The 288,358-nt window shown below is 37.7% G+C and overlaps 13 protein-coding genes and 1 long non-coding RNA gene across 25 annotated transcripts in view; 6 read left to right on the forward strand and 8 right to left on the reverse strand.

Annotated features, from left to right (window-relative positions):
* Positions 1 to 5,854: 5,854 nt before the first annotated feature.
* Positions 5,855 to 17,429, reverse strand: ddx3xb (DEAD-box helicase 3 X-linked b). Of its 3 annotated transcripts, none has more exons than XM_053499571.1 (19): positions 17,127 to 17,429; positions 15,223 to 15,271; positions 14,643 to 14,690; positions 13,820 to 14,014; positions 13,573 to 13,702; positions 13,351 to 13,458; positions 13,025 to 13,124; positions 12,773 to 12,908; positions 12,587 to 12,684; positions 12,398 to 12,496; positions 12,156 to 12,316; positions 11,827 to 11,971; positions 11,485 to 11,629; positions 10,030 to 10,080; positions 9,435 to 9,616; positions 9,223 to 9,340; positions 8,952 to 9,105; positions 8,683 to 8,816; positions 5,855 to 8,532 (listed from the first exon to the last, which is right to left on the reverse strand). In XM_053499571.1, the coding sequence occupies exons 1-19, from the start codon at positions 17,169 to 17,171 to the stop codon at positions 8,459 to 8,461; spliced, it is 2,172 nt and encodes a 723-aa protein (XP_053355546.1). In that variant the 5' UTR covers positions 17,172 to 17,429; the 3' UTR covers positions 5,855 to 8,458. The 3 variants fall into 3 exon arrangements, with proteins under 3 accessions (XP_053355546.1, XP_053355545.1, XP_053355547.1); XM_053499570.1 differs by having other exon boundaries at positions 10,030 to 10,098; XM_053499572.1 differs by lacking the exon at positions 10,030 to 10,080.
* A 695-nt stretch (positions 17,430 to 18,124) lies between these two features.
* On the reverse strand, positions 18,125 to 26,858 carry LOC128527065 (uncharacterized). The gene is made up of 3 exons (XR_008360832.1): positions 26,648 to 26,858; positions 20,237 to 20,391; positions 18,125 to 19,526 (listed from the first exon to the last, which is right to left on the reverse strand). It is a non-coding gene; the product is annotated as an uncharacterized LOC128527065 (long non-coding RNA).
* Positions 26,859 to 55,574: 28,716 nt separating this feature from the next.
* On the forward strand, positions 55,575 to 60,084 carry cldn10a (claudin 10a). The gene is made up of 5 exons (XM_053499150.1): positions 55,575 to 55,794; positions 56,838 to 56,999; positions 59,517 to 59,598; positions 59,687 to 59,791; positions 59,949 to 60,084. Exons 1-5 carry the CDS (start codon positions 55,575 to 55,577, stop codon positions 60,082 to 60,084), a joined length of 705 nt encoding a protein of 234 aa, XP_053355125.1.
* A 5,200-nt stretch (positions 60,085 to 65,284) lies between these two features.
* Positions 65,285 to 67,201, forward strand: cldn10e (claudin 10e). Its single transcript, XM_053499454.1, has 5 exons — positions 65,285 to 65,745; positions 65,871 to 66,032; positions 66,145 to 66,223; positions 66,393 to 66,500; positions 66,712 to 67,201. The coding sequence occupies exons 1-5, from the start codon at positions 65,514 to 65,516 to the stop codon at positions 66,893 to 66,895; spliced, it is 765 nt and encodes a 254-aa protein (XP_053355429.1). The 5' UTR covers positions 65,285 to 65,513; the 3' UTR covers positions 66,896 to 67,201.
* A 6,168-nt stretch (positions 67,202 to 73,369) lies between these two features.
* Positions 73,370 to 77,434, forward strand: cldn10d (claudin 10d). Its single transcript, XM_053499289.1, has 5 exons — positions 73,370 to 73,674; positions 75,410 to 75,571; positions 75,662 to 75,743; positions 76,409 to 76,516; positions 76,670 to 77,434. The coding sequence occupies exons 1-5, from the start codon at positions 73,446 to 73,448 to the stop codon at positions 76,905 to 76,907; spliced, it is 819 nt and encodes a 272-aa protein (XP_053355264.1). The 5' UTR covers positions 73,370 to 73,445; the 3' UTR covers positions 76,908 to 77,434.
* A 1,849-nt stretch (positions 77,435 to 79,283) lies between these two features.
* On the reverse strand, positions 79,284 to 108,671 carry dzip1 (DAZ interacting zinc finger protein 1). 8 transcript variants are annotated; one of them, XM_053498705.1, is made up of 20 exons: positions 108,476 to 108,671; positions 106,029 to 106,206; positions 105,298 to 105,885; positions 101,497 to 101,581; positions 101,048 to 101,178; positions 99,810 to 99,968; positions 98,829 to 98,966; positions 92,729 to 92,791; positions 92,493 to 92,621; positions 91,954 to 92,002; positions 90,606 to 90,656; positions 88,901 to 88,960; positions 87,743 to 87,894; positions 87,444 to 87,624; positions 86,747 to 86,909; positions 86,296 to 86,615; positions 82,706 to 82,839; positions 82,009 to 82,177; positions 79,853 to 80,198; positions 79,284 to 79,726 (listed from the first exon to the last, which is right to left on the reverse strand). In XM_053498705.1, the coding sequence occupies exons 3-19, from the start codon at positions 105,751 to 105,753 to the stop codon at positions 80,122 to 80,124; spliced, it is 2,517 nt and encodes an 838-aa protein (XP_053354680.1). In that variant the 5' UTR covers positions 105,754 to 105,885; positions 106,029 to 106,206; positions 108,476 to 108,671; the 3' UTR covers positions 79,284 to 79,726; positions 79,853 to 80,121. The 8 variants fall into 8 exon arrangements, with proteins under 8 accessions (XP_053354680.1, XP_053354681.1, XP_053354683.1 ...); XM_053498706.1 differs by lacking the exon at positions 108,476 to 108,671 and adding an exon at positions 106,833 to 107,241; XM_053498708.1 differs by lacking the exon at positions 108,476 to 108,671 and adding an exon at positions 106,525 to 107,241 and having other exon boundaries at positions 106,054 to 106,206.
* A 1,326-nt stretch (positions 108,672 to 109,997) lies between these two features.
* nelfcd (negative elongation factor complex member C/D) lies at positions 109,998 to 123,874 on the forward strand. 2 transcript variants are annotated; one of them, XM_053498246.1, is made up of 15 exons: positions 109,998 to 110,232; positions 110,402 to 110,517; positions 113,715 to 113,824; positions 115,214 to 115,323; positions 115,474 to 115,581; positions 115,761 to 115,913; positions 117,566 to 117,696; positions 118,692 to 118,857; positions 119,140 to 119,274; positions 119,530 to 119,669; positions 119,799 to 119,913; positions 120,155 to 120,250; positions 122,403 to 122,543; positions 122,658 to 122,787; positions 123,167 to 123,874. In XM_053498246.1, exons 1-15 carry the CDS (start codon positions 110,164 to 110,166, stop codon positions 123,199 to 123,201), a joined length of 1,755 nt encoding a protein of 584 aa, XP_053354221.1. In that variant the 5' UTR covers positions 109,998 to 110,163; the 3' UTR covers positions 123,202 to 123,874. The 2 variants fall into 2 exon arrangements, with proteins under 2 accessions (XP_053354221.1, XP_053354222.1); XM_053498247.1 differs by having other exon boundaries at positions 110,001 to 110,220.
* On the reverse strand, positions 123,696 to 129,678 carry ctsz (cathepsin Z). Its single transcript, XM_053498248.1, has 6 exons — positions 129,499 to 129,678; positions 128,623 to 128,786; positions 128,044 to 128,223; positions 127,547 to 127,697; positions 126,122 to 126,287; positions 123,696 to 124,366 (listed from the first exon to the last, which is right to left on the reverse strand). Exons 1-6 carry the CDS (start codon positions 129,651 to 129,653, stop codon positions 124,238 to 124,240), a joined length of 945 nt encoding a protein of 314 aa, XP_053354223.1. The 5' UTR covers positions 129,654 to 129,678; the 3' UTR covers positions 123,696 to 124,237.
* Positions 129,679 to 132,512: 2,834 nt separating this feature from the next.
* npepl1 (aminopeptidase like 1) lies at positions 132,513 to 148,444 on the reverse strand. The gene is made up of 12 exons (XM_053499160.1): positions 148,239 to 148,444; positions 145,820 to 146,005; positions 144,176 to 144,343; positions 143,914 to 144,003; positions 143,717 to 143,798; positions 143,364 to 143,506; positions 141,102 to 141,179; positions 138,503 to 138,603; positions 136,852 to 136,975; positions 135,977 to 136,153; positions 133,788 to 133,898; positions 132,513 to 132,877 (listed from the first exon to the last, which is right to left on the reverse strand). Exons 1-12 carry the CDS (start codon positions 148,386 to 148,388, stop codon positions 132,713 to 132,715), a joined length of 1,575 nt encoding a protein of 524 aa, XP_053355135.1. The 5' UTR covers positions 148,389 to 148,444; the 3' UTR covers positions 132,513 to 132,712.
* A 4,574-nt stretch (positions 148,445 to 153,018) lies between these two features.
* On the reverse strand, positions 153,019 to 174,395 carry rab22a (RAB22A, member RAS oncogene family). The gene is made up of 7 exons (XM_053498304.1): positions 173,881 to 174,395; positions 169,520 to 169,599; positions 169,150 to 169,231; positions 163,470 to 163,541; positions 161,667 to 161,773; positions 156,535 to 156,644; positions 153,019 to 155,395 (listed from the first exon to the last, which is right to left on the reverse strand). The coding sequence occupies exons 1-7, from the start codon at positions 173,914 to 173,916 to the stop codon at positions 155,295 to 155,297; spliced, it is 588 nt and encodes a 195-aa protein (XP_053354279.1). The 5' UTR covers positions 173,917 to 174,395; the 3' UTR covers positions 153,019 to 155,294.
* A 2,609-nt stretch (positions 174,396 to 177,004) lies between these two features.
* Positions 177,005 to 200,196, reverse strand: vapb (VAMP (vesicle-associated membrane protein)-associated protein B and C). The gene is made up of 6 exons (XM_053498444.1): positions 199,934 to 200,196; positions 192,600 to 192,752; positions 189,186 to 189,289; positions 182,862 to 182,942; positions 178,221 to 178,397; positions 177,005 to 178,085 (listed from the first exon to the last, which is right to left on the reverse strand). The coding sequence occupies exons 1-6, from the start codon at positions 199,989 to 199,991 to the stop codon at positions 177,924 to 177,926; spliced, it is 735 nt and encodes a 244-aa protein (XP_053354419.1). The 5' UTR covers positions 199,992 to 200,196; the 3' UTR covers positions 177,005 to 177,923.
* Positions 200,197 to 209,270: 9,074 nt separating this feature from the next.
* atg3 (autophagy related 3) lies at positions 209,271 to 226,123 on the forward strand. The gene is made up of 12 exons (XM_053498516.1): positions 209,271 to 209,507; positions 220,774 to 220,815; positions 220,953 to 221,002; positions 221,615 to 221,685; positions 221,783 to 221,890; positions 222,007 to 222,053; positions 222,147 to 222,228; positions 222,353 to 222,387; positions 222,466 to 222,621; positions 223,084 to 223,211; positions 225,161 to 225,229; positions 225,724 to 226,123. The coding sequence occupies exons 1-12, from the start codon at positions 209,436 to 209,438 to the stop codon at positions 225,803 to 225,805; spliced, it is 942 nt and encodes a 313-aa protein (XP_053354491.1). The 5' UTR covers positions 209,271 to 209,435; the 3' UTR covers positions 225,806 to 226,123.
* A 5,985-nt stretch (positions 226,124 to 232,108) lies between these two features.
* bin1b (bridging integrator 1b) lies at positions 232,109 to 263,336 on the forward strand. The gene is made up of 14 exons (XM_053499602.1): positions 232,109 to 232,391; positions 238,353 to 238,433; positions 239,616 to 239,670; positions 243,632 to 243,726; positions 245,067 to 245,162; positions 246,556 to 246,663; positions 248,477 to 248,562; positions 250,159 to 250,234; positions 250,381 to 250,433; positions 250,553 to 250,582; positions 251,625 to 251,694; positions 262,528 to 262,596; positions 262,696 to 262,797; positions 262,889 to 263,336. The coding sequence occupies exons 1-14, from the start codon at positions 232,311 to 232,313 to the stop codon at positions 262,988 to 262,990; spliced, it is 1,104 nt and encodes a 367-aa protein (XP_053355577.1). The 5' UTR covers positions 232,109 to 232,310; the 3' UTR covers positions 262,991 to 263,336.
* Positions 263,337 to 283,731: 20,395 nt separating this feature from the next.
* The window catches only part of nhej1 (nonhomologous end-joining factor 1), a 23,499-nt gene continuing 18,872 nt past the window's right edge, over positions 283,732 to 288,358 (reverse strand). For both annotated transcript variants that reach the window (XM_053498561.1, XM_053498562.1), the window contains one exon: positions 283,732 to 283,969. In XM_053498561.1, coding sequence (XP_053354536.1) covers positions 283,865 to 283,969 — 105 coding nt within the window. In that variant the 3' untranslated portion in view covers positions 283,732 to 283,864. The remainder of the gene's footprint in view (positions 283,970 to 288,358) is intronic.

Consider the following 288,358-nt stretch of genomic DNA (forward strand, 5'->3'; position numbering starts at 1 on the left):
CAGTGAGGTCTGTTTTATAGAGGTCTGCACACCTACTGATAACCACTTAATCAAAGACTAATGATCAGCAGCACCTGTCCGGAACTTAACCTTCTAAATCCTGTAGTAGTAAGGGGCACCATATGGGAGCATTTTTTCCCCCTTTTTGGCTTCATTTTTGTTAAATAACGATACTGTGAAAATAATTTGTTCGACTGAGGTTGTATTTGTCTAAAACCCACTATAATCAGATTTTCCTCATGTTTTTACACAAACACACAGAATTAAAAAGGTGGTACTAGCATTTAAACCTTTGATTGTATATAGAACTAGGAGCGCTTGCCTTAAAAAAAATTGGTCAGTAAAATCAATGAAAATATGTTCAAGTGTGCATGGCCACCTGTGGAACTTGGACTGTGGGAGGAAACCGGAGGAAACCCACCAAGCACGGGGAGAACATGCAAACTCCATGCACACAGAAATGAGAATCAAGCCTGGCCGGGAATCAAACCCGGACCCTGGAGGTGCAAGGCGACAGTGCTAACCACTTCACCACTGTGCTGCCTATGGAAAACCAATTTTATATATATATATTTTTCTTTTCATATAAGTACTAATTTTAACAATTATCACACATTATTATTGTTTTCCTGAGGTAAAAACATTTGACCAAGAACCAAAACATAATTGGCCATGACCCAGAAGGTCAAATTATCTCATATTTTAAAGACTAATAAAAAAGGATAAAATTTTGGCATACAGCAGGTGTGGTTATCAGGGGTCTTAAAAAAAATGCTTGTCACATGGTTGTCTTGTATGTGGTTCCCTGAATGTTTGTTACACCACCCTGACATTTCAGGACGTTGACTGACATAGTTACCCAAACTATTTATTAGACCAAAACATTGATCCTAACTAGTACAAAGTTCCTACATTCACACCACATTGACATTTTTGGGTGTTAGGCACCAAACATTATATCTAAACCGAATAAATTAAAAGTTTTGGATTAGGTCTGCAGAGATATCATTTTATATAGGCCTACTGCATCTATTTTTATTTTTTATCCTTTCAATATAAAAATAACCTACATCGACATAAAAAATGCACCCCCGACAAAATGCTACCCTGGGCTGCTGCCCATGTCACCCATATCAAATATGTGTCTAATGTCTCATATCTAATATAATACAAGTGGGGTTCAAAAATTTTAGAGATTTACACGCCACAGATCCAGTGTGAAGACTTGCTTCGTCTCATACCCATACAACCAAGTTTATCACCAGTAATGATCCTTAACATGAAGGACAAGTCATCCTGCTGACGGAGTTCTGCTCCTGGGTCAGCAGCCTGGGCACAAGCTTGGCAGCAACCAGGCGCATGGTCAAATCAAATGTGATCATTGCCTGGACTGTTCCATATGACACACTGACAATGACAGCAATGTTGAGGATTGCTCTCTGACACACATGATCCATAAATTGGCGAAGAGTTTTAACATTTTCGAGGGGTTGAGGTCTTCAAGGAGTTTTGTTAGGTCAGGAATACTATTCTAATGATTCATGATGTTATTATATATATTATTCATTCATTTTGCCTCCAAATTCTCCATATCTTACAACAATCAAGCATCTGTGGGAAATGCTGGAAAGGATCTGTAGGGGTCCAGTGGAGTCCAGGTCTTGATTGGTCAGGGATGTTTTGGTGGCAAAAGGGGGACTTAATATTAGGTAGGCGTTTATTAGGGCTGTGAAATTAAATAAGGATTGTTTAACAGACACACAAAAAACGATGTTAACATTAATGCGACATCCTTTTTCTTTTCCAGAGTCTTCTCTGTTGCTGTTTTAGCTGTCATCGTCATGGTAACATGCTGTTCTGTGTACCACTGCATCTCTTGCAGTGAAAGTAGCACTATCCAACATGCCAACATGGCTCAATCACTGGAGCTAATGCAATAGACCGAGTCCATATATACAGTATAAGAAATGTATTACAGCACTCAATTTGTGCATGCAGGACAGAAATGCCTCCTCATGAGGATGTTTTTTTGCTCACTGAAACATTTCTGATCAGTGTTTCCAGTTTGGTTATAGTTTGTTGTTTGCGCTTCCTATACAAATCTTCTCTGTGTTCAAGGGGTGCTTCCTCACTGGTCAGCTGCTTTTTCAACAGAAGAAGGAAGAAGTTGAAATGACAGAAACATGTGCTTCTAAAAGCACAGAGTGATATACAGGAAATTATGAAATACTTATGTTGGGTATAATGAGTGCTTTCTTTGAGGTTTATCTTGTTTCATAAAATCCTTTCTGGGAATTCCTTTATTATTTTATACTTTTGTCATATCTTTTATCTGTTATTTGGAAAGTTTTCATTAAATCAAAGCCCTACAAAGGGTGATTTCTTTCATTAGAACCTGAGTTGTGAGTATTTATCCTTCCAGATGAAGCATCTAAATTTAGGCAAAAATAAATTTCACTATAAACTCTTGAGCTCCTGTGGTCCAGCTCTTCCTGAGGAACAACATCTTTACTATCTGTGTAAATTACTTAGAATCTATTTAGGTTATGGGGGAATAAACAACAGGAATTTTAAACAGGGTAGTACGGTGGCTTAGTGGTTAGCACTGTCGTTTTGCACCTTCAGGGTCCGTGTTCGATTCCCACCTGTGTACACATGGAGTTTGCATGTTCTTCCTGTGCTTGGTGGGTTTCCTCTGGGTACTCCGGTTTCCTCCCACAGTCCAAAGACATGCAGATTAGGCTAATTAGCGTTCCCAAATTGCTCGTAGTGTGTAAGTGTGTGTATGTGTGTGCTACAATGGATTGGCACCCTGTTCAGGGTGTACCCTGCCCCGTGCCCCAAGTCTCCTGAGATAGGCTCTATAGGCCCCCTGCGACCCTGTATACAGGATTAAGCGGTATAGATGATGAGTGAGTAAGGAATTTTAAATATGAAACTTTTGCATCGTACAAACTAAATAGTGACAGCTTGTATCCTTTTTACTAATGTCTAATTGTTTTAATCACTTTAGAAACACTACCAGTACCAGTGTTTTCCACCACCCATCGGCCCACACCTCCTGTATTGCTTATATTGTTTCTTATTATATTCAACAAGCCCTGTAATTAGGCTTTACGTGCACCATTTCTTCCCTTGATCTGATTTGCTGCCTCTGTCTTCACTATAAAAACACAATCAAAACATGTGATGAATAACTAAAAACACGACTGGCAGTCGATTTTTCCATTGTGTGAAATCTGTGGGACATGTAAGGAAATATAGTATTTACAACAAAAAAAAAACATTTATATAAATCAAACAATTCTGGTGAAATATTTTGCCATTTGTGCCCTTTTAACACTCTTGTGACTCACAGCAAACATGCACAAAATATCCATGAGCAATACTCCTTGCATCATAAAAAAATTAATGTTAAAACTGCAGTCAAACAATTCACATGTTCAATAGTAACACTTATCCTTGGCACACACAAGCACTTCATGGCCAATTTAACAAGGAAGGGGTATTCACTGTGATATTCTTTTCACCACCCCGAAGGATTTTTAGACAATGGCAAAGGAGCGGATTTTTTGTATTAATGACTTTGACTTATTTCCTGACTTTTCTGATGACTTCCTGACATCTTTAAAGGTAAATAAATAAGCTTCTCGCACAGCTTCTCTTCGCAGGTGCCGGCCCCTGTGGCACCTTTTACTCTTCAGCATGCTAATGTTCGCTGATAAGCTTCTCTTGCTCCTGGTCCTGTGGGGTACAACAACGATACACAAAACTACACCAAACTAAATTGCTTACGAAATTTCTATATTTCAATGTTTAATCATTTAGCAATAGCAAAATCTATATTTTGAGGTGTTTTTCATCACAGATTCAGCTTAAATAATAGTTAAACATAAAAGCATATTACGAATGGTACATTAGATTCATTAAAGCAAATGTTTGTTTAAAAACTGCAAAGGTAAAAAACTTTGTAAGCATCACAAAACACCTTTAGAATTCTTTTTGACCATAACACTTAAAAAAGGAATTTAAAGTATGAATCATTTTGTGTTTGTAATTTTTTGCCATTGAATTCTTTTTTCAAAGCAAAATTTTTTGCTTTGTTTTCAGGATGCTGCTCAGCTGTTGTCGTAGCTTCAGCATGCCAGCTTTTGAATGTTTTTTGCCGGTCATTCTCTGACAGGAATGGCAGTGCTTTGAATTGTGGATCATTTGTTGATGTGATGTAAAGTGCAGCCATTTCCCACTCTCCTGCATACTTTGTCTTAATGTCCTTATGAATGGCTTTTCTTACGAATGAAGCATCACCACAACTCTGCTCAGTGGCTTGCAAAAGAAATGCATATGGAGGAGCTATAAGAGAGTTTTGGGTTTATCTCATCCAAGATAACACTTGTTGCCACCTAGTGTTCACCACCAGCTGTTGCTCCAGAAAATGTTCAACTGCATTGTAAGAGCTAGTCCATCTTGTGAATACATCTGTTGTCAGTGTGTGCTCCAAGAAGTACAGAAACTTTAACACTCTGCGGAAGAATGCAGTTACTTGTTACGCTCGTCCTAGGAGTCACGCAATAGCTGGCACCCTTAGTGCATGTTGTTAGACTAGGTTCAAGGTATGAGTGTAGGACATGGAAAAAAAATGTCCCATTAGACAGCCACATGAGCTGCAGTGTCGGTGCACGTTCTCGTTGTCTATACTGCTAAGGCTGGAGCTTACCCTAGGTGACCTAGGGCATCAGGAGAGGTATACCCTGAACAGGGTGCCAATCCATCCCACAACACACACACTATGGGCAATTTGGGAACGCCAATTAGCATGTCTTTGGACTGTGAGAGGAAACCGGAGTACCAAGAGCACCCACCAAGCATGGGGAGAACATGCAAATTCTACGCACATCGACTTAAGACAAGAATGAATTCTGGACTCTGCAGGTGCAGGCAACACTACTAACCATTACAACCTGGCTCTTTGAATCTGAGCAAAAAAAAAAAAAAAAAAGCACTTTTTGCTCGTTTCATCAGTTACATAAACTCCCCCCAATCAATAAAACCGATGCACAAAGAGCCCAACTTTTTGCCTTCCGGTAAATGTTATTGAGGAAACTTAATTTTGCATGTTAATTTAATGATCGTTTTTAAATATTAACAAAAATACAACTAATGCTTTACAGCATTGTCAGGTTGGGTCTAGTTCAAACTCAATATCCACAACTTCCCTCAGATTGCTGTGGTCACACTTAATTAGCGGGTTGTTTTGCTAACTTTCAAACAAATAAAGCCAGAAAAAGAGCAGCAAACTATTTGCATTGAGGGTACAGCATGTTCATTGGTACTTCATATGATGAGTACAAGGCCTTTTTTTTTTCTTAACAAAGCCACAAAGTCATGGAGCAACTTTCCAGTTAGTGTTCAGGACATGAAGATGGCTTTAGAACCAATTTTTTTCCTATAATTGTTTAACACACTCAGTTTTATGACATTTTGCACATCATGTGCAGCTGATTTGCCCCAGGTACATTGGACATGTTAAATTTTTTTTCTTTTTGCCCGTGGTAGAAAAAAAATACCCTTCTTTTACCAATTTGTGAGGATTGCTGGCTTGTGATATTATTACACTTTACTTAATCAGCCGACCACCCATGAATTCCTTGAGAATAGATTTTTGCAAGACATTAGGGACCGTGGAGTCATGTGTTCTGTTCTTACAGTTTGCTTACTCTGGCTAGAAAGGATGGCAAAGGACAAATGGATTTGTATCTCAACACAAACAATACAACTTTTTTTTTTTTTTTACCTTTCCACACATCTTGGTACACATGCAGTATTTTCTCATAAACACACAGGTTTCTGCACATTGCGGTTTGCCATTTCTAACTTTTATTTAATAAAATCAAACAATGACCATACAGTGCACAACTTTTGAACTAGTACAGAAAGCAAATTTGACTCTAAGGGATCCACTGAAGTTCTTAGTCATGTGTTTGTAGATCAAAATCCTAGTTTCTTGTCCAATACACATTACTTAAACTACTCCATAATTAAGAATAACTGAATTTAGCACCAAACCAGAGAACAATGTTTCCAAAATGCCAAATTTTTACAAATGCAATAGAAGGACCACATGTTTATTCTTAAGATTGCCATTAGCCAGACTTATTGGGGGCAAAATCAAATTACTCATTTAGAAAACAAGAAAAAAAAAAACCCGAACAAAACACACCCTGGGACAATTTGCACTCATACAGTTAGAAAACTATTTTTATGTTGTCCAAACCTTGGCATGGTGTTAAAAAATTTTGACTGCCAATTAATTTCTTTAATAGGAATATTTGGCCAGAAGTCTCCAAGTGAGGATTTTGACTTCAAAATTACCGTAAACATTAAAAAGCTCACACTACCCCGAAAAATAGAAGTTTCACGCATACAGGTGGCATTCATCATTCAAGTACCAGTGTTTTCGTATATTCTTTTGGTCAAGTTAACATGAAACAATCACTTTTAGGTTTATAAAAATAAATATTTCTAAAAAAATGCTTAATAAATTACACAAACTAGCAGCAAAAAAGTGGAATCTAGTAATTTGTGCGCAAGTAGTTAAATACCCCTTTGCCAATTCCCTGGTCCCAAATTAACCCTGCCTAAATAGAGAACCCCTCCATTTTGTAAACAAGTTGCATTCTTACAGTCTTTACACAGAATATTGGAAGCTTAAGGACACACATTGAAGACGCATGTAAAACTCTTGATGTGCAATAAAATTAACTTTGTGTTAAATGTAATGGGCATAACATACAAGGGTCTAAACCTAAATAGCACCATTTGTCTCAAGTTACCATGATACTGGTCAAGTGCACCTACCACTTCAGTTCTGCCTTTTTCACCTACTTTTTTTAATGTCAAAAGGCACATGTGCTTGAGGAAATGTATTGCACTTCAGTTAAATGTAATATCATGCCTCCCCTTCTTCACACTACTTAAAGGGAGCTGAAATCACTGTCAGCTGCAATGAGTGACAGCTGATTGCATCTCCACACTATTAAACATGTCCTCAAATTAACTTGAGGGAGAGAGAGTGCATTATAATTTCTTTGGCCAAGACACCAGGAAAAAAAAGCTAGTACAAAAAAAAAAAAAAAAAAAAAGTGTATTAGCCAAACCTTTAATGCCACTAGATTTTGCTTCTCCCTGTGCAATTCCCCTTCCTGTGTACATTGTTCCCAATCACCCTTCCTCCCTCTACATCCTTCAGCGGTCTTGCCAGGAAGCAGTGCCTTTAGACCACAGATGTCAATCTGAAATTCAGTGCCACTAGGGGAAAAAGTGGAAACGAACATCTCCATAATATTCTGTGTTATGAAAAGGTAAACCTGCTTCAGAAATTTGTCAGACTATCTCCTTGACCAAAAAAACAATAACACTTGCCATGCGAATTGCTGCAGAAATGGGCCCGTCAACTCTGGCACCAGTCCTAAAATATCAACTTGAACTTCTCACTAATGCAGTAGCTAATATCCCACTGGTTTTCCAATTTCAAAAAGTACTTATTAAAAAGTATAAAACTGCCACTCCATAAAAGTCCAAGGAACAAAATGGAGAAGCTGCCCACCTCCAAAATGCTAGCCTGTGACTGAACTAGCTGCCTGAAACAAACAAGTGGTGTGCTTCCAAACACTGGCGTGAATGGAGGTACAAACTGCTCACTTCATGGTAAATGATATTACTTTGGAATGGCTTGTAAAAAAAGACGCATCCTTTTCAGATGACTACCACGTCCCTTAGAGGTAACTCTCCAGGATAGAGTGAGCAAGATTAACATTTTCATTAAGATCTTCCTTCCCTCGTGAAGCAAGGGTAAAAACCAATGTAAGGAAGGGCAGGTACATTTGTGAAATGAACCTGGTGACCCTGTCATAAATTTGATGTTCAGAACAAGGTTTTGACTCCAGAGTCAAACCTTCCTGTAGTTTGCCAAGGTTTGTGTAATCTTAATTCGTGCCTTCAAAACACAATTTCTAAAAAGAAATTAAACAAATTGTCTGTCAGCCAATTGTCAGCCACTTGTTTAAAAAGCAACAAGAAAAATATCCAAATTTATAGGCACAGTACATTGACAAACAAATGATTCTCTTTTACTACAAAGAAAACAGTGTAATGTAGTGGAGAAAAAAAAAAAAGCCAAAAACAAGTAACGTTTCCATTTTTCTTCCTTTTTGTCTTTGCACAGAAAGCAAGTTTTAAGACAGGTTCCTCCTATGGCCAAGGTCTCCTATCTCCTAGAGCAGGTAATGCATTATTCCAGGATGTGGTCAGAGAATCACAGGAGTTAAGGTACTGTATAGTTCTTGAATGCTACACAGGGTTTATAGCCTGGCTTAATTACATGTGGTTTCCATTCAGTGAGTTCGGTGTGGGGCCCACTGTTCATGGCGAGTGGAAAGGTGCATGTTGGTTTAAGAAGTTAGTTTCCCCACCAGTCCACCTGAGAGTAGTTTCCTCCATAGCCATCACTGTTGTAGAAATTTCCAAATCCCCCTGTAGGCACAGAGTTCTAGATTACGAGCAACCAAGCAAAAATTGAATACTAAAATGGCACACTCAAAACTGAGGAGGAAAATTATAATAATGTGGTGAACATCAACTTAAGAACCATTGCTCCTTCCCCATGTAGGGAGTAAAACTAACCCTTGGCGCCACCAAATGCACGGTTACCACCATGGCCACCAGCACTACGAGTGCCCCGACTCCCAAATCCTCCGCTAGTGGTGCTGCTGCTGCTAGTTTGCCGGTAATCCCTGGCTCCAAACCCTCCAGAAAACCTAAGAAAATTAAATATGCTTAAGCAAAACATGACCAATCTTTTCACAGACCAAGTGTTACATAAAATGAGATCAGTCACTCCATTTTTTAGTCAAATTACCAAAGATTAGCCACAGAAAGCAGAAACATGTTACCTCTTTGAACGGCCACGGCTGCTACCCTTGTGCTGGTGCTCATAAGCCAGGCTTTCCAGCCAGGATGGGACTTCCTGTTTGGCCTCCACCAGGATGTCGAGGAGGTCTTTTGTAATGTTGCTATTCTTGTCATTAAAGAATGAGGTTGCAAGACCTATGGATTTGGGGGGGTGGAGTTTTAGAGCCTAACAATTCTTACTTTGGAAAATGGCGCATTTCATTAAAATTAAGTAAACTGACTTTACACCAAAACAGCCAAATAAGCCATTACCAAGATTTCCAACACGGCCTGTACGACCTATGCGATGAACATACTCCTCAATGTCACTGGGCAGGTCGAAGTTGATGACATGTTTCACATTGGAGATGTCTAGACCCCGTGCAGCTACCTGCAAGACAAAGGAAATTGCTCAGAAATGGAGAATACACTTTAATTGCAGAACCAAGAAAATACATACAATAAAGTAAAAAGAAACAGCATACAGCAGTGGCAACCAGGATTGGGCATCTCCCAGAACGGAACTGAAGAAGAGCCTCTTCCCGGTCTCTCTGTGAACGGTCACCATGAATACTTGTGCAGGCGTAGCCCTCACGGTACAGAAAGTCCTCCAGTGCATCAGCACCTTTCTTGGTTTCCACAAACACCAGTGTCAAAGAGTCTTTACCTGCAGTTGAAGAGAGAATTGTTCCAATTGTGATCATGATCATAGCAACTGTTAAGTGCAACTGTAATTGGAGGATGTTGGCACAAAGCAGTATATTAAATGGAATGCAATGTGTAACAACCTATAAATGATCAAACGTTTCAACTAATCAAAAGCTCGGATATAATGTAGGAAGTAGTAACAAAACAGATCAAATCTTGGCCCCATAAACAAAGCAACTACTCTCCCAACAACAACATGTACATGTTTACACTGAATAAAAAATAAATAAATAAAAACATGCAAAGTGTAACAAAACCATACAAACATTTGAGCAAATGTAATTGGTGGACAAAGGAAAAAAAAAAAAAAGGCATGGTAATGAGACTTGTAGTGGGAGTGAGGGTGGGGCAGGTAATTAAGACTCTACTTACCAGGTTTCTCACCGTTTTCCCAAGTACTGTCCTGAACCTCGCCCGGTATGACTTTGAATAAAACCAGATCTGCTGATAAGTTTTACATATGCCTACAATCCTAAACAGTTTTTTAAATTAACACTGATTAAGTGCTTGGGAAAAATAATGAAATGCTATCATTTAGTCTGTTTAGTTTAAACTACCTTGTATGTGCGCACACATCTTTTGGCTTTTCTTTGAAACAGAGGCTAGCCTCTGCTCCCCACAGGCATAAATGCACATTGGGTGACCTTTAGCCGATTACCAGTTTAATGGTATACAATTGATAAATGTTAATCAATGTTATGTTACATACACCAGCCACAGCATTATGACTACCCAAACATTGAGAAGGTCCTTTTTTGCAGAAAAAAAAAAAAAACCTGACCAATCAAGGCATGGATTCATGGATTCTACTAGACGTCTGAAGGCATGCTATGGTATCCGACACTAAGCAGTCAGTAGCAGATCCTTTAAGCAAGTTGCTAAATGTGGCCTAGGATCTGAATCGTTCCCAGCACTTCTCAAAAGATGCCTGACCTGATTGAATCACCCGTCAACACCTTGAACTCACTGTGATCCTTCAACCATTCTTGAAACATTTTTGCAGTGTGGTAAGGCACATAAGCCCAATGACTGCATTTCCATTAAGGGGTGTACATGGTCAGGAACAAGGTTTAGAAAGGTGTGATATCTACAGGGATAACGGGGCCCCCAAGTTTCCCAGCAGAACATTCCCCGAAGCACCAGGTTGCCTCTGCCAGCTTGCCTTCTTCCCATAGTGCATCCTGGTGCTGCCATGTCTTCCATAGTTAAGAGAAGCATCCCCAGCCAAGCCATATAACGTAAAAGACATGATTCACAAGACCAGGCCACCTTCTTCCACTGCTCCATGGCCCAGCTGTGACGCTCACACACCCATTAAAGATGTTTGTGTGACATGGGTCACCATAGGTACTCTGAGCATTCTACAGCTATGCAGCCCTACACGCAACAGACAGCAGCATCATATGTTTGACACCTTTTCTATTAAAAAAAAAAAAAAAGCATCTGGTTTAGCAATTTGAGCTGAATTTGATTCCTTTAGATTGGACTACATGGGTGAGTTTTGCCTTTGCTCTGATGTGTTGCTCATCCAGCCATCTCAACTGAGCAAAGTTTTAGCCTTAGCATTTTTTTTCCTGCCTTAACACATCAGCTTCACGCACAAGTGTTAATTTGCTGCCTAATATAGCCCACCCACTCCTAGATACAATTGGAACGAGAATGTTAACCTCACCCATCAGGGGTCATAATGTTATGGCCGTTTGGTGTAGTGCAGTATCGCAGATTCTTTTTTTATATGGGACAAAAACAGATGCCGAGCACTTTTCTTATTTTAGTGACCAGTCAAATTTAATATAAAGAATTGTATAGTTAAAATACTTCAATCACCTGTGGCATTCAGAAGATCAAGCAAGAAGGATCTTTTATCATTTTCCTCAACCCAAACCACTTTTTGGGTAATGTTCTCAGATGTGGAGCCCACACGGCCCACAGCTAAGAAGATGTAATCTTCCAGGAAGTCACGGGCCAATATCTAAACAAAAAGCTAGTATTGGTCAATTCCAAAAAGGCTATTTTAAGTCTTACCAAGCATCACTTAAATGTATTATAAATTTTAAAAAGATAAAAGCAAAAAACAAATCTTAACCCAACACAAGGGACAATGTGGAAGTCTGAGGAATCATAATCTATATACACTAACATGTATTAACTACATGGACCAACATCTACCTGAATCTCCTTAGGAAAGGTGGCACTAAACATCATAGTTTGGCGCAATCCTTTAGGAGGCATAGTGTCTTGCTCCACAATACGACGGATTTGTGGTTCAAAACCCATATCCAACATCCTGTCAGCTTCATCCAGGACCAAGTAGCTGCAAAAAAAAAAAAAATAATAAAAAAACCACACACACACCTCAGGGTAAGAGCATGTTTTTCTTTGTTTAACAATAAATTACAAATTCAGATTTCTCAACCCAAGCATGTATTCAGTAAAAAAAAAAAAAAAAAAAAAAAAAAAAAAGGGGGGTACAGCATGGCACACGGTGACCTACTCACTTGCAGAAATCCAAACCAATCTTGCCCCTCTCCATCATATCCACAAGACGACCAGGTGTGGCAACTAGCAGGTGGCAGCCCCTCTCCAGGTCACGAATCTGCTGGCCAATGTCAGCTCCTCCATATACTACACATGGGCGTACCCGAGAACGATACGCAAACTATCGAGAAGTCAGAGAAAAGGGATTTAGAATTGGTTTGTCAAACAAATTTTGTTCAGTGATCTGAATTTTCAAAGTTACCTTTCTAGCCTCATCATAGATCTGAAGAGCCAATTCCCTAGTTGGAGCCAAAACCAGAGAAAGGGGGTACTGCTTACGGCGTCCATATCTACCGTTTTCCTAGAACAGTGAAGTCAACTTGACAAATTAATAACTGCAACAAATGACACATAACCCTAAAAGGCAATCAAGCACATGCTTTAAACTCACCTGGACATTGTTCTTTGTAGCCTGTAAAGCCTCTCCTGGTCCATCTGTGTATATTTGACTCAGCACTGGCAGTAAGAATGCTGCAGTCTTACCAGAACCTTAGTGGAAAGAAAAACAAAACGGTCATGAAGTACACAACTTTCACACAAACAACTCTGCTTTGATCACATTAACTTGGCCTCTTACCCGTCTGTGCACACGCCATGAGGTCTCTCTTGGATTTGATAATTGGAATGGCGTGTTTCTGGACTGGAGTGGGGCGAGAGTAGCGACTAAGGGTGATGTTCCCCATAATAATCTCACCCATATCTAGGTCCTGAAACTGCATCACAAAAGCTGTGTCAAAATTCGCATCACAGACAACACAAACCACTAAAAGCAAAGTTAGTCCTAAAGTTAAGGCAAGGAAAATGGTGAAAATTGGCTCAAATTACTCACACTCTCAATATGCTGAGGGGAGTTGTGGCCAGTGGCTTCAACAGGAATGTCATCATATTTCTCAAAGTTTATCCCAGTGTTGCTTCCAGAAAATAGCTCACTATGAGAATTAAAGAGCAGTCAATGCCATGTGCAGAAAAACTTGAGATTCGTGCATTAAAAATTTAGGTTTCCTTGTACTATCTTGAGCCTAAAGTAAAATTTAAGATAAAAATTAGATAGTTATTTTCATCTTAGGTTTTATAGGCCTATTTACACCAAACCTGGGTGTGAACTAACCTGACATTTTGCAACAGAGTTGTTGAATTTTTAGTTTGTTCACTTACTGTTCCAGCCTTTCATTGGGAGTGAGGGGTTTGGACCAGTCCTCTTCATCTCTGGAATCATCAACCCACCGACTATTTCCACCACCCCCGAAACCTCCACGCTCATACCTACGAATGTCAGTTAAGAGTTTAAGAAACTCTATGGGGCGCCATTCAAAACTGTGAAGCACCATTAAAACAGCAGGAACAATTCTAAACAAAAGCTCCAAGAAAACACCTTACCTTCCCCTGGAAGATCCACGATCATTGTAGAAGGTGGATTTGTTCCTGTCAGAACGCCCACCGAAGCTATTATAGGCATTATCCTTTGGTGCATTCCATGCTCCGCCATCTTTGTTGTCATAGCCAAAGCCTATCACCAAAATATTCAGAATATTAAAATACACACCAAATAGTTAAAATGTAGTCAATTACTCCAGTATACACCCCACTGTTACAATAAAATTAATAAGCGGTGTCTTTTATTCACCTGTGTTTTGCACTGGTTGGGTGACATAGGAGCCATTGCCCCTGCTTCTGTAACCACCTCCTCTGCCTCCACGGTCATTACGCACAGGCCCACGATTACCAAAATTGCTGCTCCCATTCATGTAGTTGTCACGGCCATCATGGTAGCCATTTACAAATCCATTGCTTCGTCCAGCATCCCATCCACCTGGAGCGTCTTGAAGAAAGAATAATTTACAATGCATCATTTATGTAAAAATGTCTTTAGGGGAAAAAGGGTGGGGGACCACAAACACCCTCTATGCTACGTTATGGGTAAGGTCAAGTTTCTGCCATAAAAGTCTGAAATAGAATAACAGTTCCTCTAAAATGCCACAGGTGGTGTGCTCTAATCTATTCGCACATTGGTACGCAGCACAGCATCGTATATGGTAGGGGTAATCAGTTTTCCAAACAAACCTGGCAAATAAAAAAATAAATAAATAAATAAATAAACACTTACTAAAATGTGATAAATACAAATCGAATTGGCACCTAGATAGAGAATGTATGCTGTAAGTCCCTGATAATTCCCACCCCAGTTGTTTGAATGTTCCTTATTTGCAACCGTCAATGTATAAAATGCAAACAATTCCTAGTTAACATACATTGAAAAGCTGCTCATTGAAACATGAGGTTTTCCCTTTTAGATTCCAATAGTACCAACAGAACCACCTGCTATTGATACTTGGTTGCCATTACCTACAAATTTTAGGAAAAGGGATCACTTGCCCACTACGCAAGGCCATAAACGTACACAAGACAATCTTGACCACAGCCACTACACAATGAGAAAAATTACTTACCACTCTTGGAAGCCTCCTTGTTCCTTAAATGAGGTGGAATGTAACGCCCTAGTGATGGACACCTTTTGTTAGTTTGACAATTTTACATAAATTCACACAAAATACTCACTGCTTAATAGTGAAAATGCTCAGGTTTTATTGTTGTATTAAATAGCAACTCTCCCTGACTAATACATAAAATGCTAAAATATGCTAAACTACAAGTTATCTTTGCTCTTTCTTTTGGACTTACAACCATTTTTTTTCTGCAATAATTCCACAAGTTCCAAACCATTGTTACACTTGCTAAACTGTTTTGAACAAATACATTCTAGTTGTTTCTAGTGGTTTCATTACCACCACCTCCACAAACTGTGGGCCGGAAGAAAAGAACCTTACAGAAATGCATTTGCCCAATCACCTCAAGGATCTTACGGCCTGTGGACCAGAAGTCCTAAGGGGCAAAACTGGCTGCGCTCCCATGGGGGAGGGGTGGCACACAGTGACAAGACAACCATGGCCATCTGTGAGTTAACATGGGAAAGGAGACATTTAATATTGTAGGGAATGACTACAAACCAATAGCCAGAAAAATACTCACTGCCAGTGCCTCCTCCTTGAACATCAGATTTCAAGTCTAGGGCAGCAATCTAAAAGCAGAAAAACAGCAATAAGAGACATAATTGTAACCATTTATTTCACAAATGTGAATAGCAAACATTAAAGTTAGATTTTGTGTTCTAAGGAAATTTTTAAATATTAGTAGGATTCAAATTTAAATAAACTGGCAATATAAACAATTAAAATATTTCTGCTGTAAAAATTAATTCAGTCAATCATCCAAAGCAAACCACTTAAAGCATAATCATGCCTCAAAATGCATAACCATTTACCATTGTACATGGCTATTGACTACACTACCCAGCTTTCCTATAAAAGTCAGTGTTGTAATTCTACATAACATGCCCATGAACTAGCCAAACATTTTAAACCTCAAATAGAATGCATCCGGTCTCCAGTAAACATCCAGTTGCACCACTACATGTTTTTGCCGTTTCTGCAATATACGCCAAATCACATGCCAAACAAAAAAACAGGCTCCTTTTCTTCGGGTTAGTCTGCATCACCGCACAATGTCATGATTTTCCAATAAGATGTTTAATCACTTGCACCACTGACAATGTTCAAATGTTACGGTAGTCCTATTACAAATCTGGGAGTTTATAAATTTCTATTGTGCATTGGATGGTGTTTGTCCCCCCAAAACTGGAAACATGCATAAAAGGGGATTCTCAGTGGACTAATCACTTCGACAGCCCAAATAGCCAACTGACTTTGCCCCAGATTATTTGGATAATTTTAAAAATATTTAACTGCTATGAATACAGCTACCCAAAATATTGGGGGAAAAAGGCAACCATAAAGGACCCTGATCTTATGTTGTTCATTACTCAATTCTAATTGGCAGTGTTGGAACATCAATGAGAGGAACACTCGCAGGGAGGAGGGCGGTGGGAGGGCTTGGTTTGATCACTAATAGCGTTCTGTTCCCTTCCAGGACAATGCACAACCCCATTCTGCACACTGCACCAAGTGCACATTACAGAAACTTGGCTAGTAGTTATTGCCACATCCCCCGTGCAGTCCTAAGCTTGCACAAAGTGGCTCTGAATATGTGCCAATTAATGGAATTCCTGGGAGGCCAGCGTTTTAGACATGAAGCATGCCGTTTGATCATGGCTCTTACTGAAGCTTTTACCGTGATAGTATCCAAGCACTAGTGTAACACTGGGATAAGCGCATTGGTAAAGCAAGGGATCATAGCGAGACATAAAAAGGTTTTTTTATTTTAAACACACTTAGAACTGTTATTCAGAGCAATCAGAAGTCCGGGTTTGACTTGAACACTCTTCGCATTTATATAACACTTGCGGAAACCTTGTGTCAGCACTTTCTAACACTTTAGCCACTGCAAGTGTAAGTTTTAACTATACAACGTTTATAATACAAATATAATACATGAACTAGTTGAACTAAACGGGTGTCGCCATTAACCTCATCTTTGACTTACATCAAGTATAAGTGCGCGGTTAATGCGCAACGTGCCACGTTACCTGAAGCTAGCTATGCTAGCGGCTCCTTGTGACGCCACCGCGTCAGTCAGAACCGGCTTAGATAATTTACAAAAATAGAATTATACAAGGAGGAAAATATTCGATTTTATTTCCCCATAATTGTTAAACAAACATGAGGTGTCGCGAAAACAATTGGTAACTGTAGGGATAATAAGCGGCCTGCTGAACTATGCGGCTCCGCCGCCATCATCAGCATTAGCGCTACCTCCGTCTACACACTCAGCCTCCATTTTAGCCAGCAAATTAAGACACGCAGTTAGAGATGGCCCAGTTAGCATGAGCTAACTGACACAAGCAACGTTAACTTCCCTTCCAACTTCACCGAATATATGTTGTAAAATAGACAAAAAAAACAATGATTCGGTCTTACCTGCTGTTCTAGACCGTGTGCATTCTCAACGGCCACATGACTCATAACTAAAGAGTGTTGAAGATAGGTTTCTTTGAGAAAGGGTTCCTTTGTTTGCCGGTATATCTTCTGCCCTCTTTGTGCGCTTTTATCGACACGTTTTTTGGATCGACTTTGGAAAATAATCTATTTACTTGATCAAAAATATATTGAGAAAAAAAATACAATAACAAATACTATACTTTTATTACTATTTTTCTATATAAAACTACGGTTGCTTCGTCTCGACCGGATCTTGACTCGACCTAAGCCTTTCAGCTAGCCTGCGTCGGTGATGAAATGAAGCCGGAGGCGAAAGCTGGCGATTTTATTGGCCAAGGTATTATTACGTCATTGTGTTCTAATCTCGCGACATCCTGCGTAGACAGTATAGTGACGTGTTTTGCGTTTGTTGAAATACTGAACTACTACAGCTACCATGGTTTGCCAGGTCTGCTTAAACTGTATATCTTCTAGTTATTTTTGTTGTTAATTGTGAACTGTTAACTGTATATTTAAAGTTTCTATTTTCTATTCTATTTTGTGTTATATTTTTATCCTTTCAATATTGTCATAGTAATTTTTATTAATAAAAATAATAAAAACCTACTCAATCCCCAAAAAACAAACAAATGATCATTCCTATACGTCTTAATACATGACAATTTGAATTTCTTTTGTGTGATTTAAAACAGTGATTTATTAAAGGATCCTGTTTACTTTGTCTCTGTACAGCAACTTGCCAAAACAAATAAAGTTATCAGCAACACTGAGTGAGAAAATAGCACACAGTAACAGCTCATAACAATAATAAAGCCTCAATAACGTTTACATACAACAGAGATCAAATTTTGCATACCTGTTTTAAAAAAAACTTAACCATATCCTGCGCCAGAGTTATTCAAAACATAGTAAAACTGAATTAAAACTTTTGCCCTGATTTCATTTAAACTTTATGTTAAGAAGAGAGTGCATAACATCTAGCAGTTTTAACAAATGTCTAGAAGAATGTTTAAGGGCTACAAGGGGGTAATATACTTTAGAAGATACAAAAAAATGTTCAACGCAGCTGCAGAGTTCTCCAGATAAATATACAAGATATGAAAGAACAATTGAAAAACAGATACATCACTATAAATACCATGATATACAATCTATAATTTGACTATTTTTGTCAAAAGGCATGCTTGATTTAACACATTACACTCAAGCATTTAAATATACCTTTGATTATTTCAGAAATAACATTTATTAAAAACATATAAATATAATTTGGGGTCACATCATCATTTTGGTATTTCAAACAAAACCATGAAATAAAATCCAATCATTCATTAAATAATCTGGTCTAGTATGTATGGACACCAACCAATACTGCAGAATGCTAATCACAGATGTATACCCCTGATGATACACTCTCCTAGATCAATGTTTATCCTTCGAGTTTTAGGTATATGGCTGCTAACTGACTGTAGTGAGTTTGGACAAGTGGCAAGTTTCCCAAGTGGTTAAGTGATAACTAAGCAAATCGCTAGTATCTGCTAATATTATTTTATATTATATTAAATGAAACATTCAAAATGTAATTTTCTGTTTAGCATTAGTTTAGGACAAATTTGCCATTTCACCTAATGACAGCTACAACTGTGGCCTTTGTTTGGAGTGTAAGGTTGGCAGGGAAAAATACAGTGACTAAAGTAATGCAGTAGTAGTGGTAAATTTTAGATGAAAAATGAAAGATGTTCAAAAATCCAACTATATATAAATAATCAGAACCAATGAAATTAGGTGTGCTACAAATAAGAAACCTACACCTACACTGACTCTCTGCAGATAAGACTAAACACCTCAGGTTTAGATGAACATATTTTAAAACCCACAATTTTTATTTTTGTTTCAGTGTTGGCATTCTAACCAGGTTTTATTCCCTACAATCAGAATCATGAATACATATCCTCATTCCCATATAACACATTCACAATTTGGCAGCCAATATTCTAGTTGGTAGTTATTTCACTGTCTAGATTTATACACGATATGTACACCATCTCCACATTAAGCATGTCTGTGTTCCTGTGAGCATATATTAAGTGCACCTTGCTCAGCAGAGGACAAATCCACTCTGATTCTGAGGTAAACATTCTTACTTAGGAATAGGTGGGTGGCTGATGATGTGGGAGAAGGAGGTGACAGGGTAAAGAGCAGATGTAAGGTGTATTTGGAGGTTATTCCCTTGTGGAGATGGCTACTCTTTCATCTGGACAGGGAGCACTAGTTCTGTGTCCTCCCAGTTGTCCTGAGGCGTCTGAGGGGCACGCCGAGGGTTGCTAATGTGGGGGCAGCTGGACCCGTGCATGGCTGCCCATGGGTGTGGTTGTTTGGCTATGCAGAGGAAGAAAGACAAAAATGTAAAAAGAGAGTCTGCAGATTTAAAAAAAATGTATACAAATAAAGTAAAAGGGCTTTTTCACAAGAGGAAAAATTACTTCATACTGTGCCAGACAAGCTGAAGACTATCAAAACAACCTGGTCTTCATAAGCCAACATATAACATGCCTGTATGCTTGTGTTCATTACCATGAACACAGTACACAGTGTTCATGCCAATCAAACAAACTGAGCTTTAGGGTCAAGTGTATTCGTGCCCAGGCCCAAGTGGTTAATGTGAAAAAACCCTAAAACTAGCTAAAAAATATACCACCTAAAATGATCACATGTAAAAGTAAATATATAACTTCACTTTAAGTAACTGAAGTACATTTAGTTTGCATCTTACTGTACAGTAACATTATATTTTACCATGTGTTTTTGCATGTTTGCCTTAGTGGGTTAGGGGAACTTACCACTCCACTGCCCATGTCCATTTACTTTTTAAGTCACCATTACTCTGGCGGCCACACAGGAACGATATGATTTTATTATTAATAACACATGAATGTTTCAAACACCTATTTTGTACCTCTGTTATGACACTTGCTACTTTGTTTTTTTTGTCAACAAAGCCTTAAAAATAAGATTCTCTGACAACATTATTTTGAAAAGCATCAAGCGATGACCTAAGCTTAAAAATTTTAGATGCTCCTTTTTCTCACCTGTAGGATCTGGCAGGCCACAGGGCAGTTGCTGAAGAGAGCTACCATGCACGTAATGCACTTATAAGCCCTCTTCTTGTAGTGATTCTTGGAACGCTGAATGGTATAACAACCCATCCCGGTCATCAGAAATTCTTTTTAGCACATTGTGGATTCTGCAGATATAAAATTAAATTGAAGTAAGTAAAAGCATATATGATAAATTAAGCTTGTAAATGGAGTGTAATGGTTGCATAATGCAAGCTCTACCATGGAGAAATATTGCCCAAGAGTGGCCCAAGTTTTCCTTGTATGAAAATTGATCAATTTCTTTTATTTCGGAGAACCATCCCTAACACCAGTTATCTTTGTTCTTCTGGGTAATCTGAAATCAGTAACCTATTGCCATCAGCCCGGGAGATTTGTTACGCCAAGGGAGGAAATCATTCTTGTACTTAATAAATACAAGTGGCACGAAATCATTTAAGCACTTGCTCTAATTTATGCTTTTAAATATTTTTCAGTTTATTAGCTGTTTGGTATTTGTAACTGTATGTTACAGGTGTTTCAGCTGTTTTTTCAAATAATTGTTTCAGCCCTAGTGTTTTTATTAATGAAGGCATAAATTGACTGTTAAATTTGATAACGATATGCCTACCTCTTTGCAAGTGTTCTTGACTTAACTATAGATATTTTAAAGGAATTTGTCTTCATCAAGGAAAGAATTTATCCACTTTCGTTGTTGTCAGTTTTGATGTACCAGATTTGTCGTAGCAAATTATTGATTTGAAAGTTTCTGCAATCTGGCTGCTAGGTCTGTTGTTTTTCGGTCTTATGATGACCACTTTTACTTGCATAGGTATCTCCCTGAACTGCATATTAAGAGATCTCATGAACAGCTATCCAATGCAAATTTCAATGGCAGATCTTTTATCTCCTCGCCTTAAAAGAAGTGTCATGAAAAAGAAGGACACAGGTGGCCACAACTAGCCATTAAACTAGTTATCATAAATGTCTGTTATGGCTACACATATGTACACACACATGCACACGCCATTCTGCTATGACAATATGAGAGACAATATAAGAGAGAGAGAGAGAGAGAGAGAGAGAGAGATAGGGAGGGAGAGAGAGATTTACGCTTTGCAGAAAACATGTAACCCACATAAAAAAAAAACTAGCTGTTTGTCTGCCACAAGTCCTCAATTAACAGTAATGAAGCAGGTCCAAATAGGGCCTTAGCATATAAGTGTAGGAATATGCTACCTAAAGTAATAAAAAAAAAAAAAAAGTGTCTTAATGTCACAGACAAAAATCAAATCTCAGTCTTCTTACAGAAAATCTGCCAAAAATGACTTAAAGGACACTCCGGGCAAACAACCTAAAATGTAACTATAATACATTTGTTGTAAAAATGTCAATCCAATCTACAGGGATCATGTAGCATGTAATGGTTTGAATACTACAGAAAGCACCTTCTGGTTATGTATTTCTGAGGGGGCTGGGAGTGGAATGGGGTAGAGTTTGTCACATAGTTTAATGTTCAGGAACAAGAGATAGCTAGATGTCTACTGCTAATCACAGTGTTTTGTACATAACTTATTATAATAGAGTGAATGGATTATTCAAGATACGGGAATGACTGAATAGAGAAGCATTTTTGGGTTACTATTTCACAGTGACATCCAACCATGCAGGTTTTAGCCAGAATATACAAAAGAAGAACTGCATCAGCATCAGACACAATAATTGTTATAGTCCACCATCTTTGTACTAGCTGTACACTTATAAAAAACCTCCAAGCTTTTATACCACTTTAGTGTTTGAAAACAAAGATTTCTAACCTAGTTAGAAAGTGTTGTGACTAACATAGCAAAAGGGCTATTTTGTTAGTACTGAGGTTTCTGTTGAGGAATATATTCAGAGATTGGACAAATATAAAAAGGTTATCCACATATTATTTTGGATTAGTACTGGGTGCTATTTAATGGACACTTTCAAATGATATAAATCTAGAAGATCCTTAGTCTTTTAAAAATAAGACTTAAGAATCGCCTGATCATCTGCTATGAACCATGTGAAATTCATGCTAAACTGAAAAAAAAAGTTTATTCTCCTTAGTGAACCACACTTTGAGAAGCCTGAAATAGTCCAGGTTATAGAAGACTCTATAACACATGACACATGAAATTTAGCTGGGCCCTAAGAAGCACCAGTGACACTAGCTAGGTATATCCTGGAAGCCAGATCACCAGACATTGCAGGCAATCTTAGGATCTTAGGCAAGAATAGGTTCTCAAAGATATTCATACACCGCGTTCCAAATTATTATGCAAATTGGATATAGGTGTTATAAACATTAAATGTTTTTTTTAATTAAACTTATGGATGGTGAATGTTCCACATTATTAAGCAGGCCACATATTTTAAGCAATCTGGGAAAGAAAAAGGATCTCTCTGCTGCCAAAAAGCATCAAATAGTGCAATACCTTGGACAAGGTATAAAAACGTTATATATTTCACAAAAACTCATCATCATACTGTGAAGACATTTGTGGCTGATTCAGAGCACAGATGGGTTTGTGTGAATAAAGGCAGAATGAGAAAGGTTTCTGCCAGACAAATTCATCGGATTAAGAGAGCAGCTGCAAAAAAGACCATTACAAAGCAGCAAACAGGTATTTGAAGCTGCTGGTGCCTCTGGAGTCCCTCGAACCTCAAGTTGTAGGATCCCTCAGAGACTTGCAGTTGTGCATTAACCTACTATTTGGCCACCCTTAACCAATGTTCACAAGCAGAAACGGTTGCAGTGGGCCTAGACATACATGGAGACTAGTCTTGTTTACTGATGAGTGTCATGCAACCCGGGATGGTCCAGGTGGATGGAGTAGTGGATGGTTGGTGGATGGCCAACATGTCCCAACAAGGCTGCGATGTCAACAAGGAGGTGGTGGGGTCTAGTTTTGGGCCGGAATCATGGGGAGAGATCTGGTAGGCCCCTTTAGGGTCCCTGAAGGTGTGAAAATGACCTTGTATATAGAGTTTTTGACTTTCTTCGATGTACAAAAAGAAGGACCGTGCCTTTTGTAGCAAAATCTTCATGCATGACAATGCACTATCTCATGCTGCAAAGAATACCTCTGTGTCATTGGCTGCGATGGGCATAAAAGATGAGAAACTCATGGTGTGGCCACCATCCTTCCCTGACCTCAACCCCATTGAGAACCTTTGGAGCATCCTCAAGCAAAAGATCTAGGATAGGAGGCAGTTCACAACAAAACAGCAGCTCTGGGAGGCTATTCTGACATCCTATCCAAAAACTCCCAAGTTTAATCAATGCAAGAATTGTGAAGGCGATATCAAAGAAGGGCTCCTTCTTGTTAAGATGTAACATGCCCTGTTAGGATGTTTTTGATTTAGATAGCTTTTGATTTCAGTAAATATGACCTCATAATGCTGTAAATTCAACAAAAGCCTATTTTCAGTTCTTTACAACCTATAAAATGTTTTAACGCTGTTGTGCATAATAATTTGAAACAGTGCGTTTTTAGTTTTTTTTTTTTTTTAATAAATATTATCGTTAGGAGGTTTGTTCAATAAAATTTGAATTATACCCTAATGGTTGATGACTTGAAAATTATACTGACTGTCATTTGCATTGACTTTTTATGAAAATCAGAGAAATATCTCATTTGCGTAATAATTTGGAACACGGGGTATACGCAGGAGCAAATGATATACAGTACACACATCAGTCAGAGGTAAATAAGAGAAGCTGTAAATGAGGTATAAATTAGCTATGACAATGGCTAGCCCCAGCCCAATGTGATGTTACAACATTTTATACATAATCAGAGTGCAGGATATTTTCTTATAAATGAGGGCAAAGCTAGCCTGTTAGGGTGGGGCAGTAGGGTGTGGATTTCTTCTCAAAGTTGGTAATATTTTTTAGACAAAGCATTAATTGCTAAAGACTTTTAGATTATTTGGATTAAATATAGAAAATATAGTGACTTTCCATAGTCTGTTGGAAGTTCTCTCATCATTATTTATTTATTTGATAATAAATATTATTATTACTACTACTACTACTACTAATAATAATAATACAGTGGAACCTCAGATTGCGAGTAATGCGGTTTACGAGTGTTCCGCAAGACGAGCAAAGATTTTAAATAAATTTTGACTTAAAAAATGAGCATTATCTTGGTTTATGAGCACCAAGTATCATGTATCGCATGCGCTTCTTGTTTTGACGCCGAGCGTCATGAGATCACAACTGAGCCAAAGGTTTTTCTCTCTCTTGCGCTGCGGAATTGTGGGTAATCGTCTTCCCTGCTGGGTCTTAGTGCTCGTCTTTACTGGTATAATCAACATCCGTGCACGCGTGTACTGTTTACTTTAACACTGTGACCATGTGTGTGAGTAAAACATTTTATTTTGTGTTTGTAAGCGTGTTTGTACAGCGCGTGTGTGCGCGTGTATAAAGCAAAAGCAAGTCTCATTAGAGGGTAAAGATCCATTTTTCTCTCCCTCTTTGTATCAGCCTGTCGTGTTTTTTCTCGCCTTTTCAGCCCCCCTCCTCTCGGCTTCACACACACATACAGACACACACTCTCTGCCTTTCACAGAAACTCCGCTCTGTCACGATTCTTTTCAAAGGTAAAGTGCCGGTTCATTTAAAAAATATATTTTTTTTTACACCAGTGATTCCATTACTATGCGCTCACGCGAGTGTGACTAGTGATGTTCCTTGCTAATTTTTCTGATAAAACAGTCTCTCTTATGTGTGTGTGTGCACAAATGGAAACACTTATCTGTCGGGATTTATTTTTACTTTTTTTATAGATAAAGTGCAGGTTAATTTGTTTTATTTTTACTTTATATTTTGTATTAATTATTTTTATGTATTTATTTTTTGGGGCTGTAGAACGAATAATTTAAGTTTCCATTATTTCTTATGGAAAAAAAGTAATTTGGTTTACGAGTGTTTTGAAATACGAGCCCGCTTCCGGAATGAATTATGCTCGTAAACCGAGGTTTCATTGTAATAATGAATAACACCTTTCCCCTCCGTTTATGACACTATTACTGCTAATATATAATAGCTTGTCCTTGCTTCCTCTGTGTGGCTGAACAGTGTGCCAAAGCTGATCTGATAAAAAAGGAAATAATAATGATGTAGATGATACTATAGCTATATCAGATCAGCAATTAGACTGTTCTACCCCCCTTCAAGACACTGAACTAATTTTACTTATCTCTTCACTAAATTACCCAGTACCCCATGTTTATTTAAACAGATAATACATGAAATTACTAAGTCCCTTTTAAAAATACAAATTTCTTCCCTCAGCAATGGCCATATACCCAAATCCTAGCAGGATTGATTAAGAAACCGATCTTGATCCAAGGTTATGCTCAAACCTACATAGGAATAACATTCAGGAAATGCATCAGTAAACATTTGGGCCTCATCATAGCACAGAGACAGCGCTAGTTAAATTGGTAAATGACTGTCTGTTAGTCTCTTATCAGGGTTGTCTCCTTAATTGTGTTGCTTGACCTTAGTGTAGCTTGTTATAGCACTGATTATACTGTACTATTCCTCTTGATAGATGTTAAGGAAAATGTAAAATGAGTTAAGTAAACAGCCATCTCCTGGCTTAGGCCCGATTTGACTGATTAGGAACTAATACAATGTTGATTTAGTTATTGCCCAGATTTTAAAAATTTCCACCACAGATAAAAAATTTTTGCTACCATGCCATACTGAACTCTAATTCCAGACAATCACCATATGATTTTCTACAAATCTCAAAATCATATTTTTTGGAAACAAACTGGAAAATGTGGGACATGGCTTGGTATCCTATCAGTGGCTCAATCATGCTACTGTAAGTAGTGTACAACCCTGCAAACACAAGCTATATATACATATCTTATAGAAGTTCTGAATGTTTATACATGACAAGAGAAATTTAAAGCATACAGGTTTCTTAATGCTTACAACTTAGTTGGTGTAAACTTTACATTTTGTTTTACAATTACATCATTAGGGGTGCTGAACGATGTTATATAGCTAAATGTAAGGAGGGAGCTCCTCTCATCTTACTTCAGCTTCACACACACATGGCCATGTGCGCACACACACGCACACACACACGCACGCACACACCAGAGACACTGCTCTGTCGGGATTCTCTTCAAAGGTAAACTGCAGGTTGATTTGTTATATTTAGTATTAATTATTTTTATATTCATTTTCTTGGGTTGTGGAACAAATCATCAAAGTTTCCATTATTTCTTATGGGGAGATTTGCTTTGACATATGAGTGTATTAATATACAAGCACACTTCCAGAACAAATTATGCTCGCAATTCTGGGTTTAACTGTATTTAGTTTGTTTTATGGATAAATAGCTGCCAGACCTGCCAGAGAAGCTCGCTTAACGCAGTGGACGAGAAGTGAGGGTTCTGCCAGCAGCAGAATCGTAGTAGTTTAATCGTCTCCTCAGACTGCAGTCCTCAATGATTTTCTTCATATAGTTGGCACACACAAATAAGACCTCTGTCACTGGGTGCTTTAGAGAAATGATGGGAACTGCAAGGCTGGATTTACCTTATGGAAATTGGTAGAGCAGGATAACCTAAAGAAAGGTTGTAGGTAAAGAGAAATAAAAGGAGTATCAGTTATAAGCTTACAATGTAAACCAATGTCTTTTTAAGATTTTGCTTCTGCTTATTTAAAAATTATTTATTTAGACTGGGTTTGCATTAACATTATACTGTCAACAGTATGTACAGTGCTTATTCTGTTTTTCTGAGAGTGAGGTAACCTGCTAGTAAACGATCACCATTAATTGAGGACTGCAAGCGTGATGATACATCACAACATCTCACCAGCTGAGACACTACTGTATAAAACTTATTCATCTCTAAATACTGGTACTTAATAGGGGGGCCAGGGCATTCATCCAAAGCCACCAGCATGAAGGTAGCTGGCACACTCAATTTTAGCAGCTGTGTCTTTTCTGCTAAACCTATAATCCCCAAAAAGGACATCATGTACATTTATGATGAGGTAAGCATTGTAAAATAGGGATTAGATATGTTGGGATGGGCAAGATGTGCATTTATGCAATGAAACATTTAATATAACATTATAATCTAACTGTAAATTAGTAACAAGCTTATATTGCATCTGTAAAACAAGTTGTTAAACAGTTTAGGCAGCTAATCACCCAAATGTTTGGGTGTTGTATTAAAATGATATTTGAAAAGACTACACTGTCACACCAGTCAACTTGTCAAAAACCTTCGCTGCTTGCACTACATGAAACAAACATGGTTAAATTGACACACCCTGGCTTTAGCACATCAAAAACATATTTCTTAAAAGCTTACCAAGGTTGGCATACATGACAAAAAGGTTGAAGTACTGCTAAATGATGTCGGCCATGCTCAGGTACCTCCCTCCTTAGCAAGTTAACCACAGCCAGCAAAAGGTGATTACTAAGTGTCATATTTGTCACAGACCTTTAGTCAAGAATATGCAAAAGAGAGGGAATTAAAAAATACTCAATGTGTAAAAACAATGTGTTTTAAGCAGGCAATGTTTCTATAAAACATTTACACTACAGTAGAATAGGCTTAGGCTTAGGATAGCTAGAGGTAAGCAATGTCGCAAAATATGATCACAATATATGATGAAAAATATGTTCTTTTTTTTACTACAGTCCCTAGTGAGTTAAGACTGATTCCCACAACTGAGCCTGCTTTTCTGAGCAGGTTAGCCTACTATCAGACAAGTAATTCTTTTGTCAATTTATTTTGAATTTCACTGCTTTTGCATCCCTCAGTGATTCCACACACCTTTTCTTTTTTTCTTCAAATGTAGTTTTCTTTCTCTTTAGCTCAAACAATACTTTGGGGTAGTAACACTACATGTTCCCAAACATAGTCAAAACGCTTCAGCTGAATGGCCAATACTGGAGGAAGCTTCTTAATCAGGAGGTGTTTCAATGTATCAACCTGTGGCAGACACATAACATAATAAATGAAAACACAATATAGTTCTTTTTTTTCAAATGTAGACAAACACTTTTTTCTTAGTGTAGTTCTGGTGTAGTTCCTGGCAAATTCTGACTTAAAGTTACTTTTATTCAACCAGCAAGTTTTTTTTACTGGAAATTACGCAGACTTCTTCTAAAAGATAATAAGACAATGTACAAGAAGCATCATTGTGGAAAAAAATATTTCTCAGCTTTTATTTACATTTGAACAAAAAGTGTCATGTCTAAAATTATTCATAACATTTGCAAACTGTCACAGTTTATAGGAAAATCCAAAGTTCTATACAATTCCAAATAGTCCAGGCTGTTCTAAAGCATCCTAATTACCCTTATTCATTGGGAACAGCTGTTTTAAGAAACTCAACAGGTGAAATACAAAGGCTTTCTGCTGTTGGTTTGTGGACAGTCATGGCTAAGACAAAGGAGCTCACTGAGGACCTGCAGCTGCACACTGTAGCTGCTCACAAGTCAGAAAAGGGCTATAAGGCCATGTGTAAATGTTTCAAAGTTCCAGTGGCTACAGTGCAAATATTATAAAAAAATACAAGACTTTCCGCACTGTGAAAAATCTCAGAGGACGTGGTCAGAAGCCAAAAAGTAACACCTGTGCTGGCCAGAAGGATAGTGATCACCAAGGATCCACCACCAAGGCCATCCTGATGAATCTGGGCTCTGCTGGTGGCAACATGTCAAGGCAGACAGTTAAATGGACACTGCACACCGCTGGATTTAACGAACGCAGACCAAGGACGACACCACTTCTTTAGATAAGGCAAAAAATAATGCTAGTTGAATAAAAGTAACTTTAAGACAGAATTTACCAGGGGTATGAATAATTTCAGGCTTGACTATAATTGTACGTGACATTGTGAGGGCTAATGAGGTAGACCGGTTCTTTAATAAGTTTGATAGTCCTGTCCCTATTGTTACCACTGCCTGTCCACTTCTTACTTTCCCACTTCCTCAACTACAGTCTTTACATCTTGCACCCTGGACCCTCCCTGACCTCTGGAAAACATCTGCCTCATCCCAGTCCATAAGAAAAGCTCCCCTCAAAAAGAAGGTTTCAGGCCAGTGGCATTGACTTTACACATTATGAAGACCATTGAGCGACTGATTATTAGTCAGACCTCTGGACTGTCATGTCATGTTTTATTTGGTTTATATATTAGGGGGGCACTGGTGGCTCAGTGGTAGGTGTTTCCTCTGACATGCGGAAGGCCCGGGTTCAATTCCCAGCCAGTGCGCAAACCCGGATAAAATGGGAGGGTTGCGTCAGAAAGGGCATCTGGCGTAAAACCTGTGCCAAGTTGTTGTGCGGAAAGGATATTCCCGCTGTGGCGACCCCTTGCCGGGAGCAGCCGAAAGACCAACAACAAGTTGTAAAATGCTTTAATTTACAAATAAATTAGGACTCTGTGATACCCTAAAATTCATCAACTTAAAAAACAAGTAAACATGTTTAAATGTGAAGAAATTAAGTACCTTCTTGTTGCACTTCTCACAATGATTAGCATTGGCTCCTTCCAGCAAATCACCCTTAACATACTGAAACAACAAATCTAGGAGGTTTTGATGGTTTCTGATGTCAACATTCAGTGTTGTGAAGGATTCTACCAAAATATGAATATGACACAGTTTTATCTCCAAATTATTGTAATTAGAGAGGATAACAGACATTAAACTTACCTGTATGGACAGCCCTGGCAAATTTTCTGGTCTGCAAATGAGCCACCCAGGACCATGCTAGGATGCCCAAGGGCCTTCAATGCTTTATCCAGGCTTTCTACCAGAGAGTTAAAAAAATCCAACGCACCATGGTGCTCTCTCAAATTAACTGCCTCCCCCCATAACCTGTACACCAAACATTGTATAGGGTTGCTACCTTTAATTTGGGGGATGGCAAAAATATTTCAAAATAATAATTTGGTAAATGCCTTAACAGGCAAATTAAATTAATCCTTTAATCAACCCAGTATCATACCAAATGTCCACTAAAATAAAGCTATGTGATAAAACACATTTAAAAATAATTAAACCAGTAGTAGTAATTGTGCATGTCTGTATTTTACCTCACTGTCCTGCTTTTCTTCTCCAGACATATCATCATCCACCACACTGGCAGCACCCTCTATGGCCAGAATCCCATTTCGAATAAATGGAATCAAGTACAACTGCTGGGACACAGAGTTCATAATCATAAGTTTCATAAACTACAAAACATAAAATTTTGTAATTTCTTCATTAAATTATATAATAATGTCCTTGCTTTTCAGGCTCTGAGGCATTTATAGAGTGGGAATATCTCCCACAACAGTAAACCTTGGATTGTGAGCATTTCTGTCCGTGCATATAAGAACAGTACGTGCAGCTATAGACAGGCTCTAAAAGCTGCTAGGACCGAGCATCTAAGCCAACTGATAGCAAAAAAACAAAACAATCCCAGGTTCTTATTTAGTACAGTGGCTCGCCTAACAAAACCTATGATGCCTGCAGAGAGTATCCCATCATACAGTTGGAGAGCCACTTCTAAATATTATTAATTTCTCATTATATTTAGGTCATGTCCCTAAAAGTTGGCAGTTATTAAACATCTTCTTAAAAAAACTCTAATTTAGACCTGAATAAAATAACAAATTACAGACGGATTTCAAACCTCAAATGGGCTTAGCTTTTTGGCTGAAGATACATGGAGATTGTATGAAAGTTCAGCCCAGATGAGGTCTGACGGTCGGCGATAAAACATCTCAGATAGCGCTCCAGTTGTTGGTTGGTCTGCTCCGTCTGACCGTTAGTCTGTGGATGGTATCCCAACGATAGACTGCAGGTGGAGTCGATCAGACGGCAGAAGGCCTTCCAGAATTTGGAATCCAGCTCGAGTCGCCTAGAGAGTGCATCAGCTTTAGTTTTCTAGGACCCCGGGTGGTATGATAGATGAAAATTATAATTTTTAAAAAACAACGCCCATCGTGCCTGTCGGGGATTCAGCTGCTTCAGGTTCCTGTTGGTTTGACGGTCCGTCCAGATGATGAATGGCTCTCTGGCGCCCTGGAGCCAGTAACACCTTTTCTCCAAAGCCCACTTTATGGCCAGCAGCTCGCGGTTCCCTACCCCGTATCGCTGCTGAGTGAGGTCAAATGGGATCACAAGGCTTTCATAATGTCCAGTGGGGGTGATGAAAGCCGTCTTCCCCTCATCGCCCTTTCTGATGCGCACCAAGTTGTAGGCGCTCCGAAGGTCCTACTTTGTAAAGATGGTGGCACCAGAGAGGGCGTCCAGGGCTGAGTTAGTAAGAGGCTTCACAAGGCTTTCATAATGTCCAGTGGGGGTGATGAAAGCCGTCTTCCACTCATTGCCCTTTCTGATGCGCACCAAGTTGTAGGTGCTCCAAAGCTCCAACTTTGTAAAGATGGTGGCACCAGAGAGGGCGTCCAGGGCTGAGTTGGTAAGAGGCAATGGGTGTCGGTTTTTGATGGTGATGTTATTTAGCCCCCGATAGTCGACACATGGGCGAAGTTCGCCGCCCCTCTTTTTCACGAAGAAGAACCCCGCGGCGGCAGGTGAGGAGGAGGGTCTAATGGTGCCTTGGCGGAGGGCGTTGGTTACGTACTCCTCCATCGCCTGAGCCTCTGTAGATGTCAATGAGTAGAGGTGGCCACGGGTTAGCACCGTGCCGGGTTGGAGATCTATGGCGAGGTCATATGGGCGATGTGGAGGAATGTGGGTGGCTCCAGGAGATGAGGGGGTCATGTTGAAGGAGCCACGGATGTCCAAGGATGATGGGAGGAGAGGAGATGGTGGTGACATGAAAACTGATCTGTTCTTGATGTTGGTCGATGATAAGAGTGATGGGTTGAGTTTGGATGGTGATGGGACTGGTGGATAGGGGCCGACTGTCGACAGATGTAATCCGAACGGGCTGGGATAACGCCTCAAATTTTACCCCCCAATTAAAAATTTTTTTCAATGGTGTGTAGCCGACCCGCAGTAGGCGCAGAGTCCCTCTTTAAATCGCCGCTCATGTTCTGCAGCGGTCAAGAAGGCGCTGATTAATGCAGAGGGCTAGCTGGATCAGACCCTCCAGGGTGGCAGGAAGCTCTCGTCCGGCGAGTTTCTTCCTTAATACGTGACGCCAGCCCTTCGAAATAGGATGTCCGGAGTGTGGCGTCTCCCCAGGATGTCTGCACCGCGAGGGTTCGAAATTCCGAAGGGGGGAAGGGGGTTTGGTGCGGCGCCGCGACGTCTTGGACGCTCTGGTGCAGAGTAGCGATCTCTTCGCTTAGCTTATTGATAAGTTCGACATGCTGATCCACCACCTCGCAAAGGCGCGCATGGTCTGCTGGGTTTACCGCGGTGGGCTCAGTCATTCTGTCAGTGAACTAACCTGAAGTGACCAGAAGACTTAGCTTTAGCGGTTAGCCCTTTGTAGCGTGATTGGTAAACCCAAACGCAGAAGCAAGCGAGTAGGCAGGATAACCACGCGATTTGGTCTAAGGACTCTCACCAAAGGGGAAAAAGGGAAAAACACAAATTTAACCCGTGTCCTATAACACACACTCAAATCAGAAAGCAAAACCCAAAGAGGTAAGTACTCATGAATTGGTAGACGAACAGCCTGAACCGACATGGGCCAAACTCAATGACTAAGCGCTAAGCCGTAGTTTGTTTACTCCTCTTATACTTCCTGGTTTGCGACCGCCTTACTTCCGGGTCCTAGTGCCGGTCGTGTATTGTGTGTGCATTACAGTTTTACTGTAAAACTTTAATTTGTATCTCATGCACTTAAACCACTTGATGTCGAAATTTAAGCAGGCTAATAAATGCGAATTAAAATATTAAGCAATTTTTTTTATTTAAAGTTTGTACCATTTATGCTAGACAGTTATTTACACTACAAAATCTTACATGCCTTGACAGTACATTTCTGTGAGAGCGTCAATGATCTGCTTAAGATTCTCTACGCATCCAACAGCAGGGGCCACAAGGAGTTCAAAACCAGCATTAAAGGAGGCAGGACTGCTGCACACTGGGATTGCCTGCTCAGCAGGGAACTTTCCAGTTTTAACACACTGTAGGAATACATTAGATGCTGTGAAGATGAAATCATCTACAGTGGTGTGAAAAACTATTTTCCCCCTTCCTGATTTCTTATTCTTTTGCATGTTTGTCACACTTAAATGTTTCTGCTCATCAAAAACCGTTAACTATTAGTCAAAGATAACATAATTGAACACAAAAGGCAGTTTTTAAATGATGGTTTTCATTATTTAGGGAGAAAAAAAATCCAAACCTACATGGCCCTGTGTGAAAAAGTGATTGCACCCCTTGTTAAAAAATAACTTAACTGTGGTTTATCACACCTGATTTCAATTTCTGTAGTCACCCCCAGGCCTGATTACTGCCACACCTGCTTCAATCAAGAAATCACTTAAATAGGAGCTACCTGACACAGAGAAGTAGACCAAAAGCACCTCAAAAGCTAAACATCATGCCAAGATCCAAAGAAATTCAGGTACAAATGAGAACAAAAGTAATTGAGATCTATCAGTCTGGTAAAGGTTATAAAGCCATTTCTAAAGCTTTGGGACTCCAAAAGTTAAAGGGCTTTAGTTGAGAAATATGGAATACTGGGTGGATCCGGAGCGCCGCAGGCAGCTGGAGCCGGTAGGTGACAGGGTTGATCTGTAGTTTGATGCGGTATGGGCCGATGAATCTTGGTGACAGTTTCCGGGATTCTGTGTGGAGATGGAGATTTTTTGTTGAGAGCCATACCTTGTCACATACCTTATACAACCGTCCCGGAGGGTCGACGGCGGTTTTGGGTGATGTAGCTGGCGTTGGTACGTTGGATGGTACGGTTGGCTTGCCTCCATAGCCGTCGACACCTACAGACCAACTGTTGGGCCGAGGGTACGTCAACCATAGCATACCTCAAATGGGCTTAAGTTGGTAGCCGAGGAGACGTGGAGATTGTGGGACAGTTCTGCCCATGTGAGGTAGCGGGCCCAGGAGCGCTGGTGATCAGAAACAAAGCATCTCAGGTAGCGCTCCAGCTGTTGGTTGGTCCATTCCGTCTGACCATTAGTCTGGTGGTGGTAACCGGAGGACAGACTAGTGGTGGAATTGATCAGACGGCAGAAGGCCTTCCAGAACCGGGCGGTGAACTGGGGCCCTCTGTCCGAGACGATGTCTTTGGGGAACCCATGCAGGCGGACTACGTGTTCCAATACCAGCTCGGCTGTGTCCTTAGCTGATAGGAGTCCAGAGAGGGCCACCAGTGAGCTGCTTTGGAGAACCGGTCGACGATCGTGAGGATGGAATCTTCCCCTTTGGGAACCGGCAGGCCCGTGATGAAGTCCAAGGCGATGTGCGTCCAGGGCCGTCGAGGAATGGGAAGAGGTTGGAGCTCTCCGGGGGTGGGTCAGTTTGTATCTTTAGCCCTGGCGCACACCGGGCAGAATGTTCTTCTTCATGGAGGGCCACCAGAACGCCCACTTCACGAACAGCAAAGTTCTTCGGTTTACGGGGTGTCTGGCGACGGGCGATGAGTGACCCCACTGAAGGACCTCAGCTCTTAACGGTTGGGGCACATAGAGTCGTCCAGGCGGCGCACCTGCCGGCCCGGCCTCCGCAGCCTGAGCCTGGCGAACCCTTGTTTCTAAATCCCATTGGAGGGGTGCAATGATGCATGAAGTTGGTATGACAGGCACGGGGTCTGACAGATGAAACTGGGCATTATTCTTTGAACAGTTGAACGATGCATCCACCTCCACAACAAACGGTTGGTTGGCATCTGGATAAAGAAGAATAGGGGCAGGGGTAAAGCGGTGACAGAGTTCTTTGAATGCAGAGATGGCAGCAGGCGTGAGTTGGAAGGGATGAGATGAGGGCCTGGTCAGACTGGTGGTGCTGCAACTGTACTGTAGCCCCAGATAAAGCGACAGTGGAAGTTCGCAAACCTAAGAAACCGTTGAAGCTGTTTGAAAGTCCTGGGTAGGGACATAAGGAAAATGTAAAAAAAAATATATATATATATTTATATATATATTTAACATGTATGATTATACAAGGAATAAATGGTACAGTACCCGTTCATGTCATCAGAAACTCTAATGCTCCATCAGCATTTTTCATGTCTCTCTAATTACACAATGTCAAACTCAAATGCATTCACAGCCTCTTCTGTTGCCTTTCTGATTACTGTAATGTTGGAAAGTGAGCCTTCCCTTCAGTCTCAGGGCGTGACCACTTTCAAGCAGGTTTTTCTTAAGCCTTTTATTGATGAGTGGCTATGACTAATCCTTAATTGGTACAGTATAGTGCTGCAGCAAAGTTCTATTACAGTAAAAATTAGCCGTACTTAAATTAAAGCCAGTGTTATATAGTCATCTTTTAATTTCTTTTCTCACCTTATACAACATCAGATTCCATATATCCACTCGGCAGCTTATGACTAAAGTTAAAAAAATAGGCTTCTTGTCATTCAAAGCTCACTTTCTTCCTTGAAAGGTACAGTGTTATATATAGAGCCAAATATTGCATGGATGCATTAGTTAGCTCACGTCACATCGATCCCCTGAATTTGAGAACAAATTGTTAAAATATTCAAGTACTCTACTGTTAAAAGGAATGCTTAAGTGTTCACCTACTGCATAGGTAAGGTCAGAAGGTTGCTTCCAGAAAGTGATCAAAGTTTTTTCTAAATGCACTAAATATTGAGAATGTTTAGCTCTTTTTAAAAAAAAAATCATCTACACACTGTGAATTATCTTGCATTTAGAAGTTCTAACTTTAGTGTTTCCTAAACCAATCAAACAGGTAGCCAAGCTGCTCTGGTAAGAAATCCCAGGCCAACTTAGCCAACAGGTCATAGACATTCTTCACAATGGCCTCATGCTTACCAGCCTAAAATAAATATAAGAAAACATTGGGAAAACAATCCTTTAGCAAAGTAAAGGTAAGAAGAAAAGGTAAGAAAAATACAGTATATTATTTGTCTCTGTGTCTGCGTGTGCGTATGTGTGTGCTTGCAGAGTTTTAGGCAAGTTCGAAAAAGTAAGCTAGAAATGCTTTAAAAATATATTTATTTAGTTGTTTATTATATCAATTTACAAAATGCAAAGTAAGATGATTAACCAGTCATACCAAGCAGGTGCCAATAATTATTAATACGGATATTAACTGAAACAGAAACAGCTGTGTAGGAGATTTAAAATTGGGTGGGGAACACCCAAACTCTACTAAGGCACTAAGGTTAGGTTGTAAAAGACAACCTGTAGAAATATTGTTTTATGTCACAACATCATGTCATACACCATGGCAAGACTAAGCACAGCAAGTATGACAAAGGTACCAGAAGAACCTATGTTCACCAGTACACTTAGTAAAACCTAATCATGTTGTAATAAAGTTGTTTTTCTTACAGTACTGTGAAAAAGACTTTAACAAAAAATGCCCCAGGCAAAAATAAAAAAAAATAAAAGAAACTTTTATGAACAGCACCAAAGAATAATAAAATAAATACAGTCAATATGTGGTGTAAAAACTCTTTGCTTGAAAATATTAAGAAGTGTTAGATACAGGTGCAATAAAACAGCTGGGAGGTTTTACTAAGCATGCTGGAGAATATGCCTTCTATGCTGTAGTTCTTCTGGTAACTTTGTCACACTCAATCATTTCTATTTTCATGCGAAACCCGGCATTAGGTCTTTTTTTCATCTGAAAACTTGTCCAACATGTAATACTATTTACACACCACCACACACACACACACACACACATATAGATACACGTATTCAGCACTGTCTTGATCTGTCCACTATATTTCGCAGAGGATATATTATGTTCAATCTTTCTTATATAACTTTCTTTATTTTTTCTGAAACAATATGAGTTTTATCTTATTCACATGTTCTTCCTACCTGCATTTTTCTACTTCTGTCTGTGGGTTGCTGTGACAAGTGAATAACTCCCGTGAAGAACTATTTTTTATATATATATATATATATATATATATATATATAGATACTGATTTGCTGTTTTTATATAGTGAGTCAGTCAGCAAAAACATTATGACTACTGACAGGTGGCATAAATACCACTGATTATTTCATTATAATGGCTAAAAGACACCACTGTGTTGAAAGCAGAAATGATGGGCAAGTCTAAGGAGTTATGAGTTACTTTGACAAGTTTTTAATTGTGATTAAGTGGGTAAGAGCAACTCCAAAACTGCAGCTACTGTGGGATGTACTTCACAATAGATGGGTGGCCATAATGGCTGTTTGCTGTGTGTGTGTGTGTGTGTGTGTGTGTGTATGTATGTGTGTGTGCATGCATAAAACGGTATACATGGAAAACAACACAAGCATTGCTCCAAAATGCTCCTATGAACAACTTATGAGCAAATTTAACTCCTATTCAGCTTGGTCAATGAGACCCATTGTTGTCTCTATAAAAAAAAGTTCAATTTAATTACTTATAGATAAAGTACCTTGGCAGCCCAGATGTTGTCCAGGTCCTGCAAAGTAAGTGCTTTTTCTTTTATTATGAAGCGCAATATGTTCTTTAATTTATCTACATCTGAGGCTGGTGCAAGCTCGTCTTCACAATATGCATAATGTAATAATAATAATAATAAAAACAAAAAGCAGAGCACAACCCCAAAAAATGAATAAATAGACAAACACCAATAAATACCACCATCCGTTCTGCAGTCAGCCACTCCTTTTCCTCTGGTTTACCATAGCGATGGGTGTAATATGAAATACTTAAGATCACCTTTTCACTTTATTTAGTGCATTCATTTTTCTATTAAATTAAGAAATTAGCAATAACCTAAAAATGCCACATGTTTTATTTGGTTTATTTGGTACTTCTAATACTACTCTACTACTGCTAATTAGAACCAACAGCCCTAATGTTGACCTGTGGTCACTTACCTAAAGAAGTTCTTCAAGGAGTTGATTATTATAGAAAGAGCATCATTTTTGGCCTTATTTTTGGCTTCCTTTTTAAGTTCTTCATCTGTGAGGTTCTTCATCTGTGAGGTTCTATAATTTCTATTATAGGCAAGTAGAACTTCTTCACTATGTGCAATATTAGGCCTCTGAGTGGCGCAGTGGTAAAGTGCTCGCCATCCGGAGATCGCTGGTTCAAACCCCGGGTGATGCCGTTTTCCTCTCACAGCCGGAGGCACAGAGAGAGCTGATTGGCCGAGCTCTCTGAGGGGGGAGGGATGATAGGTACTCGCGCTTCCACATTAATCACGGCTCTACAGCCAATCAGGGGCGTGTGTGAGCTCGTGCACGCGGAAGGAGCGGCTAGCGCTTTCCTCCGAGTGTGTTACTCTGCCCCTAACAGTGCATGAGCAAGCAGTTCGAAAAGATGCGGTCAGCTGGCGTCACGCAGTTCGGAGGAAACACGGGATAGTCTTCTCCCTCCCGACTGAGTGGTAGTAGTAGCCTTAATGTGGGAGACCGGGGGGGGAATTGGCCACGACTAAATTAGGGAGAAAATTGAAAAAAACCAAAAAAATTATAATAACACTATGTGCAATATCAAAAACTCATAACACTGCCCAAATGCCCTATAGGGAGAAAGTAATAATAAAAAAAAATAAAAAAATGAAATATATATATATATATATATATATATAATTGCCTCCTTTAACAGCATATGAGATAAACTTTCTGTAGACCTAAACATCTTACTTTATGAGAGCTGCAATAATTTATGGGACATTAAGTGTCTGGCCACCCATAAAACGACCAGCCAGCCCTGGATGGACATAAAGACAAAAAGTTCAATGAATATTGATGAAGAATGCAGAAATATTTAAAAAGTTACACATTACATCTTTGTACTTTACTTGGACACCAGTGGCGGCTGCTCTAAGACTACAAGGGAAGCTCCGCTTCCTCTACTATGTCAGAAAATAAATGCTCATATATGCACTGTCGTATTTATACTGGTTTTAATAAAAGTGCGCTAGAACGCGTTCAACTTCATGACTAGCTCGTTCAAAATCAGGTATTTATTGTAGATTGTTTGATGCAATTTTCTTGTCATACATTTCCGTGCAGCACAGCGCGTTAAACCCTCCTGAAGCCCAGCTTCACTGGAGCTCTATGGGCAGGCACTGAGGAGCTTTTTTCACTGCAGAAAAGCTGGAAGGTAATTGGATAAATGCACCAAAATCGTCCCTTCCAAAGAAGGTCAGCTTCTCTGGGAGTGAATGGAGCAGTGGGCGGGCCAGGATGCTGGGCTCCCGCATGATGATTGGAGGCGCTGTTTCAAGGGGGGAACCACTTTTTTGATTGACAGCATGTCTTAAGTATACATCAGTGCTACAGACATTCAAGTTTAGTCCCATGCGGATTTGCAGGTGAAGTGGTACAAAGAACTGCTGCACTCTGTATTGTTTACTGGTGATATAAACCATTTTTGTTTGTACAAATCATTCTTTAAATACAAAAAAACTTATTATAGCGTTCTTGACTTTGCTTCTTGTTTCAGCATTGTAAAGTTAGTTTGTTCATAAAATTAAAGTAACTCGTGGAAGTGAAAACTAGCCAGCTAGCAAGCTGTGCATAATGGCAGACGCAGACGGTGCTAATATTGTTGACCTGCTTTTGGCAAAACCATTTAGTAGTCTTCCTTACGAGGAGAGACTCAGAATTAAACGGCAGGGCAGACCAATGCTCAAGATTGAGCTGGTGCAAAAATCAGGAAAAAATAACAGGTCTTTTCAGCTCTCCTGGTATGACAAGGTAAACTGGCTGACTGGAAGAGCTGGCCATGCCTTTTGACGAAACCTTCTCAGAAAATGGGATGTGTTTGGTCAAACGTGGGTTTTGGGGATCTGGGTAACTTTGACAGGGCTTACAAAAGGCATAAAAAAGTGCAAAGAACATAATGAAGTTTATGATGAAGGCCTAATATGAGCCTCCCCTGTTTCAAAAGCTAGCAGCCGCCACTGTTGGACACATCTAACTTAAGTTATATAACCTCTGAACCTACTTTAGGTAAATGAGGGTCTGGTGGGTGTGCAAAGAGCTCATCATCAGGAAGCTGGATACCAGCAACAGATGGGTGTGTTTCATTATAGACATGAAATTTGCATTGGGGGTTGTTCGCCATGGCCAAGAGCTCCAGCAATGGAAACCAGCCGATGAGTGTATTGATAATACATCTCCGTGAAAGGCAGTCAGAAGCTCACCATAATCAGGCATCACCTGCATCAAAGTGTGAGGGCATATCATGGGGTCACAGGATAAACAGTTGATCTAAAAAAATAATGATCTATTAAAATACCTAAAGAAGCTGTTTAAATAAATAGTTCTGACAGCTACTGTATATGAATTTCAAACTTCCAACCACTCACTGCCTCATCCGTCAGTATTTTTGTCAACGAGGCCATCTCGAAAAAACCCTTGACATGCCTTAGACATTATATCAAGCCCTTTAGAGAAAAAATACAGAAGTTAAAAAACACCTTAAAATCCAAACCACAGCCATGTTCATGTGTAATACAGCATGGATTTGTTAGTATTACAATCACTAGAATTCCTTTGTACCCTCTTTACTTAGATCAATAGCAGCTTCAAGTAGTACTTTTAGTTCAGTTTGGCAAGACTGAAACCACCAAGGCCTAAAATATTGAGGACAAATTTATAAGGCACTATATTTACTATATAGTACATTACATTAATGAATATTTGCATGCCATAACATAATAATAATAACATAAAAAATTTAAAGAATTTTAAACGAGGCAAAACAAGTCTAAGGCCTGAAACATGGTTTTGTCATGTAGAAAACCACAAATGCCAAGTCTTGGCACAGTATGTGCGTCTGCAGTAAATATGTTTGCTGTTATGAACCAGTGGAAGTGCTTAAGCTTAGTCCAATTTTCGTCAAGCAATTAGAATGCAGAAACCAGAAACAGCTGGGAAAAATACCCCCTTTTATTCCGCCTATCCGGGTCATTGTAAGACATTTCCCGCATAGTTTTTCCATCTGTGTAAGAATTGCCTTATAATGTCTGTTTTTCAAGAGCTAAAAAAGGCGAACCTCCTCATCTTTAGCAACACAAGGACCTGTAATGTAGCCTTAGATCAGACCTGTTTTAAATCCAATAGCACTTAACAGCTGAGGATATTATGGTAAAATAACTATTTTATAACGACACACAATGGATACTGTCACCAAAAGCCAAGTTAGTAATATTTGCCTTACATTGTACCTAACTCAGCAAACAAACCTAAACATTTTCACTAAACCAGCTCGAAAACAGTCCCCGTGAAAGCAATCCGATGTTAAATGTTAAGCAAACTAAATAGTCCTGTGTGTCTCTCTCGCTCACACACACTAGCACACACTTTTTGCGACCAGATTTTTAAAAGAAGTGATGCATATGGATGGAGAGCCACTTCTAAACATTATTAATTCCACATTATATCTAGGTCACGTCCCTAAACCTTTTAAGTTGGCAGTTATTAAGCCGCTTCTTAAAAAATGAAATAAATTACAAATCGATTTCAAACCTTCCGTTTATATAAAAAATATTAGAAAAAGTTGTATCAGCTCAAATATGCACATTCTTGCAGGAAAACAACATCCTTGAGATAGTCAGTCAGGTTTCAGGCCCCATCATAGTACAGAAACTGCACTAGTTAAGCTTCGGACCAAGGCTGCATCTCAATACTAGTCTTACTTGATCTTAGTGTTGCATTCGACACTAGAGTTCATAATATTTTCATAGATCGCTTACAAAATTACATAGGTATTTAGGGACAGGCTTAAAATGTTTTAGATTATACCTGTCTGATCGATACCATTTTGTAGATCTACTGTAAATGAAGAACCGTCTGGTGAAATGCCAGTGAAATATGGGGTCCCACAAGGGTTAGTTTTAAGACCTTTGCTGTTCTTAATATACACGCTTCCCTTGGGTAACATCATTAGAAGACATGGGATTAGTTTCCATTGTTATGCTGATGATACCCAATTATATATCTCAACTAAACCAGACGAAATACCTAAGTTGTCTAGATTAACTGAGTGTGTCCAGAACATAAAAGATTGGATGACCGATAACTTTCTTTTACTAAATTCAGATAAGACAGAGATATTACTAATCGGCCCAAAAACCAGCAGACAACAGCTTTTAAAATTCAGCCTGCATTTAGAAGGATGTACTTGAAACTTGCCCTTTGAAAATTATATTTCCAATATCACAAAAACAGCCTTTTTTCATCTTAGAAATATTGCCAAACTTAGGAGCATCTTATCTGATGCAGAAAAGCTAGTTCATGCATTCATGACCCCCAGACTGGACTATTGTAATGCTTTACTAGGTGGTTGTCCTGCATCCTCACTAAACAAGCTTCAGTTAGCCCAAAATGCAGCTGCCATACTAGATCCAGGAAATATGATCACATAACCCTAATATTATCATCCCTGCACTGGCTACCTGTTCAGTTTAAAATTAATTACAAAATAGTATTACTTACATACAAGGCTTTAAATGGTTATGCTCCCACATATCTAACCAGTCTTCTAATGCGCTACAATCCACCACGCTCCTTAAGATCACAAAACTCTGGATTTCTGATAGTTCCCAGAATTTCTAAATCTACAAAAGGGGCTAGAGCGTTTTCATATTTAGCTCCAAAGCTGTGGAATAGCCTTTCAGACAGTGTTCGGGACCCAGTTTAAAAGTAAGACGCATCTCTTTAATCTGGGATAGACGTAATTCATCCCATAACCTCATACTCCAGTACATCTATCCTGAATGGCAACTACGCTAATTCTCACTATCTGTTCTGTATTTTTCTACCCATCCCGAGGCATGTGGAGATTGTGCAAGTGTCACGGGGTGAGAACGAGCAGGCGGAGAGATGGATCCAGGTGCAGAGAGGCAGGTGGTTCTGTGAGGCGTTGGGCGAGCAGAGCAAAGAGATAAGGAGCAGTGTCGCAGTAGAAGGGCGAATCTGGGTCGTAGTTGAGGGGCAAGAGTGGAAGTCCAAAGCCGTGTAATCCGTCAGCGGGGGCAACGAGCCAAAACAAACACTAAGCAGAGCCGTAGTCAAAAAACGAAAGCGAAAGTTTAAAGCCGTTAAATCCGAGTGTGATAATAAATCCTAAGCGTGAGGCGAGAGGCAAAAACGGGGACAAAGCGTGGTCGGAATGTGAAAAAGAAATCATGAACTTGAACACAAGAAAACTGCGGCAAAAACACACAATAATCCAGCGCTGCGCTCGCGCGCCTCCTTATAAGCCGGAAGAAATCAGCGCCAGATGAGAAGCCGGTGTGCCGGCGGGGCGGTCCGGGGGTGTGTGAGGAGAGATGACAGCGTGGGAAAACAAACTAGTGTGATGGAGAGCATAACAGCGTGAGAAGGGAAATGTCAGCAGACGAGAGTGGTCGAGAGGGGTGCGTCTGGGCAGCGTCTGGGCAGCGTCTGTAGAAGTCTGTGATCAGTGTTCGATCCAAGATGAATCTACCTGGAATCCAGCTTCTCTCCTCTGGGCCATAGTCCTCCCAATCCACCAAAAACTGGACTCCTCTGCCTTGGCGGCGGGCTTTTAAAAGTCTTCGGTGCCGAGGGGACCTCTACCTCCTCCTCCTGAGAGGGAAACAGCGGTGGTTGGTAGCCTAAACAGCACTGGAATGGGGAGAGCCCTGTGGCGGCAGACAGCAGAGAGTTGTGAGCGTACTCGATCCATGGTAGGAACTTGCTCCAGGTAGTAGCATCCTGGGTGGTCATACACCGAAGGGCGATTTCCATAGCTTGGTTCTTGCGTTCTGTCTGGCCATTGCCCAAAGCCGGAAGACAGGCTAGGGGTGGCCCCGATGAGTTTACAAAAGGCTCTCCAAAAGCGCGAGGTGAACTGAGGGCAACGATCTGATACTATGTCAGACCGTGGAGACGGAAAACATGAAGGATTAGCTGCTCAGCAGTCTCCTTGGCTGAGGGAAGCTTGGGGAGTGGAACCAGGTGGACGGATTTGGAAAAACGGTCAACGATGGTCATGATACAGGTGTTCCCATCAGATGAGGGTAGGCCCGTTACGAAATCCAGCGAGACGTGCGACCAGGGCCGGTGAGGTATGGGTAAGGGTCTGAGAACGCCAGTTCTATGGCTGCTATCAGACAACGCAAGGGTAGGATAGTGTCGGGCGGCATACGGTCATGGGGAAATGAAAACTGGCGTGATAGAGCATCAGGCTTGGTGTTCTTAGAGCCTGGTCGGTAGGACAGGACAAAGTTGAACCGGGAGAAGAAAAGGTACCAGCGAGCCTGTCGGGCATTAAGCCTCTTGGCCTTATGTAGGTATTCGAGGTTCCTGTGATCAGTCCATACTAGAAACGGGAGCTCGGTCCCCTCCAGCCAGTGCCTCCACTCCTCTAGCGCTAGCTTGATGGCTAGTAGCTCTCGATCGCCCACGTCGTAGTTCCTCTCAGCCGGGGATAGACGATGGGAAAAAAAGGAACAGGGGTGCAGCTTGTTATCCTGTGGCGACCTTTGGGACAGGACCCCTCCGGCACCGGTGTTTGATGCATCCACCTCCACTACGAATTGGCGGGAAGGGTCGGGGATGATTAGTATGGGAGCTGAGGTGAACCTTCTCTTGAGCTTGGCGAAGGCTCTCTCTGCCTCCTCACTCCAACAGAAGGGCGTCTTGGAGGAAGTCAGAGAGGTTAATGGAGCGGCGACTAAGCTGTATCCTCGAATGAACCGCCGGAAGAAATTGGCAAAACCAAGGAATTGTTGGAGGTCTCGTCGCGAGGCTGGGGTTGGCCAGTTGGAGACTGCCTGAACCTTGGCCGGTTCCATATCCAGCTGCGAGGGCGAGATGACAAACCCTAGAAAGGTGGTAGTCGTCGTGTGGAACTCGCACTTCTCCGCCTTGACGTATAAGTTGTTTTCGAGAAGTTTCTGTAATACTTGGCGCCGGTGCTCCTCCAGGTCGTGAGAGAAGATTAGGATGTCATCTAAATAGACAAATACATGGAGGTTCAAAAAGTCTCTGAGTACGTCATTAATCAGGCTCTGGAAAACGGCGGGGGCATTGGTGAGTCCAAAAGGCACTACCAAGTATTCATAATGCCCGGTCGGGGTATTGAAGGCGGTCTTCCACTCGTCACCCTCCCTAATACGGACGAGATGATATGCATTGCGCAGGTCTAACTTAGTGAAGATTGTGGCTCCCTGGAGAAGCTCGAAGGCTGTGGACATGAGTGGTAAGGGGTAACGGTTCCTGACGGTTATTTCATTGAGCCCTCTGTAATCTATGCATGGGCGAAGGGACCCATCTTTCTTTTTGACGAAGCAGAACCCTGCACCTGCGGGTGAGGAGGACGGGCGGATGATGCCAGCGGCGAGGGCCCCCGTGATGTACTCGTTCATGGCTCCTTGCTCTTGGCGCGTCACGGAGTAGAGACGGCCCTTTGGAGGGAAGGTGCCGGGAAGGAGGTCAATAGGACAGTCATAGGGTCGGTGAGGAGGGAGTGAGGTAGCCAGCTGATGCAGACAGCTGTTCTCTGAGGACCTGTGACTTCAGTCCCTCAATAGTTCAGGACTGGAATTTTTTTACAGTCTACCTGAGCCTCCAGGAACAAACTGGACTTTAATCTTACACATCTCCTCTTATACTGAACTTTCAGTCTCGCATATTATTTTGCACATCAATCCCTGCTATCTGTTTCACCCAGATGAGGATGGGTTCCCTGTTGAGTCTGGTTCCTCTCAAGGTTTCTTCCTATTACCATCTCAGGGAGTTTTTTCTTGCCACTGTCGCCGTCGTCCTAGGCTTGCTCATTAGGGACAATCATATAATTTTGATTCATACACATTTACATTTCATACAAACTTAATTCTTTTGATTGTGTAAAGCTGCTTTGTGATGATGTAAATCGTTAAAAGCGCTATACAAATAAAATTTAATTAAATTGAATTGAATTTCCGTCCTAATTTGCATAACTTTTTAGCTGAGATGTTGCATAGATAAGGGGGGTGGTCAATGCACTCCGTAAAGTCTTCATCAGCATATTTGCTAAAGACTTTCAATTGGATTAAGGTCAAGCCAATTTATGTGGAAAAATAATTTTTCATGCTCCAACAACCTTGTTATTGTTGTCAGGGAGTATTCCCGTGACATCATGGTAGGAAAAATCCATTAATATGATGACCCTGGTCATTCAGTACATTCACAGTCAGCTGACATTTTATTGCAATATAACTTTGCTGAGCCTAGACCAGACCAACTGATGCAAACCCAGATCATAACACTGCCGCCAGATGCTTGTACAGTGGGCACTATGCATGGTCAGTGCATCACTTCATGTGCTTCGCTTCTTACACTGACTCACCCACTATTCTGAAATTGGGTCAGTCTGTACGCATCAGATCTGATCATCCATTTCCTTTGCTCCAAAGTCCAAACTGGTAACTAGCAATTTAAACTTTTATTTCTGATCAGGTTCACTAACAATAAGTGTTCTGAGCTGTTGTCCCAATCCTGTCAGTTCTCATAGCATCATGCATGTGGAAATGCTTTCACTTTCACGGGTAAATATAGATTTTTAACAATGCTTCACCAAGCATTAAAATTGTCTCCACATGTTCAATTATGACTTTTTCCATGTTTTTTCAAGTTGACAGGTCACCACCCCTCCAGATTTTTAACAGTTCTTAAACCAAATCCAGTCATTTTTATCAATATTCTTAGATAAAATATTATATCAATATTGGAAATTATCCAATCAGAGTCTCTTATTTTCTTAAGGATTCTATTAAGTATTTTAGTTTTTGGCCAGGCAGTGTAGATAAATAATAAACAATAGATCATGTTCACCGGTGGCCTATCATAATATAATATATGATCTTTACCAACAGAGATTAATTAATAGATTAATTAAAGAATTTTCCAAATCAGATTTCCACATAGATATGAACTAAAAGTTTTAAGACTCATCAGCAATCTTGCTGGACATCTGACCAAATGTATTGAAGTCTCAAGGACTTTTAACTTTCTAAATAGTTTTTTTTAAATATTCATGTATGGGAACTTTCCAGCATCTGCATGATAAAATGTCCTTTCTTTTCAGATGCGAAGTGGGTTATTATAAACATAAGTAAGGCTTTTACCAACTTCAGGTTTTTCAACTTTGCAGTCAGATTACTATGGGAGTGTTTAATACAAAACTTAATTTTGACAATTTGTATGTGTAATACTTCATTTTCTAGGTGTTTTAACACGTTTACATTCGTAGACACACACCTGGCACTGGGGTATGGGGCTTGACTCAGGCCATCCGAGCCTTGACTCTGGCCATCCGGGGCTTGACTCTGGCCATCCGGGGCTTGGTTTTGTTCTTGGTCGATGACCAAGTGGCATCACTTTCTAAACAGCAGTACCATGTAACCACAAAGGAGGAAAGTAGCACCTTGAGCTTGCAGCTTGCATTGAGTTGCATTGCATTGAGATGTCAATTAGCATGCAGATAGAAGCAGGACATCTACTGTCATATCTTTTCTTTTTTTTATTCATAATTTGTTTTGTGTATCCCTTGCTTTAATGTTAAATTGTTAATTTGATTTAAGAAAGTACAATCTTAATCTGCTTTAGTTTAAAAGTATTCATTTCCAAACATAAGAATACCATGGGCCAACTGAAAATGTGGAAATCTCCTGCAAGATAAATGAAGAATAATGTAAATATCATGGCTTAATTTTATTAGGGGAGAGTTTTATGTGAATATTTATTAATAAATGTTGTATTACAATTACAAATAAGTAACTTAATTTAAAAAATTAAATAATAAAAACTTTATTTATCTAATGGAAATGAACTCTCACTGGACTACAGTTCAGAAGATCCCAGGTTCAAACCCCACAACCACCAAGTTGCCACTGTTGGGCCCTTGAGCAAGGCCCTGAACCCTCAACAGCTCAGAGGTGTAATAAGATAAAAAAAAAAAGTGAGTCGCTCTGGATAAGAGCGTCTGCCAAATGCCTTAAAAGTAAATGTAATAAAACCTTATGTCTTTATCCAGAATTTCCAGTTAAAAATGTGTTGGACCGTTTGTAAATTAATTTCAGTAGGATTGTCTGCTGTGACGAAGTTACACAGACAAACATTTAGTTTGCTTGATGCAGGTCAATTGTTTGACCCCTCAGGAATACTTGATCTTCTGACATGTTAGTTTAGGAAATTATCAGCTATTCACTTCATCAGTTAGAGTTAAAATAATGTTTGTCAGCTAAAACATATTAGTAAACTACTACAGTCATTAACTAATCAAAGGTTCTTGATTGTATTGCGTATTTAAAGTCAAGCAGCGTGTAATGCAATATTTTTTATAGTTTTGTCATTTTGTACTTCTTGTGGAGGCTCCTAGAGATGCAGTCTATTTCCTCATGAACTGTTTAGGCTAAGAATTAATTCTAAACACCATTAAACGAGTTGGGTTACAGTAGTTACACTGTCAGTACCATAACTTTCAGCATGAAGATATTTGCGAGTTACTATTATCTTTTACAGTAAGATGGTAATCTGGTGTTTTGTAAAACTAACAACCCAATATCATAACCACGTTATCAGGTTCATCCAGTTTGCTAACTTTTATTAAATACCAACAAAACTTAGATGTAAACAAACAACATACACAGTATACAAACCCCGGTGCTATCTTGCTAATAATATGTCAGGCACTTTATATGTCAATGTTTATAACCCAACGTTGTTTCTAATACACAATCTCGATTAGTTTAAACATTTGTCCAGTCCTTTCGGCGCAGTTAGCTGCCTGGCTAACATGTAAGTGTTTACACCTGGCCTGCTAGCCCGTGTGATTTTGTTAGCATCCTCAAATCTGTCCTGCCAGCGGTTTCACATCTAACAACTGAGTTTATACTTCGAGTAGGGTTGTCTTACAAAAGTGTCAACCATTTTACTTTAAACATAAACGCAGAGACCGGCTTCTACACTACAACAACAACAGTTCATTCTGCCAGGATCCGAACCGAACCGAGCCAAAGCGTCCTAACCTGCCTGAGGTGTTGCCTGCATATTATGTGTGCATGGCACAAAAGTAACAAATCAAAACAGAATATAGATAATATATAATGTTATTCTCCTAAAATCTGTGCATACTTGCTTTCTGGCAGCAGTAAGTTAATCATTACTAACTCAGAAATGTTAATCCAGTTGATTTTGTTTTAGAATAAACAATCCAAGGCATCAATAACGCATCTTTATGAGTGAGTCCTTCCGGGAATACACCGGGTCTTCAGGCGCTCTTGCCTCCTTGAATTTCGTCAGTGATTTTCCTGCATCACCAGCAGGGGCGCTAAAGCCATAATCTCCGCGCTTAACAACTCAAGACCTGGTTTGAATAGTTTTCTTTACTATCCGATACAAAGTAACACTCAGAATAGTATCGCGATGACAATATTTTACAACCCCTCAGCACAAATGTGTCATTTTTATGACTTTTTATGTTGACAAGGTGAAAAAATGGAGAAAAAGACGTCTTTTTGTGGCTGTTGAAAAGCTGACTATAAAAGGACATTACATACTGTGTTGTTTTTTCTGTTTCATTTAATATATACAGTGCATCTAAAAAATATTGTACATTGTGAAAAAGTATTTTTCTTAATTCAATTTAAACAGTTAACCTCATATTCTAGATTCTTTTTTCAGGTGAAATATTTCTTTTTATAATTGTTTCAGAATTTAAAACCCAGTATATTAAATAGTAAATTGTTTCCTGTGGTTAATCAAAAAGATGTACTATACAGATGTTCTAAAAAATTATGTTCATTTACTGTATGCACTTAATACTTGATTAGTGCATGGCATGGAGTCGATCAGCCTGTGGCACTGATGAGGTGTTCTTGAAGACCAGGTTGTTTTGTTATCAGCTCTTAGCTCATCCTTGTTTTACATCTTCTTCTTGACAATACCTTATTAATTCTCTAGGCCAGGCAGGACAGCTGGCCAACTAAACACAGTAATATCATGGTCAGCAAACAGTTGGTGGTAGTTTTGGCACTGTGTGCAGGTGCTAGATCCTGTTGGAAAAGTAAATCGGCATATCCAAAATGCCCCAAAGAAGCATGAAGTCAATTTTTGATTTTTATGAGCTCTAAGTCATGAAAATTTAAACATTTTATTTAAAATGTAAAGAATCTAGAATCACTTTTTAAATAAAAGTTACTGCCCCCTTTTAAATAAAAATCATCTGATCATAGTGGGTCTTAGCATCAGTCAAATACAACCTCTGACAAACAACATACAACTATTTTTACCTTGCAATTATTTATTTAACAAAATTGAAGCCAAAAAGACAAAAAAAAAAACAATAAACAAAACATCAGGACAAAACCAAGCACCCAAATGATTCAATAGCTTGTAAATCCTCCTTTACCAGCAATAACATGAAGCAATAATTTTCTGTATGACTTTATTATTGTATTGTTTTTGGTCCATTCTTCCTTATCAAATTGCTTCAGTTTATCTAAGTTTTTGGCATTCACAGAATATTCACTGTGCAGCGCACCATAATTTTCTTTTGATTGTGTTAAGCTGCTTTGCAACAATGACAATTGTTAAAAACGCTAGTCTTGAACTTCTCTTCCAATGACACAATGGCCACATCAAACACCACATTGAAAAACGTAGTCTACTTCCTCTTCAGTGAATCACTGAATGTCTTATAAGAACTGCCTACATGTTGACTGCAGTCTTTTTTCTTTTCATATTAACTTCTTGAATTCTCTGACTAAAGTGGAACAAAAGTATATATATATTAAATTTTATTTGTCACATACACAGTATACGATATGCAGTGAAATGTTTAATTCTTTGCATATCCCAGCTTCTTGTTAGTAGACAGGGGTCAGAGCGCAGGGTCAGCCATGGAGCAGACAGGGTCACCCCTGGAGCAGACAGGGTTATGGGCCTTGTTTAAGGGCACCAGAGCGGCATTCTGGCGGTGCTAAGGCTCAAACCGCCGATCTTCCAATCCTCAGAGCCTTAACACACTGAGCCCTACTGCCCCAATAGTAGTGGTGGTGCCAACCTTGCCCATCATCCTCTAACCTGTTAAGGTCCTCTAGTGACTACAGTACATCAGTACTCACAATATCAATCAGGACAGGCCAGTCTGCTTGATTTAAACAAAAAGAGATTCCCATGGGGAAGAAGAACCTGAGTTCTGCCCTGTATTAATTAATGACTATGTTGATGTAGCAGCTGGGGGCCTCTTAAACAACAGCCATATCTTCTGTTCTAAAAAATCCAACTGTAGCAGTGAAAGTTACTAAGCTACCATGGACTGGAAACAGGTAGTGATGCAAATAGGAAATCCTCCATAGACTATGTTATTATATGTTTGGCACCAAAAAGGAAGAGAAAAAATGACTGTCATTTATAATGTATAATTAAAATATAATTGGAATAAATCAATATTGCAACACTCATCACCTATAGCTTCTATACATGACATCCTGCAAACACTAGTAGTGTGTTCTTTATTTTGTAAGCAAAATCTATTAACAGCGATTTAAAAATGTTAAAATATCATTAAAATTAAAAGAATAGCAGAAAGATATCTATTCAATTAAATTTTATTTCTGTATAGCGCTTTTAATAATGGTCATTGTCACAAAACAGCTTTACTGAATGAAAAAATTGTGAAATGAGTATGAAATGTAAAAAAATATGTATGAATCAAAATTATCAGATAGTCCCTCATGAGCAAGCCGAGGCCGACAGTGGCAAGGAAAACTTCCTGGGATGGCAAAAGGAAGAAACCTTGAGAGGAAACAGACTCAGCGAACCCATCCTCATCTGGGTGACAACGGATAGCAGGAATAGTTTTGCAGTCAAAAATACTGTCAAGTCATGCTGTGTGTTAGGCAGCCTGAAGTTCAATATAACAAGAAATGTGTTCAAGTTAATATGGAGTCCAGTTTTGTTATTGGAGGCTCAGGTACAAAGCTGTAGGAAATTCCAATCATGAAATATTGAGCGACTGTCGTCACAAGTTCTCAGAGAACAGCTGCTGTAAAAGCCAAGGCCAGAACCGTCTTCATGGTAAAGTGGAACCGTCCTTAATCACAACATTGTCACCACCTCCATGCGACAAGATCTCCAACCATAAGTGAGTACCAGGATGAATCAGACAGGTCCAGAGGGTAGAGGGGGTCTGGATCACTGGCAGCTCAGGAGCAGCATGTGTAGCCAGACAGAGAGACAGAAGAGAAGAGAAGAGAAGAGAAGAGAGATATCAGTTAGGTGTGGTCACAGTAACATAATCTATAAGGTTAATGTATATTTAGTGCAGAAGTCAACTGGCGACTTCGGCAGTACTTACTATGACAGCATAAGGTAAAGGAAGAGGCAGAAGGACACACAGAAATGAGGGCTCACTGGGAGGAAAAGCAACCAGTCACTCCACTGTCATCAACCCTGAGTGATCAATAAAGGTGGGGAAGACAGCATCTAAACATACCAGTTTACCATAATACTCTGCATCTATGAATCCCCAGGTCTGCTCCTTTACCTAAGGGAAATCTATTCACAAAAATTCTTGGCTAAATACTGTAAATAGGGTTTCAACCTAGACTTAAACACTGAGACTGTGTCTGAGTCCCAAACATAAATTGGATGGCTATTCCATAACTTTGCAACTTTGTGTAAGAGCTCTGCCCCCCCATATTATTTCATAACATGCAGTACTGACAAGCAACCTGAATCCTTTAATTGAAGTAGGAGTGGTGGATCGTAAGACACTAGCAGTTCACTCAAGTACTGTGGCGTAAGATCAGTTAGTGCTTTATAGGTCAATAGTAGTATTTTAATATCAATGCAAATTTTACTGGGAGCCAAAGCAGTGTGGATAATATACTATAAAGCCCACATTGTTTTCGGAGCACCACCTGGACATCCAATGGTTCAGCGACCATAAACTGCTATAAGCTATGTTGCCATGTTGCATTGGGATGGAACCAGAGCGTATTACTGCATCGGCCATCACCTTCGCTAATTAAAACACCTCTGTAACGTAATTCTTGCTAATCTCTGACTAATAAAAGCATACATCGTTAGCTCCAGTATGTACCACTATCTTTGACAACCTATGCTGCCCTAAACCCCTAAGATTACCTGCTTCATCTGATTATGTTGCATACATTATTTTAATAGTTTAATTCAACAAGACCACAAAAGGACATTAAAATGAGAAGAAATCCTTATTTTTCCCCAAATTTCCATCTAATGTAATGTGAGCCAGAAATATTTTGATACATGAAGATTTTTTAAGGTTATCATTGCAAGCACAAACATTTCAGGCCCCTCCAATAGCATCCACCTCTAATGTACTCATCTGTTGACCTTTCATGGATTACCTTCCTCCTCAAATCTTTCTTGTGGAGTGATATGTGATGTGTGTGTGTGTCACTGTGTTGTGCTGAAATGGATGGTTCATATGGATAAAAAAGCTCTTAGTCAGTTGTTGAAAAAGTTTGAGAACAAAGCCCTCCCTGTTGAATATAATGCAACCAAAAGGGAACCCAGTGCTGATGAGTGATTTCTATCAAAACTTTTTATGGGCACTATCCAATCACTGACTGCAAACTATGACTGATCTAGTTTTGTTCATAGTATTTGAAACTAAATGAATTACATAACATAAGGGTTTGGGGGGAGTCAGCATCCTAACATACAGTACAAGCTCACGATAGTCTTTATGCCTATAAACCCTGGATCTGTCCATGCCTGACTAAATAAATTAATTTCCAGGCTACACATAAACACTGAGACTATATTTGAATCCCAAACACTGAAATTGGAAGGCTGTTCTAAATCTGTGCATTAAAAGGTTAAAGGTTTTGATTGTAGTAAACATGACAGATCTTAAAATACTCAGGTGATATGGCATAAGTCCATTCTATGTATTATAGATTGCTCTGTGCATGCACATTACTTTCTTTTTTTCTTCTCCCTTCCCCTTTCTCTGGAGTTCTCTGAATGATTGGTGGACCAATGATTGGATTACCACTAGGTCAACCAAACACAGGGTTGCAGGTCGAGTGGGAAGAGCCCTATCATTACGGCATGTGTGATGCAGGTCATCAATCGGGTCACCAGTAAAGCATGCCCACACCAGCACAAATCCCCTTCCATGCTTCACAGGAACAATACATTCCGCAGCCATCTAGTCAGTTTACCCTCTCCACATCTAACAAAGGCATGGCAGTTAGATAATAATCTAATATCCATTTGCTATGTTTATTGCTGAAATTTCATCATGAAGGCCTGATTCACACAGTCTCCTCTGAACAGTGGATGTTGACTAAGTACTAAGGATGGAGGACTAAGGACACTGGAGCTGTTAGGCTGCTACCCACCACCACCATACCACACAAAAATGACATAACTAACTTGTACGAATAAAGTATAGCATTGTATAACATATTTAGAGATTAAGTGTTATATCATCAGCAAACCTGTCTGCACATTAGTTGATTATTTGAATGTGTGTAATTCCCCTATATTGCTTAATGTATTAGAGGAGAAGAAATTCATTGAAAATACATGTAAATGTCCAAATAAAGAAGCATTTAGATTCTTGCGACACCATTTTGATTAACAAATCAAATCATTTTGAACATTATTACCAATAGATAAAAGTCTCATCTATACATGTTTTCAAAAGACATTTTGCTTCTTAAAAATACAATACTTTTTGTAAGGTGTGTTAGAAATATTCAAACATAAGGTTTGTTTTATTAATACTATCCACTGCAAGCAAAGACTCTTCAGGCCCCTCCAATGACATCCATCTCTATTGTACTCATCTGATGACCTTTTATTGCTTACCCTTCCTCCTCAAATCATTCTTGTGGAGTGATGTGTGTGTGCGTGTGGGCGTGTCTGCGTGTGTGCGTGTGCATATGTGTGTGTGTAAGACTGTGTTTTGGTGAAATTGATAGTTAATGTGGATAAAAAAAGGCTATTGGTCAGTTGTTGAAAAGGTTTGAGAACAAAGCCCTCCCTGTTGTATATAATGCAACTAAAAGGGGACCTAAGGCAAAACAACGCCAGTCCACATCACATCCCCCTGGAAACACTGCTACCCTGACATAGTGACCATAACCATTCCTGACTGCTACTTCTTGTAATAACTTTTGACTGGCACTATCGAATCACTGCTGACTTCAAGTGATCTGGCTTTGCTCATATCTGAACTTTTCAGTCTGGGAAAATATGGGAAAAATGGTAACAGAAATTGTTGCTTTGCTGCTTAGTATATCAGGCTGGGTTCTCATCTCCTCCACACTGCCCACTGACTACTGGAAAGTATCCTCCGTAGATGGAACAGTCATCACTACAGCAACATTTTGGTCCAATCTCTGGAAAACATGTGTGACAGATTCAACTGGAATTTCCAACTGCAAGGATTTTCCTTCCATGCTGGCTTTAGATGGTTTGTTATTTGCTCCTTTAATGACCTTTCTTTTCACTGCTAGAGAAAATGATTTTGTAGTGAGTTTATAGTAATGTATGAAAAATAAAATTACTTGAAATGTGCTTGTACAACCTTGTACTGTAAAAAGATGTTAACTCCTTAAGAGGCTGGATTTCATTTTCCCAGGCTTTCCTAACAGGAAGAGTAGATCACAACATTTGTTAATGAAAAAGAGAAGCAAAGTATCAAATAGCCCTAATGTAGTTTTGGCTTGAGTCATGTACTCTCCAGCAAAATATCCTTGGCCAAAAATCTTAATGTATCATTTAGAAAGGGTCATCACTGTGCCAAAGCTAAATTGTGCCAAATGCACTTAAAGTAAACCTAATACTTGATTGGAACATGATGGGCTTTCCGGTCTGTGGTGCTGACATACAAGTAAGTAAAATGTTTGAAAATTATATAAGTTAACTGTGCTAATAATTGCATTTAATAAATATGCCACATGGGCACACACAGTAATATATACCATAAAGCCTTAATCACAGCATGAGAAAACTTCCTAATATGCGTTAAGAGTATATGGTGAAAAAACCATGGACACCTGACCATCAATTTCACTTGTGTTTTTTGAACATCTCATTCTATATATAATATTTGTTTATTACAATTATTACTACTCTTCTGAGTGCTTTCCACTAGTTCTGAAACATGGCTTTAAAGATTTACCCATTATGCAAGAACAGGTTGAGCTAGGATCCTTAATTACATTGATAGAGAATGGTAATGCTACAGTGTGGCAACACTTTCAGAAAGGTCCATACAGGGGTGTGATGGTCAGGTGTGCACATACTCTTGGCCATATTGTGCAGCAGTTTCTAAATGGCTCACCTAGTGTCACATTATTAGGTACTTTTTACCATTACACGATTAAAAAAGTTGATGTGAGGGCAATTGTCATCTCTGACCTGCTTTATATCATTGACTAGCCATTTTTTTGGTTTTAAGATGTACATTGTATACCTTAGGGAATTCAAGCATCTGTTGTGTTGGTTGTGCAGCTTATATCCAGGTGTGTCGTGGGCTGATGATCTCTGCAGTGTTCCTGGGTTTCTTTGGAGCCATTCTAGCCCTAGTTGGAATGAAATGCACTAAGATAGGTGGCTCTGAGACTACTAAAGCCCGGATTACTTGCCTCTCTGGACTACATTTCATCATCAGTGGTAACTGTCTAGATCCCTACCATCTTTATACTACTGTTATCATACCACAACAAACAATAGACCCAGGCTCAGGAAGCTATTCAGTTGGAAGCTATTCCTGGACAGCTCAGGACTAAGGTTAGCATACATTTACTGTATATTGTTGCTAGAAAGAATTTGTATCTAGTGCAACGAAAGATTAATGTGCAAAATGAGTTTTGGTGTAATTTCCATAATAAATTTGAATACAACAGATCAAGGGCAAAACAAAGAAACAAAAACAAAAAAACTGTGACCTACAAAAGATAGGGTTTTTTTTTTCAAGATAAAAAAGTTCTAAATTTAATGGTATGAGAATTTTGCGATGGTTAAAAAGTCTAGATTTGTACCAATAACAATACCATAAACATATTGTATTATATAAAACCAATTTCTGGGTATCCCAACCTGCTGTGTAGGAAATCTAAGCTGAGAGATTTTAGGTTATTACATGGTTCATGCTTCATGCATCACTTAATCTGTGTAACTTTATGTAACTGTGCAAATTTATAATAATGAAACCTTTTAGCAATCTTTTGGACAGTTATCCATTGACCTTTAAGCAGTGTTTTTTCCTAGGCGTTTCTCTGTTAGAATGAAATACCACACAGAGGTTCATGCTGTTATTTGAAAATAATTCATGTAGTGGTTGTGTACTATTATGTGTCCTAATGTGGGTCATATAAAAACTAGATAACTGCATGGCCCACAGATCTCTTATACCACAAAGATTTGATGTTAATAAAATTAGCATCAGTTGTATTTAAATAGCACTTTCAAGAATAGACATTAAAAGGTTTCACAACAATAAAAGTTCAAAATCTAAATGTAAAAGTACATTTATAAATAAATAACTTTATCAGTTTCTTGATCAATTTGGAGCCGATGGCAAGGAAAAACTCTGATTAATGCATTTTTACCTGTTCATACATAATGTACATTTAACACTTTGGTACACCCATAAAGCAAGGTAGTTCATGTTCTTACACAGATCAGTCACAACTTTAACACAACCTCCAGGTGTACTGAACAATCACCAACTATGCATCATCAAACTAGTAAGAGGATCATGATTACCCAAGACCAGCCTGCCTGTTCCGATCCCACAGAAAAGCCAATGATGCATAAATCACTAAAGAATCTTAGGCCCAGCAGGCAAAAAGCCCAACGCCGCTGCCCCAGCCTCCAACCTCCCCACAGGGGGAACCCAAAATCTAGGTGGTTTAATGTTAATGTTTCCAATCTTATGGCCGATCTGCATACTCATGGTATAGTCATTAAAAATCACATGACTTCTTCATCCCTCTTGAAGTCTCTCCTTAGATACAGTAACAGAATAAGGAACATGTGTCATGTGTCATAGTACAGTATATATACACTACCGTTCAAAAGTTTGGGGTCACTTTCTAACTCCATGATGGTTCCTGATTTTTATTTCTTTCTACATTGTAAAGGAATGCTGAAGGCGTCCAAAAAATGCATTAATCTCCTTTGAACAGTTGATATTGAGATGTTTCTGCTACTTGTGCTCTGTAAAGACTTCATAAAGCCTCTCATCTGAGGTGCTGTTAATTGGTCATTTTTCAGGCTGATAACTCTAAATGAACTTCTCGTCTGCGGCAGAGGTAGGTTTTGGTCTCGCCCTCCTGGGATGGTCTTCATGAGAGCCAGTTTTATTATGGTGCTTGACGGATTTTGCAAATGCACTTGACAATACTGTTCTTGCAAGAACTATTCCAGAAAGGCTGACCTCTGTGTCTTAAAATAACAACTAACTGTTGTTTTTCTTGTTGTTGCGTAATTACCTAATTCCATATGTGTTATTTTATAGTTTTGTAATCCCCAGTATTGTTGTAGAATGTAGAAAATAAATCACTAAACAAAAACAAAGAAATTTTTCAAACTTTTGAACGGTAGTGTATATATAGAAGGACTAGTAGAGCCATTCAGTTGTAAAAAATATATGCATACTGTACCTCCTGATTCAAGAATTCATTGACATTGTTGTACAGCTACTAAAAGTAATGTGAAATGTATATGTTTTAATGTGTGATAAATTAAAACCTTTCCATTTCTATTTATTTTAATTTTAATTTTTGTTTGGCCCTTCATGTAAAATAAAAATCGACAACGTACTCAGCATTGTAATTTACTAAATTTACATTTACATTTGGGCATTTGGCAGACGCTCTTATCCAGAGCGACTTACATTTTTATCTCATTACACATCTGAGCAGTTAAGGGTTAAGGGCCTTGCTCAAGGGCCCAACAGTGGCAACTTGGTGGTTGTGGGGTTTGAACCTGGGATCTTCCGAACCGTAGTCCAATGCCTTAACCACTGAGCTACCCCCGGCCCGGTAAATCTGTTAAATCTTTAACAGATTTATTTTGCATACCATTAATTATGCATACATATTGCATCTAAGGGTGCATTGTAACATGCTATATGGGAATGAAAATCTATCTAAGACCTATCTCTCATTTTCTTTCTCTTTGCAGGTCTTTGTTCATTGACAACATGTTCACTGTATGCCCACAGAATAACGTCAGATTTTTTTGATCCATTATTTGTAGCACAGAAGTAAGTAATTGCAGTAAAACATGTTAACTTTAAAGTATTCATTAAAACATAATCAGAATATGAGCCCATTTCCTGTTATCTGTCCAAGGTTTGAGCTGGGAGCTGCACTGTTTATTGGATGGGCCGGCTCTGTCCTTTGCTTTCTCGGGGGGACTATCTTCTGCTTCTCAATGACAGAGGGATTTACCCTGAGGTATATAACTATTTATCTAAAATATTAAAATGTTGTTATTTAAAACATGACAACATAAAGTATTTTTTTTTTTTTTTCTAATAATAATAATAATAATAATAATAAAACTGTGTTATAGATGATTCATTAATTGATTATTCTCTCTCCACATTTAAAGAGAGTACACCTACACTGGAGTCACCTCTTTCATGACAGCTCAAAGCAAAAATGCCAACAGTCCTGTAATTTCTGAAAAAGATGTAACAGATCAAGGTTGCTCTGTAAGGCAGTTTGGGAGAAATGCCTATGTGTGATATACCTTCACAGGACCTTTCTATCCAAAACTAACACTGATACAGCCAGTAAGAGCAAATGCCTATATTATAGGTTGTAGGATACACATGCTTTATGCACAAAAATAATCACTACAGGAACCACCACAGATATCACATAAACCCTTTCTAAAGCAAGTAGGTAGTAAAGTAAATATGTTCTGAAGGCAATTTGTACTTAAACATTTGTCTTTTAAAGAGCTAATCTACAAAGTTATATCTAACTATGTATATTTTCATACCTGTGTATTTTAAGATGTTTACAGATATTAAAGATTTTGCATGGGTTTTCAGGTCTTGACTTACTAAAGCTTTCTTTATAAATTTAAAGATAAATAAGGTGTCAGGAAAATTAAGGGGAAAAAGAATAATAAAAGACAGCAAAGACTCAGATGAAATTAGATGAAATTAGCCTTCTGTCTTTAATGGATGAGCCCTTTAATGAGTTTAGACTTAACCATAACCAGGTGAATTTAAAACAGCATTTTATGATATTGCTTTCTGTTGCATAATCTGGCTCTGGAACATGTTGTCTAGATGTGGAAATTAGATCAGTCTAGTTGGTATTCTTCAGAACGTAGGATCTGTCTCCACCTAATGATGAAAGGAAACCCTATACTTTGACCCCTGCTTCTCAAAGATTTCTGTTGCATTCCAGAGCTCTGGTTGGCTGGCAGCATGGCCTTTCTTTCTAATCATATATTTATTAGACGGATGTTCCAGTACTGACTGTAGTGTTCAATTATTGTTGTAGTGTTTAGCAATGCAATTATACGTATGTTATGTTTTAATAAAACCTCTACTTCTGAAATTTACCTGCAAGATAAGTTTACTGTATAGACTGCTGTTTGGAATTGTTCAATCCTTTTAGCCAGTTACAGTATATACAGTAAGATACATGTGTGGTTGATACGTTATTGTGAATAATTTTCCAAATGTATTTTTATGAAATTGTACATAAAGGAAATCTTGAAATGCTTTAATGTAATTCTTATTATAAAAGCTAATACTTTATATAGACCTAAATGTCTTGAAATCTCTGCATGATTGAAATTATGCTATTACATTATAAATGTGTTGTGGATAATATAAATGTTGTGGATTCTAATGATCGCCAGGAGTGGCAAGTAATGAAATACAAATATTTTGTTTCTGTACTTATGTATTTTTTTTCCAGTGTTCAGTTTTTTTACTTCATATCCTGTGTATGCAACAATTTTTACTTCTACCCACTAAGTTTTTTATTATGACAAACCTGTACTTTTACTAATTACATTTTAAATGCAGAACTTAACATAAGCATTTACGCTGTCACTTACACCATACTGTGAGCTTCACACACGTGGAAAGCCCTTAAAAAAAAAAAAAAAAACTCCCCAATCCCAGTTTACAGAAATGAATGGCAGGTCATTATGGAAGCACTGATTGGTTAGTGTACCGAAGGGTTTGACTTGGACTCTGAGCTGAGGATTCTTCTGGATCCTTATCAAGCATCTTGAACAGACACACTTCAGGTAAGATTACAAGTTCATTCATAGTTTTTCCTTCTCTACCGTTTATCCTGTACAGGGTCATGGGGTCCTGGAGCCTATCCCAGGAGACTTTGGGCACAAGGCAGGGTACACCCTGGACACACACACACACACACACACACACACTGGAAGCACTTTTTGGAGTAACGGCAGTTAGCTTGTGCCAATTTTCATGGGGAAAAAAAAAAGATAAACACACACTTTTTTATGTTTTACAAAATTGTATGTTTACAGCCATGCTTTGTCCGCCATGATGTTTTGGTGATTTTTAGAGCATCTTGTGAGACAACAAAAAGGCTGCTTGACCCAGTAACATTCTTATAGATGGCATATAGATATGATTCTGTTTACTATTGTATAGTACATGTACTTAATAATTACTTTTAATTAATAATAAATAAAAAAATCTGAATATTAAATTTTGTTTTTGCATTTTAAATATTTTTATGATTTCACAAAAAGTTAGAAAGTTATGCATCTTCAAATGAGATAATGTTTATTTCAAGTCACACAATTTCTATAGTTTTGTTTTTCTGATTAATGAAGAAAAAGCCTTTAAATTCACCATCTGTAAATATAACTTTTTATGATTAAATTATAATTTATATATTATTTTATTGTTTATTTAAAGACATATTTTTTCATTTAAAGAAATAGCTATCTATGCTATCACACATTTCTCTATTAGCAGTTGTGGCACCATCATAATTATGCCACAATTCCAGCTAATCAGAGAATAGAGAAGGGCACATTCAGGAGCAACATTGCATTGAAGAACTTAGTGTGCCGTGGATGATCCGTCTGGTGACAAAACTTGGGTGAAGAGGCCATCATTTCCATGTCCGAATAAGGCGAGGCAGGTCTGCAGCTCGATCAACACTCTAAAAAGAAATGTTTAGACTTAACAAAACAAATTAACGCAACGTTTTGCATTAGTCTTTTTGAGTTATGACAACTTCATTTGAAATTATTTTGAACCAACAAGCTTCTTTGCGTTGGGGGAATTAGCTTTTCCTTTTCAGTTAAAGATTATTTTAATTACCCCTTACTTATTAACTGTTAGACAAAAGGCAAGTTTTTAAGTTGATAACTCGTATAAATTATGTTGCTCCAGATGGCTTTACCATATTGTTTTAAAGCAATTTTATATGTTGTTTAATTACTATAATAATTTATACAAAATTTCAAATAGCAACCATTTAAAAAATTAAGTGACTCCAAATAGATTTTTTTTTCAGGTTTCTTTTTATGTAGGGTCTTTTGGTTTTTGTTAATGTAGTAGATTAAAAAAAAAGACATTATTTCAACCATTATTTTTGTGCAGTTAGCTTTTATTTTCAACTGCAGTTTAGTATGTGAACAAATTATATATAAATCTTGCACAAAATGCAAATAAAAAACTCAAAATTCAACTGGTCCTCATTAAGAATAACTAAGCATAATAAATTATGCTATCACAAAAAAGTTAGGCAAATCTCTATAAATATAACAGTCAAAAGCCAAGTAGCATGTCATAGAACATTCCAAGAGACTAAGCTCTGAATGACACCAGTCATTTCCAATGAGAGAGATAAATTTACAGTTTGCACTCACAGCCCATTTTTAAAAACAATATTGACAAACTTAACAACACACTAATCTAATTAGATTGATAATGTCTATTGAATAACTATTGATGCAAAATATTAATTTCAGGTGGACACATACACCTCAGTGATACTGTCAGAATCACAATGCCAACATTTTACATACCCTTTAATGTTATGAAAAATACCACAAAACCCAGACAAATATTAACTTTGAATTGTATTACAAAAGTAACTAAAATACAAGCAAACTAAAATAAAAGAAACACTCTGCTTTTACTTATTTGCTACATTTTGCCTACAGTGGAAGCACACAGCCATCTATGTGAATGAACAAAAGACTTTTAAAAACTGTGGCTGTGACTGAAATTAGTTAACCAGCATTATTATTTGATCACAACTTATAAAAATAAAGTTTGCAACTTAGAAAGTTCATCTAAATCAATTAATTAGAATGTTTAACTTGCATCCATGTATTAAATCAAGTGGTGGTAAAAGGTCCTCTGAGTTAGTTTTTAGAGTGAAGTGCATGCTTATTGTCTTTTTTTGACATTCATGGCATCGTCCATCAAGAATTCATTCCAAGGACCATCTTGTACATCTTGTATAGAATGTGTTGTAAAAGGTTTTGTGTACTGTATATGCTGTAAATGCCACTCTCTGTTCAGACAGTAGTTTATATTTTGGCTTTAAAAATGTGTGTATGTGTGTGTTGTTTGGCTGATGACAGTAATAAATTATAAGGCAAATAATAAAGCCATTTTAAGACAACTGCAATTGGAGAAATTGAGGTTTCCCATAAATATGCAATTTGAAATGCATCTCAAAAAACATTAAAATTCTGGAAAAGTTTTTTTTTTGTAATTTAACTCAAAAAGTAAAAGTTTTATATTCTAGATTCATTACACATAACAAGAAGAATTTAAAGCATTTTTCTGCTTAAAATTTTATGACTACAGCTTACATTTCATACAAAACTAAAATCCATTAATCTCTATATACGAGAATATTTCATTTCGAGTTTGAGTAAATAAATTTCGTGCATCTCTTAATCTAGTTCATCACATATAACCAAAATGATCACAGACACCCTCCACAAGCAGAATAAGCCACAGAAGGTCATCGCTGAAAGACCTGACTGAAGTGCTGTAATGACGCATATTTATAGAAAGATGACTGGAAGGGGAATGTGTGGTAGGAAAAGGAGCACAAGCAACAGAGATGACTGCAGCCCCAAGTAGATTGTCAAAACCCCTGATTTAAGAACTTGGGTAAGCTTCACATGGAGTGGAGTTCAATTAAATTTTATTTGTATAGCACTTTTAACAATGGTCATTGTCACAAAGCAGCTTCACACAATCAAAGAAAAATTATGGAAATATGTATGAAATGTGATAAAGTGTGTCAGATTGTCCGTGGTGGAGAAAAACTCTCTGAGACGGCAATAGGAAGAAACCTTGAGAGGAACCAGACTCAACAGGGAACCCATGCTTCAGACACACACTGGTCAGGCACAGAACAATTCCTGCGATCCGCTATCACCCAAATCAGGATGGGTTCCCTGTTGACAAGGTGCTCATTTACTCTACACAAGAACAGAATAAACATAGAACGCAGCTATTCTATGCCGATGGATAAATAATTAAATCTCAAGCGGCACAGATATGTGCCAGCAACATCATTAGGGCGATGATGATTAAAAAAAAGGGTTTATTAGTGTGAGTTAACAGGGAAGCATCATACATCAAACTGTGCATTTGGGTTTTCAGATATGTCAGGTAGAGATCATTACTTTTATAAAGATTACATTTTACCACCTCCAGAATATGGGAACTCAGTCGTGTTTGGGGGAAGTTGCTTAAATAAACTAAAATTCTGATCATCATATGGACTTTATCATATATCCCTATGTGACACAGATAGAATTTTCCTTTCTTGACACACAGACTTTTCTCAAGAAAGGTACAATGTGCTAGTAAAGCAGAAATTTGACCTACATGTCCATGTAAGCATTTTATCAGTTCTCTGTGCCTCACTTATGAGTCCAGCTATGAGACTCTTTGACAACAATAAAGACACATTGTCTCCCGAGACAGTTCTCTACTGTTGATATTAATTGGGACTGTGTACAGGGCAGACTAATTTAGAACTTCTTAAAAATTTTTTAAAACTAAAGACTAAAACTGGGCACTGGCATGTTCGGTAAATTCAACCTTAAAAGATTTGAAGGAGAGAAAAAAATTGCTCAAACAGTACAGGCAAAAAAGAAGGAGCTAAAACAGTAGAACTTAATATGGAGATCCGTGTAGTACAAATCTTTGGATTTTTTCTGACCGCTTTGGGCTGGATTTTTATTGCTTGTTCTTTGGCCCTGGAGGGCTGGAAGGTGGGTACGGTTGGTGGCCAGGGTGGCAGTTCCGTTGTCTACATTACTTGGTACTGGTCTAGCCTGTGGCGGAGCTGCTCCACGTCCTCTAATGCTGTCTCCAACTGCTATGACTTTCCAGTGCTCTGGTCCGTCGACAGTAAGTACAGGCAAAAGTCTGTTCAAAAGTACTGCTGCTGTGGTGATATGTATGTGCCATTATGATACTGTATGCTTGTGCTGTATGAATGAAACTATTCAGACTTAAAAGTTATATATTTTCAGGTTATGTACAGATTGTGAGAGCACTACTTATAGGTGGAGTATCCACTGGCATGCTAGGCTTCATTCTGAGCCTGATAGGGATGGAATGCACTTACATAGGGGGCAAAGAGAAGAAGAAGAACAGAATCATATTCGTTGGAAGCCTCTGTCATACTACCAGTGGTACTAAGATATATATATTTTAATTATTATGCTTTTGACCATTACAGCATAAAAATGGTCTCACAAGTGACAATAACCACTTTATTGTTGTTTTTCATCTCCCACTTTCAAGGTTTGTTAGCTGCAGCGGGGTATGCAGTCTATGCTCGCAACGTTACAATAGATTTTTTCAACCCCAGCTTCGAATTAAAGTAAGCACAGTACTTTAGGCCTCTGGGCAGTTCTATGATCCTTAAATGATCAAATAATATCAGTAAAGTATTGCTGCAGAATTTAAACTTATTTTTGCCTGGTAAATTGTGATATACAGTATTGTTAATTAACTGAGTTGGATAACAGCATAGTTTTGTCTTGTTTCAGGTTTGATCTGGGCACGCCATTGTTTGTTGGATGGGCTGGAAGTATATTTCAGTTCACTGGAGGAATCTTCTACATGGTTTCAATTTATAAAATCTGGTGTTCAGACAGGTCAGTTTTATTTAGATACCATATGACAAGAGCAGGAGAATCTTACTGACATTTCAAGTGTATCATTCTTTGCTTTATTTAGCATTTTTACAGCTTATGTTAATAATAATATGACAACTTAAATATTGTGCAGATAAAAGTGGGAATACTTGAAATACATGGGTTTACTTTGCATTCAGATTCTAACAATGTCTAATAAAAATCTCTACAGGACAATCACTGAAATAACTCCTGCTGATGAAGCCGTAGTCCTGCATTCCATTCCTACAAATATCTCCATCTCCTCTGAGCTTACTTCCAGATCCAAAATGTCCACAGTTTCTGAGCTCTCCTTAAAGTCATCTCCCACTATGTCCAATATCTCACATAAGTCTTACCATCTTTCCAAAGTCTGATGTTATTTTAAGAACCAAAACATATCAAAAGATTATAGGATTCTATCTATGTCTATGGGACTTTATATGTTTGGAATATTCTTGAGTTCTTTCATGTCAGCTTGATCTTAAATTTATAACAGTTTAGAACCTCTAAATCCTGCTTTTCAGGAACAACTGGAAAATGTACACCTACTTCTGTCTCTCTCTCTCTCTCTCTGTCTCACACACACACACACACACAACAAACCCACCTCCACACACACCCACATGCACACACACACACAAAGAGTAAAACATTTCTGTTCCTTCAAGCCAGAATAGAGAAGGAGGAGGTATGATAAATATTGTCCCCCCCCCCCCCAAAAAAAAAGGTTTCAATTCATACTATCAAGCAACAGTATTTGAACAAATGAATGACCAATACGTAGAACAAGTCCATGTGACTTGGCAGACAACTACTGAATTACAGACCTCCATGCACTACCTTCACACACATACTAAGATGTTGTTACTGGTTGTAACAGTCATTGCAACAGATCAGCATTGTTTCAGTTGACAGCATTGGGCCCAGTTAGCATTAATGGATACACTTTTTTTTCCAAAAAAACCTGCCCTTACAAAATTCACTTCCAATTTAATTAGTTAGTGCTTGACTGGTTGTAAAATAAGAACCGATCCTAAAGCATGAAGGCAGGCTTAGGCATTTGTCAAATCGTTCAAAACAGGCAGTGTCAATGGGAGAGTGAGATTCCAGAGCTCCTAACACTCTGAGCAAAGCATTTTTGTTTGTTTTATTGTTGTTGAGTGTACAAATCATCCGCAGAAATCTCAAATATACACTGAAAATTGCTCTGGAAAAAAAAAGTGAGTAAAAAGGTCTGTTGAAAACCTCACTGTCTCCTGAGTCTTTATCCACACACACTGGCGTGGTTTAGCCTGGTTGCCATAGCAATCGCGCTGTTTGCACAGCTAACTCAAACACAGAGAATGTAATATTATCACTTTTATTTACATGAATGGGACGCTGTTTCTGAGTCAAGTTGAGGAGCATTAGTGCTGTGCCATTGTTTATTTGATTGTTTGAAAGAGGGGGGTTAAATTCTATTTATTGTAAAATTTGGTTTGGATATTCCAAAAAACAAACATTTTAAACATTTGTGTTTCTGGTAGATTTTAGGAAACATTCTTACAGGCAATGCCTTCTTAAGAAAATGAAATTGAGTTTAAAATTGAGTGTGTAAAGTTTCAAACAAATATTTATAACTCTGATTGGTTAATAGTTAAACCAATAGTCTCATGTGTTTTTTTCATTACAGCAGCCAGGAGACCTGCCTGAATGTTTTGCTATCACTGTTTGATGTGATATATTTTGTTTCCAGATCTGACCAAAAATGAGCAAGCTAGAGCCAGGGGGGAAAGGGGTTTGTTGCAGGTCCCAAACAAGCTCTAAGAGGATCTGGCTAGATGTTTTGAATCATGTTTTATTTGGGTGCATGAAAAATGGAGAGAGATGCAGCTGTCTAGTTAAAACTAGGAAAACAGAACATATCCTATATCCTATTCAGTCCTATTCCATAGAAAAGTATTGGGGAAACCTCTATCTTTACAATGCACATTAACTTCCATTAACTAAGGTTTTGGGGACAGAAAAAAGTGCAAATAGTATTGTAAACTATAAAAAGAAGTACACTTTCTTCATACATGCAAGTTTTATTTTTTTTAAACAACATTTGAGTAATCCTCTTATTGACACTCATGTTACATGGGAAGTTGTAGTGCATATTGGAAAATAGGGCTCCCCAAAAGTATTAGAACTAAATAGAAATTGAAAATAAATAGTAATAAAAACGAAGATTAACACAAAAGAACCAAGTTACTCGTAAGTAAATTCCTTCCAATTTCCCCTTCTCTTTGAGACATATCATAGATATTGTGGATCTTTAGGCCACCAACACAATTGGCAGCCCGTACAGTAGCTCTATCTCTGTGTCTTTTCTTTATACATTTCTTTTGGTTTCAAATGCTTGTTTTTACTTTTTTTTTAAGTTTTTCATAGTCTGTCCTGTGGATATTGAATTCACGTCTGTGCAGTCCAGCTGTGATCTTTTCATTTATTCAAGAGAAGAACTTCTTGCTCTTACATAAAACAGCTACTCTGTTACAACATTCCCTATTCCTGAGGAATTAAGGTACAGGGAACAGGGCTACAGAGTTGGCGCCAATCTAAAGGCAAAGCTGGAAGTGGTGGACATACAAGCCCTTATTCCATCAGTCATCCCCTTTATGGTTAAAGTGAATTCACTAGCTAATAAGACTAATAAGCTAGTGGCACTTGTTAGCAATCAGAGGTTATGGCATGATGTGTTTTATGGAAACATGGCTAACCAGCAACACACCAGATACTAGCGTGGACATCCTTGGTTTCACTAGTGTGAGGGCAGTCAGACACACTAAGACAAGCAGCAAGTACAAGAGTGGAGGGATCATTCTGGAATCACTCTGTTTATTAATATCAGATGGCGCAACCTCGACATATCACTATAAAGGGACATGCTAGCAGTAAGTCTCTGTCCATACTATATACCCAGAGAATTCTCCCACTCCATCATTGTTTGTGTTTACATGCCACCACAAGTCCCACCTCCTAAGGCTGCAGAGGTTCGGAACGACTGTTTTGAATGTACTGATTAAAATGTGCTGCACTTGATGTACTTAATGTACTGATTAAAGTGCAAAACTCATCAACTCATAATGGTGACATTAATGGGATCCTGCACTGCATGAAAGACTACCTCAACTTCTGCATGGACATCATTGTGCCTGTTAGAACTGTTTCCCTAACAATAATTATAGGATTACCAGCAAAGTCAAGCTTTTCCTTAACCTGAAAAACTTTAAGAATGGTAACAAGGCTAAGCTAAAGCACATTCAGAAGGAACTCAAGGACAGTCGGGCCCAGGTGACATACAAAAGGAAAGTGGAGGTTAAGTCCAAGGGAAGAACAAGGGAAACCTGGAGGGTATGAAAACTATCACAGCTGTAACTGCACAGCACAGCAGTTTAATAGTTGGGGATGTGGTTAGGACCAATGAGTTTAACCAGTTCTTCAACAGTGTTGACTGCCTCTACCCTTCAACAATGAGAGTCTGACAACTACTTTCTCAATCCTCACCCATACTACAGCAAAAGGCCGCCTTGCCCCCAGTTTCACAGTACAATAGGTCAGAAGAGAACTGAGGAGACTCGACCACAACAAGGTTGCTGGTCTAGGTAGAATAAGTCTGATTTCTAAATGCTGTGAGTCTGTGCCAAAGAACTGAGTGAGCCATCCCGGTACATTTTCAACTTGAGTTTGGAACAAGGGAAAGTACCTGAAATCTGGAAAATTTCATGACTCATTCCAGTTACGAAGAAGAGCAGATCTAAAGATCTCAGCAGTGTTGGGGGATGTTACTTTACTGTATAAAGTAACTAATAACATTACAAAATTATTGTCTTCAAAAAGTAATCAGTTACATTACAGCGTTACTTTCTGATAAAAGTAACTACAGTAGTTAGAGTACTTTTCCATTGCAGAAAATGAAAACTTTTTTGTGATTCCTCATGCATGTTGTTTTAGTCAAGACCTTATAATTATTCTACCATCATCACTCAGCGAAGTTTGGCCCATAATCTATTGAATTTATTTATTTGTATAGCGCTTTTAACGATTTACATCATCACAAAGCAGCTGGCTTTCTGTTAACTACTAATACCCCTATCTCACCTATCCGGTTTTGCGCGGTGGCCTTAAGTACGGTTCATCATGATTCACTGCGAGTTTTGGCGCTGTAATTGGGTTTCCATCTTTTCGTGTGTCGGTCCTTACCTAGTCAAACTGCATAAGTAAGAAACTTAGGAGAACAGACAGCCAACAGTGGAACTATAAGCTCCATCACTATGTCACCAAAGCTTATGTTCAGAAGCCAACAGAGTGACTCATAGAATTCTGATATTCTTGGCCCAAATTGGCAAGGTATGTGAAAACCCTATGAATCATGTCACTGCTTTCACATTTGTGGATATAGATATCTCTAAGAGAGGGAGATCAGTCCTTAGCCCTTATTGGTCATGAAATGTATCGCATTAAACTTGAATTGTAGGTGGACTAGATTTTGTTTCTTTGGATTACAAAATCCAATCAATTGTATAGAATTCTCCTTTTCCTACACTAAAATATCAGTACATCAAAAGTGCATTAAAATATCAAGTTCCATTAGGGCCTTTCTTGCCCTTGCCACTATTAAAAAATGTTAATACGTACATTTCTGTTAAATAGGAAATAACCTTCAACCAATTCTTTGTTCAAGAGACTCCTATCACTACCTTGGCTTTTGCACTTTGCACAGGACATCTAATGGGGTTGGTATGACTCTATTGTGACTTGCATAGTGATTGATTGAGACTTTTAATCGGCCCGCTTAGCTTAAACTAAACTTAAAAGTCACAGCTTAACAAGTACAGTGCTATGAAACAGTATTTGCCACTTCACGATGTTTTTCATCATCAAACAAATTTTAATATTACCCAAAGATAACCCAAGTAAATAAAATGCAGATTTTAAATGATGACTTAATTTTTTAAGGAAAGAAAGCTGTCCAAACCTACCTGGCCCTGCGTGAAAAAAGTCATTGGCCCCTTGCTAAATCACTTGATTAAGATTCACTTGCCACACCCAGGCCTGATTACTGCCAAAATCACTTAAAAGAACTTGCCTGACAAAGTGAAGCATCTAAAAAAGAATATTAAAAAAGTGATTATATATATATATATATATATATATAGGGGCCAGGGATAGCTCAGTGGTTAAGGCATTGGATTACAGAAGATACCAGGTTCAAACCTCACAAGGCCCTTAACCCTGAACTGCTCAGATGTGTAATGAAATAAAAATGTAAGTCGCTCTGGATAAGGGCGTCTGCCACATGCCTAAATATATGCAGATGCCTAGTCAAAAGTGAAGCATCTAAAAAAGTGGGAAATTTATATATATATAATAAGATTCTTTTTTAGATGCTTTACTTTGTACTTTGACTAGGCCACTCCAATATATATATATATATATATATATATATATATATATATATATATATATATATATATAAGCACCAGCCCCTAGTAAGGCCAAATATTGTTTTCGTCAGGGCCGGGGAGAAGACTCAGTCACAGCCAAAGGTCTCAGCTGGTCTGTTATCCACAGCAGGGGACTGGCAGCTGAAGGTGGATCTGGGGAGGCCACTGAAGTTTCCAGACCACATTACCAGCACAACACTCAGGCCAGACATGGTCTTAACATCAGAGAGTACAAAGCAAGTGGTGCTACTGAACCTTACAATCCCCTGGGAAGACTGGATTGAGGAAGCTTTTAAGCGGAAAAAGGCGAAGTATCTGGAACTGGTGGAGGACTGCAGGCGGAAGGGGTGGAGGGCCCGCTGTGAGCCAATTGAGGTTGGCTGCAGAGGATTCCCAGGACAGAGCCTGCACCGATTACTCAGGCTGCTTAGAATTAGAGGTGCTCAAGAAAGAAAAGCCACCAGAAACATCTGTGAGGCAGCGGAGAAAGCCTCTAGGTGGCCGTGGATAAAAAGGGGCGACGTATGGCTTAGTCCGCTGCTTGGACACAAGTCGGGGTCTGATCATCCCCGGCTGGGTCGCTCAGGTGAGGGTGTCTGATGATCTAAGACCCGAAACACCCTGTGACCCTGGGTTCATCACTGAGGATGTGTCCAAGCTGCACCACTAAGGTGTTTCTTATAACTAATAACTAACAACTAATATATATATATATACTTTTTTTACTGCCAAGGGTGGCAAAAACATTTATTAGGTTTAAGGAGGAGTTACATTTTTACATAAAGCCAGGCAGGTTTGGAGAGCTTTTTCCCTTAATAAATAAAATTATCATTTAAAAACTGCATTTTGTATTCTTGCAGGTTATCTTATTGTACTATTAATATTTGTTGATCTGAATCATTTGTGTGTGACAAATCTAAAAGAAAAAAAAATCAGGAAGGGGCAAATATTTTTTCACAGAACTGTACATCTGTAGTTGGGGCTGATATCCAGACTCAAACAATATGCTTAACTTTTCCTATTGGCCGCCACTGGGATACATACAGTAATAGTTGCTGCATGGTGAACTGACACATTGATTCCCTGGGAAAGAAATGAGGGGAATCTTGTCTCCCCCCCTCTCCCGACCCATATGATATCCTATGCCATGGTGGTAATGTCCTTTTTTCATAGTAAACAAGCTGTAATTGGAGAAGCTGCCCTCATCTGAACATCTACCACAGTTTTGGGTAGATACACCCCAGATATGAACATCTGCTTACTATGCAATACTACAGACAATTTGCAGTTTCAGGCGTCAGCATGCATATCAACCAAGGACAGGTTGTCCTTCAGAGCCGATGCCACAGTGATCTTTTCCATTTGAATATTATTGTTTTTTTCGGCAGTTCAAGTACAGCTTTGTTTAAATTAAACAGGATAGCCCTTTCTCCTAGACTGTGGTGCAGACAGAAAAATGAGTCGCACGGCTGTGATGTATACTGAAATTGGCTGCTTTGTGTGTTGCTTTTGTGGGTGGATGCTGGTCTGTTCCACTTTGCCTACTGAGTATTGGAATTTCTCTGAGGTAGGTGATGCTGTACTTACCACGGTCAACTACTACTCTAACCTGTGGATGGATTGTGTATCTGACACTACTGGTGTTTCTGACTGCAAGTACTATCCTTCACTGATGGCTCTTCCAGGTATGGACCTACATAATACTTGAGTTCCTATAATAAATTATATTAGCAACTTATTCTAATTAAATTCCTACATACAGTAATATACAGTCTGGTTTATAGTCCATTGTTAGTTTTCGTTGTCTATAACAGTATATTGGGGTTGAAATAAAAAATTTTAAATAATGAATGTGGCCTCAAAGTACAGTCTTTCTAAATTTATTCAAAGTTATTTTAAATTCTAATAGGGTTAACAGTGTAGGAATAACAGCATTTTTATATGGGGTGTTTAGATGACCAAAATTATTTGGACAAACCAACAATCATAAATGAACATTTCATTTGTTAATAAGAGATTGCAAACCCATGATATCTGGAACTCATAGGCATCACAAAATGCTGGGTTTCTTTCCTGGTGATATGGTGCCAGGGCTCCACTATAAACAGTGAAACTTTGGATTGCTAATAACTGCGGTCTGCCAAGTGTCACAGCTAAAACAATGGTTCTTCTCTCCCTTGTGCTGAGGGATTGTGTGTAATCATCTCCCATGCTCAGTCTCAAAGGAAAAAAAGTTTAAAAGGCTGTAGCAGTGCGGAAAATGAGTCTGTGCAATGCAACAACACATTTCTGTGAAATTCTTAAAAGGAGGCAATACGTTTGCTGACAGAGACTTTCTATAAGTTAGTGTGTGTCTGTGTGTGTGAAAATCATCCTACACAGTAGTCCCCTTCTGCTTCTCTTTCATCTCACACCAGCCACACTTTTTTTTTTCAAAGGTAAAGTGCAGGTTAATTTGTTTAATTTGTACTTTATAAATTAATAATTTTTATAAGAATATTTTTGGGTTGTGGAACAAATCATCTAGGTTTTTGTTATTTCTTATGGAAAAATTCGCTTTGATATACAAGTGTTTTGATATATAAGCACGTTTCTAGAATGAAACTAATTCTTCTAATTATAATTCTTCTTTTCTGGAGAGAATTGACAGGTTTGTACAACATTTCACTTCTTTGCCCAATATAAAACTTGGGCTGCTTTTGAAATAGCAAATTTCCATTTTTATTGTATAGGTCAGACAATATAGTGCATACATTAGATATATGCATTTTAGAATAAATCCAGCAGCTATGGTCAGCAGTTGCATTATTAAAAAGAAAAGAAAAAAAGCTACTGGTCTATTTGAAGTTGTACACAGTATAAGATGAAGATGCTTTGGATCATGTGCAGTCCATGTCTTTTTTCTATAAATAATTTTGCATCATTTAGGTGATCTTCGTTTTTGTCTTTTGGTGATCTGTCCACAGGATATTCTTTCAGGGCCCATATTTACTTAAAATCTCAGTGTAGGAAATTAGCCAAAACTTATTTGTCAAAAATTCTGAAAACTATTTATTATTTTCTTTCTATTTCACATTTATGTGACACTTTGTGTTGGTCTATTACATAAAATCCCAATTAAATACATTTACATTTGTGGTTGTAACATGAAAGAATGTGGAAAGGCACAAGGGGTATGAACTGTACTGTTTCTGAGCTTAAAATTGTGTGTTCTTATTTATTTATTTAAATCGTTTTTGTGTCTCTTGTCAAATTCTTTTATCAAATTATGCGCTGTACTTTGAACTCATATTCATTATTTAATTACACTTCAAATATACTTTGGTAAACAGATAAAATAACTTGCAGTGTACAATGTTGTAAAAATACTGTGTATTTTGTGGATTTCTTGCTTAAGCTCTGCACTCTTTATTTCCTCAGTATTCTTGCATATCTGCCGTGCCCTGGCCGTTGGCTCTGTAATTTTGGGATTTTGGGGGAATGTGCTCACCTTAATTGGAATGAAGTGCACTAAGATTGGGGGTTCTGAAATTGTTAATGCAAGAGTAACTTTAGCAGCTGCAATTATCTATATGGCATCAGGTAGGACATTATATTTACTTTTAGACTGGACATGCTACGAATGTCTACGAATACACCTTTTATTTTAGTTTAAAAACCTTTTATTTTCAGGACTCACCGGCATGGCAGTGTTCTCCTTGTGGGGAAACAGAATGCGGATACAATTTGTGGATGTGAACTATGCACCACAGAAGTAAGTGATTGTGGGAAGCTGAATGGTTAATTGTTTCAGGCTCTTAGTAAAGTTATAGAGTAAAGGTAATAGTGAAAGGTAATAGTGTAAATAGTAAACAAACAAAATCATTTAAACCTTTTGATACTTTAAAGGTAAAATGGTTTAAAAGCTTAATCTCTAATAATGTTCAATAATTTATAAGATAAGCAATATATACTCATGTCCCTATATTATGTGTTTGATTCTTGTTTTTTTAGTGAATCTTAAGTTGAATCATACATGGCTTACAACACATGCAACGCAAACATAAAGCTTTGTAGGTGACATACTTACAGTAGATTAGGGAGAAGTGATAGCAGTTGTCATGCCAACAATCACGTGTCGTCACATGACCAGATCCTGCCCTTCCGGCGTGCCCATATCGTTTATTCAGTAACCAAATAAACCCAAAGCTAGAGATAAGATTAAAAAAAGGAACAGGCAAGAAAATAGACTATCGGAAGTGGATCGAGACCAAGCCTTGACATTAACTGCAAAAACTCTACAATAGGTTACTTAATTTATGTGAAAGCTAAATTAAAATGGAATTTTACTATATTTATCTTTTTACTCTGATCTTTTTAATCTGGATTGTTTTGCACAAACCGCGTGTCATACAGCCTTTTCTTTTGTTCTTTTTTCAGATTTGAACTTGGTGCAGCATTATTTGTAGGATGGGGAGGTTCGAGTCTGATAATATGTGGAAGTGCAGTTTTGTGTTATTTCTCTGGGAAAGAGGGACTCTGCTCAGGGTAAGGTTAAAAGACAGTAAACTGAAAATTCTTTCACAGAAAATAATATAATGCTAACAAAAACATATATTATTGGTAAATCTATTCATTTACCATAAACATTCTGTCCATAACAAAAAGGATAACTAATCCCATTCCTCAATCCTTTTCCAGATCAGAAGACACACTTCTGCTTCGGCCAGATGCTTATACTAGAGCTCGATCAAGAGGGACATATGTAACAGCTCGAACCAGAGGGAGCTATTTGTTGCCCACCTACTCTAAATCCACAGCAATCATGCCCCCCTTATTTTATTCACGCAGAGAGAGCAGGGGAAACAGGACACAAAGGACATACAGAACACAGAAAACAGCTGCTTCCATGCTGCCGAACATGGATTCATATGTGTGACGCCACTTTTTGTAACACATTAACTGGATTACACTTAGATGCTTAAAGTGTGATGTACTCATCATGGATAAAATATATTTATTGGAATTCATTGTGCATTCCAAAAAGAGCATCATTTTTTGAAAAGGCAATCAGCCCATTGGGATTTTTTTGGGGGGATTAGAAGGTACTAGAAAATTAATAATAATTAAAAAATCACTATCTTGAATTATACATACTGTACATGCGATCTCATTTCTGAAAGACAGCAATTCACTTGCAAGTATTTCTCCTGCATTCAAATCCCTCTTTTTTCACTCTGCTGTCACTCATGTGACGTGTAACAAGGAGGCATACTAGACTAATCAGTTTTTTGTAAAATTTCTAGAATGGACCTATTTTTTATACTAATAACCTGAAGCACCAACCATGCAAATACTTAATATAATATGTTAAAATTTTAAATACATTTAAATTTTATCTTCTGTAATACCTACAAGGTTTCGTGAACTTGTAAAGCATCTAAACACAGCTAATGAATTGTACATTTATTTATTCATTCATTATTAATTAATACTTTCATACTAATAAAAAATAAGATAAGATTTTGTTGTAAATAAAAAGTAAAGTAAATGTTTTTAAAAACTTTTTTTGATTTCTGCAGAAAACAAATCTGTACTAGACGTTCATGTTATCACAGCATTAACCAGATGTGTTTAAAATCTTTGAAAATTCTATTACCAGTAAAACAGGTCAGATATCCAGAAAAATCTGTTTTCCTGTGAAGTATGTGTACTTTTGAACTTAAAGAACATTTTAGAGCACATACCTAGTATTTCTACTCAAGTTAAAAGTTTGGTGGTACATCGACCTTATTTCTATTTATGTTAAGCAGTTTTACATTAAATAAAGGTACTCACTTTAAGAGTTCTAAAATAAGAACTAAGGTTTTTCTAGTTCAAGCTAGAATTTTTTTTTTGTAATAAACATTTTGATTGAAAAATAAGAATTGTTTCAGAGAATCATGATCTCATTCCCGAATTCACATTTTCACAGAAATTAAAGTCACACAACATACATTTTGCACAAACACAAGTGTTAATTTATTTTGTGTTTTCTGAAATAAGCGCAGGGTCAAAAACATTCATCGGGAGTCTGTTACGGCTTTCAATAAGCCGCTGCGTTGGTAATATTTAAGTCCTTGGACGCGTACAAAGAGAGACCATGTCGATGCAATGATGTCTTACGTTATTTGTGCTCCAGTAACAATTGTCTTGAATCTACTTGAGAGTATTCACCAATGCTACCAAATCTATAATCAATGACACAGCAATACAAACTGTCCCCCCACACACTACTCTGTTGTGTGGTCAAAAACTGTGTGCTTCCTAATTACTAACACACACACCTGGCTCTTACACCTATGCTACTGTTGTACTGTGTCACAGTGCCAAAAAAACTTTACAATGAATGGTAAAGTTTATTTAATAAATAAATATTATAAATTAATATTAGTTTATGAATATGATTGACTCTTCAACAGAGTCAATAATATACATACACTCAGATTATTAATATACCCTAGATTATTAACACAGTGGTGCTAAATGTTTGTTTTATTTGCCAAGTCCAGTTAGAAATGTTTCTTGGACCATTTCAAGAAACCTGCAGATTTTAAAATCAGTTTTAAACTGCACCTAAGTACCAGTTATTAAAAGAATCACTTTGCCAATGTCAGGAAAACACCAAACCGTCCCCGTTAATTGTACCACCTGTTAAGTATGGTGGTGGCATCAGCTGTTTTCTCCCAATGGAACTTTCATGAATTGCACAAAGTAGAAGGAATAATGAAGTAAGCTTTCCTTAATTTTTTTTCAGTCATCAACTAGATGGGTGTTTTCATGATGAGTGTATAAAAACTTTTAACCACAACAGTACAGTAGTTCATGCCTTTCAAGAAAGACTTTATAACACTTACAAAAATGTTTTTACCAATTTGGTATTTAATGTTGTTACAGTACAAGTGTCTATTCTTAAAGATAGATCCCTCTCTTTTCCCCAGACCATACTTTTTAGGTACTCTTACAACTTTTGCTGCAGGTGAAAGGCTATTACAATTGAATAATATAAGACTACTCAATTGTAATAGCTTTTACCTGCAGCACAAGTTGTTATAATTGAATAATATACAGTATTAGAATTTAATAATTAGTAATGCAGTGTGTATTTAAAATTTTAGCATTAACCTTACATGTATATGACCAAAGGGCAGCAATATACAAATAAAAAGAATTCATGTAATCCATTAATAGATTTTTTTTATATTACTGAACTATAGGAGATGACAGTCACAGTCTTTGTAAAATAAAATAAAATGAAAAAGTTAAGTTAAATCAATTATTTCATGCATTGTTTATAATAGAGGAAGAGCAGTATCTTTTTTAAATTGACATTTAAGCATTTGGGAAACATGATTAGGTAGATATGAAGCTTACAGGACACAAACTGGGGCAATAATAAGGCAAAAACTTGAATACAAAGGCATATTCAGGCAGAAGTCCAAAATGTGTTCACGTGTTTATTAATTCTGTGGTAAAAGCTTTTTTTCTGCTCAGGGTCACTGTGGCCTGAATTACTTCAGGGTCAAACATTTTGCAAGAGCAGCAGTGAATGTGGCAAAATCAGATCCATGAATCATCTCATCAGGTGCACGTTATTCTACACTGATACATATTTCAAATGTTGAAATAAAAAGTAAAGCATGTTTAAACGATTGTAGTGTTTACATCAACTTTTTTGTACCATTAAAATTATAAAAATGCAAATTCACTGGTTAAAACCTATGTAAAAAATCCCTTTTTTTTTTTTTTTTTTGTCTTTCCTTCTTTGTCTTTATAGTTGTTGTTGCTTTTTTGTATTGTTCTGTGTTGGTTAAAAAATAAAAATATAATATTCAAAAACAAAACCTATGTAAAAAGCTGTTACATTGTTGAGTACAAAGGAAAGATTATATCGCATTGTGGTCTCTGAAAAGCTTTGAATTTCACCACATATTAAGGACCTTAAGTATTACTACAGTTATGTGAATATTTATGTGCAACTTGCAGCATATTAGCACAACATCTCTTAGTGTGTGCATTCAACAGCCTTTATAATAAAACATTGTGTTTGGTCCATTTTTTTTGCATGTGATGTTTTTGGCATTATTATTGCTTATTACAAAACTTTATTATATTTATGTGCAGTCTGAATCGTCCCAGTCACTAACTGTCAAAATACTGCTCTTCAGCGTACTGCCAGTGTCTTTAAGACCTGAAAAAACACACAAAGACATACAAAGCATATGAATACAAACAACATTTATTAAAACTAAGTTCTATTTTTTAAAACTAAGGGGTTATACATATTTCTCTGTCTGTGTGTGTCTCTCTCTCTCACACACACACAGACACACACACAAGCACATACGGTGTTCCTAATAATCCTTTAGGTGAGTGTAGGTATTCCTAATACGGTGTTTGACCTCCTTTCGCCTTCAGAACTGCCTTAATTCTACGTGGCATTGATTCAACAAGGTGCTGAAAGCATTCTTTAGAAATGTTGGCCCATATTGATAGGATAGCATCTTGCAGTTGATGGAGATTTGTGGGAGGCACATCCAGGGCACGAAGCTCCCGTTCCACCAAATCTCAAAGATGCTTTATTGGGTTGAGATCTGGTGCCTGTGGGGGCCATTTAGTACAGTGAACTCATTGTCAAGAGACCAATTTGAAATGATTCGAGCTTTGTGACATGGTGCATTATCCTGCTGGAAGTAGCCATCAGAGGATGGGTACATGGTGGTCATAAAGGGATGGACATGGTCAGAAACAATGCTCAGGTAGCCCATGGCATTTAAACAATGCCCAATTGGCACCAAGGGGCCTAAAGTGTGCCAAGAAAACATCCCCCACACCATTACACCACCACCACCAGCCTGCACAGTGGTAACAAGGCATGATGGATCCATGGTCTCATTCTGTTTACACCAAATTCTGCCTCTACCATTTGAATGTCTCAACAGAAATCGAGACTCATCAGACCAGGCAACATTTTTTCAGTCTTCAACTGTCCAATTTTGGTGAGCTCGTGCAAATTGTAGCCTCTTTTTCCTATTTGTAGTGGAGATGAGTGTAACCCGGTGGGGTCTTCTGCTGTTGTAGCCCATCCGCCACAAGGTTGTGCGTGTTGTGGCTTCACAAATGCTTTGCTGCATACCTCGGTTTTAACGAGTGGTTATTTCAGTCAAAGTTGCTCTTCTATCAGCTTAAATCAGTCAGCCCATTCTCCTCTGACCTCTAGAATCAACAAGGCATTTTCGCCCACCGGACTGCCGCATACTGGATGTTTTTCCCTTTTCACACCATTCTTTGTAAACCCTAGAAATGGTTGAGCATGAAAATCCCAGTAACTGAGCAGATTGTGAAATACTCAGACCGACCCGTCTGGCACCAACAACCATGCCACTCTTAAAATTGCTTAAATCACCTTTCTTTCCCATTCTGACATTCAGTTTGGAGTTCAGGAGATTCACTTGACCAGGACCACACCCCTAAATGCATTGAAGCAACTGCCATGTAATTGGTTGATTACAGAATAATTGCATTCATGAAAAATTTAACAGTTGTTCCTAATAATCTTTTAGGTGAGTGTACATGTCATGTATAGTATCCTATGCATCACTTTTATATCCTGTACATTATTGCATTACATTGAGAGAGGAATATTTCTTTTCCATTTACTTTAGGCATAAGCAATTGGGAAACAACGCCTTTTGCCCAGGAACAAGAAAAAGGTTTTGTTACATAGTCTTATTTATTTGTTACATAGTGTTAAGACATGCTGGAGAATATTGTTGTAATTTCCACACCTCAGGAAAAAAAAATACTCCCCAGGCTGCCCCCTATTGTCTGACTGAGGATTTCACCATTGAAACCATTGAAACCACTTTCTCCTTTAAGAGAAAGTGAGACCCTACAGTAATTTAGATCTCACAATTATCTCTTATTTTCTTTTATTTCTTTAAATCGTATTATGACTTGGTCATATTTTTATAACTATTATTTAGATAAGTTGTACATACCTGGCTGTTCTCCTTTGCCAGTTAAAGTTCCCCACACACTAGTGCTGGTGTTGAGACTTTTGTCCATGCTCTTTCTCACAGGGGCAGAACTAGGTTGGTGTGCAACGGGGACATCCTCTAAAGAGGAAATGTCCCAGTCATCATCGTTATTGTCCTCAAAGTCATTGTGCTTTAACACATGAATTAACAAAGTTAAACATCCTGCACAATTTGCATCATGAAATGTTTAAATCATGAAATCATATTTGGACATTTTCAAGTTAAAATAAAATAATAATAAAAAAAAAGGATATCTGTACAGACTGTATATCAAAATAGGTCAGATTATCATAGCACAAAGTTTTTGACAATTTAGGTATATAGGCTATATCTATAGGCTATTGCCAAGAGGAAGCTAAAAAACACAGACCCAACAATACAGACGAACTGAAGGCTGCTATCAAAGAATAAAAAAATTATGCCTCAGCAGTGCCACAGGCTGATTGTCTCCATGTCACATTCATTCAGTAATTCATTCTAAGGGAGCCCCAACCAACTACTGAATGCATAAATTAACATCATTTTCATAAGTTCTGTATCAATCCCTTTTTGATTGATCTTAGAAGAATTTATCAATACCTTTACAAGTACCTCAAAATAATCAATATTTTTTAAGTTAAGCGCTGATTATCACTTAATGTCAACCAACAGGTCTTACTTTCACCTCCATCACGTCATCATTTGTGTTAATCACTCCAGTAGGATTATCTGGAGTGGCAACCCCCGTCAATTTTTTTGAGCCCATGTCTGCGAGTTGCTGCTCCAGATTATTGCTTAGTGCCTTAACGTAACCTGCAAAAAGATAAACACTGGATCAGATATAATACAATGTCATTTATTACATACGATTACATTTAAAAATATAGATATCTGTAAGGCGAACATAGTGATGATTAAAAACTCAACACTGTTTCAGTGTATTTATTTATAATTCATTAGAATCATTAGGATTGTAATCATTCATTGTAATGATAGAAGACTCCACACTTTCACAACATAATAATTTAGGACTTTGTAATATCTTGTATGTCTGCATCATCATTTATTATGTATGATGGTCTCCGTTCATTTAATTATAAATTGTGTTTTAAGGTTACGCCTTTTTCAACCCTGGCGTTGCTAAGGTCCACCATGTCATCTTCAGGTTTTATGGGATAACGACAAATTGAATTTAATAACTTTACTTCTTTAAAGTTAAATCACTATGCAATGAAAATGTATTATCTCAGCTTTTTAATTACATTTTATTACTTTATAGTAATTTTAGTACAGGTACCTGGGAGTTCACAGTGACAACAGATTAGACTAGAAATGCAACAGAGATTCTGTCTACAGCAAAGCAGAGAACAAAGTCTACTACTTGAGAAAACTCGGGTCGTAGCAAAATATTGCAGATCATTTATCAGCATCTTGTTCCAAGTGCAATATTCTTTTCTGCTGTGGCAGCAGCATCAGAAGCAGTGACTCTAGGAAACTCAACAGGGTAATCAGGATATCTAGCTTGATATTAGGGACTTCCCTGGACTGTGGTTGATGGAGTTGATGGAGAGAAGGTTTCTACACAAACTGTTAATCATTATGGTTCCACCTCTATATGCAAACTCGTACCTGTACAGTATATTCCTATTATTTTACACATTTTTTAATTTTACCCTCATGCTTCTCTCATTGAATCTGTGAACTGGCTACTGTAAAATTATAATTTTCCTTTGGGACAATTTACCTTTGGGTGTGTTCATGTAGGTGTGTGTATGTGTGTGTGTCAAAGAAAGATTGTAATTTTACAGGATGAAGCTCTTCACACATCTGGCCTCTATAGGAGGCAGGCAATAAAGAAGGCCACTTTTGAGAAAACCTGACAATGTGTATTCATGGAGTTTGCCAGAAGTCATGTGCCAAAATATAAGGGCCTTTGAAAAAAAATGTTGTAGTCTGATGAGAAGAACATTGAGTTATTGCATATTAAAGCACAACAAATACATCCAACACCCAGACAACACCATTCCTACCATCAAGCATGGTGGTGGTAGAACTATGTATAGCATTCTGGTAAAAAATATGTTATGAATCAGAAATGGTAGTGTGGTAAGATGCAGCAGCCTCTCCAGACCATGGTCAAGATGTGTTTTTGTAGTTTTATTGGTAGCTTATTATACCGTTAAAATATGCACAAGAAACAGACACAAGCTGAAAAACAATCACTGGATTTTACTGAAAACCATAGGAATATGCCTAAGCAAGAGAGAAGAAGCTTTAACAAAGAACACACCTTTAGCCTCATTGAGAAGCCCATGACATTTGCTAACACCACCACAGCAGTGCCCAGCAGCCTATATAAGGCTGCAAGAATGACTGTGGGGACATTGCACCTTCACCAACCAATGGAGAAAGTGCAATGTCCCCACACCCATTCTTTCTTACCATTACTTTCTACTATAAGCAATGCCAAGCTTCCAGATGAAGACCTCTCCAAAGGGTTGTGCAGACAGTAATGTGGCTCATAAACACCCCCTCCCCCATCTGCAGGAGATATTTACAGTGGGGTAAAAAAGGATTTAGTCAGACACCAATTGTGCAAGTTCTCCCACTTAAAAAGATAAGAGAGGCCTGTAATTTTCACCATAGAAATACCTCACCTATGAGAGACGAAATAAGAAAGAAAAATCCAAAAAATCACATTGTACAATTTTTAAAGAATTTATTTGCAAATTATGGTGGAAAATAGGTATTTGGTTAATAACAAAATTTCAGCTTAATACTTTGTTATATACCCTTTGTTGGCAATGATAGAGGTCAAACGTTTTCTGTAAGTCTTCACAAGGTTTTCACACACTGTTGCTGGTATTATGGCTCATTCCTCCATGCAGATCTCCTCTAGAGCAGTGATGTTTTTGGGCTGTCGCTGGGCAACACGGACTTTCAGCTCCCTCCAAAGATTTCTTATGAGGTTGAGATCTGGAGACTGGCTAGGCCACTCCGTGTATTGCTTCTTACGAAGCCACTCCTTCGTTGCCCGGGTGGTGTGTTTGGGATCATTGTCATGCTGAAAGACCCAGCCAAGTTTCATCTTCAATGCCCTTGCTAATGGAAGGTTTTCACTCCCACAATACATGGCCCCATTCATTCTTTCCTTTACACGGATCAGTATTCCAGGGCCCTTTGCAGCCCCAAAGCATGATGTTTCCACCCCCATGCTTCACAGTAGGTATGGTGTTCTTTGGATGCAACTCAGCATTATTTCTTTTCCAAGTTGAGTTTTTACCAAAAAGTTCTATTTTGGTTTCATTTGACCATATGACCTTCTCCCAATCCTCTTCTGGATCATCCAAATGTTCTCTAGCAAACTTCAGACGGGCCTGGACATGTACTGGCTTAAGCAGGAGGACACGTCTGGCACTGCAGGATTTGAGTCCCTGGCAACACAGTGTGTTACTGATGGTAGCCTTTGTTACTTTGGTCCCAGCTCTCTGTAGGTCATTCACTAGTTGGGGGTTATGAGATTTTTGCTCACAGTTCTTGTGATCATTTTGACCCCACGGGGTGAGATCTTGCGTGGAGCCCCGGATCGAGGGAGATTATCAGTGGTCTTGTATGTCTTTAAACAGGTGCCATTAGTACAGGTAACGAGTTGAGGAAAGAGAATCCTCTAAAGGAAGAAGTTACAGGTCTGTGAGAGACAGAAATCTTGCTTGTTTGTAGGTGACCAAATACTTATTTTATCAATGAGTTTACAAATTAATTCATAAAAAAATCCTTCAATGTAATTTTCTGGATTTTTTTCTTATTTTGTGTCTCATAGTTGAGGTATACCTATGGTGAAAATTACAGGCCTCTCTCATCTTTTTAAGTGGAAGAACTTATACAATTGGTGCCTGACTAAATACTTTTTTTGTATTTACGTCCACTCTATTCTCCACCTCCTAGGAATGTCCTGATAGCGATAACTGTACCAGGTATTGGTTTAATACCACACTCGTATACTATACCAACAACACTTTCACCCTCAGCAAAAACAGTCACCCTCAGCAGAGAGGAAATTTGTTCAGCTAGTCAGAAACAACCCGAGGACCCTTTACACACAGGCCAGCCATGAACTTAAAGCTGATGAAAACCAAGGGGACTCTCTATAGGCCACTGAGTCTTATATTGCCATGAAGGTGGTGTATAACTTTGATATTACAAAAAAAAAACTTACACTTTTACAGCTCCTCTTTTTCAAAACCCAAAACACTGAAACAAGTTTCTTACTGCATGAGGTCTTAGGGACATTTCTGTTCTCTTCTGTGTTCTCCTGTAGCTCATCTAGGGAAATCTCCTCCATCTCGCTGCCTTCGGTCCACTCACTTGTGCTTTCAGGTAAGGTCACTTCCATTCTGCCGATGCTAAATGCTGGTGCCTGGTGAGATCCAGAGCTTTGTGTTACTTTCTGAAAAGTGGCTAGAGCTGCAGAAGCAGTGTGCCACTGAACTGGGGAATGGCTTTTTACTGTGATTTTTGGTGCCTGAGAAAACTCTTTGTCCAAGTTGTCATCTTCTGAGGAATCTTGATCTAGACTGGATTGAGCAGTTCTGTTAAGAAAGAAGGTCAGTGGAAAAAGGGGTAATATTTTATGTTTTTATTGATCTTTTAAGAGTAAATTTTTTGTGGTATATATTATCTTTCTGGAAACAGAAGATCAGAAGTCTCTGAGACTGCTTACCTGTGAGATGCCATTTGTGTGGATGTTGTGGTACGAGTGGCAGTGCTGTTATGATGACCTGGGTGGGATGCGTATTGCTGTCTGGCAGAGGGGTCTGACACCACTTGGGTGACTATAATGGGAAGACTGTTAGTCCGTGGCCGGGCCTGAGGTAATGTTAGAACTGAAAACAAAACAATTTAAAGTCAGTAATGAAAGGCTTGCCAAAGAATGAAAGAATAAAAGAAAGAAAGAAAGAAAGTCAGAAAGTTGATAAAAGTCATTTTTTCAATCTGTGCTAAAAATAACAAATACACTGGTTAAGGGACAGAATTTTTCATTTGTTTGGCGTTCAGTATTGGTCTCCAAGTTAATTTTGGAGATGGTTACCTCATCAAACCTTGTACTAACATCTAATCATTTTATCAGATACACCTACTATATTCCTTAAATGTTCCAGAAATACCTTAGTCACCTTGCTGCTATGTACTGTATAGTTTGTCAGCCACATAGTTCCCTGTTCAGAAGTGGACAAGGATCGCAAATAAAACATAAAAAAATCCATAGGCCAAATTTTGACTAACCAACGAAAAGGGAAAAAAGAAAAAGAGAGAAAGAGAGAAACGTGTGGAATTAATGAGAGGCTTATCAATTTTAGTCGATGATCAGTTGATTTCCTATGCATTTTTAAAAAAATCTGAAATTGCAGAAAGCTCACCTGATTGTTTGGGCTTGGCGATTGTCCGTGTGCTTCTTTCCTTAACTCTTATATCTAGATTTTTCCTGAGAAACTTCTGTATCTTTTGGTACTCTGCATAGTCCCTCTGTCTCTGCTGCCTCTCAGAGAGCACATAAACCATGGCAGTCTTGTATTCTGTCTTAGAGATCCCATCAACAGCCTGTGGTAAGACCATAAACATAAGCATACCTGTCTTACTTCATTTAAAAAAAAAAAACACACAGAAATAAAATTTTTAACTGGTAGCATCCAGTGTGCCAGAGTAGGAGAAGACTCACAGACTCGATGCCTATATGTAGCAACTTATCATTGAGGCTTTGCTGCACAGCAATGTGCATGTCCCTCTTGAGGCTGGGATTCTTCAACTGCTCAACTACTTTTTGCTTCCTTGATTGGCTGTTAGCCAGACTTTCTGAGTAGCTTGACGAATCTGGGCAGGAAAAAAAAACAAAAAAACAAAAGACTTATTACAGCAAGACCAAAAAAATGGATTGCACAAGAGACAGCACAAATGCCCAGAGCAAGGAACTGGGGATGCAAAAAAAAAAAAAAAAAAAAAAAAAAAATTATCAACAATGTCAACCAAATTAGTTCCCAACAAATTTTATTGTTGGTTAATTGGTGATGTTATTTTACAGGTTTTTCCCACTCACTCAGAATTTTCCGACATGAGCAATACTGCTTACTGAAGTAAAAAATAACAGGATGGCAACACCTTCACAACCAAAAACCTGCAAATTATGACAGCGTTTCATTCTTACTGTAACTTGGCCAAAAACACTGTGAACTACAACATTTGCAAAGCTGACCTTGCCTTTAATGAAATGAAATAAGTTATGATGGTGGATCTGAGCAGAACATGTTGACTCTAAATGTGATTATGTTGCATCTCAGTTAGCTAACCAGCCAGTGCACAACATCAATGCTTGCTCAAACTCCGTTTTTCAAAATGCCACTTTCAATAGTCCAATAGGGCAAGCTTAAAATTAATGCAATGTTTTTATCCATTTTGTTAACCAACCAGTGGTTGTGTTCTTAAGTTGTAGACCAATCAGAGGCTGTGTTTCTGATGGTGTGGCAAAACTGATCTAGGATCAGGGGAAAAATAAATATCTTAATATTATCTTTACTATCATAAAATCCCCTTAAATAGTCAAGTAATTGTTACCTTTTATTACTGCTACTTTGCTTATCTGTTGGTTTAAGAATTTGACAGACAACATGAATTTTTGAGTTTTTGTTCATCTTTTGTATCGGCAGGAAGTCAATTACCGAATTTACTGAATTATGTATGTATGTATGTATTACAAACATGTATTGATACATGCTCAATGACTGGACAACACAGACCAAAAAACAAACAAACAAACAAAAAAACGACAAGGCATTCATGCAGAGTCCGTGCATACATGCCAATGACATTGTTTGTTTTTTACCTCTGTCTTCCTCTGAAAGCTCCACTATAGGATCCAATTTATAGACCAAGCTGGACTGCTCTAAGAGCACATCATAAGGAGCAAAGGATCAGACACAAGTGGGGATTAGAGGTAAATAGATAGAAGCTAAAACCAGAATCTTTACCCGAACCAGTAAAGACTTTAGACATCACTAGTCAAAATGTACGTACCTATTCATTTTTAAACGGACACATCCGCTCTTTATTAAAGACGTTTCTACAGATTTAACACAATTGGTGTGATTATGTGTATAAGCATTTGAGCCCATTGTTAAAAACAAAGTCAGGAAGTCAGGTAAATCACATATTCACATTTTATATATATATATATATTATTATTATTATTATTTTTTATTTTTTATTTTTTTTTTTTCCATTGTTTACAAATATATTCACAGCAAATTACTTGGTAATGGTCTGGTCTGGATTGTCCACCTGGACAGTGGTGAAAATCTAGAGCCGTGTATATACAAAACATTCCAAAATATTTATATAGCAAATGTTTTCTTTAATTTATTTTGCCAAAGGTTATCCTACATGTTAGTGAATTACTTTTAGGAATTTGGAAGATGCTTTTATCCAGAGCGATTTACAAAAGTGCTTAAGTTTTTGTCATTGAATAGATCCTTACACTGGATTACTAGGCTACCAACCATCAGTCAAACATACTTTAATAAAACGTATTTTAACATACAAAAGTACTTTAATAAAAAAACTTAAGTACTTGATTAACCTAAGAACTGAAAAAACAGAAATGTCTTAAGTCGTTGTTTACAGCATTAAAGTTAAAGAGCCCTGAATTACACGGTGTACTTATTTTTGCACACTGGGTTTCTCATTGTTTTTCCTGAGAAAAATGACTACATTTTTAAATCTGTTGTGGTTTTCTGTCTTGATGTTAGTGCTTGCTTCTATGTTTATTAGGACCCTTTATCTTCTGCGCATCTGTTATAGGTGACTTACCAAACCTTTATCTTGTTATACAAAAAAACACATTCAAATAAAATAAAAATAAATAAAAAGCTCCAATTCCTCTAAATAAACATATGACACAATGCTAAATCCAATCCCAATTACCACACACAGTTGGCTGATGTTGGCTGCCCAAAATCTAATATTAAATATACACAATAACTGTTAGTTGCTTAAAAGGCTGGCAATTACCCCAAAAAATCAGCATCACTGTGGCTGTTAATTGCCTCACACATAATATTCCCATCATACCTAAATGTCCCAGCCTCCAAAGATTTTTTTTAAGGTTTCATACCTTAAACCTCATCTTCAGTAAAAGCTTGTCCATATTGCATAACCTGGAAAGCCTGCTCTAAAGAGGTGGTGCTGCTCCACCAACAACTTTGTTTTAACCAAATCCATAAAGATTGTCCATTTCAACCAGTTTAAAAATGTTGGAGCATTTCACTTTTCAGGCAGCCAAATAAAATGTATGAACTGCAATATTTGCAAAACTTTCCTTGCCTGGCATCAGAGCTGAATGTTTAAAATGTTAATACCAGTCATCAGCACATAAACAAACACCTCAGACTAAAGCTGAAAGCATGCACTTTGAGCTTATATTGTTCCAATTTTCTTGAGTAGACATCAGAAGTACCTGAATGTAATGGAAAACACATTATTAACTTAGTGGCTTAGTAAAAACTAATGTAGAGAGAAAAGGGATAACATACCACTAACAACTCTCTTTTTAGGTCCTGGAGCTGCTGCAACAGCTGCACACTCTGTAAGAAAATGTAAGAAAATGTATAAAACTCCAGGGCTAAAGCTCCCTGTTAATTTCTCTTTCTCCCACTCTCTGTCTCTCTCATGCATGCACAAACACACACACACACACACACACACACACACACACACACACACACACACACACACACACACACACACACAGTCATGTACAAAAAATAGTATCCCATTATTTAATTTGATATTTTTTTGTGTAAAAAACATAATAAATCATCCCATCATAACATAATCATACTATCATGGTGAGTCTTAGCATTAGGCAAATACAACTTAATTAATTTAATTGAAATTGATTAATTTGGTTGATTTTCACGTGAACTGTGAACGCTCTGACATGTGGGTTTTAGGCTTACTGGAGTGAAGCGAGTAATAGTACAATGGCAAACACCCTCACAAGCAAAAATCAAACAACTCGAGCAAAACAGCCGCTAGAATCAGAGGGAGACTTTGTTCTGGCAGGAGCATGGATGCTTCGTGAAGGGCGACACTCGCGTTTATGGGAAAGGATTCAACCCTGAAGAGAATGTGAATAATTATTGACTGTTGCCATCAGTGAGGGTTGCACATGCACAAAACAACCTCAAGCTCAATAGCAAGATCAAAATAATTGTTAGTTGCAGCCCTGGTGGAAAGGATTCAAGACAGTTGGCAATCCACCCATGAAAAACCTTTCAATCTCAGCACTCGTAGTCATGGAGTTGACTGTAAACTCCTCAGTACACAAGAGGAATCAAATGTGAGGCCATACAGCTATATCTTGGTCAAAATTGGGCCATGCAGCAGTGAATTTAATCCACACTAGTAAATCTACATCAGAATGGCTGAAAAAAAAAATTAATCAAGGTTTTGGAATGGCTTAGTCCTGCTGTGGCAGGACCTTAAGAGAGCTGTGACACAAGCAAATCCCCAAACACCTTAATGAATTGAGGCAATATTGGAAATACAGGCCAAAATTCAATCACAGCAACGTCATAGACTGATAAAGTCATACAGAAAATTATTACAATTTATTGGTGCTACAGGTGGATCTACAAGATAGTAAATCATTAGGATACTTAGTTTTGCCCACATGCTTTTTTGGCTTCATTTTCATTAAATAAATAATGGCACAGTAAAAAAGGTTGTGTTTTTATTCATCTGAGGTTGCATTTGCATGATACTGAGACCCATTAAAATCATTTGATTTTTATTATGTTTTTTCACAAAAAACATATAATTAAAAGATGGGGGTACTATCTTTTTAACAAAACTGTATATACAGAACAAGCCGGTTACCTTTCTGTTGTACTGTTGGTTTAGATGAATTTGCATTGAAATATTTTATCTGAAAAGCACACGCAGTTTGACAATGTTAAACAAAGTTTAGACATTTAATTATCATCCCTTAGCTAGCTAATGACTAACCAACTAAGCTAAAAAGAAAAGGAATGATGGTGACTAACAAGCACTAGCAGTACAGCATTGAGGTGCGCCACATCATAGTTATTTTGTTGAAACAAACAAAGCAAATAATATTGGTTCTGCAAAATAATATAAAGCAGATTTTTCTTTCTTTCTCCAGATAGTGAACAATTTTGTTCACAGGACAAGTATAATTGAACGACAAATAATAGGGAAATGACAGATGATATGGATCTTGTCCTAAGTGTCCATGAAATGAAACTGAGAGCTACACTTGTTATACTGTAGCATGTTGAATTTATTACAAATAAAATTACATCTTTTTCTTGCCTTACTGCAACAGAAAACACCACGAATTGTGCCACTACTGGGAATCAAAGTCCTGATCTCCTGACGTTCTCTACTGTACACACCTTCAATTGTTGGGATGTGTTGATCTGCTGCTGCTCTTCCAGCCTGAGTTCCAGCTCTGCCACCTGTGTCTCTAACCGTTTCTTTTCCTTGGAGATGGTCAAGTGTGTCTGTGTCAGTGCATTCTGGAGCTAAGCCATAAGCCAAATGAGAACAAATACCAAAAACACAGACAGTAGAACACAGAGAATGTTCAAACCTTGTTCAACCAAAACAGTAAGACAGTTTTTAAACCTACCTGATTTTTCTCATCCTCACATTCTTCCTTTATTTTCTGCATTTTTGTAGTCCACTTAATTTCCTGAAAGAAAGACATTTGAGATCAGAATTTTAGCTTACACTGCCTCAGTACCATATTTCCTGAATAAAACGACTCTCTTGCTTTTTTAACAACAAACCTTGGCTCAACAGGAGCGCAGAATAAACAGAAAATGGGGGCCAGGGGTAGCTCAGTGGTTAAGGCATTGGACTACGGTTCGGAAGATTCCAGATTCAAACCCCACAACACCAAGTTGCCACTGTTGGGCCCTTAAGCAAGGCCCTTAACCCTCAACTGCTCAGATGTGTAATGAGATAAAAATGTAAGTCGCTCTGGATAAGAGCGTCTGCCAAATGTCTAAATGTAAATGTAAAATATGAAGGGATACTAACTGATAAAGATCAAAAAAGCTAGCACAGCATCTAAATAGCATAAGCTAATAAGCTGAACTTTTGTTAGCTGAGCTAACAATTTCTAAATGTTGCTACTAAAGACTTTAACACATATTTGATTTAAGAGACCAGAATTTCAACAGAATCGAATTGCTGAATTTGATGCCCTGGACGAACTTGACAAGATCATAAAAGACTTGTAATTTGACTTTAACAGGAGTGATTTCACTTGGACATTAGAGTCTCTACTTGGAATGACTTGACATCATTTTTAATCATCATAAAGTGTACAGCAAAACATTTTTTTTGACTGTGAATGTATCTTACTTGATGATAATTCTGTGTGCAGGAGAAACATAGGCAGTTGGCAATGTTTGGCATTCAATGGAAAGTAGCAGATAGACAACATTTTACCCTATTATATATAGTACATTGTTTAATTTTGATAATGCTGTGGATGAAATAACAGCAAAAATGACTTTTAATCATTCAGGATTTTTTTTAAAGAAGGGCCCGTTCACCATGAGAAACTGTGTTTCTCTGCAGAGCATGTGTGACCAGCAGTATGCTAGTCATATTCTTCATTCATTGTATTTACTGCTTCTTAGTACACAGCTCTTGTGGTAGCAAAATGAACAGGTACAGGAGTAGTAGCGCGAGAGGGTACAGTCCGCTACTAGCTCATCAATCACGGATAGCATTGTTTTCCCGGGCAGATTTTTTTAATAGGGTGGCTCGAAAGGTACACTGTGTGGAAAACACTCATTTTTGTTTATAATGTAAAAGTGTGCTAAACACAGATCTGAAAAATAACTGAGGTATAGTTATGTCTCTAAGTGGTAATGCTCTGTAGGTTTGTAGACAGGACTGGAAGCTAAATGGAAAATAAAATTAATGGGAAAATCTAGTTAAACAGGAGATTCTTGTATGTGTACATGGGGATAAATCTCGCGTGTCCAACAGGTTTGCTCTCGCGTGTCCAACAGGTTTGCTCTCCTCAGTGATGCACCCGCTGAGAAACCTGAAAGAGCTCTGGTTATAGGAGACTCTATAATGAGACACGTGAAATTAGCTAGACCTTTAGGGGCGCCAGCGGCAGTGGTTAGGTGTATCCCGGGAGCCAGAGCACCGGACATAGCAGGTAATCTTAGGGCTCTAGGACAGCACAGGTTCTCAAAGATAGTAGTACATGCTGGAGCTAACGATATACGCCTTCGTCAGTCAGAGGTTAGCAAGAATAACTTTATAGAGGTGTTTAAATTAGCGAAGGCGATGTCCGATGGAGTAGTATGCTCTGGTCCCATCCCAATGAGACGTGGTGACATAACTTACAGCAGGTTATGGTCGCTGAACCGCTGGATGTCCAGGTGGTGCTCCGAAAACAACGTGGGCTTCATAGACAATTGGAAGACCTTTGAGGGCAAAGCTGGCCTGTTAGGGCGGGACGGTGTCCATCCCACTCGGGAAGGTGCTGCTCTCATTTCTTGTAGTATAGCTCATAGTCTCAGAAGAGGCCTAGTTAATCGGTGACAATCCAGAGCCCAGGCCAGGAAGCAGACAGACAGGCTAACCCAACCGTCTGCTAGCTGCATAGAGTCGTCACTCAGGGTTCACTCTATTGAGACTGTGTCTGTTCCCCGAGCTAAAATCAAATTTAGAAAGACTCAGAAAGTCTGTTTTAGTAATTTAATTAACATAAAGACTACAAACTTGGATCAGACTGAATGCGCAGCCGGCACCTCTGATCTGAAGCTAGGACTGTTAAATATTAGATCTCTCGCATCTAAAGCAGTTATAGTTAATGAAATTATCACAGATCAGGAGTTTGATATACTCTGTTTAACAGAAACCTGGATTAAACAGGATGAGTATGTAGCTCTAAATGAAGCTAGTCCTCCTGGATACAGCTACATACACCAGCCTCGGTTAACTGGTAGAGGAGGAGGCGTCGCAGTTATTCACAATGATAATGTGACTATTGTACAAAAACACGGACACAAATTTAATTCATTTGAAATTCTTTATAGTAACATAAGTGTATTTAACTATATTAAGTCAGCTCAGTCGATCCCGCTAATTGTCATTTACAGACCTCCAGGGCCGTACTCGGAATTTCTTAGTGAATTTGCAGATTTCCTTTCAAATCTAGTCGTTTCTGTAGACAAAGTGCTAATTGCTGGAGATTTTAATATTCATTTTGAAAACCCAGAAGACCCTCTGAGAACTGCATTTATGTCTATACTGGACTCGGTAGGAGTAAATCAGTGTGTAGTAGGACCCACTCATAAAGCAGGTCACACTTTAGAATTAATAATATTATTTGGATTAAGTATAAGAAATTTATTCACTGTACCACTATCTGAAGTTATCTCAGATCACTATCTTCTCTCAATTCAAGTGTGTCACAATAATAATGTACACACAGCGCCGCGCTACCGTATGAAACGTACATTTACATCAACTACCAAACAGAGTTTTATCAGTAATCTCCCAGAGTTCCCAACTTTGATTAGATCGCCGTCTGACCCCACAGAACTCGATCAGGCGACTGAATATTTAGAGTCGACATTTCGCTATACCTTAGATAATGTAGCTCCAGTCAAAAGAAAAATTATTAGAGATAAGAAACTTGCTCCCTGGTATAACGATCACACGCGCACTTTAAAACAGACCGCTCGGAAATTAGAACGTAAATGGCGTCAAACTAAATTACTAGTATTTCAAATAGCATGGAAGGAGAGCATCCTGAACTATAGAAAAGCTCTTAGTGTAGCTAGATCAACATATCTCTCCACTCTTATAGAAAATAACAAAAATAATCCTAGATTCTTATTTAATGCTGTAGCCAAATTAACCAGAAATAAGACCACTGCAGAAATCTCCACAACAACATCATGTAATAGTGAGGACTTCATGAACTTTTTTAATAATAAAATTGTAAATATTAGGCATAAAATTGAGGTTTTGAAACCGAACAATGTAATTGATGCAGATGTTAATCTAGCCATGTCAGATCAGAGCCTAGAATACTTTGCTCCCCTTGAAGAGAATGAACTAATTTCACTCATCTCTTCTTCAAATTCATCAACCTGTATATTAGATCCTGTACCGACACATTTTCTTAAACAGATAGTACCAGCAATAGTAGAACCCCTGTTGAGAATAATTAATTCTTCACTCAGCATTGGATATGTTCCAAAATCTTTTAAATTAGCAGTTATCAAACCAATAATTAAGAAACCTGACCTCGACCCCTGTCAGCTGTCCAGTTACAGACCAATATCAAACCTCCCCTTTATCTCTAAGATTCTGGAAAAGATAGTAGCGGAGCAGCTATGCTCATATATACATAGAAATGGCATACATGAGCTGTATCAGTCAGGATTTAGGCCTCATCACAGTACAGAGACAGCGCTCGTTAAAGTAGTAAATGACATTCTATTGGCCTCTGATCAGGGTTGTGTAACTATGCTTGTACTACTTGACCTCAGTGCAGCTTTTGACACCGTTGATCACGCTATTCTTCTTCACAGATTAGAAAATGTAGTGGGAATTAAGGGTACAGCCCTCTCCTGGCTCAGATCCTATCTGACCCATCGTTATCAGTATGTAGACTTAAATGGTGATTATTCTGCATGTTCTCTAGTGGAGTTTGGCGTTCCGCAGGGTTCAGTTTTAGGTCCACTGCTTTTTTCCCTTTACATGCTTCCTCTGGGCAACATAATCCGTAAGCATGGTATTAGTTTTCATTGTTATGCTGACGATACACAGTTATATGTCTCAGCAAAACCTGATGAGAAAAAACAGCTTACTAAAATTGAGCAATGTGTGCAGGACATAAGAAATTGGATGCTAATTAACTTCCTTCTGCTAAATCCGGATAAGACAGAAGTTCTAGTCATAGGACCGCATACAGCTAGGAGTAAAATTTTAGATCACACCGTAACTTTAGATGGCCTTTCTGTTCCATCAAATGCAACAGTGAAAGACCTTGGTGTGATTATTGATTCCAGCCTTTCATTTGAAGCACATGTAGATAAAACTACCAGGATAGCATTCTTTCACCTCAGAAATATTGCCAGAATTAGAAATTTATTGTCGCTAAACGACGCAGAAAAACTAGTTCATGCTTTTATCACCTCTAGGTTGGACTATTGTAATGCCTTACTGTCTGGTTGTTCAGCTAGATGCATAAATAAGCTTCAGCTAGTCCAGAATGCAGCAGCGAGAGTCCTCACGAGAACCAGAAGATATGATCACATCACCCCTATCTTATCTTCACTCCATTGGCTCCCTGTGAAATTTCGCATTGATTTTAAAATACTACTCTTAACATATAAAGCATTAAATGGTCTCGCGCCGCAGTACCTGAGCGAACTGCTAGTGTCTTACGATCCGCCACGCCTACTTCGATCAAAGGATGCAGGCTGCTTGTCAGTACCGCGTATTATGAAAAATACAGCTGGGGGCAGAGCTTTTTCTTACAAAGCCCCAAAGTTATGGAATAGTCTTCCAAATAGTGTTCGGGACTCAGACACAGTCTCAGTGTTTAAGTCCAGGCTAAAAACCTATTTATTTAGCCAAGCATTTTTATAAATAGATTTGCCATAGGTAAAGGAGCAGATCTGGGGGACTCATGGACGTAGAGTATTATGGTGAACTGGTATGTTTAGATGCTGTCTTCCTCACTCTCATTGATCACTCAGGTTTGCTGACGGTGAGGTGATTGTTTGCTTTACATGTCAGGAAGCCCTCATGTTTGTGTTTCCTTCTGGCTCTCCCTTTTAGTTATGCTGTCATAGTTAGTCCTGCCGGAGTCTCTGCTTGCACTCTACAGTTAATATACATTCACATTATACATCGTGTGACTGTGACCATACCTAACTGCCATCTCTCCTCTTCTTCTCTTTCCCCCCCTCTTTCTTTTTCCTCTCTCCTCCTGTCTCCCCCTTTCACTCTTTCTCTCTCTCTCTGTCGAGCTACACATGTCGTTCCCTGAGCTGCCAGTGATCCAGACTCCCTCTGCCCTCCGGACCTGTCTGACCCATCCTGGTGCCCCGCTTCTGGCTGAAGATCTCGTCACATGGATGCCCCGTGTGTCTCTCTGGGATGCGTCTGGTGTCTGGGAATGATTCTCTCTACCTAGAAAATGGTTCTGGCCTTGACTGGTGTTGGCAACTGTTTCTCTGGGGACTTGACAGTTCGATAGTTCATAACTGGAACTTCTTACAAGTCTACCTGGGTCTTCAATAACTACCTGGACTCCATATTAACATCAATTAACATCAGCTATTATAGCTGAACTGCCTCCCACCCTACACACTGTATAAATGCAGATCATTTACTGCTTTCTGTTTCACCCAAATGAGGATGGGTTCCCTGTTGAGTCTGGTTCCTCTCAAGGTTTCTTCCTATTACCATCTCAGGGAGTTTTTCCTTGCCACTGTCGCCCTCGGCTTGCTCACCAGGGACAAACTGACCATTTTGATTCATACAAATTCACATTTCATACAAACTTAAATAATTCTTTTGACTGTGTAAAGCTGCTTTGCGGCAATGAAAATTGCTAAAAGCGCTATACAAATAAAATTGAATTGAATTGAATTGAATAAATGGAAATTTAAATTAAGAGCTACACATTGTTTGATCACGTAAGAACCATTTGAACTCTAAATCTACTAACTGACCTGATTGTGGAGCTTCTGTCGAAGTTGTGCAACCTCCTCCTTGTGTTTGTCTTCACTGTTCTGGACAGAACATGCCTGTCCCTGCTCCAGCTGCATGCTCTCCTGCATCTTACTGCTTTGTTGTAACCTCAACAGTTGCTAAAGGACAAATAGAAATTAAATATTAACATTGTTTAACATAATTGAATAGTACATAATATTAGTACATAACAGTAATATTAAATGATGTGAAAACAATGTTAATATTTAATTTAATAGTTTAACTTATGCTAAGTTGTCTTAAAAGAAGATCCCTCCTATATTACTAGGAAATTTTTGGTAAAATTATTTTATACAACCATTTACATCATTGGCATCATTTCTTAAAATGGACACAGATTCACTCAAACCTAACTTTAAATTTAAAATTAGTTTAAATTTAAACTAATCAATGGCAGACACCAGTAATTCTATTTTGTATTATACTTAGATATTATCCATATACATATAGTTTTATTAGATGTTACATATAATGCAAGATTCAAAAGCACACTATACACTATGAAGACAAAATAAAGCATGACATGGTTTGGCAAGGTTGGCGCTATTGAATGGAATCCTGTCCTCCTTCCAAATTAACATGCCTGAGAAACTGGAACATCAACTGCACACCAAACCTTGTCGCACCTTGTCACCAGTTATGATTGCCCAACCTCACTAATCAGTGGCAGGTGAGATTAGCACAAATCCAAGACAAAACTGAAGTGAAAGTCAAATGAAATGCCTTCCTAGAATATTATAGGACTTTGTAATCAAATGTTCAACAAGCACATATCAGTGTCATAGTGAGATGACAAACTGAAAATGATAACATATATTTTACTCCATTTTACCCATTTACTGTATATGTGCGTATTTCTTCACTACAAATGTGAAAAAATATGCAATATTTTAGGTCAAACATGACTAAATTCAAGAACTTTATTAAATATAATAACTTACTTCCTCTAGGTTTCTATTTTTCTGGTGTATGGAGTCGATCTCTCTCCGACAGGCCTGCTTTACATCATCTATTTTGCTCTTCATCTGTACACGCTCATTTTCCTTCCAGATTTCCAGCTGTTTCATAAAGTCCACCTGTTTCTGAGTTAGATCCTTCTCCTGATATAAGGAATTAACATTGTTTACATAACATTTAACCAATTGTTGAAGGGCAATCACCAATGTAAATGATGCGTCTCTTAACACAGTACAGGTTATTATAAAAATACACCATGTAATGAGACCCAGAAACACATTTATTGTGACATTTAGCTCACAATAATCAGGCAGACTGCTTTAGCTACATAACATTAGGGGTGTAACGGTACGATCGTATGTCGACCAATATATCAGCTAGTTTCTGTTAAAGCATAGGTTCACGATTAGTGCTGTCAAAATTAGCGTGTTAACGCATGCGATTAATTTGAAATATTTAACGCATTAAAAAAATTTAACGCAATTAACGCGGTTGCAGTTTTTTTTATTTCCTGTTGTGGCCGACGTGTGTTCAACGTGCAAAGAAGTATGGATAAGACCAAGGAAGGACTTTTAGACGAAAAGTTTCAATATAAAACTCTGCCGGATGGTTCTGTGGATAAAACAAAAGTAATCTGTACATATTGCAAAGCCGAATTTAAATACCACAGAAGTAATTCGTCTTTGACATATCACTTAAAAGCAAAACACCCCGCCAAAACAATCTCTACAGGGCCTCGCCAATGTAAATTGCATTGATTGTTTTGAAATTCAAATGACACAAATGGCACATACCTGTGTTTTTATTTCTGTAATAAATATGGCTTTCAAGCCAACAGTTAATTTGGAGGATATCGATGGTTTATTGCAGGTATGTTGTTTACATGAGAAAATCTGTGTTACAGGTTAAACAAAAATTCCAATAAACAATCATATTTGAATTTAAATAGTTTCATTGTCTTGAGTTTACATAAATTATTTACATTTACATATCCAAAAAGTTTCAGTCTTTTAATTGTGATTAATCGCGATTAATTGCAAAAAAAAATGTGCAATTAATTAGTTAATTTTTTTTAAACGATTGACAGCACTAATATATATATATATATATATATATATATATATATATATATATATAAGAATGTTTAAAAAAATATATTGAGTGTTTAGCATAAGGAATTAAATTAAAACTTTAATAATGTTTAAAATAGGTATAATCCAACCTGTTTGATGTTGTAATCTTTTTGCTGTGTCTCCATTTCAGATTTAGCCAGGGTTAATTGATCCTGCAGCCTGATAATTTCTTCCTGTAACTTTATTGTCTGAAGATCCTTCTGATTATCAGTACCCCGTTCTATGACATAGAAACACACTATTAGAAAGACACTATTCATTTTAAGTGAGAATTTTACTCTGGGCACATGAATCTCTTAATATATGGGCATTCAATAAGTCTAAGACTGATGTCAATTAACAAGAGAGAATGCTTGTAAGAAGAATAAACTTGTAAGAAGAAATCTTATAAAACTGAGAAAGACAGAAGACATTTAAAAATAAAACACTCATCTATTTCAAAACCTAAAAAAAAATCTTATTTTAGTGGAAAAAGTGATTCCATATTGACCACCCTTAGAACATGGTGTAAAATAAGTAATAAGCTACAGAAACTCACTTATGTCATGCTCCAAAGGATGCCTACGTTTCATGTGACTTTGCAAGAATGAGATGTTCATGAAGGCTTTTTCACAATGTTGGCACTGGAAATCAAGAGAATAAAAAAATAGTGAAAATCGTTATAAATAATTAATTATGGGCAATGTTGTTAAACAGGCAACTCTAACTCTATTATCTCTAAGTAGAGATAATACTTAGAATTAGTGTCACCTAAACAGGATATTAGAGTAACGTTGCAAAATCTTTTAAATTAGCAGTTATTGAAATACAAATTAAGAAACTTGACGTTGACGCGTCAGCTGTCCAACTACATGACGATATCAAACCTCCATTTATCTCTAAGATTCTAAAAAAGATGCTCATAAAGCTATGTTTATATCTACACGGGAATAGCAAATATGAAATCAGCATACAGTATCAGTCAGGATTTAAGCCTAATCACATCACAGCACAGACAAAGCACATGTTAAAGTCCTAAATGACTCCCTACAGGCCTCTGATCAGGTTTGCGTCACTATGCTTGTGTTATTTGACCTCAGTGCAGCTTTTGACACCATTAATCAAAGTATTCTCCTTCACAGATTAGAAAAGGTGGTAGGAATTAACGGAACAGCCCTCTCCTGGCTTATATCCTATTTGACTGATTGTTATCAGTTTGTAGATTTAAATGGTGACTGTTCTGCCTGTTTGGTGTTTCACAGGGTTCGGTTTTAGGCCCACTGCTTTTTTCTCTTTACATGCTTCCTTTGTGCAACGTAATCTGTAAGCATGGTATTAGTTTTCAATGTTATGCCGATAACACACAGTTATATGTCTCAGAAAAACCAGGTAGAAAAAGCCAGCTTAATAAAGTTGAGCAATGTGTGAATGATATAAGAGCCTGAATGTTAATTAACTTCTCTTAAATTCTCCTTAATCCTGACAAGACAGAAGTTCTGGTACTAGGACCATATGCAGCTAGAAGTAAGCTTTTTGACCACACTGTACCTCTGAATGGCCTTCCAGTTTTATCAAGTACAACATTAAAATACCTTGGTTTGATTATAGATTTCAATCTCTATTTTAAAGCTCATGTAAATCATATTACCAGGATAGCATTCTTTTATCTCAAAAATATTGCCAAAAATATATTGTCACTAAACAGATGCAGAAATTAGATCATGCTCTGATCACCTCTAGGTTGGACTATTGTAAATCCTTACTTTCTGAATGTTTATTTAGATGCATAAATAAGCTTCAGTTAGACCAAAATATAGCAGTGAGAGTCCTCACTGGAACCAGAATATATAAGCACATTAACCCTCTCATCCACACTGCAGTGGCTCTCAGTGAAATTTCATATTGATTTTAAAATACTACTATTGACCTATAAAGCATTAAAGGGTTTTGCAGTACCTGAGTAAACTGCTAGTGTCTTATAATCCACTACGCTTACTTCTATCATAGGATGCAGACTATTTGTCAGTACTGCGTATGAAAATTTTCATGAAAATCAAAGTTCATGAAAACTACAGCAGGCAACATAGCTTTTTCCTACAAAGCCCCAAGGTTATAGAATAGCCTTCCAATTAATGATTGGGTGTCACTGTGTTTAAGTCTAGGCTAAAAATCTGTTTTTGGCCAAGCATTGGTTAGGTAAATCAGCCGATTTGGGGGACTCATGGACACAGAGTATTGAACTGGTATGTTTAGATGCTGTCTTCTCCACTCTCATTGATTACTTAGGTTTGTTGATAGTGAAGTGACTGGTTGTTTTAAATTAGTCATAGTTAGTCCTGCCGGAATCTCTTCTTGCACTCAGCACTATAAACACCCTGACGAAAGTATTGTCGCCCATCCAAGTTGTCGGAACAACAAATAATAACTTGACTTCTAGTTGATCATTTGGAATCAGAAGTGGCTTATATGAAAGGCAAAGACCTCTAGATGACGCTTATTTTACCAAAACGAAATCTTATCATGCGAGATTTTATTTAATTAGAACAGTTGCCTCAATTGCCTTCTCCTTCATCTTACCCCAGACATACTCAGTAATGTTTATGTCTTGTTACTGGGCTGGCCAACCCTGGAGCACCTACACATTCTTTGCTTTCAGGAACTTTGATGTGGAGGCTGAAGTATGAGAAGTAGCGCCATCCTGCTAAAGAATTTGCCCTCTCATGTGGTTTGGAATGTAATGGGAAGCAAGAATGTCTTAATACCTCAGGCTGTTTATGTTGCCATCCACTTACATTCCCCATACTGAATGTAACCACAAACCATGCTTTTTTCCTCCATCAAACTTGACTGTTTTCTGTGTGAATCTTGGGTCCATGCGGGTTCCAATAGGTCTTCTGCAGTATTTGTGACAACTGAGATGCAGTTCAATAGATAATTCATTAGAAAAATCCATATGCCACTTTTCCACAGTCCATCCTTTCTGTAAGCTGTGGGCCTTGGCAAATGCAACATGATTTTTAGTTGTCTTCTGTTTAATGCTGGTTTCTGAGCACTAATTTGGCCATTGAGACCACTGCATGAGAGAATTTAACAAACTGTTCTTGTAGATACGGGAGTTTCTGGTGACCAGTTGTTATGTAACTCTGCTGCAGTTAAAAAAGGGCTTCCCTGACCTGGGCCTGTCATGAACTTTACCAGTTTCTTTAAATCTTTTTCTTATCCTTTCCACTTGACATTTAGAAACATTAAAGATGTCTGCCACCTCAGCAGGAGACTTGGTCAGCACTTGGTCTGTGGTAAATTTTTTGGCATGCTGTCAGCTCAGGATGCATTTCAGCTACCTAACACACAGTATGACTGCACAACAACTCCTGCTATCCGTTATCACCCTAATGGGGATGGGTTCCCTGTTGAGTCTAGTTCCTTTCAAGGTCTTCCTATTGCCATCTCAGGGATTTTTTCCTTGCCACCGTCCGCCTCGGCTTGCTCATCAGGGACAATCTGATTATTTTGATTCATACAAATTCTCACAGTTCATACACATTTCCATAATTTTTGTGAAAAAACTTTTGCCTTGCGACAACGACCACTGTTAAAAGCGCTATACATACTGTATGAAATTGAACTGAAAAACTAATTGCCCAATTTCTATAACCATTATAAAATAGCACAGAAATATTTATTGAAAAGTGCAACACTTTTATTTTCATTTTTTTATTTTGCAAACACATGCACTGTGCTTGTTGTTGTTTTTTAACTTTGGCATGCAAGAGCTTATTTGGGGAAAAAGTTTCTATGAGGAGGTGGCTGGTTCACATCACAGGTCTGTAAAGCCATCACACTCAATTAATCCCTCTGCATTTAGATATTAGCAGATGAGAAAATGTAAAGGATGTTTCCATAGTAGTCTTGCATACATTAACCAGTTCTAGTTCCTATTTAGTTGGATACTAGTCCAAGACTAAGAACAAAAGTGGCCACACTACAAATGGCTATGGCAAACATCTGATATAAATGAGTGCCTTTGTATAGGTTGCTGTTCTTGAGGCTTGTGAGGTCATGAGCACTCACTGTCACAAGTCAATATCATAACTGTGGGAACAGTTCTTATTTATTTGTATGGGCCCATTATATTCCATTAAAAAACATGTTCAGCTCTATTAAAAATATTAACTTAATCACAGAGATCAGTAAAGTATGAAAGGGAAGTCAACTACAAGTCCCCTCCCCCTTTTTTACCCTCGGCTTTCTTTACACTCAAGAGAATACCAAAAGGCAACACCAAGCTATGAATGGGGGAGGTGAGAAATCATATCATTAACATATTAAAGAAAACATCCCAGGACCAATTTGCACCAACCTTATGGTAATTAGCCAAGCCTGCACTGATCATGGCTTGCTGAGAGGCAATAATCTTCTTCCGCTGCTTTAGCTCTTCTTTTAAGAGCTTGCCATCCTGACACTGCTTCTGCAGCTGCACCTGGAGATGCTGCTTCTCTTTGGCCTCAATCTGAAGTTGCTCCTGAGCAGTCTGCAAACTGAGAGCCAGGCAGTCCTGTGAGTGCAGCAAGTATTGGATTGTGAGTTGGGCTAAACGGAACAGCTTGAGCAGTGCCGGGTCCACGTGGCTCTGGCAGTTCAGACATCGTTCACCTTCTAAGCTGCAGAATGCCACCCCTGCAATGTGCTCCTGGAGCATCTGAAAGTCCAGCTCACCCGACACCCGGTCCACATCAATCGCATTAATCCGACGCCAGTCCACACTCTCACGGCGGGTACAAAACTTAAATGGTGCAGGAAGGTTGGTTCCTGACATGGCCAAAACAACAGGTCTGCTCTAGTGGCCTGAGAATGGCTGGTGCTTAGGGGAGTTCATCAAAGATGGGATCCATGCATGAGCTCTGTGGGGTTCCGACGAAAACATGCAGGAGACCATCCTGGAAAATGGCTGCAGAGAAAAAGGAAAGGCTTTTTGAAACATTGTGTTTATACATTTACACATACATACATACCTACTAATCTAGAGTGGAACAGATACAGCTGCAAAACGCATCGAGTCACTATAGTAACTGCTACATTATTTTTTTTTACCCAAAATGAAGCTTGTTTCCCTCACCAGGAGCTGTTCACCATATTGTGGGGGTCTCTCGCTCGTCTTGTCATGATGTGGCTTCAGAAATGGTCAGTACGTGCGTGTCAGTGAATGACGGCGCTAAATCAGCACGTCCTGTGGTATCCAGGGAAACAAACAAACCCGCGCCGCGCAAATCTGTTAGCACGGAGGAGGAGATTAGCAATATTCACTTCTGTAACGTAAACAAACACGGGGGGGAAAAAACAGTGTACACCCGACGCAGGATTAGCTTCACGTTATGTCGCTGAATTAATAGGCTGGTTGTGTTACTCTAACCCAGCGTTGTCAGGCGCGGGAAACGATGCCGTATTATGTGTAGATATTAAACATGCACAGCAACACGGTTAGTTTAGAACTAAATTAAACCCGATTGAACAAAAATATAACTTTCTTTGTTTCCTACTGTTAGCTGCTTGCTGATGTTGAGCTTAAACTGCATTTTTTTAAACCTACCATTCATCACAGAGCTAGCCAAAAACACTGCTAGCTCCTTCAGAGTGAGAACATCAGTTTAGGAAAGTTAATGAGGAAAACAAACACGCGTGCAGTCTGGGCAGCTAACAACAACTTAAAATGAAATAAAACTCATTTTATAATTAGATTTAAAGATGTTTGAAATAAAATACTCTAACATATAGGTTACATCCCAAAGGAATGGCGAAGGAATTCAGCTTAAAGAAAACAGTGTCTTGATCAATTTTCAAAGAACAGACACCGACTTAAAGTACTCGTTTCGGTTTAACAGTAACAGGATTCTGTACCGATTATTCCGTTACAAAAGGCGACTAAAGAGGTAGCGAGTGGGGAAACCGTTTTACCCGACGCGATGCGAGACTGCAGTGACGTCGTAAGAGGCGAGGAGGAAGAGGAGGCACACTCACTCCAGCCGCCCCGAGAGGGGGAAGGGATTCCCATTCGCCAAATCACGCTGTACGGAGAAAGGCTTAAAAAAGGTTCCAGTAGTAATTATTTTAAATATTATTTCGACCACCGCCCCAAACAGATTTGGCATTTGACCTCATGTTGTCAATAAAGTTTAAATCCCTCCTGAGACCCTGTTTCTCTTTATTAGCACTTGCGATGGATGTTCCATGAGAGAACAGATGTGCTGGCAAAATAAACAACCTGATGTCACAGCTCTAAGAACTAGAACTAAGGAGAGTAAAAGGCAATATTAAGTGTTATGTTTTTTTTTAGAATGGTCTAGGAAGGAAAAAATTAAGATTGTTTACATTTAATATTGTTTTTGAGAAAGACTGAATGGGAAAGTTGGCTTTAAAGAACAGGGAAGATGGAGAGAGTGAGATCTATAGGTGGTGATGTAACCTACAGAGCTCCAACTAGGTGCTGAGAGGTACTAAAAGGAAAATGTGTCGAGAAGCAAGAGTGTGTGGAAGTACCGGATAAAGCAGATAAAGAGTTTTAGACACAGAACAAGTCAAGACAAGATCAGGGAAGGATTCTTGGAAGTGTTAAGGAAGGCTGGTCTGGAAAGATCGGCTTTAAGAGGCCCAGGAAGATGATTTTTATGAGACCTACAGTTGGCAGTAATGTAACCAATCTACTTGAAAAAGTGGAAGAAGCTAAACCAGAACTTTTTTTTAGAGTAGAATAAAACAACCATTTTTTCCAAAAGAAAGTCTTTCTCTCTTTTTGGCCAAAAAAGAGGTCTGATGCCAAGTTTAAACAAACTGTTGGAAAGACTGTATCCAACAGGTTTCTATTATGGCACATACAATTTTACTGCACTTTATTAAAAACATGTAGGAAAAATATCAGGAAAAATCTCCCCATAGGTATTGCTGACTTGTTTCCAAACAATAGGTAAGCTTTGTGTATTATAGCAAATAAAAAACAACAACAAATAATCGGTTGGCATGGACCATCACTGTCAGATACTGTTTCCTTACTGTTTTTAAAATAAGGAGGATGCTAACCCGTCAAACTGTATATATACATAACTGTATATAAATAAATATAACACTAAATATGATCATTGGAGCAAGGGAAACACATTCTGATGATAAAGGCTGCCTCACTGTTTGTCTCTTCATATAATTAATGTAATTAATGTAATTCCAGACTGATTCTATATGTGACAATGACTTCAAGTTCAAAAAGTGCCCTCTTTTGGCCAAACTACAGAAAAACTGCAGAAAGGAAGATTTTTTTTATATTATATTATATTATATTATATTATATTATATTACATTACATTACACAATCAGTAAACCCTGGTAGTTATCCAATGTTTATAATATATAAAATGAAAAAAAAAAAAAGTACCAAAGGATCGTGTGTTGTTTAAACCGTTTATAAACAATGCAACACTGGTTTTGTTTCAAGGTGCGTAAAATATTCCCTTAATTCCATTCAAGAAATGGTAGTCAATTTTGGGCTTTACCGCTTTCCGTAGAACCTCAGTGGTACAAGCACAACCTCTCGAGCCTTTGGTTGAACTCCGTTCTACAGTGTACTTCAAAGTGTGCTCCCTGCTCCCTGTGCATGTCGGTTCAGGGAAGTTCCCTCGACAAAAATCCACCATTAGAAACACCCCGCCACGTCACCAGCGCAGACGTCACTTCCTCCGTGCGTTACCCTGGTAACATAATCACCTCCGGATACTCGCGAAAAATTCACTTTAAGGAAATTAAATATAAAAAGACTGATACTATTATAAAGTATGCTATTGAAATTAGTATAACTCGTAAATAAATTATTTAATAACATAATTATTTAATAACCCGGAGGAAATATATTTCTAAATATATTATCTTATCAATTTTTGAATACAAGGAAGTATAAATTTACATTTATGAATAAAAAACTTTGCAATTATAAAAATTTAAATTATTATAAAATATTTATCCTTATCCTCCTTTATGTGGTAAAATAAATAAATAAAATAAGCAAGAAAAGCATTAAAAACAAGAATATCTGACAAAATTTTCTGTGTAATCACAAACAAACGTATAACAAATGCTGTGGTAATAATGAAATATACTGTGCTTTAAAATAAAATCTACTTTTTCATGTATATGCATTACTTTTTTGAGGGGGGGGGGGGGCGGGTTGAATATTCACTATGCTCACTTATCTTCTATACCGCTTTATCCTGTATTCAGGGTTGCAGGGACCTGGAGCCTATCCCAGGAGGCTTAGGGCACGAAGCGGAGTACACCCTGGACAGGGTGCCAATCCATCGCAGGGCTCACACACACCACGGGCAATTTGGGAACGCCAATTAGCCTAACATGTATATCTTTGGACTGTGGGAGGAAACCAGAGTACCCAGAGGAAACCCACCAAGCATAGGAAGAACATCAAACTCCCTGCACACAGAGACAGGAATCGAACCCAGACCCTGGAGGTGCAAGGCGACAGTGCCAACCACTACACCACCATGCCGCCTTATTCACTATGCTGATGAGATGTTTTTTTTTATTTTTGTTAAAAATGTCAAGAAGAGTCACATTTTCATATTAAATCTTTTCATATTAGTGGGTAAATTATATAAGCACAAAAGTAAATTGTCAGAAAGAGTGCCCAATATCTTACATTTCAAGGTGGATTTAAGAATTTGTTTTGAAACATTACAGGACTTTCAAGCCGGAAAGCAGGTAGAACTATGGATGCATTCAAATAATTAAATTCTTGTACTCTATTATAATAAGTATATCCTTTTTGTTTTCATTCGTATTTCCCCTGTAATATTATATGTTTGTAACATTTGTAATTTATATATATATATATAATAAAATGTACTTGTAAAATACATATTTAGAAAAACAAAAACAGGGCCGCCAGAACCTGTAGAACCTCCGAGTGAGAATTTATAGAGTACTTATTGTCCTATAGTCACAAACATTTCATGTCACACAGAAAGAAAGAAACAAGAAGGCTTTAAAGCAGTCATGTTGAGTTTTGGTTCATGTCTGAGAGAAGCTGATGGCGGGAAATGCCTTACAGACGCGCTAAGATGTCGTCCCATGACGTCATACAAGTGCGCCAAGAGTGTTTAGAGTCTCGCAGGATTATTAAGGCAGCTACCATAACAAGTTAGATGCTTTGCTTTACGACTCGCACATAATTATGGAAGAAGAATACTATAGCAGTGTTGGAGACTGGGAGGGACCAGATGCTAATGCGGTGAATAGAGCTGTAAAGCTGAAGCTACATTTCTGTTTCCTCTTGGCATTTTAACAGCTGCAGTTCAGAAGCAAGATAACACGATTAGTTCAGACTGGTCGTGCTTGTGCTCTTTAATGTTTATGAATGTGATGTAAGACATTGTGAGCGTTCTCTTCCCTAATACCTCTGCTTTCTGTAGGACGAAGACGGCTACGGGGATGCAGAGGCAGACGATAAAGTACAGGAGGAGTGCTTGCAGAAGTTCTCCAGTAGAGACTACATTATGGAGCCCACAGTGTTTAATACGCTAAAAACGTGAGCACTTCCTTACCCCTTTATACCACAGTGTAACCCCGAAACCTGCGGTTAAGACAGCTGCTCTTCCTGACTTTTGTGCTTTTGTTGTGATCCATTATCATGTTGTAATTAGTAATTAGAAGGTGAGCATTTGTGAGCAGCAATATGGCTTCGTGCCTAGAAAGAGTACATCAGATGCAGAATTTGCTTCGAGGATGCTGGTAAAGTACAGAGAAGGTAATAAAGAGTTGCATTGTGTCTTTGTAGATTTAGAGAAAGCATATGACAGGGTGCCGAGAGAGGAGCTGTGGTATTGTATGAGGAAGTCTGGAGTGGCAGAGAAGTATGTTAGAGTGGTGCAGGACATGTATGAGAGCTGTAAGACAGTGGTGAGATGTGCTGTAAGTGTGACCGAAGAGTTCAAGGTGGAGGTGGGTCTGCATCATGGATTGGCTCTAAGCCCCTTTTTGTTGGCTCTGGTGATGGACAGGATGACAGATGAGGTAAGACAGGAGTCTCCATGGACTATGATGTTTGCAGATGACATTGTGCTCTGTAGTGACAGCAGGAAACAGGTGGAGGAAAAATTTGGAGAGGTGGAGGTATGCTCTGGAAAGCAGAGGAATGAAGGTTAGCCGCAGCACGATGGAATACATGTGTGTGAATGAGAGGGACTCGAGGAACGGTGAGGCTTCAGGGAGCAAAGGTAAAGAAGGTGGAGGATTTTAAGTACTTAGAGTCAACGGTCCAGGGCAACAGAGTGTTCAAAGGAGGTGAAGAAGCGGGTACAGGCAGGTTGGAATGGGTGGAGAAAAGTGTCAGGTGTGTTGTGCGATAAAAGAGTATCAGCGAGAATGAAAGGTAAGGTGTACAGGACAGTGGTGAGACCAGCGATGCTCTACGGCTTAGAGACAGTGGCACTGAAGAAAAGACAGGAGGCAGACCTACATCTACATCTAAGCATTTGGCAGACACCCTTATCCAGAGCGACTTACATTTTTTATCTCATTATACATCTGAGCAATTGAGGGTTAAGAGCCTTGCTCAAGGGCCCGACAGTGGCAACTTGGTGGCTGCGAGGTTTGAACCTGGGATCTTCCGAACCATAGTACAATGCCTTATCCACGGAGCTACCTCTACCTGAAGATGTTGAGCTGAAGATGTTGAGCTGAAGATGTTGAGCTGAAGATGTTGAGCTGAAGATGTTGAGCTGAAGATGTTGAGCTGAAGATGTTGAGCTGAAGATGTTGAGCTGAAGATGTTGAGCTGAAGATGTTGAGCTGAAGATGTTGAGCTGAAGATGTTGAGATGAAGATGTTGAGATGAAGATGTTGAGGTTCTCTTTGGGAGTGACAAGGATGGATAGGATCAAGAATGAGTTCATCAGAGGGACAACCCATGTTAGATGTTTTGGAAATAAAGTCAGAGAGGCCAGATTGAGGTGGTTTGGACATGTTCAGAGGAGAGATTGTGATTATATCGGTAGAACGATGCTGAGATTTGAACTGCCAGGCAGGAGATCTAGAGGAAGACCAAAGAGGAGATTTATTGGTGCAGTGAGAGAGGACATGAAGTTAATTGGTGTAAGAGAAGAGGATGCAGAGGATAGGGTTAGATGGAGGCAGATGATTCGCTGTGGCGACCCCTGAAAGGAAACAGCCGAAAGACAAAGAAGAATTAGTGATTAGAAGGTGCATACATTTTGGCCATGAGGACACATGCCATGCATGTGACGGCAACAAGAATTAAATATAGGCCATTGGATTCCCTCAGTGATTGATTGGTATTAGCTGAGCCTAAAATACCCTTTCCCACAGCATTACAAAACCTCCACCAGACTGTCTACCAGGGTTAATCTGAGCACTCATAAATGTTATGGGTCTGGAAAGCAACCAAGGCAATTTACATTCTTTCTGTTTAAATGAAACCATCATATTAACTAAATTAGTAATAAAACACCCATGAATGAAATTTAACTGCATCATAGTTGGCTTAGTGGAAAGTGCTGTCGCTGTGCACCTTCGGGGTCTGGGTTCGATTTCCACTTCGGGTCTGAGTGCATGGAGATTGCTTGGTGGGTTTCCGCTGGGTGCTTCACAGTCCAAAGACAAGCAGAAGTTGGTGTTCCAAAATTGCCTGTAGTGTGTGTATGTCACTGGGGCAGTCTTGGCGCTGCATTACTGATTGGAAGGTCAGGGTTTTAAGCCTCACCACTGCCAAGTTGCTACTGTTGAGCCCTTAACCTAAAATCTGCTCCAGGGGTGCTGTATCCTGGCTGACCCTGCACTCTGACCTCAGCTTCCTACCAGGGTATGCAAAAAAGTAAAAAATAATTTGACTGTGACAAATAATTAAATTTTGTGTGTGTCCTGTGTAGGATTGGCTCCTCGTCCAGGGTGTACTTGGGCCATGTTCCCTAAGTCTCCTGGATAGGCTCCAAGTACCCTGTATACATAATAATGTGGTATAGATAAGGAATGAATAATGAAATCCTACAAAATATAAAATCAGATAAATGTATTTACTAAAACGATTAAATAAACCCATAAATAAGATTTTTAATGATGTCTACATGGTATAAATAATTAATTTTACAGAGGCATGCTCTAGCTAACAAAAAATTATTACTTTTTTTTTACTTAAGCTTATATACATTTAAAATTTATTACAAATCTTTTAATGTCTATGAGTACTACACAGTTCTACAGGTTTTTTTCCTATTCTGAGTATAGAGTAACTCACTGTGATCTACTGTATGTGTGGTTTACCAATTTGACTCGTTCAGTTGTATTGGTGGATCAATTTGAACTGCGATTACTTTACGTTTACAGTAAAATGAAGTATTTTTTGTGAACACAGTAGCTCATTCTAAATTGATTTGAGTAGGTTTAGTCACCTACCTGTTTGAAATATCCCTTTTATAATGCATAGCCTGTTGGTTAAAATGTATTAAAAGATGGTTTGATTTTAAATTGCAAAGATGCAGTGAAATGAATGAATCTTTAGTGTGAACACAAACAACATCACAGCAAATTTATATGAGCTTATAGAGGGTTAATTTGCTTTGGCAGAGTTGGAACTCCCAGATGCTCTTTTCCCCCTTTTGACATGTGCTAAAGTCACAGCCTAAAGTTTACATACAGGTAGATTAACTAGTTTTGAGAGAGAGTAGCTGTAACTCATGTAGTTTGTTTGTGTGTTTTTTGCTCCTTCAGTTATTTTCAGGCAGGCGGTTCCCCTGAGCAGGTTATTCAGCTCCTGTCGGAGAATTATTCTGCTGTGGCCCAAACAGTGAACCTGCTGGCAGAGTGGCTCATTCAGATGGGTGAGACTCAATTAAGATTATTGCCATCCTTAAAAAAGTATTTATTATTAATACAAACAATACTAAGAAGAAGCATCACAACTGTACAAAAAGTAGATTTTGCACTGATAGTTAAGTGTTGAGATTGAGGAAGCTAAGATACAAATGCAGTCCTGGTATAAAATTCTATAATATGAAATTCAGTCAGTATTAGTCAGTAGTTTAACATGAGACTGACAGGCAATTATGTGATGGATTGGCACCCCGTCAAGGGTGTCCCTTCCTCATGCCCTAAGTCTCCTGACTCCCCGTCACCCTGTATACAGGATAAATATATAGATGATGAGTAAGCCAAAACAAATGATGTATGATTAACAGAATTATACATCCTTTAATTAATAACGATTATATGTAAACTTGAAAGCAATCAAACAAAAGATTGAACACAAAAGGCGGTAAGACATTGTGTTTTCTGGTTGTTTGTGCATCTGTCTGTGTGTTTTGTCTGATCTCATGATGGCCTCTGTCATTCTGCAAATAACTGTATCTTATTGAACTGCTGCCTTATGCTGTGTCACAGGAATGGAAACTTTAGTATGTGGACTAAGTATAGACATTGAATCTGTTTTTGCATTAAAGCTCTTTTCAGACTTAGGGTATGACACATTACTGGCTTCATCAATCTGTAAATGTCATTCAAATACAATAAATACTAACTTAGTCTCTCGTTGATTTGGTCTATGTTTTTTAACTTTCAACTCAATTAAATAATGGAAGCAGAAGAAGAAGCTGCACATGTGACACTACCAGGTGCAAAAGTACAACTTAAAAAAATGAATAACCACAAGAAATATGTCACCCACCTCCTTGTTTTCATGGTTTCACAGCATAATTATAAGTTTGACTAGAACAGAAAGTGCTTTGAGGCATTGCATGTGAAAACACACTGCAACATTAAAGTTTATATACGTCAGGTCACCGTCTAAAATAATAGTTAAAAAAAGTAAAGTACCAAGTAAAGTACATTCTAATATCCAGGACACATTAGCTCTACAGCAGTTCTTAGATATGCAACTTTTTTTTTTTTTTCTGTCCCTATTTAGTTAGTTTCCTAATTAATGGTAAATATGTGTTTACTCTTTTATATTTCAATACTTGCTATGTTTTGAACACATTGTTGCCATGTTGTGATTATTGCTTTGAAAGCAAGCCATCCCAACTTAAACTGAGATTTTATTAATTTTGATTTAAAATCTTTTTTTTTTTTTTTTATAATTAAAATCAGATATTGTATGTGACCAATCATGCTGAGAATACAAGTCACAGTGAGCCACCTATATTGATATGCCTGCATTTACAGTGCTTCCTGTATAAACAGTACCATTTCTCCAACACATCGCTTGTATCTAGGTGTGGAGCCAGCTCAGGTACAGGAACGAGTAGAGAACCACCTGAAGAGCCTCCTCATCAAACACTTCGACCCACAAAAAGCGGACTCTATTTTCACAGTAGAGGGAGAGGTAAAATCTTGCTTTCAAATTTAAAAAGATCAGTTTTTTTATTATCATGATTAAATGTTGACAAGTATCAAGCAGTTTTTGCAATTATAGCAATTAAGCTGTATACCATAAATGTTTATTGATAGAAAGCAGTGTGCTGTTGTTTTTTAGACACCCGCATGGTTAGAACAGATGATTGCTCACACTACGTGGAGAGATCTCTTTTACAAACTTGCTGAAGCTCATCCAGATTGCCTGATGCTCAACTTCACAGTCAAAGTAACACCAAACTCTTTTCATAAGACTTTGTATTAAGTGAAATCAGTTTCCTTGTATGAGGAATAAGTAATTAAGTAAAGTAATAAGCCATTAATTATAAATGTATGTATTTTTTTCAACTATATAGTTCAAACGTACAGTATTTAAGCATCAGCAAAGTTTTTTTTTATGATTTTCAGCTGATATCAGATGCAGGATACCAAGGGGAGATCACAAGTGTGTCTACGGCCTGCCAGCAGCTAGAAGTTTTCTCCCGAGTGTTGCGTACCTCGCTCTCCACATTGCTTGATGGGGGAGAACAAAACTTGGAAAAAAACCTACCAGAGTTTGCTGTAAGTTTTAAAAAAAGCATTACATGGTATTGTTACAGTACCACTTTGTTAAAACCTATGTAAGTATAAACATTTAATGAGGGTGAAGTGTTTATTAAGATGATGAAGTGATTAGCTGTGTTATTTTCGGCGAAGTTCATTAATGAAACATTACGAAATGAAGTGATAACTTAGATGTGCATCCTGTTCTTGATTTAAGTGGGTAAAACTTAATTTCCGTTGTAATTACCTCAGATTGCGCAAAAGGTGTGCAAAGCTGAGCTCCTTGAGTGCCGTGCTCCTGGAGGGCTGTGATTGATTAAATGCTGAGGTCGCATTTGGCTAAAGAGCACGAATGACCCACATTGGTGCCAGCAAAGTCTTAAAAATACACAAACAAATCCAGGGATATTTACACACGAAAGACGATTTTCACATTCAAACTCCATGATGCACTTGTGAATTTTAAACATTCCAAAAATTTTAAACTATATATATATATATATATATATATATATATATATATATATATATATATATATATATTTTTTTTTGTGCACGTGAGTTGTTTTTTCTATGAATATGTATTTTTTTGTGCACATAAATTGGGTTTCACGCATGTGAATTGGGATACGCATGTGTGCATCGTGTCTTTTGTGTGAAATATTAATGAGACTATTTTGCTTTTATAGATTTTTTTTTTCCCTCTTAAATTTGAGCTGCTCATACTGACTTAGGCTTATTCCGATCTTTTTTTTCTTTTTAGAGCTATAACTGTCAGCATACAACATGTTTGCACCTTTTCTTTAACAAAAAAAAAAGATTATTTTACAACTTTTACTATAAATGCACAGTAAGGGGTGGGAGTAAAGCACAGATGCCCATCTCTGCACCCTAGGATTCAAACTCGTGATCCCTGACACATGTCTTTCTTTGCCTCACTCAATTAATTTTAGGACCATGTGAGTTATCAGCAAATTGCCAGTTATCAGCATGAGTTGGTCAGTTGGTCAAATTGCATGCATTTCCTTGTAAATTGGCAGGCAGAAGTATTCTTCTTTCTGCTGCTACCATCACGAGTTACATCATCAATTAAGTGAGCCTGTTCTATGACACATATTTTGGATCATGAATCGGGGCCATATTCATAAACATTTCTAGTGCAAAGAGTAGCTCCTAGTGATAAAATTCTAATGATTTTTTTTTTTTTTTTTTTTTTTTTAGAAATGTAGGCATTTACCAAGGATTCTTCTTAAAATTAAAAAGTACATCTTAGAAAAAGATGTTCGTGAAGCATCTTAACCCATAACAGTGCAACTAAGGTGAAAAAATATTAAGAGTGTTGAGGAGGACTTTTAGGAGGCTTAGGAGTTTAAGAGACTCCTAAAGTTTAAAAAGCTAGTGCTGGCCATGATAGAAAGGCATTAGAACACCCAGTGAACTACAGTGTGTGGTGTATAGAGCTTAGAGAGCAAACAAAAAATAAGGTTGTTGATCAAGCCTCCCAATTTCCCAATTCCAGTCTGATTGAGCAGCCGTGGGATGAACTAGACAAACAAATCTGTCAAAAAAGACAGATAATATGTCTGTCTCTGTATCATTTTTTTCCCTAAAGCCACTACATTAATTGAGTGTTTGTTTTTTCATTAATTAGTGTTGTTTTTGTTGAGCAGAAGATGGTGTGTCATGGTGAGCACACATACCTTTTTGCTCAAGCGATGATGTCCATCTTGGCACAAGAGGAGCAGGGTGGATCAGTTGTGCGTCGCATTGGTCAGGAAGTGCAGAAGTTCGCTCTTCAGAGGTAAAATAAACAATTTGGCAATATTTACTATTTAAAGAAAAATTTGTATTTTTCTAGCAGATTTTTAATGCAGAGTTGTTTAATATTTCATTCTTTTTCTAATTCTATTTCCAAAACAAAAAAAAAACGACAGCCTGTTAAACCATTTAGACTCACCCACTAAAATTTAAGATAAATTGCACAGTATGCAAAACCCAATTTTGGAGCCTACATTTTTTTCCTGTGGTAACAAAACTAAAAAATTCTTAAAAACATATGGAAAAACAGTATTGCTCCCATCATTAAGTCAAACAATGTGCAACAAAGATGGCTTACTTAAATACCATTGATTAATTATTGGTCGTATGTACCGGTCAGCCGTAAGGCAGCAGCATTACTAGAAACGGCACATATTCTGGCTACTCCCTGTGTGAACTGCTGTCACCGGGTGAAAGAGTCAGGTCAATAAGGTCCAGCACAGTTTTTTTCCCTCACAACTGTGGCCTAAGTTAAGTTAATCGCATAGCACTAAATGCTGCTCTAACATTTATTTCTTTCATTTTCGTATTTATCTCTCCTTCCACATATAGCACATTATTTCTTTTCTTTTCCTTTTTTCTAAGAGATGACAAGCAAAATTTCACCATAACTAATAAAAAAAAAAATTGTACCCAGTACTAGTCATATGGTAATGATAGTAAAGATATCTATAAGCCAGATTGAATAATATGAGAGAGACTCTTAATAAATTAGAGATTCTTTTGTGCTCTTCTTATTTATGCTTTCCTCATGAATAATAATAATAATAATAATAATAATAATGATAAGGTACAGGAAAAGAGAAAACAATAAATTACATTAGGGCTTCTCCACACAATTGTAACTTGGCCTTTAATTAATTAAATTAGACATTTAATTAACAAAATGTAAATAATATTATTGTAAATAAATTTAAAATTGGATAGATTGTTTGTTGATTATATAAAAAATTCTGTTTTTTTTTCTTTTGTTTCTAGTGGTCATGATGCAAGTCAGATCACATTGGCACTAGGGACAGCGGCAGCATACCCACGTGCCTGCCAGGCTCTTGGTGCTATGCTCTCCAAAGGGGCACTTAATCCTGCAGATATCACAGTTCTTTTTAAGATGTTCAGCAGTATGGACCCTCCACCTGTCGAACTGGTCAGAGTCGTATTCTTTGGCGCAATTATTCTGAGATTATTCTTAATTCACTTTCAACCAGATTCATATTTCTGCTTTAGTCACCTGTTTACCCAAAGTAAATGATTTATTATAGTGTCATATGTATGTCATATATGTCATCATTGTTATCTGTTTATGACAGCCTTTAATTTTTACATTTATAGTACATGATTCCATCATGAGGACTAATACCAGTATGGGTTGCTAGTTAACAAAGGTGATTTATGTGAGCCTAATCATAACTCTGTTTTAAAAATTTAGATCCGTGTTCCAGCCTTCCTGGATCTTTTTATGCAGTCTTTGTTTAAACCTGGAGCAAAGATAAACCAGGACCACAAACACAAATATATCCACATTCTGGCGTATGCAGCCAGTGTGGTAGAGACATGGAAGAAGGTATGAATATTTGTTTATAAATATGAACGCACATCCTGTTGGTTAGGTAAAAACTTTGTGCTTATTTAAAAAATATATATTTTATATATTGTATTGTAATGTAAAGTTCTATTCATTAGCCAAAAGACATGTATACCAACTAAGAAAACAAATTATGAATTTGATTATTTTAATTAGGATGCTAACATACATATTGCTTAAATTTTTTATATTTTTGTCACATTTCACAGGATCTGTGTCTTACTTTTTTTTCAGAGCAAGCGTGTAAATATCAATAAGGATGAGCTGAAGTCTACATCCAAAGCTATTGAGACTGTTCATAATTTGTGCTGCAATGAGAATAAAGGAGCTACAGAACTCGTGGCAGAACTCGGCACTCTGTACCAATGCATCCGGTGATTGCTCATACACCTTTACACCTTTTGTTTATTATATACATAGACATTTTCCAAGATTTCACTTAAACTATGACTTTTTAGTTAGTTATATTACTGTATTGTAACATGAAGTCTTCTGTGTGTCAGGTTTCCAGTAGTAGCAATGGGGGTGTTAAAGTGGGTTGACTGGACTGTATCAGAACCTCGCTACTTTCAGCTGCAGACAGATCACACTCCTATCCATTTGGCCTTACTGGATGAGGTAAAATTGTTGCTCGGTATATACACTACTCTTACAGTCATTTGTTTTTCTTTTGCGGCTGTTTTAGGTATAGCTCAAGAGGTATGTGGAGGGGAATTAAAAACTAAGAAACTTTAATGTTTGTCTTGCATTTTGTTTAGTTCAGTGTGCATTAAATTATTTTTGTTAAAGCAATATAAACGACTAAACTGTTGTTTAAGACTGTTAGAAAAGAGCACTTTGTTTTGTATTACCTTTTCAGATTAGTACATGCCACCAACTCCTACACCCACAAGTGCTGCAGCTGCTTGTCAAACTCTTTGAAACAGAACATTCACAACTTGACGTCATGGAGCAGGTGCATTTATGTTTACACATACTCTAACATCACACAAAGTCTGCAAATTACTTTCATTTAAAAGAGCTTCTTATATACCGAACTTACTTGTGCTCTGTCTTTCGAACATCTCTTAATGACTCCATGATAAGATAATGCATGCCAAATTTGATTATGGGCGTACCAAATGTGTTTGCATTCTTTTTGTATCGTTGCCGAAGTATGAGTATTTTTTTTTTCTTTTTCATTAGTCCATATACTACGGACTACAGGGCACTATTTACTTCCCAAATTCAACAGATGGTGTTGTAAAAATTTTTTATAACGCACTTGAGTATACAGTTAAATTCCACGCAAATGTATAAAGCTAACATGGTCCATGATGTAAACGATTCATGTTAAAAGAAAGTGGGATGCCTGCCATCTTTTTACCTCGCTCTCTATTCTCTCAATTATTTTCACTGCTGTCTCCATCATTATTGCTTGGCGCTTTCTAGCAGTACCAGCTTCATCGCTGCTGCTTTATATGCTTCCTTCCTCCTGACCTCCTGACTGACTCCATGACTGTCCACAAACGAACAGCAAAGAGCTTCTGTTTTTCACCTGTTGAGTTGATTAAAACAGCTGTTCCCAATGAATCAGGGTAATTAGGATGCTTTAGAACAGCTTGGACTATTTGGAATGGTATAGAACTTTGGATTTCCCCACAGACTGTGTATATGTAAATATGTAAAAGTTTTGAAGTTCCAGTGGCTAAAATGCAAATATTATAAAAAAATATATATACAGTTCCGCACTGTGAAAAATCTCAGAGGACGTCGTCGGAGGCTGAAAATGACACCTGTGTTGGCCAGTAGGATGGTGAGAGAGGTAAAGAAGAATCCATGGATCACTACCAAGGCCATCGTGATGCTCTGCTGGTGGCAACATCTCAAGGCAGACAGTCCAACGAACATTGCACAATGGACACCACTTCTCCAGATAAGGCACACAAAAGCTCGCTTGGCCTTTGCAAATGCTTATCTCTACAAATAAGAAGACTTCTGGTCTTTTGTTTTATGGTCAGATGAAACAAAAATGGCCGCAATGATATAGCCTTCATTTGTCGTAAAAAAGAAGAAGACTTTTACCCTAAGAGCTCCATCACCACCGTCAAACATGGTGATCTAAAACTAATGTTTCGGGGGTGTTTTTCAGCCGATGGACCAGAGAACCTAATCACAGTAAATGACACCATAAAAAAGGAGCAATACATCAAAATTCTCAGCAACAACATCAGACAGTCTGCAGAGAAACTTGGGCTTGGGCACTAGTGGGCATTTCAGCACGACAATGACCCAAAACCCAGACAAAAACATTAACATTTTGCAGTGGCCCAGCCAGAGTCCTGACTTAAATCCAATTGAGACTCTGTGAAAGGAAGCTAAAGATCAGGGTGATGGCAAGATCAGGGTGACACCAATTATAGGAAGCGTTTGATTTGCTGTAATAGCCAATTAAAGACTTTTCTATTGATTATTGAGAAGGGTGTGAATAATTATGGACATGCCACTTTTTGTTTAAATGTAAATAATGAGTAATAATTTTTTCCTCAATTATGTCTCTTATCACTACCGAGCAGTGTGGCTTTTCCTCCTGTTGCCATGGCGACTCGTGCCATCTGCGTTCCGCTGATAGGGGCTTTTTCTCTCTTCATGTATGCTGATTATTTGGGGTAAACTTGACTCAGTTTTTGGTTTTAGAACGGGTAAGAAAAAAAAAATAGTCCAATAGACTGAGTTTCATAGGTCGGAGTTAGTTTCTTCAGAGTTCAGGCTTAAAATCTGACTTTGCTAAACCTGCTTCTTGAAATAGCCCTCTAATATCCCTTGACCTGCATCTGCATGGGAATTTATTGTTTGCTGTTTATTTCTATGCTCCTGATACACGATAGCTGCCTAAATATGCAAGTGATTTTTTTAAATAAATTAAATGTTTTTTATATTTGCAGCAATGTTAGACACAGTTTCTGTTAATCCTCCTTATCAACTTATCTAAAGTTTTTCCTTTGTTTGACAAAGTATGGTCTGAAGTGTGTGCACATACTTTGTTTCAACTTAGAAACTCGTGGACAGCATACACTAGATTTATTTCCAGTATTAAGGTGTGTGTGTGTGTGTGCGTGTATTCTTAGCTGGAGCTGAAGAAGACTTTGCTTGACCGCATGGTTCACCTTTTAAGTCGAGGATATGTCCTGCCTGTTGTCAGCTATATGCGTAAATGCTTGGAGAAACTTAATACGGACATCTCGCTCATCAGATATTTTGTAACAGAGGTGAGGCTTGATATAGATAAGCATAGCACTGAATGCTCAGGAATAGTTTAAAAAATATATATATCAAAAACCTGCTCTGTGTAAGTGGTTTTAATTTTTTTTTTTTCCCTTGAGGTACTGGACGTGATCACTCCACCATATACCTCCGACTTTGTTCAGCTGTTTTTACCAATCCTGGAGAACGACAGTATAGCTGGAACTATCCGCACTGAAGGGGAGCATGATCCTGTGACTGAATTCATTGGTGAGTGATCTACAGTCCTGTTCGAAAATTCTGATTAGTTTGGATATGGATTAGAAGAAATATTAAAACATTTTAAAATAGTGAAAGCTCCTTACAACCTGAAGTGAATGTGTTTGTTTCTCGCCAGACACAAATCACTGTTATTAGGTATTGAGTTGAGCGAAATCCAACTTTGACCTTATGAGACCAGAGCATCCTCATCTGAGGACATGACATTTTCTCAAAACTACATGGTCTACTGTATATACACAGTATTTAGCAAAATATATACAATACTGAAATGAAGAGATGAAAAATATTACTTTGTTGTCATCTGTTGTCAAACTTGTTTAATCAAGTTTAATTTGAACTTGTTAAATTCTATATACTTTTTTTTTAGCACACTGCAAATCCAATTTCATCATGATAAACTGAGCCCCGACAACAACTTTTAACTGGTGGAAACTTTGGAGCTGTTTTAAGCCATGAAGACCAGGATCGTAACATCTAATCCAGAGGCCAATGAAAGCTCCCCTGCATCGACATAAACAGTTTAGAAAAAAAGAGCCACATGCGTTCAAGTTTAGCACAGCGATTCCATCATTATGGTTACCCCTTACTTTTCAGATGCTAATATAGATAGAGATGATGTCAAATGAGGCGGTTTAAATGTAATTTTTGTAACACAATGTAGGCTATTTTTAAAAGGTAGCATTTTGTTCTTGAAACATGTTTGTGGCAAAAAGCAATTGTTTAAAGTCTTTTTTTCCATTAAAAAGGAAATTGTTAAACTTTTGCTGTGCAGAAGCAAAGGGATTATTAGGCAAATACGCAAAACCCGAACTCAATAATTCAAAGCTTTTTTTAAGAGGGGGAAAAAAAATGAAAACATAATAATGTTAAAACATACTTTTCCCTTTAAATCTGACTTTGTACAACATGTTTAGTGGATTTTTATTTAAATTACTTTTCAATACAATGTGGAATGTTCTACAGTGGAAAATAAAACAGGATAAAATTGAACCTTTACACTTTTCTGCTTATTAGACTACTGTAACATATTTTCTATAATCATCATATCTAATAAATTTCAAGTCATGTTCTGCAATCAAGTGTCCAAATGGTCAATCATTTCCTAACCTTAAAAAAGTTAAACATCAGGTCAGATGTAAAAGGGAAAAAAAATTAATAAGGTGTAAAGTCTTCAGTATTTAAATCACCTTTCAGACCCTGGTCATGAAATTTTCTACACTGGACAATAAGAAACTTAAAAAATAATAATAATAATTAAAACAGCAGTGGGGCTTCAGATTTACACAATAATAGAGCATATTGCACAATGTTTTTTAGTAATTGCAATGAATACACAGACCATCAGTGCCCTAAATCAGCTGGATCAATCATTCACAGAATTTGCGGTGCAGCGTTGCAGGTGATGTAGTTTGAGGGTGTGCTCAATGTATTCTCCAGATCACTGCATGTATCCTTCTGGCAGGATAGGATCCCCATACATGCAGTCTTCTTCAACCGCCAGGTTATATTGACTCCCACTGCCACCTTTATAAGCACTGGTCACTATCCTTAACCAGCCCTTCTCCCCCTGTACATAAGAAATAAATAAAACATTTCAAATAGTGTTGTTCTGTCTTTCTATAAGTGAAGACACTGGCAGCCTAATCTAAATAAGATAACATGGGTAATTAAGACATCTTATTACTGTACTGAATGCTACTGTAACATTTTCTGCAATCATAAGTGTTTAAATGTCAACTCATTCAATTATGTATTTAGATGGTCAATCATTTGCTAAAAGTAAACGTCAGGCCTGCTATGTGAGAAGTCATCAAAACTGAGGTAGTTTTGTTAAGCTGCAAGCCATAATCAAAATTAAAACAAAAAGGCTTGAAATATTTCACTTTACATGTAAACTTTAAAGGACAGTTTAAAAATTTTTTTATAAAATGATAAAAGAAAATGTACTTTTTCATGCCTTTGGCAAACTTCACCCTTTCACATTTGGTTAAATTCTATTTGGACAAAAAAAAAAAAAGGCTTTTAGCAGAAATGATAAACTTCAGGTAAATTTGTTGGCTTCCTGATCAAACTTTTAAACATGGTCTACAATTTATAGCGCTGAGGCTCAGAAAGCTAACGTTTACTCCTCCAGAAGCCTCTCTTTGTCCATGTGGTCAATGAGCAATCTAGTCTTTAAGGGGTCACTTTTGGGACAATTGCATCTTTCCTGGACCCATTTAGTCCATGGGCAACTCACTTTACTGTAGACAGTGATTCTGTTGTTACAGCAGCTTCCAGTTAATGGCACACCCCTGTCTTGGTGGTTCCTGGCCATCTGAACCAATGTTCTTTCAGCTGAGGGTAACCAGTTTAGGTCTTCCAGATCATGGGACAGTAGCTATAACCCCCCCTGTATGATATCTGCTGGTATTTAAAAATTGCTTCAAATACCACTTACATACATTTTAAAATCAACACACTTATTATATATATTACACGCACATTTCTGTAGAGCAATTTTTTTGACTACATTGTTATAAATGCATAATAAATAAATCGGAATTGATGTTTCCCAACCTGTTTAAGTCTATAATCCTTTATCAGATCTGCACTGACCTCCTTGGCCTCTCTCATTGAACTCTATGTTGCTCAATTGAAGTGTTAAACCATTTCTATATTGACACAGATACCAGCTGAAGTCAATCATGATCACATGACGTTGAGAGGGCTTGGGGTTGGCAGGTTAAGACATTCTTTATTGAAATAACCAAAGTGTATGCGTGTATTTATTATTTTTTTTTACCCTTTTTATAATTTGAAACTTCTATTTATATTCGAAAGTCCAAAATAAATTAAACATTTTGCTCCAAATTCTTGGTATTTTCTTTCCCCAGACAAAGACCAGTTCAAACAATTGAAAAACCCAATATTGTCATCACATTCATGTTTGTGATATCGGTGTAAATTTCTGACTGCAACTGTACATTTTCATTACCACAATTTACTTTTGCTTACCTGCACAGTCAGGCTGTATACTCAACATTTTACTATGTATTGTACCTTGTATAACTGCATGTGAGACAAACCCTTCGAATCCATGAAATGAGGATGTCAGTGTTTCAGATTAAAAAAAAGATACTTGTTTTACCTTAGAGTGTTTAAAACATGTTTTACTTTATTAACTGCTAAAATATTTATTTATTAGAATCCAACTAATAAATTATTTTAAATAATAGATCAGACAAACCCTGATCACCAAGTGTGCATTTAGGAATCCATATGACTCGTTTAAGTAAATGCATAGATATTTTACAATTAAGATATCTAGTATCACACTTACCCATGGCTCACCCCAGGAGTTACGGACCACCCAATACTCCACTCCATTCTCGTCAACACCCCAGCCAACCACAGACACAATGTGGTTAATATAGGGATCCTGTACATACTCGGAATATACACCCCCAGTGTACGCATCCAGTTTGTCAGTAGCCATTATTCCACAACTAAAAAGAAATCAAATTGACCTTTATTACTAAATCTAAAATTAATTAAAATACAAAAAGTATTCAGCAGAAGGGGTTTAATCCTATATAAACAAAATGCATTTGATACTTGCATATGCACATTTAGAAAGCTGCTTTCTCATTTCATTTCTAAATTTTATTTACTGACATGTAAAAATTATACAAAAAGGGTTATTCAGTTATATACATACAACGACCGGATTAAAATAAATAAATAAAATCTTCAGTGAGACTTTGTGTAGATCCTGTGGAACCATAGGCATGAACATCCTCCACAAGATATAGATGTTTAGATAATACACTATATAAACAACATCTAATGGGGTATTGTCAACCAGGAAGAGAATATTCACATCCGGATATACATCAGCCATAACATTATAACCATCTGCCTAGTATTAAGTAGGTCCCACTTTTGCAACCATAACAGTCCTGACCCATGAGGTAAGAGACGCACTTACCCACGTAGCCATCCATTTGATCTAAAAGAAAACATGATTAATCAGACCAGGTCACCTTCTTCCATTGCTCTGTGGTCCAGTTCTGGTGCTCATGTTCACATTGTGGGTGCTTTTAGCAGTGTACACAGCCTGGAGCCATACACAACAAACTGCGATGTGTTGTGTGCCCCGAGACATTTCTATCACAACAACCAATAACTTTTTCAGCAATCCATGCTCCATTAGAAGCCATGTGCATCAATAAGCCTTGAGCCCACTACCCTGTTAATGTTTCACCAGTTTTCCTTCTTTGGATCACTTTTGGTAGACCCTGACCACTGGAGACAGGGAACATCCCATAAGATCTGCAGTTTTTGGCGTTGCACTGATCCAGTCGTCTAGCTGGATTTGTAATTTGGCCCTTGTCAAAGTTGCTTAAATTTATTTTTTCTGTGCCCAATATATCCCATTCATTTACAGGCACTATTTTAATGAGATAATCAATGTTATTCACATCACCTGTCAGTCGTCATAATGTTATGGCTGATGTATAGGTGAATGCGTGTCATCATTGCATGACCAGTCACAATTAACGACTTGTAGTCGTGTAATATTCAATTCTTCTATACGCCTGAATTATTGAATACTGAATTATTAAACTTTAAAAAGGAACTAAGATTTTGCATAATCATGTAATTACACTCCAATGCATCCATACTGGTTTTGTATGCAAATTGAAAAAGCATAACCAGTAAAACCAAATAATGAAAAGGATCAGTCATATTTCTTTTCATGTACCTGATGGGTCCCGAAGCATAAATCTCAGCTTTCATCTTCTCCAGGCCACTGACGGAGCCATAGTCTCCCACCTTCCAGAGAGTGTAATTCTTCACAACATTGCACTGACCAAATGTAGTGCATGTGCCACACTGGTTAAATGGCTTGCATTCTGAAAGCATGCACACAGAAGAGCGATCATGTTTCACTTTCAGTGGAATTAGACAAAATTTTAAGTGAATACAGGTATACACCCTGAAAACTAATTTTGTACACAGCCTGGCCAGAAAGTGTTGCACACTATATTTTCCGTTGAACTGCCACTAGCCTTGATTATGGTGGGCAACATGGTGGCAAATTCATGTGTAAAAATTATTCCTTATGCTCCCAAAACAACACTTTTACTCCCACATACTTACTGTTCATGAATAGCCTCATATCTTAATCAAGTGTATTAATGATATTAGACTTTTTTTTTTATTATTATTAATTGTGTATGTTTCTATTTAATTTCTTACGTTGGTCTTTGGCCTGGTAGTTGTTGCACGTTTCATCCGGAATGCCTTGGCGGTTGGCATATTCCCACACACCAGAGTGATCGCCCCCATGACAGGTACCAGCATTCCCACAATCAATAACATTCTGGACTGAGAGGTATGCAGATGGCCACACTCCCTTCCTCTTGATATTAATGCGATCTGTATTAAATAACAAAGACAAGCTTTTTATAGAATCAACAATATGAGGAGAACAAAAACCTTAATTACCTGAACAACATCGGCCCCAAACATCTACCAATTCTTTTAATTCTTATCTCATATGATCATCATAAGTCACATGATGGTCACATGATCAATTCTAGTTTCTCTCTCACTTCCTTGTTTTTTTCCGAGGAAGTGTGGTTTTGCCAGTTCATGTGCAAGTCATGTGTTGAATGACTTGACATATGACAGTTAAAAAAAAGATCCCATCCCCCATTATGAACCTGTAGTCATGAGACGGTAAATTATTACTAAAACGCATTTGACTTTTCAACACTACTTGTAAGAAACACCTTTGAAAGTTCTGCATGAAACATTTCCCCCATGCGAGTGTACCTGCCAGTGCGCTTGTGGATCCATGAGCCCAGCAGGACCCACAGTACTGGGGGATGTGCTGATTGCGAGTAGTACTGACAAAGTTGGTGCCGTTGACATTTCTCCAGTCCCATGCTTTGGGCAGCTCCACAACCCTCACGTGATCATGAAGACGCGGAACAGTCCTGAGAAAACAGATCCATTTCAAACTGGCACAAACGCAACCAAACTGGATTGTTTGCTTTTAGCGACGAAAGAGAGAGAATCAAAAGCCTGATAAAATGATAAATGTGTCAACTTGTGTAAACAAATCAATCGCAAAAGCAAATCTTTTAAAATTCACAGACTATGATTCAGCTAAGGAAGTAAATGAAGGAACTAAAGCAGGGTGCGTTGTAAAACTGATTAATAAACAAAGGGGGGAAATGGTTTCAGCTAGATTGAGAACTGCATGAGACACAGCACATGATCCCCCACTACACCCTTCTGAAATATGATCCACTGTACCTGGCATTTTATCTTCCTAATATCTGTCGAGGTTTCATTCGAATATTATACAGCATCAGATACTTTACAGATTTGTTTCAGGCGTGTTTTGTGTCCTTCCTTTCCTAAATGATCTTTTACAGACATTAAAGAGCTTACGTGCTTCTATTCTATCTTTAACAAGCTCTTCTTCAAAGGCTCGAAAGTTGATGATGTTTAGCACGCAGCTAAAAGAATGTTGCTCACACAAAAGGTGCTAACAATCATTTCCCTGTGAAACTCACACTACACTAACAACCACAAACCCTCAGAGCAACACTTTTAACACAAACCCGGCGTCTTTCTAAACTAACAATGAAATGAAGTAATTAAAAAAAATAATAATAAATAAAGTGAATTAAAAGGTCTTACTTGACTCCCAGTTGACTTCTTCTCGGTAAAGGTTTGAAACACGGTTGGTCTTCGTTAAAATAGCGTCCGGCAAAAACACCAGACAGTGTCAACAGGTAGGTAAGGAACAACCACAGCATGATGATGTCCGTTAGGCAGCAACATGAACAGCACATGATCAGAGACCTGAGCTTTATATAGCAGTAGGTAGGGGCTTGGCACATGTAATGGGGCGTTGCGGTGATGATAGTTCCCCTTTATATTTACTTAGTTGATCTCTCATATCGCATCCATGTGTGGCAGAGGCTTTGTGATTAAACTCAATCACTTCATTTAAATGATTGGTTTTACATCAAGAGTTGCGCAAAAGATTACACCTTTTCTGGCTCCGTATAATACTCATAAATACCTGTGTCCTAACGTTGGATTACCAACAACGCCCTCTACCGCGTTTGTAAATTACTGAATGGGGGGTCAGTGCTTTAACAAACTTCCCAGGGAGAAGCCCCGGGGAGGAATCAGGGCGGGGCTACATTTCAAACATGATGGGCGGGGCTACACGGGTGTCTCCGCCCCAACCGTGACTCTCGTTGCCACCATGTAATATAACTGAGTAATTACTTTCAGAAGATGTAAAACCCATATAACCTACAAATGATGTAAAAATAGAAAGTGAATATGACTTTTATTCTGGATTCTAATCATACAGAATTGATTAACTGTAAATATTCAGCATATTAAATAATTTAAATGTATAACAAGATTTATCTATTTATAATGCATCGACTTCATTTTATACATTTCTTCTCGTCAGTCTGCACTTTACCTCATATCTGGTGGGGAATTTTACTTTATAGAGGTACTGTGCATCAGCAAATGATGTTACATGATATTTTTCTGTTCAGATGGACATAGTGTTCATACTTCTTATTGAAAACTACAGTACACAGCACCATATGTACTGGATTTCAGTTAAAAGTATTTTTGTATTTATCCTGAGTTGTTTAAGCATTTTCTTCTACTGTTTATTTGGGCTCTGTGTTACTGTCACATGAGACATAAGCTGTGTTATTTTTTTTGAGGGTGTAAGGCAACTGGTTTACACACAGACAACACTGACCACTTGCTGCTCAGACGTGCATTGCTTAAAGAAGATTGGATATCTTGATGACCAACAGGTGCCTTATAAAATGCTTTAGGCCTCCCCAAATAAAACGGCGATGTTGACGATTCATTTGTCCGTTTTTTTACAAGACATTTTTATTGATTTGTGAATTTGTTTTATTTGGTTATTGGTTAATGCACATCCACAGAACCAGAACCAATGTACGACATTTCACTGTATTTTATATTTGTTGTAGATCACTTTAAAGAAATTCTTCAGAACAGAATGAAGCATCAGGCAGAGGGTGAACTAAAGCAATACACTGGTTCTCACACAGGTACTGGATCCAGTTATACTTTATTACTAACTTTACTAGTAACCACCACCCTGGCATGCCACACTGACACAAAACAATCAAATTTAACCTAAATCACCTATATTAATCACATTGAATAATGTTAATGTGATGTATATGAATAATGGTAATGAGAGCAGTAGAAACTGAATAGCGATTACATTTTAGATTTGTTTAATTGTGGGTACACTGTTCTAGTTGCTTTTGCCTAGAAGTGCTAGTGGCTTATAGGCTGGTAGTGATAATAAAAGCATAAGTATCTCTTCTATTTATATCTTGATAAACCATAAAAATATCTTAAAATCTTTATATACCAATAAACCTTTCACATAAAAATGTGAGACATTTATAACACAGCAGTGTGGGCAGCAATGCACTTTCGTAGTCACATGCAATAACAAAAATAAATAAATAAATAAAAACAGTGTGGCACTTCTGGTGTTTACTATGAAATGTAATCCTGCAGATGCCCCTGTCCCTAAGCCTCTTTTGGCAGTAAGGGAAGATGATTCTGGCTTTCACCCCTAATAAAGATTCTCAGTCATCCTAGTCATGGTTATCCTGAACACTTGCTTTCAGTTTCTGAAGATGTTGCATCTCTCATCATCACAGTGGCAGGAATATATACCCTGTGAATATGTTAAGTCATTGACTAACAGTGATCTGTGGGTTGGTTAACTTGTGTGTCATTACAAGTTACACTTAAGTAAAGGTATGAATGACTCTAATGGCAAAAAAAAAAAAAAAAAATTAAAAGCAGACTCGTCCTAAATCAGTGTTTGTAGATTATTTCAGTGGTCTTTGATCATTTGTAAACTAAAATTATCTCTCACTTACTCCCATCCTCTATACTGCTTATTCTACAGAGGGTCACAGGAGGCCTGTCAAAAGGGTCATTTTAATGCAACGTGCACAAAACATGGTCAGAAAAAAAATTATTAATTATCACGTAAACACGGAGATTACATTAAAATTTAAATGGCCACAGTTGTCACTATAAGAAACCACTTATTAGTGAGGCTAATTAGAAAAAGGACACATGTTCTGAAGAGTCCTGACTATTCCAGAGAAATGGATGTAAGGTTAAGAAGCCTAGCGCATGGAACAAGGTGACCATCGTGCACAGTGCCCACTGTACAACAATCAGGAGGTATAATAACTTTGCTGAACCTAGACCTGAAGCACTGACAACTGAAAACAACTGAAGCAAATCCAGTCAGGTGACTACCTGAATGTACTAAATGACCATGCTATCACATTGATGTTTTATATCTTCCCTGATGACAAAGGCATGTTCCAGGATAAAAACACCAAAATTTATCTAGATCAAAATGTAAAACAGTGGTTCTGGGGGCATGCACACATGAATTGAATTCGTACTTAAACCTCTGTGAAAGTCTTTGGGACATGTGGGATAAGACTTTAGAGTGCTTCAAGTCTCATCACCAATGCATGATCTTAAAGAAACGTTCAATAGAAATAAATGTGATATTGCATTAGGTTGTCAAAAATTGCTTAGCACATTAAGTATATTTTGTCTTTGCATAGTAAAAAATAATGTTCACATAAACATCCTTGTAACATCTTATAAATTTATTTTGACACCTTTATTTTATTGAATACAACAATATTACTTGTGCTCTTTAATGAAATAAAGTGAGTAAAAATAGTAATTTTGGGATGGTCAGTGCTTGACGGTCACACAATGAGGGATGTGTGTATTGATGTATTTAATGTTATGCTGCTGCTTTTTGAGTGGTTTCTAAGTAAAGAAACTAGACTAATCTTCTCTTTTTGCTGTCTCTCTCCATCTGATCTCCAAAAGAAGCATTTGCAGCAGTGGTGCCCAGTGGAGACACCATTTTGAGAAGCGGGTCTTCAGATGCCTGGCCAAACAGAGCCAAAAGCAGGGCTACTCCAAAACCAGTAGCACGTTCACCCTGAAATACAGACGTTAGCGATTTGTTAGAGACTTACACAGCAATGTTATAAAACCTTAAACTATGTAATTACCATACACTAAAGTTGTGCGCACACACACAAACACATGCTGTATATATAGCTCTGGAAAAAAATAAGAGACAGTTTTATAATTTTTTTGTGAACTGCTGACAATATTTTTCCTACATTCAAAGTATAACTATTATTATTTAGTGTATATTTAAAGAAAATGACATTACAATAACATAACCCAAGATCATGCAGTATTTACAGAGCTCTAATAACCCAAATAAAATAAAAATCCACGATAATTTGTAAACAAATTGTGTTAATGCTTATGACATCTTGTTGAAAGGAAATAGGTTTAATTGCCTTCTTCAGGCCACTGGCAGTGCTAGGGCTCAAACCACAACATTCTGATCATGGTTTATTAGCCATCACAGACATTGGCTCACACCTTGTTAATGATCTGATTTATCGAAATAAACTTAGATGGGCTGCCAAGTAGTATAATGGAAAAACATTTGCCCTATTGTTAAATGATTGGACTTTCAAATCCAGATGATGCCACAGATGATACCTTGGCTACAAAACTATCTGCACTCACAGAGAGTATAGGACAGAGTTACTTTTGCCTGTCAATCACAGAGAAAAAAAATGTGTGAGCTTATGCATGCTAAAGAAATCTACTCGGGTTCAAGCTATGCTGTAATGTAGCATGAAAATTTTGTGGCTGGTTTCACAAATCTAAAAAAAAAAAAGCATATGTTAAACTTCACCCTCTCATCCCTCTTGGCACATCTCAACTGAGAGTGGAGTGCTACAGTAGCTAGTGGACGGGAAAAAACAGTTAAATAAAACAAGACGTTATTGAAATAGTTTCAAGTATCGTTAAAAACATTTACTCACAGAGTGCACAGGTGAGGCCATATCCACATGTACCCACACACCAGGCCAGTCAAAACCCAAGTGAGAACCAATAAAGAGGCCAGCACAGGAGCTCTGAGCATTCTCACGGTCCTGCAAGACAGAAAATGCATTTCACATACTGCTTTACATGGTCATCCCCTGTCAAAAAGAGGGGCAACGCACTAATATATTTAATTGGATCGACTTTAACTTTGACTACAGCGTGCACATACCATGGGACTGTTTTAGCAACCTTATGCAACATCGAAAGAGTATAAGAATCTTGGTATTGATGTCTTGGAATAAAAGCCAAGTTAAACCTGAATGTACGGAATGGCCCTTGTATCACATCAATGGATTTAATTTCTTCCCTGATGTCATTGGCATACTCCAGGACAAGCATGTCAAGATTGATCAAGGTCAAATTTTGAAAGACTAGTTGTGGGGGCATAAGAAATCATTTCCCACATGAATTGCCTACATAGTCATGATTTTAACCCGAGTAAAAGTCATCGGGATGTGTGGTCTGAGTCTCCTGTCATAAATACAAGATCTCAGCCAAAAATGAATACAAGCTTGGACTGAAATATTTTTCTGATGTTGCATAAGGTTCTTGAAACAATGTCATGTCCAAGGTACACCATATTCAAAGCTAAAGACAAACAGTGAAATATGAGTGTGTAACTTTTTTTTTGGACAATATAATTTAATGCAGCAAAATATTTGGACTTTGATCCAAAGTTGTTGATATTTTAGCTGTCTACCACAGCATGCTGAAAAAGAAATTACATAAAGGACATTATTATAAATAGCAGAACTAATCTCAAAGTGCAGACTTTCAGCTGTGATTCAGAGTATTTGCATTTGGATTTGGTTAACAGTAGATGGACACACATTATGCATGGGGAACACACAAGTAAAAACTGGGTTAGGTGAGGCATTTCAACCAGTAAACAAAACAACAGAACAATAAAACAAAAATATGAATGCAAACAAACAGAAAAAAATAAATTAATTGAGTACAATTAAAAAGAAAAAGCTTTATGAGAATTTCACACAGAAGTGATTTATGCTTTAAAACCCACTGGCTGGCACATTGCCATGCAAATTAACAATAAGTTTTGATTTACGACGCAGAGCATCATGTGATTACAACTGAGCCAATGTTTTTTTTTCTCTCTCTTGCGCTGCAAAATTGTGGGAAATGGTCTCCCCTGTTCGGTCTCTCACTGATATAATCAACATCCGTGCACGCTGTATTGTTTACTATAACACTGTGACCACATGTGTGTGTAAAACATATTTAATTTTGTGTTTGTATGCGTGTGTATCCCGCACGCGTGTACTGTTTATTATAACACGTGTGCACGCGTGTAAAGCAAAAGCAAGTCTTAGTAGAGAGGTTAAAGTTCCATTTTCTCCCTTTCTGTATCAGCCTGCTGTTGTGTGTGCATGCGCGTCATTGGACACGTGCCCCTTCACACATCCCTCCTCCTCTTGCCTTCACACACACACACAGACACACACACACCTCCTCTCGCCTTCACACAGACACACACGCACCTCCTCTCACCTTCACACACACACACACCTCCTCTCACCTTCACACACACACACACACCTCCTCTCACCTTTACACACACACACACCTCCTCTCACCTTCACTCACACACACACCTCCTCTCACCTTCACTCACACACACACCTCCTCTCACCTTCACACACACACACACACACACACCTCCTCTCGCCTTAACACACACACCTGCTCTCGCCTTAACACACACACCTGCTCTCGCCTTAACACACACACCTGCTCTCGCCTTAACACACACACACACACACACACACTTTCTGCTCTACACAGAAACACTGCTCTGTCGCGATTATTTTTAAAGGTTAAGTGCAGGTTAACGTGTTTAATTTTTACTTTAGATTTTGGATTTATTATTTTTATGTATTAATTTTTTTGCACTGTGGAACGAATTTGAGTTTCCATTATTTCTTGTGGAAAAATTGCTTTGATTTACGAGGGTTTTAAAATACAAGCCCGCTTCCAGGATGAATTATGTTCGTAATCCAAGGTTCCATTGTACTGTGAAACAGCCAACATACCATTAATGATATCAATAATGACTCAATAACCAACAAGTTAAAAACGATGCACTTTTACATTCTATTTATCCTACCGCTACAGAGTTTTTCATGTCTGCAACTGCAGAGGTGAATTCACTGAAGTGGAGCTCAGGGCAGTAGACAAGAGGATGTGTGAGATCACCACTGCTGCGGCCTGCTTTCACACACGCCATCTCCCACTGCTCACTGTTGGTCATGATAGCAGCATGGTATTTTCCAGTGGAGATTCCCTAAAGCAATCCACAAACACGGGCATTAAAGGGACTCTTCAGAATTCTTTTCTACTGTTCTACACACTTAAATTATACATATTCAATTATTTCTACATATTTCTATTATAAACAGTAACATTAACCTGTTTATTGCCCATCAGGAAATGGTAAAAAAAAATGCTAAATTGTACAATTTCATTTTTTTTGCCTAAGAATCAGGAGCTTTTCTGAAAAAGTATACAGTGCATGAAAGATGCAATGTTATACCTGATGCTAAAAGAGGATTATAACCAGCCTCTCAGAAACATGCCTTGTAAAGCTGTATGAAAATGCTGAATGCTGTTTTAAATGCTAACAGCCTGAAAAGTACTAAGTGGTAAATGATTCATACATTTTTGTACAAACAGTAGCAATAAACTGATGTACTGGCATTATGTTTTACTTCTGCAAGCATTTTTCTACAACATGTGATTTTCCTGGTTTACTCATAAACCTGTGATCAGCTACGCAATAAAAAAATGCCATCAACTTTGACATGGCCATTACTATGTGCTGACCTGTTGTAGAGGTATTTTAAAAACATTTTTTTTAAATAACTGTACAAGCTTCTTTTATCCACTTTTGACATGACTTTCAAAATAGTCAAATCGCCATTTCAAAATAGTCAAATCGTCAGTCTACAGGCTGAAAATGAAAACTGAGATATTTATACATACCTGACCTCCAGTCAGTGTTGCCATATCCAGGATAATGTCTGCAGAGAGATCCTTGCTGGCATATACAACCCCATCAGACAGCACTAACCTTCCCTCTGCATCAGTGTTATTTATTTCCACTGTCCTAGAGATGGAAGACGCGCAGTAAATATATTTAATTTCCACAGATCCAGAACCAAAACCGAGCATTATGTCTAGATAATTGCTTTGTTGCATTAAACTGTAAACTAAGGTTTGTGGTTTTAAATGTTCTTTATGATACCCCATAAATACAGAAACCATTACACCCCAGAGGTGGCAAGTAGCAAAGTACAGCTACTGTATTCATGTACTTAAGTGGTAAGTTGAATCTGTGTGTGAATCTGTACCATACTTCCCATTGACATATTTTTTACTTCTAAAATTTACTACTTCCTAAATTTTAAATAGACACTTTTCCCTTTTTAGCAATAACACATTGAATTTTTAATCTAAAAATAAGCGTTTATGCCAACACAGACACCATAACAAAAACAAAACTATTCGACCAGTTTAACCAGTCCAAGTTTACAGTAATGACTGGCAGGTCATTATAAGAGCACAGATTGGTTAGCGCACCAAGGTGATTCATGGTTACTTTGGCAATGGATCCCACCATGTTTACATGTGAAGATTACTTCACATTGTACAACAGTAGAAATGGTAGCAACTAGCAGTATAAGCTACAAAAGTAATAGAAGATGCAAACAATGCTACAAAAAAAAAAAATCTTTTTGCTTTCAATCTCTATTGGATTTGCACATTCATGTTATCAACAGCATCAACTTAAAGTGTTTTAAAAAGTGTAAAATACTTTATAATAACCTTTATTAGTAACTAGTATAATTAGTATTTGTGTATTGTGTTTATGTACTTCTGCCACCTCCATCACACACGTATGTGACTCTTCCTCAAACTGTCGCTATAGTACAATGATGTAAGCAGGCAAATATCTAGAACAATGTCCAAATCCAATAGTGGAGGGCCAGTGTCCAGCAAAATATAGGGATATGTCTGTTAAACCTCGGCTGATTCAGCAAATCTGTTACTTGCCTGGTGGGTGTGTTTAAGTGTTGGTAAATTGCAAACTGTGCTGGACATTGGTCTTCCACTGCTGGATTTGAACACCTCTGGTCTAGACGATATCCATAACAATACTCCTGTGCATAAAGCTTGGTCCATAAAGATGTTTGGCACAGAAGAATTAAGCCTGTGCAGAACCCTGACCTTATCCATGTTAAAAATCTTTGGGATGAATAAGAATGCTGACTGCACACCAGGCCTTCTTGCACGACATATGTGCCCTATCTAATTAATGCTCTTATAGCTAAGTGGGCGCAATTTTGGTGCAAATGTTCTATAAATACATTATAACACCTACTAAAAAAGCCTTCTCGGAAGAGTGGGTGATGTTATAGCAGAAAATAGGGGACCAGCCCTGGAACAGGACTTCCAACAAGCAGATATCAGGGTGATGGACAGGTGTTCACATACTTTTGACAATGTAGCATATGGCTATAGGCATGCTATAGCTGTTTCTTTGAAGTGAGTAAAACTGTATTTAGAGTGATATCAATAAAACCATCTGTGCTCTCAGCTAAACATCAGCGTGAAGCACTTTGAGATCACTTACTTTCCAGAGTACAGTGTGTGGATATCATCTGGCCGGGTGGCTGTAGGCCCCACTGCATTCTCAGCCAGGCAGAACACTGCATGCAGGTTATCCTTAAACCCCTGATAATAAAGTCAGTAAATACAATGTTAGACAGCCCTCTTTCACTTGCTTTATACAAATTACAATATGGGTCCATCCTCCTAGCAGCTTGTGACTTATGTTCCCTTATGTTGAATGATGGAAGTTGTCAATAACCCCGTCATCTTCCCCACCCTAGTACACTTTTGCCCATACAACACTATGGAGCTTTATGGTATTCATTATCTCTTTGCTAGGTTTCCTCTAATTACCAATGCTACCACATTTTGGTGTTATGCTTTGTTGGCTAGCCCTATTACAGAGCTCCCCTGTCAGTAAATACTCTTATGCATGCTGCTAAAAGTGCAGGGGCTGAAAATTGAACATTTTGTAGAAAAAACATTTTCCATTAAGCAGTGACTGAACCACCCCAAGATATTCATGGTTAAGGACCTTGTTGATATCAGACGCAAGAGTTGTTACTTTGACTCAGGAAGTTTGCCATCTATTGAACAGAGGTGCAACAAAGTGTAACACACAATGGGATATTCTCAATCCATTAAATTTTTAAAAAGAAATTAAATGTTTATTATTTTTTTGATTCAAGCAGACTGATTTTGGTCTTAAAGACCCTCTATTTCCCTATGCTACGATTTTCAGATGCAGTCAAAGCCAGACAACCACAGTGGTGGAATTTCAGCATGGTTCATTTAATGCCCGTACTACCCCAAAACACATTTTTAAAAAAAAAGGTTTGCCCAAAAAGAGCAGGAAACTTAATTCTAGGTTTGGCATGGAAACAAGAATGTAAACACAGCAAAATTATCAATGTTCTGTTCATGAATATATTGAATGAAAGAAAATTGCCCTGCAATATGCAGAAAATGCACAATTAGCATTTGCCCACCACTGTAGTTTAACTGGGCAATATACTGAACAAATCTATGCCAACAGAATGCTGAATGGTCTTCGAGAAAATATCTTAAAAATACAATCCTGCATCAAACTTTGCAAAGATATGCAGCCTACAGTCACCTAAGCAGAACAAGGGAGCCAATATTAAACATGTACAACATCATCCTGAACTGTTCCTGTTTGCTTGGAATGCAAACATGCAAAGCGCATCTGGCTTTGGGAGCCACTTGGCTCAAACTTGCAGAGTACTTCTTTTAGCTGGTCCAGATTGGATTATGGTTGGATCATGTTCTATCATGAAAAACAAACTGGGACAAACTGGGACAAACTGTTCCTTTGATTGGGACCAGACCAAGATCACATCTAGAAAGGGTCTTGGTTGTTTCTGTCATACGTCACTTTGAAACAGATGATAGAACTAATAAATAATAATTAAATGACTCGACTAATAAATATCAGACATCACTTTTGATTTGGATTTAACAGATTAATAATAAAATAAAAGTACTAACTAATTAAACTGGCCTGGATGAATTTATTACAACTAGTACAAATTTGACACTGCTGTTTGGTATCATGTGTGTACCACATTAAACATAGAGGAAGAAAAAGGAGAAAGATGTCTAAGGAGACCAGAAAGAAAATAATCGACAATCATGTTGATGGTAAAGGCCATAAGACCATCTTTAAGCAGCTTAAGACCATTTCCAAGCACATTAATAATGCTGCAGCTGCCAATATTATTACGGAGTATAGAGTTTTAAGGACTGTAGCCAACCTTCCTGGACGTGGCAGCAAGAGGAAAGCTGATGTCAATTTGAATAGAAGAATATTACGAATGGTAACCAAAGAGCCTAGGACAACTTCCAAAGAAATTCAAGGCGTTAGATCGCACTATTTGTCGCTGTTTAAACTGTTTAAGGTTAAATGAGGACTAAATAGTTATTGACCCAGAAGGACTCCACTGGCAAGGCAAATCATAAATACACGAGACTGGAATTTGGCAAAAAGCATACTGACAAGCCACTGCTTCTGGGAGAATGTCCTTTGAACAGATGAGAGAAAACTTGCTTTTTGGCAAGTCAAATCAGTTGTATGTTAACAGATGTAAAAATTAGGCTTGCAAACAAAAAGAACACTTAACCTACAGTGAGACATGGAAGAAGCCTGTTTATGTTTTGGGGCTGCTTTGTTGCATCTGGCAAAGGGTATCTTGAATCCATGCACAGAGCACAATAAAATCTCAAGACTACCAAGGCATTCTGGCACAAAACATACTCTACAGTGTCAGAAAACAGGATACTGACCCAAAGCACACAGCTAACAACACCCAAGGATGGCGAAAAAAAAAAAAAAAAAAAAAAAAACACGGTGCAACAAAATATTAGGTTATTAGGCCTCATAATTTTTGTCCTGGCCAGTCTTATTATTATTATAATTATTATTTTAATTATTCCGTTGAATCACAATTCAAAAGCAATGTCTAATTTTATTAGTTAATGCTAATTAAAAACAATTATTACTACTTTTGTCAGTTTCAAGTTATTTTAGTGATTATTGTGGATTTTTCATTTTTTAAGGGAAGGGTACCAACAATTTCATCTGAACGTTGCGGATTGTTCACCTGTTTGATAGTGGCTTTAAAAGCTCCCAAAATAGCAGCTGCTCCACCACAATCTCTCTTCATGCCAGGCATTGTGCTCTGTGAAGAGAAGAAAATATGTGATTAAATTGCAAAACAGTACAAACATTACTTGAGAAAAGGGACAAAAATAAATAAAATGCATTTCACTGTTTCATATTTTATCCTTTATTTTTAACAAGCATACAAAGATAGATGATAATTTACAACATGATCTGTAGTCAGGTAAATAAATCATTTGAAGGCACATGAAAGCACAGTATTTTTATTTGTGGACCCCTTTTTAGGGGACCAAATTCAATTTGAAAATAAACTTTTCAGCCGTTTCATGTCCAGACGGGTTATTTTTTCATTACTCTACAGTACATATAGAATATATATAGTATGGGCCAAATAAAAACGTCAGGTATAGCATGTGCATTTAAATTATGATGCTTTTCAATGTGAACCCCAAAGAACCGTCACTGCAGGTGAAGCAAACAATAATTAATTGAAATAATTTTAAAAAATCTACCAGTGATAGCAAAAATAGCCAAATAAAGTATAGTGGGCTAAAGAATAGCAAACTCCTTGAAATGCCACTAAAGAAAGAAGAAAGAATGCTTTGAGATAGATGAACAGATTAAGAATACCTTCCAGGAGATAGGAATATCTATATCAAAATTAAACAATAGTCTAAATAAATACGGAGGGTTGTACAATGTTAACCACTGGTAATTCCCAGAGGTTAGGCCAGAGACAAAGGTGGGGAAAAACAAAGATCAATCAGGATAGTGAAAAAGAAAAGGAGGAATTTAAAGCATACCACTGGTCCTTATGGGCTCTTCTTTTAAAAACCCAAGGGGAACTCAAGCATTGTGCAATATACGGTAACATCCTTTTTCCAGCACATGTCAAGTATATCTAAGCCCATATCTATCTATCTATCTATCTATCTATAAAATATATAGTAACAAAAAAATATCTAAAAATGCTCTGTCTTTTAAGGGCTACATGCTCTGCCAAAAAGTGTCATCTTTTTACACCAAACAGTTTTAAGCTCTTAATTTTCTAATTCATCTTACTCTTCACATATGATTAGATGAGAGGAGGGTTTGTAGGTTGGATATCTAAAACATGAAATTAATAGAAATAGCTTGGTTGTTGTATGTAGTAAAGCACTTTTGTGCAGACAGGTAATGCCGGCCTGTTCCACTGGCTACCACCGCAAGTATAATACCTCATTTTTCAGGCAGTCTCTTATATGTTCCATGAGTTGCTGAACTAATGAAAGAGCTGTTTTTTTGCCACCAAGGCATCCTCACTGTTTCCAACACTGTCACATCTGCGTCTGTGGGCATCAGATGTCACTTCTTTTCTGTCCTCAGCCTAAATAGCAATGACTGCATACTATTTAGCTTTAAACAGCTTTAATAATTTCTGCTTGTCTTTTCCCAGAGTCAAGACTGACAGACAGCTTTCCACATGATCAATATGTAGGGATTTCTTTACAGATGTAATTGGGCGAGTTCCGATTTCGAACCAGATTTAATCAACAAAAGTCTGGTTTGCAAAAATGTTTGGAACAATATCTATTGTAATACTAGACTTTATATCAGTCAATATCAGCAGGGCCTCCTTCAGTGTGTTAGCTGTATGGTCAGAGTGCAATGCAGAGCATTTCCCAGGAAATCTGTAATAGACTGCACTGTTACAGCCATGCACATGCTTACAGTACCGCTGGTCCAGAGTGCAGTCCATTTAGCGTGAACAGTGCATGGATTGAAGAACACACATCAGACATTTTGGGAATTACACATGAGAAAATTCCCTGAGTAGCGGAATTAACCAGGTTATGCACAAGGTTTCTGAACTCTTTCACAACTTGGTTTGGTCTCAACTTAATGTATTTGTGTGGGAGCAGGTTGCCATTCTAATCACACAGGATTCCACCCATTTTAAGTAGTTAATCTTGGCTTTTAATAGGCCATCTGGGCTGGAATAAAACCATACTTTGTCTGAATTGAAAACCTCATACATTTATTTTCTGCATAGGCCTTTGCTACAAAGAACACTTCTATCAATTTAAAAGGTGAATATTAACAATTTAAAAGGTATTTAAACTGTATTTTAAATCATTTCAAATATTTCCCTTTTGAAAATGTATATTGGACCGAATACACATACAGTTGTGCAACATTTAATATGAATATGGTATTACTTATTATTTCATTTCAGTGTTTTGTAGGTTAAAGTAATACATACTTTGCTCTTAATGCTCAAGCCACCCGTGTCGTATACAATGCCCTTGCCGATCCATGCAATGGTCTGAGTGGCACCTATGGGGGTGTGACTAAGCACAGCCAGAGCAGGTGGATGCACAGCTGCTTTACCCACACCATAAATTCCTGAAATGAGAATACATCAAATGATTGGACTATAAAGTATTTAGCAAAATGCTTAAGATGGCATCTAAAAAACTTATTTATATTCTTAAGTCACTTAAAAAGTGGCTCATTTAATCTTGTTCAGGCTAATGTTTAAACCAGATTGTAAGGCACAAAGGTTACTCTGTTTAAAAGGCCTTTCTGTGGCAGGCACTGTATTTCACAATTTACCTCCAAAACCTTTTTGTTTTAATTCTTGGCCTCGAATTATAGTTGGTGTAATGTTCAGTTCATTTCCCACTGCTTTGATCTCCTGTACACAACGTAAAAAGCACATCTTTAATTAAGCTATGTGAATGGTTAAGTCAAAGAGTGTTTATTTTAGTAAAATATCTCTACACTAACATAAATTAACAAAAATGTCTTGCCTCAAGAAAATGGTCGGTATTCATCAAATTGCAAGGAGTGTCCACAATTCGTGCTGCCAGACGAACACCATCAGCTGCGTTACTAAGCGACTGTATTCAAACAATTGTGAAAATTTATATTATGATAAAATTGAAAGCAAAGGATTTTTGTAGTGTGTCAGGCAAAGTGTGTAGTAGGTCCAGCTACGTATAGCATATTTAAGTATATTAAAAAATTAAACAGGTTAGTGCATTGTTGAACATGGTAATTATTAGGAATCACCTCCAAAATAGAAGAATCCAACTGGGTATTGTCTTGACCAATAACGACAAACTCCACGGTGACACGCTTCTTTTCCGTTGTGCTCGAGGTAGAACGGCGAGTAAAGAGAGGGAAAGCACGGGCAATGGCACACGCCGAAGCAAAAACATCCGATTGTTCACACAGCATCTGATCAAAAATAAAAAGGAAAAAAAATGATGTTAATGTCAATGTACATCTCTGATATGCAACAAAGATACTATCTATTTTATTACCATTTCATTTGTTTCATCTGCCCAAATAAAAAAATTCATATAAAAAGTTAAGATGTGTTGCTTCTGCTACAGACGAATTTGTTTCTGCACTACTGTGAAGATTGGAAGACATTAATGGTCTTTCTTGGACTAGAAGGATTATTTAGTCAAATATTCTTTTTTAGCTGCTTTCCTGATGTAGAAAAGCAGGCTTTTGTTTGAACTGATAATGGTAGGCATGTCATGAAGAGTATGATCATGCTTACGATATTTAAAAAGGGGAAAATATTAAGTTTCCACTTTTTCTTTCAAACATTCAGACCTTATGACTAAGATCACACTTGGCCAACAGGAAAAAACATTTAGTCACAAGATCTATATATATTTGATCACTTAACGAATGGGTGTTTAACAAAATTAGCCAAATTGCTCAACACATCTAGGTCAAAAACATTCCTGAAAATATGTTATAATAATATATATATTTAAAGCTTAACTCTGAAAAAAATCATTTTCAACATTTGATCTCAAATTCAAAAGTCTTCGTACATACACACATATCCGTGCCACCAAGGCAGCTCTGACCAGCAGGCCATTTAGAGGTCTTGTGAAGGCAGTTTGATGGGGCAGAGCTGCTTTGGTGGCACGGATTTGTGTGCAGCATTAAGTTGCTTAATAAATTTGTGTTGCTGTTTCCCAGAATATGCCACAGATGCTTGATTAGACTAAGATCTAAGACTAAAGTAATAGAATCTGTCAAGTCAACACCCTAAAGTCATAATCATCTTTCTCAAATAATTTCTAAGCAATTTATGCATGTAGCAGGATGCACTATACTTGTGAAAGAGGCTATTTGGAACTACAGTTGTCATGAAGGGATGTGCTTGGTCCACAACAATGTTTAGGTGATACGTCAGTGGTTCTCAACCCTGGTCCTAATTGACCACCTGCCCAGTGTTTTCTCTGCTTGCAGCATATCTAATTTAACTAATCAGCTAATTAACAGCCTTTTCTAAATTGTAGTGGGCGATCTACATTAAATGCCAGAGCCCGTGACATGCCGTGACATGAAATACCCACAGCATAGCAGAAACACCTCACAAAAGCTGCTATTTTGTAGGTGGACTGGTCCGGTTGTCTAGCCATCACAATTTGGCCCTTGACACTCAAAGCTTTACGCTTGCGCATTTTCCTGCTTCCAACTCAAACATTTTGGGACCTTCAATTGTTGCCTAACATATCCTACTCCTTGGCAAGTGCAACTGTAAGAAGATAATAATTTTTTCACCCCTCACCAATATCGATTTCATGGCCGGTCAGTTCTTATACATAGTCCTAGTCATCTGTTTCACAAGATTATCAGTCTAAATGACATAGTAACTGTTTACCACAGACATGAAGTGAAACTCACCAGGATGCATCGATTGTTGCCAGCAGGCAGGCAAGTGCGAACCAACCGAGTAAGAAAATGGGCAGAAGATGGACTATTGTGGCGGCTTACACGAGACGGCAGTGCTGCCACGCTCGCATAATTCAGATACAGCGAGCAACTGTCTGTAGGATTGGGATTGAGGCTGCTCAAAGCCGAGTGCCATGTCTAAAAGGAAAGCATAAAATGTTATGTACACAGACATACATCGTCCTGAAAAAAGAATCCATCAATAAAGAAATTCAAAGTACGAAAATCAGAAATGATTACATGAGGACTGGTTTTATGAGCACTCAAATGGGCAAATGATCTTTTTCCATTGCTCCAAAGTCTAATCTTTATGATCCCTAGTAAACTGAACCTTTTTTTCCATTAAGCCTCATAAACAAGTTTTCTTATGGCACATATCAAGTTACTAATACTAAAGAGCTCTTTAGTTATGAGCAAATTCTGTTTGCTTGTACAAGCTTTAACAAGCACACCATAAAGAATGCAACCCTTAGTGATGTCAATCCAGGTTTGATGCACTTAATATGCAAACATATATTAAGTATTTCTTTAATGTCCCTAGGAACAATCTGCTCCAATACTTTTGCCTTTTCCAACACTTTATGCTTTGCCCCGTTCTTGAGTTGTTAAACATGTCTAAACATGGTTAGTGAAACAAAAGCTGAACTTCTGACCTATAGTATCATATTCATCTTTTCAACTTAATCCCAAATGTATAACAAAATAAAAAAGAATTGGCTTAGCTGTTCCAATACGTTCAGATTGGATTGTAATAATCAGATAAAGCTGTCATTACCAATAAGAATCCATGTAAAAGAAATAGTACAGCGCGATTTTTCTAAAATGTATGTTTTGGTTTTAGTCAACCTTCAGTCTCCTTCACTTTTACAGAAAGATCCTAAAAATACCTAAACAATAGATATAACAGAAATAGACATTTTGAAGCACATTAGAAACTCTTGTTATTACACAGCACCAAACCTGTACAAGGCATAACAGTATATCAGTGGTAAGCTGTCAATTCAATTATTTTGGGGGGCATTGCATTTTATTTGATTTAACTGCATGATTGTTTATTGTCTGATTTTTTTTAAACAGCTATATTTTTTACAGGATTAGAAGTATTTAAACTATCTATTAAAATCACAGCTCTAGTATACAGAAAGCATACAAACCAATTGGGACAACAAAAGAAATTTAGTTAAGAAGAGTGTGTGGAAGCATCAGATAAAACTTTTAAAACGCTGAACAAGACGATCAGCATTTTTTTTTTAAGTAAGGCTGGTCTGGAAAGGGGATGTAGTGGTTAGCACTGTCGCCTTGCACCTCCAGGGTCCGGGTTCGATTCCCGGCCATGTTTCTTCCTGTGCTTGGTGGGTTTCCTCCGGGTACTCCGGTTTCCTCCCACAGTCCAAAGATATGCAGGTTAGGCTAATTGGCGTTCCCAAATTGCCCATAGTGTGTAAATGGGTGTGTGAGTGTGTATATGTGTAAGCAGTAAAACGGTATAGAAGATGAGTGAGAGTGAGTGAGTGGTCTGGAAAGTCGGCTATAAGAGGCCGGGAAGACGAGGGAGAATGAGACCCACATTTGGCAGTGATGTAACCTATTGGATTCCACCTGCTATTAAACAAAAAAAAAAAGAGGAGGAGGAGAAAGTCCTTAAGAAGCAGAAAGCAAGGTCCATGAAGACATGGTTGACAAGGTTGGAGTGGAATTGGCCTTACACAGAGCCATGATCTCACCCTACTCAGCACCTTGGAGTTGAACTAGAAAGCTGACTGCACCACAGAACTGTCTTTTTCAAATGCTAGTGCAGATACTGAAAACAATATTAATTAATATAAAATTAACTTAATGGGTTTTTGTTTTACTTTGGAATTGCAAGAGTATTTAAGGAAAAAGACTATATTCATTCTAATATAAAAGTGGACAGTTTAAATTAACCAGTCCAATTCTGAATGAAAAGTTCTAGCCTTTTTTGTTTTCCAGCTCCTGGCCAGGAGATCGCGAGCACAGCTCCTGCACATGCGCAGTCATCGTGTTAAATCTGCTTCACTAACGTGAGCATAAGCCGTAAACGCGGACGCTGGACTGAGAGTGAGTGAAGCTCGGACAGCCTGGCCGCGGTGTCGCACCGACTGGAAGCGGAAGGCTAACCCTCCTAGCTTTATTCTCCGCCTAGCTCCAAGGCTAGTCCTGTTTATTATTATTAGGATTGCAGATAGTTAAGATCACAGTATTTGACCAGCAGGGCAGTTAAAACCCATTACAAACGCAAGAATAATCAAAGCTGTTAATGATTTTGTTGCAGCTGACATTACACAACACAAAGCCTTTCTGAGTGACGTTATTAGCCTAGCTCTTTACGGCTAATGCAAATGTTCCTTACCTCTTTGGTCACCACTGGCAGCAGTTTCCCTTTAATCTGGGTCCAGTTGATTTCTTGTAAGTATCCGAGCTGTCCAATTATGAGCACGGGGCAACTTTGGGGGTCCAAGTCACCGACAGAAGCCTTGAACTCGAGCACTACATTCGCCATGTTCCGTACAGTAACGCTTTCGGCTGCCAGTGAGTCGATTCTACCAGCCGGTTCTTCATGTTCGACTCGCAGTCTACAGAGCCGCGTGTGATGTCACCCGCATTGTGTGGGTCTGTTGCGTGTGCTCGATTCTCCAACGCCTGAAGCTGGTGTATTCAGAAGGGAAACATCAGGAAAAATCTAAACATTTGCTCTGATTTACTGGTATAACGGAATTGCTGAACTGACTATACCATTAAGAGGTGTGGAATAACAAATACGTAGCCAATAAATAATAATTTAAATTCGGATAAATTGAATAAATGTCATTAACCGGTCTTTATTTAATCTCTATATTTCTTGAATGTTATGTTAAGTCTATGTTTGTCACATATACAATAATGCACAGTGAAATTCTTTCTTTGCATATCCTTTTACAGCTGGGGTCAGCCAGAATACAGCACCCCTGGAGCAGATAGGGTTAAGGGCCTTGCTCAAGGGCCAAACAGTGGCACCCTGGTGGAGCTGGGGCTCAAACTGCCAACCTGCCGATCAATAACTTGGTGCCTTAACCCTCTGAGCCATCATTGCCCCTAATGTACCTCCTGTGAAAGATGTATTGTCTGTAAACAATTCAATTCAATTTAATTAAAAATTAATAATTTGCCCCATGGGGCAATTTAAGGCACGCAAAGTAGTTTTTTAAAAAAAGGCATCAGTTTAAAATACAAAATAACATAAATAAAATACAACTGATGGGATGATGATAAAATGCGATTCTCCTTTAAATTAGTCAGTTAGTGCAAAAAGCTTAAATAAACATCTGTATAAAATATTTGTAAATAAATATAAACAGTATAAACTGTAAAAAAGGTACTGTTTAAAAACCCAAACAAAAGTAGAGGTAGAAGAGGAAAGTAGGGATAAGGTCAAATGGATGGATGCATATGTAGTGTCATTATTTATGTCTTCCACTTTTAAGAGTCCCAAGTCCCAAGACACAAACAATCCATGGGTGCCCAGCATCCTCCAGGGATTATCCCTGACATAACCTCCTTGAATCCAGGAGAAGGAGTGAGTATGATGAAAACTGGTGAAAGCAGTGCACCCCTTTCAAGCCCAGCTGGGGAAACAGCAGTACATCCTTGGTGCCAGAGGATGCTGTTGAGCTTGGTAGAGAGAGTGCAGTATAAAGCTGAGACACAACAGGTAATGGAAATGGTGGAGCAGGGCTAACTCAGGAAGTGTCTCCGGAAACAGATCTTGGCCAACAGGATTGTCAGGAAGCATTTTAAAAGCATACTTATAGGGCTTCATATCATATTCCTACATTCCCTTTGTAATATATTTAAAAAACTGAAACTATCATATATTTCAGAGTCACTACATGTAAGCTGAAATATTTCAACCTTTTTTGTTTTCATTCTTGTTTAAATATTAGAATATTTCTCTTTAAGTAGATTACCCATACAAAATAAATACATGTATATCTTGGTCTAATTCAATAACTGCATTGGTAAGACTGCTGACTCGACTGCTGTCCAGAGGATGAGAGTATATCAAAGCATATTCATGGAAAGTTGATGGGAAGGAAAGAGAGTGATAGCAAAAGATGCAAAAAGCAGCAGGGATGACCGCAGCTTTAAGACAATTATCAAGCAAAACCAATTCATAACTTGGGAGAGCTTCAGGAGCTAATTTCCTTTTCCAGCTTACAGGGACTTACAGTGCCTTGCAAAAGTATTCATACCCATTGAACTTTTTCACATTTAGTCCTGTTCAACCACAAACATGAATGTACAGTATTTTATTGCAATTTTATGTGATAGACCAACACAAAGTAGCACATGATTGTTGAGTGGAAGGAAATTTTTATTTTTGAATTATGAAATTTTCATGATTTATTACAAATAAAAATCTGAAAAGTGAGGGGAAATCAATCAGATACTCCCAACTACTGTAAAATCCAGTGAAACCAATGGCCAACCAATAATAATCCAGTGGAACCAAATCAGCTAATTAGTAAAGAGTCCACCTGTGTGTAGTTTAATCTTAGTATAAATACAGCTGTTTTGTGAAGCTTTCAGAGATTTGTTAAAGAACATTAGTAAACAAACAGCATTATGAAGTACAAGGAACACACCAGACAGGTCAGGAATAAAGTTGTGGAGAAGTTTAAAGCAGGGTTAGGTAATAAAAAAAATATCCCAAGCTTTGACCATCTCACAGAGCACTTTTCAATCCATCATCCGTAAATGGAAAGAGTATGGCACAGCTGAAGATTTACCAAGACATCACCGTCCACCAAAAAGGCCGGGAGGCGCATGATACCTCTGGAGGAGCTGCTGAGATCCACATCTCAGGTGGGAGAATCTGCTCAGTAGTAGTCGTGCACTCCACAAATCTGGCCTTATGGAGGAGTGACAAGAAGAAAGCGTTTGTTGAAAAAAAGCCATAAGTCATCTCGAGACAAGCCATGTGGAACTGCAAAAGGGATTTCTTATGGCTTTCTTTGGTTCCTTTCCATTTGGTCTACATGAGTGACCTTTTGTCTTTGTGCCCTCAGACTCATTATCATCAATCTAAATCCATTTTCAAAAATGGGATATGAAACACTTCTGGCTTCATAAAAAACTATGTAAATGTTCCTTACAGCGCCAAATGCATTACAGTAATACATTACAGCAAAAAGCATAATTTGTTCTGGAGTGGGCTCGAAATCCAAAGCGAATGTCCTATAAGCAATAATGGGAACTCAGGTAATTCGTGCTATAGTCCACCTATATTTATATTATACAATGGAACCACGGATTATTCAAAGATTTTTTAAATAATTTTTACTTGAAAAAAAGAGTATTGTCTTGGTTTATGAGCACCAAGCTTCTTGTTTTGAGGCCGAGTGTCTCTCTTGCGCTGCGGAATTGTAAGTAATTTGCCTACGAATGTTTTGTAATACGAGCCCACTTCCGGAACAAATTATGCGGTTCCACTGTATCTAAAAATGATTAATAAAGTCTCTGTCTGCAAACTGGAATCTTTTTTTTGTGTGAATTCAATAAGGAACCTTTCCAATGACACTGGACTCCTCCTTTTGAGGATTTCGCAGAATTGTGCTATTGCATTGTTGTTAAACAAAACCATCCCACGCAGTGCTCAGCCTTTTTAAACTCTTTTTACTCATCGACTGTTATTGCAGTACAGTTACTAAAGAACAGTTACTACACTTGGACACAAAATAAAAAAACAATGTTTTACACGTCTTTTCACACGTCGTCACAATGCTTTAGTAAACAGTACAATCGTGCACAGACTATACTAGTGACGTACACGAGAAGAACCCTTGGCTCAGTTGTGATCATGTGATGCTCAGCAGATAAAACGTAAACGTACTGCTCATAGCTAGCTCATTTACCAACTTACTGTAAGATTTATTAAAAAAATTTTGTTCAACTTGCAAAACACTCGCAGACCACGTTACTCACAATACCAGGTTTTACATTCTACAGTACTAGAGTAAAGAGACCATGTGTGTGTATGTGTAAGGTGCAGGATGTATAGAATTTAATCAGACTCAAAACTCAGACCATGAAAATGTCTCTTCATATCCTTTTTGGTTGCCATGAATGGAATAATTTTCCATCCTTGCTTATAGTGTCTATGTCATAGTCTTTAACACTGGCGACACAGCAGGCTTTTTTACAGCTAGGAATGCTCATGAAGGCCATTTAGAGGTGACCTAATTTTAATATTATTTAAAATAAGCCAATACTTTTTTACATACTCAACACACTTTAACTTCCAAGGACACACGCAACCCAGCAGGGAAGTCGATTACCCACAACTCCGCAGCAGAAAAGAGAGAAAAACCATTGGCTCAGTTGTGATCACATGACGCTCGGCCTCAAAACACGAAGCGCATGCGTGATACATAATACTCGGTACTCGCAAATCAAGACTTGCTTGTTTTCCAAGTCAAAAATTATAAAAAATCTTTGCTCATCTTTTGGAACACTTGCAAACCAGGTTACTCGCAATCCGAGGTTTCACTGTGTTATATTAAATATTTAAATTAAGTTAAACATCTCATTTGACCTTTGGCTGCACCTGCTTCCATTATTGAAGAACAGTGGACTACGATAATATTACTTCATATTGTAGCCCTACAATGTATATACTGCATATCGCAGGACATCAGAGTTAGCCAGTAAATACTGGTATTTTACTGGTAAAAATTCCATAGCCATAAACTTACGATCCTCCAGTATAAACGTAAAACATTTTATATTCTGTGTTACTTTAAAAGAACATAGACAATATGCTGAAATAAAATACTGTTTAAAGGTCCCATATTTTACTCTTTTTAACAAGTTAACATACTGTATGTCTCAGAGGTCCTCTAAAAGTATGTCTGTTAATTTTGCAGCTGTTGCATTTTCTATACCTTAAATGCCTTTCATTCCTATTTTAAACACACTGTGTCCATGTAAATGAGCTTGTGTTGAGCCCTCCCCTGTCAGAGAGAACAGTAGATCTGAGCAACAAGCCAGGGAAAAGTATCTTTTTATATGAGGTCACAACAGAGGGGAAATCAACTTGACTTTGTTTAAATCCCAGCCAATTCAAAAATGGAAAATGAAATAACAAACGAAAATAACAAAAACAGGCAATGTTTTATTTTCCCTCACAAAGTTTGTTTGTACACACAATGGTGACACATCTGAATGTCTACAAATTACTAAACATTATATTTTTCATAATAGGTCCCCTTCAAGTCAAACCAAGACTTTTTGTTTGGCAGTAAAGAACATAGTTATGAGAGTAAATACTACCACCATTTCTCTATATAATCCCCTGCCACACTAATGAATTTATCCCAGCATTTCTTTAGAACTTGGATGCCATCTATGTAGAGTTTTCTCAGTACCCGAGTCCTCATTATACTGCCTGCTTCGGTGGGACTGCGGTGTCCATGAATGATTGTGACAATTCCCAGAGACAGTTGTCTCTTCTGCAAGTTGGTGACAATTTATTTGTTGGTTTTTAAAGATTGGGGGTTCCACTCTCTAAATGTTCTTGGACATGGCCCTATTCAAATGTTTCACTGTAGCCAACGGTCGCATCACCGTACTTCATTCATCAAAAATATTGTCACAACTCGCAGTTGCTTAAGCATGCGTAAGCAGGCTGCCAATTATTGTTGCATCCACCAGTCTCTAAATCATATACTGTAGCCATTGCTTTGGAATCATTGTTTAGGTACATATTAGCCACACTGGTCATATTCACAAGTCAACACAGGAATTAAATTAGTATTCAGGCAGTTTATCTTTTTAATATTCATTTTATGTAAAAAAAAAAAAAAGTACACATCTTATCTTAGTAATACTAATGATGCTCAAGATAGGTGGGTTGTTTGGGAAATGGACTCTGGGTGTTTTTTTCTGGGGGGAACTTTTTTGTGACATGTACAGTACAGACAATTGAGATATCTAATACAGTAACTGAAATGAAATATATTTTTCACATTCATATACATTCTATTCAAATCTGGACCTAAAAGTTCCTCTTTTCCAGCCAGATAGTACTTTACTCAATTCCAAAAGTTCAAATGTCCTTTTACTTGTCCTTTTACTGGCAAACTGTTACTTTACAACGACCAAGTTAACTCTGACAAGTTGGTTCCTAAAAGCAAGCGATTCTGATCAACCTAATTAAACAGCATGGAACATGTCCAGGCCAATTAAGCATATTGCTGCAAATACGCAGAAATATTATATTTTAAAATGTGTTGAAAGGTTTATTTCTTTTCACTTCAACCTAGTTAAAACAAATCTAAATAAAATGTTATTAGCTGCCATGCCACAAAGAAATATTTTTCATTAACCCAGAGTTTTCTTGTTTTTCAGTTCTTTGTTGCATTCATCAGCCTGTCAGACTATAAAGATAACATAGAGAGATAATACTTAAATACATACTAATATAACCCTATTACAAATAGGTTAATTCAGGTTAATAATAAGGTAAACTGACCTGGCCCTGGAGAACCCTCTGTCCTACACAATTTAGTCCATACCCCTAAATACCCAGCTTAGTTTAGGAAGAGCTGTTATTTGACTGACTGGATGAATCAGGTGTGTTGGGAGTTGGAAAAACACTTAAATGACAGAGGGTACTCTCTCTGAGCAGGAACATAAATTTTAGAATGTGAAACCTAAATAGCTGACTTTAAACTATTTAAGACTAACATTATCTCTAAATAAAGATCAACATCTACTCTGATAGTGACAGCTATCCACTGTGCAAATCATTCAGTTTAATGAGGCAAATTCATTCTTTTGGTGCAATCTAAAAGAATTTCAAAAAGTGCTCAAAGGATTTCACTGCAAGAAAAAAAGCTAAACTTCTTCAGATGAACGCTGCACCAGTCTCAAAGGAGATAGTTTCTTTTTAAAATCAATTTACAGTAAACTGCCCTTTGTTATGGATTTAACATAACATGTTAAACTGAATCCATGTCAGCCTCACGTATCCACACACAGTGTATTGATATAGGTTATGGAAAACCAGAAAGCAAGAACATTTTGATTTGTTAAAAGAAATAAAACCAGTGCCTTTTTTCATTTTCCTTTAAAATTTTTGGAGATAAAAAAAAAAAAAAAAAAAAAAGCAAAAAGCAGCGATAAGCAGGTAACTGAGTCTATGCCACTTTAGTTAGCCATGGACAAAAAGTCATAAGTATAGGTAGCATATATATATATAAACAATTTCAAAAAGTGAAATTAGGTTTTAACTGATTAAGATTTCAAGATGGTGATGTCATAATGTTCTTCTTGTGCTCCTATTAGAAGTTTATTGTTATCCATTCTGTTTCTTATCAATCAAGAGGTGAAAAAAAAAAGGTAGAAATAGATTTGGCCTAATTGTGCATCAGCAGCAAGTGCGTTCCCTGGTTAAGTCTGACTGTTGACGTCGCAGTTTTAAACCCCTCACACCTGAGTCACTCGTATCTAAAAGTGGAATCTTCTGACCTAAAATGAAAAGATAAAAATGACATACAAATCATTAGTTAAAATGCATTCAGAAAGTCCTTTAAGCAGCAACACTATATAGCCATAAGTATGTGGACACATGATCATTACACCCATATTTGGGCCGAATAGTTGTCACAAAGCTGAAAGCACACAATTGTATAGAATGCTTATATGGTTTAGCATTAAAAACTCCCCTGTATTGGACCTAAAAGAAAAAAACATAAACATCTTTTATAATTACAGTAGTCCTGTGCCCAAGGAAATGGCCAAAAAGTCAAACAACAACAAAAACAACAATGTGGTGTTTTACAAAAATCCTTTTTAGCATCCTAGACACTACAGTCACATAAGGTATGATAAGACTGGATTTTAACTCTTTGTTGTTCTTCTGGAAGCTCGTTTGTTAAAAGCCCACTAAAGATATCTGCAGGCCTTGAGAGCTTCTTAAGATGCTTGTATTTCTTGTTTTTGGCTTCAGTGGAGGTGAGGATGTTTTTCTGCCATGTGGTACAGTCTTTATGACACCCAATTTATGTTGCAGTGGGAGTCAAACTGCAGGCAGTGTATTAGTCAGTGCGTGTGGCTTATCTGTAGACTTTTATTTTTTAGGTTCTCATCAATCTGCATTAGACGTTTACAGTCTGTAAGGCCAACTTCTTGTCCTTGGTGTATTCTCTGGTGAACCTGTTAGTGTCAATTATTTTCAACTTCACCTGTATGAATGAAAAGTTTTACAGATATGTATCTTGAGGCAAGTGTTAGGGGCACAAAAAAATAGGCCCCTTAAATCAGTCCCTGGCTAACCGTACAGAACATACATGGAATTGGAACGCTGACTACGCACAACGCCTTCTCCATCAAGCGTTCAGGGCGGACCTCACTTTTGCAGCTAAATGGGCACAAATCCCCACCAGTCATGTATCACAGAAGAGTGAATGTTGTTAAAACACCAAAAGTGGACTAAATCTATAACAGCACATTCAGTTTGTTGGTGAAGTGTCCACATCCTTTCACAATTTAATGCACAAGTTGAGATCCCTGTGGCACGAATATATGAGCACAATAAGTCTATTTACGCAAGACCGTGGCCCACATTTCCTAAAGTAACAAAGGTGACTGCTTAACTAGGCTCTTACTTATCTCAGTGAAGATTTCATTGATGTTAACAGCATTTTTGGCACTAGTTTCTACAAAAATAGCATGGATCGAGTCTGCATAGTCCTTGGCATCCTTCTCCAGTACCTCTCTATAAAAAAGGGGGAGAACGGAGAATAAATAAATAAGTTTTTTTTTTTACAATATATTGTACCAATCAAATAATATTTAAATAATGCAGTTGAATTTTAGCATACATACATTTCACTGATTTATTTCTTCATCATAACATATTGTTTACATCAATTTACATATCCTATCAAAACAACACTTGTTTACAATAAACAATGTGTGTCTAATATGGCCCATTTTTACATATAAAGTAAGGGAAATAATTTTGATGACTTGTCTTAAAGTAACCTCAAATAGACAAGAATAATAAAGAATAAAAAAAATTATAATAAATAAACAAATAAAATCACAAATGTCCATATGAGCACTGTGAATGAAATATAAATGTGTACTTTTATGGTATGTATTGCATAAAATACCAAAAGGAATAATATAATAGTTCAAATGTGCATGCCCATATACTGTCAGATCCAGGACAGCAATACACTTTTCATATTTTTGCCTCTGTTCATGACCACAATGGATTTGTAATGAGGCAGTAAGGTTTACTTAAAGTTTTGACTCCCAGCATTCATTTAAATGGTTTTTTAACAGTTCCTCTTTTTCACATGTTCAAAAGTGAAACTGCCTCATAAGCAGAACAGTTGCAGGAACTCAAAAACTGGGTCACTGGTATTATGACGAATAGTTGCAGTTTGCTTCTTGGTCATTTCATGACATTCTTTATTTCATGGAGTATTGAGGAGCAGGAGTAAGAGCAATTCACCAAAAATGTAGGAGAGTTCCAGAGGTGTCCTAACTGGTTAGGAGTAGCAAAGAAATGGCGTGCAGAGGAGAGATGTTTTAGTAACACAGAGCATAAAAGACACGTTTGAACAAAAAATATTTTTGTGTGTAACAATACATGTCTCCATAGGTGACTGATAATGTATATTTTTTAATAACAGCATAGATACAGCTTTGAAACAGTGACACAACCGACAGTGTCAGAAATAATAAATTAAACTCTTCTCTTACAGCCCCACAGAATCATACATTCATACCGGTCAAAACAGGCTGCATTCAGGAAGTTGTGGTCATACTACTCAGAGTTAGGAAGATTTCCAGGTTTGGAGCTAAATGAATTTTAAGCAGATTCCTACCAGTGGTTGTGAGATAATTAGTAAATTCGAGCCTTGGTCGTGTTTATAAGTGTTAAATTTGCATTTGGTAGCTGTTCTTGGGATACATTCTTGGCTGCATTTCTTAGGTGGTTAATGCAAGACTGAAGCTGAAGGTCTTTACCAATTATATCTTGATTGTTTTACTCTATATTAACTAGAGTGGCATGCAAAAGCAAAATTTAAAAAACCTGTAGTCCCAATTACACTTGATTTCTCCAAATAGGTTTTATCTTTTGGTTAAATTACCCACCTTAAACACAACAAAGTCTATCATGTTACCTACTTCTTTTATTTACACTTCATTACAAACAAATTAAACATACAGTGGTGTGAAAAACTATTTGCCCCCTTCCTGATTTCTTATTCTTTTGCAGGTTTGTCACACTTAAATGTTTCTGCTCATCAAAAACCGTTAACTATTAGTCAAAGATAACATAATTGAACACAAAATGCAGTTTTTAAATGAAGATTATGTTATTAAGGGAGAAAAAAAACTCCAAATCTACATGGCCCTGTGTGAAAAAGTAATTGCCCCCCTTGTTAAAAAATAACTTAACTGTGGTTTATCACAGTTAAAAGTATAATTTCTGTAGTCACCCCCAGGCCTGATTACTGCCACACCTGTTTCAATCAAAAAATCACTTAAATAGGAGCTACCTGACACAGAGAAGTAGACCAAAAGCACCTCAAAAGCTAGACATTATGCCAAGATCCAAAGAAATTCAGAAAAAAATGAGAACAAAAGTAATTGAGATCTATCAGTCTGGTACAGGTTATAAAGCCATTTCCAAAGCCTTGGGACTCCAGCGAACCACAGTGAGAGCCATCATCCACAAATGGCAAAAACATGGAACAGTGGTGAACCTTCCCAGGAGTGGCCAGCCGACCAAAATTACCCCAAGAGCGCAGAGACAACTCATCCGAGAGGCCACAAAAGACCCCAGGACAACAACTAAAGAACTGCAGGCCTCACTTGCCTCAATTAAGGTCAGTGTTCACGACTCCACCAAAAGAAAGAGACTGGGCAAAAACGGCCTGCATGGCAGATTTCCAAGGCGCAAACCACTTAAGCAAAAAGAACATCAAGGCTCGTCTCAATTTTGCTAAAAAACATCTCAGTGATTGCCAAGACTTTTGGGAAAATACCTTGTGGACCGACGAGACAAAAGTTGAACTTTTTGGAAGGTGCGTGTCCCGTTACATCTGGCGTAAAAGTAACACAGCATTTCAGAAAAAGAACACCATACCAACAGTAAAATATGGGGGTGGTAGTGTGATGGTCTGGGGTTGTTTTGCTGCTTCAGGACCTGGATGGCTTGCTGTGATAGATGGAACCATGAATTCTACTGTCTACCAAAAAATCCTAAAGGAGAATGTCCGGCCCTCTGTTCGTCAACTCAAGCTGAAGCGATCTTGGGTGCTGCAGCAGGACAATGACCCAAAACACACCAGCAAATCCACCTCTGAATGGCTGAAGAAAAACAAAATGAAGACTTTGGAGTGGCCCAGTCAAAGTCCTGACCTGAATCCTATTGAGATGTTGTGGCATGACCTTAAAAAGGCGGTTCATGCTAGAAAACTCTCAAATAAAGCTGAATTACAACAATTCTGCAAAGATGAGTGGGCCAAAATTCCTCCAGAGCTCTGTAAAAGACTCGTTGCAAGTTATCGCAAACACTTGATTGCAGTTATTGCTGCTAAGGGTGGCCCAATCAGTTATTAGGTTCAGGGGGCAATTACTTTTTCACACAGGGCCATGTAAGTTTGGATTTTTTTTCTCCCTAAATAATAAAAACCATCATTTAAAAACTGCATTTTGTGTTTACTTGTGTTATCTTTGACTAATAGTTAAATGTGTTTGATGATCAGAAACATTTAAGTGTGACAAACATGCAAAAGAATAAGAAATCAGGAAGGGGGCAAATAGTTTTTCACACCACTGTACATATACAGATAGAAGAACATGGACTGACTAATAAAAATAAACAAATAAAAAACTCATGCTCAAGATAGTGAAGAATCAGTTTACCTATCTTGTTATTACAATTACAAGAAAACATTATTACTTTTTTTCTTTTACTTCAAAAATCTAAAAAAGATGAAGGCATGGCTCTACCCAATACTACTATGGGGTGGAGCCATGGCATTAAATGTTCGATGTTTAATCTTTTGGGCATATTTTCATAACCAACCTAATCGGCCTACCTGGATGGAAATGGAGATAAACTCTGCACTTCTTGGATTTGCACTCCCTATCCCCTCAATTAAATCAATGAATAATTCTGTTATTAGGCATACTTCAGGAAGGAGAGTGGGTTTCTGTGCTTTTCTCTTTCCAGTTCCATCATCTCTAACCATCTCTTTCAACGTTCTTTACATGATTCAGTGTTTCAGGAATAGTACCGTAAGTATCAAGCTTTGCAATGGTCTTTGTGTTGATCATAGGTTTGAATTGTTTGAACAGTTTTCTGAATTTTTTAACCTATCCAAATCTCACTTTTTCAGATATTTGCAAGTAAGACACTTCATTAGCTCATCCATAACCAATTTCCCTGAGGCTCCGGATACAAATATCATAGATAATTTCCTGTTTGTCCCCGCTGCGTAAAGGCCTAATATCCACTATTTATGGTGGATTAATGGGTTTGAGTCACAATCCTTTAAGATTAAAATTCTCTCTCACCTTCTATACTACTTTATCCTGTATTCAGGGTCGCAGGGACCTGGAGCCTATCCCAGGAGGCTTGGGGTACAAAGCGGGGTACACCCTGGACAGGGTGCTAATCCATCACAGGGCTCACACACACACCCATTCACACACTACGGGCAATTTTGGGAATGCCAATTAGCCTAACCTGTATATCTTTGGACTGTGGGAGGAAGCCGGAGTACCCGGAGTAAAATCCACCGAGCACGGGGAAAACATGCAAACGTCATGCACACAGAGACGGGAATCGAACCCCGACCTTGGAGGTGCAAGGCGACAGTGCTAACCACTACACCACCGTGCTAAGATTATAACTGCTTGGGAAAAAGATACTGTCATAATACATGGAATTCAATTTTCAAGCTTGTCAACTCAACCTCCTTATGTGCTTGTCACTCTTTATTACAGTTTAAGGTTGTACATAGGACTCATTTTTCCAAACCTAAGCTTTCTCATTTCTACCCAGATGTGATAAATGTAAAAGCGGAGGGGTGTCTCTTATTCATATGTAGTGGACATGCTAAAATTTGTAAAAACTCTGGAGGGATGTCTTCCCAACCTTGTTGTACATATTGAAATGCACTCTTGAACTACTGTAAACCCTCTGATTGCTCTTTTTGACATCACTGAAGAGGAAGGTAAGTGTCTAACTCCAGCTAAACGGCATTTATCATCTTTTGCAACACTCCTGGCCAGGCGTTCTCTTTTATTTAAGTGGAAGGATGCCACGTCACCCACTCACACCCAGTGGCTCAGAGATATTATGTCCTGTTTGTCCCTGGATTCACTACTCAATCCATGATTCAGACTTGAAATCTCCCCTCCTTTTTTTCTTTTTTTACATAAAAACCCAGACTTTCAGCTCCATCTTTTTGTTTCTTTCCTTTCATTTCCATTCTTAAAATATGCCTGGTGTCTAGCCGTTTTTAGACACGCAAGGCTGGAGTAAGAGATACTTGGAGTAAGAGATGGGTGGGGTGAGAGGTATGCGGGTTTATAAGGGGTTTATAATGTGTGCATTGGAACATTCCTGTTTAAAATCAATAAAAATATTGTTGAAAAAAAAAAACATGATAGTTTTGTTCTCTACACAGGTCTTTTATTTAGCTAGCGAGAGTAAGTAGGCTAACTCACATCTATATGCAGGCCAAGGGGAAATAGAAAAATTTACCTGGCATCAGAAAGATCACATTTGTTGCCTGCAATGGCCACCACTATGTTAGGTGGTCCATGCTGACGAAGCTCCTTTACCCAGTTCTTTAAAGTTAGAAAGGACTCCTGAGAGAGAGGGGGGAAAAAATCATGCTTTATGCCACATTATACTGTACAACATTTTACCAACCAAGTATTCTGACTGGATGAGAGGCATTCCATGAGTGGTGATATAGAGCATAACAGCACTAGAGTGTTTCCACATTTCCATTTAGGCATTTGACAGACGCTCTTATCCAGAGCGACTTACATTTTTATCTCATTACACATCTGAGCAGTTGGGGGTTAAGGGCCTTGCTCAAGGGCCCAACAGTGGCAACTTGGTGGTTGTGGGGTTTGAACCTGGGATCTTCCGAACCATAGGCCAATGCCTTAACCACTGAGCTACCCCTGGCCCCTATATGTTTCCCTATATGTTTCACTCCGCGTCACATGTATTCTACCAATCATTAAATAACAGTTGGTCGCCAGCATGGGTGGAAGCAGGCCGGTAAGGACTGCAGTACTGGAAAGAGGCAAGAGCAGCTTCACCACTACATGCCAAAACCCACAACCTGACACAGAAGCACTTTCAGCAAGAAAGCACACAATGCTCTTAAACAACAGTTTATCTCCTTAATAACTTCCAAATCTTTCCAAATTGCCTCTAAACTGTTCAATTTGTTTTTGTTCAAGTTAACTAGCTTCTAAAACAAGGCTGAATCCTAAAGCCCCCTCCCGAAAAAACTCTGATCAAAGGCACTATCCTGTGTGTAACCCCAAGGGATTGAACACCATACATAGCGCACCAGTTTCCCATTTCATACTATTTATATATTCACATGAGGATGTGTGAAACAACAGGGAAAATGGGAAACTTGGATGGATTATTCACAATGGATTAATATCAACCGCCCCCCCTCCTCAAAATTCTACACACAAGCATTGATGGTCTCAAGTCTTCTGTAAATAATGCTATAAGCTTGGCACACTTTCATTTAAGGTTAGATGGGCAGCGTCATATTAATTTTTATTGTTATTTACAGGTTTCGCCACAGGGTTCAGGTTCTGCTTTAGACTGAGCCACTCTTACAGAGATGTTCACAAGTCACTACTGTGTTTTTTTGCTTTCTCTACAGGATGATGTAGATGTATTTGATTGGGGTCTTGCCCAGCGACAGCCCCAAAACATCACTGCTGTAAAAGGAGATCTGCATGGAGGAATGGGCCAAAATACAAAGGGTATATAACAAAGTATTGAGCTGGAATTTTGTTATTGACCAAATACTTATTTTCCAACATAACTTGCAAATAAATTCTTTAAAAACCCTAGTGTGTGATTTTTCTGGATTGTTTTTTCTTATTTTGTCTCTCATAGTTGAGGTATACCTATGATGAAAATTACAGGCATCTCTCAGCTTATTTAAGTGGGAGAACTTGCACAATTGGTGGCTGACTAAATACTTTTTTGCCCCACTGTATTTCCCACAGGGATCAGGCATATTCCAGGATACAAATTATCTTAGTTAAAGTCAATGAAATCAATGAAGTTAAGTGAAAAGATAAATTTTCTTTCAGAATTTTATTTAATAAGTGAAGCCTTTACGTATTCTAGATTAATTGCATGAAAAGTCAAATATGTTTTTGTTTTTATTTTGATAAAATTGTTATAAAAATATCCACATTCATCACACTATATTACAGTACATGCATTTGATAGATATTTTCAGAGGTTGTTCTGGTCAAATATCTTTACTATAAACAATAAAGAAATGATTTATACCTCTTTTGTGATGTCATAAACAATGATGGCTGCAGCTGAGCCTCTGTAGTACATAGGGGCAAGGGCACGGAACTATGGGGATGAAAAAAGACAGATTATTAGTGTTATGGTGTGAGTAAGTGATGTTTTGTCCACAACTGCATTCCTTGGGTCAATAACGGATAAATAAAAATGTCATGACTAATTAAATAAAAAGTTTTATATAATATACAATTCAAGAAATAAATTCAAAGCCATTAATAATTTTTAATCATTATGTTTATTATCCTCTAGGCACTTATCAATAAAATGTACATCTGTATTTTCCTACCCATATGATAATAAGGGGCCTGTTAATCACACACACACCACAACTTCTACCTATTGGTTGCACTACATCACACTTGAGGTTCAACTACAGCTTGGACATACCTGTATTGCTTATTGCAAATTTAATATTCAGTTTCTACTATTAATATTTACTTAAAAAAAATTCTGAATAAACTGTTGACATGATATCAATTTTGGCTGATACTGATTTTTAATTTTGTCGTAAGAACTAAAATTGACAGCATACAAAAATGTTGTAACTTTAATGGAAAATTCAGTGATATGCATTTAAGAAAACAGATTATTACAGTGCAAAAAAAATTATACCTCTTAAACATTTCCACATTTTGTCATGCTACAAGCACAAACGTAAATGTATTTTCTTGAGATTTCATGATAGACCAACACAAAGTGGCACATAATTGTGTAATGGAAGGAAAATAATAAATGTTTTTTGATTATTTTTGCAAATAAAATCTGAAATGTGTGGTGTGCATTTGTATTCAGCTCCCTTTACTCTAAAACCTAACTAAAATCCAGTAGAACCAATTGCCTTCAGAAGTCACCTCAATAGTAAAGAATCCACCTGTGTGTAATTTAATCTCAGTATAAATACAGCTGTTCTGTGAAGGTTTAGGGAGCATAAAGCCCAAGGAACACACCAGACAGGTCAAGGATGAAGTTGTGGAGAAGTTTAAAGAAGGGTTAGGCTATAAAAAAAATATCCCAAGTTTTGAACATCTCACGAAGTACTGTTCAATTCATCATCCAAAAACTGAAAGAGTATAACTGCAAACCTTGAACAACACAACTGCTAACATGGCAATTCACCTAAACTGACAGCCAAGTCACGCTAGGAAATCATTAATCAGAGAAGCAGCCGAGATGTAACTGCAGAGGAGCTGCAGGGATCCAGAGCTCAGGTGGGAGAATCTGTCCACCATGCACTCCACAAATCTGGCCTTTATGGTAGAGTGGCAAGAAGAAAGCCATTTTTGAAGAAGTCTTGTTTTGCAGTTTGCGAAAAGCCATGTGGGAGACAAAGCAAACATGTGAAAGAAGTTGCTCTGGGCAGATAAGACCAAACTGAATTTATTGGCCTAACTGCAATACATCATGTGTGGATGGAAGACTAACCTGAAAAAAATCTGTTACAGTCTGCAAAAGACTTGAGACTGGGGCAGAGATTCACCTTCCAGCAGGATAACAACCCTAAACATACAGCCAGAGCTACAATGGAACAGTTCAGATCAAAACGCATTCATGTGTTACAAAAGCCATGTCAAAGTCCAAACCCAAATCCAATTGAGAAACTGTGGCAAGACTTGAAAACTGCTGTTCACAGATGTTCCCCATCTCCTCTCCATCTTCTTGCAAAGACGTTTGGGCAAAAATTTCACTATCTAGATGTGCAAAACTGGTAGAAACATACCACAAAGGAATTGCAGCTGTAATTGCAGCAAAAGAAGATTCTACAAGGTGTTGACTCATGGTGGCTGAATACAAATGCACGCAACACTTTTCAGATATTTTTTTGTCAAAAATTTTGAAACCCATTTTCCTTCTAATTCACAATTATATGCCACTTTGTGTTGGTCCATCACATAAAATCCCAATAAAATACATTTACGCTTGTGGTTATAACATGACAAAATGTGGAAAGGGTCAAGCGGTATGAATACTTTTGCAAGGCACTGTAAATAACCTTTACCTTTCTTAAAATAACAACTGCCAGAGCTTTTTGTTGTACAAATAAAATGAAAATTCGACAGGGAGAGTGAAGGCTATTATACAGTATGTGTCCTCTGAGACAAGAGGACATGTCCTTCTTTAACTGCTGCACACATTATTATGAGGTGAGGATAAAGTGCAGATGCAATGATTGTCTAATGCTGCTATGATTGACATGAGAGTGCACCCCATTCCCCATGAGAGGCAACAACAGATGGCTCACGATCATTGGATGATAGAGTGTACGTGTTTTTGTTGTACTACTTAAAGGTATATGCAGAATTATCACAGAATGAACTATAGCTAAGGCTAATCAGCTGAGCACTGGTCGAGTAGTCCTTTTGCAGCCTTTGTTTTATTGATAAAAACATGTAAGGTGTATGGTTTTGGATTTAAAAAAATTATTATTATCATTATTATTTATTTTGCATTTAGGCCTATACGCAGTCATTGTATCTTAAAATTATTTTAATTTAATTCTATTCTAGTTTTAATCATACACAAATACAAAAAGGGTAAGGTATTAGTATTAACTGTTAATAAAAAAAAATTGTACTAATTAATAATTAGTATTAATTGCCTAATTATTCCTATTAAAGTGCTACTGTTAGAATACTGTTAGCTAGCTTATTTGCAAGTTTGACCTATATTATGTCTGCAGTACTTATTATACAGCCATGCTATTATTTACATCTGATACCATGCTACACTACAAAACTGGCGTGTGCCGTCATGTAAGTGAATGTATGACATTAATTTGGACTTTCTTTTTTATAATTAATGATAATCAAAGCAAAATAGAAAGTGAACTGTGCGATGCAAAAATAAGAAGAAGACGAACCACATTATCTTTCTAGAATATAAAAACCTTGTGATACTTTTTTGTATGTTAATAAAAATAAAAATCCTGTGACAACAATGAACTTTGAATAATTCACTGGCTATACCATAAAAAAATTTAATAGCTTTTAATGGCTGACAACAAGTGATTCTGACATAATAAATACAGTGCATCCAGAACGTATTCACAGCGCATCACGTTTTCCACATTTTGTTATGTCACAGCCTTATTCTAAAATAGATTAAATTAATTTTTTTTCTCAGAATTCTACACACAACACCCCATAATGACAACCTGAAAAAAGTTGCAAAAGTTGAGATTTTTGCAAATGTATTAAAAATAAAAAAATTGAAAAAGCACATGCACATAAGTATTCACAGCCTTTGCAAAATTGAGATTAGACGCATCCTGTTTCCCCTGATCATCCTTGATTTGGAAAGGCACACACCCATCTATATAAGGTCCCACAGTTGGCAGTTTATGTCAGAGCACAAACCAACAACGACGGAGTGGCTTAGCCAGTCTCCAGATCTCAACGCCATAGAAAATCTTTGGAGGGAGTTAAAAGTCCGTGTTGCCCAGCGACAGCCCCAAAACATCACTGCTCTAGAGGAGATCTGCATGGAGGAATGAGCCAAAATACCAGCAACAGTGTGTGAAAACCTTGTGAAGACCTACAGAAAATGTTTGACCTCTGTCACTGCCAACAAAGGGTACATAGCAAAGTATTAAGCTGAAATTTTGTTATTAACCAAATACTTATTTTCCACCATAATTTGCAAATAAATTCTTTAAAAAATCCTACAACGTGATTTTCTGGATTTTTCTTTCTTATTTTGTCTCTCATAGGTGAGGTATATCTATGATGAAAATTACAGGCATCTCTCCTCTTTTTAAGTGGGAGAACTTGCACAATTGGTGGCTGACTAAATCCTTTTTTGCCCCACTGTACATGACAGATGAGTAGCGCATTCTCATGCATATTTGTATAGTGTAACTCCATAAATAAGCAATACATAAGCATTCTTTCATTTTACTAAAAGCAAGCCACAAAACTATTAATTGATATCATTTCCTTAATGTAAATGCCACAAACATGGAACAACAATGAGTAGGGAAGACTGGAGAAATGAGTTGGAGAGATAAGTGTATACCAAACAGCAGGTTAAAGGAAGAACAAAAAACAACCAGGCACTGAGAACTTTGGGACACCTATGTAAAATATGCACGAAGCAGATGTGAATCCCCTCAATATGACCTGGTATAACTCCCTTTAGGTATAAAGCAAATCATTGCTGCACGATGGCATGAATTTCAAGACACCTCAAGATGTCTTGTAACAGTAAGTGTATCAAATGCAAAGGGTCAAGGTCAGATCAGACTGATGACAGCTGATCTAAAACCATAGTACACCTCAGTAAAGGATTTTACAAAAGTAAAAAATGATGCTATTTGATAGTTACAGCTGTCTAACTGATCTAGAGTGGGATTCTTCAGTATGTATGGTAAATAATGCTTGCTTCCTCAAACACTGTTGGTACATGACCTGTTGATACAGTATGGTCATTAAAAATAATAGGGATGAAGGGAAGGAGGTTTTGTGAGATGGTCTGAAACACTGAGGAAGGGATAGGATCTACAATAGGGAGGTGGAGGCATTGTATGTGCCAGAGAAAGATAAAGAAAAGTAGATTCAGAACGTGTAGTTTAGGAGTTACGGGAGGATCTTGCAGAAGCTTCTAGTTCTTACTAGTAAAAGCTGGTCTTAGCAAAAGACACATCAAATGAGGGTTTGGACAGGAAAGTATCAGATCACAATATTTATTGAGCTGTGATTTCCTCTACATTCTCTCTACTCCTCTCAATGCTCTCCATCAGGGAATATGACAAGAAAGCTTCCAACATTGAGAAGACAGCAGCCAGAGGAGATCCATGGATGAGGAAAGTAAATAGAGGAATGTGTCTAGGACCCCAGGCTTAGAGGGTGATAGGGTGCAAGAACGTACAGAGAAAGAGGATACAGAGTGGAGGTTTTAATAAGTTGGGGAAAGGTATTGATATTTGATATTACGCAAGTCAGGGAGAATAACTGACAAAAATACCAAGTGATGGCTGGAGATGTGGAGGGGAATAGCATGTCTGTATCTGTAGATGGTTTTCTAAAGACCAGAACATTTCTTACCTTGTATATGGGAGGACAGATTTGAATGTCAGGTGAATGTCAAATCGGTTGATTGAAGTGCCAACTGTAATCGTATGGAATTATAAGGATGAGTGAGAAGCAGCGACAAAGCAAACTTGTCACAGCCACCCCTACTAGATTCCCATGGGGCCTTCTGTACAGTGGACTGGGAAAGGTGATAGTAGTGTAGATGAGGTTACTGGTAGTATGGAGTCTGGTTCGTTGGGGGACCGGAGGGCTGAGAGGGAATGCTACTGTATGTAAGTGAACTTAACCCTTCGAACCAAGCGATATCAATCTATCACACTGAATACTGAGCTTGATTCCCTTTAATATGTCTTAGTAAGCCATGCCAACGAGGCACAACTTAAAGGGGACTGGAACTACTTTTGATTGTAGACACTTCCAAACAACATTATAGAATTAACATTAATTAAGGCATGAAGCTGGATCAAACAATCATGTAAATATGACAAAGAATATTACCATATTACCAGTCAAGAATAAATCCAAAATAAATCACAGAAGCATAGCTTCCAGGCAGCAACAACTAAAAAAAATAGTTTATAAATGTATTACTGAGTTTTACTGCTATTCTGGCAAATGTGTGTGTATACCCTTTCTTGTCCAGCTGTGTCCCAAATAAGAAACTTATGGAGCTCATTTTGGTACTGTACCGTCTTCGTCATAAATGATGCCCTGCGAAAAAAAGACATAAAAGTAGAATAATTATTTGGTACAACTACTACCAAAGTGTAAACACTCCAAACAGCATTCATTCTTTTAAAGTGTCCAGGCATTAAATCAATTGTTACTGAAATATATTTATCTTGCCTGATCAAAACCCCTCGTTTACAACTAGTTTACTTCACTTGCACAAGATAAGTAAAGTATAAATAATAGACCTCTTTATGATCCTGGTAATGTTATTATTCATCATGTGATGATATTCAAGATGACTACTGAATGAGTAAATAAAGAGCTTACCCAATTGTAGGATTAATGTTGGGATCAAAGCTGTCCTCTACAAATCTGCACACAATACTTGACTTTCCAACCCCAGTGTCCTATAACACAATAAAATAAAAAATATGAACTTATATATATATATATATATATATATATATGTGTATGTATGTGTGTATGTATGTATGTATATATATATATATGTATATATATATATATATATATATATATATACACACACATACATACATACATACATACACACACACAGACACCTAAACACAAGTCAATCATATACGGAAAAAAATTCTGTATGTATATTAAAGATACAATAGTTTATAGGCTGTACATTGATGTTGTCCAATATTCGCCTTTTCAACTGCCATTGGCTTGTCAGCACACGTCGAGCATAGACAGCAGTGGCCATGGATATTTTTCTGTTGCCACACATTCATTTTGCACTGGTTACATAGTGTGTTGAATAATTGAGGGGTCAGGGGTCGGCAACCTAAAACACACAATGAGCCATTTGGACTCGTTTCCCACAAAAAAGAAAACACAGGAGAACACAATTTTTTTTGACATCTAAAATGAAGATACCACTCCATATATATCGTTTTTTAGCTCAGCTATGTATAAAAAAAATCTATGAAATCAATGAACTGCGACAGAGAAAATTAATTTTAATTTCTGCATACAGCAAAAGCATTTTGAACTCACGAAACCAGCATCCAAAACAGTACATTTAATTGTACTGTACACGGGTATTACTTTTCAATTATGGAAAAGTTTGCTTTATTGGGTGGTGATCAGGGGACTGACTTGGACAGTGAAGAATATCCCATGTCTTTGCTTTGAGTAATTTCCACTGTATGTTTTTGTTTTTGTCCTTATCCACGTGCAACATGAACAGGTGTCATATCAGTTTTGCAGCATTTGCCTAAATCTTAGCAGAGAGTATGGGTTTATACACGTTAGAATTAATCTTCCTACCTTTATTAGCAGTCATGTCATCAATAAACAACAATGACTCAGTTGCATTGGCAGCCATACACCTATGCTGCCTCAAACACTGCCTCCACCATGTTTAAAAGATCATGTGGTATGCTTTGAATCACTCTTTTTTCCAGGGTCTTCCAGGCCTTTTGCTGTTGCTGAGCTTTTCAATCAATTCCTTCTTTTTAAGAATCTTCTAAACTGTTGTATTGACCACTCCCAATATTTTTCTCATAACTTTGATGGGTTTATTTATATTTTTGCCTATATATCCGCCTAATGATGGTCACCTTCCTTTCATAGACACCGCTTTGGACTTTAATGTTGAGAATTTAAGTGAACATCTGTCGAATTCCAGCATTGATTTATTTAGTAGGATCGCACCAGCCAGACTAGCCTTCACTTCCTGCAGGCGTGAATGTGCCTTAGGTGATTTTGTCATGGGTTTACTTGTGTATATAATTGATAATGAATGTTAATGTTATGGCTGATCAGGGTGTGCATACATACATACAGACATATATAAACACAGAGCCAACTAAATTTTCAGACCCTTTCAAGTTTTCCATATTTTGTGTTTCACATTCATCTTAAACTTGATTCAAATGACTTTTCCACATTCTTAACACAGTACTTTACAATGGTGCTTGGAGTGTTTAGTTTATAAAAATTTGATCCCTTTTTATATCCTTGCAATTGAGCTTTGATTCAACCTTTTCGTGTCATTGGTCTATAAGATACTTCTACAACCTGATTGGAGTCTACCTATGGTTAATTTAATTAATAAGACAAACTAGGGAAAAAAACACACCTATCTTACTAAAAGAACTCTGTGGAAGTCCCTACCTGAACCCAATAGAACATCTCTTAAAAGGAACATGAAAGCTTGCTGGAGGCCCCTGAAGCCCTCAGATCATCAGAGAAGAAAAATCCTTGGGGTCTATTGGCACAACACTTGTGTGTAGGAAATCAGGCAGTGCACATTGCCATATTAATACCATCCCTATCCCTATCGTCAGATGAATTTCGTGTCTCAAGAGGCATTGCAGTAATTGCCTTGAACGTTCTACAAATAGCAACGACACCAAGGCATTTACTGAAGTAGTGGTTTGCAATTTTACTTGCCGATATCAAACACATTTTGATAATTTCAATAACATTAAAAAAGGCCACCAAGGCACCATAAGAAAAGGGCATGGCAAATTATTGTCTCTGTGGTTTCTGAAATTAATAGCGCATTGCAGCAACTGGTCAAGGCAGAATGGTAAAATATTTTTCTTTGACTCGGATTTGAAGAAACAAAACAGATAGAAAAATTATACAGAAAAAAATATAGAGTAATACTGATTGAAAGCCTTTTGCAGAGTGCTCGGAATCTCAGGCTGCAGATACTGTTTACATTTAAACAGCAACTCTAAACATAGCCTAAACCCTGCCAAGAAAACACATAAGTGGCATTAGAACCTGACCTGAACCCAATAGAACATCTCTTAAGGGACCTGAAAATTGGCTTTGCACAAAGCTGCCCATCCAACCTGGTTGCATTTGATCAATTCTGCCAAGAAGAACAAAAGAAACTTCAAACAGAGAAGATTGGGCCAAACCTCTAGCATCATCCACAAAAAGACTTGATGCTGTCAATAGTGCCAATCAAGCTTTAACTAAGCACTGTACAAAGTGATGCATCTAAATACATACAGTACAGTACTAGTCGAAAGTTTCAAACACACCAGGCAAAGTTTAGGTGTATTTTCTAAATTCTAGAACAATAGTGGATTTTAATTTTTAATTTTTTTCAAAACTATGAAATAACAGGAATCAGGAATCGTTCTTGCAAGAACGGTATGCTGAAACATCATGATGAAACTAGGTCAGGTAAAAACCACCCCAGGAAAGCAAGACCAACCCTTACCTCAAAAATCACCAATTTACAGCAGGTCAGACTAAAGCTGGTATGAAGGCATTGCAGAGTCGTCAGCATTGTTTTTGTGATGTAGAAGAGAAATACACATCGGGAAAGACCATGGCTATAGAAAGTGGATCCAAACTTTTGACTGCTACTGTATGTAAATAGGATATTTCTGTCTTAATTTTAAATAAAATAGGATAACACTCCAAATACCTGTTTTTACTTTGTCATTGTGGAAAGAATGATGAGAAAACAGTTCCGAATACATTTCAAGGAGTACGAAATATAGAATTCAACTGTACATACACACACAGAGTACTGTGCAAAGGTACTGAGCCAAACCATTTCTTCTCAATAATTAAGTGAAAATGTAGATTGAATTAAGAAAAAAAGGAACAAATTTTACTGACAGTATGTGTATGTTTATTAGTGAAAAACATGCAGCTTGAAAAATATCTGGACAAATCAACCTTTATTGGGAAAAAAATGAAACTTCCTTTAAAACCAAGCTCAGTATCACACCGAGAAACTTGAGGGAAAAAATCTGAAAATCTTTAGAAAACAACTTTTGTTATCTTTCAATAAAAAAAAAAAAATACTATATAATAATAATAATAATAATAATAATAATATGTCTGGACTCAGATTGCACAATCTAAAAATAAGAAGGTTCATTTTTAAGAATAATATAACATCTCTTAGAATTTAATGAATACATTTAAACGAGTAATGTTTAGTAGTTTTTTTGTTTAATTGGGGGGAGCACATTGTGTACATTGTGACACGACGTAACTCGGTGCAAAATTGTGACCCTGCACGTTGCGCAAACGAGCATTCTATGAACAATTGCACTGTTTAAACACTAGATGTCCCCACAAGCCACAGTGGTAAAGTGCTGACAGGTCAGGATCACAATAAATGACGCGCATTAAGGGAACAGCGAAAGACAAATATGATTATTAAGGTTATATATTTACACCACCACTCTGAAAAGAGCTGTTTAGCTGTTTGTGAAACTCCTTCTGAAGAACTACACTCTTGGGTGGTACTAATACTTTTTCATATTCTTTATCCAGAACAAAAGTTGAGTTGATCTGGAGGATAGGAGGACACTGGGGTCTTTCTAAAAGACAGCAAATCAAGTGGATTTCCTCATATTTACTGCGGATTTCATCTCGCGTTAATATATGACGTAATTATACACGTGAGGACAAGGGAACACTGGCTTTGATGTCCAGATCGTATTACCTCTCGTTCGGAAGAGTTCAATGGTGCGCTTAGACACTGGTGTGTGTGTGTGTGTGTGTTAGCACTCGGGTGTAAAGTGAGATTCCCCACAGCCGACCCTGCTCGCAAAGCTCCACCCGTCATATTACACCCGCAGAAAACAAGAAACGCTGATCAGCAACAAATGCTTCCTCCTGCTGAAACAACTTAGCGAAAACACCTAGTGAACATAATGTTAAATGCTTCTTACCCCAAGCAAGCACACCTTCAGCTCTCTGAGCGACATTTCGATCCCTCAAAAGAACAGAAAGCGCTGGTAAACATCCCAAACTCTTCCATAAAAACCGTCAGGAACTCCAGCCATGTTCGGAGGTGAACTAGAGCTGTCTGTGCAGCAGAACTCACACATCGCTTACAACACACATCTACCTGCTGTGGAAATGCCCGGATGCATTAACGTTTTTAACTAAACGAAAATTAACTGAGAAGTGCCCAGGCGCAAATCTTAACTCGTCATACAGACACACACACACTGTCCACCATCTTGAAGGGCTGTGTCACGTGGTCTCGGTGTTTTTATTAACCCCTGTTTAAATTTTCTTACTGTCTGTTGGAATTAAAACACGTAAAAGCGTATAACTACTGTCTTAAAATTATAGCGGCATGTGCTTCAGAAAGTAGTTAACGCTGAAGCGGTAGCGAAACTGCTAGTTAGAACGTACACGACTGTAAATAGATATATTATAGAGACTAGAAGGGTAGTAGTGCCGGTGGTCGAGCAGCGCCGCCATATTGGATAGTGCTACGTTCACTGCAAGTGTCGTTATCCAAATTAAAATGATTGCATTTTAGGCTATTAGCTGTTGCCATTATGCTACAGATATAATGAGAACCTTGGAAGTTAGTGAAAATAATACCAGCAGATAGCTGTGAATAGTTAGTTTGTGCGAATCTGTTGCATTTCAGATTCCTGGACAAAAACAGATGCGGATTGGTTGAGAAAAAGCAGAGGAATAAAAATCTAAGATTTATTAGGTAAAGAGTTTATATATATCAATGACATCCCCAGCTAATAATAATAATAATAATACTGCCTTGCAAAAGTATTCATACCCCTTGAATTTTTCCACATTTTGTCCCGTTACGACTACCAACGTAAATGAATTTATTGGGATTTTATGTGATTGACCAACACAAAGTGTCACATAATTGTTAAGTTAAAGGAAAATAATAAATAGTTGACAAATAAATATATGAAAAGTGTGGCATGCATTTTTATAATAGCATGGCTTCACAGTAGAAGAGTCCGGGTGCTGAATTGGCCAGTCATTTCCTATAGAGAACATTTGGTGCATCAAACCGCAGACTCTTCGGCAGCTGGAAACCTAAATCAGGGACGAATGGGTCCAAATTCCAACACCAAAATCCAGAAACTCATAACGTTTATGCCCAGACTTCTTCAAACTGTTTTAAAAAGAAGAGATGCTACAACATGGTAAAGGGTACCTGTGAGACTCTTATCCCAACTTTTTTTGAGACCTATACAGTATAGTAGCAAGCATTAAATTTAAAATGAGCTCATTTTGTGCATAAAATCGTAAAATTTCTCAGTTTAAACATTTGCTATGGTATCTTGTAAAGTCCTAGTACTAGTATCTAGTTTTCCTTTTATGCAAAATATAAAAAAAAAACATCCTAATGTTCCTGGAATTGTATTTTAGGTGGTCTATAGTCTATCTGAGGGCAAGTGCTTCAATTTAGCTGCAGCACAGCACTGCTCAGTGGCAATGCTTTTCTTTATCAAATACCCTGAGCAGATTTCTTCTTTAAATACCTGTTTACAAGTTATTTTTAGGAAATGCTTAGGTGATGCTTTTCCAAATCAGTGTTCATGGTTGTTTATGACATGTTAGTGTTATATCTTTCACTGGGATGTTAAAATCACAAAATTTACTAAAAAGTTTATTTTCTATACCAACTGTACTGTATGCCATTGCTTCTAGATCATTAAAGATGAAATTAAAAAATTTAAGGACTTTTTAAAAGACTAAAATATATATTTGGCATAGTAACTTAAGTTAAAAGAAAAGAACACATTAAACCAAGTAACACCTGTGGCTTTATTACATATATTTATGCTACAGAGGCCAAGTTTGGAAGCCTTTTTTACACCATAACAGTTTGATTAGTAATAATAATGTTACAATACATAGAATTACCTTCTTACTTATATTCATACCAAATATTTAACTTAATTTCTTATGTTTTGTGTTACTGGAACTTTATCCCACAAAGCCCTTAGAGTTAAATGCTGATAAATTAATTACAATTGAAACTGTACACCTCTCAAAATAGAAATCTACTTAAAAAAGATTTCAGATAAATAAATGGCATGAAAGATAGAAAACATTGCGTCCATCCACATTCAAAAAACGGTCCTATGACTGTTCATGTTTCAACTGAATAAATGGGTAAAGAACTGTTTCATGGACAACAACTGAGAAAATATTCTTTATATAGTGCATTTCTTTTACAGAAACAGTGCTGTGCAATAAAAGGCTTTATTCATAGCTTAAATCAATGAATCTCTCAATAGCACATGAAAAATGGTAAAATTAGAGGTCTTTTAACAGTACAGCAACATTAAAGCCTAATGCAGCAGAATAAACAATGTATAACATACAACAGACTTGCACAATAAAATTAACTTTGAGACATGCATTTTTTGAAAACACTGTGGCTTAAAAATTTTGTTAGGAATAAATATTTTAACAAAGTTATTTTCGCTGTCTACCACATCCTATTAGAGTTTAAGAAATAGAATTAAATCTGGGAATATAACATTCAAATAGATGTAAACATAATTTCACTCCTTTCAAGGAACAATTAATTGGTCAGTTTTACCATGACCAGGTGTGCATTATTCCCCTATTATTTCTCTTACAAGCAAGCAGATAAAAGGTCAGAGTTGATCTCAAATCTCACACTTATGTGTTGCTTTAACTTACATTGAAGTCTGAATGCTGAAAAGTCAAAAGGCTATTAGAGGGAAAGCAAATACAATACATGTGGTCAAATCAACTATTTGGTACATTCTTACGAAGAAAGACCAATTGGTAAATATGGTAGATAGCTAAAATAAGTCAATGTCCAAATACTCATGGTGACTGTACATGAGCAGTGCTGTTTACAGGACAGACCAGTGATATGGTAGATATGGATATGGATAGTAGTTGTCAAAGCTATAGCATAATCACACACACACACATACATATAATACACACATACTAATACAGTGTATATATATGCTATATATATGTATATATATATATATATATATATATATATATATATTCACACACACACACACACACACACACACACACACACACACACACACACACACACACACACAATCCTGGAAAAAGTTAATTACCTATGAGTATCTCCAAGGTACGTGGCAACCAATCATTGCCTGCTTTTAAAAATTCAGACAGCACAGCGTTGTCATTGCTTAGACAATGTAGCTTTAGTACATAAACATTATAATAGATAATCAACTAAAGACATAAATGTCCCATTTATGTTGCTGACCTATAGCAAAGCTATTTATGGCAAACAAAAAAGTTGATGCCCTAGTTAGAAACATGAACTATCAGTCATTTGAAAAACAATATAAGAAAGAAATATTAAAACCCAACAATACCGGGAAGTTGATTTGGCTAAAGCTCAATTTCAACAATGGAAGCATTTTTCTGACAGCCCTGTGCCCTTCTTCTCTTTGACATAATATTCATCTACAAATTAGAGTTGATGGAGAGATTATGGCTCATTATACACACATTTATTTTATATATTAAATTATCAATTTAATTGTACTGTTTATTAAGTGACAGATGCATGTGTAACACATCGAAATGCATTCAGTGTCAATGAAATAAGCTTGCAGATTCTGCACTCTGTCTACTAAACAAAACAGGCATAACTTTTAACGGACAATATATCAGATAACAGCTTGGTATGAACTTTTAGCACTACTGTTTCTAAAATAGTTCACTGAATGGCCTGAATGTCATTTTGTCACTACAGGGACACTGCTTGGTTAATGTATTCCCTTAATTGTTTCTTTGCACACAAAATGAAATATTTCTTCTTTTCATTTTACATAATTCAATAATCCAGTACTACCCAAATGAAGTGGCATTGCAACTGGATAATCAGCATCCAATACTATTTGCTTTGTTAAATTAGTTTCATTCACAATGCATGCTGTCACTAATCTTTTCCTTATGTTTACAGGAGCAACTTGCCTACAGTGACACCTATGACAAAAAACAGCACAATTATAGCAATTGCCTTGATACTCAAGCCCTCCTCCTTCATGGTAACAGATGAAGGTGAGGAATGAGGAGCTGCCATCACTGTGTTCTTCCTCATCCGCAGACAATCATCCTCCTGTTACGGAAAAAGTTCAAGAAATGGACACAATTATCAGTGTTTATTACTAGATTATGTATCTTGTCATACATATTTCTATTTTTCAAGATATTTAAGCTATTTGCTAGCTAGTCTGTGGAACACAAACATTACCCTAATCTGTTTGTTTTCTTCTCTTAGTCGCTGCACCTCAACCTGAAGTCTTCTGCACTCTTCCATAATTCTCTTCACCTCTCCATCATCCAGACTGGACCCCAACTTCATGGACAATGTGGATGAATCCGATTTTAAAAAACTAGATGAAATCATCTTACTGGCATCCGTGTCATGCTATTAATACACACACAAGATTTAGAATGCTTATTCAAAAATCACACATACAAAAGCAACTTACTTATATACTTTGCTTTTTCTGTGTCTTTAGAACCAAAGGGATGAAGATATGAGCATGTGAAATTAGACACTTTCACCAAGTGATGGAAATAGAGTAAAAAATATACAGACTCCAAAATTGTTATGCTCATGTTTGACAACCCCCCTATATCAGGGTGCAAGGTTTCATAAAATGCGTGTAAGCCATAGTGAATGACTTTGCCTTGTTGCAATTGGCATACAAAGTGTAATGTAAAATATCAATGGATTCAGGTGATATTGCTTTACTTCATATTTGGAGGGTTTGCCATTAATGAGTCGCATTTGTAACCATAGACAAATGATTTAATAAATTTAAAAAACAGTGATTTGTTAAAAAACTAAATGATTTGCTTAGTCTACTGATAATGGCAGAATAAGAAAATAAACATGGGTGCAACAGTAACATTTGTAAAAGAAGAAAAAAGACATCACTCGATCTTACTGTAGTTTTACAGTATGACTGTACAGTCGTGGCCAGAAGTTTCGAGAATGACACAAATTTTAGTTTTCACAAAGTTTGCTGTTAAACTGCTTTTAAATCTTTGTTTCAGTTGTTTCTGTGATGTACTGAAATATAATTACAAGCACTTCATACGTTTCAAAGGCTTTTTTTTTGACAATTACATGACATTTATGCAAAGAGTCAGTATTTGCAGTGTTGGCCCTTCTTCAGGACCTCTGCAATTTGACTGGGCATGCTCTCAATCAACTTCTGGGCCAAATCCTGACTGATAGCAACCCATTCTTTCATAATCACTTCTTAGAGTTTGTGAGAGTTAGTGGGTTTTTGTTTGTCCACCTGCCTCTTGAGGATTGACCACATGTTCTCAATGGGATTAAGATCTGGGAAGTTTCCAGCCCATGAACCCAAAATTTCAACGTTTTGGTCCCCGAGCCACTTAGTTATCACTTTTGCCTTATGGCACGGTGCTCCATCATGCTGGAAAATGCATTGTTCTTCACCAAACTGTTGTTGGATTGTTGGAAGAAGTTGCTATTGGAGGGTGTTTTGGTACCATTCTTTATTCATGGCTGTATTTTTGGGCAAAATTGTGAGTGAGCCCACTCCCTTAGATGAGAAGCAACCCCACACATGAATGGTCGCAGGATGCTTTACTGTTGGCATGACACAGGACTGATGGTAGTGCTCACCTTTTCTTTTCCGGACAAGCCTTTTTCCAGATGCCCCAAACAATCGGAAAGAGGCTTCATCTGAGAATATGACTTTGCCCCAGTCCTCAGCAGTCTATTCACCATACTTTTTGCAGAAGATCAATCTGTCCTTTATGTTTTTTTGGAGAGAAGTGGCTTCTTTGCTGCCCTTCTTGACACCAGGCCATCTTCCAAAAGTCTTCGCCTCACTGCGCGTGCAGATGCGCTCACACCTGCCTGCTGCCATTCCTGAGCAAGCTCTGCACTGGTGGCACTCCGATCCCGCAGCTGAATCCTCTTTAGGAGACGATCCTGGCGCTTGCTGGACTTTCTTGGATGTCCTGAAGCCTTCTTAACAATAATTGAACCTCTTTCCTTGAAGTTCTTGATGATTCTATAAATTGTTGATTTAGGTGCAATCTTAGTAGCCACAATATCCTTGCCTGTGAAGCCATTTTTATGCAACGCAATGATGGCTGCACGCGTTTCTTTGCAGGTCACCATGGTTAACAATGGAAGAACAATGATTTCAAGCATCACCCTCCTTTTAACATGTCAAGTCTGCCATTTTAACCCAATCAGCCTGACATAATGATTTCCAGCCTTGTGCTCGTCAACATTCTCACCTGAGTTAACAAGACGATTACTGAAATGATCTCAGCAGGTCCTTTAATGTCAGCAATGAAATGCAGTGGAAAGGTTTTTTTGGGATTAAGTTAATGGCAAAAAAGGACTATGCAATTCATGTGATCACTCTTTATAACATTCTGGATACAGTGCAGGTCCCAAGCCCGGATAAAATGGGAGGGTTGCGTCAGGAAGGGCATCCGGCGTAAAACCTGTGCCAAGTTGTTGTGCGGACTGGGTATTCCGCTGTGGCGACCTCTTGTCGAGAGCAGCCGAAAGACTAACAACACCCTTCATAACATTCTGGAGCATATGCAAATTGCTATTATAAAAACTTAAGCAGCAACTTTTTCAATTTCCAATATTTATGTAATTCATAAAATGTTTAGAAGTGTGTTTATGGGAATTTTGGGATGAATTAGAGCGGAGACTGGCCAACATCAGGTCTGACCTCACAAATGTGCTTCTGGAAGAATGGTCAAAAATTTCCATGAACACATTCCTAAACATTGTGGAAAGCCTTCCCAGAAGAGTTGAAGCTGTTGACTGGTGGGCCAACATTATATTAAACCCTATAATTCATATAGATCAAGAATTAAATGTTATGCATGTGAAGGCAGGCGAGTAAATACTTTTGGCAATATAGTGTACCATTACATATGTTTAAAATAGTAATTTGATTGATAGCCTGTAATGGCTTTTGTTATTTGTAACATCTTTGGTGCCAGGAAAAGAAAGAAATCTTCATTATAAATGAAATTAATAACTGAACTATATAAATGCATTTAACCGTCACTCTTACAGTCTTCAATGAGCACAAATTCAATTATAGAAGTTTATGAAACACCTTTTGATATAATCTTCTTTTTCAACACATATGCTTCTTTAGTTTCCTTTACAGCTACCTACTCAATAAGATTTCTGTACCCGCAGAGGCCAACAAAAATATTTTTGTGAAACATAAATATAATAAAATGCAAATAATAAAAAAACATAAACATTAAGTACAAAGCCATTGATTGTAGCACCTCATCTTAAAGGTTAAACATTACTGAAACATGTCTTACAAATAATATATTGCTGATCTTTCTTTCATAGAGCTTATGCAACTACTGTACAAATTTTAATCTTAGTCCACACTTCTACAGTATAACTGGTGATGGACAGCAGCATGTTAAATGCAAAGACATTTAATTAATTTGTGTGTATGTTGGGGATACCCAGAGAGTGCCCCACTGCTGCTACTACTACTAATAATAAATGTATAATAAACAATAGTGTGCCAGCCGCTTCACTGCTTGCCTCCTAAAAATCCAGTAGATATAGGCCAGCAGCTTCAGAAATGTCAACCTTCAGAATGAATAAAAAGTGTGATCTCAGTGACTTTAACTGTTGCATGGCTGGTTGTGCTAGATGGGCTGGTTGTTTGAATATAAACAGAAGCTGCTGATGTCATGAAATTCATCAGTATGTATAGTTTCCACAGAATGGTGTGAAAATAAAGCACTGAGTAGGCTATAATAGCAGAAGACCAGATATGAATTCCTGTCCTTTTAGCCAACAACAGAAATCTAAAGCTCATGGGCACTGGGTAAACTGATTCTTGTTCGTGGCTGTCAAGAGTGAAACCCAATGTGGTCCTCTGCTGCTATAATCTATTCATCTCAAGCTGCTATGTGTTGTGCATTCTGAGATGCTTGTGCTTTTAAAGAATGATTATCTTAAGTTACTATATACTGTAAAATTTCGGGTTGCGAGTAACGCGGTTTGCGACGAGCAAAGATTTTCAATCAATTTTGACTTAAAAACGAGCATGTCTTGGTTTACGAGTATTGAGTATCATGTATCACGCATGCACTTCTTGTTTTGACGCCGAGCGACACGTGATTATAACTGAGCCAATGTTAGCCTTAGCCTAATAGCCTTAGCCTAATTTGACACCATGCCAGTTCACACACATACTCTCTCTGGCCTTTAGTGTGTGTGTGTATGTGTGTGTGTGAACACACTGCGCCTGCGCGCATAAACAGAAACACTCATTTGTCTGGATTTATGTTTACTTTTTTTTAAGGTAAAGGGCTGTGGAACGATTAATTTGAGTTTCCATTATTTCTTATGGGAAAATTTGATTTGGTTTACGAGTGTTTTGGAATACAAGCCGACTTCCGGAACGAATTATGCTCGTAATCCAAGGTTCCACTGTCCTTTTTGTCAGTCATCCTATCCTTTATCTATTACATTAACCATGTGCTTTAGTCTGCAGACCATCCACTCACAAGACGTTTATTTTTTTACATTTGAGAGACAGTTGGGTATGATAATTGCAGGAGATCAGCAGTATCTGAAATATTCACACTCATCCATCTGGTAACAAAAGTTATGCCCACTGATAAAGTCACGGAGATCACATTGCTTCCCACCCTTATGTTTGAGGTAAACATTATCAGATCCTCTTGACCCTTATCTGCATGATTTTTACATTCTGCTACTGCCACATAATTGGCTGATTGTGAAGGTGTACAATTGTTCCAAATGAGGTGGAAAGCGGGTATACATGATTATTATTTTTCTTCTTATTAAAAAAAGTGCAATATCAGTTACCGTTTTCTCATTTTCACTTGGCATTTCAAAGACACATCGCAGCTTAGAGTCCATCAGTTCCTCTGGCTTAGCCTCCTTCCACTGCATAAGAAAAAGGAGAAGAAGAATAGTTTGTCCTAAGTTTTAGAAGTATGCAGAAAAATAGTCTAAATGATTATTAAAAATGTGAATGTGTTGGTATGCAAATCTTCAGTGTTGTTGAAATCTTTAACAATCTGATTGTAACACACTTTTCAGAATTCTCCACTTATTATACATTACACACATAATGTGACCCAATCCTAATTTGTCCCTTTATCCATATTTCCAGTGTGAAAAAAGAACTAATTTGTCCATTTTTACCAAAACATATTTCCAATACAATGTAACGAATATTTTTTGCTGCTACAAGAAAAATTATTTGTCTCTTTTACCAACCTATATTGGCAGAAGTCAAAAGCAGAAAGCAGGTGCTTTAAATTGTTGGATAAGGGATTCCTTTTTTGCTAGTATGGGAGAATTCTGAACTTTATGAACTACTAACTCTGTTGAATCTAGCCATATGCCTTTAGTATTGTTGATTATGTAGTGTTGTTTGGAAGTGTCTGTTGGTCATTGCAAATCCATTCTCTCAGGTGTGTAATTTAAAGCAGGTTCAGTAATCTCCTTTAAGGTGTGAATTGTGGCAGGGCTTAATAACAAATATACAAGGTGCATTCTGTATCAGTTATAAGCAAAATTATGTTATGTTAGAAGCAAAAAATGTAAGATAATGTTTAATTAATGTAACCTTTTTTGTTACGTTAGAAAGTATTAATTACTAATAGTAATACCCATTTACGCTTAGCCCTACTTGAGTTCACTGACCTTACTATGACTAGGCCACTGAAATATGCCTCAAACCTATCGCTGACACCACATTACAGATATTCTTCACAAACTAGAGGTGAAGTGCCAGTAACCTCATCAGTACCCTTCATTGTCATCTTAGTCTATAAAAGTGATAAGTGGGCTCTGGAACTGCCGGATTGCTATACCAAAATCAGAGTTCACTTTACCGTACCTTTGGCTTTCCGTTACACACTCCATTTTCTGGCATTAACTGAAACCTAAATCAATCAGAACTCAGATACACAATATCTTTTTATGCTTTCTAACAATCACTGGGAGGCTGGCAGGCATCATGGTACAGGTTTGCTGTTAGCTACATACCTCATTCTCAATCTCATCTTAACTCATACTTCAAATTCCATGCAATTATATACCTCTCTGATCAAGCCTCTCATCACTGCCATCTACTGTGTGAAAAATGCATATACTCAGACAGAGGGTGAGAAACAAGGCTTTCAGCAGGTAGCTGAGGGATGCGTGTCTGGTATGGAGAATATCGCATGTTTTAATAATTAGCTCCAGAAGATGCAATACAATCCCTTCACAAAACCTCCTGGACTACTGATTATCTGACAGGATGTGATGTGGATGTGACGTGTCTGAACATGTGATCGGCAACACGGGAGAACCTTCGAAGCCCACCATTCCTCATCACATTATACACCTTAGACTTTCAGTACAACTCCGAGTTTTGTCATCTGCCGATGTCATCAGTGATGTTCAAAAGGTCTGGTGAAAGGTCTTTGTTGAGTGGTGTGGAAGAAACTACCCAACGAACTCCATGACATTTACATTATGCTGATAAAAATAATAATGATATAAGCTAATGCATGTGAAGTACTGTAGTTAACTGAGAATCCAAAAAGCACAGGTGGTATTTATTAGTTATGTTTAATTATGATTGTTAACTTTACATTTATGTTCAACAGTTATTTACTTTAAGGGTTCGGAAATAAGGAAAGGGTCTTTTTTTATTTGTTTGTTTTTGCAAGAGACTTTCAAGGCCAGATTTTTATTATAGCTGAAAGTCCTGTGTAGACGGTATGTTTGTTTGTTTATATACAGTACTGTGCAAAAGTCTTAGGCACCACATTATATGCTGTACCAATTTTGTTATATGTTTATCATGTCTGCATAATTATGTACAAAATCAAACAGTATTTCCATATGTAACTTAAAAAAATTAATAACATTACAGGAGAATATATGAAAAAAATATATAGTACAAAACAGATTTACAGATGTATGCTCCTGGGATTTGCATAAAAATAAAAAGGAGCAAGTGTGACAAAGTTACCAGAAGAACTCATATTCTCCAGCAAGCTCAGTAAAACCCTTCTACCAGCTCAAAATGGTTCACTGGTATAAGGTGGATACTTGCTCTACAATTTCTGAAGTAGATCTCTTTTTCAGCTATCATGTGGATAATTTTATTTATTTATTTATTTTTAGGATCTTTTGGTGAGGCAAGTTTATTTTGCTAGTTGGCCTTTTCTATTCTAGTCGCTTGCATTTCAGACAGCTTAAGCGTCCTTGCATTGAAAACGTTTGCCTTCCTCAAAGCCTTTTTATGCATTCTATGTATCATTTTCGTTTTAATCTAATTAATGATAAACTCACAAAACATTTTTAATCTCCTCATTAACAGTAACAAACTCACAAAACAGTCAATCCAATGTCATTTTTGCAACACTTTTGGCTAGCATCCTTAACCATGTATGAGAGCTGTCTGGATTTTCTCCTAGACCTTGTGCAGCTTTTTTTTTTTTAGGGGGCAGTTAACTTTTGCCTTGTGTCTATATATTTGTCATCCTCTGCTGCTTCTGTGTCATAAATGTCATCATGTCAACTCATTCCTCTGCTAAATGTAGCAGTAATGCTTTGAGCCTAGCATCTCCGGTAGTATTTACTGTAGTCTTGTAGTTTTCGAACCTTTGCTCCTATTCATTCCAACACAGTCTAACACAGCCAGGGTTCATTTCTGTGTTAAAGGGTGGAAGAGCAACAGTGTGTCCAGCAATGCTTGCTGTGGTGCACTGGTTGTACCGGTTTCCTAACTAAGCCTAGTCTCAAATGATCAGTGTTTGTTTCTCGTCTTCCTCTTTGGTTATTTTTTGAACGTCACTTCCTTAGTAACTTGGGCAACTCGCATAGGTCACTTCTGGCCTCCACAAGATGGCATTGTATGACTACAGCTTATTCCTACCTATACATAGTGTTTGAATTTAGGTGATAAAGTTGTTTAAGAATAGTACAAGAACTATCTATAGCAAATAGTGCGAATAATGATTCTTTTAAATGAGGGATATGTAAAGGATTTTTTAAAATAATTTTAATGATTGTTTTTTTAAGATTATTTGCATGGCCTTTTTGATGTGAAATGCTACTGCAATAAAAGTCAACCCTAAGTATTATTGTACTATATTCCCAAAAGTGAGTTCTTACCCATACTGTTAGCATTGTTCCAGTAATTGTATAAAAGTCACACACTGAAACCTCTTTAGATTAACCGGCTCTCAGTCTAAGGAGGGCCATTTACTTTTAGCACCCTTGCTAATGTTTTTATTAATAATAGAGCTTAACACCATCTCACTGTTTCACAAGCACAAACATGCACATGCTACGTGCTGGCGTCACGTGGTTTGGGAGAAACGCGTGACAGCCCCCGGCCCTCCTGGCTGGATGGAGGTAAGTAGCCTTAATGTGGGAGCCTGACCTAGTGACGGGAAGGGAATTGGATATGACTAGATTGGGGAGAAAATCTGGGAAAAAGAATTGGAAAGGACTAAATTTATAAAGAAAAAAACAACAAGACCCTCCGCCACGCCTACACGACAAACCAATCTAATACAGTCCAATGTACAGTGGTCCCTTGTGAATTTTTAGCCCTAATAACTAAACTTTTGCAAGAAATCTGCCTTGGCATACAAGCATTTTCGGCATACTAGCAGCCAAGCCTGTCGCATGCACATCCGGTTGTGCATACTTTCTGTAGCCAATCAAAGTTAGTTTGTGTCAGTGAAAAGACATTTTATTTATTTATTTTTTTTTTTTTACTAAATTTAGTGATGATATAATGCCATGGGTCCCAAGAATATCATCAAGCAAGAGAGGAACAGGAAAAGGAAGCCACTTACAGTTTCATTTTTAAAGCAGCTAGTGCAAAGAGGAATAATAAATTAAGGTTAAATGACGTTTAATGTACTACATGTCTTTCCTAAACGTTTTGATTTTAGATGCAAAAAAATAAGTACAATGTTGGAAATTTGGTATTACCAACCATATTGGTAATATTTTTGGGTGGCTAGAACAAATTATCTGCATTTACATCATTTTCTATGGGAAAATGTGTTTCACAATATAAAACTTTACCTTAAGAACTCCAGATGCGTATGCAGAGGTACCACTGTACCGTAACAGTCAAAAGTTTAGTCATGAAGGCACTTAATTTTTAGGGGGTAGACTAGACCTACCTGAGTTAATGGAGATCAGGATCAAATATGGCAAAAGAAAGAAGATGTAATTCTTTGCTTCATTCATCTTAAAAGCTTAATGACTTCAATGTGTAGCAAAAAAAATTAATTGTCCTTGCATTAATATTTACATGTAGGCATTTGTCAGACGCACTCATCCAGAGCAACTTACATTTTAATCTTATTATACATCTGAGCAGTTGAGGGTTAAGGGCCATGCTCAATGGACTAACAGGGACAACTTGGTGGTCATGGGTTTTGAACCTACCCCATTAACAATAGTCTTGGAGGGAACTGTATATGCTTATGTAGCAGTGGTTCTTAACCTTATCCCTGGAGGACCACTGCCCTGTATTGTGTTTTAACTGCTCTAAGAAAAGACTGTTAATTAGTTGATTAGTTATGTCAGGTGCACTGGGAGCTGAGAAATCCCTAAAATATGCAGGGCAGTAGTCATCTACAACCAGAGATGAGAACCACTCTAGGGCTGAAACGATTCCTCAAGTAACTCGAATTATTCGATTACAAAAAATGATCGAGGCAAAATCTTCCGCCTTAAAGCTTCTTTTAATTAATTTTAAAAGCTTGCATTATGTTTTTGCGCAATTATTTGTTTGGTGCGACACAGTGCGCTTCCGGATGCAAGCCGCTAGTAAACACCAACTAAGAAGCGCTTACGTCATCCACAAACGGAAGAAGATGCAAACAGTTAACTGTGTAGTGATTCGAGGGAGCGTTTTGTTGCGGGATGCAAAATAGAAGGGAGGTGAAGAAACCAGCAAGAGAAAACGACAGACATGGTCAGTAAAGGCTTATGTTATGCCTGAGCTGTAGTTTTAGAAACTTTTAGTCCTGAAAGTTGCACAATTTAGTGTTTTTGTATAATTATTTAGTTTTTTTTTATACTTATTCATTTGAAATAACTTTTTTTTTTTTTTAGTTTTTGCATTTAAGAAAAGGCTTTAAAATAAGAATGTATGGCAATGTAATGCACTTAATTTATCTCAGTTAACTTTAAGTTATTCCTTTTATTGTAAATAATGACAATGTTTATTTTTGATAAAATGCTGTATTCATTTAAAAAATAAAAGTTAATTTTTCTAAAAAGAAAACCAACTAATCTTTGTTTCTCATATATTTTACATTGCTGTTTAATTAAGCAAAAGTACATTTTATCTGATTACTTGATTAAATTTTTGATAGAATACTTGATTACGTTTGATTACTACGTTTACATCCTGGACCAGTGCACAAAGTCACTTTAATAACCTCTGCACAAAGACACTTTGTTCTTTGCATATTTGCACACCCAGTACAGTATATTTCAATTTGTACAGTATATTTCTATTTTTATGCACATCATATTTCTATGTACAGTATATTTCTATTTTTATGCACATCATGTTTCTATTTTTATTTTTATTTTTCCTAGCACATTTCTATTTTTATTTTTAGTTCTATATTTTCCTAGTTTAATTTAATTTTTCTATTTAATTTTTATCGTATTCTTTTTATTTATATCTATTTCTTATTTGTAAACTTTAATTCTCTTTTAGGGTCAATGGCAGTCGTATAATGCATTTCACTACATTTCGTACTGTGTATGTTTGTGTATGTGACAAATAAAATTTGAATTTGAATTTGAATTTGATTACCAAAATATTCGACAGCTACAGCCCTAAACCACTCCCATATACTTTAACTTAGCAATGATGTTGTTCCTGAATGGGCAAATCCCCACAGCCACATTGCAAAGTATGGTTAAAAGCAATCTTAAACAAAATAACTAAATCTGCAATGGATGTCACAACAAGACATATTGGTGAGGGTCAGGTCTCCACAAACCTTCGGCACAGACTGTGTGTATTATACGGTTACTGATAAACCTTTACAATAAAATAGCAATGTAACATTAAAGCTATCACATGTATATTGCTTACACTACATATAGTTCAAAAATTTAGCCCCATCATATACTCACCAGGCCCTCCATGTCAGTCATGTCAGATGGGGCTATTAAAGACTGCACCATAAACTTGTGCTTGCTCTTCTCGTTGGGGTCATAATCAAATGGCTGAAGCATAACTGCAAAAGAGACATTAAAATTTTACTTGAAAATAGCCAAAAACAAGTCTGACTTCAAACCAATCATAAGTCAATAAAACACTTTTTTTTTTTCATAAGTTCACAAATCATAGTTTTTGGAAATGATGCATATTAATTTCATTTGATCAATTCAAGAATTATTTCATTATCAAAATTATAATAATGTTTACATTCAGCTATACTGGCTATTTTAAACTAAATAGATTTCTGGGGCATGTCAAACGAGCAGTACACAAAAATGTTACAGGCCCTTTTCAGGAAAGCTAAATCTACACCTTCCTGCTGGCAGGGGAAACCTAGATCTCTGCAAAGGAGATACCACCAAAAAAACAAAGAGGAACTCTAAATATTTAAACTACTCTACTTCTTCAAACTGTACCTTTCCCAATCCCTCTTTCTCATTTACACACATGTACTCCAGCTTGCTCGTACGGACTTTCATGCCTCATCTCTCCAGTGTATCCCTCCACCTTTCTAGACTCATCTCAACCTACTCTGTCCTCTTGCTGCTAATCATCTCATCCGTCAACCTGTCCATCACCACTGCAAACAGGGAGGGACTAAGAGCCGATGCAGTCAGTCATACCTAAGGCACACCTTACCGCAGTAACACTGTTCTTGTACATATCTTGCACCACTTTCATATACTTCTCTGCCACTCCTGACTTCCTTATGTAATACCACAGTTCATCTCTAGAAACTGTCATACTCTTTCTCTAGATCTACAAATACACAATGCAACTCTTTCTGACCTTCTCCATACGACTCCATCAGCATTCACAAAGCAAAGATGTCATCTGCGTTGCTCTTTCTTAGCATAGGGCCATACTGCTGGTCACTGATTGTCACCTCTCTTCTCAACCTAGCTTCCACTACTCTTTGCCATAACTTTATGGTGTTGCTCATCAGCTTCATGCCTCTTTAGTTGCTGCAATTCTGCACAGCTCGCTTGTTTTTAAAAAAATGTCATCTGGACCTCCTTCATCCTCTTCATGGCAGTCCTGACTTTAACCTTTTTTAATTTATTGAGCATCTTAAGCCCTGAGCTGCCTTCCATTCCAAAGTGTACTTCACAGAGAGCTCCATATGCCCTGCTCCTTTTGCAGTAAATGTTGGTGAAGGGAACTACCCTCAGCAAAACTCCACATAAAATAATAAATAACTTAATTTATTAAAAAAGACTTAAATTATTGTCATATTAATAAGATGTGGTCAACGATAACAATGATAAATATACTCATTTTTTTCTAGCTTCTTTTTATTTCATTATTATGAGAAGGACTCAAAAAGACACAGAGTATTTTATTTGACAGTAACCTTCACTCCAGCGTCTTTTTTTTTTTGGAGTTTAAAATGTTTTTTGTTGCATGCAGAAATAAGATTTTGTTTTAGCTGTAGTAGTTCATTGATTTCATAAATGCAACACACTATTTTTATTTTTTTATAAATACTGTAGCATAATGCTAAAAACAATGTCATCTTCATTTTAGATGTCAAAAGGGTTTTGTGGCTCCTGATGTTTTCTCTCCTGTGGGAACCGGTCCAAATGGCTCTTTGAGTGTTTAAGATTGCCAACCCCTGCCATAGTTTGTAGTACCTCGTTCCCCGCTCATTGTTTCTGTCTGGCCAGTCGATATATCCGTTTCTCCTTTGTTTGACTTAAGCTTCTCATACAACTCACTATACGCATGTTCCTTGGCCTTTGTCACTTCCCTCTTTACCTTGCATCATATCTCCTTATACTCCTGTCTACTCCTCATTTCGCTTCCTCTCCCAATTCTTTTTTTGCAAGCCTCTTTTTGGAGGTCTTGTGGAGTCTGCTAAATCTTCCTGCAGGTTTTTTGCAGACTTTCTGACCAGCATACAAGCAGTTCTCTTCAAGAGTTTTCTTGGTCTTCCAGATCTCATCTTGACCTCCACAGTTTCCCTAAACTGCCATCTGTTAATTACATTTCTCACTGTGGAGCTACTGCAAGCTAACAACGCTTTGCTATCTTCTTGTAGACATTCTCCTGCATTGTGGGCATCAATAACTTTCACTTTCAGAGTCCTAAACAGCTGCTTAGAGGAACCCATGGTTGTTGAGTGTCCACAAGTGTGTGCACAAGGTTTGAAGAGTCAAAGTATTTGTAAAGCTTTGAAATTGGCTTTTACTAATGACAGCGGTTGCCGTGCATCAGAAATCAAGAATCTAAGACTCTGGAGCTCTTAGGGTGCCCAAACGTTTGCACAGTGCCATAATAATGTTTTTTTTTTTGTTCAATTTATGGAATAAGAAGTAACTATGCATCAGTGTTTGCTGAAAATATTGTGATTTTTATTCTATTTCCAAGAGAGACTGTGTTTTCAATCAAAAAATATCACAAAAATCTGTTATCATTTTGCATAAGACTGTATATGAGCCAATTTATTGTGATCCCTCACTTTTTAAGGTCATGCCACAGCATCTCAATTGGATTTAGGTCAGGACTTTGACTAGACTACCCCAAAGTCTTCATTTTGTTTTTCTTCAGCCATTCAGAAGTGGACCTGCTGGTGTGCTTTGGATCATTGTCCCGCTGCAGAATCCAAGGTTGCTTTAGCTTGAGGTCACAAACAGATGGCCGGACATTCTCCTTCAGGATATTTTGGTACACAGCAGAATTCATGGTTCCATTTATCACAGTCTTCCAGGTCCTGAAGCAGCAAAACAGCCCCAAACCATCACACTACCACCACCATAACTGTAGTTATGATGTTCTTTTTCTGAAATGCGGTGTTACTTTTACGCTACACATAATGGGACACACCTTGCGAAAAACTTTTGTCTAGTCAGTCCACAGAGAATTTTTCCAAAAGTCTTCAAACATCAAGATGTTTACTTAATCTTTGACTAATATTTATATTTGTTTGATGATCTGAAACATTAAATTGTGACAAATATGCAAAAAAATAAAAAAATAGAAATCAATAAGGTGGCAAACACTTTTACACCTCTGTATTTTTGAGCATCCCAGTACATGTGATCCATCTTCGGCAAGCCTAGAACACTAAAATACTAAGGCAAAAAAGGCGACGTGAACCTGGAATACTTTGAGTTCATACTGTATCATACAGGTTAAGCAAAGAGTGACAGACTTGAAGTGAACCAAACTAACACTCCCTCCCGAAGTGTTCCAAATTCAGTTCGTTGCAGAGGGATCCGAGTTTGAGAGGGATCCGAGTGTTTTAGATGCAAGCTCGACCACAAACAAACAAAACATAGTTGGATAAATTGGTAAAAACAGACAGACAGAGTACTTCATTTTACCAGAAACGTTAACTGATGTCCCAGCTTCAATCACTCCACTGTTTGGACGCACACAGTAGCGACGTGGCGCAGTTGTCTTCACTTTAAAGCACACATTTCTATCTGTGGGGTTTGCAAGCTTCAGGGTTGTAGTCACCACATCTGTAAATGGACCTAAAAACACAGACAGGGCAATTAGATGATTTTGTAAAAGCTACAACAAGGTCACTATTACAAAGTTTAACAACACTGTTTAGTTTATCTTTGTTACTATCATTTTTTCAAATGACATGTTAAGCATAACACAGTATAGTACAGTATAATATAATATACTGTACTATTATATATACTGTATACTGTCCTAGTATAATAGGACTGGTGTGAAACATCCAATTGTAGATAGACGATCTACTTTGATTCACTGCAATTTTAAATTTGATTTCTATAGCACTGAGCTTTGCTGTACGATTTATCCCAAGCAGTAATATGTATTTCTTACAGGCTCTAAAGTATTAAAATCTGTCTCTGTATCTTAATGTATCCAATATTTCCATTTAGGCATTTGGCAGACGCTCTTATCCAGAGCGACTTACAATTTATCTCATTACACATTTGAGCAGTTGAGGGTTAAGGGCCTTGCTCAAGGGCCCAACAGTGGCAACTTGGTGGTTGTGGGGTTTGAACGTGGGACCTTCCGAACCGTAGTCCAATGCCTTATCCACTGAGCTACCCCTGGCCCAATATGTCTTGGGATACTGTACAAAATGTTTATTTATATATTTTTCTTCATGTCTCATGCCAAGCAATAATCATTTTTCTGCCCAGGCTTCTGGTACAACCAGACCCCTGGTATAACTGGGGACTTTGATTTTTTTTTTTTTTTTATTCACCCGGACCCCTGGTATACAGTGGGGCAAAAAGTATTAAGTCAGGCACCAATTGTGCAAGTTCTTCCACTTAAAAAGATGAGAGAGGCCTGTAATTTTCATCACAGGTATACCTTACCTATGAGAGACAAAATAAGAAAAGAAATCCTGAAAATCACATTGTAGGATTTTTAATAAATCAATTGGTAAATTCCTCAGTAAAATAAGTATTTGGTCACCTACAAACAAGGAAGATTTATGGCTCCCACAGACCTGTTAATTCTTCTTTAAGAGGCTCCTCTGTCCTTTACTCTTCAATTGTATTAATGGCATCTATTTGAAATTATCAGTATAAAAGACACCTGTCCACAACCTCAAATAGTCACACTCCAAACTCCACTATGACCAAGACCAAAGAGCTGTCAAAGAAAACAAAATTGTAGACCTGCTCCGGACTGGGAAGACCGAATCTGCAACAGGTAAGTCGCTCTTATCCAGAGCGACTTACATTTTTATCCCATTACACATCTGAGCAGTTGAGGGTTAAGGGCCTTGCTCAAGAGCCCAACAGTGGCAACTTGGTGGTTGTGGGGTTTGAACCTGGGATCTTCCAAACCGTAGTCCAATGCCTTAACCATCAACTAAGCCATCAACTAAGTGGTCCCAAGTAATCAACCATGGGAGCAATTATTAGAAAATGTAAGACATACAAGACCATTGATAATCTCCCTCGATCCGGGGCTCCACGCAAGATCTCACCCCGTGGGGTTAAAATGATCACAAGAACTGTGAGCAAAAATCCCAGAACCTCCAACTAGTGAATGACCTACAGAGAGCTGGGACCAAAGTAACAAAGGCTACCATCAGTAACACACTGATGTGTTTGGATGATCCAGAAGAGGATTGGGAAAATGTCATATGGTCAGATAAAACCAAAATACAGCTTTTTGGTAAAAACTCAACTTGTCATGTTTGGAGGAGAAAGAATGGCGAGTTGCATTCAAAAAACACCATACCTACTGTGAAGCATGGGGGTGGAAACATCATGCTTTGGAGGACGACTGATCCGTGTAAAGGAAAGAATGTATGGGGCCATGTATCGTGAGATTTTAAGTGAAAACCTCCTACCATCAGAAAGGGCATTGAAGAATAAACATGGCTGGGTCTTTCAGCAGGACAATGATCCCAAACACACTGCACCGGGCAATGAAAGAGTGGCTTTGTAAGAAGCATTTCAAGCTTTGTTTATACTGAGATTAAAATAACACACAGGTGAACTTTTTATTAATTAGGTGACTTCGGAAGGCAATTGGTTCCACTTGATTTTTTTAATAGGGGTATTAGAGAATACAAATGTATGCGCCACAATTTTCAGATTTTTATTTATAAAAAAATTACAATGAATTTATCATTTTTCTTTCACTTCACAATTATGTGACACTTTCCGTTGGTCTATCACTTAAAAGCTCAAAAATAACCTGCATTTTACCTTTGAAAAGAATTGCGACAGAGCAGTGTTTCCATTAGAGAGAGAAAGAGAATGTGTTTGTAACATAACGGTATGCTGACACAGGGAGGGCCAAAATGGATCTGTTAAACTCTCTAATGAGACTTTCTTTCGCTTAACACGCACGCAGACGTGTGTTATAATAAACAGTAAACGTGCGTTGTACACACACATACAATCACACAATAAAATATGTTTTATGTACACACGTGGTCAAAGTGTAATAGTAAACAGTACACGTGCACATGGATGTTGATTATACCAGTTAGAGACACAGCAGGGGAGACGATTACCCACAATTCTGCAGTGCAAGAGAGAGAAAAACCATTGGCTCAGTTGTGATCACGTAATGCTCGGCGTCAAAACAAGAAGCGAATGCGTGCTACATGATACTCTGTATTCGTAAACCAAGACTTGTTCGTTTTTTCGAGTTAAAATTTATTAAAAGACATTACTCGTCTTGTGGAACACTCGCGAACCGCGTTATTCGCAATCCGAGGTTCCACTATACCTAGCAATTTGTTAATTCCCCTTACCATTAAGAGAATTATACACTGATGATTACCACCAAAATAATTATCACAATTCTTTTGATCAATATTAAGATTATCACAATGATTCACTAATTTTAGTGAACACATTTTTACTGCACCATCACAAACAGAACACTTGTTTACAATATTAACAAAATGCCAAAAGGGAAAGAAATAAGCACTGGTCTTAGAGAAGCTATTGTTGCTACACATAAATTTAAAGAGAGTTATAAAACCATTTCCATACAATGAAGTGTACTAAGGTGATTAAGTTTATGTGATTGTGTGCCTGTGTGTGCCCATTTCCTTTTGTTGAAGAGACGGATGGCTTGTGGGAAGAAGCTGTTACAGCGTCCAGCGGGCAGCTCTGCAGACACAGCGTGTGGCTGTCCTCACTATTTGCGGTCCGAGATGGCACAATTCCCAAACCACACCGTAATACAGCAGCTCAGGATACTCTCGATAGTCCATCTATAGAATATGGTTTGGTTTGGTAGTGAAAGAGGAGCCTTCCTCTGCCTTCTCAGGAAAAAAAGGTGCTGCTGGGCTTTCTTGTTCAGAGAGCTGGTGTTGAGCGACCAGTTGAGAATTTCCAGGTGAAGACCAAGGAATTTGGTGGTCTTGATCTCCACAGAGGAGCCGTTGATGTTCAGTGGAAAGTGGGCGCTCCGTGTCCTCCTGACATCAAAAATAACCTGTTAGCCTCTGTATGTCCTCTATTTATGCAGACTCATCGTTCTTGCTGATGAGACCCAACATGGTCGTGTCATCAACAAACCTGACAATGTGATTGGAGCTGTGTGTCCCTACACAGTTACGAGTCAGCAGTGTGAAGAGCATGGAACTGAGCACACAGCCCTGGTGGTCATAGTGCTCAGTGTGGTGGTGTTGGAGGTGCATTTGGAGGTGGAGGTGTATGTGAGTAATTATTCTTTGCCTAATGGCATAGTGAAAAAGGTTATATGTTGTTCTTCTGAGGTTGTATTTGACCCTTTTCCCTTTTTGTTTAAGTGCAAGTAAAATTTCCACGATCACAATTCATGAAAACACAGAATTAAACAGTGGTTTGGCCATATGAATGACCTGTTAGTGAAGCTAATTGAAAAAAAATCTATAATTTGATAGTGAGCTTAAATATTTGATTTTGTAGCATTTAAAAAAAGGGTAATATGTTTTACAATTTTATCCTATTTTAGAGTGCTGGGCTTGAGAAAGTAAGAATGCATGCTAATGTTAACCCATCATACATTCTGCCCACTGTACACACAAAGACAGCAATTTTCTCAGGTCCTGTGGCTGCAAACCCAAATCACCACCACATCACTGCCATGCTTGACATTATACTGTATTACACTTGACTTTATTTGGTTTTCACGAAATCGGCCAAGTTTACTATTTATTGAAATGTCAATTCCTAAACCAATAAGATCAAATAACACCAAGTTCAAAACAGATAAAATACATGTGCAATTGTTATAACAGGCTTACTTCGTCACTTATCTAGAGCTTTCTTTCAAAGAAGTCGAGTGGCTTATTAACATGACTGGGGTGTGTTGTCTCCAAGTGTCTTCCTACTTTGTCGGTCTCGTGCTGTCTGCTGCCAGCAGTTTAAAACACACACAGGTCTCTCCTCTGCCCCACCATCCCCACCATGAATCCAAGCGCAACATAGGCTTCATCATGTTTTCCTTTCGGCTGGCTTTTTGGTTGATTAGGCTGATAGTGCTGAATCACCTGCTTTTTTGTGGTCCATGTAACAAATGTATCCATTGACGTTATTATGCTCACTACTTACAGTACCCTACTGACCTGGTTTGTGACGACAGTAAAGTTAGTTTGATAATCGCATATTCGCATCTCCGAATTCAATAGCTGCCTAAATAAACCCGCAAATAAGAAACACCCATATATTTCCTCTCCACATTGTCTTTAAGCTACATCCGCCTTAAATTATACATGTTTAAAAGCATAAACACCATTATTCTCTACGGCGCAACGAACGATTTGGGGATCATCGCAAAATGCCGCACAGCAACAAAAAGCATAGAACGATATTGAGCTTCCCTTCTGTTCAGTGCCTGAAGGATCAAAAAGCAACTTTGTTGCCACACTGAAAACTAGAAATGCCAGACTAGTACTGCCTGATAAAATAGTAATTTTCAACAAAAATACAGTAACATCAGCATACACATTGGAATAAAAGAAATTACATATATAATACCGAATGTGCAATTAACATGCCGACGTTAAACCGTTATTGTTGCACTATGGTTCCACTTTTTCTCTGATGTTATTTTATTTACTTGTATTAATGATCCATTTCTTTGCGTGTGATTGTTTCGAGTGTCCGATCTTTATTGTCAATAAAGAAAAGCATGAATTAGAATATGTACTTTCCTATTATTTTCCACTAATCCCCTCCCGTTCATTGCGCCCCACCTGTCATATCTGTATTCCCCACACTTTGAGAACCAAGGATCTAGGCTAACACCAAATAATGTCACAAATTATCTCATTAAGAGGATGTTTGCCAATATTTTCATCTCAAAAGGATTAAAAAATAAAAATACTTAAATTATTGACTCAGTAAAAATCTAAATAAATTCCAGGCAAACCATAAATTACCTGTGCTAAACTGCAGCCTTTTGTGAATAAAAATAATTGCACAGTTATTTTTTTTTTTTGGTAGAGTGGCCGAAGAGTACCATCAGACCTGGGAATTTAGTTTCTCATGGTCTGAGAGTCCTTAAGGTGCCTTTTGGCAAACTCCAGACGGGCTGCCATGTGCCCTCTACTAAGGAGTGGCTTCGGTCTGGCCACTCTACCATATAGGCCTGATTGGTGGATTGCTGCAGAGATGGTTGTGCTTCTGGAAGGTTCTCCTCTCTCCACAGAGGACCTCTGGAGCTCTGACAGAGTGACCCCGATCGGGTTCTTGGTCACCTCCCTGACTGAGGCCCTTCTCCACCGATTGCTCAGTTTAGATGGACGGATAGCTCTAGGAAGAGTCCTGGTGGTTTTGAACTCCTTTCACTTACGTATGATGGAGGCCACTGTGCTCATTGGGACCTTCAAAGTGGCAGACATTTTTCTGTAACCTTCCCCAGATTTGTGCCTCGAGACAATCCTGTATCAGAGGTCTACAGACAATTCCTTTTGACTTCATGCTTGGTTTGTGCTCTGACATGAACTGTCAACTGTGGGACTTTATATAGACAGGTGTGTGCCTTTCCAAATCATGTCCAATCAACTGAATTTACCACAGGTGGACTGCAATTAAGCTGCAGAAACATCTCAAGGATGATCAGGGGAAACAGGATGATCAGGGGAAACAGGATGATCAGGGGAAACAGGATGCGCCTGAGCTCAATTTTGCAAAGGCTGTGAATAGTTATGTAAATGTGCTTTCTCATTTTTTTTTTTTAATAAATTAGCAAAAATCTCAAGTAAACTTTTTTATGTTGTCATTATGGGGTAGAATTCTGAGGAAAAAATGAATTTAATCCATTTTGGAATAAGGCTGTAACATAATGAAATGTGGAAAAAGTGATGCGCAGTGAATACTTTCCGGATGCACCGATTATTAATTAATAACAGCCAATCACCATTTTAACAGTATTCACTTGTAGAGGACATCACAGTATATACTTCCTGGAAATTTCATGGAGTTCTCTCATATTTCAGTTATAATTCTTACACAGGTTATATTTCTGGACGTTGATCACGCTTTTGTTTAACTTGTAAACAATAAACATGACTGGACTTGCTGTACTGCTTGCTGCATGTGAACTGCTGTAACAGTTCTTTTTAAAAATATCTTTACAAATGTGGTGTCACTTTGAGGGTATTTTAAGCTCCATCCAATGGTAGAATGTTATGGGGATCTGGTGACTGAATTGTCTCATACCACCCCAGCATGTGCATATGTTACAGCCCATACTTCTGTCGTAGTTTAGAAAATTGCCATATATCGGATTCACAGAAGCACCTGCCGTACATTCAACTCTGTGTGACCGGGATTGTGAATAAACAGCACGTTTCCTTCGGAGAAAGAAATAACCGTCTTGGAATATCGAGTGTCTAACGGAAAAACAACACAGTGGGCCTAGATAATGTTTCCACCAGGTTCTATTGTGAACACAGATACATTACCAAGCTAACTAGCATTGCATTGAAGTTAGTACTAACGCTAGCATCGCTTACCTCGGCTCAGATGAACGGCTATACCTCGTACTACTGCTGACTATGAAGTAAATGACATTCTTTCCTACCTAGCGAGCTAAAGCAACGTAAAGCAAGAGACATTCCACATCTGTTACAAAACCCTGAGGCCTATCATGAACGCCATGTCACAGACCCCCTTATATGCATTTAATTTCCCGCTTACCCTATTTCCAAAAAAATACCACTGCATTTAGTCTAGAGCTCTTTTCCACTTGTGTAACTCACCTCGGAATTTCAAATCGTGTTGAGGCTCTAGGAGCAGGATTTGCTCTGGCCTGGCCATGTCCCCGCGATTCGTAGTGTAAACTCCGTACAGGAACAGTCGTAACAAGACTCTCGCTATTCCGCTATGCTGCACTTGACTTTCGTTCACTATGTTCAACGTTTGACGTTTCAATCACAATATTTATTAAATCCTGCAAATGACAGCAAACAGGGAACGAGCTCTGCCCGAGCAGAAGACTCTGTGATGCAGTAGGAAAGGCGTGGTGACGTCACACAGACGGTGAGCGACAGCTGGTCAGATGACAGTCTTCTCCAGGCAATCACAGTGGACCTTAGCGCCTCTCCCCATGGGCCCAGATGGGTCATTCTACCGTTCCGTTGATAACAAAATTCATATAAAAAAAAAAATCATACAGAAAATATTTTACGTACAATTAATAATGAAATACATTTTCTTACTTTGATGTTCAATATTTAAGTGTAGCATCTTTTTTTTTTTAAGTTCAAGGAAATGCCCTGTCACTTTGATCATACATGGAAGTGGGGCCATATACTTTTTATGTAATTATATTTATTTCATGACATAAGTCTGATTAACAAGTTAAACACTAAAAACATTTTATACAAAGCTTTTAAGTCATTAAAGCGTTAACCAATTTATAATTATAATTGTCAACAATTGGACATAATAAATTGATTACATATAATAATTAATTGATTTTGACATAATTGAAAACCATGTGGCCTTACGCATGGAAGTCATTTTGTAAACATGTTATTATTTTTCTCTAAATTGTCTAATCCAAGTTATTATTGTAATTAATATTAATATTTGTATTATTGCTAAAGAAGTTCTAGGTGTGAAGAGAAAAAAATGTTTTTAGGAGAGTTTTATGACCCAATTTCCACCTTTTCTGTAGAATGGCCCACATACATCTCGGTTTTGCCTCCTTTTTTATCTGGAAGACTTCTTATTTAGGGTGTTTGCTCATTTGCAATACATCTCCAGTGAACCTGTCAGCAGAGTCTAGCCGAACCATTCATGTTCATGAGCAATGAATAAAGTAAACCTGGTCTATTAAAGATGGCTATCCCTCTTACACAGGCCTGAAGTCTCATTTTTTTATATAGATTTATTGATTTTTATTTTTTATTTTTCTTATTCAAATTAACAGGTTTTATTCAAATGACAAATCTACATATTCTTAAAATCAAATTGTGATTTACCAAATTTTTTTGGGTGAAACAGTTTTACACTTAAAAATATTATGAGTAAATATTAAAGTTGTACTGAGGCTGAAGAGATTATTAGTGTGAAGAGCACTGAGTGAAATGTGATGCAAGAGCCTCATGGAGAAGACATTGATGGGATCACACAGTGCATGACTGACTACTCCAACTTTTGTATGGACATCATTGTGCTCTGCTTCCCAAATAACAAGCCCTGGATCACCAGCAAGTCAAACATCTTCTTAACCTGAAAAAGAAGGCCTTTATGGATGATGGTTGAGCTTAAGTGCATTTAACCTGAACTTAAAACCAGTCTAAGGCAGGCCAAAGAGTTAGAATAAACTGCAGAAAAAAAAAATTGAGGTAGGTCTGGGATGGTATGAAAACTATTATAGGCTACAAAAATAAGGTCAATAAAATAAATGATGGTGGCATTGTGAGGGTAAATAAGTTAAACCAGTTCTTCAACATAGTCCTGCCCCTATTGTTACCACTGCCTGTCCACTTCTCACTTCCCCCTTCCTCACAAACTACAATCTCTATTTACCCCATCTCGCACATTGGACCCCCCTCCCCTCACCATTACTGGTGATCAGGTCAAAAACAGGCTCCTTCTCAGCAAGGCGGCTGGCCAAGAGAAAGTCTGCTCTTGATTGCTGAGCGCCTGTGCGGAAGAATTAGCTACCCCCTTCTGCACATTTTCAACCTAAGCTTGCAGCTAAGCAGAGTCCCTGACCTCCAAGGTGTTTTTCCCTGAAAAAACACCTTGGCTGATCAAAGTCCCTAGGAAAAGATTCATAAGGAGCTCAATTATTTCAGGCCAGTTATACATTATGAAGACCTTTGGGTGACTGATTCTAAATCTCCCCAGACCTCAGGGCTGTCATATACTAGATCCTCTACAGTTTGCCTACTGGGAGAAAGTTGGTGTTGTAATTGTCATCTTATACTTTCTCTATTAGGCCTACTCTCACTTCGACAAAGAAAAAGATGTGATTTTTGATTTACATTACATTTAGCAGATGCTCTTATCCAGAGCGACTTACATTTTTTTTATCTCATTATAAATCTGAGCAGTTGAGGGTTAAGGGCCTTGCTCAAGGACCCAACAGTGGCAACTTGGTGGTTGTGGGGTTTGAACCTGGGATCTTCTGAACTGTAATCCAATGCCTTAACCACTGAGCTACCCCTACCCATGATTTTGATTTGTCCAGCACTTTTAACAGCATCCAACCTTCCCTGCTATAAGCTAAGCTGATAAGCTGACCAATATGCAGGTGGACTCTTACTTGGTGACTTGGATTACAGACCACCTCACAAGGAGACCACATTATGTCAGAATGAGAGACCATGGTCAGTCAGCAGGAACTCCTCAGGGAACTGTACCTTCCCCCTTCCTGTTGAACCTCTACACATCTGACGTCAAGCACAGATTGCTCCACATCAATCTCTACAGCAGCACAGACCTTTTTTCTTATTTTATTTTCATTACTAACATGACAAGAAGGAAGTGATTTTGGGAGGTTAGAGAGGGATTTGGGATTCAGCTGTGAAAAAAACATGGACAGATCAGAGCTATTATTAAAGAGAAGTTATTATCAAGTGTTACACGTTATTAGATGTTATTATTTAGTCATTGCACAGAAGCTTCCCCTGCTTAAGTCAGCCCATGTCCAGGAAAGTCTAAAGTTTGCCAGGGACCATATGGATGATCCAGAGGTGTCATGGGAGAAAGTCCTGTGGTCTGATGAGACCAAAGTAGAACTTTTTGGTCTTAACTCCATTCACTGTGTTTGGAGGAAGAAGAATGATGAGTATCATTCCAATAATACCATACCTACAGTGAAGCATGGGGCTGGAAGCATCATGCTCTGGGGGTGTTTTTCTGCACAGGGGACAGGACAACTGGACTGTATTAAGGAGAGGATGAACGGGCCATATATTGTGACAAAAACCTCCTTCCCTCAGTCAGAGCATTAAAGATGGGTCGTGGTTAGGTCTTCCAACATGACAATGACCCAAAGCACACAGCCAGGAAAACCAAGGAGTGACTCCGTAAGAAGCATATGGACTATTTAAAAGCAAAATAACAGGTCTTTGAGGGTCAGAAATCTGGCTGATAAGCAAGTAATCAGATACTTATTTGACACAGTAATTTACAAATAAATTATTAAAAAATCATACAATGTAATTTCCGGATTTTTCTTTTTAGATTCTGTCTCTCACAGTGGAAATACACCTATGTTGAAAATTGTAGACCCTCCATGATTTCTAAGCAAGAGAACTTGCAAAATCACAGGTTGATCAAATACTTATTGACCTCACTGTATATATAGTTGCAAGTAACAATGAGTGGACCCAAGCACCCTGCGCCATTGCCACCCGGGTGCACCGCACAACCTGTTTGTCTTTAAGAGTGTTAAGCCATCACCACCCGGGTGTGTATGTGTGTGATGTATGAGTTTGTTTATGTGTGCATGTGTGTGTGTGTGTGTCTGTGTGAGAGACAGATGTGAGTGTGTATGTGTGTGATATGAGTGTGTTTGTGCATGTGTGTGCGTGTGTGTGAGAGAGAGATGTGTGTAAGTGTTAACATTTGTGATGTGTACGTGTGTACAATAGGCCACAGATGCTGGAAGAAAAGCATCACACTATTATGTTACTCAATTTGATGTCACTGAGCGTGATGTCACTGAACATGTCACTTAATATATAATGCTACGCAGAAAGCTATTAACTATTTTTCTGCATAAGTTTAAGGCATTATCACGACTGACCTGTTTAAGATATCAAAAATCCGTCCACGATTTTGCATCCTCAATGTCTTTAAATCAAATCGACCTGGTTTGGTGGCGATCGTATAAATTCCCTGGGAAGAGTATATTTGTTTTTGTGAACAACCCCAAAAAACTGACTTCCTGTTGAGTTAAGCCCTGGACAATTAGAGTGAAAGTTGTTCGGCTCAATGAGCTCTAAATGTGTACTGAGTTTCGTGTGCATACGTTTAAGTGTGTATGAGCTATGCGGCAAAATCTTGTGTGGGGGCCACGCGACTCTTAGGCATCCAATGGCAGCAGATTCCAACCTGTCTGCCAATGAGTTTTTGAGCATGTTAAGACCCCCAAAAAGCCCAAAAGGGTGGAAAAAAATCCTTAGGAAAACAAGAGGGTCCTGCACACTCTGTAGTGCTCAGGCCCTAAAAATAATATTAAAAAGAGACAAAATTACCCGTACAAACACTGCCCATCTATAAACTATAAAACAAACAGAATTTTTGTTTTATATATGTTTAAAACAGAGAGAGAGAGGAAGAGAGAGAACTCACCTGCTTTTCTTTTGTAATTGTAGAGTAGACCAGTCCAGTATTGTATGTAGAGTGGAGTGTTAAAGGAAAAAATATTTTTCATTGTAAAATAAGTTTGGTCCTTATGAAGCAAAAAGCAAAAAAAAAAAAAAAAAGCCAGACTTTTTTTATAGAGTTTATAGAAAGGCAACGTATCTTAAATACTTATTACAACCGAGGTATGCTGAAGAGCGTCTTTGAACACACATCAAGTCAAACCTTAAAGTAAATGGGTAACAGCCGCAGAAGACCACACTGTCAGCTAAGAATAGCAAACTGAAAATAATTTTCAATTTTTTTAATATTATTTATAAATCTATATATCATTTATCCTGAGAATTTGAGTTCAAGCACTACTCCTATCTCAACATGGAATCCTGATTTGGGTAATATCAGATAGCAGGAATTTATCTGCAGTCATCCTGCATTAGGCTGGCTAAGTTAATATATATATTTTTTTTTTATTAAACTTTATTTGTATAATGCTTTTAACAATTGTCATTGTCGCAAAGCAAGTTTACACAATCAAAAGAATTATTTAAGTTTGTATGTAATGGGAGTGTGCATGAATCAAAATGGCCAGATTGTCTCTGGTGAGCAAGCCAAGGGCGACAGGGGCAGAAAAAACTCCCTGAGATGGTAATAGGAAGAAACCTTGAGAGGAACCAGACTCAACAGGGAACCCATCCTCATTTGGGTGAAACATAAAGCAGGAATTGATCTGCATTCATCCTGTGTTAGGTGGCAGGCAGTTCAGCTAAAACAATTCATGTTAATTGCTGTTAATATGGAGTCCAGGTAGTTTGTTGGAGACTCAGGTAGACTTGCAGGAAATTCCAGTCCTGAACTATCGAGCAACTGCAGCCAAGTCAAGTCCTCAGAGAAACAGCTGTCAACACCAGTCGAGGCCAATCGTCTTCATAGTAGAGCGAAACCATCCCCAGACACCAGACGCATCCCAAAGAGACACACGGGGCATGCATGTGACGAGATCTCCATCCAGAAGCGGGGCACCAGGATGGGTCAGACAGGTCCGGAGGGCAGAGGGAGTCTGGATCACTGGCAGCTCAGGAACGACATGTGTAGCTCGACAGAGAGAGGGAAAGAGACAGAGGGGAAGAGAGAACAGGAGAGGGGAGAGCAAAAGAGGAGAACAATTAGGTATGGTCGCAGTCACATAATGTATAATCTGAATATATTTTTAGTGTAGAGTGCAAGCAGAGACTCCAGCAAGAGTAATAATAACAGCATAACCAAAAGGGGAGAGCCAGAAGGAAACACAGACATGAAGGTTCTCTGAGATGTAAAGCAAACAATCACCTCACCGTCAACAAACCTGAGTGGGGAAGACAGCATCTAAACATACCAGTTCACCATAATACTCTATGTCCATGAGTCCCCCAGATCTGCTCCTTTACCCAAGACAAATCTATTTATAAAAATGCTTGATTAAATAAATAGTTTTTTAGCCTAGACTACACACTGAGACTGTGTCTAAGTCCTGAACACTATTTGGAAGGCTATTCCATAACTTTGGGGCTTTGTAAGAAAAAGCTCTGCCCACGGCTGTAGTTTTCATAATACGCAGTAGTGACAAGAAGACTACATCCTTTGATTGAAGTGGGCGTGGCAGACCATAAGACACTAGCAGTTCACTCAAATACTGCGGCGCAAGACCATTTAATGCTTTATATGTCAAGAGTAGTATTTTAAAATCAATGCGAAATGCGAAACAGGGAGCCAATGAAGTGAAGATAAGATAGGTGTGATGTGCTCGTATCTTCTGGTTCTAGTGAGGACTCTTGCTGCTGCATTCTGGACTAGCTGAAGCTTGTTTATGCACCTAGTTAAACAACCTCTGTAGTTGTTGGGTGTATAAAGGAGGGTGACACCTCGGAGTACCAGTCTGTAGTAGATGACTTCGTTTACTGGTGTGAGAGTAATCACCTACAACTGAACATCAAGAAAACAAAGGAGATGGTTGTAGACTTTAGGAGAAGCAAGACCCCTGTGACTCCTATACCTGTAAAGGGGGAGATAGTGGACATGGTCTCGGAATACAAATATCTGGGAGTCCATCTGGACAACAAACTTGACTGGTCACTCAACACAACGGCATTCTACAAGAAAGGACAGAGTCGGTTGTACTTTCTTAGAAGGCTCAGGTCTTTTAACGTCTGTAACACCATTCTGCGGATGTTCTATGAAACCGTTGTGGCGAGTGTCATTTTTTACGCTGTGGTCTGTTGGGGTGGTAACATTTAAGGTGTGTGATAAGAACAAACTGGACAAGTCAATTAAAAAGGCCAGATCTGTGCTAGGCATGGAGCTTGACTCTGTGGATGTAGTAGTGAAGAGGATGATTCTATCCAAAGTACAATCCATTTTGAACAATCCTTCTCACCCGCTATACAGTGTCTTTGCTGAACAGAGGAGCAGTTTTAGCCAGAGACTGATTACTTCCACAGAGATCCTTTCTCCCAACGGCCATAAAAGTTTACAACTCTTCTCTGTAACTCATACACACATGTATGTGGATTTTTTACTAACTGTTACATAACAGGACATTAACACTTACCATATTAATAATATGATTACTGCAATACCACTTTTCAATAAAATATGTAATACAGAATTACATATAATAATACAATATAACATACATATACTAGATTACTGTGCAATACTTACAAGTGGTCTTGAGTCATATTCTGATGATACTTACTGTTTTAGAAACTTTTTTTTAAGTTTAAATAATTATCATTATTATTATTATTATTTATTACCTTTATTACCTTTTCTTAGTTAACAACTGTGAGCACCTGTAACCGAGCATAAGCAATTTCCCTCTGGGATTAATAAAGTTATTTGAATCTTGAATCTTGTAAACCTGACAGTAAGGCATTACAATAGTCCAACCTGGAGGTGATAAAAGCATGAACATGCTTACGGATTATGTTGCCTAGAGAAAGCATGTAAAGGGAAAAAAGCAGTGGGCCTAAAACTGAACCCTGTGGAAAACTAAACTCCACTAGAGAACATTATTAACTTAAATAATTCTTTTGACTGTGTAAAGCTGCTTTGCGGCAATGAAAATTGCTAAAAGCGCTATAGAAATAAAATTGAATTGAATTGAACATGCAGAATAATCACCATTTAAGTCTACATACTAATAACGATTGGTCAAATAGGATCTGAGCCAGGAGAGGGCTGTACCCTTAATTCCTACTACATGTTCTAATCTGTGAAGAAGAATCCAATGATCAATGGTGTCAAAAGCTGCACTGAGTAATACAAGCATGGTTACACAACCTTGATTAGAGGCCAATAGGAGGTCATTTACTACTTTAACGAGTGCTATCTCTGTGCTGTGATGAGGTCTAAATCCTGACTGATACAGTTCATGTATGCCATTTCTATGTAGATATGAGCATAGCTGCTCTGCTACTATCTGTATCAGAATCTTAGAGATAAAGGGGAGGTTTGATATTGGCCTGTAACTCGACAGCTGACGGATGTCGAGGTCAGGTTTCTTAATTAACGATTTAATAACTGCTAATTTAAAAATTCTAGAACATACCCAATGCTGAGTGAGGAATTAATTATTATCAACAGGGGTTCTGTTATCTGTTTAAGAAAATATGTCGGTACAGGATCTAATATACAGGTAGATGAATTTGCAAAAGAGATGAGTAAAATTTGTTCATTCTTTTCAAGGGGAGTAAAGTATTCTAGGTTCCAATCTGACATGGTTAGTTTTACATCTAAGTTTAACATCAGTATCAATTACATTGTCTGGTTTTAAAGCCTTAGTTTTATGCCTGATATTTACAATTTTATTACAAAAAAAAAGTTCATAAAGTCCTCAATATTGCACAATGTTGTTGAGATTTCTGCAGTGGTCTTATTTCTAGTTAATTTGGCTACAGTATTAATTAAAAATCTAGAATTATTTTTGTTATTTTCTATAAGAGTGGAGAGATACGTTGATCTAGCTACACTAAGAGCTTTTCTATGGTTCAGGATGCTCTCCTTCCATGCTATTTGAAATACTAACAATTTAGTGGACAATATTCTAATTGAACTAATTTACCTGCATTGTTTAGGACAATATATTCCTTATCTTGGCAATATTTCTGAGACGAAAGGCTGCTATCCTGGTAATATTATCTACATGAGCTTCAAATGAAAGATTGCAATCTATAATCACACCAAGGTCTTTTACTGTTGCACGTGATGAAACAGACGACTTGTGGCAACACCTTGAAGGAAGCAGCCGAAAAAAAAATTATGTATTTTATTTTATATTCTTGGGTGTCCACCGTTGTCTCTTCAGGTTTTCCCAGCTTGCAAAAAATTTTCAGATAGGTTGGGCTCTGATACACAGTTGCTTTCTTTGTTGCAATGCGTGATGTCATACTGCGATGGTTTGGTCAATATACTTTGGAAAAAATTACAAATATAGTCTAACTAACAAGATGATAGTACCCTCTCAAAATCTTTATTTCTTTAAGGTTTAAAAAATAATATTGACACCAGCTGGTCTTTCTGTGTGTTATAACTTTTAAAAAATATATAATTTCTCATGTTTTGCCAATTATTTGCTATTTACTGTTCCTTTTATCATGCCTGACCATGTTGTGCTAGGTCTGATTTTGTTCTGTTGAGTCTTTAAATGTGCCAGGCTCAGTCGCGAAGCTATGACGCAATTGGCCTTCAAATGCGTCCTTGGAAGGTTGCAGCCCCGAATTGAGACACGGCTTTCGTTCGATTGTCGGAAGTGACTGTCAGATGATTTAAGTCACGTGGGTTTTGATATGCACTAGCGAAACAGAAACTCCACAAACAGATTTTGTTCGTGTAATACTTAAAAACTGACAGCTTTTCGTATACGAGAGGTATCTGGCTTGGTGGTACTGTGTTATCACCATGCAGAACGTCATCAACTCAGTGAAAGGCACAGCTCTAGGGGTGGCGGAGTTTCTAACACCCGTCCTGAAGGTAAGCGCGCTAGCCAGTGTCGTCTATTAGCTAGCACCTGAAGTAGACACCTTAAAGGATGTTGTGCAGCATCTTTATTCTCTCTCTCCTGTTGTTATGTAGTAGATATTAAATTTAGACAATAGCTAGCTCGTGGATTAGGCAAACTCTGGTCAGAGGTTGAACGCATCACGTGGGGATTTTAAGCTTTCTGTTTGTTTAAAACATCAAGGTAATTTTTTGGTGTTTTCACGTCAGACGCCAATCTTTCATAAAATTATTTACATTTTAAACTCGGTGGAAAAATAATGTGTCGATATTTTGTGAGATTTCTCGTGACCAAGGTCTCCAACACAGAACTAGAATATAAACAGCTAACGTTAGCTGAAAAATACTGCGAGCGACAAATACATCATTAGTTTTTAGAATTAGAATTATTAGCTTCCGTTCTGTTCGAGATTAAGAAGATCGGTCTGCTCGTCCGTTTAAAAGCCTATGCAATACATATTCTAACGCCTCAGATATACACTGTGTCCGATGTTTATGTATGCAAAGAGGGTTAACGTAATGGTTCTCTTCCTCTGCATTTCCCATTTGTCCTAAAAGTCCATGGCCAACACAGTTTATTTCGCGTTCATGAGAGTTTAGTTGAATTCAACCGCAGTGCGTTTTCGCGCCCTTGGCCCTGCTCTTATTGACCGGTTAAAGAAGAAAACAACAGCGAGGTGACTGCGTCCGTCTGTTCTCAAGCACTTCCGGTTGCGGCATTTTTAAATGTCAAAGTTTCCAAACAGAAGGATCAGTGCATAATTTCCGAATAACCGGAGCAGCGCGCAAACAAGAGACATACAGAAAGCAACTATTCATGTATTTTTAAATGTATTCTGCTTATTAAATTCTTTTGGAACTAAGAACATGTATGCGCGGACAGAAGCTGTTTTTTGGGATACTTAAGGTACGAAGTAAATACATTACAGGTATAAAAGACCTCCATATTATATTCATAATTTAGCTTTTATCCGTTGAGAAAAGCAAAGCCAGGACTCCCATTTACAGTTGCATAAGTTCCTTTTAGAAAAGGGAAGCTGAGTAGGCCATACTTGCTGCACATACTGCATAGGAGATACAGTGGAGGAAATAATTTGACCCCTCGCTGATTTTGTAAGTTTGTCCAATGACAAAGAAATGAAAAGTCTCAGAACAGTATCATTTTAATGCTAGGTTTATTTTAACAGTGACAGATAGCACATCAACTGGAAAATTGATGATAGAAATTGATGTGGCAAATCGGATAGGAACTGATTTGCCACAGCACCTGCTCCCAGTCACTGTCTGAATCATTCAGGTGTTCATTGGAAAACTTCAGACGGGCCTGCACATGTGTCTTCTTGAGCAGGGGGACCTTGCGAGCGCTGCAAGATTTTAATCTATTGCAGTGTAATGTGTTTCCAATGCTTTTCTTGGTGACTGTGGTACCAGCTACTTTGAGGTCACTAACTAACTCCTCCTGTGTAGTTCTAGGATGATTTCTCACCTTTCTCAGAATCATTGACACCCCACGAGGTGAGATCTTGCAGGAAGCCCCAGACCATGGTCGATTGATGGTCATTTTGTGCTTCTTCCATTTTCGAAGAATTGCATCAACAGTTGACACCTTCTCTCACAGATTCTTGCTTGATTCTTGGTTTTGTAGCCCATTCCAGTCTTGTGCAGGTCTACAATTTTGTCTCCGACACCCTTGGACCGCTCTTTGGTATTTCCTATGTTGGAGAGTTTGGAGTCTGCTTGATTGATTGATTCTGTGGACAGGTGTCTTTTATACAGCTGACTAGTTAAGACTGACTAGTTAATTGAGTAGGAGTGTCTAAGTTCTGTGGGAGCCAGAACTCTTAATGGTTGATAGGGGTTCAAATACTTATTTTACTCAATGTAATGCAAATCAGTTTCTTTTATTTAAAGTTTTTTTTTGTTTTGTTTTTTTCTTTTGAAGTGCTATTTGTCACTGTTAAAATAAACCTACCATTGGAGCGCTGATGATTTAAATGATTATTTCATTTATTAAAGGAAAAAGCTGCTTAAAACTCCACTACCCTATGTGAAAAAGTAACTGCCCCCTAAACCTAATAACTGTTTGTGCCACCCTTGGTGGCAATAACTGCAATCAGGTATTTGTAATCTTTCACATCATTTGGCCAACTCGTCTATGCTAAATTATTTATTTTCAGCCACATTTGGAATTTTTGAGCCTAAATTTCCTGTTTAAGGATTCCAATCGGGTTTAAGTACGGACTTTGACAATGCTACTCAAACCTTGATTTATTTATTTATTTATTTTTTTTGGGGGGGGGCATTATGATGAAGACTTGATGGTAGTCCTGCTACATAACCAAATGCCCTTGAGCTTGATGTCATATATTGATGGCTTGACATTCTCCTTCGGGATTTTCTGGTAGAGCACAGAATTCATAGTTCTATCAAATAGGACTGCATGATTATTGACACAATGTGAATCATGATTTTTTTTTTCCATGGGAATTAAGATCCCATGGAAAACATGTGGTGATGCGTGTATTGGCACACTAAAGAATCAGCCTGGTTTTCTTTGCAAATGATATATAGTACCAGTCAAAATTTTGGATGCCAGTATGAATTTATTTCCTGCATTCTGAAACAATTCTGGATTTTTTTTTCTATCTATCTCTTCTAACTATCATATGGCATTAGGTAATTAAGTGACAGCAATGACAGTCAGTTGCTATTTCAAGACATGAAGGTCAGCTCTTCTAAAATAGTTCTTGCAGGAAAGGTATTTTTAAGTACATTTGCAAAACCCATCAAGCATCACGATAAGACTGGCTCTCATGAAGACATTTCCAGGGAGGCAAGACCAAAACTTACCTCTCTGTAGAATGTAGAAAGAAATACAAATCTGGAAAGAATTATGGAATTAATAGGTGTGTCTGAAACCTTTAATTAGTACTGGATGCCTGGTTTACTGTGCAAATTACATACTTTTGCACAGTAAGGTGCACTTTTTTTTCAGACATTTCTTTCAAAGTTGACTTCAGCACTATCCTTCCAGGTTTTGATAATGTGTTGAAGGGTTCTTAATTCAGTTCCAGTAATTTTAAATCTCCTTAGTTTTATTTGCTGGATGCAGTTCAATAATTTGAAAACTCTTTTAAAAGGATCATTTTTGGCATTTGCAAGAGCCCCTTGATGCAATTTATGGGATGATAAATTGTTGCACTTTAATCGATTATAAGCTTTTCTATTGATTTCAGTTTATTTATCATTTGTATGAAATAATAAGAGAATGAGAAAACAAAATTAATTAATTAATTAATTTATTTATTTATTCCAGGGCTCCAAAAGCATAAATCTTTAGGCAGGCTTTTGCTTCATATATTACATATACTACAAAATATTTAGGAGACAAATAAAAGTTTTAGAAGCCAACATTAAACTCCCATTAAACTACTTACATAAGGTAAACTCACGTAGCCTGTATAGTATAATGATGGTTAAAATACTGATACAGTTTGGCTGAGATGACTGTACCTGAGAACTTGTTGACTCAATCGTTGTATTGATGGAATCTGATGTAGAGGATGTGCAGTAAGTGAGGGGAAGTCAATTGCTGTGACCCAATCGGTTATTAGCGCCCTGTGTAGTGGACTGCCCAGGGTATTCACCCATTTTGGGTAAGATTCCAAACGGCCAAAACATGGTATTGGTGCTAAAAACGCACTTGCACATGTCATAAACTATATACTATAGAGCTAATTAGACACTAAATATTTGTGTGTGAGAGACATGTAAGGGTTAGTTCAATTCATTGCAATTAAATTTTATTTGTATAGCGCTTTTAACAATTGATATTGTCGCAAAAAAGATTTACACAATCAAAAGAATTAGTTAAGTATATTGTGTATGACACAATCAAAAGAATTATTGAAGTATATTGTGTATTACTCAAAATGCTAAGACTGTGCCTGATGGGCGAGCCGAGGGTGACTGTGACCGTGGCAAGGAAATATTCCCTGAGATGGTAGTAGGAACAAACCTTGTGAGGAACCAGACTTAACAGGAAACACATCCTCATTTGGGTAATAATGAATAGCAGGGATTTATCTGCTTTCATACTGTGTTAGGAGGCTGGAAGTTCAGAGTCCCGTTCGTTATTGGAGGCCCAGGTAAACTATATGAAACTCCAGTCCTGTACTATCGAGCGACTGCAGTCAGGATTCCTCAGAGAACAGCTGTTAGCATCAGCCGAGGCCATGACCGTGGAACCGTCCCCAGTCACCACACGCATCCCAGACAGACCACACGGGGCATCCATGCGACGAGATCTCCAGCCAGAAGCGGGACACATGGACGAGTCAGACTGGTCCACAGGGCAGAGGGGGTCTGGATCACTGGCAGCTTAGGAGTGATATGTGTAGTGAGAGAGAGAGAGACAGGGAGAGGGAAAGAGAGAGAGAGAAATGAAGAGGAGAGAGCAGAAGAGTAGGAGAGATAACAATTAGGTATGGTCACAATCACATAATGTATAAGGTAAATGTAAATTTAGTGTAGAGTGCAAGCAGGGACTCCGGCAGGAATAACTATAACAGCATAACTAAAAGGAGAGCCAGAAGGAAACACAGGGCTCCCTGAGATGTAAAGCAACCAATCACTTCACCTTCAATGAGAGTGGGGAAGACAGCATCTAAACAGAGGTGTGTGTGTGTGTGTGTGAGAGAGAGGTGATAATAGTTATTGATTAAACTATTAATAAACTACTTATTAACTACCTGGACTCCATATTAACATCAATTAACATCAACTGTTATAGCTGAACTGCCTGCCACCTAACACAGTATGAATGCAGATCAATTCCTTCTGTCCGTTATCACCCAGATGAGGATGGGTTCCCTGTTGAGTCTGGTTCACACACATTCACATTCCATACAAACTTAAATAATTCTTTTGATTCTGTAAAGCTGCTCTGTGACAATAACAATTGTTATAAGCGTTATACAAATAAAATTGAATTGAATTAAAAAATTGAAAGGGCTTGGGTTTGCAAAGGGTTCTTTTAATATGATAAATACTGTGTTTTTTATACCTAATTATTAATTCATTTGTTTACGTAAAGAATCCTGCAAATCCAAAATAGTGCTATGATGTTGGGCGTTACAGGAACACAAATTTTGTGATGACTACAAATTTAAATACAGTTGCAAGCAGTTGCAAGTGGGGCCAAGCACCCTGCGCCATTGCCACCCCGGGTGTACCGCACACCTTGCACAGTTCACACAATATGATGTAATAGGGCTGATGTCAGCTTGGGCCCTAAATATTTGTCATGTCAAGTGTGTGGGTACGTGTGCATGCGTGCGGGTGCATGTGCGTGAGTGTTAACAGTTGGTATGTGTGTGTGTGTGTGTGTGTGTATAATGGGGGAATTTAATGTTAAGACCTCCAAAAAGCTGGTGTGTTTGTGTGTACATGTGTAAGAGAGAGAGAGTGAGTGTGTATGTGTGTGTGTGAGTGTTAATTTGTGTTGTGTACGTATGTAGAATAGGCCACAGATGCTGGAAAAAAAGCATCACACTATGATGTCAATGAACGTATCACTGAATATAAGGCCACACAGAAAGTTATTAACCACTTTTAAACCACTTTTCAGCTTAAGTTAAAGGCATTGTCACTGCTGAACTGTTTGAGATATCAAAAATCCCTCTACGATTTTACATCCTCAATATCTTTAAATCACATCGGCCCGGTTTAGTGGTGATGGTATACAGTAAGTTCCCTAGGAGGATTATATCAGAATCCATCAGGTGCGTTTTTTTGCGAACGACCCAAAATAACTGACTTCCTGTTTAGTTGAGTCAAGGACATGCAGTGCAAAAGTTGTTCTGCTCAATAAGCTCTAAATGCTTTTGTGTGCATATGTGCAAGTGTGCATGAGCTATGCAGCAAAATCTCGTGTGAGGGCCCCTGAGGGCCCTGGGCCACGCGACTCTCCGGCATCCTGATGGCAGCAGATTCCAACCTGTCTTCCAATTTTCAGAGCTTTTGAGCATGTTAAGACACACCATTTTTTAAACTCTGATTTTATGCATTTGATTGTTTGCCCTTTATACTATGACAGCTTTCCAATAGTTGGTTTTAATATAATATCATTAAGAGTGCTGCATTGCTGGATATAGCACAGCTTTGATGCATTTGTTTGCATATAGTTAAAACTAGAGATGCTCCGATCAGCATTTTTGGGGCAGATCACTGATTACTGATCACAAAGATCATGATCTGTCGATTGCCGATCACTGCCGATCACAGAATGGCAGGGGAATGGGAATCTTTTAATTCTATAATTTAGCAGAGTTTGCACCATTTGTAGAAATGAAACCAACTTTAAATTAACTATATTGAAAGAAAAAAAAAACTGTAAAAAAAAAAAAAATGGGCTACAGTCAAGATGTTGAAGAACCACCAAGTGTTTATTTTAGAAAATGAGAACTTAAGGCTACTGTAGGCCATCTTTCCCAAATAAGGCAGAGTAACTTAAAATTCGTTTAGTTTCTCATACTCGGCATATTCAGTTGTATTGTGTATTCTAAGATGCCTTATCATTTCGTGGTGTTAAAATGCCGTTGCTTGCTTCCATTTCGAGGGATTTCATCATGACATACATTGCAGACGGCTAACTTTACGTCTTTATCGAACACTTTGGAAAACTTCCCACATGAGAACTCATGTTGCCACTGGTAAGCTCCGCTCTGCTGTTGTTTACCTGTGCGCCGTGCATGCATGTGTCAAAAAGTCGCGCGAGTAATTTCCGTCAAGTGATCGGCTTTTTGAGCAGCGCTTTTGGGGCTCGCCGATCAAGCTATTTTTAGCGAATATCGGCCGCATCACTAGTTAAAACTCCCACTGGCGTTACTGTCTATTATGACCACCAGTATCATCGCATTCTGCCCAATACACAAGCTGCTATATACTTTATATTTGCTATACACTAATGACATTTGGGTTTGAGATCCAAAGATGAATATCAAATTACTTGACCATGGTCTGAACTAGTAATAGTCTTGCAAAAATGTGGAGAGGGTAATTAGCAATACAATTAGTAAGCCATCTTCCTAAGATGGAACTTTTTTGCTTAGTTAATGTGTAACTCAAAATACAGTTTTTAAAAGGCAAAATCTATACATATAATAAAATAAAACTGTAAAGTTGGTGTGTCTGTACATTAAAGATATTTGCGAAAATTTTTTTTGAGGGAACGGTAATGAGTAATAGTCAAGATATTTTTTGGAATTTTTGTCTGTCTATTTGTCTTGTTTGTTTATGCACAAATCATAAAAAAACTATGGAATGAATTTTAATGGGGTTTGGCTAAGCTTGAGGCAACACTTATGCTTTGTTTCATCGGAGTCAGCCCACAGGAAGAGAAGATATGCTAAATTAAAATTTCAGTGGGAACACCCTTATATTATAAAAAAAAGAAATTAACCTTGATTTCTTTTTATCCGTGCTTATGAGTGTGCAATTGAAATCTATTTAATAAAGGCGACACACCTTCATTCTGCACACTTCACAGTAACACAACAGATGGCGTTGTTCGTTTTTTAATACACGCTCATCTGTCTGCAATTTTTAATATATTTGTCAATGTACATTCAGTTATTCAGCTAATTTATGGGCAGGCAAGCTCTTGTTTAAACTTACTGAAGGACTGATTAGTTTTACAGATACTATACCTTGAAAACATTCTCAGAGTTCTACAGTTGTGGCCAAAAGTTTTGCGAATGACACAAATATTAGTTCTCACAAAGTTTGCTGCTAAACTGCTTTTAGGTCTTTGTTTCAGTTGTTTCTGTGATGTACTGAAATATAATTACAAGCACTTCATACGTTTCAAAGGCTTTTATCAACAATAACATGACATTTATGCAAAAAGTCAGTATTTGCAGTGTTGGCCCTTCTTTTTCAGGACCTCTGCAATTCGACTGGGCATGCTCTCAATCAACTTCTGGGCCAAATCCCGACTGATAGCAACACATTCTTTCATAATCACTTCTTGGAGTTTGTCAGAATTAGTGGGTTTTTGTTTGTCCACCCGCCTCTTGAGGATTGACCACAAGTTCTCAATGGGATTAAGTTTTGGGGAGTTTGCAGGCCATGGACACAAAATTTCAATGTTTTGGTCCCCGAGCCACTTAGTTATCACTTTTGCCTTATGGCACGGCTGGAAAATGCATTGTTCTTCACCAAACTGTTGTTGGATTGTTGGAAGAAGTTGCTGTTGGAGGGTGTTTTGGTACCATTCTTTATTCATGGCTGTGTTTTTGAGCAAAATTGTGAGTGAGCCCATTCCCTTGGATGAGAAGCAACCCCACACATGAATAGTCCCAGGATGCTTTACTGTTGGCATGACACAGGACTGATGGTAGTGCTCACCTTTTCTTCTCCGGACAAGCCTTTTTCCAGATGGCCCAAACAATCGGAAAGAGGCTTCATCGAAGAATATGCCCCAGTACTCAGCAGTCCATTCACCATCCTTTCTGCAGGAGATCAATCTGTCCCTGATGTTTTTTTGGAGAGAAGTGGCTTCTTTGCTGCCCTTCTTGACATCAGGCCATCTTCCAAAAGTCTTTACTTCACTGGGCGTGCAGATGCGCTCACACCTGCCTGCTGCCATTCCTGAGCAAGCTCTGCACTGGTGGCACTCCGATCCTGCAGCTGAATCCTCTTTAGGAGACGATCCTGGCGCTTGCTGGACTTTCTTGGATGTCCTGAAGCCTTCTTAACAATAATTGAACCTCTTTCCTTAAAGTTCTTGATGATCCTATAAATTGTTGATTTAGGTGCAATCTTAGTAGCCACAATATCCTTGCCTGTGAAGCCATTTTTATGCAATGCAATGATGGCTGCACGCATTTCTTTGCAGGTCACCATGGTTAACAATGGAAGAACCATGATTTTAAGCATCACCCTCCTTTTAACATGTCAAGTCTGCCATTCTAACCCAATCAGCCTGACATAATGATCTCCAGCCTTGTGCTGTCAACATTCTCATCTGAGTTAACAAGATGATTACGGAAATGATCTCAGCAGGTCCTTTAATGACAGCAATGAAAAGCAGTGGAAAGGTTTTTTTGGGATTAAGTTAATTTTCATGGCAAAAAAGGACTATGCAATTTATGTGATCACTCTTCATAACATTCTGGAGTATATGCAAAATGCTATTATAAAAACTTAAGCAGCAACTTTTACAATTTCCAATATTTATGTAATTTTCAAAACTTTTGGCCACGACTTTAAATTAAATTTTAAATTCACCTGTCCAATCAGAGAAATACTTAGAATTTTAACTTTTCCTGGAAAATAATTCACTTGTTCGAAAATAGCATAATTATTATTATTGATGACCGAATACTGAGAACTGTACTGAGTACTATGATAACTGAACCTGAAAACGAAAAGGAAAGACAAGAGGAAGATCAGAAACACCCAACCCAACAATACAGACAAACTGAGGGCTGCTTTTAGAGCAACCAAGTCTTCAAGCTGTACATATCAACAATAATAAGGGTATTTTGTACACTTGTCTTCTTCTTCTTTGTCTTTCGGCTGTTCCCTTTCAGGGGTCGCCAACGCGAATCATCTGCCTCCATCTAACCCTATCCTCTGCATCTTATTCTCTCACACCAACTAACTTCGTGTCCTCCCTCACTGCATCCATAAATCTCCTCTTTGGTCTTCCTCTAGACCTTCTCCCTGGCAGATCAAACCTCAGCATCCTTCTACCAATATATATACCACCTCTCCTCTGAACATGTCCAAACCACCTCAATCTGGCCTCTCTGACTTTATCTCCAAAACATCTAAAATGGGTTGTCCCTCTGATGAACTCATTCTTGATCCTATCCATCCTTGTCACTCCCAAGGAGAACCTCAACATCTTCTGCTCTGCTACCTTCAACTCTGCCTCCTGTCTTTTCTTCAGTGCCACTGTCTCTAAGCCGTAGAGCACGCTGGTCTCACCACTGTCCTGTACACCTTTCCTTTCATTCTCGCTGATACTCTTTTATTGCACAACACACCTGAAACTTTTCTTCACCCATTCCAACCTGCCTGTACCCACCTCTTCATCTCCTTTCCACACTCTCCATTGCTCTGGACCGTTGACCCTAAGTACTTAAAGTCCTGCACCTTCTTTACCTCTGCTTCCTGTATCCTCACCATTCCTCTTGGGTTCATCTCATTCACTTACATGTATTCCGTCTTGCTGCGGCTAAACTTTATTCCTTTGCTTTCCAGGGCATACCTCCACCTCTCCAAATGTTCTTCCATCTGTTCCCTACCTACTTCCCTTGCTACAAAGCACAATGTCATCTGCAAACATCATAGTCCGTGGGGACTCCTGTCTAACCTCATCTGTCATCCTGTCCTTCACCAGAGCAAACAAAAAGGGGCTTAGAGCCGATCCTTGATACTGGTTCTGGATCAAATTTGTGAATATGGGAAAGCCCTATAAATATCTTGAAAATGGAAAGGCATCTCAGTCATCTGAAGCCACATCTGAAAACATAGCAACATGGATCTAATTTAAATTTTGCCTTCCTGTTCTATCAGCCTACCAGATCTATGAATAATAGATCTATTATTTTTTAAATTCTCTTTTCCATTAATTACATATTTCTTAGAAACAGGTGCAGATCAGCAGCTGCATACTGTTGGTAACCACTGTTCCAGTACTGTCTAAGCAAGTTTGTCTCATTTTGCTTTCATGTCCTGTTAGAAATATACTATAGGAAATGTATCCTAATTACAAACGAAACTCACGTGACTAAACCCACAATGTCATAATTACAGCAGTCAGGAGCAAGTGCTCGTGACTCGTGACCTGCTTGACCTATTATCCTTGTTGCTGCTGCTTTGAATTAATATTTATGCAAGTATTTGGCTCATGATTTTTGCCATCTTAAAAAATTATTTAAAACATCTCTTATATTAAATTAGTAAATATTTAGGCAGTGCAGCAGGAAATTAGTCATAATATCTGCAGTAAAGTAGTAGATTAATCATAACATCTGCTTCTTTCCTTTATTTCATATAAATATATGAGATAATTGGAAGTCAGTCGAGATAAGGTAAGGTAATTAGAGATAATTTTGGAACTCATAAAAGTATTACATCTACTATGGTTAAAAATGTATCCTTAGCTAAGTAGTTATTTAAAAAATTTTAAATACATTGTTTCATTGTTATCCACTGTTTTTTGCAGGAATCCAAATTTAAGGAAACTGGAGTTATAACTCCTGAGGAGGTAAATGTTTTGTTCCAATAATCAAAAATAAGAATGTTATTTAACGTTCGTATACGTCGAATGTAAATAATATACGTAAATATGATATTCAATTATCATACAGCATTATTTTGTGTTAAATTCAAGTCTTTATACAGTTTGTTGCTGCAGGAGATCATCTAGTTCATCACTGCCCTACATGGAAATGGTAAGAACTTTAAGTGCCTGTTCTAGAGTTTACACTAAACACAACATCTATGGATTAGGGTAGCTTAAAGTGTAATGGTTTCTACAGCACAACGGCATAATGATTTTAGTTGTTATTAAAATTATATTTGGACATTTATTTTGTTTAGATTTTTATTGATTTTTATCAACAACAAAACAACAGAGCCAGACCAATATACAATTGACACCATCAATTTACATCAAATCTCTCAAGTTTCACAGGCTCTTACACAGTTTATGTATGTGATAGACAAGAATAGATATGTACGTAGACACCCCTTCATATGCTTATCAAACCTGAAGCAGGACACATATTTTGAAGAGTTTGTAAGAAACGGGTAGTAGATTTTATATCACCTGTCCGTTGCAGGTCGTCGGTATCCTTTTCAATTTGTTATAAGATAAAATTATTTTTTTCAGTCATTAGTAATTATATCCCAATTAGTTCAAGTAACTGTTTAAAGATGAACATTTTAATTGACCAACAAAAGGGATGTGTCTATTTCATACTCGGGTAATTAGTAAAGGTAAATGTTACCTTAAAGGATTTCCTCCTTTGTGAAGTGCTTATATGGATAATTTAACTGTGTAGGGCATCAGGAGAAGAAGCAAAGCTAAAGCCCTATTTGCCCAAGGACAAGCAGTTTCTGTTAACCCGAAATGGTATGTAGCACATTGATAAATACATAATTTAATTTAAGTTAGTTTTAATTGATTTACAGTAGATGGCAAAATCATATTGTAAAATCCTCTGTCTCAGTTCCATGTTACAAGCGCTGTAAACAAATGGAGTACTCTGATGAGCTGGAGGCCATTATCGAAGAGGATGATGGAGATGGAGGATGGGTTGACACGTATCATAACTCTGGTGAGGTCAAAATTAACTACCAAAAAGTGAACCTGTTTTTGTAATTGTCTATGATGGACTTAATATCACGTTTAATAGTTATAAGTAATAAAATGTTTCTGAATTTACATTGCTAGTGACTGGTATGACAGAGGCAGTTCGTGAAATCTCATTGGATAACAAAGTAAGTTGATAACTGTACAAAACCTACAAAAAGGAATTTCCATATGGTTCTGTAAACTCTGGTGTAAAATTTTTCTTCCCCCCCCTTTTAAAGGATAATATGAACATGAATGTGCACCTGGGCAGTGGAATTAGTGATGATGACGATGATGAAGCAGAGGCGGCAGATATGAAGGGTAAGAGCAAAAACATAATTCTAGAAAATCTTTATTTCTAGAACATAAACATACATTTTACTGGATTTTTATAATCTTGAACTATTAAATTATTCCAACTATTAAATTAGTGTATGCTTTTCAGAGTATGAAGAAAGTGGGCTTTTGGAAACAGATGAGGTATTGTGTTTTAAACCTTTTTTTTTTTTTTTGTTAGTGTTAGAGACTTGGTTTTGCAATTAAACTACATTTGTGTAGGCCACCCTTGACACAAGCAAAATGGCAGATACATCTAAATGGAAGGCTGAGGCAAGTGGAGAAGATGCCATCCTTCAGACAAGAACCTATGATCTATACATAACTTATGACAAATACTATCAAACTCCTAGACTGTGGCTTTTTGGATATGACGAGGTTTGTGCACAATCCTCATGACACCACAAATAACAAATGTGTTACATTAATATTAAAATCAGTAGGGATGCACCGAAATGAAAATTCTGGGCCGAAAACCGATACCGAAACCGAAAATGGCTTCATTAAAAAACATGTTTAAAATATTTTCTTTTTGTTTGTATTAAAAAAACTACAAATTAATTAAGCAATCAAACTTTTATTGATAATAAATAACAGTAATAAGGCTGTTTAACAATAACAAAACTTGCTTCCAAACCGCCGACATACTCCGTGTTTGATGCGTAATGACAGCGCGAACGAGACGGGAGGATGGGAGGATTATTTTCGGCGCTTTCTTACGTTTCGACCGAAACCGATAATGCTATTTCGGCCGAAAATGTTCGGCGGCCGAAATTTCGGTGCATCCCTAAAAATCAGTCATTTTTATAAAATCTTAGCATGTGTTGTGCTGTATCCCAGGAAAGGCAGCCCCTGACTGTTGATCAGATGTATGAGGACATCAGCCAGGATCATGTAAAGAAAACAGTCACCATTGAAAACCACCCACATCTGCCTCCTCCAGCTATGTGCTCTGTGCATCCATGCAGGTACTGAAACTTGGTCAACTTATGCAAAGGGTGTTTTGTAAGTACTCCTTAAAATGATAAAAAGGGCTTTGCTCCGTATGGCCCCCCAGAATAGGAGTGGTCTGTGTTTTGTTGAAATTTTTGTCCAAATTTTGCTTTTACACAGAAATTATCTTTGATGTACAAATGAAGTCACATACTCTTTTGCAGTATTTGCTTAAGACTTGAAATGATGTATGTTTTTTTTATGTTTTAATAATCTAATCTAATAATCTAATCTTTTTTTTTCCTCAGCGCTGATATTAGTTATTAGTAATCAAGGGCACAGATGACCACATACAGTTTTAATATCAAAATCGTATTTAACAACAAAGTGCTTAAACCTTTTAAAAGTTTGGTGTTTAGTTATTACATAGACAAAAGATATACAAATTAAATCAAATTAGATTAAGCTTCTCAACAGGAATTATGATACTTATATTAATTAGGTTAATTATTAAAAACCCTAATTTCCACACGGTAGTGTACAAATTACAGTCTTTCAGCATGTGCTCATAGAAGATTTCTCCTATTTTGTGTTGCCTGCTTGCAAAAAACAGGTGACACAGAGGGATCACTGTCAGCTGTCTGTCAGTGGTGTTATCACCCACGTCCGTTGTCACACTATTCTTCTATCTGCAAGTACTCCTTAACTTTGGAAATAACGTTTTCTATTGCTCAAGTAGAGTGCCATCAGTTATATTCCAGAGAAACGTACAAGTTCTGAAAGACTGAAACAGGGAAAAACCGATAAAGACAAAAGACAATAGCACTCTAGCATTCCAACTAAGAAAAAAAGTCTGTTGGAACAAAAAAATGTGGTCAAGAGTGTTTTATTATTTACTAAAAAAAACACATGCAGATTCACTTTTAATGACTGCCCATTATATGGAGCGATTTGGATTTTCACCACGTTTTATGTCTGGTATGTGCCTCAGTGTGCGCAAGTGCGTCCATTATCACACTTAAAGACTTATATGTATATTTTTTATTATTTACTTGTGCTCCCCTTAAGAGACAAGAGACTGTTACACTTCCTTCTGAAATAAGAAAATATCTGCAGAAACTGTCAGCTAATGGAATTTGTGCCCACAGTATTCACAGTGCTACACACCAAGCTATTAAAAAAATAAGCATTTTCAGTTGTGACAAAATAATAAACAAACAAACTAATGAATGAATGAATAAAGTAAAAATAAAAAAAATGGAATTATCTATGTCTCAGCCTACTTAATCCGAAAGATTAAAAAATCTTATTTAATATAAAATTTTACATTTTCATGCCATCAAAAGTTAATAACAGGAGTGAGGAATGGCAGAGGCCTGTATAGTCACCACATATAAGGTCACGGTAACAGGCAAATGAGCAAACTATTAGTTCCATACAAAACCGCTCTTGTGATTCAAAAACTATTCAAAAAGTACTCATTATAACTCCTAGAATTGCTTTAAAAATATAAATCATTTATTTATTCTAGTTTGGTCATAAAATATTGTGCTCACTGCAATCATTATATTTATACAAAATAATTCAGTGAGTCCTTTTCTGCTGCCTAATTTTTATATTTTTTTTATCATATCATTCAATCCTTTTTACATTTGGTAAAACATGGGAGAATGTCTAAGAGCTGTTAGGGCAAGTAAAAAAAATGCCTACATTTACCCAATTTAAATACTTGGTTCTTATAGAATGTGGTCTTTAAAGGTAGAATTGATAGTTAATTGTTTTAAAGCAGAGGGGTATGTAATTGGCAGAACAATTTTATGTTTGGCTGCCAGAATTCAGTGACATCTAGTGGAGCTTCTTAGACCACCTTAACAAACAAAATTTCCCATCGGTGCTGTTGAGTTTTGTTTCCTTTTATGCATATCATAAGGCCTAGGGAAATTGTATTACATTAGAGCTGTGTGTGATGATTTCCCTCCTCCAGACATGCCGAAGTGATGAAGAAGATTATTGAAACCGTGGCTGAAGGTGGAGGAGAGCTTGGGGTTCATATGTATCCTTTTTTTGATTTCCCCATCTCACAATGCGGACATGGCAATTTATTCATGCCTCCCTGTAGCATGCCTAATGCACGTTCGCGCAGATGAGCAGGGACCCTGGGCATCTTTCTTTGGGTGTTTTTCACAGTCGGTAGACAAGTCTCTTTAGTGTCCTGCGTTTTTAGAACCTTGACCTTAAATGCCTACTTTCTGTAAGCTGTTAAGGTCTTAACGACCATTCCACAGGTGCATGTTAATTAATTGATTTTGGTTAATTGAACATGCATGGAAAACATTGTTTAAACCCTTTAAAATGAAGATCTGTAAAGTTATTTGGATTTTTACAACATAATTGTTGAAATACACAGTCCTGAAAAAGGGACGTTTCTTTTTTTGCTGAGTATATATCGGTTAGAAGACATTTATAATTAATTTGAATAAAAGATCCTAAGATAAAATAACAACTATTAATTTTTCTTTATAATGCTTCCTTAATTATGCCCTCCAGGTACCTCTTGATTTTCCTGAAATTTGTGCAAGCTGTTATACCAACCATAGAATATGATTACACAAGACACTTCACTATGTAACTTTCCAGGATTGCACATGGAAGGATGTTCTTTATTAAAGAGGGCGGGCTGTATGCAATGTAAGCATTGGCCAGCAACACATTTACACAAGCAATGTTAAACAATTAGCAGATGTTTTGTTGTTCTGCATGGATAACATGGTTAAATGATTGCTACCTTATTTCCAACTGTAACTCCATATGGCAAATTCCAGTCTTTCAGAGTATGTTATTCTCATGCTTGCCTCATGCTAAAAGTTTTATATTTACACTGGATTGGAACGCCACCAACAGGCACTGTCTTATGTATTACTGGTGAATAAATTGATTTGAAGAAATATTCTTGATGAACATTACTTACTTAACATTACAGTACTTGTTGCAAAAAAATTTTGACTCGTGGTGGAATAAACAGTGTGCATTGTTGCACCTGTTGATTCTCATAAAGTAATGTCATTTATGTCATCACCTATTTGAATGTTAAAAATTGGAACTATTGTCTAGGTTTTGTGATGCAAGGACAGAACAGCTTACAGATTTATGATTTACTGTTTTTTTTATTTTTTATTTTTTTACATAATTTATTTATATATATATATATATATATATATATATATATATATATATATATATATATAGGGGCTCAAAAATGTATACACACTTTAACAGATATCCATGCCCTTTAATCAAACTCAAATTGCATGATGGCAGAAATGTGTAGTATTGTTTCCTCTGAAGATGTCAGTAGTTGCTCCATTGTTGATATTGTCATGTGACTGAAGAGAGACATATATTTTTTTTATGTTGTATGTAAGTGTGTATGCATTTTTTTTGTGCGCCTCTGCATGTGTCTGTGCGCATCTCAATAAATTGTAATATCATTGAGAAGTTGATTTATTACAGTAATTTAATTAAATGAAACTCCTGTTGTAAACCATAATCAACATAATTAAAAGAAACTCTTGAAATATCAGTCTGTATCTAATGAATCTATATATCAGTTTTACTATTTTAATTAAATTACTGAAATAAACTTTTCGACATCATTTATTGAGATGCGTGCGTGTCTTGTCTTCGTGCGTGTGCGTCTCTGCGTGTATGTACACATGCACTACAAACGAGATTTGAGTGGAGAGATCTAAACTTTTCCTTGATTTGAGAAATGACAACCTATCAATTTTAAGGTATCCTTCACAGAAGTGTCAGACAAATTATAGTGCTACATAGTGATTCTTCCATTTTATGTATTTCTTTGTTCTTTTGTGCTGTGATCCTACCAAGGGCAGAATAGTCGAACCTTGTGCAAACATTATATTTGAGCCTTACCCATGTTGCTTTTCCAAATAAAGTGTTTACATAATCCCATATTTCTAATATTTTGTAAACAAGTAGTAAACTGGCATCTGTTGCACCAATTAGTACTGTCTATATGTCATTAACTGTAGAACACCTAAGAGTCCTTTTTAATGAGCTAGACTCAATCCTCTAAAAGTGGAACCAACAGAAAACAGCCTCAGTTCTTTGTGTTCACATTGTGAGTCCCCATCTGAATTTTATGTTGAAGTCACAACACCCACATAAAAACACCTACAATGATTGCATTTAGCCAGCTTTGATATTGATATTATAGGTGAGTGATATCAATATTAGATTTTCTCTCTGAGATAGCAACAAGGCAAGGGCACTTGGGAACATGTATTTCCACAATTTGAGTAAAAACCTTAAATCTGCAGGACCTTAACTGCAGCCAAGTAAGCATTGTCAGGAAGTCTGCCCAGTAGACAAGGGAGCAAATTTTATGAGCTTTTTCTTTTAGGATTAATGCTAGCTGAGCTTTAGAAAGTGCAGCACAAAGCTCCAATACACGCAATGTGCGATACCATTTTGCATTCATCTGCACACCGATCATTCAAGTTTGAATAAGATTACTCGTGAATTTAGGCATGTGAAAATAAAATGCTTCACAATAAGGAGGAAAATCAAAACTTTGTATTGATGTTAGATATAAGTATGATGTAATAATCATTAAAAATAAATCAAAATAGTTTAAAAACATTTTATACATACTTATTTACACATATATTTTCACATAAGACACAATGTCATCACTTTACCACATGCCTCATATCGATTATACAGCAAAGATTATGCTTTTTAAAAAAATCCTATTTTTAAACAACACATTTTTGTCTTCTTCAACATTTTTCTTCATCGTACATCCTACTTTACTTGATGATCAAGGGCATGCTTGCATTATACCTACTCTAAATTCTGTTATTTGTATAGTGCATGTTGCTCATTTTTTTGCTGTTTCAAATAAAGCTCTTTGTTCACTGATTATGAACAATCGCTGATCAATCCCAGGCCAGCTGAGAGAAATAATCCCTTCTGTGTGTTGGGGCTCCTGCCCAGCTGGTTCTGGTTGGTACACCTCCACCAGAAGTCAACCAAGATACATCCTTATCAGTTGCACTCTCAAAGCGGAGGAGCAGCAATTTTACTCAGATCTTTTTTAGATTTATAATCTTTTTGACACAACCTTGGCGAGTAAACCAACCCCTCAACAAAGGAAACTTACTTTTAGCCACTAGTACTTGCTATCTTGTTTTTTTATTGTCGTTATTAAAAGTCCATGACCGAAGGTAAGGGTAGAGATATAGACTGAATGGTAAATTCAAGAGCATTGTCTAACAGCTCTTTTATTACTAAGATTTGGTGCAGAAACTTGTGGCCAATCTCACAATCCCTCTTCCTATGACCACAAGATACTATCCTATTCAAAGGGAGAATGCCTTCCTTTGCACTCTGAAGGCCCCCCCGTGGAGGTACTAGGAGGACATTATTGTCTGCAAAAAGCTCCATCCTGGACTCCTTCCCTGAAGCTATGCCTTAAAATCCCATCCATGAAAATTACAAACAGGAGTGAAGACAAGGTGGAGCATTGGTCTAGGAGAAGGTAATCTCACTCACGCATCGTCTATAATCCCAGGAAAATTGGAGCACGAGGCAGGGTACACCCTGGACAGGATGGCAATCCATTGCAGAGCACACACACACACACACACACACTAGATGCTAATCTAAAATGTTTCATAAAATAAGCTCTAGCTCCAGTGCCACCACAAATGTTATTGTACAGTGTAAATCCAGTAATCATGACTATTTTGCAGAGGTGGAAAGTAACAAATTACATTTACTCGCGTTAAAACTACTTTTAGTTTTTGTGTACTTCTACTTTTTAAAGTAGTTTTTAAAATCTGTAGTTTTATTTTTACTTAAGTATGTTTGGTTTAAAGTATTGTACTTCCATACATTTAAAATCATATTCGCTACTAAATAAAAAATAATAAAAAATACTGCAACAAGGAAAAAAAAATTGCACTGCACGGATTGATTGATTGACGGGGAGAACAATTGCACTAAATTTACAAGAACGATGGAGGTGGACAAAACAGATGAAAGTGATGCAGAACCAGCTGAAAGTGAAATGCCATCAAATTCTTATGAAGCAAACCCCTAGCCATTTTTAAGCGACCACCTTGATTTCAAGCACAAGAAAGGCAAAATTTTATTATGCAAAGTTGTTCCTTTAATTAAAAACCACTAGTTTAAGATTTATATCTGTTGTCTTTTTTGAACTACAGTAGAATCCCACATCCCACCCCTGCTGTTAAAAAAAGTAACTCAGTAACTTTCACTTTGAGTAAATTTTTAATGAGTTTTACTTGAGTAGATTTTTATAGTGGTAACTTTACTTGTTCAGTAAAATTTACTGAAGTAACAGTACTTTTACTTGAGTACAAATTTTTATTACTTTTGCCACCTTTGCTATTCTGTGATCACAATTAGTCAGAAAATGTACATGTGTAGACAGCATTAGCTTGGTGATATAATGTGACCAAGTAGAAGAAAATGGGAGCCTAATGTACTGTGTAGTACCCTCGTGATTTATCTTGTATCAGATCCTTTAACTTCTAGGTCATCTTGCTTTGTTGTTCCTGTAAAACACACAGAAGGTAGCAGTCTCAATCAGTAAACACAGAGATGCTATGGCTATTCTTCTCTCTCTCTCTCTCTCTCTCTCTCTGTATTTCAAAATCCTTGAATCCTATGTTTTCTCCTCTCCATGTTTAAAATAGACGCACAAATAGACACACCTTTCTAACTTGGGTACTGTCTACTGAGAAGTAGGGAGCGCATATTGAGGAAAGGGGAATGCTTGCTATGTTTGAGTCCAGGTCTTATGTCCCTAAACTGACATAGTTGAATCAGTTACTATGATGACTTCTTGCCATTAGCAGTGTGATTTTTAATCACATCCACCTCATCTTATCCACCCAGAGTCATATCTCTGAAACAGGAGCACTAGCATACGCATGCAGCCTTAGCTGCAGAATCACCCAGAGCATTCACTCAACCTTCTGTATTTTGAAAACAGTGTGCTTTAATCTCGACTACTACTAAATGTTTTGGATGCTCACATTGTCAGTGCATTATACAGATACTCAGCAACAAACTACAGTTTAGGATCTACCAGACAAAAGGGATGTAAATGAACAGATTAAATCCCCAATGGGAAATTCAACACCACTAACTAAAAAAAACTAACTAGCTAACTAAAAAACCTTAGCAGGATAGATTGAAATTTTTAAATTAACAGAAAACTATCTAACTGTCTAAAACTGTCCTATACAAAAGTGGCAACATAAAGAGCATGTGCAAATGTCACTCGTTTGCACAACATGACACATTTCAATACTTAGTGGTGATGAGGTAATGAGTTGACGTAGTAGGAGGAGAAACAGTAAACATTCCTTGTAAGTAGCAGCAAAGATAGAAAATATAAGTGCAAATAACAAGTAATAAATAATGTGCAAATTGAAAAAGTTCAAGTATTAAAAACTTGCATGGGCACTAGATCTGAGCAGATGAACTATTGGCCTTTGAGGAATGCTTGAAAAGCAGAAGGCATTGTGACAGGAAAAAGCGGCAGGTTCCAAGTTCACAATTAAAAGGTTAAATATATAAAAGGTTAATTTAACTGCTAAATACTAAATGAATAATGAGTGCCCAGCAGTGGAGTGGCCAGAACTGAGGTGAACCAAATATCAGATTTTAGAGAATTTAGCAGAGAATTCAAATTCAAATTTTATTTGTCACATACACAGTCATACACAGTACGATATGCAGTGAAATGCTTAGACAACTGCTTGTGAACTTAAAATAAAAGACTATGAATAGGAAATAAATATGAAAAATAAAATAGAAGGTAAATTTAACTAAGAAAGAATAAAATATTTAAATAAAGAATTAAAATTAAATTAAATAACTACAACAAAAATACACAATATAAGAAAATATATGAAGAAATATACAGTAGACAGTAGATATAGGCATAGATTTATGGCATTTTTGTGTGGAATGAAGTTAGATAAATGGTAATAAAAAATGGTTATGTCCAGGGTTGTGCAATCCACATATTTAAAGTGAAATAGAAAAGAATTTATTTAAATAGAGAAGCAATGATAAACAGTAGAAAGTCTGTGGTTCCTCTGAGGTATTGTGACGTAGGTGGAATCCTCCGAGAGTGAATAGATATCAGCAGTAAAGCAAAGCCAGTCATTAATCAGAGGCAGTGAGAGATTTCACTAATCTAATGTTCAGTTAGTTTGTCCATGACAAAACTTTTTTTAGCAGCTATTGCTAGTACTGCTATGAACTTGAAGTCCCTGTGCTGCTGGTGCTGAATGACATATGCAGAGGGGAAAAGTTACATGTATTGTGATCTGCCTGTTTTCATTCAAGTCATATGGCCACGTATTGGCTATACAGTACAACAAGGGACCACACAAGAAAGTGACTCATGTCCAACCTAAAAATCATTGGATTGGCATGTTCAGACACACATAAACGTGTGTGTGTGTGTGTGTGCGCTAATTTGATGTACTGCCTTTGACTAATAAATAATCTCATGGTGACAGTCCCACTTCCAGTCCGTTTAATGTTACAACTCATATATTTAATAAAAAAATAAAGGCAAATGTTACCACACACACACACACACACACACACACACGCTAAAATAGAAATAAGCCCAGCTAAAAACAGAGATCCAGCCTACCTCACGCTCGCCAGGCAATTTGTAGGGTTGTCGGCCAATCAGTAAAGCTAGGTTAAACTCTCCCTTTAAGTGGGGCTGCAGGAGGGGTAATCTAATCACCCTGTTAGTTTTTTGGAAGTATTTAAAAAACTTTAAGCAGCCGGAAATAAATGACACTAAGGTTGTTAATAACTGCGCATACAATCACTGACTGTAGTTATTTATGTTTAGTATATGTAGGCAACGTCATTACAATTACTTGAATGCGCATTTAAAGGGGCTGTCACTCGGCACACTCGGCGGTGTCTTCACGATCCCTTTAAGAGGTTTTGTCATACGTGTGTGAAGACACGAGCCTCCTGAAGTTTACCCCTTCTTTCCCTTTTGTTCCGTTTATTCGCGTTATTATCCCACCAAAACTCTCGTAATGGCTGAGATATCGAAAGGGGTCAACGCCGGAAAATTGGCTAGTAATGTACAGAAAAGGATAACGCGAGCACAGGAGAAGGTAAGAGATAAAAAACGTCTTAAACATTGCAATTCGTATAACCTGGGTTTTAAAATAATAATAATAATTATTATTATTATAATTATTATTGTATGTATTATGTTTCATGTTTCGCAATTAATTTTTGTGCAAAGTTTTGATAGATTGATTGTCTATTTCAACTTGGGTTCGCTGGCAAAACGTCAGGAACGCAGCGCAATTTGCTGTTAAACACTGCGGCACTGGTGCTGCTTCTCTCAAGAGGAATCCGTGACTTAAAAAGACCCTTCTTCTATTTCTCATAGAGCCTCTTACATTTTCGCTTATAAAGGGCACAAATTCTTTTTTAAACGTTTCCGATGAGCTGTGTCATTTGCTTCATATTTCTTGGGCTGTTTTGAAACTGTAACTGAAGCAAATGACAGCTGTTATAGTAATATAACTCTTTGGAAACTGATTTTTTTTTTTAAAGAAGCATAATCAAATTACTGCAAGTGTTCTTGATTAGTTGACCAAAATTAAATATATCAAAAGGGGTATTACTTTAGTAATAATGTATGCTAGATCAAAGGTTGTAATTTTAATTATGCACACAGATTTACGCATACAGGACCAATGGCAACACTTTACTATGGTCCACATATAGATTCATCTCTGAAAATAATGAAATAGCATGTTTACACCAAACAACTGCCCTGCGATGGATTGGCACCCTGTCCAGAGTGTACCTCGCCTCGTGCCCTAAGCCTTCTGGGATAGGCTCCAGGTCCCCGCAACCCTGAATACAGGATAAGGCGGTATAGAAGATGACTGACTGACTGATTGACACCAAACAATTTACACCTTTTGTTTGAACCTGCCTTTTTTATGTGATCACACATAGTGAAACATGTACAAAGGCGAGTATTACTTGCAGCCCAGATGGGCCTTGTCAATTCCTGCCTTAGGTGCTTGGTGGGATTCCTGTGGGTCCCCACAGTCCAAAGACAGGCAGGTTAGGCTTATTGGTGTTCCGAAATTGACCATAGTGTGTGTGTGTGTGCATCATTGTCCGTGGATATATACATATACGTGTGTTGTGGATCTGGTACTAGGATGTTGCCAGTGGATCCTTTGGGTGTCATGGGGTTGTCAATTGGAGAGCTACAGTAGCTCAAATTACTAAAAAGGTTCATGCGGTTTTCATGGAAAGGTTTCAGAACACATCACTTGTTTGGTGTTATGGTAAGTATTATACACACAATTACTTGTCAGAAGAATTACCTGCCTGAAAAATAACCATAAACATGATGTGGCCAGTGGTGTTGCTAGACTATGGAAAATGGAAAATTTTGAAACCCCTAAAAAGATTTTCTTTTTACAGATGTTTGTGTGAGTAACATATTAAAATGCCACTTCATTAGATACTTCTGTTCATCTGCTTATTACCACAAATATCTAATCAGCCATTCAAATCGCAGCAGTTCAATGCATTTAGACATGTAGACATGGCCAAGCTCATCTGCTGAAGTTCAAATCAAACATTAGAATGGGAAAGAAAGGTGATTCAAGTGCCTTTGAATGTGGCATGTTGCCAGATGTACTGGGCTGAGCATTTCTAAAACTACACAATCTACTAAGATTTTCACGCACAACCATCTCTAGGGTTTACAGAGAATTTTCTGAAAAAGAGAATATAACCAGTGAGCAATTATTTTGGGCTGTCATATATTCTTTTTATTAATGTCAGTTATTAGCCGAGATTAATAATGTAGCATCCACCCAACATTTGTATTTGTATTATATGTTGTACTGTAGGTGTTTTTAAGTACATGCCTCATTCCTGTTCTTGGTGAAAGTGCTGTTGATGTAATGATAATGTTCTAAATCATGCTCATTTTAAAGACTCGTGTGAACTTAGGGCTGATATGTGAAATAATGAAGGGTACCCTTTAGGCATCAGATACAGTATACATGAGCTTCTGTTCCTTATTTAGATGCTTATAAGGGAACACTTAGTCATGTCCATGATTCACAGTGGAAATACCAGATCTAAATATTGCCCTCCACTCCCAGTAAACAGACTTTATGTCAATCAACATTTTCCCAATATACCCCCACACACCTGTCCTGTCCCAGAGTGCCTTTTGGCAGGACAAGAAAAGAGGCTATGAATAGAAGATAGGCATCCCTGACAGCTGTGTAAATGTAAGGGGCTTTTTGGACCGTGTGAGAGGTGTGCATATTTTTAGATCTGCAGTTGACAACTCTCAACAGTTACGTTGTACATGTCATAAATGTATGAATATCCAAACTGTCTATTAGTTATATTACATTTAGAGCTTATCAACCAATCTCATCAAATCTAAGCCTTATCATTATGATGTTGAAACTAATTGTACAACATAAAGCATGGTTTGCAACATCTATGCAACATTTATATGTAAAGCACAATTAACCATAAGGCGCACGTAGTGAATTTGTGAATAATTATAGTTATTAATATTTAATACTAATAGAAATGTAAAAAGAAATCAAAATAAGTCTAACATTACCTAATATTGCGTCTGTCTAAGATGGCTGCATCTACTGGTAGCACACAGAGGTCGTTCTATCAAAATCCCAATTTCAAAGATTTCATCCATAAATTAAAAAAATATAAATAATTTTTTCTTTAAACCATAAAAACAAGAGGTAATTTGGACTAATAAACTCAAAACATATAACTGATGATTTATCATATTTTTATTCACATTTTTTTTTACAAATAGGTCCTTGAAAATTCTTATTACAACTATCCTAAACACCAGAAACATTGAAAAAAAAAATTCCATTTTTGAAAATTAATTATTTACAATGTAGATCTGAAGGAATACTTTTTCATAATTTAACATATTTTATTTTACTGATTGCTGTCAAATTATACAGATACCTGACATATTTTAGAATTCATATAACTTTTATGTTATTCACACAATGTGAAAAGTAACATTGATTATTTTATATTTGCAATTTGTATTCTTACAATATAAAAATTTAAATAATTGAATAACAAAGACATCTGCATTGAAACACCCTAACACAATTAAGGTACAATAAATAAATACAGTGGAACCTTGAATTACGAGCATAATTCCTTTCAGAGGTGGGCCCGTATTTCAAAACACTCGTAAAACAAATTGAATTTTTCTCTCAAATTATTCAATCCACAGCCCAAACAAACATAAAAATAATGAATACAAAATATAAAGTAAAAATAAAAAAATTTACCCAAACTTTACCATTAAAAAAAATAAAAATAAATCCAGACAGATAAGTGTTTCCGTTTATGCGTGAAGACGCTGTGTGTGTGTGAAGCCCCTCCAAATCCTGAGAGAGAGTGTGTGAACCGCCATGCTGTCAAATTATGCGCGTGCAAACACATAAGAGAGGCTGAGTAAGAAAATAGATTTTTAACCTTCTAATGAGACTTTCTCATTAGAGAGAACGTTTTTTTAATTTAAATTTCACATAAACACACAATAACGGAAAAACTGTTTTGTTGGAAAAATTAGCAAGGAACATCACTAATGACACTCATGTGTCTCATGTGTGAGCGCATACTAACGGAATTACTACTGTAAAGTAAAACAAACAAACAAATTTACCTCCACTTTACTTTTGAAAAGAATCGCGACAGAGCAGTGTTTTTGTGAAAAGCAGAAAGTGTGTGTTTGTTTGTGTGTAAAGCAGAGAGGGGGTGCTTCTCATACACACACACACACACACACACTTAAGGCGAGAGAGAGTGTGTGTGAGACCCGGCACGGTGTCAAATTAAGCGGGTGCACACATAAGATCACACAGGCTGAAACAGAGAGGCTGAGGGAGAAAATGGATTTTTAACCTCTAATTAGACTTTACACGCGCGCACACACGTGTGTTATTAGAAACAGTACACGCGCACTGTACACACGCGCTTACAAACAAAATAAAATATGTTTCACACGCACACACGTGGTCACAGTGTTATAGTAAACAGTACACACGTGCACGGATGTTGGTTATACCAGTAAGAGACGCACAATAAGACCCAGCAGGGGAGAGGATTACCTGCAATTCCGCAGCACAAGATAGAGAAAAACCGTTGGCTCAGTTGTGATCACGTGACCTTGTAAACCAAGGCTTGCTCGTTTTTGAAGTCAAAATTTATTAAAAATCTTTTCTCGTCTTGCAGAATACTCGCGAATCACGTTACTCGTAATCCGAGGTTTCACTGTAATTCATTTATCCATTTCTATACCGCTTATCCTGTACAGGGTCATAGGGGACCTGGAACCTATGCCAGGCAGGGTACACCCTTCACAGGGTGCAAATCCATTGCAGGACACACACACACACACTATAGACAATTTGCAGGTTTTTGGACTTTGGGAGAAAACTAAAATACCCAGAGGAAACCCATCAAGCACAGAGAGAAGATGCAAACTCCACACACATAGACCAGAGATAGCAATCGAACACTCACTAAATTGACATTACTAGAAATGTATTAGTACATAAAAGTCATAGTTCAGTATGTGTCTTATACTAAGTTTTATACTAAATACTAAAAGTACTGCATTTTGAAAGTATTATTACCACATACATCCCAGAGACTCATAATTAAGGGCCTTCTCCAACAGAACATGTATTGCGTTTGTAACAAAATAATTCTATCAAGTAGGCTCTGCATGGTGTTATGTAGTCTATGAGCAAACCTAAGTGAATTAACTGATAAAATTTTGACTTAGTGAAAGTATTATACCAAATGGTCTCTCAGTCAAATTCCACACCAAGTACGCCAAGCTCAATTGACCAGACTGAACAAGAAACTATATCAGGATCTTCAAGCATAGTGAACAAATTACTCAAATAAGAATTCAAGCCCACAGTCCAAAGACATCCAAGTTAGGCTATTTGGCCTTTCCAAATTGCCCATAGTGTATGGATGGATTGTCCAGGGTGTATCCCACCTCATGCCCTTAGTCTCCTGGAAAAGGCTCCAGGTCCCCCGCGACCCTGTATACAGGATAAAGCAGTATAGACCACAAGTGAGTGAGTGAGAGTAATAGGCTGGTTATTTATTTGGTTATTTGACTTGTAAATTCTTGGCATTTCCAATTTGAACTAGGTAGATTCATTTATTTAATAATATATTTTTTAAACTGCTTAATTATTATTGTCTATTTTCTGTTGAATTGTTTAAATAGTTAATAATAATAATAATAATAAATAGTTAATAAAATGAATAGTTAGTTTAATAGTTAAATAATAGTTAAAGTAGAGGCTTATCTCTTGGCAAGCAGTTAAACAGTGACATAATTCCACACACCTTTAGAGCACTTTGGGCACGTGGCATGGCCCCCTTTCACGTGCCACTCTCCTTGCTGCTAATGAGCAATGGCGGCGGGAGAGTGACGGAGTGGACTTACGCACAAAGCGGCTCTTGCATGCTTCTCAACAGGGTCTGGGTTAAGCCTGAGGTCAATTGATGTATACAGTACTTCCTGTCTGCTGTGCCTTACTAAGAGACCCTACCTCTTCACACACCTGCAGAAGGGGAGGCTGCATAGGAGAGAGTGGGCCCATATGGCCATTAATGGTGCTTCCGTGACAATACAAAAATAAATTACTGTTTAAGCTGAGAGGTGTAGTGTGCACTGAAAGAGGGATTTACATGTAGCTTGTCTTCCACACACAACCTTCTTTTTGCACATTTAACCACATCTCAATCTTCTTACCTTTATGTAATAATCTAATAATTTTTATTAACTAAAATTATTCAGAAATGGTGGCTCTTGAAACTACAGATCAAAATTCTTTAAAGTACTCTGTTAAACCATAAAATGTAAATCTTTACAGCTACCATATCATTACTGTATTATGTAGTTACAGTAATACAAAACAGAAAGAAAAATCATTGCAAGGGTAGTAAAATTAAGCCATGAGCTGCGTGCTGAATGTGCTTGCTCTGATTTCTAGATGATGCAGAAACTAGGGAAGGCTGATGAAACCAAAGACATAGCCTTTGAGGAGGATGTGGCTAACTTCAACAAGCAGATGGTGAGACAAAATATCATCCTCTTTATAACCTACTGCTTAATTCTTCACTTCTAATGTATATGTCTATAATGAAAATGTTGTACATTTAAATACATGTGTAAAACATGAGATACTTTGTGATTGCACTGTCTGCCACATGAATGAGACATGGATATATCCATAATTTATATGTATTATAAAACTTTTTTTTTCTGTGAAGCTGCTGTGCGGCAACATTCTGAATTTAAATGACTTTTTGATAAATGTATACTGTATATAAATATAAAGTCATTTAAATTTAGATTTTGAATTACTTATGCTGGGGACACACTACATAATTTTAGACAGGTATTTTTATAGGTTTAAACATTTTCCTGTGTGTCCTAGTTTGCACCAGCAGATGATGGCCAGTTGGCATGGCAAGTTGGCATAGAAAGCTGTAAGTTTATGAAGGTTGCGTGTGAAGCAAGTTTGTGAGGAAAACAGACTGAAAACAGAACTACTTCTGACATGAGTTGCAGTATATCAAACCTCCCCGACTGAGGAATGTGTACAGTCAGTAGCCAATGAACATAGAGGAAACGGGATCATTTACTCTCCTATGTTCGGGTCTCTATTAATTCATTCAATCATTCATTTGTTCATTTATTTATCATGCGATTACAGGTGTAAAAAAAACAACAACACTGTGCGCATTGTGTGCTGGCACATTCAAAGACAAAAGTGGCAAGTTTTATTGAGCTCAAATTACATAATGAATTGGCCGGTAAGATGACTGCCAAAAAGGAATCCAACTCCAGCCGTAAAGAAATGTTGTTACATTGGATAAGTGTGTTGAAACAATGCACACAATTCATCTAGTGGGGAAAATGATCCTTCAGCATTTATATTAAATTTACAAATTAAATATATTATATTACAACATTTCTATTTAAAATGTGCATAATAATACAATAAATTCAGGTAGGTATGTATTTAATGCATCCAAGACAAGGATATGTGTTAATGTTTGTGTCGCATTAAATAATGTTTTAATTAACTTTCAGTGTAAGTTGGTTAAGGACAGTTTTAAAGGTCACATGGTGGAACATTTTTCTATTTCCATCTCAGTATGTGTGATTATAAAGAGGGTTACAGTATTTACAACTAGTTACAAATGCACAACCAGTTCATTAATTTTGCTTGTATCATATACCTTTACAGGCAGAAGGCACTAAATTGCAGAGAGACCTGAAAGCATATCTGGATGCTGTTAAATGTAAGATTGAGGAATTCATTTCTGTTGGGTCTGTGTGTGGAATGTGTGTGGGTTTGTTTTTCTTTTAGCTAATTCTAACTAACCTGTCATATATATGTATGTGTGTATATATATACATAGATGTGTATACTTATGCTCACTTTTTTTTTTTATAAATTATATATATATATATATATATATATATATATATATATATATATATATATTTTTTTTTTTTTTTTAATAACACCTGCACAATATTTTACTTCTGTATTATCCATATGTATATTTATTCTATTAATTGTACACCACTATTGCTTGTGTAGCTTGCACGTAAGAATTTCACTCACGTGTACGGTACCAGTGTACCAGCAGGCCCGTAGCCAGCCTAGTGCAAGGGGGGGTTCTTTTTTTTTTTTTTAAAGTGGACCTTTTTTCTCAGTATTTTGTATTTGAGTATTTACTCATTTTGTATTTCATTTTGAGGATTAAATCCTGCATTTTAGTGACATGTGCTGGATTAGCTTGTCTGCTGGTATCATAATGTGCATGCTTTTGATGCACCAAAAATATTTACTACAATGTTGTCAAATTGCTTATCGAGATCACGTGCGACTTTTTTCACTCTAAAAACACACACCCAGAGTTCAAAAGTTTAAAAACCACACTAACAACAGAATACATTTAAGGAATTTTTACTGGAATATTATTAAACTACAAATTCAACTTCTCTCATCAACATGCTCTCTCATTTCTTTGTCTTTGCCTCTTCACTTTATTGAACTTATATAAAATATATTTAAGATTTAACGAATTGTTATTTATATAGTCTATTAATTAGGCGAAATATTATAAAATATGTTAAATTCAACCTTTAAAATCCCAGGCATATAGAATAATTCAATCTTTATTGGAATGTCGAGCATTTACAGTAGGCTATCATTTACATTTGGAACGTAAAGTAAAGAGATCGAAATGAGGAATATAAACAAATATAAAAATATTACCAATAATTATCTAATAATAATAATATACAAATATATAATCAATTTATAATTAAGTATTATACAAAGACGATCAGTTAATATACTTACAAGACTGTGGGATGAGTAAAAAATATTTTTTGTGGGTTTATTTTATGTTTTATGTAACAATTATTCATGATAAACTTCATTCGAATGCTGTCTACACCGCGTATAGACACTAGACAGCATCGCCTATTGTAAATATAATAATTCAATAAATTTACTAATTTAATATAATAATTTATTAATTCAAAATAAAATGTTAATAAATCCTAATACTATGCATGGTCAAGCAGGTTTGTTTACGCATTGAACTCGTCGTTTTTTCTTTTATTTTTTCTTTTTGATAGATTAACATTATTTAACATAATAAATTCACAGATCCATCAGATAGGCTACTGTCTGTTAATGTTTATTTAAGATGTTACAGACTTGTCATAGCCATTCAGACTGCTCAAGAAAAGGCACAAGAGAACTATTCTGTGTGTGATGTGGGGTTGACGATTAGCTACCACTTAACTAGCGTTAGCAATTTGATCTTGAGGTAGTAATAGACTTACTCTGTTTGGCAGTCTTTTTGAACATATGTTCAATATTCTGCGATATTGACGCTGCTGCCTGCTTTCTCTTCCGTCTCTCCTGCTCTTTTCGACTCATATTATACACCGCTGGATGCCGCCTCACAGATTTAGAAAACGTCAGTTGCTGCGCAGACTTGTCACATGTCGCGTTTTTTTTTTTCTGTAAATTGTTTTGTAATAAAGTGTTATTTTAAATATTGCCCAACAATTTTAATCTGTCTCAAAAAAAATATTGTCACATCACGTTACTGACCAGTAACGTGATGTGACAATAAAAGCGACTTGACTTGACTTGACCTGTCCTGCAGCTGCCAATATAACAAAAAATTTTTTTTCTTGATTTGTAATCATTGTATTGCAATTGTAATTTGACATTATAAAGCAGTTAATAGCAGAAAAGATGCAATTCGCTGATGTCACGTGGTTCTGAGGAAACGTGATGGTCTTCAACCCTCCCGACTGAGTGATAGTAGTAGCCATAATGTGGGAGCCCCCTAGTGACAGGGAGGAATCGGACACGACCAAATTTTTTGAAAAGAGGGATTGAAAGAGTCTGCTCTACTGTATGCAATGTTATCTGTGTCAAACTCAAGCCTTTTTCTTTTAGCTTACATAAACATGCAAAAAATAACATTACAACAGTCAGGGTTAGTGTCAGAGATTTTAGTTTGTTGATTGAACACTAAAGTTTGGGATCATTTGCAAATTGCTTTGTTTTTGTTTAGTGATTTATTTTTTATATTCTACAGCAATAATGGGAATTTAAAATCATGAAATAACACATATGGAATTAGGTAATTATGTAACAACAACAAAAACAACAACAGTCAGTTGTTATTTTAAGACACGGAGGTCCCATTAAATGATGTAACACCAACATATAAGAAAAAACAAAACAAAACAGAATCACTCATTTGGAAGAAGATCACCCCATCCCAAAAATTACTTCAATCAATTAGGAGAAACTCAATCACCTTTAATCACTTCATTGGCACGCAAAGCCATTTTACTTTCACCTGTGATCAGCTGTGGTCATTTTGATTAGCTTAGCACGAAAACAACAACAACATGGGTGACATATCAGAGTTTAAAGGAGGACAAATTGTTGGGGCGCGTCTCGCTGGTGCATCTGTGACCAAGACAGCAATATGATGTATGAAGAGTCACGGTATACAGGGTAATGTTAGCGTACCACCAAAAAGGATGAACCACATTCAACAGGAGTAACTGTGGATGCAAGAGGAAGTTGTCTGAAAGGGATGTCCGGGTGCTAACCCAGATTCTATCCAAAAAAAGCGACAGCTGGCCAACTCACTGCAAAATTAAATGTGCACCTCAGCTCTCCTGTTTCCACCAAAACTGTTTGTCAGGAGCTTCACAGGGTCAATGTACATGGCCGGGATGCTATAGCCAAATCTTTGGTCACTCGAGCCAATGCCAAATGCCAGTTTCAATGCTGCCAGCAGCGAAAATCTTGGGCTGTGTACAATGTAAACCATGTATTGTTCTCTCAATGTAAAATATGTATTGTTTAATGTCTTTCCCACATCCGGGAGAGTTACGGTGTGGAGAAGCCCCAAAGAAGCATACCACCCATACTGTTGCAGGTCCAGAGTGAAGCATGGGTGTAGATCAGTAATGGTTTCGGCTGCAATATCATTCCCTAGACCCAATACTTTTGCTAGTCACTGCTAAAGACTACCGAACCATTGTGGAGGACCATGTACCCAATGGTTCCTAAAGGCGGTGCTGTGTATCAGGATAATAATGCACCAGGACACACAGAAGACTGGTGACAGAGTGGTTTGATGAACATGAAAGTAATCTTGAACATCTTTCATAGCCTGCACAGTTACCAGCTCTAAAAATTAATGAGTCACTTTGGAGTGTTTTGGGAGAGCAAGTCAGAAAACGTTTTTTTTCACCAAATAGTGACCTGGCCACTATTCTGCAAGAAGAATGCCTCAAAATCCCTCTGGCCACTGTTTATTCCCAAGACAAGAATTGATGCTGTATTGGCCGCCAAAGGAGGCCCTACACCACACTAATGAATTATTGTGGTCTAAAACCATGCTTTTCAGTTTCATTGTCCAACCGCTGTACATACACTCTAGGCAAACTATAGTATAATGTATATAGGCAAGGTAGACATCTATCTATCTATCTATCTATCTATCTATCTATCTATCTATCTATCTATCTATCTATCTATATCTACTGTATACACTCCCTACCTCTGATCATGGAACACATCTTTTAAAAGATTTATCAATAAAATATGCTTTAATGCATCAAATATGTTTTGAATTCAATAGTTTACCTGTGTGAATGTGCCTTTGGTTATATATGCAATAAAATATCTCTGTCTCCCCTTAGCAATGCATGAGTGCTCAAAGCGACTACAAGGCTGCCTAGCAGACATTTATGAGCCAGACTGGTATGGGAAGGATGAACTGAACAACATCACTGAGGTGTGTAAATATGTCACATTCGAGTATGGTAAACAAGAACATTTTTTTTTATTGTTGTGCTGTTGGTAAATGGTAAAGTCATACACTTTTTGAGTGTATGACTGGCCAAAAAAAGCTGGTCTTCAGTTGACTTTATTTTATTGGCACATAACATTGCTGAGCCAAGCTCGGCCTGACCCTCTAAAGCAACCCTTAGATCATAGCGTTGCCTCCAGTGTTTTGTAAGGTAAGAACAAGATGGTTGCATCACGTCATGCATTTCCCTTCTTACCCTGATGCACCCATTGTTCTGGATTAGGGTCAATCTGAACTCATCAGACCACCATTTATTTTCCCTAGCAAACTGAAGCCTTTTTCTGACAAAGTGACTTTCCTATGCCCCCCACAGCTGAGTTATTATTATATAAAAATATTAACTATGAAACAGTTACTGTTGATTTTTTATCATACAAATTTATCCATTCTTGATTTTTTTGTCTACCACCTTTGTTCAGCACTATGCTTTTGAGATTTGATAATGTGTTGAGATTTGATAAAGGGTTGTTAACCCAGTTCCAGTAATGTACAGTCTCCTCAAATATTTTCTTTGCTTGATGTTGATTAATAATTTGATGCTTCTAAAATGGTGACTTTTTTGACCAGGCACTGTATAATCAAATGGAAAATGTCCCCCCCAGCCGAAGGGGAAAAAAAAAAAAAAAACTCTTCCCAGTTGTGTTGGACTAATGCCACTTAGTTATTAACCTAGTTAACCCAGTGTAAGTGTAAACATTGAAGCACTTTTTGTAAGTCGCTCTGGATAAGAGCGTCTGCCAAATGCCTAAATGTAAATGTAAATGTAATCAATGTTGGAAAATTAGGTTTTTCATGCATATCATTTTATTTACAGAGCTTATAAGAATTATAACTGTGAAATTTTAGCTGTCATAAACCTTGTCATAAATGTCTTTGTATGTGGACACCTGACACTCACACCCATACAGTATGTGGGTGGCCCTTCCTCAAACTACTGCCACAAAGGTGGAAATTCACAATTGTCTTTATTGTGGTTTTATGCTATTTCGTTAAGATTTTTTAAGATCATGATTGATGTAATTTGCAGGTGCAATAGAATATGGAACAAACACATATTGGTGTTATATTCAAGTGTTTACATACTTTTGGCTATATAATTTATCTCTCTTTTGGTATTCTATGATGTTAGCACAGATTTCTGTGATTTGTTTGCAATTATTAATGTATATTGGTTGGTAGAGGCATGTGTTATATCCGGATGTTTTTGTGCGTGTGTGAATTGGAGTGCAATTGAAGTGCATGTTCTGATCCCTTTTCTTTTGCAGAACACAGATGTCCTGTGGGGAGATTTCCATCAAAACCTTTTGGAAAGTGCACTCAACTCAGTGGATGAATACATGGCACAGTTTCCTGAAATTAAGGTTTACTTTATACTTTACTGCTTTACTAAATACCACTGCAAAATAATGTAATGAGCAAACAAAAAAATAGACCTTTAGAGGTCGTTCACTAAACAAAACAAAACTGAAAGATATGGCAAAACAGTTTTGCGTCATGAAACCGACCTGAAATAAATTAAATTATTTTAATTAATGGTATATTTTTTCTGATTGAGTAGATGAAAAGTGTTTAGTAAAAAAAACTTGGAATGTGGAAGACAGATCTGTACTACAAAATGGAGCCTTGTCATGATGATTTTTAAAAATTTTATGTAACATTTTTTTAATTGGATTAAGATCCAGACCGTCTTCTGGCCATGTCTTTGCCCATTTTCAAACCTGCAGCTTTTTAGCACTTGAAAATTATGGTCTGAATTAGTGGACCAGTATTAACTCTTTCAATTACCCCCTTGGTTTAGTTAATTTTCACACAGACAAACATCCAAGCGAAACAAAAAGCATCACTACACATCATGTCAAAATGATTGCTCCTCTCCTTGCTTAAATGAGTCTGGGTGGTGATGTAAACACCGGAAGAAGATCTTAGTTTATCTTCTGTACTGTTGAATTTTTCAAAACTATTTGGTGTACAACATGGATAAATGGGACAATGGAGTGAAAGAATTAAGCATAAATAATAACTTTTAACTTGTTAACTCAAAACATTTTTGATATGCATACAAACGTGCAAAGCACACCTGGCTACTGAGGAATAACTGCCATGCTAACCAAAATTAATGGTCTTGCCTACATGCTTTTTGCTGTCAAATTCCATATCAAGTGTGTGTGTTTGACTGTGTTTGTATGTATGTGGGTGATGTATGTGTGTGTGTTATAAACAGGGAAGAGGAACTCATACTTTTTCTCTTTGTGGCTCTGTATCTTATCCCAACATTGCGAAGGGATTTAATAAAACTTTGTCTTTCTCTGTCAGTCTTTGCTCAGGACTTAAAAAAAATCACTTGAAAATTTAGATTTCAGCAGAAGTTAGCACAAACTTGCTAGTACTGTAGTTCAATAAAATTCTAGTTCGGGGGCGGTGTTTGTAGGACGACTTTCACACACACACACACACAATGACTGCTGGGAATGACTGCTGGGAATGACTGCTGTCTGACTCACGGATTACATAAATTGAATAATGGATTTCATTTTTAAAAAAAGAACTACAGTAAGTATCTGAGTACTTAAATGGCAGACCTAACGCGTTAGATTACTTGTTACGTTGAAACAAGTAACGTGTAGTAACGTGTAATCCTAATACTGATTATAAATGATCACTTTAGGGGTCCTTTGTTTTCATATTCACAATGTAATGGTTATCATTCCATTTCATGAACATGAGGCTGGACTTTGTGGAACTTTGTCACCACAGGCACGCATCGCTAAACGTGACAGGAAGCTGGTGGATTTTGATAGTGCCAGACATCATTTTGCCTCTATACAGAAAAGTAAAAAGAAGGATGAGGCCAAAATTGCCAAGGTATCCTAGCATGCCATTGCCATGAATTGGGCTGGTGTGTATGTAAAGTGTAATATACTAATGTAAACATTTAATCTAAATGATCTTTTAACGTGTGTGTGTGTGTGTGTGTGTGTGTGTGTTTAAATCTATGGACATGGATTTCACCTCAAATTTCAGTTTTGGAAATGTGTGTTAACTAAATTGCTTGTCTTGCTTGCTGTCTGCCTATCATTCACTATCTAAATGTCCAGCCATTGCCTCTGATTTAACAAGCTATTTCAGGTTGGACTCAGGGAATTATTTTAGCATATCAAATTGCTAAAACTTTACCAGCAGGTAAGTGCAGACATTTTGCTATTTAATCTATTCGAACATAACTTATATAAGCTACATTTGCTATGTTTTGAAAATCCAGCAAAACCTAAATAAATCATCAGGTCCTGACACATTCTAGAAAGAAGCTCATGCTCATGTAAGCCTGTATCATACTGCAAATTAGTGTGGTTATGAACTTCTTTTAGCTGATATCAGCTTTTTTGTTTTAAAGTACCTCACGTTCACATTAGCTTGTGATATACAGTACTGTAGCTGCTTCTTTAGACTGCTCAGTCAAAAATAAGTCTCACACTGTAATATTTCATTGGCTAATGTTTTAACCTTTTTTTTTTGGATTATGGCATGTATTTCAACAACCCTATGCAATGTCATTCCGTTTATTTCCACTAGGGTTGCATTAATTACAGTACATTCAAAGTCTTTCCACAGTGGCCAATTCACATGTAAAATTTATTTCTTATGCTCCCAGGTCCATTCTTTTACAATTTAAGTTGATAAATCTTGGCATTGTTGTTCTAGAATATGCTTGGGCCAGGAAAGAAAAAAAAACAATTGATGGGATAACCTGATCCCGGGATCATAACACTTTCCTAAAGGCTTGTACAGTGGGTATTGATGGGTGTATCACTTAATTTCCCTTCTTACTTTAATGCTCCTATTGCTTGGAATTGGGTAAATCTGGACTCACCAAACAACATGGCCTTTTTCTATTGCTCCAAAGTCCAATCTTTATTCTCCAAAGCAAAATGAAGCTTTTAAACTCCATAGGAAATTATTTTTTATTTGTATTTATTTGTTTTTAAACAGACACAGGATAGTTAAATTGTTGCCAGCTGGAAAATATTAATAACTGCAATGATCCAATTAAAGGTTCTTAAGTATTTGCTTATTTAAATCCAAATAGTGTTTTTTTAATTTTGCCTAAGCAATGTAACTAGCTATGATAGCTTAATATAAAAACATTATTCTGTGAATTTATCCAAGCTGTGAATTGTTTATAAGCATGTAAGCTCTACATGTACTGTGTATAAGGATTTTTATTTTATTTTTTATTCACTGGGAATCACGTTCCTCCACGAATCCAAGACTTACCCGTAACCTCCCACAAAATATCAGCATCAAGTCTGGATGTTATACTGCCATTTGCTAAGATGCATATTGTGTTGCCCTGCATCTTAGAATTTGCTGTGTCTAGTAATTACTAATAAATGTTTGGAGAATGTTGTGATTCAATCTTGTTCAATCTTTGCCATTAGATACTTCTATTTATTTAGCCGCAACAGAACCAAAAAAAAAAACTGTATTATTTTTCTTCCTGAGGGGATGCATGTCTGACTCACTGTTCTTGTTAAAGATTAAACTGCATATATCATAAATCTAATGAAAATGTACAGTAACTTCTCTAAAAATGGCTTAACTCTAGTTAATGTTATCTATTACTTTGCATATGTGTTTTAATGGGATTGGTATTGCAGAAATATGTTTTTTGTGTCAGGCAGAGGAAGATTTGGGAAAAGCCCAAAAGGTGTATGAAGAAATTAAATACAACCTTCAAGAGGAGCTACCATCTTTGTGGAACAGGTCCCATATAATTTCTTACTCAATAATTTTTTTTTGACATTTTTCATTTTTAATAATGAAAAAATTACTCTCGATTTACACTTGCATTCAAAACTCACACACATTCAGGAACCCTGTGTTTTTTTTTTTTTGGTTTTTTTTTTACGCATGTTTACAGGAAAATATATGTAGGCCAGAAAAAAAGTAACATACAGTATTAAGGTAAAAAGCGTTCTGGGTTTTGCATGCATGAAAAATGTCAAAAAGTGCATGCACAAAGTCCTCACTGTCCTCACAGAAGCACTGTTACTGGTTCTACAGGATGTTAAGTAAAACTCAGAAGCTAATTTCCTTAAAAAACTGCACAAATTGTTCCTGAGACTTTTTACACAAAGGGTCATCATACCAATTATTGACTTTTTTTCATTAATTACTTTTTACTGCAATTTATATTTTTTTAATATATTCATATACAGTATGTATATACATATTTATATTCATATATATGAAAAATAAAGAAAGAATATATATGTATATATACTGTACACACACACACACACACACACACACACACACACACACAGTACCAGTCAAAAGAAGATTCATTTTCTACATTCTGTAACCACATGTTCTTGCAAGAATAGTATTGTCAAGTGCAAAACCCATCAAGCACCATGATGAACCATCATGAGGAGTTCATTACCTTTTGGGAGTTGCCAGCCTCAAAAATCCTCAATTTACTGAATCTCAGATTAGAGCCATTATGAAGGCTTTACAGAGCATACAGAACAGACACATCTAAATATCAACTATTCAAAGGAGCTTATTGCATATTTTGGATGCCTTCAGCATTGTTTTTACGTCAGAATGTGTCACTGGTAGTATATAAGGTTTGTTATGTGGAAGTCATGGAAGAGAGTCATGTCTGGTTGCATACCCTGAAAAAAGTTGCCTTTCATGGGTTTTATGGTTTTATCAAGGGTTTTGAATTTACCTTTAAGAATTTGCTCATGTTCTCATTTAACTCAGTAGTTTACTAATCACTAATTTGTTTACGAAAAGTGAAAACAATACAAAAACAATTTATGAAAAGTTCTAACAGTACAGTTTTAAGCAAGGTGTATACACTGTTATGTGCTTAACAGCTCATGAGAGAATCTGATGAAGACAGTTCCGATATATGTTTATACTGTACCAAGCCACATTGTTGGTTTTAAAGGCTGAAGGCCTTTTTTTCTCTTGTCTTTATCTGACCACATTAAAACATTTAATCATAATAGCAAGAATGTATACTGACTCTCTTTACATTAGCCAGTTTATGTTCAAATTGAATCAAATTAAAGAATGTCGGTGATGCTGGTTTCATAAAGATTCATAAATAAATCTGGGTGATTAATGTGATGCTGCCCTGATTGTTAAATGCAACATTATTTATATGGAAGATGCAAGCATGGAACTCTGGCTAAAATCAATATTTACTGTATCTACTGCCTAAAAGCCCCAGTCCTACATGCTTTGTGAATCAGAGAAGCTGGAGGAAATATGCTAGATATTTTTTTGTGATCCATTCTTTCATTCTTTGACTAACTCAGTTTTGTGTTTCTCTTTACTTTTCAGTCGTGTTGGTTTGTATATGACCACCTTTCAGAGTCTAGCCCAGCTGGAAGAGAAGTTCCACAGTGAGCTGGGCAAAGTGAGAGCTCTGCTATCAACCACCCTACTTATAATAACGTGCATAATGTTGACAAAAAAGATAAATGAATTGATATGTTATTTAAAATATGGTATTTGGAGATCAGTGCTATGCAATTTCTTAGAATTAATATTTTTCATTCCTAGTTGAACCAAAATTTGTGTGATATTATGGCCAACCGGGAACAACAACAGAATAAGTAAGTGTTTATTGTGCTTTTGTTAATTAGTCCCTTTATATATTAGATTAAGCATGTCAAATCTGATTGTAAGCCCTATTATGTTTTGTATGCTCAAGAATACTCTAAACTCCCCACAGAAATGTTACTACGAAGGCACCTGAGAAGAGGTAATTATACTTTAGCTATTCTTGTGCGTGTGTGTGTGTGTGTGTGTCTGTGGGTCTGTGTGTATCGGTGTATGTGTTGTGTGAATGGCAGAAACATAATATGGCTCAAGGTAGTTCTAACCCAGCAGGAACCCTAACAGTTGATGACATTATCATATAGTATTAGATTAGAGTCATTTCCTCAAAACACAAAATCAGGATATTTTAAATGTTTTTGAAAATTAGAATATCTTAAGATGAGACAAAATGATGTAAGCATAATGTTGAATGAGTTACCTGGACACAATGTTACTAGTACAACCTAAAAATAATAAAATAAAAAAGACTTACAGAATTCATGAGCTTAACATCTGCTAGCAAAATATCTGACCACGTTACATGTGAAGTCCTTTTTTTTTATAACAGTTCGGAACTTCTGGATAAGAGCGTGTGCCAAATGCCTAAATGTAAATGTAAATGTAACTTCCAAGTGGAAAAAAGGACAAACACAACAGCTAAATATATACACAGCAACTGAAGTGCACAAAATCCAGTTTCACAGAAAATTTTTTACCCTTTATGCCTTCTTATTTATTTACTGGATGTAACTGGATTTTGAAGTTATGATGTGCCGCTTATTGTTTGACAAAGCAATATATACATGTGCATTTACTAGCCTGTTAGTAATGACGGACCAGTGACAGACCAGATAGCACTCCGCTTTTAATGTTGAGACTATTGTTAAGTCCTGACTTATTTGCAGAAATAAAGGTTACAAAACTGCTATCAGCAGGCTAAAGGTTACATAAGTGAATATTGTGTTAAAATTGTATTTGTTGTTTGTTGAAGTTGTGTATCCCGGTGTCATGTAGTAAAAGTTTGTCCAACATCATTTCATTAAAGTAATTCTAACTTTCAGAAATATTATATTTCCAGCATTGTCCCAACTTTTTTAATGCTGGCAAATTAAAGTGTTTTTTGACAACGAGAAATTCCTCCTGGGAACATGTTACTGAGATGTGATGTTCAGGAAATTTTATAGCTACTTTTTTTTACTTTTCAGCAAGGAAGTAGCAGCCAACCACAATATCACAGCAGAGTCTGAGGGTGATATAAATAAACCACCATCTAAGGTACTGTTTTATACATTTGTAATTTTTTTGTAAATTTGTAACTAAAAGAGTCAGAGAGAGATATAAAGAGTAATGATAATAAGATAAAGAGAATGAGGAACCTGTAAAGAAGTCTTACTGAAGTCTGTAAATTATATCTTTAAACACAGTTTATTCCAACCAATATGCAACATATGCATATTGTTGGCAATTTTATGCAGTTTCTGTGGCCTTATAAATGTCCACATGATATGTGATGCTACCTATATCAAGAGTTGAAAGAAATTTTACCAATAGTGATCACATCCACAAAATACAGCAAAACACACACATACACACAGGGTGTTTTAGTATATACTGAAATGTAATAACTTCTTGGTTTACGGCATAAAACTATCAACGTGATTTGTAAGTGTGTGTCATCTTTACTACCTACTGTACATGTATATATTTTGTGTGGCCTGCTCATGTGTATGTGGAAGCTGAACTAAGGCTTGAACGACTGTTCCTCCAGCCCACCATATCTTCTTCAGTTGAAGAGGTCCAACAGGACAACATAGCTAACATTTTTGAGGTACATTGGTGCCTGAAGTTACTGACCTGTCACAAGACACCAGTGTCCCGCACTTCTGTTAATTCTATTTCTCTATACAAATATTTACCTGATCATATCTTCCCTTCACCCAGCTTGTCCATTCTTCTAGCCATTTTTATTATCCATTCATGACTTTACAATATACAATGATGGCCAGAAGTATTGTGACAAAACTGAAATTCAGTGTTTTAATGACATTCTCAATTTAAAAAAACAAAAAACAAAACAATGATAGTCAATATAATAAGAATAATTTGCAATTTTATACAATTAAATTGCTATACAATAATAAATATTTAGTATAAAGTCTTTTATTCTTCAGAACTTGCTGGATGTGGCTGAGTGAAAAATATGTCTGCAGTACTTTGATGTCCTTTGCTCAATCCATGCCTGCTTGACTGCTTCATAAAAATTATGTACATAAGACAGGTTTTTGACTGCTCCTGCCTTTTTGACTATTATCCAACAGTTTTCTGTTGGGTTCTTTATTCAGAAGCTAAATACCATTTTCATCTAGCAAATTTTTCACAGTTAAATAGATAGATAGATAGATAGATAGATAGATAGATAGATAGATAGATAGAAAAAAGGGAAGGAAAATGTGTACACTTTTCCCCTTCCTCTTTCTTTAAACATTTTCTTTTTGAAAATGTTCATTTCAATGTTCATTTTCCCTTTTTTTTCTAAATAAAATTACCCTTTTCCCCATGAGATATCGCCTCCTGTCTGTGCTTTATGGTGCCCCCATGCAAAAAGGCTCTACAATAGATAGATAGAGAGATAGATAAATACTTTATTGATCCTGAAGGATTCCATATTCTCTTTATTAAAGATTATTCACTTTTGTATTATTTGTTTTCCTTCATCTTTTTGCACACACGTGCGGGTATCTTTAAATTTAAACAGAAAATAATAGTGGGCTGGTAAATGAAGTTAAATATACACAATAAATTAATAACTGCGTTTGCTTTACAATAGAGCACTCATGTGTAAATAGCTTTTTCATTTTATATTCTACACTCATATAGTATAACCTATACTCCTTCTTCTTTGTCTTTCGGCTGTTCCCTTTCAGGGGTCGCCACAGCGAATCATTTGCCTTCATCTAACTCTATCCTCTGCATCCTCTTCTCTTACACCAACTAACTTCATGTCCTCCTATTCACCTAAAAGAATATTAGGAACACCTGTTTAATTTTTCATTAATGCAATTATCTAATGAACCAATCACATGGCAGTGGCTTCAATGCATTTAGGGGTGTGGTCCTGGTCAAGACAATATCCTGAACTCCAAACTGAATGTCAGAATGGGAAAGAAAGGTGATTTAAGCAATTTATTATTATTTTTTTTAATATAGCGCCTTTCAAAATACCCAAGGTCGCTTTACAGTATAAGGTGTGTGTAATGTAAGCATGTACTGTAAGGGGGGGGGGGGGGCCTAGGGGCCAAAGGCCTCTGTGAAGAGATGTGTTTTGAGGTACTTTATAAACAGGGGTAGTGAAGGGGCACATTGGACATGAAGGGGTAGCTTGTTCCAGAGATTGGGGGCAGCTACATTAAAGGCCCTGGCGCCAAAGGTCTTGAGTCTGCTGCGGGGGACGATCAGCTGGCCCTTGGAAGAGGACCGCAGGGACCTCAGAGGGGTGGAGGGGTGGAGGAGGTCAGTAAGGTAGTGGGGAGCCAGTCCATGGAGAGATTTGTAGGTGAGGAGGAGGACTTTGTAACTAATGCGGGATTTAATGGGAAGCCAGTGAAGCTGTTTGAGAATGGAAGTGATGTGGTGCCAGGGCGTAGTGCCTGTTAGAACCCTTGCAGCAGCATTCTGGACGTATTGCAGTCTATCCAGGGCTTTGTTTGGCAGACCTGACAAGATAGCATTGCAATAGTCCAGACGGGAGGAGATGAAAGAGTGGATGAGGGTCTCTGTTACTGAAACAGAGAGTGAGGGCCTGAGTCTGGAGATATTTCTTGGGTGATAAAAGGCAGATTTGGTAATTCTTTTGACGTGGGACTGAAATGATAGAGTAGGATCCAGGATGATGCCCAGATTGCAGACTTCAGGGGATGGAGTGATGGAACAGCCATCCAAATCCAGGTGGAGGTCCGCAACCTTCCTAAGCAGTGGTGCCTGTGCCACCACCATGAGCTCCGTTTTTCTGCTGTTTAGTTTGAGAAGATTGGTGGTCATCCAGGTTTTAATATCTTGCAAGCAGTGGACAAGAGGCATTGGGGGGAGTTGGGCAGAGGGTTTAGTGCTGATGTACAGTTGTATGTCATCAGCGTAACAATGAAAACTGAGTCCATGAGAGCGGATAATTTGTCCTAAAGGGAGCATGTATATGGTGAAGAGAAGGGGGCCAAGCACAGATCCCTGGGGGACGCCATGGTTGATTGTTGTTGTTGTGGAGTGTGAATCTTTCAGGGTAATGTATTGTTGCCGGTTTGATAAATATGACTGAAACCAAGAAAGTGCTGTATCTGATAGTCCAGTGAACTCTGAGAGCCGTGTTAAGAGGATGGTGTGTGAGACTGTGTCAAAAGCTGCTGAGAGGTCCAGTAAGATGAGGATGGTAATGAGGCCATTGTCAGCAGCAGTGAGGAGGTCGGTTGTGATTTTGACAAGGGCAGTCTCTGTACTGTGGTGGGCTCTGAAACCAGATTGTAGAGGTTCAAAGAGCTCATGGTGGGACATATGCTGTTGGAGTTGGGCGGCCACTGCTCTTTCCAAGATTTTGCTCAGGAAGCAAAGATAACTGGTGGGCACCAGGAGATTGAACTCCCTGCCGTTGTGGAGTGGGAGATAGAGTTGGAGACAGGAGCTGTTGATGGATGGCGTCAACCTTGTTTTTAAAAAGGTCCTGGAACCTAGAGCACAGATCAGCAGCATCAGACGGCTGGGGGGTGTCAGGAGGACGGAGAAGGCGGTTGATAGTAGAAAAAAATCTTTCTAGGATTATGTTGTTGGTTATTGATGAGCATGGAGTAGTAGTGGGTTTTAGCCTAGGAGAGAGCCTCCTTATAGTTCCTGACATGGTCCTTGTATGCCTCGAGATGGACAGTGAGGCCGGATTTTTTGTGGAGTTGCTCCAGCCGACGACCAGTTGACTTTATGAGGCGGAGCTCGGGAGTGAACCAGGGAGCAGGTCGGGAGAAAGAGACTAAGCGCGTAACAAGAGGGGCCACAGAGTCCAGACTTGTGGAGAGAGCAGTGTTGTAGTGTTTCACCAAGGTGGCCACTGAGAGGCCAAAGGCGGGAGCAGCAAGGTGAGTTTCTAAGGCACTGGAGAGCAGGGGCAGGCACACCTCGTTGGTCTTCCTAAAGGGGATGGTCTGTATGTGGCGTTGCCTGAGTAGGAGCAGAGGAACAGAGAACATAACAGCATGGTGGTCTGATATGGCCAGGTCTGTGCACTGGAGATGTAATGGTGGTGTGCCAGTGGTGCACACCAGGTCCAGGGTATGTCCTTTGATGTGGGTGGGGCCAGGCACATGTTGGGTGATGTTAAAGCAATCCAAAAGTGACAGAAAATCGGCCGCAAAAGAGCAGCTGCCAGAGTCCACATGAATGTTAAAGTCACCTAGTAGAATGGTAGATGGGGACATGGGGCAGACGGTGGCAAGCAGCTCCGAGAGCTCAGGGAGGAAGCAGGTGGGTGGTCGATATACAAGGACCACTTGTAGCTGTGCAATCCCAGTCAGAGCAAGACACTCGAAGGATGAAGCATTGACAGGATGTTCTTTGACCAAGATATCAGAATTGTGTATGACAGCAAGTCCACCACCACGACCCAGGCAACGAGGCTTTTGTATTGTAATTTTTTGTAGCCAGGTGGGGTAGCTTGATTGAGACTGACAAAGTCCTGCTGGCTCTGCCATGTTTCAGTTAATCATAATAAGTAATTTTTTTTCTCTGTGATAATGTCATGGATAAGTAACGCTTTATTGTTTATGGATCTGATGTTCTGTAACATGAAGGAGGTTGTCCTGTATGTGGATGCAGAGCTGTCCATGCAGGCCAGGGTCCGGAGATTGGCAGGTGATGGCCGTGGTTTGCGTTGGAGACGTCTTCGCAAGGAAGCATGACCGGTAACCACAGGAATAGCCGGAGTTTTGTCCTTGTAAACAAACTTGTGACGAACAGCCCTATGCACATAGGGTGGCCGTCTCAGGAGGTGAAGCGATTTAATGACTTCAAGGCAATTTGGGAGGAGCGTGGTGTTGAGTTTTAGGAGTTTATCTGCGGTGTATCTTATGGGCGTCATCGTGACAGGAGAAGCACCCGGTAATCACAGCACTTAGCTTGCCTGCTAGCGTTAGCCTGGCTTGCGAACCAATGCTAACGTTATATTCCAAGAGACTCAGACAGCAGGGTGGCTTAAGGAGGACTACCTGACAGAACAGTTCCAGTGATGTTAGCAGTGATGCAGGAGGGCAGATCGCAGTAGATCCTGTGCACCGAGGACACGGTAGGTAACTACTCCACAACTCAGCTTGTAAACATCAGTATAATTAGCGTTACTGAAGCAGTGTCCGGCAATCGCGAGTTAGATTGTAGTAGCAGACACAGAGGAAAACAACAGCTCGAAAAACTTTGTGACAAGCAGGATTAATTGACCAGTGTTCTAAATGTAACTGAAATCTAGCTGTACGGATCCAAGAAGCGGCGACATGCACGCCAGCGTCCTCTCAGCGTCTGTGATCCCAATTAGTTCCCCTTCTTCAGTCACAGACTTAGTGGAATTTTGAACATGACATGGTTGTTGGTGCCAGACGGGCTGGTCTGAGTATTTCACAATCTGCTCAGTTACTGGGATTTTCACGCACAACCATTTCTATAGTTTACAAAGAATGGTGTAAAAAGGGAAAAACATCCAGTATGCGGCAGTCCTGTGGGCGAAAATGCCTTGTTGATGCTAGAGGTCAGAGGAGAATGGGCCGACTGATTCAAGCTAATAGACGAGCAACTTTGACTGAAATAACCACTCGTTACAACCGAGGTATGCAGCAAAGCATTTGTGAAGCCACAACACGCACACCATTGAAGCAAATGGGCTACAACAGCAGAAGACCCCACCAGGTACCACTCATCTCCACTACAAATAGGAAAAAGAGGCTACGATTTAAGCATGCTGAGTGATTAAGCTCACAGATCTAGGAAAAGTCATGAAAGAAGGGTCCTGGAATTTGATCAAGTGTGAAGTATTTATTTATTTTTCCCCACTGCAGTCACATGACCGGTACTTGGTGCTTCTAGTGTTAATGTGAGAAAAAACATTTCCCAATTAACATCCCCCCATTTTTCCTCCTTTCCACCACTTCTTCGAGAGGGTCCAGCTCCAACCAACCACTGAACCAGCATTCCTGAACACTGTCCAAAGGCGTGGCATCCCTGTTTCTAGGACTACCTCCTCAGTATATTGCCGCATAAAAATACACTAATGCCTCTGAGTGGCGCAGTGTTAAAGTGCTCACGCTATCATCTGGAGATAGCAAGTTCGATTCTTGGGTGATGCTGTAATCTCACTTTAAGTTTTTTAAAGTGATAAATTGATTATAATGATTTTTTCAAATTATCGCTGCTGAAGGTAGATCTACAAGCTACTAAATCATGGGGCTACTTACTTGGGGGTACTTAGTTACTTATAGTAGTTACAGTGAAACCTCAGTTTGCAGAACAGCAAAACTCACTGTCTATTAATGCAAAGAAATAAAATTATGTAAGGTTGAGCATTTTTTGCCTTGTCTACAGTAAGTTTTACTTTTTTTATCGTCACTCTCTGTTCGATAATCGGAGAGTACTTTAGCTTCACAGATACGAATTGAAAAAAATCTGATTGGATGAAGATTTAAATTTTTTTTTTAGTTTTGTCTTAAAAATGACTCTAGAGCTTAAAAATTCACTTATACCATTTTAGTGCAATTATTTCAGGGGTGAACATATTAAGTAATCCTAGTAAAATATTAAATTATTTTCTAATTAGTATCCATTGATGCAGGTGTGCAAAACTTGGGGTTTATAATATAGCCGTCAAATGTTATGTGGTGACAGTTTTCTGTAAAATCATACCTGGTTTTCTAGAAGTTCGCCTGGTTACATTTCATTGTTAAAGCAGCTAAGTATAATGTGCAACACACACACAACACACACACAAAATGATTAATTTAAAAAGGACAAAGAAGTTGTCTCAGTTCCCCATGCCATTGTCTTCTAGGTTGCCTTGGCAGTTTACCATTTCACTATTGTGTGGCACCATTCTAACTCATGCTGTCATTGTGATCAATTCATTTTACCATCTTTTCAACATCAATTTATGTTACCAACAGAATGTGGTGGGTCATAAGAACCAGTATTAAAAAGTTGAGAGCTGAATAGACCACATTCAGGTCCAGCTGACTGATGTGCTCTACAGTACAGTATTTTTACATTAGGGCTCCATATACCTACCAGGCATTTATAACACCTGTAAAGTTCCCAGACAGAAAGTTTCTTAACTCTGTTACTTCTACTTTCATTCCTATGATTAAAAACCCATGCAAAAAGTGCAATTTTAAATCACAGACAGTTGAATTGCAAAGCCAAATCAGTGCTCTATTTCTAAATTGCTAGCATGTCACCTGAGGTGGCATGCGTGTGGCAATTTTTCTAAGATCATTAGAAGGTCATCATCATGCATGCACTTGGTGCTTGAGCAGTATACAATTACGCTCACTAAGCATCTTTAAAAATATGAAAAATCGAGGCAATGAAGAGAAACACGTGTTCAGTAACAGTGCAAAAGTAATAATTTAATTATTGGCATTTAAGCATTGATTGGCATTAATGAACCCATAGTATGCTAAGAATTCTTCACAGCATTATACCATCTCCATCAGCCTGATATTTTGGTGAGCCAGTGTCTGTCATAGCCATCCATTCTGTTCTTGACTGCTTTTCTGCTTACCACAATATAGAATGTTTGCTGTAGGCCTCTGTAAGCTTAAACCAGTCTGGCTATTCTCTGCTGATCTCTCTTTTTATGTCATTATACCTCAGAATATATTTCCCTTTATCTGGTTGATGTGAGAGTTACTCCAAGTTGCTGACCTAAAATATATAATTTGCACTGCCTCCACATGATTAGATAATTGCATGCTTTCCTAAATAGGTAGAGGTATATTTGTTCTTAAAAGTGTCCAGTGAGTTTTCAACTGACATGTGGAATAAGCCATGCTACTCACAATGTGATGTTGGCAGTGACAACCCATGAAACAGTGCACAGGTCTGCACACAGATTAGAGTCTACTGTAATACAGTGATTTTTTTTTTTTTTGCACTGTAACACAGTGAAAAGCCTTGTGTCTGTTTAGAACCTGACTTCTGAACATTTGAGCTAAAAGATAAATAATGGAGGTTTCCCTCCATTAAAAACCTTTGTTCTCAGGTAAAATTGCTGGCAAATGCATGCCAAACCAACAGATGCAAATATAAACACAATCAGAAGCCTTAAAGGGGTCATCCAGACACATTTTTCATTAAATGTTGATATGATCTTTAGGGTCCTAATGAAAAGTTTGTAATATATTTAATTAAAAATTCTCAATGGTTGTGTAAAAAAAACACTACTTTTAACTGGTAAAAACTAGCTCTGTTCTCAGCAACCTGTTTCAGTACATGCTGCTTTAAATGCTTATGATCTCTGCTGAGCCCGCCCCCCCAGTTCTGTGGGGCATGTCTTCACAACACACGTGGGGTATAGACACGGGAGTGTAGTCCAGTGGGGGCAATGCTTTGGACTGCATTACCCACAAAGCATTGCCCACAACGCAGGAATATAGAGCCTGAGCCTAATTTAAGTACGGAACCTACGCGGAAGTTTGTAATATCACCTGACAACGCAGAAATTAAAAGAATGGACATGCATCGACTCGATTTGTTTTTCTCATCACTGCATGGGCATAAATTAACGGGCTGTTACACTGCCGCGAGCAACAACAACAAAAGCGAAGAAGCTTACTGAGAGAGTTACTGATGTGTTTACATGACTTCTTAATCTTTGACAGACATCGTTAATATAATAATATAGTTTTCCGACTACGTACACAGTTTGCAACTAGACAATCACCTTAATGCATTGTTTATTGCAATCGGGCGATTAGGGATTATATAGAGACGGATGTACATAAAGAAGAAGCCATAACCATGTTTTATGAGAGTATAAGTTAACTTACACTCCCCATTCATCGTGATTATTAAAAAGGCGATCTGGAAAGATTCATAGAAAAAGGAATTACACTCACCAAGCCTAGTGAAGATAAAGCAGGAACACGAAGTTAGTACAGATCCATTTTTCAGGAGCAGCTTCGTAGCAAAACCTGCTTTATATTGACCCACGTTTATAAAGCAGTCTGGTGAAAAATGATTATCGCAAACATGAACGCATTTAGGTAGATCGGCGGGGACGTTAGCTTCAAAAACTAAATTCAGCCACTGCATCCTCAGCGGCTTAGATGTCGGTAGTAAATGACGACTGCTGTGTTCGCTATTACACCCAACAACTGTACACCACACTCGCTTAGGCGACATTTTGCTCCAGCTGCGAAAAACAATGGCCGACAGCTCCTTCTCACTCGGGGCGGGTCTTTGCTAAAACACCAGTGTCAATCAACTATAGTAGGAGCGGCCTCTTGCGGTGTGGCGTCACATCGACAGGCATTTGCGATTGGCTTGATTTCAGAAGGGGCATGTTATTGTAATAAATGAAAAGAAAATAACTGGGCGGCTCTTTATCATCGTAGAGTGGTTGTGTACACACTCTCCTAACACACAGTTACGTCCAAACAGCTTTAAAAAGTGCATGTAGGCCTGTATGACCCCTTTAAAAAGGTTAGTGCACACTAAGATCAAGCACAGGAAATTTGGCTAATGTGTGGTGATGCATAAGCTCACAAGCCCAAAATACTGTTTTTCCTATCCACATGTCAAAACTGAAGATAGAAGTTTATATGGTCACTATTTGTTGCATAGTTTTTATCTTTAGCCTGGAAGGACCAAAAGGTCTGTTTTCAGTGACTTAAAATAAAGTTTGCTCAAGGACAAGAGGACAAAAAGAAATACTGTATATAGTATGTGTGGACAAGGTCTTAGTTTCTTTGTTTTTAGTGGGATTTGAGCTCACAATTTCTGAACGATTATTATTGGACTTCATCTTGGTTAGTGCTGTGATAGCACAAAAAAAAGGATAATTTTGGGGCTAATTTTAATGTTTGATTCAGTCATTATATGTTTGTCATTATAATTTCTAATTTAAATTTAAAATAAAATGTGTCAATGTATAAGATTGATACTAACTGCAAAGAAATAAAGATTGCAGTTGCTTTCAGTTAAAATATGTCTGTCAGAATCATGCTGCCATGTGACTGAATAAAATACAGTAAATGAATGCACTGCCTGGCCAAACAAAAGGTGCACACTGTTTTATTTGACTACTTCTAGCTTTGATTATAGCAGCCAGTATGGTGGCAATGTGTGTGAAAATGATTTTTCATGCTTCCAGAACCACTTTTTCAAAGTTCGAGTTATAAAATATGTCTGGGAGGAAGATAAAAATATCAACTGATAAGATTACATGTTCATTCAGTACATTCAGGTAGACAGCTGACTTTATTTTACTGCTACTTAATGTTATTAAGCTTATACCTCACCCACTTAAGCAACGCCATATATAATGACACTGCCTCTAGAGACTTGTTCAGTGAACACCAAAGTATGTATGATACTGTAGGTGCATCACTTCTCTTATAACCCTGACACAGCCATCACTCTTCATTCTGGCTTCATCATACCAATGACCTTTTGAATTTTTTTCCATTTCTACAAAGTCTAACCTTTATCCTCTTAGCAACACTAAGATTTTGTCCTCAGTTGTTTTTCCCAATTTTATGAGCTTTTGTAGCATTGTGTAGTTGGAAATGCTCTTACTTTTACTGTTAAACACAGCTGTGACTTCTGCTGCAATTTTTTTATGATGCAACTTCACCAAATTTTTAAGTGATATCTGATTATGGTCATTCATTTTCTGAATCTATTTTTTCCATATTGTTGACAGTTCACACCTCTCTTCTGGGTTTTAATAATGTGTCAGTTTGTTCTTAAACCAATTTCTTTTATTTGTGCAATATCCCTATTTTTTTTTCTTTGCTTAATGTAGGATATTTTTAAAACTGTGACTTGAAGTCACACATCAAACATAAGGAATATAAACATATTTTTTATTCTCAGACACATGCAGCCACATTGGTGACCAATGGTGGCTCTAATATTGAGCTTCCACCAGAAGTTCTGTACAAGGTAAGATGCTGAACTTGTTTGTCCTGTATTGGTATTTGTGGTAGAAGATAAAGGAATGTTATTGTGTATCTGTGTGCGTTTAAATGTGTATAATTGCAGGTTCAAGTGATACATGATTATGCAGGTACAGACAGTGATGAGCTAGACCTCAAAGCTGGGGACATTGTGCTTGTAATGCCTTTTGTCAGCCCCGATGAGCAGGTCAGAAAAAGTTTCAGGAAATAAATTTCTAAAAGAAAAAAAGTTTCTAAATGCTAGTATTCCTTATTATGTGTTGTTTGTTTATCTGCAGGATGAAGGATGGTTGGTAGGTGTGAAAGAGTCACACTGGCTTCAAAATAAGGACCTTACTGCTAAGGGTGTATTCCCTGAAAATTTCACCCAGAGGTTGTGAACATGGTGTCTACATTTATGGTCTTTATCAATTTCTTTTTCGACTATTATCTTTTTTTATTTGCTCACTTATACATCCTGATTTAATCTGTCTACATAAATCCACCAAGGTTTTGTTTTAAAGAAGTTATTTGAAGCACTGTAATGTATCGTTGTATCATCACATCTCTAAATGTGATATTAGTACAATTCACTTGCAGGATGTTTCGTGTACATTTTAACATTTGTACATTTCTACTGATTAGTTATCTTGCAATTGTGTATGTATTTTGCTATAAGAAGATTGAAGGTTGTTCTAGAGAAATACATCGAAAAAGCATTGAAGAAATGAATGAAATCTATATTTGGAGTTTGATGACTAATCCTTTTCTGCCTTACTTGTGATCTAGAAACTTTCCCTATATTTTGGACTTCTGTTTCATGCCTCCTAAATCCCAGAAGGTGGTGATTAACATCTGGACATTTTCTTGTGAACATACACTCATATGATGAGACTGTACCATACAACTTATGTAGTGGTAAATATTATAGTATAAAACCGTTATATACGTATGCATATAATGTAATATCCTTATACAATTGTGTAACAGCCTTCAACAGTTCAAGGTGGATGAAGGAACTGGAGTTAGGCCCGAGATAACACCAAGATCATTTATTTTCTCTCTTTTGAGAGCCACTTTCAGTGTGCTTGCTTTCTCTAAAACACCCACATGCGCACACTCTTTCTCTGTTCTCTTTCTGCGTTCTCCTCATATTCTCCCTCTCCTGCCAACACAAAACAAAAACAGTAAATATAGGCTAATAAGTCACCGGTAGAGAGTGTTTAAAAACAATAAAAAGTTTTTTTTCTGGCAAGTGACAGGTTAAGGGCTGAACTTTTCTGCCCTTTTTGGTCTAGGTGGCCCATTCTGGCTTCAAACCAGATTCCATCACCAGCCTGATTTGCATGCTGCATGTTCCTTCCGTGCTTGGTGGGTTTCCTATGGGTGCTCTGTTTTCCTACCACAGTCCAATGACAGGCAGTTTAGGCTAACTGCCATTACCAAATTGCTTGTAGTGTGTCAATGAGCATTTGATTGTGTGTGCCCTGTGATGGATTGACACCTCATGTCCAAAGTCTCCTGGGAGAGGGTTCAGGCCCCTTCGTTAACCTTTATACAGGATAAAGCAGTATAGACAATAAGTGAGTATACTTGACTGTTTTAGTTACCCTATCCTACTGCTCCTCATCATTCTGTCACTCTATCCCTCATCATAGATTACAGTACATGCCTGTTCTTCTTCATGGCTCACCACCTACTCTTCTACATTTGCCTTATAATGCTGTGCAAACTTTGGCACTGCCGATGAGGTAGAGGCTACTGCAGCAGCCCCTATAGAAACTGTCTAATAATTTTGCAAATTTTTTTAGATTTTTCTCACTTATTTAATTATAGCATCTATCACTAGGGTACTCTTCCATAAAAGCTACAACCACCAACCTGGGAGGGGGAAGACTATCATGTATTTCCTCTGAGACATGTCATGCCAGCTAAATCCATTTTTAAAATTGCTCACTCACCATAAGGAGCACTGTAACACACTCAGAGGATAGCGCTATCTGCTCTTTCAGCTTGCATGTGCTCATAAACATCCATGAGTGGTTAGCATAGCCATGATTGATGATTGGTTAGCATAGCCATGACAGCTTGTCTTGCAACATTGCTGGGATTATGAGTGTTAAACGAAAAACAAAAGTCCACAAAGAAAATCCTTGTGCAAATTCTTAAGGGACAGCACAGTGGTGTAGTGGTTAGCAGTGTCACCTTGCACCTCCAGGATCCAGATTTGTTTCCTGGTCAGGTTTGATTCCTCTCTCTGTGCATGGAGTTTGCATGCTCTCACCGAGCTTGTTGGGCTTCCTCCCACAGTCCAAAAACTGCTGTGTGAGAGTGTGTGGGTGCCTTGCAATACCCAGGGTGTACATTGCCTCATGCCCTAAATCTTTTGGGATAGGCCAGCCGCGACCCTGAATACAGGATAAAACGGTATAGAGTGAGTGAGAGTGAGGTTCCTAGGGAGTCCAGGGCCCATATTCACAAAGCTTCTTAAGCCTAAAAGTTGTTCCTAGTAATGAAATTCTAAGAAAAGTCTTAGAATTATGACATTTTCTTATAATTTGCCTAAATTTAGGACTAAATCTTAGTAAAGACAATGATTCACGAAACGTCTTTGCCCTAAAAACAGCTCCTACGGTAAAAAAAAAAAAAAATTAAGTAGAGAGAAGGACTTTTAAGAGGCCTAAGAGTTTCTATAGCAAAGGAAAAAATTAAGAAAAGAAGAAATAGGGGAGGAAAGAAGAAATAAAGTAAACCCTGCATTTCTGTCCAGTTTGGTTTTCTTGTTGATTTACTTCCTTCCATCTCTCTTGGATTGTTGACTACATACCATCCAAAAGTGCAAATTAAATAGACTGTACTGCAATCATGTAAACTGGTAAAAGGTACAGTAATACATTTTTCTCCCATCAATGTAAAATAGATTACAAGTAATAAAATCAGTGTGCTTACTAAATGTAAGAACGTAAATATAGTAACTACTGTGTGGAAATTGGTTGCTTCAAAAGTAGATGCATATTTAACATACCATTTAATTATCTTTAAGATATTTAGCCTATAACAGAAACTTTGCATAAAGTAGCTTGTATTAATGATTATACAATTTCTTCATATACAAACATTATGATTTCCTTGTCTGTTCTATTATCATGTATTCTATTTTTTACAAAGAGCACATTTCAAAACCTTTACAGAGGTTATTTTTTATCAATCAATTACAGTCCTTGAAGTCCTGAAGTACAGCAACATCATCCCTAGCAATGGGGTCAACCACACCTCATTACTAAGATAAAGGTTTTTGTACTTTTCTTACTCAGGGTTCCTAAATCACTTTTAGTCTGGGACTCCCAGCTGGGACTTGTTAAGCTAAGATAGGAGCTCTCTAAGAGAATTCTAAGAAGCTTTGTGAATAAGGGCCCAGGTGATTACAAAGTGGAAGGTCATGTTTACAGAGGTCAGTGCACCATGTCTGTAGGTTTTAAGTTCTGTGGCCCTTGGCTTTTTGGAAACAGGGATAATAATGCAGAGTTTGAAACAGGCTGCAAAGTGGCATATTTCCAGATAGAAGTTAAAACTGTACATGCATACAGGACAGGACCAGTCATCACAGTGCTTCAGGGTCGGGGAGAAACAGAGTCTGCTTTGGCTGCTTTATGTGGCTTTTGAGAAAGGCCTCTAAGGTGTGCAGCTGAGAACAGAACTGTGCCATTGACTTTAAGTCACCAAGGACAATCTGGATTTGTCTGCTCCACACACTGTATGTGTAGAATGTAAACACCATTCAGTATAAATGTGCAAAATTGCACAGTAAGCGAAAAGGATTGCAATTAATAAAAAAAAAAAATTAAAGATAGGAAAACAGTATTGTTGAAACACAGTTACATTCATACACCAGTCATTGCTTGTGTAAGAACAGCAATGAAATGTTGGAAGCCTGCCATCTGTAGTGCAGAGTCTGGGATGGTGTTACACTGTACACGAACACTTTAGATGAGCAGCTTGCTTATGCCAAGGTCAATGACTCTGTATATGTGACACATAGACAAGGATGCATAATTAATATAAGGATGTCACATGGTGTGGTTGCTACAATCTGTGAGCCTGGACATGTGCAGTTAACCCTGAAAAACCTAGCCTGCATGTCAGGGTCAGGTTAGGCCTGCCACCAAAAAAGCCATGTGGGTATGTGTTTCAGAATTAGAAACCAGTAGAACTAAATAGATCAGCCATGAGGTGCCCTCCAATCGTCACAAACTGGCATGTTGGCTAGACACCTGCTAAACCTGAACTGGTCCCTTATGAGCTTAAACTGGATAAATTACAGTCAGAATCACACAGTTAAACTTAGTCTTTACTAAATTCATGTACCAAGTCAAGTTATACCTTAGTATGGGTTTTTTTAGTAAAGCCAAACAGTCTTTAATAACATGGCAAACTGTACGTACCTAATCTCAAGACCCCCAGCAAGCTTCTGGTTCCCAGAACTGCTTTTGGTAATGGTTTGGAAAGCCTTGGAATCTGTTCGCAATTGTGTTATCTACTCCTTATGCTACTAGTTGAAACATAAGGCTGCTATTAGTAGGACCACTTAATTGTCTCTGTTCTAAAACATAGCCCAGTAGATGATGTCACCCAGTTCTAATGTGATTTGTCATTCAACAATGTATGTCAGCCCTGGGGCACTACTGAGAGGCCTGCTATTCCAGGGGATCTGTGCTGCAGGTTAAGTTTATTTTTGAACACCATGCACGTCCTAGTGGGATAAGTAAAAATAATACCTTTCTGGCCAGTTTCAAGGTGATTTGGGTGCTCATAAGATTGTGGTATAGATTAAACAGGTCTTAAGCCCTTGGTGGTTGCATAAAACCAGAGACAACCAAGGGGGAAATTAGCAAGGTTTCAGGGACAGGTGGTCATGTGACAGGTATTTTCTAGGAAATAATATGGTTTCCATATGACTATGTAATCAAATCTTAACATGTGTGCGCAAGAAACCAAAAAATGTCCAGCTGTTAGACACAGCTTTCTAACAGTTATCCGGTGTTCAGGGCAACTGGTTATATGTGCAACTAGCAGTTTTAAGTGGTTTGGTTATTTTAATGTGAGCATCAGTTTTGTGAATAATATGACAGTGGTTAGGAACACTTGTCTGTAACAAAACAAAAGTGATTATAGTGTATTAAAAATGGATTACTTGAAATATGTGAAATTTCATTTATCTTTTTGCTACAGTTGCATGTGCATTTAATAATAACTTGGAGAATAGCGCACAAAAAACTTTCTCTTCCCTTGAAAAAACAGTTAGCTAAGTTCTGGTTTCTTATCTTGGTAGTTTATAATATATATACATATAAAAAAAAAAAACTTTTATAATAAAAAATAATAAAATAACCCATTGCTATTCCTGGATTAGCTGCTGACATTTTATGATATTCTATCTTGAAAGAGTTCCAAAGTAGTGAAGGAATCTCAGGTCCAACTCACCCCAGGTCATCTAAGGACATATACACCCAGCAAAAAAAGAAACGTCCTCTGACTTTCAACTGTTTTTACTTTCAGTAAACTTAATGTGTAAATATTTGTATGAACACTAAAAGAGTCAACACCATAAGACATAAACTAAAAATGTTTCACAATGTGTCCCTAAATGAAGGGAGGCTCAAAATCAAAAGTACCAGTCAGTATCTGGTGTGGCCACCAGCTGCTTGAAGTACTGCAGTGCATCTCCTCCTCATGGACTGCCTATTGCGGACAGTCTGAGCACTGATGGAGGGATTGTGTGTTCCTGGTGTGACTCGGGCAGTTGTTGTGGTTGTCAGCTGTCCTTCCTGTCTCCCTGTAGCGCTGTCTTAGGCGTCTCACAGTGCGGACATGGCAATTTATTGCCCTAGCCACATCAGCAGTCCTCATGCCTCCCCGCAGCATGCCTAATGCACGTTCATGCAGATGAGCAGGGACCCTGGGCATCTTTCTTTGGGTGTTTTTTACAGTCGGTAGACAAGTCTCTTTAGTGTCCTGCGTTTTTAGAACTGTGACCTTAAATGCCTACTTTCTGTAAGCTGTTACGGTCTTAACGACCATTCCACAGGTGCATGTTAATTAATTGATTATGGTTAATTGAACATGCATGGAAAACATTGTTTAAACCTTTTACAATGAAGATCTGTAAAGTTATTTGGATTTTTACATTATTGTTGAAATCCACAGTCCTGAAAAAGGGGCGTTTCTTTTTTTTGCTGAGTATATATATATATATATATATATATATATATATATCACAGCCATATTCTAAAATGGATTAAATAAATTTTTTTCCCTCAGAATTCTACACACAACACTCCATAATGACAACATAAAGTTTACTTGACATTTTTGCAAATTTATTAAAAATTAAAAAATTGAGCAGGCACATGTACATAAGTATTCACAACCTTTGCCATGAAGCTCAAAATTGAGCTCAGGCGCAACCTGTTTTCCCTGTTTCTCCTGATCATTCCCTTTCCCCTGACCATCCTTGAGATGTTTCTGCAGCTTAATTGGAGTCCACCTGTGGTAAATTTAGTTAATTAGACATGATTTGGAAAGGCACACACCTGTCTATATAAGGTCCCACAGTTGACAGTTTATGTCAGAGCACAAACCAAGCATGAAGTCAAAGGAATTGTCTGTAGACCTCCGAGACAGGATTGTCTCGAGGCACAAATCTGGAGAACGTTACAGAAAAATTTCTGCTGCTTTGAAGGTCCCAAGGAGCACAGTGGCCTCCATCATCCGTAAGTGGAAGAAGTTCGAAACCACCAGGACTCTGGGGGAGAAGGGCCTTAGTCAGGGAGGTGAACCCAAAAAGGAAAAAGTTAATTTAATCCATTTAAGAATAAGGCTGTGACATAACAAAATGTGGACACATACAGATGTGGCCATAAGAATGCAAGTTTTTTCTCGCGAAATGCCACAATTCGGCGCACGCCTTGCCACGAAATCCTCAAGCAACATTAAGAATTTAAATAAATGTTTTGTGCTTTACTGAAGCCAGATGGCGCATGGAAGGACTTTATCTAAAAGCCAGACCAAGTACAATGAAGAATTGTATATAATTATTTAGCCTAAAACAATATTATAATTTAGATCTTTTATGATGAATGTGTGTACATGTGCTTCATATTATTTTCATAATGATGAAATAAGATGCCCAAAATCGTGCTTTAAAATTCATAAGTTTCTTATATAGTTTTTGTAATGTCTTAACAGGGACAAAACAATGAAAGACATGGCAATGACTCGGTTTAAATAGTCTTGAAATTAATTTAAACCAATCATTTATGCTGATAAAATATATCGATAAAAATGCAGACATACTCGCCCAGAAATGAAACAAACACAAATATTGAGACTACTCACTAGATAAACGCTGGCTTTTCCAAGACGACAGTGCGCTCCAATGTGAGCTGATTTATTTAAGTTATAATATAATAACATATTTTTGCTATGTAGTTTTTTTTGTGTATAAGAATTGCATAATGAATCAATGTTTGCAATGAATGTTTCATGGTGCTCCAGTCCGCCACTGCCCAAGACTTTCAAGACAATTTACCAGGTTCGTTTATTCTCCAGAGAAAGAATAATACAACTGACCCTATAGTAAATAAAAAGAATGGTGTCAAAATCCAACTAGGCAGAAGAATACAAAAGTAAATATCAATAAAGTTAGCCTAAAACAATATTGTTTCCAATGCTGAAGCAAACATGATTTTGTTTTACAATATATCTTTCATGATGAATGTGTGTACAGTATATGAGATTTAAATACATAGTAAACAATAAATGAGTGCCATTGATCAAAAGGCTGATAAACGCGCACACAGATAGGAGCAGATTTATCGATAATACTGCAGACCTACCCCAACCAGAAATGCAACAAACAAATATATAGGCAGCGCGCAAAGTTACTGCAATCCCCTTTTCTGACCTTTCAAGTAGGTGTGAAGTTATCAAACCGGTTTCGCGGATGGAGGAATTGGCAGAATTGAGAGGACCGAGCAGAAATCTCTGCCTAAAATGTATTTCGTCAGCAAAACAGAGAATTAGAATTAATAGAAATAAAATGTTTAATAGTACCAATTAAATCAAACGTCATAGTTGGATTTGATACTTCAAGTGTAATTTACAAATTTACTAAATATATTAAAATTTTGTAAAATAGCGACAATCGTTTCCTCAATCAATCTGAAATCTGGTACGGTCAGTCAAGGCTGTTAAGGTGGCTGGTGAAAAGCCAAAATCGACATCGTCCAAGCGTCCAATGGTTGATGTGGAATGGTCTCCAGCAATGTTGAGTCCAATTTGGATGTGTCCAATGTGGATTAGAGTCCAATTTGCAGATGACTGGTGAGTTAGCATCAATAGAGGAACATCGACCGGACTGTGGACGTAGACTGATCTATTATTAGGTGGTGTGACGTTATCTTCTCCATCAAACGTGCTTCCAACCAACCAACCCTGGCCTCCAAATTCAAAAGTCTACTTGTCATAGGCGATAACTGCTCCTTAAATCTGCTGGTTACAGCGGGGTGCTGACTGTTGATCAGTGTAGCCTGTAAAAGCCAACATAAAAAGCATTTAATGCCTTTAGCATACTACTGACATGTACAGATTGTTTAATGTTGTTGCAAGAAAAATACATACCGTTTTCTTTTTTACGAGCCGTGATTTTTTTGCGACTTGTTCCTTTTTCCAGAACGCTGTACAGACAGTAAAGAGTTAGGATACAAGTACAACAAAATCTAAATGTCAAATAAAGTCAGTGGAAAAATCTGTAACTGAATAACTACTATATATTATTAAAAGGCTTTCTTACCCTTTGTTTTTTGCTCGCACAAACGGCAACATTCTTTATGGAATAAAACGTCTTTGCCTCCATGTCTGTTGCTTCTAATATCTGTAGGAACTGCAAATGCCTACAGTTGTTTCGTTCAATTTATTTTATAGCTTAGGACCCTCCTTTTTCCCCAAAATAGTGTGAATATCTGCACCAATTAATAACCATTAAAATGTTGAATTTTAATTAAAATGCCACACATATTTACCCCATTGGTGAACATGACCAAATTATAGCATAAACAACAGAGCATGAGGATTTAGAAATTATTTAAACACGAATATATACACTCACCTAAAGGATTATTAGGAACACCTGTTTAATTTCAATCATCAATGCAATTATCTAATCAACCAATCACATGGCAGTTGCTTCAATGCATTTAGGGGTGTGGTCCTGGTCAAGACAATCTCCTGAACTCCAAACTGAATGTCAGAATGGGAAAGAAAGGTGATTTAAGCGATTTTGAGCGTGGTATGGTTGTTGGTGCCAGACGGGCTGGTCTGAGTATTTCACAATCTGCTCAGTTACTGGGGTTTTCACACACAACCATTTCTAGGGTTTACAAAGTATTGTGTGAAAAGGGAAAAACATCCAGTATGCGGCAGTCCTGTGGGTGAAAATGCCTTGTTGATGCTAGAGGTCAGAGGAGAATGGGCCGATAGAAGCTGATAGACGAGCAACTTTGACCGAAATAACCACTCGTTACAACCGAGATATGCAGCAAAGCATTTGTGAAGCCACAACACGCACAACCTTAAACCTACAACAGCAGAAGACCCCACCGGGTACCACTCATCTCCACTACAAATAGGAAAAAGAGGCTACAATTTGCACAAGCTCACCAAAATTGAACAGTTGAAGATTGGAAAAATGTTGCCTGGTCTGATGAGTCTCGATTTCTGTTGAGACATTCAAATGGTAGAGTCAGAATCTGGCATAAACAGAATGAGAACATGGATCCATCATGCCTTGTTACCACTGTGCAGGCTGGTGGTCGTGGTGTAATGGTGTGGGGGATGTTTTCTTGGCACACTTTAGGTCGCTTGGTGCCAATTGGGCATCGTTTAAATGCCACAGGCTACTTGTTTCTGACCAGGTCCATCCCTTAATGACCACCATGTACGCATCCTCTAATGGCTACTTCCAGCAGGATAATACACCATAACACAAAGCTCGAATCATTTCAACTTGGTTTCTTGAACATGACAATGAGTTCACTGTGCTAAAATGGCCCCCACAGTCACCAGATCTCAACCCAATAGAGCATCTTTGGGTTGTGGTGGATTGTGAGCTTTGTGCCCTGGATATGCATCCCACAAATCTCCATCAACTGCAAGATGCTATCCTATCAATATGGGCCAACAATTCTAAAGAATGCTTTCAGCACCTTGTTGAATCAATGCCACGTAGAATTAAGGCAGTTCTGAAGGCGATCCTAATAATCCTTTAGGTGAGTGTATGCGTGTGTGTGTGTGTGTGTGTGTGTGTGTGGCAATTGTATTGGGGTGATAGACACACCTCATTTTGTGTTTTCCATGTAATGGTCTCATTGTGTACAAGTGTGCCTTATATTGGGACCAATCCCAAAAGACAACCTTTTTCAATGTGGCATTAATTTCAACATTCTGTGAGTATAAAAAGCTGGTATTTTCAATAAGTCATTCCAAGTTCATCATTCAAACAGCCATGAACACACGACGTCACTTAACGGTCAAGCAGCGCCACCTGGCGATGGCGCCCCTCCCAGTCGGTGGCAGGCAGTCAGATGTTGCTCGTGAACTTGGTGTGTCTCAAAGTGTCATCAGCGGACTTGCATCAAGATACAGAACTACTGGCAGGGTTCATGACAGACCCAGGAGTGGAGCCCCACGACAGACCGCAACGATGACCAGCACCTAAGGACCTATGCACTCAGGTCCTTAGGTGCATTAGGTCCATTTACATCGTTATGCAACTGGCACACAGCTGCAGGCCCGTTTACGAGATGCGAGGGGTGCTAGGGTTTCCAGACAAACCATTCGCAACCGACTCCACCGCTTTGGCTTGAATGCCAGACAACCATTTCAGGTGACTCCACTGACACCAAGACACCGCGGTGAACGTTTGCAGTGGGCACAAGACCATGTGACCTGGACAATGCAGCAATGGTCTACCATCCTGCACAGAAATGATTGTGGTCAGCGTTGCTGGAGAAGGTGAGGTGAGCGATACGCTGAGGTCAACATGGTCCCCGGGGTTTGCTTTGGTGGAGGGGGTGACTCCTTGACTTTAATGTGCTTGTTCTTGAGCCATTCCTTAATTGATTTGGCAGTATGTTTGAGGTCATTTTCATGCTGGAAGACCCATCCACAACCCATCTTCAGGAGGTTCTCATCCAACATTTTACAACACATGGCCTAATCCATTGGCCCCTCAGTGCAGAAAAATCAATCTGTACCTTTAGCAGAGAAACAGCCCTAAAGCATAATGTTTCCACCTCCGTGCTTGATCGTGAGGACTGTGGTGTTCTTAGTGTCATAGCAGGCATTTTTTTTCCTCCGAAAACAGCAAGACGAGTTGATGACAAAAAGCTCAATTTTGGTCTCATCTGACCACAGCAGTTTATTCCAATCTTTCCCTGTTCATTGGCAAACCATTGGCTGGTCCCTCATTTTTTTTTCATGATTATGCTTAGTCCATAAGGTGAAATCTTGCATACAGGGCCATTAATGATTACATCCATTTGTAAATAATCGTTCCAGCAGTTGTCTCCTTCTCACCAAGCTTCTAGCTGATGGTCTTGTAGCCCATTCCAGCCTTGTGCAGGTCTAAAATCTTGTCCCTGACTTGCCTTGACAGCTTTTTGGTCTTGCCGAAGGTGGTGAGGTTTAAATGGAAGATAGAGATTTTGTGGACGGGTGGCTTTTATACACATACCACATTGTTGTTAGGAGCACCTTTTTAAATTAATATGTGTACCACAAAAGCTGTAAGAGGCAGAATTATTGTTGGTTGGTAGGGGATCAAATACTTATTTCCCTCATTGAAATGCAACATAATTCACACACACACACACATATATATATATATATATATACACTCAGCAAAAAAAGAAACGTCCCTTTTTCAGGACTGTGTATTTCAACAATAATGTTGTAAAAATCCAAATAACTTTACAGATCTTCATTGTAAAGGGTTTAAACAATGTTTTCCATGCATGTTCAATCAACCATAATCAATTAATTAACATGCACCTGTGGAATGGTCGTTAAGACCTTAACAGCTAACAGAAAGTAGGCATTTAAGGTCACAGCTCTAAAAACGCAGGACACTAAAGAGTCACACCAGGAACACACAATCCCTCCATCAGTGCTCAGACTGTCCGCAATAGGCAGTCCATGAGGAGGAGATGCACTGCAGTACTTCAAGCAGCTGGTGGCCACACCAGATACTGACTGGTACTTTTGATTTTGAGCCTCCCTTTATTCAGGGCGGCATTGTGAAACATTTTTAGGTTATGTCTTATGGTGTTGACTCTCTTAGTGTTCATACAAATATTTACACATTAAGTTTTTTTTTTGCTGAGTGTATATATATATATATATATATATATATATATATATATGTCACAAAGCTCAAATCATTTCAAATTGGTTTCTTGAACATGACAATGAGTTCACTGTGCTAAAATGGCCCCCACAGTCACCAGATCTCAACCCAATAGAGCATCTTTGGGTTGTGGTGGATTGTGAGCTTCGTGTCCTGGATATGCATCCCACAAATCTCCATCAACTGCAAGATGCTATCCTATCAATATGGTGTAAAATCGGAGATCACGCTCTCTTTCCGGTGATAGTAGTGGAAAGAGGCAATGCAGAGTCAGTGATCCTGATACCAGTTTCTTTTTATCTGTTTATTTTTTTTGTTTTACTATTCAGAGACAAAAGAAAGACGGGCATAAAGAAAAGAAAAGTAACATTAAACCATAATAAATTTCCTTTGATCAAAACCAGCTGTGTGGAAAGAACATTATTGGGTCCTGTGGGAAAACTAAATAAAGTAAATAAAGAAAAGCGGGAAACACAACGCAGAAGAACATCTGCTACAATAGCTTGCAAACTTTTTATAGCCAGCTAAAAGTCTTTTAATTCTTGGGATTGTACTTGGGATTTTCTCCCTCTCTTTCTTGCAAAAGGCTACTAGTTCTAGACCAAATATTCTTTGGTCGTCTTGCATGCACAGCTCTTTTAGGATCAACCCACAAATTTTCAACCCACTGTGATGGCCATTTCAAAACCTTCAGCTTGCGGTATCCATAGTGAATTTCGAGGTATCTTTAGGATTATTGTCCTCTTGTAGAAGCCATCCTCTTTTCAACTTCAGCTTTTTTACAGATGGTGTGATGTTTGCTTCTTGCTGGTGTTTCCTGTGCCACTGGCTGCAACACAACCCCAAAGCATGATAGATGCATCACCACTCCTGAGTCTGCTAAATCTTCCTGCAGTCAAATGGGGGTTTTAATTAGTCTTTCTGACCAGCATACGAGCAGTTCTCTCAGAGAGTTTTCTTGGTCTTCCAGATCTCATCTTGACCCCCACAGTTTCCCTGAACTGCTATCTCTTAATTGCACTTCTCACTGTGGAAATTGCAAGCTGTCAAAGCTTTATCTTTTTGTAGCCTTCTACTGCATTTTAAGTCTTAGAGGAATCCATGGTTGTTGAGTTTCCACAAGTGTGTGCACAAGGTTTGAAGAGTCAAAGTATTTGTAAAGCTTTGAAATTGGCATTTACTAAAGACAGCAGTTGCCATGCATCAGATCTAACGAGCTGATTAAGGTCTAAAACCTTGTAAAAAGAATCTGAGACTCTGGAGCTCTTAGTGTGCTCAAACTCTTGCACAGTGCCATAATAATGTTTTTATTTTAGTTTAATTCATGGCATTTTTATGCCTAAATGTTTGCTGAAAATATTGGGCATTTTTTCCGTTTTCAAGAGAGACTGTGTTAACATCTTTTCAATAAAAAAAACTTCACCAAAATCTGTTATTTATCAAGGGATGCCTAAACTTTTGCATATGACTGTATCCCACAGAATTAAAAAATATTGGATTCCATGTGATTTGGCATTAAAAAAGAATGTCATAAGCTAAAAAAAACTTTTAAAAATCTGATTTAGGCCACATTGGCCAGCAGTGTGAACATAGCCTTTAAAATTACTGTTTAGAATGCAAAGTTTAACTTCCGGTTATGGCAGCCAACTGAGAAGACGTGACTCGTGTCGCTCTGCTTCAACTAAAATAATTTTCTACTAGAAACACTCGAGATTGTAATAAAAAACTGAACAGTATCATCTGGCAAGATTTGCACAATGTCAAGTAAATTAAGCAAAGAAAGCGTCAAATCTACAAAGCAGCCGAAGTTAACCGGGTTTCGCGTTTGCGTGAGGCGCAGAAAAGCACAGAAAAGGAGGCAGAAAATGAGACCAACAACGAGGAGGCATTTGAGGGAGTAAAGGTGGACGCAATACTGGCTGCTATAAACTCAATGAAAACCGAGTTCTCCTCAAGGTTTGATGGAATTATGCTGGCGATAAAGTTTGAAGAAAGATATGAGTGACTGCATTGAGCGAGTGACGCAGGCGGAATTGCGGATTGCAAGCACAGAGGACGAGGTAGCCCACTTGCAAGCAAAACTGAACAAATTAGAAACAACGAAAAAGAGTCTAAAAGAAAAACTTATGTACTTGGAAACCAGATCCCGCTTAAATAACTTAAGACTGGTGGGCCTGCCGGAGGGAGCCGAGGGACAGGATCCATGTTCCTTTTTGGAGAAATGGATCCCAGAGGTGCTTGAAGGCGTGACACTGCAATCTCGCGGTATCATAGAAAGAGCCAGCGGACCAGCGAGAGATGCCAAGGCGCCGCCGAGAACATTGATAATGCGCTTCCTTAACTACAAGGACAAGCGAGCAGTTATCGCGGCTACACGGGCAAAACACGACATTCGGTATAGGAACCAGCAAATTCGCTTCTATGCAGACTTGGCCACTGGAATACACCAGTTGAGGAAACAGTTCGACCCAATTCACCAGGAATTACATGATTTGGGGATCCGACACGGAATGATTCACCCAGCTAGGCCGTTGGTAACTTACAAAGAACAGACCCATAAAGTACATTTAAAATGCCAACCGAAGCAAGTGAGCTTATCAAGAAAATCCAGGAGAATAGAGGGAAATGTTAGAACGAAGTATGAGTGTTTGTAGTCATAATCAGAGCAGAGCAGAGTTTTAATAAAAGTCAACAAAGGGGGAGGGGGGATTAACTGATCCTCACTTTAAGTGTGGAACGGTTGAGAGCAATAATGGGAGTCAAAAAGTTTTTTGGGGGGACCTCACGAAAGTGGGAGATTTGGAGTTCATGTTTAATGCATACGATGCACGTTCAAGCATCCAGGTTTAAAATGTTTTCCTGTTTGTTTTTTTCCTCTTTATATTACAAACATGTTGCAAGGTAATCTTTTTTTTTTCCTTTCTATTTTATTCTAATTAGTTAGAGATGTCTCAAGGAGTATCTCTTAAATTTGTCTCTTGGAACTGTAGAGGTCTGCAACAACTTAAAAAAGTAAAACAAGTTATAAATAAATTAAGAGAGATGGATTCCAAAATATTATTTTTACAAGAAACACACCTATTAAAAAAAAGGAGGAGATGGCAGGGTAGTGTATTCTCAGCATCGTTTATATCACAGGCTAGTGGAGTCATGACCCTCATACATGGTACTGTCCCATTTCAAGTGAAACAAGTAATTAAAGATAAGTTTGGGAGATATTGATTAAAGTTCTTTAATATCAGAAAATTGAAATTTGGTAAATTTGTATGGTCCTAATATAAATGACCCAAAATATTTTGGAGATTTGTTCCTTATTCGTTCATCATTTGCAGAAGAATTAGTAATAGCAGGTGATTTCAATTGCACACTGAATCCCAAAATGGTTAGATCCACAGGAGTGGATCAATTACACAATAAGAGCAGAGCAGTTATTCTTCGGTTAATGAATGAATTTTGATTACTAGATATGTGGAGAGAATTTAATCCACATACTAAAGCTTATTCTTGCTATTCAAGTACATTTAAGACATATTCTCAAATTGATTATTTTTTAATTTCTTCAGTATTATGATCCAAAATTCACAATAGTTTATATGATACTATAGTGATCTCAGATTATGCTCCATGTTGTATAGAATATGTGGATAGGAAATTAACAAAGGATCCAACTAGATGGCAATTTTAGTATAAATGGTTACAAGATAAAGAATTTGTAAAATACACAAATTGGACACAAATAGACCATTTTTTTTAAATCAATACTACTCAAACTTTGGCTATAATAAGATGTGAGGCATTTAAAGCCTTTCTTAGAGGACATATTAGTTATACTAGCTCAAAGTAAAAAAAAATGCGAGAGGAGAGGATAAAATTGGAACAAAAAATTAAAGCATTACAAGAAAATGTTTTTGAAAAAAATGATTCACAAAAACAAAGTGAGTTAATGATTTTGAGGGCTGAATATGAATAGCTGTCTGCTGATAGAGCTGCTTCTAGTCTTATGAGACTAAAACAATCATTCTTTGAACAAGGAGATAAAGCAGGTAAATTACTAGCATGGCAAATCAAACAATTAGAGGTCAAAACACCAATTACAACAATTATAATTAATGGAAAAGATGTAGTGGACCCTAGAAGCTACTGTGAAGAATTATACGATGCAAAAAATTACATTAATTTAGAAAATTTAAACAAGTTTTTAGAGGAATTGCCTATACTTAGTCTTTTAGATGAACAAAAAGATGACTTGGAAATGGAAATTAACAAAGAACAAATTAGAGAATGCTATTGATAGCATGAAATCAGGAAAAAGAGCTAGAACAGATGGTTTCCCGATAGATTTGTACAAAAAATTTAAAAATAAATTACCAACCCCACTACGGGAAATGTTTATGGAGGCATTTTAAATAGGTAGCTTTTCACCCTTTATGACTTCAGCTTTGATAATTCTACTGCCAAAACCAGGCAAACCTCTTAATAAATGCAAAAATATGAGACCTATAAGTTTATTAAATTCTGATTTTAAGATAATATGTAAACTAGCAAAAAGGTTGCAAAGCTTATTGCCAAATATTATAAATAAAGATCAAAATGGGTTTATAATGGGAAGGCAGGGTTCTCATAATGTAAGAAGGGTACTGAATATAATTCATGCTAACAAGAAAAAGGCAGACACAGCACTGTTATCACTGGATGCAGAAAAAGCCTTTGATAGGGTCGAATGGCCCCATCTTTTAGAGTTTTAGAAAAATTTGGAGTAGAAGAGAATTTCATAAAACGGTTTAAAGTAATTTATAACAACTCAAAGGCAGAAATTATGACTAATAGGATTATCTCCAAACCAATCAAAATTAGCAAAGGATGTCGACAAGGATGTCCGCTCTCTCCTTTGTTATTCACACTAGCAATTGAACCATTAGCAATTGGAATATGTTCACATCAGCAAATTAGTGGAATAATAATAGGACCGACAGAACATAGAATGTCAGATTCATATGGAATAATAGGAGGGCAAGGCTTCGTTTGTCTTTGTTGTACCTTCCATATGATAGAGGAGGTTTAAAATGTCCAAACCTAGTGGTATTACTGGGCTGCGCAGCTGAGGTCTATTATGTTTTATTTTTTATCAGGTGAGCCTCCGCATTGGATAGAAATGGAATCTTATGATTTGAACTTGTCTATACCTTCATACATATACTTAGATAAAGCAAAAAAGTTACGAAAACAAACTAAAAACCCAATAGTAAGACAGATGGTAAAGATATGGTATGAAGTACAAAATTACTTAAAAGAAACACATTTATTGTTTCAATATAGTCCAATTTGGGGAAATCAGTTCTTTGTACCAGGGAGAGAGGATGCAACCTTTAAAGGGGTCATACAGCACTACATGCACTATTTTAAGCTGTTTGGACTAAACTGTGTGTTAGGAGAGTGCGTACACAACCACTCTACGATGATAAAGAGCCGCCCAGTGGTTTTCTTTTCGTTTATTACAGTAACATCCCCCTTCTGAAATCAGGCCAATCGCAAAAGCCTGTCGTTGTGACGCCACACCGACAGAGGACGCTCCTACACAAGTTGATTGACACTGGTGTTTTAGCAAAGACCCGCCCCGAGTGAGAAGGAGCTGTCGGCCATTGTTTTTTCGCCGCTGGAGCAAAATGACACCTAAGCGAGTGTTGTGTACAGTTGTTGGGTGTAATAGCGAACACAGCAGTCGTCATTCACTACCTAGGGTTAGTGACCTAGGGTACCTACCTAGGGTTAGGTATCTGAGCCACTGAGGACGCAGTGGCTGAATTTAGTTTTTAAAGCTAACGTCCCCGCTGATTTACCTAAATGCGTTCATGTTTGCGATAATCATTTTTCACCAGACTGCTTTATAAACGCGGGTCAATATAAAGCAGGTTTTACTAGAAAGCTGCTCCTAAAAATGGATCTGTACTAACGCTTCGTGTTCCTGCTTCATCTTCACCAGACGCGGTGAGTGTGATTTATTTTACTATGACTCTTTGCAGATCGCCTTTTCTAATAATCACGATGAATGCAGAGTGTAAGTTAACTTATACTCTCATAGAACATGGTTATGGCTTCTTCTCTGTGTACATCCGTCTCTATATAATCCCTAATCGCCCGTTTATAATAAACAATGCATTAAGGTGATTGTCTAGTTGCAAACTGTGTACGTAGTCGGAAAACTATATTATGCTTACCTTTGTTACGTTAGATGGTTTATAACGATGTCTGTCGAAGATTAAGAAGTCATGTAAACACATCAGTAAACACATCGCGTCCGTATCTCTCTCGGTAAGTTTCACCGCTTTTCTTGTTGTTGCTCGCGGCAGCGCAACAGCCCGTTAATTCATGCACATGCAGTGATGAGAAAGACAAACGGGTCGATGCATGTCCATTCTTTTAATTTCTGCGTTGTCAGGCGATATTACAAACGTCCGCGTAGGTTCCGTACTTAAATCAAACCAAAAACGACTGAAGAAAACAGACTCGGGCTCTATAATCCATAGTTTTCCAGTTTGGACTGCATTACCCACAAAGCACTGCGTTGTGGCAATGCTTTGTGGGTAATGCAGTCCAAAGCATTGCCCGCACTGGACTACACTTCCGTCGCTATACCCGACGTGTCACGCCCCACAGACCGGGGGGGGGGCGGGCTCAGCAGAGGTCATGAGCATTTAAATTAGCATGTACTGAAACAGGTTGCTGAGAACAGAGCTAGTTTTTACCAGGTAAAAGTAGTGGTTTTTTTACACAATCCTTTTGAATTTTTAATTAACGTATAATACAAACTTTTCATTAGGACCCTAAAGATCATATTAAAATTTAATGAAAAATATAATGTGTAGGACCTTTAAATTGTGGGAATCAAAGGGACTCAGAATAATTCAAGATTTATATCTGACAGATTCTGACACTATGATGTCATTTGAGGAGTTGAGGATCAAATTTAACCTTATTTTTTTTATATATTTACAACTAAGAAGTTTCATAAAATCCAATCAGAAATATAATCTTAATAAACCCTCACTTTTGTCATTAGAAAAAATTATGACAAAGGATAACTGGAGAAAGGGCATCATATCTGAATTTTATGAGTTGTTGACAACTAATTCACCAGAAAGTTTAAAGTAGGCTATAAGTTAAATGCATGGCAAGAAGACTTGCAATTTGAGTGGTCAGATCAAAATTGGGAAGAAGTTTGTATTAAGGCTCAAACTATGTCCATAAATATGCGTCTCAAACTTATTCAGTATAAATGGATAATGCGGACATATGTTACACCGGTGGAATTAAATAAATATAACAAAAATACCAGACATATGCAGAAAGTGTATGGAAGATAGAGGAACTTTTTTCATTGTATGTGGCAATGTAAAAAAATCCAAATATTCTGGAAAAATATAAGACTTATAATTGAAAAGATAATCTATAAAACAAATATAGTACTGGATCCAAAGCTTTTTCTGTTGGGTTTATATCCAGAGGAACAAAACTATAGTAAAAAAGAGAGCATTTATAGACCTCAGCTCGCTTTATGCCAAGAAATGTATAGCTCTGTTGTGGATAAAAAAAAACAGACCAAGTACAAACCAATGGTTAAGACAAATGTTATCAAGCCTTCCATTAGAAAAGATAACTTAAATTTTGAAGGCTAAACAAAATGTATTTGAAGCAATATGTAAATTACATCAAACATTTGAATATAATGGATAAAGAAGGGGAAGATTAATCTGGGTGGACAATGCAGCTCTGACTTTGTTAAAAAAAGATTTTAAAAGAAGATTTATTTAGCTTTGAAACTAGTAAGATTAAAAAAGATTACCATGTGTTAAAACAGGAGGAACATTTTTGTTTGTTGTGTTTTGTTAAAATTGTTAGATGTAATCTTCTAGAGTGCAGCAATTTATTTGTTTAAAGTTGTACATGATTGTACAAGGCTGTACTCCAAATGGTCAAAATAAAAATAAAAAAATAAGAATGCAAAGTTTCTTCTTAACATAAAAGTGAGATTTTTTATCTCCATATGTTCTGTCCTATTTATATTATGTACAATTTTGACACAGTTAAGTCAAAAACTCTATTTTTAATGATTTTATTTACTGTCATCCAAAGAAATAAGGGGAGTGTCCCCATTATGTGAAAACAATTGATTTTTTTTTTTTTTTAAGTTAAGGTTTTTATTTGAAATTAGTCATGAATATTGTTTTCATTAAGGATAAAAGTTCCCTGCTTTAAATGTATGTTAAGACCTATACGTTATTCAGAAAAAAATCATATTTGTCTGTATATAAGCCAAAAATGTATCTGATTTATAAATCAAAATCCATGTTATGTGAACCACTGATAAACAGTTTAATTTCCTCTATATTCATATACAATAATGTATTGTTTTGCATTTTCTTCCCAAGACATAGGCTATAAAATAAGAAACAGGACATACACACAGGATATAATACATTGTCTGTACTTCCTTATTCACTAATTATGCTCTGGAATGGAGTAGTGACAAGTGTTCCCAGCATGGCCTCCAGATTCCTCATCCTTTGATGAGGATGAAATAGTTACTTGAATAAATAAACAGATGAATGCATGATTGATTCAAAAGTTTGCTTATGACTTTGTTTCCTTAATACAACAGGCTGAAGTCAGAGAAACACAGTATCCACTACAACATTTTTAATTTATTTTGAATGGCCATAAAACCAACCGTGTACTATTTTAGAATATTAAAAATATACAAACACATCCGAAAACAGGATATTTGGGGGAATCCATGAACTATTGCACCATAATTTTATTGGAAGAGCCCAACTGCTTTCTTCTTCTTGGAGTGAATAACTGATCTGTCTGCAGGTATAAATACAGGAGGAACTGCAGCAGCAGGTAAGTGTCTCACAGTCTGAAACATACAGTATTATTTAACAACATTTAGTTATGTCCCATCTCATAAAAAACAAAATCAGGATGTTTTTGCACTAATGTCATCTAGGATGCACGAGAAGTCTTGAAACAGTCCCAACACAAAGAATTCAGTCATAATTTTAAGTCAAAACCTTTAAAAATTTTGATGTTGATCATTTGTATCCCTTTAATTTGTGGTCAAGGTCATCCATCTTTCCTTGCAAAAATGTGTTTTCATACTGTACTACGTTGGTTTTGGCACTCAACAGTCGGTCACTAGTCATATGGACTTCAATCATGTGTATGCATGTGTGAATCATAGTAGGACTTTACTCAACAGTGGTGCTCACTATTAGAGAACAACTGAACAAAGCTTCTCAACGTCTTCTGTCTGAGTTGTATGATGACATACTACAACTGCTGTATGTATGTTCCATCTGAAGATCTATACAACACTTTCTATATTCTAATATTTGATGTGAACATTACAGTACCTCAAGCTCTTGTTTGGTATATACATGTTTCTTGCACTGCACTGTTGCTATATGAATGGCTGACTTTAATTGTACGACTTTGCATGTACACCTATTATAGTGGACAGTGAGTGTACATGGAAACTAAACTGATTGAGATAATGAATAGTTAAAGGCAGGGCTCGATCGGTAAAACCACCATCCCCTATAGATTAATAATGCGGTGTATTATGTCATGAAATATAAAAACTCTGTACGTATGATCATCTTTGAACTAATAATGGTGATTAGCCAATCAGGATTCCATATTGTAATGCGCTGCTCACAAGCTCACGCACGTTTGCACAATTTTTTCACGCTGTTTGCATTTTCACAATGGACAAGATTTTGACATATTTTAAAAAAGAAGCGAACCGAAGGTATGATACAGTAGTTGATCAATTGGAATGGTTATTACCGTCGCGCTCACCGCCGCGTAAAAACGTCAGCGGCCAAAATAAATCAGTTGCATTTCAAAGTCATTCGTAAAATGACCGCCAGGTGGCGCAAAGTGACATTTTCGCTCGTTGCCGTAAACACAACAGTGACCGTTATACAGCGTATCTCTGTATCGGTTTATTGTTATTTAAGTTCTGGATTATTTCAGGTACTTTAAACACATTGTTGGGTTGCTCATGTTGGCTTATATGAGATGTAGTTTACAAATGAACACCTGGTTGGGTTATTTTGACCCAACAACTGGTTTATTCATTATTCTTTCCTTTCTCCAAATATCAGCCTGCAGAATGTTTGAAATATTACTGTTATTGTGTCACAGGTGTAGTTTTAAGAGTTGTTTAGGCAGGAATGCGTGTGTATACAGCTCAAAACCTCCATCAGTTATTAAAGATAGCAGCTACAGTGGAACCTCGGATTACGAGCTTAATTTGTTCCGGAAGTCGGCTCGTATTCCAAAACACTCGTAAACCAAATTTAATTTTCCCATAGGAAATAATGGAAACTTAAATTATTCGTTCTACAGCCCAAAAAAATAAATACATAAATATAATTAATACAAAATATAAAGTAAAAATAAAACAAATTAACCTGTACTTTACCTTAAAATTTTTTTAAATTAAACCCCGACAGATAAGGGTTTTCGTTTGTGCATGCAGAGTGTATGTGTGTAAAATGTGCGCACACACACACATTAACGGATAGACCGTTTTTAAAACCATTTAAAAATTAGCAAGGAACATTCCTAGTCACACTCATGTGAGCGCATACTAACAGGATCACTGCTGTAAGTAAAACAACAACAACAAAAAAACAAATTAAACAGCTCCTCACCTTTGAAAACAATCGCGACAAAGAGAAGTTTGTGTGTTTATTTGGCAACCTGAGAGGAGGGGGGATGAAGGGGGGCTCGCTCGCGTTAACGGCCCCCTTCTCTCAGGTTGCCAAACAAACACACAAACTCTCTGCCTTACACACACTCAAAAACACTGCAGGCACTAAGACCCAGCAGGGGAGACAATGGGTCTCGGCTTTACAGCTCCCCTTCTCTCAGGTTGCCAAATAAACACACAAACTCTTCTCTGTCGCGACTGTTTTCAAAGGTGAGGAGCTGTTTAATTTTTGTTGTTTTACTGTACAGTAGTAATCCCGTTAGTATGCACTCACGCGAGTGTGACTAGCGATGTTCCTTGCTAATTTTTAAACGGTTTTAAAAACGGTCTCTCCGTTAATGTGTGTGTGTGTGCGCACACGCACATCTCTCACACACACACACACACACACAGCGCGTGTGTGTATTCACCCAGCAGGAGAGACGATTACCTACAATTCTGCTGCAAGAGAGAGAAAAACCGTTGGCTTACTTGTGATGACGTAACGCTCGTTGTTAAAACAAGAAGCGCATGCGTGAAACATGATACTAGGTGCTCGTTAACTAAGAAAATGCTCGTTTTTCAAGTAAAAAATTATTAAAAATTGTTGCTCGTCTTGCAAAACACTTGTAAACCACGTTACTCGTAATCCGAGGTTCCACTGTTTTTAGAAAACATGCCCAGTGATTTCGGAGCTTTAGGAAATCTCCCGGCGCTCTGCGCATAACACCGGGCCAACTCATGTCGGAAAGAATTTATAAACGGTTTCTAAACATGGGCTATTGTTTTTTTACTTATAATATTTGTTAATTTAATTTAAATGAGGTTTGGGCTCAGGACTTCGACTCGGCATCGTGATTCTCCTCTTTAATTTACTCCATAGTTTTAATCAGCGCTCAGCCGCATGCATGAAGTTTTCCAGAGCGCACCGGCAGAAGTAGACTAATGATTATGAGCGCGTCAGGAAAACAGCAAGCAGACCGACTCTGACCATTTAAAAAAACGTTTGCGTTCATTTTTTGACGCGCTCAAGTTCACCAAAAACAATACAGAACAGCGCAGCTTACAACACTTACAAAATCACAACACTTACAAAATCACAACGTTTTTTCGTTATTGTGAGTGCGCTTAAATAAAAGTTGAGTCTTATAAAGGCATGTAGTCTTATATAGTTTTATTATTTAGTTTTTGCACATTATTCTGGCCTCCCCTTCAGACATGCGAAGCAGCGGGACCGCAGAATTACACGACTGGTGAGCTATCGTTACTATCGTTGCCCGGGCTTGCACCCCGCGCTATAAAATACTCGGGGTTTGTTGGGCTACAGTGGATTTTACTACGCTCTGTGTATGCAGCGCGCTTGCAACAACGCGGAAGTGCGGCATGCAAGCAGGGCAAATGGAACGCGCCCCAGGGATTTACTTACACCTGAACTGAGTTGTTTGAGTAACATGGGTCGAACCCGTTACAAATCATAACAGTCTACTGCATTTCATTCTTATAATAACGCAAAAACACAAGCGGGGCTGAAAGACCGACATCTGCTGACGCAGTAGGACGTCCTAACACTGTTTTAATTTTATGGTAATTTATTTCAGTTAATAAATCTACTATAAATTTAAAGAACACAAGAAATAAGATGACACAAATCCATACACGCTTTTTTTCTAATTACAAGTAATAAAATCAAAAGGCTCACTGTGTTAACATTTATTGTGCTTAAATTTGATCCTAATAAGGTTTGATTTAATTTGAATTTTAGAACAGTGGCAGCTGGAACACCTAAAACAGATGCAGAATTATTTTTTTATAATCCAAATAAAAATGCTTTTTTAAACGTGGGCTATTGTTATTTACATGCAATATTTGTTAATTTAATTTAAATGGGGTTTCGTCTCCGGAATGTTGAGCATCAGGATCCTCTTCTTTACTTTCTTACATAGAATCAGCGCTTAATCGCACGCATTAAGTTTTGTAAATTCGTTTAATGTTTAATAGTAAATAATGACCCCCGTTGCGCTGTACCACCGCTCGGAAAACCTTATGAAATACAAGTTTAGGACAATTATGATGATCTGCCACGGCGTGCGCGTGTGATGGGTGTACGCCAAATCTACTATAACTACTCCCTCACTCCGTAGGCTCCCTGAATAGGCGGCAAAGGGACGGGCCGCCTATTTGTGCCAGCTGGCGGTAATTAACGTTAATATGATCTCGGGCTTGCTCCGCATTATAAAAGCAAGGCGCGGAGGTTTGTCTGAGGTCTGGGAAGTACGTGATGTAATGGAGAATATAAAAAAAAGCATGTCAGTGGGGAGATGTGATGCGCCCCAGGGACTTTAAACAAGGACACTAGAATTCCGCCCTTTGATCTCCGCGCTGAGGACAGCGCGAGAAAGAGCTGCGCGAGCTCCCGCGGCATCTACACTCCCGCACCGTGCCCGCCCTCGCAGCCCCGCTGCCGAAGAGGAAAAGTGTGGTTAGGTTTTTGCGTCAGCGAGAACTCGCGCAGGCCATCGACAGCGGGAGAAGCGCCGTCACGAGGGA

Source organism: Clarias gariepinus, chromosome 6 (genome assembly GCF_024256425.1).
Source record: "Clarias gariepinus isolate MV-2021 ecotype Netherlands chromosome 6, CGAR_prim_01v2, whole genome shotgun sequence".
NCBI classification, from domain to species: Eukaryota; Metazoa; Chordata; class Actinopteri; order Siluriformes; family Clariidae; genus Clarias; species Clarias gariepinus.

Bases quoted from the DNA above. Each gene is read 5' to 3' on its own strand.
- atg3 (XM_053498516.1), top strand. From the start codon at position 209,436: ATGCAGAACGTCATCAACTCAGTGAAAGGCACAGCTCTAGGGGTGGCG. The intron at 220,816-220,952 runs GTAAATGTTTTG...GTCTTTATACAG, and splicing joins GAGTTATAACTCCTGAGGAG to TTTGTTGCTGCAGGAGATCA. The intron at 221,686-221,782 runs GTATGTAGCACA...CCTCTGTCTCAG, and splicing joins GTTTCTGTTAACCCGAAATG to TTCCATGTTACAAGCGCTGT.
- ctsz (XM_053498248.1), bottom strand. From the start codon at position 129,653: ATGTGCTGTTCATGTTGCTGCCTAACGGACATCATCATGCTGTGGTTG. The intron at 126,288-127,546 runs GTACATGAAAAG...ATTTCTTTTTAG, and splicing joins TATGCTTCGGGACCCATCAG to TTGTGGAATAATGGCTACTG. The intron at 124,367-126,121 runs GTAAGTGTGATA...TCTTATGTACAG, and splicing joins ACTCCTGGGGTGAGCCATGG to GGGGAGAAGGGCTGGTTAAG.
- dzip1 (XM_053498705.1), bottom strand. From the start codon at position 105,753: ATGTCAGGAACCAACCTTCCTGCACCATTTAAGTTTTGTACCCGCCGT. The intron at 99,969-101,047 runs GTTGGATTATAC...TCCTTATATCAG, and splicing joins AAGATTACAACATCAAACAG to GAGAAGGATCTAACTCAGAA. The intron at 86,616-86,746 runs GTAAGCAGTCTC...CTTTCTTAACAG, and splicing joins ACACAAATGGCATCTCACAG to AACTGCTCAATCCAGTCTAG.
- bin1b (XM_053499602.1), top strand. From the start codon at position 232,311: ATGGCTGAGATATCGAAAGGGGTCAACGCCGGAAAATTGGCTAGTAAT. The intron at 245,163-246,555 runs GTTTACTTTATA...TTGTCACCACAG, and splicing joins CACAGTTTCCTGAAATTAAG to GCACGCATCGCTAAACGTGA. The intron at 250,235-250,380 runs GTGAGAGCTCTG...TTTCATTCCTAG, and splicing joins TCCACAGTGAGCTGGGCAAA to TTGAACCAAAATTTGTGTGA.
- nelfcd (XM_053498246.1), top strand. From the start codon at position 110,164: ATGGAAGAAGAATACTATAGCAGTGTTGGAGACTGGGAGGGACCAGAT. The intron at 118,858-119,139 runs GTCAGAGTCGTA...TTAAAAATTTAG, and splicing joins ACCCTCCACCTGTCGAACTG to ATCCGTGTTCCAGCCTTCCT. The intron at 120,251-122,402 runs GTGCATTTATGT...GTGTATTCTTAG, and splicing joins AACTTGACGTCATGGAGCAG to CTGGAGCTGAAGAAGACTTT.
- vapb (XM_053498444.1), bottom strand. From the start codon at position 199,991: ATGGCCAGGCCAGAGCAAATCCTGCTCCTAGAGCCTCAACACGATTTG. The intron at 178,398-182,861 runs GTAACTGATATT...GTGTATTAATAG, and splicing joins CAAGTGAAAATGAGAAAACG to CATGACACGGATGCCAGTAA. The intron at 178,086-178,220 runs GTAATGTTTGTG...TTTCCGTAACAG, and splicing joins AAGAAAACAAACAGATTAGG to GAGGATGATTGTCTGCGGAT.
- cldn10d (XM_053499289.1), top strand. From the start codon at position 73,446: ATGAGTCGCACGGCTGTGATGTATACTGAAATTGGCTGCTTTGTGTGT. The intron at 73,675-75,409 runs GTATGGACCTAC...TTATTTCCTCAG, and splicing joins TTCACTGATGGCTCTTCCAG to TATTCTTGCATATCTGCCGT. The intron at 75,744-76,408 runs GTAAGTGATTGT...TTCTTTTTTCAG, and splicing joins GTGAACTATGCACCACAGAA to ATTTGAACTTGGTGCAGCAT.
- ddx3xb (XM_053499570.1), bottom strand. From the start codon at position 17,171: ATGAGTCATGTGGCCGTTGAGAATGCACACGGTCTAGAACAGCAG. The intron at 14,691-15,222 runs GTGAGTATTTTT...GTCCATCACTAG, and splicing joins TCAAGGAGGAGGCACTGGCA to GGCGTTACATTCCACCTCAT. The intron at 13,703-13,819 runs GTGAATAAAAGA...TTTTGGTGATAG, and splicing joins CCAACCAGTGCAAAACACAG to GCTTTGGCTATGACAACAAA.
- rab22a (XM_053498304.1), bottom strand. From the start codon at position 173,916: ATGTCGCTCAGAGAGCTGAAGGTGTGCTTGCTTGGG. The intron at 161,774-163,469 runs GTATAAATCATT...CCTCTCTCTCAG, and splicing joins TTTATGACATCACAAAAGAG to GAGTCCTTTCTAACTTTAAA. The intron at 156,645-161,666 runs GTAAATTTTTCT...CCTTTTTTATAG, and splicing joins TGTGATCTTTCTGATGCCAG to AGAGGTACTGGAGAAGGATG.
- npepl1 (XM_053499160.1), bottom strand. From the start codon at position 148,388: ATGGCGAATGTAGTGCTCGAGTTCAAGGCTTCTGTCGGTGACTTGGAC. The intron at 146,006-148,238 runs GTAAGGAACATT...CTTTCCTTTTAG, and splicing joins TGCCAGTGGTGACCAAAGAG to ACATGGCACTCGGCTTTGAG. The intron at 144,004-144,175 runs GTGATTCCTAAT...GTTTGAATACAG, and splicing joins TGGATTCTTCTATTTTGGAG to TCGCTTAGTAACGCAGCTGA.
- cldn10a (XM_053499150.1), top strand. From the start codon at position 55,575: ATGGGAAAAATGGTAACAGAAATTGTTGCTTTGCTGCTTAGTATATCA. The intron at 57,000-59,516 runs GTAACTGTCTAG...TTCTCTTTGCAG, and splicing joins ACTACATTTCATCATCAGTG to GTCTTTGTTCATTGACAACA. The intron at 59,599-59,686 runs GTAAGTAATTGC...TATCTGTCCAAG, and splicing joins CCATTATTTGTAGCACAGAA to GTTTGAGCTGGGAGCTGCAC.
- cldn10e (XM_053499454.1), top strand. From the start codon at position 65,514: ATGGAGATCCGTGTAGTACAAATCTTTGGATTTTTTCTGACCGCTTTG. The intron at 65,746-65,870 runs GTAAGTACAGGC...ATATATTTTCAG, and splicing joins AGTGCTCTGGTCCGTCGACA to GTTATGTACAGATTGTGAGA. The intron at 66,033-66,144 runs GTACTAAGATAT...CCCACTTTCAAG, and splicing joins CCTCTGTCATACTACCAGTG to GTTTGTTAGCTGCAGCGGGG.